The 215804-nt window shown below is 32.3% G+C and overlaps 9 protein-coding genes and 1 long non-coding RNA gene across 15 annotated transcripts; 4 read left to right on the top strand and 6 right to left on the bottom strand.

Moving 5' to 3' along the window:
- Nucleotides 1–287: 287 nt before the first annotated feature.
- On the bottom strand, nt 288–8925 carry LOC143055533 (neurocalcin-like). Of its 3 annotated transcripts, XM_076228707.1 has the most exons (4): nt 8862–8925; nt 8479–8519; nt 2014–2405; nt 288–737 (listed from the first exon to the last, which is right to left on the bottom strand). In XM_076228707.1, exons 3-4 carry the CDS (start codon nt 2380–2382, stop codon nt 558–560), a joined length of 549 nt encoding a protein of 182 aa, XP_076084822.1. In that variant the 5' UTR covers nt 2383–2405; nt 8479–8519; nt 8862–8925; the 3' UTR covers nt 288–557. The 3 variants fall into 3 exon arrangements, with proteins under 3 accessions (XP_076084822.1, XP_076084815.1, XP_076084807.1); XM_076228700.1 differs by lacking the exon at nt 8862–8925 and having other exon boundaries at nt 8479–8661; XM_076228692.1 differs by lacking the exons at nt 8479–8519; nt 8862–8925 and adding an exon at nt 5916–5952.
- LOC143055520 (cytochrome P450 10-like) lies at nt 4681–111896 on the top strand. Its single transcript, XM_076228684.1, has 13 exons — nt 4681–4688; nt 99856–99873; nt 100862–100985; nt 101791–101979; nt 102500–102696; nt 103236–103426; nt 103829–104049; nt 106153–106293; nt 108324–108490; nt 109385–109463; nt 109879–110038; nt 110902–110945; nt 111478–111896. Exons 3-13 carry the CDS (start codon nt 100863–100865, stop codon nt 111589–111591), a joined length of 1626 nt encoding a protein of 541 aa, XP_076084799.1. The 5' UTR covers nt 4681–4688; nt 99856–99873; nt 100862; the 3' UTR covers nt 111592–111896.
- Nucleotides 15926–18300, bottom strand: LOC143055511 (neurocalcin homolog). The gene is made up of 2 exons (XM_076228675.1): nt 17797–18300; nt 15926–16323 (listed from the first exon to the last, which is right to left on the bottom strand). Exons 1-2 carry the CDS (start codon nt 18196–18198, stop codon nt 16153–16155), a joined length of 573 nt encoding a protein of 190 aa, XP_076084790.1. The 5' UTR covers nt 18199–18300; the 3' UTR covers nt 15926–16152.
- LOC143055503 (neurocalcin homolog) lies at nt 25487–31989 on the bottom strand. 2 transcript variants are annotated; one of them, XM_076228662.1, is made up of 3 exons: nt 31862–31989; nt 29203–29618; nt 25487–26306 (listed from the first exon to the last, which is right to left on the bottom strand). In XM_076228662.1, the coding sequence occupies exons 1-3, from the start codon at nt 31869–31871 to the stop codon at nt 26136–26138; spliced, it is 597 nt and encodes a 198-aa protein (XP_076084777.1). In that variant the 5' UTR covers nt 31872–31989; the 3' UTR covers nt 25487–26135. The 2 variants fall into 2 exon arrangements, with proteins under 2 accessions (XP_076084777.1, XP_076084767.1); XM_076228652.1 differs by lacking the exon at nt 31862–31989 and adding an exon at nt 31419–31467.
- Nucleotides 38161–73674, bottom strand: LOC143055475 (putative ferric-chelate reductase 1). 3 transcript variants are annotated; one of them, XM_076228633.1, is made up of 14 exons: nt 73640–73674; nt 71013–71150; nt 61718–61780; nt 60021–60212; nt 58941–59036; nt 58064–58208; nt 48286–48396; nt 45649–45764; nt 44992–45078; nt 44638–44712; nt 44060–44159; nt 42334–42474; nt 41854–41921; nt 38161–40285 (listed from the first exon to the last, which is right to left on the bottom strand). In XM_076228633.1, exons 3-14 carry the CDS (start codon nt 61769–61771, stop codon nt 40178–40180), a joined length of 1293 nt encoding a protein of 430 aa, XP_076084748.1. In that variant the 5' UTR covers nt 61772–61780; nt 71013–71150; nt 73640–73674; the 3' UTR covers nt 38161–40177. The 3 variants fall into 3 exon arrangements, with proteins under 3 accessions (XP_076084748.1, XP_076084756.1, XP_076084740.1); XM_076228641.1 differs by lacking the exon at nt 73640–73674 and adding an exon at nt 73079–73404; XM_076228625.1 differs by lacking the exon at nt 73640–73674 and adding an exon at nt 73083–73404.
- On the bottom strand, nt 51060–58052 carry LOC143055496 (uncharacterized). Its single transcript, XR_012972054.1, has 3 exons — nt 57745–58052; nt 56970–57128; nt 51060–54423 (listed from the first exon to the last, which is right to left on the bottom strand). It is a non-coding gene; the product is annotated as an uncharacterized LOC143055496 (long non-coding RNA).
- Nucleotides 111897–121778: 9882 nt separating the features above from the next.
- LOC143055465 (RING finger and CHY zinc finger domain-containing protein 1-like) lies at nt 121779–132897 on the bottom strand. Its single transcript, XM_076228618.1, has 8 exons — nt 132744–132897; nt 131905–132024; nt 130951–131069; nt 130214–130292; nt 127844–127947; nt 126977–127006; nt 125472–125616; nt 121779–124650 (listed from the first exon to the last, which is right to left on the bottom strand). The coding sequence occupies exons 1-8, from the start codon at nt 132816–132818 to the stop codon at nt 124369–124371; spliced, it is 954 nt and encodes a 317-aa protein (XP_076084733.1). The 5' UTR covers nt 132819–132897; the 3' UTR covers nt 121779–124368.
- Nucleotides 132898–139473: 6576 nt separating this feature from the next.
- On the top strand, nt 139474–173107 carry LOC143055454 (acetyl-coenzyme A synthetase, cytoplasmic-like). The gene is made up of 16 exons (XM_076228607.1): nt 139474–139842; nt 147051–147148; nt 150060–150163; nt 150607–150679; nt 152455–152530; nt 152771–152900; nt 153597–153712; nt 155509–155701; nt 161474–161607; nt 162136–162268; nt 162711–162767; nt 163361–163444; nt 165431–165539; nt 165774–165973; nt 166561–166606; nt 167394–173107. The coding sequence occupies exons 1-16, from the start codon at nt 139526–139528 to the stop codon at nt 167591–167593; spliced, it is 2070 nt and encodes a 689-aa protein (XP_076084722.1). The 5' UTR covers nt 139474–139525; the 3' UTR covers nt 167594–173107.
- A 5387-nt stretch (nt 173108–178494) lies between these two features.
- Nucleotides 178495–180700, top strand: LOC143055438 (serine/threonine-protein kinase mos-like). Its single transcript, XM_076228585.1, has one exon. The coding sequence runs from the start codon at nt 178562–178564 to the stop codon at nt 179627–179629; it is 1068 nt and encodes a 355-aa protein (XP_076084700.1). The 5' UTR covers nt 178495–178561; the 3' UTR covers nt 179630–180700.
- Nucleotides 180357–189502, top strand: LOC143055448 (uncharacterized). The gene is made up of 5 exons (XM_076228596.1): nt 180357–180447; nt 186851–187069; nt 187391–187702; nt 188214–188414; nt 189192–189502. Exons 1-5 carry the CDS (start codon nt 180432–180434, stop codon nt 189254–189256), a joined length of 813 nt encoding a protein of 270 aa, XP_076084711.1. The 5' UTR covers nt 180357–180431; the 3' UTR covers nt 189257–189502.
- The last annotated feature ends 26302 nt before the right edge of the window (nt 189503–215804 follow it).

The following is a 215804-nucleotide window of genomic DNA, read 5'->3' as shown; positions in this document are numbered from 1 at the left end:
GTGTTTATATGTAGGAGGTACGTATATTTAGAAAATCCTCAGGGTTTTAAGTGTCTAATCTCCTCGTGTATATGAAATACGAAGGAGGTTAGTGAATCCTTTGAAGATACCAACCAAGATAACAAAAATAAAATGGATTGGCATAAACTCAAAACGAAGTGAGATAGTGTGCAGTGACATGGTAAGCTTCTTGCTAGGGATACATAGCATGATGGCACTTATTTACTTTTCCTTTAATCTCATATAAGATATAATGGAATATATGTCAGGCTAATCGTATTTGTCTATTTTGTAACATATGCAATGCGATTTTATTAGAAAAGGTATGGGTTACATATAAAGACGTTCTTTTACTAGTAATAGTAATTAACATCAGGTTACATACTATTTACTGTGAACAAGACTATCATACTAAATTCAAAATATTTGAAGAGTTTCTTTTTAGAATTGATCATAAACACACAGTAGACTAAAATGACGGAGAAATGCTGTATGTTTGAACCCGTTTTTAAATCAACTTCATTGTGTAGAACAGATTTTTTACGGATAACATTTTTTTAATCTCCAGGATCAGGTCGAATGAGATTAAGAAGTTCTGGTATTTTATGCACAGCTGATGTAAACTCTTCTTTTGAAATTACATCGTCATTATTTCTATCCATGGCGTCGAACAACTGATTTGCTACTGTTTGTGGATTTATTTCGTTCGCAGAGGACCCAAACAGGTCGTTGTAAGCCTGTAAATTAAAAATGAAAACATAATTAAATATCCACGAGAACCCGAGTTCAGTACAGTAACTGTGACAATATATTGTACCTACTTCGAGGTGGTGTCAGATACGGTTTAAGATGTAGATTCTCAGCAATCTTAAAATTATTTAAGGAGTCATAAAGGCTAAGACCATATAGACGAAGGAAATGTAAACTTTTGTTGTTAATGTCCGTGTCATTTTGGTCTTTTGTGGATAGTTGTCTCATTGGCAATCATACCACATCTTCTTTTTTATATTTTCAAAGTTTCCATCGGTCTATTTATTTTTTATATTGTCAATATCATAAATGAGGTATTTTATCCAAAACACACTATGGGTGATTAGGATATCAGAAGCGGCATTTACAATCATAAATCTGAAAGTCAATAAATGTTGAACAATTCTGGCAACTTGTCAAAATTTTCTTTAATACACGTTTTATGACATTTGAAATTTAACTTAAAAAAAACCACAAAATAAAATTTTCTAGGTAATCAATGACAACTGCAAGGAGAACTTACCGGTTGAGTAACAATTTAAAGTGAACCTTATTAGACGTGTTTTAAATTGCATTGTATGAGGTGTGAAATAACCTTGTAAAAGTATATCCGCCGACGACAACATGCAGTACGTAATATATCAGATATCCATTCGTATCCAGTGCTTGTTATACTTAATATTTTGGGCTAAATTATTTTTTTATTAGAATATTTTTTTGAAATAAAGTATTTGATACCATTTAGGTTCATATGGGAATATTTATCACATCAATGCAAAATTAGTACATGAAAAAAAAAGGTTTCGGAAAGGATACAGTATATAATCCTACTAAGTAATTATCTGGCATCTGATACCGGGGGTAGCCCAAATAAAAGAAATTATTCAATAAATTCACAATTCTGTTTGTTTAATTGATATATGAAGACAATATGTCTTTGTTACATGTAGGTAATAGTTTATGGTTCGATCTGGTTGTTGTAAAGTTACCCTTTCCACCACCCAAACATACGGCTATGGGTATGATACATGTTGAACATACAATGACAATTTATGAGCAAAGGCCTTGTCTAAAAAAGTTTTTTCTCCACATAAACATCGACGGATTTTTTTTATGAATGACTCTTCCCATCCAGCCATAGAAAGGCCGTCAGACGTCAGAGCAATTTTGGTACATACGAGATGCCTGTATTTTATCATATGTTAAAACGGTAAATATCAGAATAGTACGTTTTCGTCATGTCTATCATATAGCAATACCTACCCGTAGAAGATCTCTGACTTCAACTCGGTCTATAGATCCACTTTTATCCGAATCGAATAATGAAAATGCAATATTGATTTTATCTTCGACTTTATCACTGTCCATCATACATATTCCTATCACAAATTCAGTAAAATCCACAGTTCCACTGCCGTCCGTATCAAAGCAGTCAAACATCTTATCTGCAAACTTAGTGGCGTTCCCAGGAAAGCGTCCACTATAGACACGTCGAAATTCCTTTTTAGACAATTCACTTTTGCCTTTTGAGTTTTCTTTGAAAATTTGTTTTAGATCCTCATATTGTTGGTTTGTCAGATGAAATCTCTCTTGCAGTTCCTTCTTTGGAATAGTACTCGGTTTGCCTCCCATTCTTGCCTTTTCATTAGTATAATCTTTTTGTGAATAGAAAATAAAGAAAATTAAAATGAAACATGAAGGCAAAACAAGATATTTATCATCTAAAATAGGTTCTATTCAATTGAATTGCATTTTAATTATTTTTCTTTTCCTGTGCTCAATCGTTTTACCATTTGCAGCTTGAATCAGATGTAATGATTTATAAAATCAAACGCTACAATAAAGTCAAAACGTGCGAGTTAATACCGTTTTGTATTTCAATTTTAACAGTTCGAAAAGCAAATGCAATTCACCTGAATAGACAATGAATGAACAGTTACTTTCAATTCTACCTTTACGATCTCAATATAGATTGCATATTTAAAATTATATGCTAATTGTAGAGAAAAAAATCTTTATTGAGAATATCAAATAGTTACTACTTTTCAATTATTGATAAATATAAAGTACGGAGAGAAAGTAGTTAAATTGGTCCGTTTGGCATCAGAATTATTACCTGATAACGGACCTATTTTCTTTATAAATCTGACAGAAAATTGCACAAATGTTAGTTATATTCTTTTTAAACGAATATTTTTTTACACTCCTTATTATCGTTACATCTTTATCTTCTGTCCTGCATTTTTGTGCTATGTTGTTGTGTTTGGGTGCTGTCATATTGACAGCTTAACCAGACATTGATATTTTCCTTTTAATTCGAGTCATGTGATTAGGTATTTCTGAACGATCTCGTCCTGTACGAGTGATATTTAAATATTTTCGCCAAATAAATTATTCGAACGTCAGACACGTATACAGAAATTCTTTGTCTATTTCTTTTGATCGATGACTTATCTTTCTCTTTTAGTGTACAGTCTATATGTTTATGTCTCTTAAAAATTCCTACACAACACCCATCACAACACCAATTTAATGTGTTTTTAACTATTTTTAAACCAAGTATTTGCAATTGACAAACAAATTTGAAATCGGGAGGGGGGCCTTATTCTTTGAAACTTCCAACGAATAAACTACTGGCAATTTCAAATTCTTGAATGATCTCTTTGGTATCACAAATCAACAGTTAGCATTATTATAACATGCATGTGCGATCCTTATATTTCTTTAATCGTAAGACATTTTGTTTAAGCTGTGAATATTCAACACGATTACCAACTTCTTACATATAGCTATATTAAAAATAGATATAATTAATAATGCAGCCAGAACTGCCAAAAAAATGGCCGCTTGTTCGAATTTTTTAAATGTGTGAAATAAATTTGAATCATCGTTCTGTCTTACCGGCAGAATTACACTATTTAAATGACTTTTTATTTATCGCCAAAAATAGCTCTGTCTGAATAAGTCAACGCATCTGTACATGTATGTACATTCTTTTAATTGTTTTTTTTTGGCAGACAAATCAAAATGTTTTAAACGGTTTTTAAGTTGTAGTTTAAGGAAAAGTATGAACGCGCACGTGTTTGTGCACATATTTTCTTTCAGACTACACGTCATAGACCTTGAACATCCATATAACCATAAATTTGAAACCTTTAAAAAAAGACACACTTTGTATATATCATGTTTATAACAGTTGAGTCTTGTTTCAGAAACGATTCAACATGAAGAAACACGGATGTTTTGAAGATGAGTTCTTGAACCAACAACACGAAGAATTGAAAGAAACTGTTAATAATGTTGTGTCATATGTACTATTGTTTGTCTGTTTGTCCGTTTCTTTAATAGCCATGACGTTGTCAGTTTATTTTCGATTTATGAGTTTGACTGTCCCTCTGGTATCTTTCGTCCCTCTTTTTAATAACAGATATGGTATGGAAATATTTTAGCATTATAAAACACACCATCATGTTGACCAAAGGAAACAAATATATTTACCTATGCAGAAAAACTATTCCACACACCAGAACACTTACATTATTTCAGAATACACATAGATTTGATACACCAATTATAATCATATTTTTGAATGTCTATTATAACTAAACACTGACCTTTATTAAGGACGATGTTTTTTAAATTGTATACCCATATCGAATGTCTTAAGATTTAAATTATGTCATCTCTAATTTGAAAATCAAAAACCATACTGGGTCACCAACAAGCATGTAGTCTTATGAATGCACAATATCTAAACAACAAGTCAAATTAAAATTTTATATAAAAGCACAAATTCTTCCCCGTTTGAATAGATATTATGATAAATGAATATAATAAGTATTAAAAATTAACAATGCAACTGATGATTGAAAGACCTCATCTTTACTGAAAAAAAACCTTATCATTTCTCCTTAAGTTTTGCGAAGAAAAAAAAAACACGTTTAAAAAAAATGCGACAAATGTTAGTGAGTGGGTATTCTATTTAAGAGAGTATGTCAGAAACTACGAAATGTAAGTTACATTCCCATTATATATTGGTATCATTCAAATGCCTCCATGCGAGAGTCTCACAAAAGATTTGTAATTGGTTGCTTTGTATTTGTCATTAAAGACGTGAACAGTTTATAATTGTATTGTACTTTTCCTACTTTGTTGATGTTTCTGTGGATTATTCTAGATGTACTAACTTTTACGTGAAAAAAAAGAAGCACTCAAGAGTACTTAGAAGATAATCCTTTTTTGCTTTTCTTAATATTACTTACGATTAACATATTAAACAGTGTATAGTAAACAGACCAAAGGTTAAATATTTAGACGGTTTAGTAAAACAACTATTGACAATAAATAGACTGATTGTCAAATATTTATCTTGTTACGCTCACATCTCTGACATTTTTGTTTTGTATTTGTATTTTATGTTCATAAGGCGAATGTGAATATGAACATATTTAAAACATAAAAGGTCACAACATTGCAAACATGATATACGCAAGTATTTTCTTTTTCTTGGAAGAGTTTGATTTTTTAAAATCCAATATGACGTTTCTTCTAAACTTAACAGTTTGAAATTCCAGATGATTACATGACTGAAAGAGTCATATTTGAAATTCAATAAAGGGCAAAAGTGAAATATGTATTGTAAGCTTTAAATCCGTGAAGAAAGTATGACTAACAAAACATGTGTACTAATTACGGGGGTGTTTAACGACCTTGGATACAAAAAAGTTGATTTGCATGTTCGGTTTGCGAGACCCTCGTGGGAAGTCAAATTTTAAACAACTCGCAGGCACATACGTATGTCAATTTCCCTTGTATTTCGAAAACATTTTCTGTTCCATTTATTAGCTAAACATATAAACAAGTTTAAAGAAAAAACATATAGTACTGTAATTTATTAGAAAAGGACGTAAAATAGCAATTATTTGTTCCTATGGAAAAATTGCATGGAATCACTATTGCACTTGATACATTTGGGAGTGAATCAGAACGATAAGAAAATGTCTTCAATTTTTATATTCAATAGTCTTGTAATACAGACGAGTCTAAGGAACAGAAATAGAATCTGATGTTCAGCAGTTGCTCTGCAAAGAGTAGATTTAACATTGAGTGAAAAACAAGTCAAAATTGACTTACGTGGCAAGCTATACTATTTAGTGTTATAATACCTTTGATGCAGTGCACTTGCATAGATTAGATTAGAAATAAACTGACAACGCCATGACTAAAAAAAAAAGAAGATAAACAGACAAATAATATGTCACAAGACACAACATAGAAAACTAAAGACTAAGAAACACGAATCCCAACAAAAACTAGGGATGATATCAGGTGCTCCGGAAGCCGATCCTGTTTTACATGTGTCATCCGTCGTGCTGCTCATGTTATTACAAACCGGATAAATAGTCTAATTCGGTAAATCACATTCATGTTAAGGGAACTGAATTGTAGTAACAACATAAGGAACATATCCGATATCATATGTGAAACGGATATTCCTTAACAGTCAACCAACTCGTGATGGCGTCCGTAAAATTAACAAAGAAATGATATCAACGTCAACATTTTAATAGCTTCTTTGTGAGCCACAACACTTTATCATGATAGTAAATACAGGCCCGGGATATATACTCTGTATGCAGGAGATTCTGGAATGTTGTTATATAGAAATGGAAAGTTTGCAATAGGAAAGCTGATATCATCTCTTTTGTCGTAAAGTTTTGTTTTTAACCGACCTCAATTTCTAGATGTAAGTCAAGGTATGAGACAGAATGAACTGTATCTTTTGTATCCTTTGCAATATCATATATACACAATAATACTTGAATTCAAAATTATATGCATGTATACTTAGTAAGCATAAAGAGGGACGAAAGATACCAGAGGGACAGTCAAACTCATAAATCGAAAATAAACTTACAACACCTGGCTAAAAATGAAAGAAGACAAACAGACAAACAATAGAACACATGAAACATCATAGAAAACTAAAGAATAAGCAACACGAACCCAACCAAAAACTAGGGGTGGTCTCAGGTGCTCCGGAAGGGTAAGCAGATCCCGCTCCACATGTTGCACCCGTCGTGTTGTTTATGTTATAACAAATCCGGTAAATACTCTTATCTGGTAGGTCACATTCATTAAAGGGAAGGGGATTGTAGTTACGATGTAAGGAACATATCCGATATCTTTTGTGAAACCGTTATTCCATAACAGTCAACCAACTCGTGACGGCGTCCGTAAAATTTACGATGGGATGATTTCAACTTCACCATTTGGAACTCTTGGGTTAATAGCTTCCTTACGAGCAGCAACCCTCTTTCAAGAAAATCATGATAGAAAATGCAACACGGGAATATCGTATCAATTGGGAGAAATAAACTCCATATGCAGGTACTGCTGGAATGTTGCTACTTAAAAATTGAAAGTTTTGTTTTCAACCGACCCTTTTTGCCAATTCTTAGATGTAAGTCAAGATATGAGGCCGACTTAACTGTATCTGTTGTATCCTTTATCTTTAGTTCGATGGGATAGATGCGTTCAACAAAATCACCAAATTTTGAATTATTTAGTGAACGAACGTCATCTATATAGTGGAAAGTAGAGTTTAATGATATTGTTTACTTCTTATCTTTTTTCCTAAAAGGTTCCTGTATGAAGTCAGCCTCGTGATAATAAAGAAACAAGTCGGCAAGAGGAGGGGCACGATAAGTTCCCATTGGAATGCGACATTCTGTTGAAAAACAAGTCCTTCGAACGTAACAAATATGTTGTCAATCAAAAAATCTAAATGTCAGTTTCAGATATTTTTTTGTTTCAATCAGAGTGAATTAAAGTGTACACACAACATATTTGTAGGTCATTTCAAACAAACAAATAAATATGATTTGAGTAATTCTAAGAAAACTATTGTCAATAGTATTCTAAGTTATTTACGGTTTTTTAAAGGGTATAATCCACAAACTGCATTGTTTAGACCGACAAAAATTTGTAAAGATGAAACATGAAGCAAGTGATTTAAAAAAGGTGATATCTACGTGTTATATATATATTCTATCTATAATGAGGAAAATTTGTAAGCACTGTGCTTTCAGGTTTTAACATGATCAAAAATCAAAATTGAAAGATATATATCTTTAATTTGATCAAGTTTATGTGCAGAGTTTTTACCAGTTAATACGTTCGCGTTTTTTTCTTTTCTTTTATAGAGAAGATTTATAATTTTCCAGACCAAAGTAGGGAACACCACAACACAATAGGTGCACGCTATCGCTGAATGTTGTTAATTCATGTTGTGGCCTCAGTCTTTCTTATCGGTTGTTTCTTTTAGGATCTTCAGTCGCTATACATTTTGACGGATTAACTTCAAAATTGAATATAGATATCTCGAACTTTGTTTCATTCAGTCCCAAAGTTTCCTTTCTTTGACAACACATTCATTGCTGTATATTGTCCATGCGTTTCGATAATTGTATATCATATAAAATATGATCATATGAAATACATTCAATAATTAAACACATAATTTACATAAATTGTGTTTGCCGGACGCGCGTTTGGAATACAAAAGACTCATCATTGACCCAAGGATAAAAAAGTAAAAAAAAAAAACCAAATAAAGTACGAAGCTGAAGATCATTGGTGAAAATATGCTATTTTCTATATGCACTTTTATCTTGTGCTATTAACTACAGATTTAAAACTTATATATAATTGTCAGATTGCCCTTACCTTTTTGTTTCTAATCCGTCCTTAACTTTGACATGCTATACCTGAAAGAGGAAGTTTGCACAATAACGGTAAATCATTCAATGTTGGCAACGCATTACTATTCATTCATTGGACCTATTCATTCGGTACAATACCTTAAACAATACCAAGGAATGTTTTTAAATTTATAGGATCACAAAACTAATATGCAGAATTAAACGTACGTTGTTGTTTACATATATTTACTACGGTTAAATGATTTAATTTTAGCTGATTATTCCTCTTACAAATCTTTCAAATGTTTATACTATTAACATTGAACGCCAAATTAAAATCAAACACTTTTCATGGTCCAATGAGAAAAGCACTTGTTTTAGTCTAATCCAAACTAAGAATAATAATACCTATTTCTACCTGCTCATACACTTAACATAGCCATTACATAACTTGTATGGTGTTACGGGCCCTGTTTTCATTTAAAGGCGAACGAAAACAAACAATACTTTTTCAATTATAGGTTGAAAAGATTTAAAGAATTTTGGTCTTTTCTATTTCATAATATTTAAAAAGATCAAATAAACATTCCACTTTCTTAATACACCTTGTAATTTTAACCAATAAAATCTTACAGCGTATCATCTCGGATATTGCCAGTCGCAGACTTTTCAGACGAGTTTGCAGCGGAAGAGATGAAAATGAGACTATTCTGAATATTTTTCTTGCAAAAACAGGTCTCGATGCCTTCAACTTAATAAGTATACGTCATCATAATTCGGGTTACACAAATATACCTCCGTTCTTACATAGATTTGTCTGCTCCTTAATTTCTGCTACAAGTACCAAACGAATTACAACTATAATTTTGTGTTGCAGAATCTCAATATTAACTTCAAGTATAAACCTTCTGACTGCAAACTTGCAAGTTCTCGATTCATATTTAATATATCCGACTGAACATTGCCAATAACGCTATCTGCTAAATGTGTTATTCAAATGTCCTAAATATTGTGACTATTTCAAAATACTGATGGTTTCAATGGAGGGTTATTCAGGAAATGGGATAAACATGAAAAACAATTAAAAAGTTGAATGGATTCATAAAAACACTTGGTACATTGATCGGAAAAGAGCTAAAAGTTGGAAATCACCTGTCCTACCATGACAAATATGTTGTTGTTCCAGCTGAAACAGCTTATACTGCTGGGTCTGTTAAGTGCCCAAGAAAAATCTTCCTAATTTATTATCATCAATTCTATCAGCATTCAAAACCGTCTTCAAAGTTATTGTGTAATGACCCATTCTAGAGAATAAATATGAATACTTAAATTTCGATAGATCTGTTAGAATATATACAAAATAAGTATCCTTCCCCTTCAATAATATGTTTTGACACTTCTTCCATTTCCCATTTCATTATAAATTAAAAGACAAAATAAAAGAATATGTCCTACATTGTTTCATAAAAAGGAATGTGCATTGTAGATAAAAGTCTCTTGTCTTAGGAAAAGATAAATCGTACTTTGTAAAAAAAATCTGATTAAGACATAAAACTCTCTGAAACTGTCATTATCTAGACACTTTTATTTTAAAATAACATATGTGTTACGTTAAGAGTACGAGTTTTTCAAGAAACAATCGACATTCACTTGGATACCAACAGTGCTCTCTTCTTAATGACTTTTACCTTCAATCATATGATGCTGACTTCTTAAAGTATCTTCTTATGAAGAACGAAAGAAGCTAGCATTATCCTTCAAGCTTACTTCCTGCTATATAGATGATGTTCTCACACTAAATAACACAAATTGTTGGCGACTATGTTGAAAGCTTCTCTTCAATCTAAGTTAAACAGTATACAACATATACAGATAATTCCGCCTCTTATCTTGTCTTACTAGAAATTGACAATAAAGGGTCGTTACAATATTCGCGTCCCCTTTTTTCGAATGTGATCTACCGAATTAGACTTATCATCGGTTTTGTATTTATAACGGGCCTCTCGGGTGACATATGTGGTGCATGTCTGCAAAGGTTTCCGGCATCTCTAACATTACATGGGTTTGTCGGGGTCCGTGTTGCTAAGTATTTAGTTTTCTATGTTTTGTTCTGCTTACTTATGTTTGTCTTTGAGTCGTTTTTCGTTTTTGTCATGGCGTTGTCTGTTTGACTTTGGTATCTTCCACCTCTTGTTTGTTACACACTTGAGTTCATGTAACGATCAGCCAACAATCCCTGAAAAAAGATTCATCATGTGACCAAATTTAATATCAATGGGATGAAATAAAACTGAGTACTTAAAAAAACAAACCAAAAAAACACTAAAAAACACACACACCAAAAACAAAAATATAACAGAAATAATAACATTGATATCAATAGAATAATTAGACATTGGTTATTACGATACTGTATTTACTTCTTGTTTTACCTTCTGTACTCCACGTGTCGGGTTAAAATTCATTACTTTATAGTTATATACTTCTTTGGACTTAACTTTTACCATCTTTACCTGTTAGTCAGTAATGACGATTTACCCGTGCTTTAAATGCAGAGAACTCTGTATGGCACCACCCGACTGCTAGTCAAAGTATTGCGAGAGACGTTTAATCTTGTGGACTCACCCCTTTCTCATTTCTATCTTTAAATTTATTACAATGTTGATTAACGGGGGATTAAAACTGTTTAGAAAGTAGAAGGGAGGTAAAGAAAGAATTTTAAAAATTCTTTGTATTTGTCATTGAATAAATAACATTTTTTCTATTTGCTTTTTCTATACGCCTTTTTATGTTTCTTTGATACATATATATATGTTGTCGCTCTATACTTATGCATCCCATCATTGTGTTATGGTAAGTTTGTATATTATTGTCTTTAGTTTTTGCTAGTGTGCTTGGTGTCTATACCATTTTCTGCTTCCTTGTTACTTTTTGTTTGTTTTTAATGATTAAGATTATATTACAATGTTGACTGATGCACCCCTATTTTTGACATTTTTACCTATTATGTATGTTTGTTTTGTTAACGCATCGTTGTCAATATCATGGAATTTGGTGCCACTGTCATACAAGTAAGACGTTTAGATAGCTTTAAACCCAGGTTCAATCCACCATTTTCAACATAAGAAAATGTCTGTACAAAGTCAGGAATATGAAAGTTGTTATCCATTCGTTTGATGTGTTTGAGCTTTTGATTTTACCATTTGATTAGGGGCTTTCCGATTTTGAATTTTCCTCGGAGTTCTTTATTTTTGTGATTTTACTGTTTACTTTATTTCGACGAAATATGTCCTCTAGCGTGTATAATTGTATCTCTTCATTTACATTTGATTAGGGACTTTCCGATATGAATTTTCCTTTAAGTTCGGTATTTTTGTTATTTCACCTTTTACCAAAACAGCTAAAAAAGGGGGGACGAAAGATGCCGAAGGGACAGTCAAACTCATAAATCTAAAACAAACTGACAAAGCCATGGCTAAAAATGAAAAAGACAAACAGACAAACAATAGTACACATGACACAACATAGAAAACTAAAGAATAAACAACACGAACTCCACCGAAAACTAGGGGTGATCTCAGGTGCTCCGGAAGGTTAAGCAGATCCTGCTCCACATGTGACACCAGTCGTGTTGCTTATAAGATAACAAATCCGGTAATCTATTTTATTGTTAAAATCTTTAGTTTTTCAAAACATCGAAGATCTGCTAAAGGTGTATTGTATAATAATGACCATACCATTATTCTAGCTCATATCAACAAAGAAGTGCTAACTACTGAGCTGGTAATACCCTCCAACAGCATTGGCATCGACCCAGCGGTTGAAAATAATAAACTCAGCATAGATTTCTAGCTAAAATTGTGTTTGCCGGATGCGCGTTTAGTCCATAAGTTGAAGGGCACCAGTATGTGGTCAATTATTTAATTATTGTCTTTTTGTCTATGACTTTGGAGTAATCTGTCTTTTATTACCTTTTTCTATTTCTCTTTTTCTAGCTCCAAACTAAGTATTTCGCCATACAGGAGCTATGTTCATTCAGATTGTGTGGTAACTTTCCACCACACTTTTCTATATCTCCTTGTCTTTCTTGGTAATAAAATTATTTCTATGTTCAATATTCAAACTTTAAAGATTTTCATGAAATTTATGTTACAATTTGTTTCTTGATACAATGATAAGAAATTCCACAAGCGTACACTAACACGTTCCGGTTTGTATATGTGTCATTGAATTGTTCAAAGATTTGATGGCATAATTGATCACTAGTTCATAAGTGTGTCCTGTTACACTACAGGTACTGTCGAATTTTAGACGAAGAACAAGTTATTTGCTCTTTGTTTTGTTGAGATTGTGTACTGATTTTGTGTAATCAATTAATCTTTTTTCTCGTTACTGTAATGAACTGGTTCGAAAAATATATTTAATTACACAAAAAATGATTCATTTCAAATAAGTTAATACACTTATTTTATTTGGACGTATATACGTATCCGGAAAATCTGCATAAGTAATACTTTTCTTAAATATCGGACCTATTACACAAACAAACATACGTGTTAAGCATTTGCAAATGGAAATGAAGACATATTTAATCTTTGAGTGTTTTTGTTTTATAATTTATCCTGCAATTATCTAACTATTGTACAAATAAAGTCTCATGTTACCCCACTTCCACGTTGAGCAAGCGGTAATATGATTTTTTTCTATTTCCTAACCTTTTCATTTTGGAGTCTTCTTCGCGGTCCGCGTTTCAACGATGTCGATTTCTTTGAGAAATAAGAGACAATGATTTTAATAACTAAAGTTTCATGTGTTGCAATTAATTTCATGATACAAAAAATATATGTAAATTGTCGGAAAATATCAAATTAATTTGTACTCGCTACGAAACGGTAGAAAAGCTTGGTGGAACCTCGCTTTCGTCCTGTTTTTGAAGCTCATACAAATTTATTTTATATTTCCCGACAACATACATATATTGCATATTTATTCAGGTTTAACGGAAGATAACTCAACCTGGAAACATGATCAATCGCCCATGATAAATAAATGACAGTAAATTTGGTAATGTTATTGAGCTTTTGCAATTTTTTTTGAGGTATGCATGTTTTGTGTATAAGGAAAGATAACAGCTGATAAAGTTACTGCATGTATGTCTGGTCGTGTCTACTCCACAGTTCGCTATCAATCAAAGTAAAATATTAATCAAAGTTAATACTACGTTCGATGCCCATTTCTTAATTAGCCTTTATAATAAATTACAGAAGCGCCATTGGTGTATTTGCTTAGTTTCAATCCACACTGATTTGTAATACACTGTTCCTATGTGTCTTTTATAGTTAAGGTAACGACTTGAACACAGTTGTAAATTCGAATTCTTCGAATTAGGGTAAAATGATTCTGATGTGAATCCGCATCGCTGGACATAAAATCACAGCAGCATGCCAGCAGCGCCTGCATTTGGATACAATATTTCCCAGTTAATACAATAATCTAGGGGTTGTCATTACCATCCCCTTGACTGCTGTACCCATATTTTGACTATTATACCTATTATGTCTGTTTTGTTCACTCATTGTTGGTATTATAATGGAATTTGTTGCAACTGTCATACAAGTGAGAGGTTTAGCGCAATAAAACCAGGTTCAATCCGCAATGTTCTACATTTGAAAATGCCTGTACCAAGTCAGGAATAGGACATTTGTTGTCCATTGGTTTGATGTGTTTTATCGTTTGATTTTGCCATTTGATTAGGGACTTTCTATTTTGAATTTTTTTCGGAGTTGAGTATTTTTGTGATTTTACTTTTTTCCCTTACACAAACAAATGCCTGAACACATTTATTAATAAAAGCGTATGGGCACGTATCAGCCATAAACCAGCTTTTAACAGTTGTAGAGAAGAACATGGCATTAGATTGGCCACAACTTGAAGAAACCTGTTGATACAATCACTAGAAAAGCTGCTTTAGAATGGAACCATCAAGGACATTGGATACAGGAAATTCTTTTTCACAAGTGGAGAAGACCACGGGTGAAGAAGCTGGAGATAGTCGGATCTACCTGGACAGAAGCAAATAGAATAGGCAAAAAAAAAATAGCGACAAGTAAAGTGACCGTAGAAGCCCTATGTTTCACATAGGAAGGTTGACATTCCTATCATGGTTTCCGTAATAGTTGTGCTCTCTTTAAAACCCTATCCTTACAAAGAAGCTTTTATACAAAGAGATCAAAGGGGTGAAGTTGAAATAATTCCTTCTAAAATTATCGCCATCACCAGTTGTTTGGCCGTTATGGAATACTAGCATCCCATATGACGACGGCTATGTCTTAATTGTCGTAACCAAAACTCCGTCCTCATTTCCCAGAATGTGAACTACAGAATTATATCATCGGGTTTGTAATTGTATTTGTACATTGCACGTGTGGAGCAGTTTCTGCCAACCATTCCAGAACCATGAAATCATCCCCGAGTTTTGTGGGGTTCGTGTTGCTCAGTTTTTAGTTTTTGATGTTGTGTTTTGGTCTTTTTCGGTTCTTCGCCATGGCGTTGTCAATTTATTTTCGATCCATTAGGTTTCTTTTGTCTCTCTTATAAGATTATACATCTTGTTTAAAGGGTAGCAGCTGGTCATCATTAAAACTATCAATACTATTGGATATGTTCGGTTCCAAATATCCAAAGGTACATCGCTAAGAACAACGCGCATTGGCATAGTCTTGCGTTGAAATTAGAACATAGACAAGGGGCTCTAGCTACGAGATATATAAAAAATATAAAATATGATTTTTTTCGTTCATTCATTGATAAAAGTGAAATAATAATTCGTTTTTAGCAGCCAGTCTGTTCCAATTTTGTCAAAATAAGCTAATAAACATTCATGACGAACTATTCACTTGCAAGTGAATAATTCGACCTCATTGAATCCGTATTCCTGTGAACTTTAATTTAACCCCTTAGCTAGAGTGGATAACGCATAAATTGTCCGTGTTAAGTTATTTAAAGAAAAAAAACTGTCAACATTGAAAGTGAAACAAAGGTAAATTATTTGATTGACTTATCCGATCCACAAAAAAAAAAATAAAAAAAAAATCGTATACAGTTAAAACCGATGATTATATATATTTATAATCTATAAAGTTAAATCAAACAGACCCAGAAAAAAAATCAAATTGCACGATTTTGATATCTATTTATATCTATATTTATGTTTTATGTCGTTTATATGGTCATCGGAGGTCATCCGAGGTACATTCGATAGTTAATTAGATGGCGTCTAGACTTAGATACACACGAAACGAAGCTACATATAATTGACTCGATACCCTGTAAATTGTTTATTTTAGACTTTTTATAGTTTGTATGAATGTTTTACATTGTTATAAATCAAATATGAGAATTTGAGTCAATCGGTGAACATGAATTTGACAGCTAGTGCCCCTTTAACAATTACTATATATGCACACGAAAAAATATATCCGATCTTTTATTTTCAAGTCTATAAAACGTGTTAGTTTATTAGTGGCGCGTACAGAAGCAGTTCTTGCGTGCAAACACGTATACATATATTTTCAATATAACAATAAGCAGATGCGACACTTATCCACCAAACGCGAATAGACTTGGATGTAAGCAACTTTAACTTAATATTAATGTATGCGAGTTTACTTATGTGGCTGTACGATTGTCAAAGTCAGATTTACACTTGTGGATCTAGAATTGCTAATACTTTGGGATCATTTTTTGCTGTTGTTGTAAATTCATCGTATGTCACTTTCTGATCACTGTTTAGGTCCATTTTCTCGAATAGCTCATGCGCTACATCAACTGGTGATATTGAAATATGAGGTCCGAGTAGCTTATAATATGCCTGAAAATTGAAACGAAAATAAATTTAATCATTATATAATTAATTTGTGTTCAATCTTTAAATATATATGTTGTTTTATTTTTCAATGTATGACACAAGCATTAAATGTTAAAAATTACGTTTGACAAAAATACAGCAATTTCAGTTCATTCCATGAGTATTTTAATTGCAACTAAAAATTCTTAGCTAGACGTATTGACTGTGAACGGAATCTTTCATGTTCCCGATCCTCAAATAAGTTCGCTAGTGGCGGATTCTGGTCATTTATAGCCTTTTCTCTTATTTTGGAACTGGTATCAAATTATTAACCCCATGTTCGAATCCACATTAATGTTTTAATTCATTTTACATGTTTTACATATTTGAATTACATATAATTATTCACATTTCAATCTTTAACAAGATGTCATAATTAACACTTGTTAAATGTACCTGTTTCGATTGTTAGTCAATAAATTTGGTAATATCTAAAGTTAAAAAACTTACTTTATTCATTTATACTTTTATCTTTTTTGTGAAAAAAAGTTCGAAAAGTTTCTATATATCGATGGCTTGCTTATAAACTTTTTAATGTCATAGGTTCGAGAAGTTGTATTCCTGTTGCTTCATCTAAGTTTGTATATATTTTTTATGTGTGTTTGTTCATTTTTTCTGTCTTTTCTTGACCATGTAATTTGTTTAGTATGATTATCATTTGATATATAATCTCTTAATCGTTTACTTATACACTATTAGCCTGTCCTCACATTTTTTAGTGAAACGTTTTTAAAAGCCACTTAAGGTACTACATTATTAATCATTTGCCCATTTAACTTCACTCATTTTCATATTTCAAACACTGGTGGTATCGACATAATATTTCAGCAAACAATAAATTCTCCTCCCAAATATAAGCCAAAAACAATAAAAACAATAAAAACGTGCCAAGAATTATGTTTCACGGCTTATTTTTATATGTACAAAGTTCAATGTAATAAACAACATGTATTATTATATCATGATATACGTCTTATATAAAATTAAGTCATACACTTGGTTGTGTAACACACATGGTAAAACAGCGGGATAACAAACAGGACAACACACTCATTACGAACATGGACACACATGGGCAATACTTCTTACCAAAGACCATGAGTGATTGGAATCAACTTCCTTCTGAAGTCCCCCGGCTGACACAAAAGTGGGATTCATAGCTGCTCTGAAAGCAGTCTATGAAAAGAGGCTCTGAATAGAAGGCTGTTAGGACAGCAAATTATATAGTTTTAATGGTATATTTGATACGGGTTTAATTTGGCGATAGCGTAACCAAGACAAGCAGTGTTACCCGATACTGCGCAATGTTTCCGAGGTACCATATGTGATTCAAATCAGTTCATCATTTGGAAGAAGAAGAAGGATATCTGACCGTAATAATTTTCTGAACTACCTGAGTAAAGTACATATAGATATGCATATAATTATTATACTTACCGTGATCATATCAGTAACTTCTTGTTCACTTAGTGCATTACTGCCGTCTTTGTCAAACATATTAAACGCTATTGATATTTTCTGTTCTGTGTGTTTGCTGTCCATCATTGTTAAACCTGCTGCAAATTCCACAAAATCTACACTTCCGCTTTGATTAGTGTCAAAGGCATCGAAAACCCTATCTGCAAACTCAGCAGCGTCTTCATTCCTGTACAATATTTGATACACTTTCTGGAAGTTATCTCTTTCAATTGTTTTCTTATGTTCCGAGAAGTCATTGAAAAATGCTTTATATTGAGCGATTTGCTCATCTGTAAGTTTAAACTTCGACCTTAAATATTCCACTTGTTTATCAAAATCATCTGGCGTTGTACCACGTCCCTTGCATACTTTTCCACCCATCACGAGTCTGGTGAAACTTCGAACTTGTCACCGAGGATTAATATACACACATCACTGTAGGAGAGTGCTGTCAACAAACTACTATTAATGATCGACCGATATTTAATGAATAAAATCAATAATACCTTCAATTCATTAGTTTGTGACAAAGGTGATTTAAATTATTACAATCCAAACTTTGTGTATTGTATAAGTCTGGTAATTAAAAAAATAACCGTTTTATATTTTATGATAACAGTTCATATTTTAATGATAACAGTTCATATTTTATGGTTTTGAAACATTAACTATATGTTGTGAGGCTGTTGTTGTCATGGCGAAGTAAATATTTACCTTTAAGAATAAGTCCAGTTACAAGGCCATATAATTTATAATGGATTCTTCAGAGGCTATTTTTGAAGAAAAAGTCCAATGATAATTATTCTTATAGGCAAAAGAAGGTCTAATGTGTAAAAAGAAGGACATTATTAGCACACGTATGATCTACAAATTAGTTTTTATAAGGTTTATGTTCGTTACGCTTTAATTCGCATATATTATATTGACTATACTGTATAGGCATTTGAATGATTTGATCATATTTGATAGAAATCAAAATTTCGTTGTGACATATTGTTTTATGAATGACGTAGAACATCAATTAGAATTTATAACTTTTCGTGATTTTTCTTCTTCGAGTGATGCATTACTAAACGTGAGTCTTGTGTATACTGACTATTCCTATATACGTGTATAGTATAAATTAATGTTACTGCACGAGTGTAGTGAAAAGTAAAATCACAAAAAAAAAATTTACTCCGACGAAAATTCAATACGAAAAGTCCCTAATCAAATGGCAGATCAAAAGCTCAAACACATCATCAAATGAATAACAACTGTCATAATGGATTTTACACAGTTTTATAAATCAGACAAAAAAAACTAAGAGGTACGATGAGTATCAAATATTAAAACATGTTAGAAACTCGAGAATAAAACTACATCAGCAAAATAATAAAGAGGAACAACCCAGAAACGAAATTGAATTGGTCGTTCTTTCAAATAACTCTTTTTTTTCTCTATTTTCCAGTGACATACAAACTGTTTCTTAAATCGGACATGTACAACATTGATACAATCATTTTTATAAATGTAACTGTTTACTATCTAGTGAATTATATAAAATCCAAAGGATTTTCTCCTCCACGGCATAAAACCTTAGTCGAATTTGACTCAACTTTCTGGAATTTTTGGTTCTCAATGATCTTCAACTTCATACTTGATTTGAAAAATTTTACAACATTATAAGCCTAGGATATTCGGTGATTTATTTACTGCAGCAGAGTGATACATATATTTTTAGAAACAATAACCGTGTCATCATACATTTCAACCCATTTTGAGTTCATGTCTTTCCGATTGTTTACTTTCCAATTTTGTATCTCTTAGTGCTCGAACTTATAAGATTTAAGAATATCTACATTATGCCTGTTCCTTTAAGAGTTTAAAAAAACACAATTTTAAATTAGCACATTAATGGTGCGTTTCTTACATATGCAGAAAACGCTTAAAATTTCCTTATGTTTCTATGATTTCAAATAAATATACAATGGAAAGAGGGACGAAAGATACCAAAGAGACAGTCAAACTCATAAATCTAAAACAAACTGACAACGCCATGGCTAAAAAATGAAAAAGACAAACAGAAAAACAATAGTAAACATGACACAACATAGAAAACTAAAGAATAAACAACACGAACCCCACCAAAAACTAGGGGTGATCTCAGGGGCTCCGGAAGGGTAAGCAGATCCTCCTCCACATGTGGCACCCGTCGTGTTGCTTATGTGATTACAAATCCGGTAAATAGTATAATTCGGTAGGTCACATTCAGCAAAATGTTTCCTTGCAACGAGTTCATGCCAGTAAATAAAAGGGAATCGTTTAATCATATAAATTTCCTGTTTTCAGAGCTTTGAATTTTTCGAAAAACTAAGGATTTTCTTATTCCAGGCATATATTACCTTAGCCGTCTTTGGCACAACTTTTTTGGAATTTTGGATCATCAATGCTCTTCAACTTTGTACTTGTTTGGCTTTATAAATATTTCGATTTGAGCGTCACCGATGAGTCTTATGTAGACGAAACGCGCTTCTGGCGTACTAAATTATAATCCTGGTACTTTTGATAACTAATTAACGGGATAGAGAGATTGTTTAAAGAATATTTTATTTTTCAAAAGTGTACACATGACATTGATACAGTAGAACACGTGGAATCGAAGGCAATAAGAACGTATATAAATCTGTCTCCCTGATGGAGAGTTAAGAATGGACATTAGGACTAAAGCAGACAGTTAATGGACTATTCCAGGAAATAAAGAATTCTACAATTTAATTTCAACACATAATAGTAAAATATCAACAGGGCAAGAAATGAGAAATATTTTTATAGAAATTGATCATAGGATATTTTTTACTCAAATATATGGTTGTAGTATTTCTTAAACAAATCATAGGCCGAGTTCATTTGAAACTCTCGAGTTAACTTTACTTACTCGGGTTTCAACAAAACGATTTTACTTGAACCACTCGAGTTACCCTGGTTCCAAACCTCACCGAGCCAGGGTTAAACTCGGGGAACTCTTGAATGACGTCAGACCAATGAGAATATTTTATTTTTTATGCTTGGTCAGGGCCTTATACCATAGAGTTTCTTAAAGTTGTTCCTAATATCAACTCTTGTGCGTTCACGTGAAAATATATTAACGCTGAAGTCGATTGTAGAGTTTCAAGTGAACTCGGCCATATTGCTGAATGATTAACGAAAGAGGAAACAGTTCAAACGACAATTGTTGTTTACTACATAATTACTTTGTATGCTTCACTGACAAAAAAATAATGATTTCGAGGTAAATAGTGTTTCTGACTTGCTGACCGATCACAATAGTGAATAAAATTCCAACTCAAAGAGTCCAAGATCACTCAGAGTTACAGTGTTCTTTTAATCATACAGCCAGTAACTACAGAACGTCAATTTTGTAAATTATTATGTAGAATCTGGTTGATTTATCAGGGTTATAGTCAAGAAAAACTAAACGCAGAGAGTTAATCAAAGTAAAGCGCAGACAATTTGATGAACTCCTGCGACAAGAAGAACGGAATTATATTCAAATGCTCTCTTAAATGAATTGTTATCTAAAACAACACATGCATAGCTATCTTTATCGTATCCGAAGAGAAATTCTCTAATTATCTTACTTTGAATAATGCGTTTTCTAATAACGTATTCATTCGTATATTTGTTATCTATTCTTTTTAAAATATTGCGTTTAAATTTGGCAGAGCATCGTAAGCCTATTTGGCTGGCTGTTATATAATATTGTACGAATATGTATGCATTGTTTATATACAGGTTGCACCTTAATAAACCATTCATTCATTAATGCATTCATATGTATATCCAGTGTATTATTCAGTATGATTTAAATTAGATAGAACGATATTGTTTAGACCAAGACTATTCATTTTGGTCATTACGCTAGAGGTATAATTAGCATAACATGCCTTTTAAAATTCATGTTTCAAAAGAACCACACCGCTGCGACAATCCTAATGCATACTGTCTTTAAATCCTTTATGTTTTATCGATCAAACCTAACATAAAAAAAAAATAAATATCAACAAAAAACATCAAACTCCAAGGGCAATTAAACTAGAGGCTCTAAAGAGCCTGTGGCGCTCACCTTGGTCTATGTGAATAGTCAACAAAGGACACAGATGGATTCATGACAAAATTGTGTCTTGGTGATGGTGATGTGTTAATAGATCTTACTTTACTGAACATTCTTGCTGCTTACAATCATCTCTATCTATAATGATTGGCCCAGTAGTTTGAGTGGAAAATGTTAGTAAAGATTTACAAATTTTATGAAAATTGTTAAAAATAGACTATAAAGGGCAATAATCCTTAGGGGGTCAATTGACCATTTTGGCCATGTTGACTTATTTTTAGGTCTTATTTTGCTGTAAATTATTGCTGTTTACAGTTTATCTCTATCTATAATAATATTCAAGATAATAACAAACATCTTGGTTGGCCGGGTCACCGGACACACTTTTTAAACTACATACCCCAATGATGATTGTGGCCAAGTTTGGTTTAATTCGGCCTAGTAGTTTCAGAGGAGAAGATTTTGGTAAAAGATAACTATGATTTACGAAAAATGGTTAAAATTGACTATAAAGGGCAATAACTTCTAAAGGGGTCAACTGACCATTTTGGTTCTGTTGACCTCTTTGTAAATCGAACTTTGCTGAACATTTTTGCTGTTTACAGTTTATCTCTATCTATAATAATATTGAAGATAATAACCCAAAACAGCAAAATTTCCTTAAAATTACCAATTTAGGGAAAGCAACCTAACCACGGGTTGTCCGATTTATCTGAAAGTTTCAGGGCAGATAGATCTTGACCTGATAAACAATTTTATCCCTATGTCCGATTTGCTCTAAATGCTTTGTTTTTTTAGTTATATGCCAAAAACTGCATTTTAAACCTATGTTCTATTTTTAGCCATGACGGCCATATGGTTGACCGGGTCACCGGACACAATTTTTAAACTAAATACCCTAATAATGATTTTAGCCATATTTGATTAAATTTGGCCCAGTTGTTTCAGAGGAAAAGATTTTTGTAAAAGTTAACAACGACGGACGACGGACGACGACGGACACCGGACGCCAAATGAGGAGAAAGGTTCACTTGGCCCTTTGGGCCAGGTGAGATAAAAAAAGGGGAGTCAATCCTAACAAAATTAAGCATGCGACTATACCAACCAACGGAACGAACGGAAAACAACTGTGATATTCTTGACTTTGTATAGACATTTCCGAAGAAAATAGTGGATTAAACGTGTTTTTCTAGCTAGTTGAACCTCCCGCTTGTTACTAAAGCTGTTTCATGCACATGTAATATCCGTCGTGTTAACGTTTCTTTTGCCAATTAAGTATCTGGGCATAAGTAACTTTTGGAAATGTCATGAATGAGGAAAGAAAACTGATGGGACATGTCCGTTATCACCTGGCACACAACTATTCCTTAAAAAATAGGCGAATCATATCGACAGTTGTTTAATTTTTAAAGAATATTGTTTTTAACATTTTAACATAAAGTTAAGAACCTTAAGTATATACATTATTTTCTTTCTATGTAGCAATCCTCTGTAATTAAAAAAAAACATGACAGAAAACTAGATAGAGGAAAGAGGTGTACAGAAACATCAATATATCTGCTAGATTCTTTTCAATTTCTTGAGAATCCCCAGAATGAATAATGCCTCATAAAACTAGTGGAACTTGTCGGCGCTGATATCGACTTAAATACACTTCTTCCAAACGTTATCAATATTTACATGCAGTAGAATAAATTGAGTAATCTCCCGTTTACCGGGGGAAAATCCACATTCGAGTGAGATAAATGTAACGTGTGTTTGTCATAGACCCATTAAGATTATTACTTCGGATTTGTTACAACGAACTCACAGTTTAATCCCATTTGTATCAATATTTCCCGTTTTCTATCAAAATGATCGACATAAACTTCCAGAAAACTGATTTAAAATAACGATAGTTCGGTCTCTTGTCTAAAGCATTTCGAAAAGGAGTTTTGTAGATATCTTTGACAATGTTGAGATCAACCTCTTAAACATTAAATACGGAACTTCTACAGGTGCATTTGGGAAGGTATGCTTGAAGCCACAAATAATGAGACCCTGCAACAACTTATTTCCATTCTAAAGTTTAAGTTGCAATTGGCATAAAAAGTTTGGACAGACTGACCTCTAAAGCAAGGGGTACCTTAGATTTGATGAAAAAGAATGAAAGGATATTAACTTGATGTATTGAACCAAGACTTCTTACAAGAAGTTTAAGATCAGGAAGTTTCATCTTTTCTATTGCCTGAGGGTCTGAAAGGAATTATATCATAGCTGTACATTTGTTTTGCTGAAAATTGACAATTGTTTCCTAGAATTTCTGAGTATAATTTGAACACAGGAAATAGTTTCGAAAGTTTCACATAGTTTTGTGCGAATTCTTTTATACTCAACGTCTTTTGTTCAAATGGTAGCATGTAATTATTAAATACACTATTATGGAAAGGTGGTGTATAATGGCAATGAACATAAAGAGCAGAGTCGAAACTATACATTGATATCACAAAGCTGTATGAAAATTATATATATATTACATGTAGCATCAATTACATCTATACAGGGTCGCAGTTTTCAATTCACAAATATCGTTATACTTATGAGATGATGCATCTTAGGGTCGTTAGTATTCTTAGACGATGCGTATATGCAAAAGGATTCAAAGGTAAGATTTTTGACATTTTGAACAACGAAATTTGCTTTTCTGTTGATGATCAACCGGTGATCTCTCATCTATTTTTTAGCCTGTCTTTTGTTTGAAAGAAAAATCCTTAATTTAAATGAATCGCGAATGTGAAATCGGTTCTCAAATATAGTTTGTGGAAATCCATGTTATGCCAGAGTAAATCATAAAATTGAAGTTGAAGAATGTAAAATAGCATTATTTGAATATAAGTCTGTGAAGGTGTCACAAAATTATGCCAAACATTTTTTATGCAAATGAGAAAGGAAAGAAGGAAACTGAATGACGGTCAGACAGTCAGAAAAACAACCCCCATCACGTTTTACCGTCAGCTTCATAAAGTGAGGATTTAATAATACAGTATTGTTAAGGATAATGAAAAATCCCTAAAAATTCTTGTATAGCTGAATGGTACCCGATCACGAGCGAAAATATATTTAGTGTATTCACATATGATAGATGAACGAAAGGGAAATTTTATGCGACTGTCATACAAGTGAGAGGTTAAGCTAGCTATAAAACCAGGTTTTATCCACCATTTTACATAACACATAAGGAAACGCATGTATCAAGTCAGGAATATGCTATTCATTCGTTTGATGTGTACGGACTTTCCGTTTAGAATTTTCCTCGCCGTTCGGTGTTTTTGTGAATATACTTTTGACATCAATAGAACTTCCTTCACGATAAACTTTTTGAATGTAATATACCTTTTGCTTTTATAGATCTACAAGAAACTTACACCATTCTTTGATATAAATCAGCTTCTTGTATTATCTTTAAAGAATGTTTTGGTGTTCCGTTATGTAAGTGTAACGTTATGAACAACATATTTTATTAATTCAATTAAAAATTTTGTAAAGAAAATATAATGTAAATGAGACAGAAAACCAAGAACAAATGACTTTAAAAAATATGAAGAAAAATATTTTTAATGTATGTTTCCTGTTCCGTTTTGCAATTTCAAACAATTTAAAGAATACATTTTATTTAATCAATTGATAATGATTTAAAAGATATATAATGTCAATGAGACAGAAAACCAAGAACACATTCATAACAAACATTTGAAGAAAATAAATATGTACAGCCTACAATATAGTCATAATGTTTTACCCTTGGTTCTTTGATAGAAGCATTGATCTACAATTATAATAAAATAATATGGTTTATCATTGGTCAAGCGCTTTTTCAAATTGAACTGATATATGATGTATATTTTTAAAACATGATGGGACCCTTTATGTTTAAAACAGATCTGTAATTTGTACTTTTCATTTTTAGAATGTTCATTTGACTTTTGAAATGGTTTCCAATATAACGTCTGCTGTCACACTCTAAACATCCATAACTTATCAACAAGCTTTGCACTCTAGTCATCCATTATTATTGCATCTGTTGCTCAGAGACAAAACAAAACACGTGTCTTTACGTCAATTTTCGTATTAAGCCATTGAACAGGGTACAACAAAGATACAAATAATGCTATATAACAATGTGTGTACTTTCGAGACCGTACACCATGTAAATGCTGCGTTATATCAAATCCATATTTTGTTTTTTTCAAGCTTTCGGATTAAGAATTTCGAGCACAGTTGGATCTCTTTTTGCTACGCTAGCAAATTCCTCATATGTGACTGAATCATCTTTATCAAGGTCCATTTTTCTAAATAGGTCATTGGCTATCTCTACTGGTGATCTACTAACATCAGGTCCCAGAAGTCTATAATAAGCCTGCAAATAAAATGTCAAATTTAAAGAAACAGTTAACTAATTGAAAGCTGAATGTGTATTTAAACTCCCTTTTCAACTTGTCCAAAGCTGCTTCCGTGGCAGAATTTGTATACGCTTTTATTCACAACAAAGAAACTAAATAAAATAAAATGTTTAATTTTTTTTTCACGAGTTATCTTCAAAATGAGGGGCGAGACATTCAAACTCATCGAAAATAAACTGACAACGACATTTAAAAAAAGACAACAAAACACAGAAAAACAACAGTATACAAGAAACAACATAGAAAACTATAGACTAAAAAAAAAAACACGAACCCAACCAAAAACTGTTGGTAATATCAGGTGCTCGGGCACTTTTAATTTGAGCGATGTTTTATAATTGAGAATTTGTCTCTCGTTTAGACAAGATACTTGTATCTACATTTGCATTCTTTTTTTTTTATATATAAAACAAAGCAATACTAACTCTTTCAATTTGTATTTTAGTTTGGCATGGAAAATATTCGTGTAAAATGTAGAAAAGTCAAATGGTTTAAAACTATTACGATGAAAGAGTCTTAGAAAACATAAGAAGATTCGATAGAGACCAAATGAGATACAAGTTAGCAATTTAGTGCTTATTGTTGTTTCGTTGTTTTCCTTTCTTGTGGTCGATGTGTTACTCGGTTTTGGTTTGTGAACATGATTTGTTTCCTCTCGGTCGATTTGTGACTTTTGAACAACGGTATACTACTGTTGCCTTTATCTATTATATTATTCATATCATAATTGTATTTCATCAACCTTTTTTCGATATATGGTTTGAATACAACAGATTAATTGTTAAACGTTTATTCATTAGCCGATTTTATCCTACTTCAACCCAGCCTTTTGATTCGCATACTATGTTCTACTGCATGTGCGAACAATTAACAGTAATCAACCAACTTATTCTTAAACGATAATTATGAGGCAGACTTAACTGTATCTGTTGTATTCTATATTCTTTAGTGCAGAAATGCATAGATGCATTCAACATAGTTACCACATTTTGAAATATTTAGTAAGAGAACATCGGCTTTATAGCGGAAAGAACAGTTTGAGGATATTACTTCTTTCTTTACTTCCTAAGAAGTTCCTGTATGAAGTCATCCTCATTCGAAAAAAGACATAGGTCGGAAAGAAGAGCGGGCACAGTTAGTTCCCATGGGAATTCCAATGGTATGTTGAAAAACACGTCCTCAAAACGTAAAAAATATGTTGTCAGTCGAGAAATCAAGCATCTTGATAAGTCAGTTTCAGAGAAATTTTTGTTTGAATCAGATTGATTTTTTACGATGTAGAATTTATCCCTCCCTTAGACAAGATACTTGTACCTACGTTGGCCATTCTTTTTTTATGAAATAAAGCAATACCAACTCTTTCAATTTGTCTTTTAGATTGGAATGCGGAATATTTGTGTAAAGTCTAGAAAAATTAAAGGTTTTAAAACTATTGCAAGATGAAAGAGTCTTAGATTGTACGTACTCTAAAAGATCTTTCGATGGTTTAAGTATCCAAATTTGATTCACGCCATTTCTAGAATAGGCACTTTCACAATAGTTTTGAAGCAGGGGTTGGTTGATTTTTCTTCTTATTTCTCCGATGTAACTGTACACATGAAACATGGCGGATAATGTTATAGTCCTTCACATTTTGATTTTGATGAAATTTGAAATTACAAGGTCAACCTTTTTTTGTTTTAAAGTTAACAATTTATTCTATAAAAACATATATATTTACTGTCTTTTTATCAAAAAGCACTGGAAAAGATGGTATCGAAATGGTAGGAAATAAACTCATCATAGATACCAGGCTTAAAGTTCTATGTTTACGCCAGACGCGTGGTTCGTCTACAAAAGACTCATCAGTGACACTCAAATAAGAAAATGTATAAAAATAAAGTACGAAGTTGAAGAGCATTGAGGACCACAAATTCCTAAAAGTATTGCCAAATACATCTAAGGAAATCTATTCCTGAGGTAGAAAACTCTTATTTTTTCAAAAAGTCAAAGTTTTGTTAACGGTTAATTTACAATTATGAACATATCAATGATAACTCAAGCCAACACAGAAGTGCTGACTACTGGGCTGGTGATACCCTCGGGAAAAATAAATCTCCACCAGCAGTGGCATCGACCCACTGGTTCTTTTGATTACAACTACAGATATCTCTGACTTCCTTTCTGATTCGAAATACCATCAGAAAGCAATCTTTTTATCTTAACTATCACATGGAATGAATGGTTAACATATTCAAACATGGGATTTTGCTTCAGATTAAAACACAAGTTGATCTAAAATTTGAACATGTGGACAATATGGAAGTAGTTCAGCTTAAACTGGACTGCGTTAACCATGAGTAAAAATGAGATGTTGAATCATTTTTTAAAGCCGGAGTTGTAATATATCTCCCTCATGCAAACCTCTGATTACTTGCCCGGCTTTGGTTATACTTTTTTGTCCTTTTTAGTTTATAGCTCTTCATACTTTTGATAAGCTTTAGACTATTGTTTTGCATAAAGCAATATGTCGGCCTCTTTTATCACTGAAGAGGCATTTATTATCGAAATGTGCATCTGGTGCAGCAAAATTTGTACCTGTTATGTTATGGCAATAGTTATCAAAGGTACCAGGATTATAATTTAGTACGCCAGACGCGCGTTTCGTCTACATAAGACTCATCAGTGACGCTCATATCAAAATATTTGCAACATTTAATAGCTATGTAGGCAGGCATATTGGTTCGTTTTTTTTTAAATTTACGTGTTCCTTAATTTTTTTTTAAAGCTACATGTATTTCTCGTTACTCCCTTTTTAATTTGTATACGCTGTTTACTATCATTTAAAAAAGACTTTTACTGACATGAACCTACCTGTATCATGTTTATGACTTCCTGTTTTGACAGGGTATTGCTGCCATCTTCGTCATACATACTGAAGGCAATGGATATTTTCTGTTCAAGCTTCTCACTATCCATCATTGTTAGTCCTGCTGCAAACTCGATAAAATCTACAGTCCCACTCTTATCACTGTCAAACACGTCAAAAACACGATCGGCAAATTCAGTAGCATCGCCACTTTTATATATAAGTTGGTATACATCCCTGAATTCGCTTCTTGTAATCACCTTGTTGTTATCAGAATGATCTTTAAAAAGTGATCTATACTCTTTTAATTGTTCGTCTGTTATTTTGAACTGCATCTTGAGATACTCATTCTCACTGCTTAAGCTTGCTTTCTTTTTCAGAGTACGCTTAAGCTTTTGTCCACTGTGGTTGTTGCCCATTTCTGTAAAGTAATTCGATAATTTTATTTAAAATTTTTTCACAACATAGATAAAATATTTATCTAGCAAACAATACCTGGTTTGTATTGTATTGATTATGAACAAGAACAATTATCTGTCAATAAGTTAAATCTCGGGACTGCCATTTGAAGAAACTGTTCAACAGATCAATGACTATCATAAAATCTGGCTGTTATTACTTCCTTGTTATTTACACCTTCGTAAATGGAAACACGTGACAAGAAACAATGTCAACTATACGACTGACTCTGTACATGGAAACAAGTTGCAAGAAACAGTGACAACTCTATGACCCGCCCTATATATGTGAACACGTGACAAGAAACGATATCAACTCTTCGACTCACTCCTTGCATGGAATCACATATCAAGAAACATTGTCAACTCTAAGCTCCGCTCCTATCTACTTCAATACAAAACAATACGATGGTTTCTTATGGTCCCTGTACATACCAAAAATCGCAGATAAGTATACACTGCTTCTTCCAACTTGTTTTGACTCAAGGCAATTTAAAGCTTATGATATACAATTTATAGGTGAAGATTCAAGCCGAATTACAGCTTAAGATAGACAGCAACTTTGTCTAGACTAATGTTGATTTAGACCTTGATTTAGTTGGTTTATTGCGGAAGAATCAAGGCGGGTTAGAGTTAAATCTTAGCAGCTTATTGTTAAATACTCAAGACAATTTAGAGTTAAACAAAGTCAGCTTATTGTTGGACACTAAAGGCGATTTAGAGCTTAATACATTTACTTATAGAAATAAGAATGTGTGCTAGAGACCAAATGAGGTAAAAGTTAGCAACTTAGTATATTTTTCATATCATAATTGTATTTCGTCAAAATCATTTATTCTATATATGGTTTGAATACAACTAATCGGTTGCTAAACGTTTATTCATTAGTCGATTTTATCCTAGAATTAATCTAGCCTTTAGATTCGTATAGTATGTTCTATTACATGTGCGAACAAATAACAGTAATCACCCAATTCATTCTCAAAGCGATAATTACAGATATAAATATCACCACTCTCCTCGATGTTCTACGGAAGCATTATTTTACATAATCACAATCACGAAAGGCACAAACAATTACAAATTATACATCTGAATGAAAAAATACAGTCGCAGTAAACGTGTTCTATAGACAATCTTAATTCATTAACTACAAAAATATAAACACACAGAAATTCAAAGACGTAAAAAAATACAGACTGAAGAGACTTGAAAGTTTCTCAATCAAAGTGTCAAAAGATATTCAATGTTAAAGGAAACATTTATCGATTAACTGCTAAAAACAGCAATTTAAAGAAAAATACAACTATCTCACACTAATGGCATGATGAACATGCGTTTCTTAAACACCATCATACATGTGCATGTAACTTGCAGGTTTAATCCACCATTTTCTACATTTGAAAATGCCTGTACCAAGTCAGGAATATGACAATTGTTGTCCATTCGTTTTTGATGTGTTTTGTCATTTGATTTTGCCATTATAAGGGACTTTCCGATTTGATTTTCCTCTGATTTCAGTATTTTTGTGATTTTACTTTTTGCACTCTGTCTTCTTTTGTCATTTCAGTCCTCTTTTCGAATTTGCAATTTCCTATAATTGCTTTGTTAATCTTACGCCTAATTTATAAATTTTAACAAATACAGTAAGCAGTTTATAGAGAAAAAAGTACAAGAAAAGGAAGAACAAGTTATAAATTAACAACAAAACTTACAAAATCAAACAAAAGCAAACATGACAAAGTTTTTTTTTAAATCAATACCTAATTGCATTTTGGAATCACTGTTGCTAGCCATTGGTATGTCACTCTTAAAGGTAATTGAACAAATATACATTATTATACTTATATGTTAGGTTTAATATATTTCAATATTAAACATTGACGTTTGTTTTTATTTTATTTTTATCCACTATTTATAAGTTACATCAGAAAATTAAAAGTAAGTAAATATATGATCCATGTTATCATTTATGCCTTTTATAAAAGGCATGATTTCGACAGGTCATTTTTCCTAATATTAACTTTTAAAAAAACCTCAAAACGTACTTATAAAAAGACGAACATTGTAATATTACTGTCAAAATAAAAAAATGACAACAGGAAATTTGCCCAGGTTTGAAACATTTACTTTGATTATGAAGTTAAAATGACGTACTTTCTGTTATAAATGAAGATAAAAGTTGATAAAAAAATGGTGTGCCTACCTTTGTGCATATAATTTTACAGATATAATTTTAAGCTTCGGTACCTGGTTATGTCTACATGATAATAGTCAGGTCGATACGGCATGGAAATCAAGAACTTATACTCGATTTAAATTATTCATACTCCATACCGTGTTACAAACATCACAATAGAAACAAATTCTTACAAAATAGAGATCAATTGACCAGATTTTCTTCATACTGATCTTTATTTTCTATCTTTATTTTCTAGATACTCTATTTGCAGTCCTGGTTAGTATAATGAAAGTTACAGTTATTCCTTTCGACGCGTAATGAAATGTAAATTGTTTATGTTGTTTTCTATACAGATTCTCCCAAATGTCAGGTATATAGAATCTATTTGAATTGATACTCATAATTCAATCAATGGCTTATAGAAACGCTATTGAAATGTGTTTATGAATCAAATTTGGACATAGATTTATGCACAGATACGATTTTAGAAGATCTCTTTGTTATCGGTATTTAAACCACTTTTTGTTTTTCATTAATTCAGCAGAAACAATATGTTTTGTGCAGTAGATTTCTGTCTTAAATATGCATGAACAATAGTGTAAATTTTTGGACGATTTTATGCTAAAAAAATCAAAATCCTACAACACTCTACTCTACTATGGACACGCCACTCCGAAGTACAAACCAAAGAATATTCCCTGGTGCAATTCAAATAATAATAATTTTCATTAAAAAAGCTCGACTTTTTCAAAAGATGAAAAAAGGCAACAGTAGTATACCGCTGTTCAAAACTCATAAATCTATTGACAAAAAACAAAATCGGGGTAACAAACTAAAACTGAGGGAGACGCATTAAATATTAGAGAACAACGACACAACATTAAAATGTAACGCACAGCAACGGACTAAGCATTAGACAACATCCGATGAGAATAACCAATATAACATCAAAACCAAATACATGAATTTGGGATAGAAAAGCCATTATAGAGGTACCTCTTAATGATAATGTGCTTCATCGGGTGCTGTCTTCTTGACAAATTAACAATTCTCCAAAACTGAATAGAGTTAGGTCTGTGGACTAGATTTTGAGATTGAAACATTTGAAAAAAATAGTAGACCTTGGCAGGTAAAAGAACATGTAGGACAGATATAATTTTCTGAAAAAAATACAATAAACATATTGAATATCACTACAGTACGAGTACATTGTGCTAACAGCAGAAGTGTAACTTTTAAGTTTGCTTTACAATGCATAGCAAAAAAAAAAGAAAATTGGTTCCAAAATGTTAAAGAAACGTTAGAAGTAAAATAAAAACTTAAAACAACAAAGCACGAGAATGAAAAGTAGGTCATGTTGACTTATGTTTTCCTCAGGGCGTCACTTCCTTTTAATTGGACCTGTCTAAAAGCTTCACCCTCCTGAGAGTGGGTTTGGCTTTCAGGTATGAGATTCATACATCCTATAGTGTGCAATATTAATACTTGATAGAACTTTGAAATAATAATAAAAGAGTATGAACAGTCTGTCTTATAGACCAACTGTGGCTTGAATGCTGACCTACTTCCAAAACCGCCCGTAAGAGTTGAATGGTTCTTTTTGTAATTTCACTTGATGTACTAGCAAATGCTTTGCCAGAAGCTATGAATCATTGAAGCTCTTCATTCTTCACTAAATAAAGAAAATAAAGAGCTGTGCCACAAGCACAAGATACACCCGTCCCCCTTTCTTGCTCTCTATCAACAGGACTTTGACTGATAAACGGCAGAAACCAAGTGCCATCTAGGAAGTAACAGAGGGAATGCACAGTTAATACTGTTGAGACGTAGGAGGACCACAGCAAGGAAGAACACTTCAGTGTTGAGGACCTCTTACCTAATGAAGCTACTCAGATAAACATTGGGGAAGAACAATGGAATCAAAACCAGAAGAAAATATTGACAGTCCCTTTAACAGACAGCAGGAAATAAAAGATACAATGGCCACCAACAAATGATAGGAAGTTCTTTGGTGAAACGATTTGGAGTGAGTAACACAAAAACGAGAGAATGCACTCAGGGTCCCACAAAAAATTAGCCGACGTCAATAAGAAATAAAAACTCAGATCTGATATAAATGATGTCACAAAGCAGTATAGGAGTGCAAACGAGGAGGAAAGAGAAGGGTTGGATGACCTAAGAGTCAGAAAAGCAAAGTGAGAAAGAGGATAGAAGAGAGCAATGTATTTTACCAACCCATACAAGTTTACCAGCGCAACACTGGACGGACCAAATGCGGGATCAGTACAAAGCACAAAAGATGAGGTGGAAAAATATCTACCCGAGACACAGCGAAGAAAGGCAGTGGGAACATCTAAGAAACTGCGAAAGTATAGAAAATGTACCAGAACAGTGAATAGTATTGAATCATCATGGAAAAAAGTATTTGATGTAGTGAAGACAGCTAGGTCTGCATCATCACCAGGACCAAGATAACATACCGTATAAGCTACTGCCATATAGTAATTGTTCAGAGATTTTGAATCAGCTGTGTTTGGTGGAAAAGGAAGATACCATCATCTTAGCAGAAAGGGTGACATCATATATGACAGATAACATAAATGCAGACACTTCAGTACAGAAGGGCGAAGTACCAGGATTCATCCGGATTCATTGAACATACAAACATTATTTCACAACTGATTCAATAAGCTAAAGTTTACAAGAAAGAATTTCACAGCCATTTAACTATCTCTATAGATACCAATGCCCAGGATAGATGGGTGTTTAAAGCCTTTAGAGACAGTAATATTGACAAGGATGGCTTTGAAGTCAAATAAGTTTAGATTTTTAATAAGAAGAAAGAGTAAGAGCACGTGCTTATGAGAGTGGTTTGATGACTCTTTAATTGGCAAGAAAAATATCAGGAGAATCTAACAACAGGTTTCAGAGGGAATGAGGAACATCGACAACGTAGGAAAATGTCTTGATATACCAACATGGACTTCTGCCAAGGATACAATTGCCACTTATATTGTATGAAATTACATTGACGACAACAGTTGAGAAGCTTAAAAGAACCACCAACAGACAACTTTGGCACTGTACAGCAGGACTGCCAGGTTGCAGCTACCATTAACATCAATAGTAGAAAAAATGAAAACATCGTAGAAACAGTGGAAGTAGGCCTAGAAAGACAGGGCATTAGAACATCGAAAAGGTGCTACTGGAAAACGCTATCATCCCAGGGAAAAAAACTCTAGTTCAAAGAGAGATATAATTTAGAAAGAAGAAACAAAAAATCAATGACAGTAAAATCAGGGAGCCAATGTTCTTGGTTAAGATGGCAATTAAAACTTAAAAATTAAAACGATCCCTTGCATGGTCAGAAATATGGCGGTATCCTCAATTACAACTACAGTTCTTTCTAAGATCCGTGTATAATGTGTTACCACCACCTACAAATCTGCAAAGGTGGAAGCTTTCAGAAATACCAGATTGTCCCTTGTACGGAAACAGAAGAACTATACAACATGTACTTTCAGAATAGAAAATCGGTCTTACACAGGGGAGATATACATGGCGACACAATCAAGTACTTCGGGAAAATCTTCGAATGCACCCAATTCGAGCGATGTATTTTCGCAACTTTTGCGAGTGGAAAAATAACGCAAAGATAAATCGTCGCGAATATATTAAATTTGAATTTTTGCATATTTAACTACATCAAGTAAATTTGCGAAACGCGAAATTAAATCATTGCAAAATGGGGTAGAAAGGGTTAACCGTGAAATAAAGTATCCGCGAAAATAAGTTGGTTTACAGTAATATGTTCATGTTATATTCAAGTATGCGTAAATCAAAGCTGAAACATCACAGTTTCATTAAAGTCAACAAGGAATTTATTAGCGTTTGAAAATGAATCAGAAACAAGAATGTGTCCACAGTACACGGATGCCCCACTCACACTATCATTTTCTATGTTTAAAGGACTGTGAAATTGGAATAAATTCTCTAATTTGGCATTAAAATTAGAATGATCTTATCAAAGGGAACATGTATACTAAGTTTCAAGTTGATTGGACTTCTACTTTATCAAAAACTACCTTGACCAAAAACTTTAACCTGAAATTTGCACTATCATTTTCTATGTTCAGTGAACCGTAAAATTGGGGTCAAAACTCTAATTTGGCATTTAAATTAGAAAGATCATATCATAGGGCACATGTATACTAAGTTTCAAGTTGATTGGACTTAAACTTCATCAAAAACTACCTTGACCAAAAACTTTAACCTGAAGCCAAAAACTTTAACCTGAAATTTGCACTATCATTTTCTATGTTCAGTGAACCGTAAAATTGGGGTCAAAACTCTAATTTGGCATTTAAATTAGAAAGATCATATCATAGGGCACATGTATACTAAGTTTCAAGTTGATTGGACTTCAACTTCATCAAAAACTACCTTGACCAAAAACTTTAACCTGAAGCCAAAAACTTTAACCTGAAATTTGCACTATCATTTTCTATGTTCAGTGAACCGTAAAATTGGGGTCAAAACTCTAATTTGGCATTTAAATTAGAAAGATCATATCATAGGGCACATGTATACTAAGTTTCAAGTTGATTGGACTTCAACTTCATCAAAAACTACCTTGACCAAAAACTTTAACCTGAAGCCAAAAACTTTAACCTGAAATTTGCACTATCATTTTCTATCAGTGAACCGTAAAATTGGGGTAAAATCTCTAATTTGGCATTAAAATTAGAAAGATCATATCATAGGGAACATGTGTACCAAGTTTGAAGTCGATTGGACTTCAACTTCATCAAAAACTACCTCGACCAAAAACTTTAACCTGAAGCGGGACAGACGGACGAACGGACGAACGAACGGACGAACGAACGGACGAACGAACGGACGAACGGACGCACAGACCAGAAAACATAATGCCCCTCTACTATCGTAGGTGGGGCATAAAAATATCGAAAAGTCACACTTTCTCGCGATTTTACAAAATACTGCACCGTGTGAAATATCTACATGGCTAAAATGAAAGCATAAGGTTTATTCTATCTTCATGTGAATTTTACCCATCAGGTATTTCGGTCATTAAACTCTTTAAATAAGCGACTGTTTCTTGATTTGTCCCTCCATTATATTATGTGAAACTCTTACTACAAGTTTGATCTCGGACATAATATATTGAGTCCAAGGTTTCAGGTAAACCTGATATTATCATTGATCCAGTTATATAAGATCAATGTTATTTAACCCAGTAAGAAAGACATGTACACCTATCAATCATACTATACCCTAAATACAATAAGCCTATTTTTTTCACAGTATTTGATAAACAGACCCAATTACGAAACTTTTAACAATGACCAATGAAACACAAAAATAAGGTCAAATGAATCCTATCAGACAACATGAAGACTATGCCATCATTCCATACAGAAAACATTCTGGGAAACTGACATAACCATGAAAACTAAACATTGACTAATAAACAATTAAAATAAGGTCAGCATCAAATGAAACATTCCAATATAGTTGACATTTCAAATTGTGAACTTTCCATTTCAATGAAACAACATTCCAGCAGTGCCTGCATGTCTAGTTGATGCAATATTTCAGCATGCGTTTCCTATCATTAATTTCTTGATAAAGGGTTCACATCTTGAAGAAAGCCATTGAAGAAGGAGACCCTAGAGACAGTCTACGTTATTGCATTGAAAGTTTTACGGGAACCATCATAAGTAGTTTGACGGCTGTGCACTATCTGTGTTACAGGTGACAATGGATATATTCTAATTATCATAGCTAAAATTCCTTTCTTGTTTGCTTTTTTTTGTAAGCACCACAATGGGTGCCAAATGTGGGGCTTTATTTGTTTACCCTTCTTAGCATCGGAGATAACAGTTTTTGGTAAAGTTCATATGCTTAGTTTTTTCGATTCTTGTCATGATTTTGTCTGTTTTTCTTAGACTTGTAAATTCTGATTCTCCGTTTTTGGTATTTTAAGCCTCTTTTAAAATCAGAACCATATGGTAGATGCAAACCTTTAATTGTGCACATTTTTCTTGACCTGCATTGAAAACTGAGATGACTATCCAAATAAGTACCCACATGCTCTACATCCCTATACTTAGTCTATGACCATTTTTGCAATAACAAAGTTCACACTTCAATGAGCCTGTACTGATAACCTAGAATTAAATACCAATATACATCTAAAATCCTAATGTTTACTATTGTGTCTACCAGCTATCATAAAAGCTTAGTTCTTGAAAGGATCTTACAATGAATATTTTTTTAAACACACAGTCAATGAAAAAATGTTGTGTTTATCAGAAAGTTTATTTCCCAAAATACAATATATAAATAGATAAAATCTTAATATAAAACAACTGTATATTTCAATTTCAACTGAAAATATATCAACAGTTTAGAAAAAAGTCTGTATGTTTTTGCTAAAAATATTCAGATTTTAACAATAATAATCAACTTCCATACATTATATGCATCTTTGGTACCTAATTATATTGCTTCATCTACCAAAAGTGTCCACCAAAATTTATCCTAGCAATATTCACTTTAACACTTTTATTCTTAATTCCTTTATCATAATTTAAAAAATATGTACATAAAAAAGACTGCTGTTTGCATTTATCAAGAAAAACCTTCCACATAAATTGCTGCTGCAAAATAAATGCCATCATCTTATGTATACAACGTAAATACCTTCAAAAGAATTTTACAGTTTTCTGGTTCAAAAACACTTAGTGACTACAAACATCAGATTTCATTTATATATATGATAAAGTAAAAAAAGAGCAATATCTCTGGAAAATAAGTTAAACAAAAGGATTTCATTATATGTAAAACATCTTGTTACTTGCATAGAAGTAATCACCTTGGGGTCTTACAGACGTTCAAGGGTAACACTGAACATAATTATATTAAAAATACTGTAACGAAGGCATGTTTAAAATCAATCAACACTTTCTATATACCCCTTCATGAATATGCATGCGTATTCCATTAACAGAGGGAAATTAAAGGGATATTTTCTAAAAAATAATATAAAATATATTTGCATTAATATAAACAGTACATGAAAAAAGTAAATAACATATAAAACCCATAAATATATAAAACATTGGTGACCAGCACCTTTGCCATATACAGCCCTAGTTCTTCCTTGCTGAAAATAGTACATAGGTTATCTTTTACCTTAAACTGAAACCAGTCCAGCCTTTCATATAAGGTCATACAATTTAAAACAAGAAGTAATTTGTAAAATTTGTCAAATTTTGCTACAGGATGTATTTCCAAAGTTGTCTATTTTAAGAAAAACATTTGAAAAACATATTAAATATTATCAAAAATACAGCAAATTCTTAAAATGTAGCGAAAAAATGAATCACAAAAACGTGTGTTTATCAGTCAAATTAAAAACTAATACATTCTTGTAAAGTACTTGATTCTACAAAATGTAATAATTTACTCTTTTACTCCCATGCATCTGACCAGTCGGATATCTCTTAAAGAAATAACATCATATATCAAAGATCTTTTCAGCTTAACATTCTTACACTGTATAAAATCATATGGTGATAACTGCTACTACTGGAAATCACCCTGATTGGATATAAAGCCCTTACATGGTTGGCTTCATGCCCTAAGGGTGTTTGATGAGCATAGATGATAAATGGAATGGAGTCTATTGTATATAATATCATTCAGAAATTAAGACCTTAAAAGTGTACAATGTATTGGTTCTATGATCGGGTTGTCGTCTCTTTGACACATTCCCCATTTCCATTCTCAATTCTTATCTATTTGAAATGTCAACTATTGAATAATCAAATCATAAGTTTTGTACAAGATGAATCATATTATATATTTTGGATGATTTAACTCTAAAAAATGTTTTTTCTTAAACTTAAGTTTTACATTTTCAAAATGAAATAAAGTTTGACAAAAAATTATTCAGTTTATCAAAGGAACTAATCCAAGTAAATCTGAAATTCATTGATTTATACCAGTTCAAAATAATGTCAGAACACACACTCTTTACAATGGGGTAAAAAACCTCTAAAGAAAACAATTGTAAAAGTATAAATATTTACAAAAGTTTGTTTTAACTATTTTCTCAGTAGAAGTTTATTCAAAGACTATAAGAATATATATTAAAGTATGAGTATATATATACGTAGTTGATAACATTTCTAAAAAAAAAAAAGTTATATGTATAATTGCAATTTAATATGTATTGAGTTCAAACATAGGTAAAAAATCCTAAGGATAAATTTTTATCTATAATCTACATTTTCTTCTTCTGTTTAAATGGATCTAAATATACATAGAGAGATCCATAGAAACCAGTATAATCAGGGCTATGGTGAAAAGACAGATCACAGTAATGTGGATTCCAAGGATAGCCTTCTTCACATTGTACTCCTGAAAAAATTAAAACAAAATTTCTTAATAACAGTTAAATGGTACAACACTAAAAGTGTGGACACAGACTTGTGTTGTACACCATAATTATGAAGAACTGATAATAATAATCATGGTTCCAAATCAAGGGTCCGGAAACGGTCATATATGCCAGACATGACCGATTCGGAAACTCAAAAGTCCTAAATCATTTATTGGGATTTAGGTCAAATTTTATTTTTCAACAGAAATAATTTCGGTCATTTCGTTGAGATAGAGTTTCAAATCACCATTCTAAACATATTTTTGTTTTGTTATCGATTTTATGTAATTAAACTGCCACTCCAGTAAAGTGGGCCCTCCTAATAACTATATTAATGCCTCGGGGAGCTATTGGCTAATGACCGCTAATCTCTTTACCTGTGTTTTTAGTTCACACCTGGCTATTAATCACAAGCTCCGAACTAATATTATAAAGAAATTAAAATTCTATACCAACTGTCTTCATTATTTAATTACTTTTCAGCTAGGACAATTGTCAATAATGATTTAAAATTAAATTAAAACTTGATTTAATTTACGTAGAAAAAAGATTTTTTTCACTACTAACACACGTGCTTTGTTTACTATACGCATGCCTGAAATTCTCTTCCGCAGATTTGACACTAAATCGTAAATTTAAAATGATTTCTTGCTAAATAAAGCAAGTGCAACTATTTTCATGAATATTCTTACACTATTAAAGGTAAAATATTAAAAAAAACGATGTTTTCCTGTGAATTTGATAAACAAAACTAATCCCGGAAATAAGTCCGGAATTGTTCGTTTTAGTATTGTCACATTACATCCGGTTTGAATTTCGACTTCGGAATCGAAAGAAACGTAAGCGATGACTGAGAAAATTACGATTTTGAGTCATTAAAATCATTTTATTCTTAAACTGCTGCCTTCCCTTAATTGCTTTTGATCGATTTTAGGAAAATGGTAGGATAAATCATGAAGTAAACGCGATGCAACAGTGAAACAAGTTCGTTGATGCTACGAGTATGAGCATACTCGTGCAGTAATGAGATTTTGACAATCTGTTTTTGAAAAGGGGCACCAACTTTTATGTTATATGAAAATGACCGAAATTAGGTGAAAAAATTTCCGGATCCTTGTTCCAAATCTATAAAATGAAAAGTCATCCAAGTTAACAATTAAAGAAAGAGATGTATTCAGTCAATATGTTTTAGTGAATAATGTCTTAATTCCTTAATGATGCTCGGGACATCTCACTCTGCATAATTAATGCTTTCTAATACCCTTAAAGCATTAACTGAGAATGATGAATTCTACTCCCAGTGTATATTATGTATTGAGACAGATTAGTGTAAATTCAGAGTAACCTTAGCACATATTATGCATGTTATAATTCACCTTTCATTCATTGTCTTATACCCAGGTTAAACAATTTGAAAAAGAAAACATGTTTCTCACAGAGAATCAGAAATAGTGAAGTTCATATATAATTCAATGATTTCTAACCCTGGTGTTCCAGTTTCATAAATATCAAGTGGAATAACTGATAGAAAATGTAATAAACTTACAGAATCTTGCTTTGTATCTTGTTTAGAAAGACTGTCTCTTTCTCTCATCTCATATGCTTCAGAGGCACCTGAAAGGGTTACAATAGAAGTTTAATGTTTTATCAATTGGCTGTGAGATCGTAAATGCAGAAAATGTATATGACTACGATAAACAGTGTTGTCACTGATTCCATTCAATCAATGGCATCTATCAAGATTTTTACAAGGTGAAAAGATTAAAACTACATCAGTGTATGATTTTAAAAATCAAGATAAAACAAGATTTTACAGTTAAACCTCAACTTTTATTACAGTCATTCATAGCTTATAACTGATATATTCAGAGCTATTAACATTAAGTTAACACATGACATACATCAAAAAATATAGTAAACTGAAAACTTAATGATTTTCTGAGGTAATTTTTTTAGTTTATTCATATTCCAAAGCATTTACATTTTGAGTAAAGAAAATCTAAAAACACCTTATAGTTATACTTACTTTTTCGTCTTGACACACAGTCATAAATTTCCAGGAAAAATTCTATGAGAAATTGGTAAACAGCATAAGCTACCACAACATATACCACCCAAATTGGCATCTGCATTGCATCTAATAATACTCCAATTAAAATGTTCAGGACTGAAAAAAATAAGTAATAATTATAATTTTTATTTGATCCATTTCCATCCTGCATCTTTATTCTGTGTGCACAATTATAGCTTCAGAAACTAAAGACTCTAAAGAGCATGTGTTGCTCTCCTGGATTTATGTGTATTTTAACTATGGCCACTCTCCAATATTAAAGACTTTTTGTAATGAAGAAGATTGGAATAACAGCTCCAGTAAGGGCCAGTTTTGGCCCTTAATTTCAGGTTCATCTGATGACAGATTTTGAACACTTTTTAAACATACAAGTGTCTACTTCAGTTGATTCAATTAGTTAATGCAAAAGATTTGAACTTATTTAGTCATTGAAGATGCTCAAATCAAGCTTAAATATGAAAAATCTATCAAATATGCCTTAATATGTCACTTTTCAGATGTTTTTTTGTCAAAAATGAAAGTGGCAGCATCCTTGTTCACTCTCAACCTATATATGTTATTTATTATCATCAAATACAACTTACATTTAAATATTAAGAATGAACACAAATGGGGCCACTTCCATTAAGACAGTCTAAAATTTAACTCAAATGCTAAAATTGTGAAGATTTCAGTAATTTAGCATGACTGAATGATGCTAGTATCCCATATATATGCATTGTATTGTTAAAATCAGCCTATATTTATGTTACAGAATAAAATTGAGAATGGAAATGGGGAATGTGCCAAAGAGACAACAACCCCACCATAGAAAAAAAACAACAGCAGAAGGTCACCAACAGGTCTTCAATGTAGCGAGAAATTCCCGCACCCGGAGGCGTCCTTCAGCTGGCCCCTAAACAAATATATACTAGTTCAGTGATAATGAACGCAATACTAATTTCCAAATTGTACACAAGAAACTAAAATTAAAATAATACAAGACTAACAAAGGCCAGAGGCTCCTGACTTGGGACAGGCGCAAAAATGCGGCAGGGTTAAACATGTTTGTGAGATCTCAACCCTCCCCCTATACCTCTAGCCAATGTAGAAAAGTAAACGCGTAACAATACGCACATTAAAATTCAGTTCAAGAGATGTCCGAGTCTGATGTCAGAAGATGTAACCAAAGAAAATAAACAAAATGACAATAATACATAAATAACAACAGACTACTAGCAGTTAACTGACATGCCAGCTCCAGACTTCAATTAAACTGACTGAAAGATTATGATTTCATCATATGAACATCAGGCACAATCCTTCCCGTTAGGGGTATTCAACTTTCCAATAGATAACTAAAATTTTACATTTCAACAATTTTGTAAAACTGCTATATTTTGGGGCCAAAAAGGGGTTTTACTGGACCTTCTCCTTTGCAAATCTTCATGAATGATTTTGGAGCATAAATGTCATGGCAAAACAGGATGTCATTTAAATTGGGATTTTTTTTATCAAAACATCGTTTTAAAGGTAGATGGCATTGTACTTTTGATTATGTTATGTTATTATATCAAACATTTGTGGATTCCATCAATTCAGGATGGCAGCTCGAGGCCAAACATGTCAATTGTGTATTTGATGGGTAAATTTAGCCAATGAAAAAATGGTAACATATAAATTTTGTTAGCATATGTATTACCTCCCAGAAAATGTGAGACAATGCCCACTCCCCAATGAGCCCAATTAAATATATATCTGTTGTTATCTCCAGGGTGTGGTCGAAACACTGCCATCACAGGCTGAAAGACAGAAAAAGCAATATAAAGGTTATTATGTAGATATGTAAAAACGATAATCTGTTTAAGTAAATTTGCAAACTAATTTTTTTGCAATAATGTTAGGATTTTTCTCTATCATTAAATTGCATTCTTTTTTTCTAACTTTTTCATTGTTGTAAATATTGTACAGTCAATATTCCTCAAGACTATTTACTGATTCTGAGCTACTTGTATCATTTCTGTAATACTTAAAATGTTTTTAAACTATTATTTTTTGTATTTCATTTATGGTAAAATTTACATATAAAAAAGGATATTTTTATATACAATACAATACAAATATGTTTATTGTGACATTGTGTATAAAAAAATATGTACAATATTGAAATATTTCAATTAAATTACACCCTGCCCAATGGACCTATCAGTCCCTTCAAATAGATACTATAGTATTATATTAATGGTATATAAATGTAGCTCTAATCTAATGAAACGATACCTGAATCACTGCCAAACACATGACTATAATACCAATGAAAGGATGAGCTTTCTTGAAATCTGAATCAGACTCTATCTGAAAATAGATATTATTTATACATAAGTTGCTAAAGACACAGCTTCTACCTATATTTGAGATAAAAATATTTGTATATGAATTAAAAAAGAAAAAAAAAATAGATGTGCCAGCATTACCCCACTTGTAAAAGTAAAAATCATAATCATTCTTCATACAAAAACATTTGACTCATTACTGCCCTACATATTTAAGATTTATCATTCAACAATTTTTTCTACAGCATATGTAGCAACTTTATTCAAAGGTAGTTTTCTTAACAATAAATAAATGAAATACCTCCTGGAATGTTCCTCTATCCACAAAAATAATGGTAAATCCAGCAATACAGAATAATACAGCTAGAATCATTACACCCCTGTGTAACTGAAAATAATATAACATTAGGTAAATTGACTAGCAGAATATTATTAGTTACATGAGTGGTGAGAGTGTAGCTCAAATCCCCATATGGAATTTACTGACCCCATATACATGTACTTGTATTTCGTCACTAGCACACTGTGTAACAAATTTATCTTACCAACGATCTAAACATATAGTATTTAGACATGTAGCCAATCAAAGTGATCAAGTCTATAATAGTATACAGCTAGTTTTAAGAACCTACTCCCATTGGTCTATACAAAAAACAAATGCCAACAATAACAAATTGTTAGCTTTAAATGTGTTTTATGAATTTATTTCAATCATTCATCATCAATTGCATCAATTTGTTTTTTGAAACCTTCCAGATTTTCCCTCGACATCGTGTTTATATTAAGGAAGTAACACCACTACTAATCCTGTATTGAAATAAGCCCTACCAACTAACCTCATATAAAATATACACAGTTTCAACACAGTTGCTTTTAACCAGTCATATTCCTAGAAATATTTACTTTCTATAAGATGATGTGTTGACATGTTTATTCTTATGATATGTTTCTATCTTACCGTGAACCAAACTTTTTCCCCAAGAAACTTTTTCTCTAACCAGACTGGTTTATAATATCTTGCTACAACAACTCCAATACTGGCACATAATATCCAGGCACTAATCATCATAATCCCTGAAATTATAATATTTATTACACGTTTACCATTGCCAAAGCAACAGAGACATTTCTAATTTTATGCTAGGTTGATGTCAAGATTTATTACAGGTAAAAAGTTAAAAAATAAAGTGGGACAATCAGGAGATTATAATATTAGATAATCTTCAATTGTTTCTATATACTGATATAAAATTGACCACTCAAGTGTTTGGAATAATAATGCAATAACATAAGTTATACCAAACATGGTAACAATAAGTTACAATGAACAAAGTGTCTATATGAAGCATCTGAACCCTACTGTGGGTAATAATAGTTCCCAATAGTAAGGAGAGTAGTATCAATATGAAGCATCTGAACCCTAATGTGGGTAATAATAGTTCCCAATAGTAAGGAGAGTAGTATCAATATGAAGCATCTGAACCCTAATGTGGGTAATAATAGTTCCCAATAGTAAGGAGAGTAGTGTCTATATGAAGCATCTGAACCCTAATGTGGGTAATAATAGTTCCCAATAGTAAGAAGAGTAGTATCTATATGAAGCATCTGAACCCTAATGTGGGTAATAATAGTTCCCAATAGTAAGAAGAGTAGTATCAATATGAAGCATCTGAACCCTAATGTGGGTAATAATAGTTCCCAATAGTAAGAAGAGTAGTATCAATATGAAGCATCTGAACCCTAATGTGGGTAATAATAGTTCCCAATAGTAAGGAGAGTAGTGTCTATATGAAGCATCTGAACCCTAATGTGGGTAATAATAGTTCCCAATAGTAAGAAGAGTAGTATCTATATGAAGCATCTGAACCCTAATGTGGGTAATAATAGTTCCCAATAGTAAGGAGAGTAGTGTCTATATGAAGCATCTGAACCCTAATGTGGGTAATAATAGTTCCCAATAGTAAGGAGAGTAGTGTCTATATGAAGCATCTGAACCCTAATGTGGGTAATAATAGTTCCCAATAGTAAGAAGAGTAGTATCTATATGAAGCATCTGAACCCTAATGTGGGTAATAATAGTTCCCAATAGTAAGGAGAGTAGTGTCTATATGAAGCATCTGAACCCTAATGTGGGTAATAATAGTTCCCAATAGTAAGGAGAGTAGTATCAATATGAAGCATCTGAACCCTAATGTGGGTAATAATAGTTCCCAATAGTAAGGAGAGTAGTGTCAATATGAAGCATCTGAACCCTAATGTGGGTAATAATAGTTCCCAATAGTAAGGAGAGTAGTGTCTATATGAAGCATCTGAACCCTAATGTGGGTAATAATAGTTCCCAATAGTAAGAAGAGTAGTGTCTATATGAAGCATCTGAACCCTAATGTGGGTAATAATAGTTCCCAATAGTAAGGAGAGTAGTGTCTATATGAAGCATCTGAACCCTAATGTGGGTAATAATAGTTCCCAATAGTAAGAAGAGTAGTGTCTATATGAAGCATCTGAACCCTAATGTGGGTAATAATAGTTCCCAATAGTAAGGAAAGTAGTGTCTATATGAAGCATCTGAACCCTAATGTGGGTAATAATAGTTCCCAATAGTAAGGAGAGTGGTGTCTATATGAAGCATCTGAACCCTAATGTGGGTAATAATAGTTCCCAATAGTAAGGAGAGTAGTATCAATATGAAGCATCTGAACCCTAATGTGGGTAATAATAGTTCCCAATAGTAAGGAGAGTAGTGTCAATATGAAGCATCTGAACCCTAATGTGGGTAATAATAGTTCCCAATAGTAAGGAGAGTAGTGTCTATATGAAGCATCTGAACCCTAATGTGGGTAATAATAGTTCCCAATAGTAAGAAGAGTAGTGTCTATATGAAGCATCTGAACCCTAATGTGGGTAATAATAGTTCCCAATAGTAAGGAGAGTAGTGTCTATATGAAGCATCTGAACCCTAATGTGGGTAATAATAGTTCCCAATAGAAAGGAGAGTAGTGTCTATATGAAGCATCTGAACCCTAATGTGGGTAATAATAGTTCCCAATAGTAAGGAGAGTAGTGTCTATATGAAGCATCTGAACCCTAATGTGGGTAATAATAGTTCCCAATAGAAAGGAGAGTTATACAAATAAGGTAAATTCCAATACATCTTCTGCCTAAATAATTTATTATTCACAGTGTTATATCTAATATGGTACAGCATTCCATTTTTCTATAGATTTAAGTATATGTGCATGTGTTTATAATCTAGAATAGTGTTTTCACAATTATGACTGTCAATAGTCAATAACTCTGGAATAACAAAGCAAAACATTTTCCAAATCACAATAGTGTAGTAATGGGATCAAAGCAAACTTTAGATAGTGCTTGACTAATGTGGCTGTCTTTTTAAAGGTGGAAAAAGCTTAATTCCCCAACATTGAAATGTGAAAGTAAGAGCAAGGCATGATATTCTATTGGCACATATTTATGAATTGTTATTTAATGATTATTATGGATTGAGATTATTTATAGATAGAGTTTTTTTCTTTCAGATTTTTAATTATTCATTTTCTATTGCATGTGTTAACATTTCTGCTATAAGTTTTCTTACCATGAAGTTTCAACATAATATTCATTGGTGATCCACCTATGACATCATACTTCTGAAGGTCAACTTTCTCTGCAGATATCTTGGGTGTGATGTCATGCTTATTTTTAGAACCTGAAAAATTAAAAATGATAAATAGAAATTTACTTTTCTTGAATTTTTAATTTTATATACCCAATAATTCTTGCACTAGACCATATCAAGTTTGTTGCATTTTCGCCCCAAAAAAAATGGTTTTAATGAACACCATTCATGAGTTTAGGGTCATCATTACTTCCCACTCATTTTAAAATAGTGTGTAAAAAAATCTATGCCATATTGCACAAATTATTCATCAAATTAACTTCCCTATAATCAGCACTAATGCCTAGGGAATTGTAAAGTAGCTTTGGAACAAAAATTTTTCCAGTTTATCCTGCATAATAGCAATCAGGAAGACATTTGAAGAACTTTAATAGTGCTGGGATACACGCAATCCCCTCTATCTTGTAAACAACATCATAAAGGCACCCATAATTGACAAACTCTTCCAGTGAAGAACATAACTCAAAAGTGGTCTATAAAATCTTGGTGCATTTATGGTGTTTTATGTGTTCACCTTTTCTGTTAAAAGTTCCCACCTTAAATAAAACAAATATATATATATATATCTGGATCTTTTCATATGGATCTCTTTCAAAGAAGAGCTTCAGAGTAGTGCCATAAAGATTGGAAAAATTTTTGAGTTTAAAAATTTGTTCAATTGCCATAATATCAAACCAATTAAAATGCAGGAATACAGTGGTTAAAATTCTCATATTTATTTTTATAGCACTGAAGCCAAATACATATAATTATATTGTAATTTTAATGCTATGTAGGATTTGTCTCTCTCTTATAAGTCATGTTAGTAGGTATTTGAGTAAAGTTATAATTGAAAAAGTCAGGAACATAGGTTTAAGTATATAAACACTGACAACATCCCATTTTCTATCTTATAAATAATTATTTTAAAGTTATTTATGACAAGTATTATAGATGACTTAAACTAAGTACCCTCTTTAGCATTCAATGACAAAAATGATTTCAGTTCCAAACCGGCTGAAGGGAAACTGGAAATATAAATTCCAAAAAGTCAAAATTATTTAAGCCATAAACATCTTCAATCTACTAATCTGCCAAGTCTAAAAATGTTGAACAAAATGGTTGGAGTTAAAATGCCGCAAGGTATAAATACCCTCTTTTACGTCTTTTCAGATGGACAGTTTTAAGAGTCAAGAGGTTTCTAAACCTGTAATAGTGATTTTTATAAGTTTCAAGCATTTTACCCAATAGCCAGGGAATATTGAATGTAACAATGTATGAATAATGATTCCTAAAGAAATATGTTCCAGAGCAATTAACACAGAACATTATTTAAATTTCAAAATTGAGAATGGAAATGTGGAATGTTTTAAAAGAGACAATAACACAACTAAACAGCAGAAACAGCCCAGAACAACCAATGGGTCTTCAACACAGCCAAACTCCGGACAGTGATCGTTTCCGTTCCGGAACTATTTTCCTTTACTCCATCAATCACTGCCACCGGCTTTCGAAATTCGTTCCAAATTTTGGAACGATTATCTACGCAATAAATTTCCTCAGAACCATTAGTTACCGGCTTGAAAAACTTCAATTTTATAATTTCTTCCCAAAATTTAAACAACTTTTCCTAGATTTAAAAAATGAGCATTACATTTAAGTCCCACACAGGACCTTTATTATGTGTGCATTCTTATCTAAGTTATCTTCCCCAACCCTTTGGAAAGTAAACATGGAGGGAAACGTGAATCAGATATATTGAAATGTATGTTAGGCGCATAGTCCCTCCTAAGTCCAAAAGGAAAACAAGCCCAAATGCTGCAACATAAACTTGGACAGGTACAAATGATGATTTGAATTTGAATATGCGGTTATCAACGGAGGAAGTTTGGTCTACCAAATTATGCAAGCCTTTCCATGTTTCCTTTTCTCACTATGAACATAAAGGGACATATTTTATCCATTTAAAGTCGGATCCAGGGTGGCCCAGCCCCCCTTTTCCCTGGAAAATGTTGGTTTATTATATAGGGAATCACTGAAGCATGACTGGAACCAACAACCCCCCCTTTTTTTAGGTCAGTCAGTGCCCCTTTCCATAATATAAGACTGTAGGTTCATATCATTTCCGTTCAAGGTTTAACATTGTTAGTAAAAAATACCAGATAGAAGTATGGTTCTCTGGGAAAAGTTTTTGCACATAACATAAACATGATAAAAATGTGCCATTTTCATTCTTTTCACTTTTGTACTTTCACTATGACAAGACATTCTCAGTATGAAGTAAAGAGGTTGTCAGTTAGACTACAACCCTACATATATAAACTTTAAAGTTTGCATCATGGACATATAGTGAAACACATTTGTGACTAATTATATGTTCACTAACTTGATTAACACATAATGTATTGGCCATTTGATTTTTACACAATGAAACAGAAAGTCTTAGGCAGCAACCATTTTATTTTTTTTGGGGGGGGGAGGCTATGGATTTTATTCTGGACAAACCAACAAGTTGAAAACAATTTTTTTCTTTCAATTTTAGCATTACATATAGTGGCAGCAGAATTTTTTTTTTCTCAGGGTCAAAAACAAATTATTTTTTTCTCCAAAAACTGGAAACAAACTTTTTTTCCAAAAAAATCCATAGCCCCCCCCTCCCCCCCCACCAGAAAATCAAATGGTTGCTGACATGTATGATCATGATGATTAAAATATGGAGTTCAGGTATGATTGCTAATGTGACTATCCACCAAAGTTCAAATGATATTGATTTAAGCAACTATATGTTATAAGGTATAACCTGCATGTGCCACAGTCTTCAATGACTAAAACTTATTTAGTAATCTCAGTCATTTTGTCATGTAAAACCTTACAAAATGTGACATATTTTCACATGTGTTCCAGATTTTCTTACCTACAATAGCAATTATAATGTTTATTCAGTTTTATTTTATTTGTAGAACAACCACACATCCAAGAGTTAATGCAGACTGGAACTTTTTTATGACATCATCAATTCAAGTATGAATATGGTCAGTCTTTCATTTTATCAATCATGACAGAGGTGTAATAAAACAAGAAAATCCATGAAATCAGCATTTATTTACGTTGTATCTATAATAATTGTTTTCAAAAGTGAATTGTTAAAATAAGTTTGTTCCTTCCAAACTATAATGCCCTGTTGGCATGGTTTGGTGCCGCTAGATACTACCCAGAGGTGGAACCCTGAACAATAATGGACACAACATTCAAGCTTGATATACAGATCTCAATTGGGATTGTGATTATATATATATTTGACATAGCTTGATTTCTGGCACAGATTGAATGTGGACTAAGAACTTTAAATTTTAAAACTGGATATTTTCCTTATATGTACATGTAATATGGTATAATATCCAAAATATAAATACATGTTGAGATTCAGCATATCAAAGAATCAGAAGAATTGAACTTTTAATGAAAACTAATTAAGTTTAGTTTTGGACCCTTAGGACTTCAATGTGGACTAATTTAATAATGGGGCTCAAAATCTAAATTCATGGTTAGATTCAGCATAACAAAAAACCCTTAATATTTATTTTTTATAAAAATCAAACAAAAACTTTTTGGACCGGTTGGACCATCTTGTACAGATCCGTTCTCTTATACATTAGTTATTGTCTAAAAACTAAATGTCTCCCAATGGTGACATCACCATACCATTACACAGCCACAAATTTCTAGCAGTTGTATAAAAAAATTGATCAATGCAGTTTAAATTTGTTACTTCCGAGAGAGAAAACAAACCTGCCCCCCTTTCAATAGATGAATGGTACATGTAGGTGTAATGGTCCTAATAATTATGAATCCTATCCTTGTTCAAGCATTTTTATGATTTTACCTAGACACCTATGAAATAATTCTTTGAAATACTGAACCTTGCTGCATTAACTTTTATTGTATTTTTATTACTGCTCATCAAAACATTATCTTGACTCCTTCTCTCTTACATTATTGTACATATACTCTTTACTTTTACTGCACATTAACCAATTTCAATTATTTAATATACATGATTGGGGACTGGGTTTTAAGCTAACAGATACCTTGGTAGCTGTTACACCCAAATTATGTCCTGATACTCTTGGCATGAACAATAATTGTTATTGTTAGTTGTGTGCATTAAACCAGTGATGAATATATGTACTGTAAATCAATTGCTAATATTTCAAAATCTTTGAAAAGGAATCTGGTCCAGTTGCCTGTTTGTCACTGCTAAATCATTGCATCACTAGCAATTAAAATCTCATAATTTTTATTCAGTAAGGAAACACAAGAGTGCACACACTGAAATGTTTCGCCTTCTTTATTAATCATGGATATTATGTTGATAGTCCTAAATATAAAGCTTTATTTCAACTGTCACATAAACATAACATTAACCAAGAAAACTGAAAAGAAAAGACCAATGAACCATGAAAATGAGGTCAAGGTCAGATGAACTATGCCAGGCAGACATGTACAGCTAACAATTCTTCCTATAGTTGACCTATTGCTTATAGTTTAAAAAAAACAGACCAAAACACAAAACTTTAACACTGAGCAATGAACTGTGAAAGTGAGGTCAAGGTCAAATAAAACCTGCGCAACTGATATATAGATCATAAAATATTTCCATACACCAAATATAGTTGACCTATTGCATATAGTATTAGAAAAAAAAGACCAAAACTCAAAGACTTAACTTTGACCACTGAACCATGAAAATGAGGTCAAGGTCAGATGACACCTGCCAGTTTGACATGTACACCTTACAGTGCTTCCATACACCGAATATACTAGACCTATTGCTTATAGTATCTGAGATATGGACTTGACCACCAAAACTTAACCTTGTTCACTGATCCATGAAATGAGGTCAAAGTCAAGTGAAAACTGTCTGATGGGCATGAGGAACTTGCAAGCTACGCACATACCAACTATAGTTATCCTTTTACTTATGATAAGAGAGAATTTCACACTACAAAAAATCTTATTTTTTTTTCAAGTAGTTACTGAACCATGAAAATGAGGTCAAGGACATTGGACATGTGACTGACGAAAACTTTGTAATATGAAGCATCTATATACAATGTATGAAGCATCCAGGTCTTCCACCTTCTAAAATATAAAGCTTTTAAGAAGTAAGCTAACACAGCCCCCGCCAGATCACTATCCCTATGTAGAGCTTTCTGCAACAAAAGTCGCAGGCTCGATAAAAAACTGGAAGCTACATGGAGCTTGCATATCTCATATGGTAATATATGCCATAATTATTTTAACATCAAATTCATGACAAAAATGAATGTCATTGTAGTAAATGCAGTTGTAATACTGCATTTTTTTATGCATAAAATCTACTATTTAATCAAAAGTGTTTACAATGTATCCATTTTGAGATCGGGTTAACCCTGTTAAAGTGTTTGCACAATAATAATTCATTTGCGAGATGATTTTATTTCTGTTTTCTTTTTGTTGATAGCAGATCTTTATTTGTTGGGCTATAAATTTGAATATATTCACACTTTTTGATGAATGGCCAATTGAATGTTTTAAACTATTATGTTTTGGAAAATTGTATTCAACTTTAGTCTTGTGTTTTGTGTTGTTGGGATGCTGTCCAATGAACCTAACCCCAAATCTCCTTGTATTCATATGTTTATATATTTGGAAAAAAGTTAAATCAGATTTAACTGTATTATTTGGCTAAAACTGAGATAAAAATATTCTTTATATCTATTTTAATTATAAACAACAATACATGTATGTTCATGATTAATTTATGAAGACATACAATTTTTTGAAAACAACAATCAATAAAACGAAAATAAATATTTAAAAATGCACACAAACTTTCATGCGCAGCTAGTATGCACTTCAATTCACTCATTGAAACGTGAATAATCCTTGTTTGAGAGTGCATTAGTCTTGTCTAGAAGTTATTTTTAAGTGTGAGTCTATTCCATTTATGTATATACATGTAGAATCTCTGCAGGCTTTCAATGCTTCTCATGTAACTTGATACACTTCCAATGATTAGGTTGACATAATTGTGATCTGAAAATATATAAACATATTTTTTATAACTTTGTAACTTCTGGTAGGTAAGGGATGTATATGGTATGCCATTGTTTGTCCATCCATCCTTTAAAATCATTATGGCAACACTTTGTTCAATATCTCAAAGTAGTAGGGGCTAACTAAAAAAGGTTTTTATTTGGCCCAGATATTACTGCTAATTTAACAGTTATCCTAAATATTTCAAAATTTGTCCAAACTAGACTAAGGTACGCCATATTCAAAAAATAATGGTTTTTTTTTTTAAACTAAAGAGTTACATGTACATGTACCATGGCAATAAACTTAGACTAAATTTGTAAAATTTCTTAATTTTCCTTGTTTTTTGTCAAATAAAATTATATTTAAGACTGTATGTGCCCATCCAAGAAAAAATTTATATTTAGTGAGATTTTGTCTTATTTTGTTGTTTTGGAAATTGCATAAATTCTATATTTGTCCTCGTTTTCATGATGTAATTGTGACATTATCAGACAAAAAATATTATGTTTTTAATTTATGTTTCTTAAATTTATGCATTTCCAAACATAATGGGGCTTTTTGGAATAGTTTATATCTTTGGAACAATAATAGTCCTTTAATGCCCCTTCTCCTTTGCTTTGAACAATTTCTCATGAAATTTTAACACAAAATTTAGATTGAGTTCCCTTTTAATTTTTTTATTTTTTGGAGTCTCTTTCAAAAGTTGCAGGACCTATCAGATTTAGGGTATTTTTCACATCTCCTATTAAGCTTGAGTTTGCTTAGAGTAAATAATCTAGATCTGTACTAAGTGTCTTTCAGTTGTTTGGATGTAATAGTACCTGACCATGCCCCTTTTTTTTTTGGTTTTATTTAATTCTACTTGTTTCCATTTATTTAACAAGATTTAGACTTTTTCAACTGAATTTTATAGTTTGTTTTTATTTTGTACTCTTACACCACTGTCCCAAGATAAGGGGAGGGTTGGGCCCCAGCTAACATGTTTAACCCGATACATTATGTATGTCTGTGTCTGTCCCAATTCAGGAGCCTTTATTTCAGTGGTTGTTGTTTGATGTGTCACATATTTGTTTTTCGTTCATTATTTTGTACATACATGTATTATAACTTAGGCCAAATTTCTAGTTTTGTTTCACATTTGTCATTTCAGTGTATTTTATAGCTCTCAGAGTGGTATGGGCTTTACTCATTGTTTAAGACTGTACTATGACCTACTATAGGCTACAGTTGTTAACTTCTGTCATTTGGTTTTCTCATTGGCAATCATACAACATACTCTTTTTTTTATATTCACAGTTTATAGTATAAACCATGTAGTTGTATCTACAATTTGATCATATAATTTATATCACCATAGGAAATATTAGTAATTTAAAAAAAAACAACGTTTGTGAGTATTTGTTTTAATATATAATTTGGTCCTGTATTTACTCAAATATATCTAGTAATAAACAGCTGCGCCATGAGCACATGATACGCCCGACATCTTGTGTGGAAGTTTTATGCAATACTCATAAATAGTTTCTGAGAAAGTTTTAAGCAATAACCATATATTGTTTTTGAGACACGGCGGGACATGTGAAACCCCCAACCCTGTTTTTTTTTTTACAAAAAACTAAATATCACTAAAATAAAATTTTGAATCAAAACCAAAAAGTATACAGATCTTTAGATTAATATAACAAAGAAGTGTGTAAAGTTTTAAGCAATAATCATAAATCATTTTTGAGATACGGCGCGACATGTAAAAAAACCCTCCCCTGTTTAACAAAATACTCAATAACTCCAAAATAAAGTTTTGAATCATCAACAAAAAGTATACAGATCTTTAGATTAATATAACAAAGAAGTGTGTAAAGTTTTAAGCAATAATCATAAATTGTTTTTGAGATACGGCACAACATGTAAAAAAAAACCTCCCCCTTTTTTACAAAATACTCAATAACTCAAAAATGAAATTTTGAATCATCACCAAAAAGTATACAGATCTTTAAATTAATATAACAAAGACATGTGTAAAGTTTTAAGCAATAATCATAAATCGTTTATGAGATATGGTGCGACATGTAAAAAACCCCTCCCCCTTTTTTACAAAATACTCAAGAACTCAAAAATAAAATTTTGAATCATCACCAAAAAGTATACAGATATTAAGATTAACATAACTAAGAAGTGTTTAAAGTTTTAAGCCATAATCAAGAATCGTTTTTGAGATATGGTGCGGCATGTGAAAAAAACACACCCCTGTTTTAGTTACAAAGTGCCGTAACTCAAAAAGTTTTAATCTTATTTTCACCAAAAAGTATACAGATCATTTGACCATCATAAGAAACAACTATGTTAAGTTTCATGAAATTTGGATAAGTCGTTCTCAAGTTACCGTGCGACATGTTTACGCCAGACAAACGGACGGACAGACAGACGGACGGACACCGGACATTTGTATACCATAATACGTCCCGTCAAAATTTTGACGGGCGTATAAAAACTAAATTTTGTAAACAAACCAATTTATAACTTTCATATATAGAAGACATACTTACTGTGTATCAGTTGATTTATATTGAAGCTACATGTACACTGTATTTAAATTTTCTCAAATTTTCATTCTGTTAGATTTCAAGTTTTAACAATAACTGTTAACATCTCCAAGGAAACTTAGAAATCAATAACTGTGTTCAAAATTCTTCTGGTTGAGGGAGCTGAAAGTAATAATGAAACAATAAAATGAGTACAACTAAAAATAAATTGTTGAAATGCAAGGACCTGCATTATTTAACATATAAAAAGTTTGAAAAATAGGAATGGGGAAGTATTATTGACAACCGAGTCTTAATATAATATAATATAAAGCCCTATACTGATCGTTCGTTTAAATAATGTATTTGAAGTCATGTGTTAATTTGGCATTATTTGCACCCCTTCCCCAGGAAATCCAAAATTTATCCCTATAGAGTCCAAATTTGTCTTTTGTAAAATATCTTGAATTCCACATGGAGCAGCTTCTCGGGTAAAATTTAGCCACTCTCCCAACATTTTATTCTGTTCTTCAAACAAGTTTATTAGCTGATGATTGGGTGTCAGTTCATTAAAAGTATGTCCAATTTAATATCAAAAGCTATAGCGTTAAGTGTTCTTTCAACTTCACGACAATTTTTTTTTTTATGTTTCTTCATTGACGAAGATTTTTTTATATGACAATATGCAACAAAGTCGATCGAGTTTTCATGCCAGAATTGAATTCTTCGACCTAACGATACAGAAATTTGCAAATTTTTCATTTTGTAAAATTATTTGGATTGAGTGCATTTTACTTACGGTTAGTGTTTTTATTCATATATACTGGTAAAGTTGATAACATTTATCCTCATTCAGCAACGTTCAGCCATATTTGCTTCAGTAGCAACAAAAGGTCAATCCGGGTCAAACTGCTTGAAGAGCGCGTAACGAAAAAAGACGAAGGCAGTGATTAGTGTAGAGTAGTATGCGGACCCGTATTCGGATCGGAACTGGAACTGCCGGGGAGTTTGCAACACAGCAAGAAAATTGCTCCAAGACCTGTGCTTCAGCGGGCCCATAACCATAAATTGTTATGTGATTGAGTCCATGGAGTTAAAATGTAAATTTCAATTATTACCAGAATTCCATTTTCCTGTTCCAAAGAACATATACCAGTCTGTATCAAAATCAATTCCTGCTGCGTTACTCTTCTCAGCTTCAAATGAACACATCAAAATCCCTGACGAGTAACTGTTTGTTTTTACTGTAATCCAGGGATCTCTCTGGAAATATCAATTCAAATTCAAAAACAAAATTGTTCTATTTTTTTTTAAAGAATATCAAAATCTGCTAATAAAATCTTGACCAAACCAATTCTGGTTTAGTCTTAAATTTTACAAAAATAACAAGGTTTCATCCTCAATTTCTTTGAAACAAACATTATTTAAAATAATCTGAAGGTTTACTCTTATATTTCAATCAGAAAATTTACCATACTGAATAAATGTTCTGAACCTTTTTAAAAAGACTACCATCAGTTGAACAATCAGATAATTTTACTTAAATAAACTATTGCACTATTGCTTAGTCCATTGTTTGTGGACCTTTTTACAAAGACCTAACTACTATCAGATACTCTTACTTACATAAGCTATTGCACTATTACTGTGCCACTTGATTGTGGATCTTTTACAAAGACCTGCATGACTACAATCAGTTACATAATCAGATATTTCTAAGGGGACAATCAAAGGGTCTCATGCTTTACATTTCTCTACCTTAAATTCCCACTTCTCTACCTCCCATTTAATACCTATTCCATTCTACTTTACTCAAACTTCTCTTCCCTTTACTCTTAGACTAAAATCATTCAAAAATATTTTTTTCTCAAAATATACAGTTCCCATTTTTTTCTCACCCTCCTCCCAATATTCCAGCCCCTAGCTCCTGCTTCCTGCACCCTCATTCTCATTCTCATCTTCCCACACTTCTGTCCAACCCTAAAGTCTACTTACTTGAGATATTTGAAGATTGTATTTGCCTGGGTTTGTGGACCTTTCTACAAAGACCTGAGTACCAGCAGTTATGCAGTCAAACACAGAGTCTGATCCCTGAATAATAAAAAAACATGCATGTTAATAATTGGTACAGTATCATAAAATTGAGAAAGGAAATTGGGAATGTGTCAAAGCGACAACAACCCGACCCTGTATATTAAGAAAATTCCACTACATAGAATATCTATTTCAGTCATTGATCCATGAGAACTTTATTATGGACACAAGAACTATTTAGTTATTATCAAAATCTTTCGACTATTTGAACTACAGGTAAGTACCAGTATATGTTTGACTAATATAAATGTTGAAGGATATTTAAGGCTGTATCATGCATCTGAGCTTTTGACTTTTTTCCATATTAACAAAAACATCTTACTCAAACTCCAATATAGACTCTTACTGCTAACCTCACCATGAATGCCAATTACTGTAGATTCATTATTTTTCGTTGAATACCAATTTTCTTGAATTTTGTTTTACAAAATTTCCATAGGGTTGTTATCAGACATTGGCAAAACCATAAAATCAAATATCCACAAAAGTGTAAGTGTTGCTCAATCCACGAAAATTGGAACCCATGAAAATAAATGTGTCCTCAGTAGTAATTATTTGGAGTTGATGTCATTAACCTAGAAGGATTGTATTCTCTTGGATATAGACTAAAGACTGCTAACCGCACTGTCAATGTCAACTAGAAGTTGAACGGGATTCATGCCATTATCTTCGATGGATTGTACTCTCTTGAATATAGATTCAGACTGTTAATCTCATCATGAATGTCACAATTATGTTTCACCTTGCAACACACTTTAAGTGTTTGTTCAAAGTTAGGAGCCTTTCAATAGTTCAGTTGTTGTCCTTGGTTCATGTCTGTCATATTTGTTTTTCATACATTGTTTTGTTATAAATTGGCCATGAGTTGTGTCATGATTTATTTTTTATGTCAGAGCCTATTATAAATGTGCCATGTTTAATGAAGTTAAATGTTTACATTACATATTGATAGGGATTAGTTTACATGATATAAAGTTTTACCATCTTGTCATCACTGGATAGAGCCACAGAAATCCAGTCACCACCACTAGATAATGAGGTTAATGAAGCCTTCATACTGATCTCCATCTTTGTTCCCACCTCTCTCCAAGTAACTTCAAATGTACAATCCCCTGAACAATCACTATAGCATCCTACACTGGAGCCACACTCTGTATTTTGTTTAAATGCCACCTATGATAAAAGTGCTGTTTTAATTACTGCAGACAGTTATATAATAGTTATCAAAGGTACCAGGAGTTTAATTTAGTACGCCAGACGCGCGTTTCATCTTCATAAGACTCATCAGTGACGCTCATATCAAAATATTTATTAAGCCAAACAAGTACAAAGTTGAAGAGCATTGAGGATATAACATTAATCTCAAATATATATTTATCACATCTAAGGGGTAATGAGGGTATATTGGATAGTGAATGAATAGTTTTGTTCATATGAGGTCAAAGATAAATAAGACATAATCAGTGAGTTCAGATATCACTTTTATGCTTTAAGCTTAATCAAACCACAACAGCAAAAAATTAAGCAAATGTATATGGCAAGCCGTTTTACTATTTATTCGAATTTCAAGATATCTCCTATAATATATCAGATATCTTATATAATATATAAGATATCTCCTTTAATATATAAGATATCTTATATAATTTCATTTTTATAAGATATCTCATATATTATATAAGATATCTTTAATGTTATATGAGATATCTTTGATGTTATCTAAGATATCTCATAAAGTTTATATGATATCTTATATACTTTATAAGATATCTTATAAAGTATATGAGATATCTTATAAACAATCTTTATATAAGATATCTTATATAACTTATAAGATATCTAATATAGTTCATAAGATATCTCATATAGTTTATAAGATATCTCATATAGTTTATAAGATATCATATATAGTTTATGAGATATCTTATAAAGACAATTATATAAGATATCTGATAAACTATATAAGATATCTTATAAACTATATAAGAAATCTTATAAACTATATAAGATATCTTATAAACTATATAAGATATCTTATAAACTTTAGGAGATATCTTATAAACTTATGTAACTTATAAACTAAATATGATATCTCCTATAATATATAAGATATCTTATATAATTTCATTTTTATGAGATATCTTGTATATTATATGAGATATCTTATATATTATATAAGATATCTTATATCTAAAGTATATGAGATATCTTATAAACAATTTTTATATAAGATATCTCATATAATGTATAAGATATCTTATATAGTTTATGAGATATCTTATAAAGCCAATTATATAAGATATCTGATAAATTATATGAGATATCTTATAAACTATATAAGATATCTTATATACTATATAAGATATCTTATATACTATATAAGATATCTTATATACTCTTATATACTATATAAGATATCTTATATACTATATAAGATATCTTATAAAGTTTATGAGATATCTTGAAGTAAGAATAAATAGCAAAACGGCTTGCCATAAATGCAAATTATTAGATCCCAAAAAGGAAATAAAAATATTAAAATTTATCATTTGCTTGAAGTGTTGAAATAATTTTTATTAATGAATTCTTAATATTTAATAATAACACGTAATCATAATACACCCTTCCCCCTGTTCTGTGTTCAGATTGTATTTAACTGTAAATAAATAAAGACTCACTGATGATTTACTCAGTATGCAAACTGCCAGTATATAATATACAAATCTTCCCATTGTTTATACCTGAAATTATAAAGGAAATATACAATAGAGTAAGATCACTTTGTGTCATGATTATGAAATCAGATTCTATAATTCATTTTCAAATGAAATATAAAGCTCACAGCAATATGACATCAAGAGGTATGGTTATAAATGCTTCTTTAGATGTACTAGGTAATAATCATATTAGAATATGAAGCCTTTAACAGGGATATGCAGGGCATTTTACACAGGGTTAAATGTACACATTTTGTGGATGTTGCAAGCAGAAAAATTTATAACGTGTATCTAGAACAATTCAAATTGTTGGAAAAGTAACAACCTATGACATTTAACTGAAAGTTATTTTTCACAGTGAAAAATACTAATACCTACACATCAAAAAAAATTAAATAGGATAATACAGCAATCAAATTTCAAATATTTTGCAGACATCAAGAAGACAGCATACATTGTACAGTCTTCGTACAATCAATAGGTGTCTACACAATATGCATGTGACAGCTATATCATTATACATGCATGGTCACAGAGGTAAGGTCATACATGTATAAGTATGGTCACAATGGTATGATTATAAAGGCATGGTCACAGTGGTGAGATTATAAACACATGGTCACAGTGGTATATACATGAATGGTCACAATCGAAAGGTGATAAATGAATGGACACAATGGCATGGTCATACATTAATGGTCACAGTGGTGTGGTCATAAATGCCTGGTCACAATGGTATTGCAATACATACATGGTCACAGTGGTATGGTCACTCATGCACATGTATGGTCAAAGTGATATGGTCATTCATATACATGTATGGCCACAGTGTTATGGTCATACATGTATATACATGTATATGTATGACCACAGTGGTATGGTTATACATGTACATGTATGTTCATAACTGTATCATAGTACATGCATAGTCACAGTGGAATATTCTTGCATGTACACATGCATTGTCACAGAGATGTAATCACACATGGATGGAATAGTCAAACACTGATGGTCCTGCATGCAGGGTCACAGTGAAATGACTTAACATGCATGCTTATAGGTGTTTGAAACATTTAAAGTGTGTTAACAAACATCCATCTTGGAAGAAAAATAAATTGTAATCAAATAAACCTGACAATTTACCTGTGTATGATATGACAAAGGTTTTTTCAAACGTGATGATTTTCTAAAAAATGCTTAGTATTTCACAGTGGTATCATACTTTAACTTTGTTTAAACCACTTTAACTTTGAGTTAAGCCTTCCAATTGATATTTTATAGTGTGTTTTTCTATGTTGTGATGTTATACTATTGTTTCAGAAAAAGGGAGAAGGTTTGGTACCATTAAAACGTTTAATCCCGCTGCAAATGTTTGCACCAGTCCTAAGTCAGAAATCTGATGTACAGTAGTTGTTCATACATGTTTCTCGTTTCTCGTTTTTATATAGATTAGACCATTGGTTTTCCTGTTTGAATAATTTTACACTAGTAGTTTTTGGGGCCCTTTATAGCTTGCTGTTCGGTGTGAGCCAAGGCTCCGTGTTGAAGGCCGTACCTTGACCTATAATGGTTTACTTTTATAAATTGTTACTTGGATGGAGAGTTGTCTCATTGGCACTCATACATCATCTTCCTATATCTATCTACTCTTTAATGTCATGCTGTTGTTAATGTATTAGCCTTTTTATAAAAAATTTTCCCAAGAGATTCTCCATCCTCTTGACCAAGCCTTGATTTCAATAATTGTTTGAGAACTGTACTATTATGATCAAGATATTTCAATTATTGACTGATCTAAAGGTTTACAGTGACAGAAACTTCTATGGCCATAAATATGTTTATAAAATAGGTTTTCTGACTTACTGACATGCTGCATACCACAATAACACAACAGAGGTAGCAGAAAAGGGTACTAGTAGCAACAGTGGGAAAGCTTTTGAGAAAATCAATGTGTCTACAAATCAGATCAAACATGATATAGGGCAAAAAATAGTAACAACTGAAATAGTTGACTGTTGGTGTATAGTACTGATTACTGTTACAGTTTATTGTAACCTGATTCTACCATTCCATTTATTTAATTAAAGTTCAGACTAATTAATATACCTTTCATAATGTCTGCAATAACCTAAGTACAGCAGTAGTTGTTATAAATTAAGATAATTTTCATTTGCTGCCCACAAATGTAACAGCTTAATCCAGTTAATTATTATTGTTATTATTACTGAAAACAATGTTAGCTTAGTTTGTGACTGACAGTGTGATCTTAATTTATTCTGATAATTGTGACAGACAAGACTACATTAACTGTCTGAAAAAATGTCATTTGGCTTCAAAAATAACAATTACATATACATGTACTACAAATATACCAATCCTATCTTATTAATTAAACAAAATTGCATTTCTGCAAACAGTTAATGTTGTTTGATTACAGAGGATGAAAATTATTAAATTTATTCACATGTGAAATATTCTGTTCTTATTTTACTGGAAAATCATTGCATTTCGTTGCTACCAATGAATCAAATTTATTAAATTCAACTTTTTTTGAGTTATGTACTTAATTGTCTCAGTTGAATTTAGCTGTCACCTGACCTACATAGTTGCTTAAATAGGAAATTGAGTCAAACTGAAGCTTCTCAATAGTACAGATATCGGTCAAAGTTGTTGAAAACAAAAGTTTAAACTAGGGCACATTTTTTTGTCCCTAACACTGATTATGTACATTTTTCAAAAGACCTATTTTAGTGATGATCTAATGACCCTCAAGTGTTAACACTTGAATTAAGTAAACATTAATCAATCAATCTCAAGCTTTATAATGGATGTTTGTCTTTTAAAGGAATCCATCAGATAACATAGTAAAATTTGAAAATGAAAAAAAATTGTAATAGATATTTGTCTTTTAAATAATTCCATAGAAAAATTTCCAAAATTGTAATCAATATTGTTCTGTTGAGAAAATTCATCTATAGATAATCAATAGTCAGGCATGATGAATAATTAATATAATTTGTAATTCAATACATTAAAAGTTGAAAATTCCTTATGCTAATCTAAAATGAATGCAGTCAGTTAAGATGTATTCTTAATGGGCATATATATATATTGGTGGCCTTTCACTGGTTTCTTCTCTTTGTTTGAGTTGTTGTCTCTTTGACCCATTCCCTGTTTCCATTCTCCCAATTTTATAAATACTACAAAGTTATCTACCATCAATCATAACATCATACTGATAAGGAATGTACATTGTATGAAGAGAGTCTACATCTACATTGTATGAAGAGAGTCTACATCTACATTGTATGAAGAGAGTCTACATCTACATTGTATGATCAGAGTCTACATCTACATTGTATGAAGAGAGTTTACATCAAACAGACACCCACAGACCAAATAATGCCCTTACATATATAGGCAGGGTATAAAACAATTATGACCAACAGAAACCATCATCAACTACTATAAGCTTCTGGCTTTTTACAAGCACATAAAAGTATAGTAGAATTAAACCTGTTTTTAAATGCTTAATGTTTTGTCAAAACCCTGTAATGAAGATGTTATAACAGAACATTAGATTGAACTGTACACATTAGTGGAAAAGGACTTGTCATGTTACTTTTATTGACAAATAGATAGAATACTTAGATCATTTCTTAGGTTTATTAGTTAGAAAAAATGATTTGTGATATATGGAACTAATCATTATTAAAGTAAATTTTTTTTTAAAGTTTAAGTTAGATTAAATGCTTTCAATTAGATTACAATAAATGAATACTGTGTATTTGCGGTACCTGTAAATAACAAGAGGCTCTCAAGAGCCTGAATCGCTCACCTGGTAAACAATGCCTTATTGAACATATTGAACCATGCCAGGCAAACATGTACAGCTAACAATTCTTCAATATTACAAATATATATGACTTACTGTTTATAAATAAAGAAAATGAGACCAAAACACAAACACTTAAAACTTAGCAATGGACTGTGAAAATGAGGTCAAGTTCAAATAAAACCTGCGCAAATTGCAAATTGAAAATTTCAGGACAGGTAGACCTTGACCTAATAAATATTTTAACTTCTAGTCTTATTTGCTCTAAATGCTGGAGTTTTTTAGATATAAGCCAAAAACTGCATTTTACCCTGTGTTCTATTTTTAGCCATGACGGCCATGTTTTTAGACAAAATAGAAAATAAAACACAAACTTTATTTTATACACCCTACTGATCATTCAGTTGAAGTTTGGTTGAATTTGGTTGAGTAGTTTTAGAGGAGAAGATTTTTTAAAGTTAGCAAATATGATGAACAAATTGTGAAAAAATTGTCATTAAAGGACAATAACCCCTTAAGGGGTCAATTGACAATTTTGGTCATATTTAACTTATTTGTAGATCTTACTTTGCTGATCATTTTTGCTGTTTACAGTTTATCTTTATCTATAATGATATTCAAGATAATGACCAAAAACTGCAAAATTTCCTTAAAATTACCAATTAAGTGGCAGCAACCCAACAATTGTTTGTTTGATTCGTCTGAAAATTTCAGGGCTAATAGATCTTGACCTAATGAACATTTTTACCCCATGTCAGATTTGCTCTAAATGCTTTCGTTTTTGAGATATAAGCCAAAAACTGCATTTGACCCCTATGTTCTATTTAAAGTAAGGGCGGCCATGTTTTTTGACGGATCAAAAATCGAAGCACACACTTTGTGCAGGATAATCTAAGGAACTATCATGCTAAGTTTCATCCAAATCCATTCAGTAGTTTCAGAGGAGAAGATTTTTTAAAGTTAGCAAATATGATGAACAAATTGTGAAAAATTGTCATTAAAGGACATTTACCCCTTAAGGGGTCAATTGACAATTTTGGTCATATTAACCTATTTGTAGATCTTACTTTGCTGATCATTTTTGCTGTTTACAGTTTATCTTCATCTATAATAATATTCAAGATAATGACCAAAAACTGCAAAATTTCCTTAAAATTACCAATTAAGTGGCAGCAACCCAACAATGGTTTGTTTGATTCATCTGAAAATTTCTGGGCTGATAGATCTTGACCTAATGAACATTTTAACCCCATGTCAGATTTGCTCTAAATGCTTCCGTTTTTGAGATATAAGCCAAAAACTGCATTTGACCCCTATGTTCTATTTTAAGTAACGGCGGCCATGTTTTTTGACGGATCAAAAATCGAAGCACATAATTTGTGCAGGATAATCTAAGGAACAATCATTTTAAGTTTCATTCAAATCCATTCAGTAGTTTCAGAGGAGAAGATGTTTGAAAAATTGTTAACGACGACGACGACGACGACAGACGCCAAGTGATGAGAAAAGCTCACATGGCCTTTTAGGCCAGGTGAGCGAAAAATTGTCATTAAAGGACATTTACCCCTTAAGGGGTCAATTGACAATTTTGGTCATATTAACCTATTTGTAGATCTTACTTTGCTGATCATTTTTGCTGTTTACAGTTTATCTTTATCTATAATGATATTCAAGATAATGACCAAAAACTGCAAAATTTCCTTAAAATTACCAATTAAGTGGCAGCAACCCAACAATGGTTTGTTTGATTCATCTGAAAATTTCAGGGCTGATAGATCTTGACCTAATGAACATTTTTACCCCTGTCAGATTTGCTCTAAATGCTTTCGTTTTTGAGATATAAGCCAAAAACTGCATTTGACCCCTATGTTCTATTTAAAGTAAGGGCGGCCATGTTTTTTGACGGATCAAAAATCGAAGCACACACTTTGTGCAGGATAATCTAAGGAACTATCATGCTAAGTTTCATCCAAATCCATTCAGTAGTTTCAGAGGAGAAGATTTTTTAAAGTTAGCAAATATGATGAACAAATTGTGAAAAATTGTCATTAAAGGACATTTACCCCTTAAGGGGTCAATTGACAATTTTGGTCATATTAACCTATTTGTAGATCTTACTTTGCTGATCATTTTTGCTGTTTACAGTTTATCATCATCTATAATAATATTCAAGATAATGACCAAAAACTGCAAAATTTCCTTAAAATTACCAATTAAGTGGCAGCAACCCAACAATGGTTTGTTTGATTCATCTGAAAATTTCTGGGCTTATAGATCTTGACCTTATGAACATTTTTACCCCATGTCAGATTTGCTCTAAATGCTTCCATTTTTGAGATATAAGCCATAAACTGCATTTGACCCCTATGTTCTATTTTAAGTAACGGCTGCCATGTTTTTTGACGGATCAAAAATCGAAGCACACACTTTGTGCAGGATAATCTAAGGAACAATCATTTTAAGTTTCATTCAAATCCATTCAGTAGTTTCAGAGGAGAAGATGTTTGAAAAATTGTTAACGATGACGACGACGACGACGACGGACGCCAAGTGATGAGAAAAGCTCACATGGCCTTTTAGGCCAGGTGAGCTAAAAATACAATCCATGTAAAATAATTGATCTTTTCAATAATCTTTTTTGTTTTGTTTTTTATATTGGTATGAAGGGTCAAGTCCTTTTGACCTTTCAACTGTTTATTATAGTTATACTGTTTTGTCAATGTCCTAGGCTAGGTAAGGACAGGTTTTGAATGCTATTTTTGAATGTTAAAATTGGTATATTTGTTAATTTTGTGTTATCATTCTTATGATTATTTTCAGTACAAAATCACATCATGGCTGATTGGAATAAATCTTTTCTGAAATTAAACAGTATTTTTTTTTAAATTGTTATTTGGATGGAGAGTTGTCTCATTGGTACTCACACCACATCTTCCTATATCTATGATAGAAAAAGTACTGTTAATTCAAGTGAATTTCCCTCAATGTCTCATTTCTTGTAACTAACATTCAAATATTTGACCTGTTAAAGTATGTAGTTTTAAGTACTTAACTCAGGGGATTTAGAGATGACAGTAAATTACCCAGCTGGAAGCTTATATAATAACTACAATTTAACAGTTACACATGTGAATTACCCTTATTGTAGCTAATAAACAACTATTTTACAGGTATGCAATAGGGTTTTGATCTATTAAGCCATAGGGATTCAGAAATTACTATTAAATTCACCACACGGTGCCAAACTAAAAAGTTACACCAAATTCTTTGTATGATATCTAAAAAAAAAATAAAATAAGGTTGACTTCAAATCAATAAATTGAAATAAAAAAATTGCGCGGAACCCAATGTCTTGCCTACTTTTGCTGATAATCGCAGGCTCAACAACTAGAGGCTCTTAAGAACCTGTGTTGCTCACCTTAGTATATGTGTATATTAAACAAAGGACACAGATGGATTCATGACAAAATTATGTTCTGGTGATGGTGATGTGTTTGTAGATCTTACTTTACTGAACATTCTTGCTACTTAAAATTTTCTCTTTCTATAATGAATTTGACCCTTGAGTTACAGAGGAAAATATTTTGTAAAAATTAACAAAAAATTAACAAAATTAATGAAAAATGTTAAAAACTTACTATAACGGGCAATAACTCCTTAAGGGGTCAATTTACCATTTTAGTCATGTTGACTTATTTGTAGATCTTACTTTGCTGAACATTATTGCTGTTTACAGTTTATCTCCATCTATAATAGTATTCAAGATAATAACCAAAAACCGCAAAATTTCCTTTAAAATTCTCAATTCAGGGGCAGCAACCCAACAACTAGTTGTCCAATTCATCTGAAAATTTCAGGGCAGATAGATATTGACTTGATAAACAATTTAACCCCCATGTAAGATTTGCTCTAAATGCTTTGGTTTCAGAGTTATAAGCCAAAATCTACATTTTACCTCTATGTTCTATTTTTAGTAATGGTGGCCACTCGGTTGGTTGCCCGGGTCACTGGACACATTTTTTAAACAAGATACCCTAATTATGATTGTGGCTAAGTTTGGTTAAATTTGGCCCTGTAGTTTCAGAGGAGAAGATTTTTGTAAATGATTACAAAAATTAACCAAACATTGGTAAAAAATGACTATAAAGGGTAATAACTCCTTAAGGGGTCAACTGATCATTTTGGTCATGTTGACTTATTTGTAGACCTTACTTTACTGAACATTAATGCTGTTCACAATTTATCTCTATCTATAATAATATTCAAGATAATAACCAACAACGGCAAAATTACCAATTCAGCGGCAGAAACCCAACAATCGGTTGTTCGATTCAACTGAAAATTTCAGGGCAGATAGATCTTCACTTGATAAACAATTTTACACTCAGATTTGCCCTAAATGGTTTGGTTTCAGTTATAAGCCAAAATATACATTTTACCCCTATGTTCTACTTTTAGCCATGGCGGCCATCTTGGGTTGGTTTGGCGAGTCACCGGACACATTTTAAAACTAGATACCCTAATGATGATTATGGCCAAGTATGGCTAAATTTGGCCCAGTAGTTTCAAAGGAGAAGATTTTTTCAAAAGTTAACGACGACAGACGACAACAGACGATGGATGACGTCGGACGCCAGCTGATGAGAAAAGCTCTCTTAAGTGAGCTAAAAATGAGGAAAAAAATAATCAAATATTCCTCTCTATACTATCTTTTGATTGTTAGAAACTTTTGTCCAAGTTTGCTTTTTTTTTTAAAAGTTGAAGGCTCAACACAAATCAGTTGAAAAGTTTAGCTTGAGTCATCAAGAAAAAACTACTAACAAAATTACTTTTCCAAGACACAAAGTTTGGATTGAAGAGTGATTGAAGTGTTTGTAAACTATAATGTGTCTAAACTGAAGATAACACAAGTGTTTAACAAAAATATATTTCTTGTAAAATTAACAATGCATTAGGTATACTGTAAATATTTAGACATTTCTTTGTTTCCTAACATTTGATGGTAAATCAGTTGAAAATCTTCAATTTCTGTGTCATATTGGTCTATTGTGGAGAGTTGTCTCATTGGCAATCAAACCGCATCTTCCTTTTTTTAATATTCATTCATTGTAAGGAAATAAAGGATTTTTTGTTATATCTTGTACGAAATATTTGCCAATGAACAAAACAACAATTATTCCATTTTGCGACCTCAGTTTTAAATTATTCTTGAAGAAAATAAGTATAATACAATGTCCTGTTTACTTTCTTTCTATTTTCAATGTTGTTCCAGATTACATATACATGTATAACAAAATTTATTATACATCAATTGTTCTCCTGAGGCTGATTTGGTTTGATTTTGTGTATTATACATTTTATTTCTAATTAATTCTACAATATGGAATCTCAAAATAATTCATGTTGATAGTTGATACATACTTGTACTAGACACCTGTAGAAATATTTGCAGCTTCCTTTTCAAGAACAAATAATCCAAGACAGTTTATAAATCCATCAATATGTACTCAATCCAATATTTTACCAGTCTTTTTATAAGGTTGTCACGCCCAAAGGAATCTAAAAATAAGTGTGTGAGTATTTAAATCAATGTTTATAGAATGAAGTATTAAAGTCAATCAACCGTGACAGGTAAACATGAATTAAAAATCAAGTTACTGAAGCTTGAATGTTCTAAATGTTAACACTGAATGAACTGCCTACTTTTGTTGTCATGATAAATACATCACGATTCTTTTATAGGTATCAACATTCAATTTTTAAATAATTATTTGTTTAAAATTTCCATTTTTATTATTATTGTTAAAGATTATAATTGGTGACATATGCAAGACTTTGTATACAAATGGTATAGTGAGCTCACTTTACAAATCCTTTTGTTTGGATATTTGCTTATAAATTTCCAAGTTAATGCTACTTTCTTTAATGTGTCTGTATAAAATCATACAACACATAGATAGGGATTCAATTGAATAAATAAATAACTTGAATTTAAACTTGCTTCATTTTAAATTATATTTTGTATACTAATACAGGTGTGGTATCACCTATTTTTTCTACACTTAGTCATCTGAGTGAAATAAGTAGATGTAAATTTATATACATTGTACAGGGGTGATCTAATTAGAAGATGAGGGGGGATTTAATAATAAACGTTTTTAATTGGATAATTTTAAAATAAGATATGCCTTGGTATTTGTTTTCCACTTGACAAGTTGGAAAATATGAACCTAGAAAGTAATATTGCGACATTTGAACACTCAAGGATGTTTGCTCTTCTATTTGTTGAATTTTTGTAAGGGAGCTACCATTTGATTTTTATGGGGGGGCTAGGATGAAATTTGAAAAAAATAGGCAGGACAGGAGTTTTGAGTAAAATAAAAGGCAGGATGAGACACTTTGCCAAAAAAAAAAAGGCAGGATGACAATTTAGGTAAAAAAAGTCAGGATAAACTAATAAAAAAAAGGCAGGACCGAATAGAGTGAACAATAAAAAGGCAGGACAGAGATTACAACTAAAAAAAAATGCAGGACAAAATTTTTCATCCTAGCCCCCCCCCATAAAAATCAAATGGTAGCTCCCTAAGATTTTCGGAATTCTCTGCCTCTGGTTTTATCCATGTTATGACATTAAAAAAATTTGCCAACTAACCCCTACTTTTCTTTCCATATTTTTATTACATATAGTTTAAAAAGCCCTATTTCAAAATTGTATAAAATCCTTGTTATTTTTGTAGTTTTTTAAACAAAAAAGATGACAATGTTTAAGGTATGAAAAATTTAGAGAGATTTATTTCCCGCCAAATTTTCAATGGCTAATATCTGGAAAACAAGCACATGGACTCTCCATTTTTTTCTGCTTTTTTCATTTCTTTATTTATATACTTTTTATTTATAACAGTCTTTTAAAAGGCTTGTTATTTTTGAACAGAGTAGCAAACCTCCTTAACAAATAATCCTTTGTTCTGCAGTACTTAATATACAACTTCAAAAGCCATCCAGAAGCAGTTAAAAATTAAATTATGCTATTATGCTATCATTCCAATCATTGACTTTTTGTGGACTAGCTGCGAAACTGTAGCTCTTATGTTCATAATATTAAGACAAAAAGAACAGGCACTTGGGTATATGATACAGATATTTTAGAAAAAATTTGTTGTTGATTAAAATATTCAATTTTCTATATTTGTAATACATATCTATCACTTCTGTGAAACATTACATATTTTAATCAACAAAAAAAATTAAAAAAATATCTTTATCATATACCCAAACCACAGGCACTTGTTTCTATTCATTGGAAGCCCCACTATCAACGTATATTTACGAGTGCCCAAGCGCCTGTGACAAAAAGGACCTATAGTCGCTGTCAGCTGAAATTCGTAGCGGTTATCGGTAAAAATAATCTAAACTATCAATCGCGTTCACTCGAGATATAGTTTTTCACATTCTATTCATAAATCGCATAAAGAAAAACCACTACTGACCTACCTTTTAAGTGATCGCACTGTAATAATCCTGACCTTCACTTTTTCCAGAATATTTTTCATTGTAATTCCGCCATCTTCGTTTCTATGAGGATCATTTGTTTACATATGACATTCGTCACTGTACGCAGTTTCCTGAAATGTTCCTTTCATTGATGTGATAAGGTTTCCCGCGCTTTATGCAAATTTTATGAAATTGAACTCCACGGAAACACTTCCGGTAAAAACAATGGCTGATTCCACCATTCAAAATCGTCTATGAAAAAGTGAAGGTCAGGATTATTACAGTGCGATCACTTAAAAGGAAGGTCAGTAGTGGTTTTTCTTTTTGCGATTTATGAATGGAATGTGAAAAACTATATCTCGAGTGAACGCGATTGATAGTTTAGATTATTTTTACTGATAACCGCTACGAATTTCAGCTGACGGCGACTATAAGAACTAGTACGGTCCCACAGTTATGTGTGTACAAGCTGGGCTGCACACAAATACATGTCCAGGAAGACAGTACTCAGTTTGATGTTGATAATGATTTGTTTATTTTTATTGTCTGTGAAATACCTGTACAACATTGACTCGATTGTTCTTAATGATTTTAGGGAGAAACAAGTATGGGGAGAGAAACGATAATGATAATAGAGATGCATTAGAAATAAGAAATAAGACTATAGATGTGGGTATTTATACATCTGTAGTCACACATATAAAGTGGGAAATGGGTGTATCTTGACTGTTTTTTGTTGGCCTGCAACCACAAACACACTCACACTAGACAATAAGAAGAGTCTGCACACACGGGCTCTTATTGATCCAATTTACTCTTGGACTAATTTTGACAACAAAAGCGCGATGTATGACCCATGTATGGAAACCAGAGTTGGGAGCCTAGAAACTGCTAAATACAGATATACAGACTCTGAGAGCTGTGTATATATGTCGCTGAAACTGCTTAATGTAATACTAAAATATATAAAATTCAATCTGCTTTGACAAAATGATAAAACAGTTAATAGAGGGTGGTAAAGGGGGGTACGGAACACGGAAACACGTGAAATAAAAATTGCAAAAACGTAGCACGAAAAATAAAAATCGGGAAAAACGAAGCACGAGAAATAAAATCGTAAATATTAAGAAAAAAAGTACCAGAAGTTATTACACAGCCGTTCTTGGAGATCATGTAGACATTGTTAATGGACATAAAGACCTTGTGGTCACCTTTTAGCGTATGCTACTTGCATCTGATTTGAAAAAATATTATTATGATGGACTTTATTACATGTATAGCATACATATACAATAGAAAGTAAAATGGTAAAAATATACATCAATTTCTATTATATTACACAAGTTTCAAAAGGTACTATAACTCACTGACTTTGAGTTACTTCCAATTCACTTTTTAATCAAATGCGGAACAATGCAAGAACGAGAAATTAAGAGCACCGACACGAAACACGGAAAATAAATAAGGGGACGAAGCACGCACATCGAAACAAACACGAGAAAACGAGAAATAAAACACCAAATCACGAAAACACGTAAAATGAAAAGTCCGAAAACGTTGCACGAAAATAACCCTTTACCACCCTCTTAATATATAGCAAACCAAAAATTACTTGAATAGACTTGACAAATAGTTCTCTAAATGAGCGCCAATACAAAATTAGCGCATAGCTTAAAATAAACAGATAGATTATACCTACTTATTTAAAAATTCAAAGAGATACAAGACTGCTAGGTAAGATTAAAGTAAATGACTTTCATTGCATAACACATTGAAGAGTCATTGAAAAGGAAAATTACATAAGCGATTAATTTTTCGAAATAGAAAAAAATCTAAATAATGTGCTAATTTATTTTATCACAATATCTAGCAATCAAAATGCAGTACAATAAAAAATTTAAAAAATGATATATGGATGATGATCATGAATAAATCATTTATAACTTTGTTATATTAATTTAAAGCGTCAAAATGCATATGTAGGCCTATATACATAATGAAATTTTTATAAAAAATATATTCCATAAATCTTGGTATTTACAGTCTATGGTAAAACTATCCTACAATGTGATAAAAATAGTGCAATGTAAAACTACATCATGCGACTGTCATACAAGTGAGAGGTTTAGCTAGCTATAAAACCAGGATTATTCCACGTTGTTATCCATTTGTATGATGTGTTTGAGCTTTTGATTTTTCCAGTTGACTAGGGACTTTCCATTTTGAATTATGCTCGGAGGTTAGTATTTTTGTGATTTTACTTCTTATAAAACAGACAATTAATATCAAAAGGTGTTTGATACGAATCTTAAATTAAAACATGATTTAACATTTGCAATTATTAGGAAACCAATTCTTTGCCTTTGGAAGTTACATATGACAGAACACACTTCTGACTGAGTTTCTGATAAATCTGCAAATAATCTATGTGAAGTCCTGACTGTGTTAATCTTCCAACGATCTGACACTGCCTCGCCTTCAGCAAAAAATAAGTTTTCCTGATTAATTTCTCTTAGATAAGTATATTCTTATAGGGGACCGGTCAAAATTTATCGTCACATAGGACCGGTGCAAAGTGCAGTAGGACAGATACTTTTTTCCGGAATCGCTTTTGTTGGGACATCACTTTTTTCACAGATAATATCCATAGGACACAAGTTTTTTTTCAAACGATTACTTTGAAATAATTTTTAATACATTTATAACAAAACTTAAAATAACAAGTATAATATACAATATGTAAAGATAAAAATTATTATATAAAAATTCAGATAGGCATCTTTAATTTTTTTTATAACTTTTTCAAATCAACTTGGATTTTCATCAAACTATGCAGCTATCTTAGATATATATCAAGCTTACTGAATCCCATTTCATTTAGTTTTTTGTTGTATTGCTGTAAAATTTAAGAATTAAAGTAATCTTGGTAAAAAAAGCTAGGATTTGCAATTCGGACAAAATAGAGATAGTACACTTTAATTTTTTTAATAACTTTTTCAAATCAACTTGGATTTTCATCAAACTATGCAGCTATCTTAGATATATATTAAGCTTACTAAATCCCAGGTCATTTTGTTTTTTGTTGTTTTGCTGTAAAATTTAAGAATTAAAGTAATCTTGGTTTAAAAAAGCTAGGATTTGCAATTCGGACAAAATAGAGATAGTACACTTTAATTCTTTTTATAACTTTTTCAAATCAACTTTGATTTTCATCAAACTATGCAGCTATCTTAGATATATATCAAGCTTACTAAATCCCATTTCATTTAGTTTTTTGTTGTATTGTTATAAAATTTAAGAATTAAAGTAATCTTGGTAAAAAAAGCTAGGATTTGCAAGGATTTGCAATTCGGACAAAATAGAGATAGTACACTTTAATTTTTTTAATAACTTTTTCAAATCAACTTGGATTTTCATCAAACTATGCAGCTATCTTAGATATATATTAAGCTTACTAAATCCCAGGTCATTTTGTTTTTTGTTATATTGCTGTCAAATTCAAGAATTAAATTAATCTAGGTCAAAAAAGCTAGAATTTGCAGTTCGAACAAAATAGAGATAGTACACTTTAATTTTTTTTATAACTTTTTAAATTCAACTCAAACTATGCAGCTATCTTAGATATATATCAAGCTTACTGAATCCAATGTCATTTAGTTTTTTGTTGTTTTGCTGTAAAATTTAATTTCACTTATATGGTGAAGTGCAACAAACATACATCATGTACATCATGTACATTATATCATCCAACAAAGTAGCAAAAATTCGGGGGTCACATCAGGTACATTTTCTGTAAGTGGGAAAATGTTAAAACAATTATTACCATTCCTAATAAAAAACACATTCCAAGGCAACCTATGGGTCTTCAGGTTAAAATATATATAGAGTTCAACCAAATGCTATTCAGTTTCATGTTTCTCCTGGAGCTTGTTTTTATAATTAATATTTAAAGGTATTGATAAAATTCTATATAAGATACATGCAGCTTCATTAATTTTTCAGTTCAACAAACACCTATTTGTGGTTTGATTGCATTATGCAATGTCTTTGTTTTTTTCAATGCTATATTCATAGTATAATTTATGATAATGCCATGCCTGTAATTGTTTGTGAATCAACAAAATAAAACATGAAACTGTTGCTTTTGATCATATTATAAAGACAACATATGTTAAATGCCTCTATTAAGTATACTTTTATTTACAATACATTGGAAAAGTAGGATAGGACACCAACTTTTTTATTACTAAGTTGGCATAGGACATCATTTTTTTTTCAGTCAGAAAGCGATAGGGTTGTAACTTTTATTAAATGTTTTTATTTTTTGCACCGGTCCTATGTGACGATAAATTTTGACCGGTCCCTAGGGAAGAAGCATACTATGAAGAAATATACAAGAGCAACTTTTGAACCGATTCTCACTTGGTTTGATGTACTTGTTTTGTTTTATCTTTTCATATACTTTCTCTATCATCAGTCTCCTTCTGCTCGAGTTTTACTTCAGACCTTAGTGAAAAAATGCAAGTATATATGTCCAAGCATATGGTGTCACCAACCCTTGATAGTTATATTCAGGAGAATCATTTGAGTAACAACTCTCTTTTTATTTTTAATATGCCACTTGTCTTGAAGTCTCGTTCTAGTAGCAAAGAATTTAAGGCTATCACAAAGTGTTCAGTAAAATCTGGTAATGTGGAGTAGTGATAGAGCAACTGAGATTTTAATTTGTACTTCAAGTTTGTTCTTTCAATCCTGTTGATTGTGCGATTCCATAGATTAATACCATCTTTTAGCCCATCAACCCATTCCGGTCTGATGTTGTGCCAATTTCTGTTGAAGTATGATTTTACTAAGATACGTAAATGATGTGTTTTTTCTAAAAGGAATATATATACGTTATTCAATTTGAAACACATTTATCTTTAGTGGATTGGGAAACAAGTTTTGCAACTTATATTAATCACGTGCTAGTGCTGCCTTGTAGCGGCATTAGCCTGCTCTTTTTCGAAATCTACAAGGGTGTCTTTTACGTGCAAGAGACGTGGCTCTCTCTTAATAACACGGGTCAGCCATTTATCGTCCCCTTCCGACGGACTATCATCGTTTCCTCAAGACCATACTCGCAAATGATGTCAAGAGAGAGGCAAAAATTCAATCCCTGAAATTTTTATCTCGGAACGGAAATCGAACCTGGAACCTTTGTGTTAGTAGTTCGATGCACTAACAACTACACCACGGCTGTGTTTGTTTGGATCACTCATTCTGTTGTTGTCGATATAATGAGATTTTATGCGGCTGTCATACAAGTGAGATGTTTAGCTAGCTACAAAACCATTTTATACACAAGAAAATGCCACAACAATGACAGTTGATTTTCAGTCAATTGATACGTTTGATTTTTTGATATTATCGTTTGATAAGGGACGTTCTGTCTTTTTTACTTTGATATATAAATTAGAAAGAATCAATGTAAAAATGTACACAGGTTTAATATGAATCACTCTTATAAAGACTGAAAGAATGAAGTCAAAGGGATAAACAGAAAAATAATGAGACTAGTGAATGAAGCAATACAAAAGGGACACAAGGACTTAGAAAAGGAAGCATTAACCTATAAACAGCATACAAGAACTATCAAGCATATATTCTTCCAAGGCTACTGATTTATGGGCTGGGAAAATAACCTCTGAATTGAGACTGACGAAACGTGCGTCTGGCGCAATAAATTACAAGCCTGTAGCCCTTTTCACAAAAAAAAAAAAAAAAAAAAAAACTTAAGTGTAAAATTTATTTTACGATAAAAATATTTAGTTGAATTGTTAAGGAATATTTTAGATTAACGATCAATTTTACACTTAAGATTTTTTGTGAAAAGAGCTACTGGTACCTTTGATAACTATTTGACACAGGAAGGAGAATGTAATAGATAATAATTGATAAACTATGAACATCAAATCTTGATCTATATAAAGGGTTATATTTGAGGACAACGAGAAAAATGTATTTTAAAAAATGTCTTTGAGCGATATATTTAGATCGGCCCATTCTAGATCTGTCTTTTATACATTAGTATATGACTTTAGTTATAATTTTACAATAAACAAATAAAAAAAAAGAAGTAAAACATGTGCTCAAAATTTATATTTGCTGTATTTACTTCAGTGATTTTAACTTTATTACTCTAAAGTTATTAATGATATTAAAGGAAAATTTCAAAATGCATTTAAATGCTATTGATGAAGTAAACTCGTGACATTATTTTGTAAAGAAATCCAAAGTAAAATAACAAAAGACGCACTCCATTTTTTAATGTAAAAAGTTAAAAGTAGTTCAGAATCATTATTTCGACAATACCAAAGTATTTACATGTCTTTGCGTGGTTGGATGTTACACATTTCTATATGTCACTATGTGGTATGTATGTACTTTTCTATATGTCACTATATAGAATGTATGTACCCGTGAGTAATCTAGATTTGTTTTGTTCCTTTTTTATAACTTCGTATGTAACCGAGGATAAGCAGTTCATTAATAGAAAGTCTTGTGTATTTCGAGTTTTGCTCTGTTTAGATTCTAAGAGAGGTTTTCTTTCTTTCATTTCGGCTTCTAGCTTTTCCTCAGCTCGTGAATCGGCATTACATTATAACATTGCAGTATGTCTCTTATTCTTGGAAAGAAAGTTCCTTTATTATTTGAGTTCACAATCAGCTGCGTTTCCATTTAAGTTCTTAGTTAAGTGATTTTACTTCTTTAGATGGAATAAAAGTAAGCCAAGCTGTCTTTTTATGAAGGTCTGTTTCTATTGGTATGGCGCCAATAGGCATATACATGTATATATGACACTTTACTTTTTCGGTCTATTGCACATGCTATTCTCAATATAATTGGTATTTTCTATGGCATTTTCTATTTTCGTCCAGAATATGTTTGCGCAAATTACATTTTTGAAAAGATACCATTAACGCCCGCGAACTCTCTATTTTTCTGATGGTGTTAATTGCGCTAATAAATGGAATTAAATTACACTACATTTACCTGTACATTTTTTTTTTAAAATGTATCAACTTTAGAAGAAACTTACCATTCAGCAAAATCAAGAAGTTTATTCAGACCTTGAATTTTAACTTGATAGATTGTTGGTGGCTTTACGCCACTGGCAAACAGTTCATGCATTTCCAGTACGGGAACACATTAACTAGAATTATTGAGTATGTCCTGTTATAGAGGCTGTCCAGGATGAAGGCCTTGGGAATTTGGACTACCACTAATAAATGAGGGTATATTAGATTTGGACCGACATTTTTCCTTTTAACCGGTCACATACGCACCCCTCGAAGAGTTGTTGCAAGGGTTAATATCATGCACTTCTCTACATGAGCGTTGGATTTAGCGTCCCCAATATGATCATACGTGACTGCGTACTTAAACATCCCACACAACCAAACAGAAACCCGACTTTTGAGTTTTATTGCCGGTCGGAAGAAGACCAAAAGTGAGTGACCATATTTGTATTTGTAACGAATGCACAAATCAATAAAAGCCATTTTTACCAAACGTCGCAATTACGTCTTGTAGATTCTTCTACAGAATTTAATGGCCTTTACCAGGAATATGGCAGTTGTTATCAAATAGTCCGTTTCAATATATGTTGGTGTTTGGTTTTTTTAGCAGTTCATTGTTTCTGTTGTTCCTTTTTTTCCCCTTTTATAGTTGGTGTGTTTCCCTCAGTTTTGGTTTGTGACGCGGATTATTTTTAGTTCATTTATATGTTTTGGAGTTTAACTTATAACGTTCATTTTTACTTAACTCTTACACATTTTGGTTTAGGGGCAAGCTGAAGCCTGCCTCCGCATGTAGGATTTTCTTACTGTGTTGAAGACCCATTGGTAGCCTTCGACTGTTTATGCTACAATTATACCCTTTGAGTAGTGATTCACAAATAATGGAGGAACATATACAAGAAACTAAACTGAACAGTTAATCAGATGTAAACTATGATTGGCAAAAACAAGAAGTGGTTCCAATAGATATTGGCCCAATATCAATATACGGGTAAATGATTCAGTCAGTGTAGAGTGTCTGTTGTAAAATGACTGATTGAATGAATGTTAGAACCGATGATCATGAGGTATCCAACAACCCAGTTATGTCTGTTAGAGCATGGACGTATTGTATTGACAATACAATACTTCCATGGTTGAGTTACTCATCAAGTTTTGTTAATATTAACTATAATCAACTGCCATACAAAGAAGTAAAAAAAAAATACCGAACTCAAAGATAATTCAAAATGGGAAGTCCTTTATCATATTAATTGCAAAATAAAAAGATCAAACACAACAAACGAATGGAAAACAACTGTCACATTCCGCACTTGGTACATTCTTCATGTAGAAAATGGTGGATTAAACATGGTTTTATAGCTCGTTTTTTCTAGTTAGGAACATAACAGTTAACTTGTTTTCCACTCAGTTAGTTAGTTTATATAGTATAAAAGAGAGGCGAAGGAAACTTGAGAAACAAGCAAAGTACTAGTATAAGTCGAAAATAAATAGCAATGCCATGACAAAAAAAAAAGGAGAAAAATACCAAAAGACAAACAACTGAACACGTTTTGATTTTAATGTTTTGATTTGGTCAGGATTTATGGACTTTTATATTTACCTTAGAGTTTGGTATTTTTTGTTAATACATTTTTGTATCGATTTAATTAATGCTGATTGAAAAGTCATTTGCAGGTCCGCATATATTCTTTGTTTTGTAGTTGGCGTTGTTGATTATATTTCTGGCTCAATAAAAATTCCTAGATTGATAAAGTCCTTGTCTTACTTAACATTCAATTGCAATATGGCCATGGTGTTCTAATCTGTAATATATTTTTTCTTCTTATTCGTATCCAATAGTTTACATGCTTTAGTATCATCAGGTGTTCGATGTATCGGATCTGTCTTTTTATGTAGTGTTATTGACTGGTGTCTCTTCGTTTATCTAGAAGTTCAGTTTGTGACATCAATAGCGTATCAACTTCACAAATAATACACGATTGTCTTGGAGTAGATTATGGGTACTGGCGTTGTTAATCATCTTAATAACGTGTTATAAGTTATCAAAGGTACCAGGATTATATTTTTGATACGTCAGACGTGCTTTTCGTCTACATAAGACTCATCAGTGACGCTCAGATCAAAATAGTTATAAAGCCAAATAAGTACAAAGTTGAAGAGCATTGAGGACCAAAAATTCCAAAAAATTGTTCCAAATACGGCTAAGGTGATCTGGGATAAGAAAATCCTTAACTTTTCGAATAAATTCAAAGTTTTTTAACAGGAAATTTATGAAAATGACCATATAATTGATATTCATGCCAACACAGAAGTGCTGACTACTGGGCTGGTGATACCCCAGGGACGAAACGTCCACCAGCAGTGGCATCGACCCAGTGGTGTAAATAGTTATCAAAGGTACCAGGATTATATTTTTAATACGCCAGACGCGCTTTCGTCTACATAAGACTCATTAGTGACGCTCAGATCAACATAGTTATAAAGCCAAGCAAGTACAAAGTTGAAGAGCATTGAGAACCAAAAATTCCAAAAAAGTTGTGCCAAATACGGCTAAGGTAATCTATTCCTGGGATAAGAAAGACCTTAGTTTTTTGAATAAATTCAAAGTTTTTTAACAGGAAATTTATAAAAATGACCATATAATTGATATTCATGCCAACACAGAAGTGCTGACTAATGGGCTGGCATTTTACATATTGTGTCTGTTTGTTTTGTTCTTTTGTTTGTCTTTTGTTTGTCTTTATGAACATTGCTTTACTGTTTAGTCTGTTTTTGTTGATGTCAATTTGTACTTGTACATTCCGTCATTGTATTATTGTTCTATGACAATTCTCGTATTCTTGGCTTTCATTTTTTGATACCGTGCTTTATTCCCCGGGGGTATCACCAGCCCAGTATCCGGCACTTCTGTGTTGACATGATATTATCATTGATATGGTCATATTTATAAATTAACTCTCTACAAAACTTTTGAATGTATGAAAAAACTAAGGCTTTTCTACCTCAAGAATATATTACCTTAGCTGTATTTGACAAAACATTTAGGAATTTTGGTCCTCAATGCTCTTCAACTTCGTACTTTATTTGGCCTTTTAAACTTTTTTTTATATTAGAGCGTCACTGATGAGTTTTTAGTAGACGAAACGCGCGTCTGGCGGAAACATAAAACTTAATTCTGGTATCTATGATGAGTTTATTTGCTTATATGCCTTTTAGTGTTTCTTTGATAAATATGACGTGGCTCTGTACTTATTCATCCCGTTATTGTATTATTGTAGAACATTTTGTATTCTTGTGTAACATTTTTGCTAATGTGCTTTGTTTATATGCCTTTTTATGTTTCTTTGCTACATATATGACGTGGCTCTGACCTTATACATCCCGTCATTGTGTTATTGTGAAATGGTAAATTTGTGTATTCTTGTCTTTATGTTTGCGGATGTTCTTGGCCTGTGTGCCATTTTGCTCTTCTTTGTCACATATTTGTTTGTTTTTATAGTGATTATGATTGTGAGACAGTGTTGGTACCCCTATTTTTGACTTTTTACATATTGTGTCTGTTTGTTTTGTTCACACATCGCTGTCAATATAATGGAAATTAAATGCAACTGTCATACAAGTGAGAGGTTAAGCTACTTTAAAATCAGGAAAATGCCTGTACCAAGTCATGAATATGACAGTTGTTTTCCATTTGCTTGATGTGTTTGAGCTTTTGATTTTGCCCTTTGATTATAGGGACTTTCCTTTTTGAATTTTCCACGGAGTTCTGTATTTTTTTCAGATTTTACTTTTTATCAACGGTCTTGCTGTTGTTGCTACCCATGCTTACTAGGACATTCGTTCGTTTAGCCGATAATTGGTTTCTTCTTAATGTTAAATTTGTTTTATTTGATATATTCTTTCTGTTGGTGTTCCAATTCTCGCCTAATCAATGATAAATGGTTGTTTAGACAATATCATAATAATCATGACACAATAAAATACAGAAACATACTGTGACTGCTTTTGAAGTAATTTTAAAAGGCCCTGTTTTGAAATAAATATAGGAATGATTGGCTCAACTTCTCTGATGCCCGATAAGAACGGATATGCGATTATATGAAAGTTGATAGTTGAGGCCCCTCATGGGGGGGTCCTAGTAATCACATAATCACCATTTTTTTGCCAATATAATCACATAATCATTAAATATTTGCTTATCTTTAGTAATCAAATAATCATAAACTAAAAATACAGTCCTAGGTAATCAAATAATCATGAAATATTTGGCTTAATAATCAAATAATCATTAAAAAAACGGCCAAGTAATCACATAATCAAAAACCCCATGAGGGCCCTCATAGTTGTTCTTCAAACTCGAATGTTTTGTCTTTCTCCTCTTACTCTACATAGATTTTCTTTGACATTAGTCGCAGGTTAGTTATGCACACGTACGAAAAAAGAAATGAAATCATGCCTTGCACTATCTTCATTCATCTTCGTATAGAGAAAAGATGGATACGTTACCAATGCATAAATAGATTATAAAAATCAATTTGAATTACATAAAAAATAAATGAGTCTTTTGTAGCCGAAACGCGCGTCTGGCGTAAACATAATTTAATCCTGCTATCTTTGATGAGTTTATTCATACTTTTTTTTAACCCCACCACCAACTTAACACCCCTTTTTTTGTTGGGTTCGTGTTGCTTGTTCTTTAGTTTTCTATTTCATATTAATAAACTAAATATATCTTTAGAACATTACAATTATAATTATACAAAATATGCATAGTTAAAGGAAATTTATTTCTAGGGTATAAACATACTTTGGGATTAGTCAGAGCAAATGATTAAACAAATCTAATTAATTAAATCACAGTCTGCAAATAAACAAATAAACACACCACGAGTCATTTTCACAGCATCACTGGAATCGGCAACCTTGACAGAATTCACATGGATAAATTTCAATTGTTCTTGATTAGAATGGATGGGCAATTAATCAGGGATCAGACATCTCGGCGTGATATGGTCAGTGATGTCTAGTCTTAAAACTGGTCTTAACTGCAACAAAATGCAACATAAAGATGAAAAGGAAAGGCTAAATATATTAACTGTACAAAAAGGTAACCTGTAAAAAACTCAATTATAATTCCCTTTTCAAAAATACTCAATTCTTAAAGTATTTTTTTATTGATTTTTTTTAATGTTTGTAAATTGTCAAATGGTAAGGGTAATAAAGATAGTTCTTCAATAAATGAAAACTTGTTTATTACATGTATGTTATAGATGTTGTGTCTTCTGTACTGTTATTTGTGTTTTTTTTTTTTTCATTTTAGCCATGGCGTTGTCAGTTTATTTTCAATCTATGAGTTTAACTTCCCTCTGGTATCTTTCGTCCCTCTATTATAGATGTTCGCATAATATACAATAAGATTTTGCATTTTGAAATTTATTTCTAGGGAATAGACATACTTTGGGATTAGTCAGAGCAAATGATTAAAAAAATCTAATTAATTAAATTACAGTATGCAAAGAACAAATAAACACACCACGAGTCATTTTCACAGCATCACTGGAATCGGCAACCTTGACAGAACTCACATGGATAAATTTCAATTGTTCTTGATTAGAATGGATGGACAATTAATCAGGGATCAGACATCTCGGCGTGATATGGTCAGAGATGTCTAGTCTTAAAACTGGTCTAAACTGCAACGAAATGCAACATAAAGGTGAAAAGGGAAAAGCTAAATATATTTACTGTACAAAAAGGTAACCTGTAAAAAACTTAATTATAATTCCCTTTTCAAAAATACTCATTTCTTAAAGTATTTTTTTTTATTGATTTTTTTAATGTTTGTAAATTGTCAAATGGTAAGTGTAATAAAGATAGTTCTTCAATAAATGGAAACTTGTTCATTACATGTATGTTATAGATGTTGTGTCTTCTGTACTGTTATTTGTCTGTTTGTCTTTTTATTTTAGCCATAGCGTTGTCAGTTTATGTATGTATATTTTCAATCTATGAGTTTGACTTCCCTCTGGTATCTTTTGTCCCTCTTTTATAGATGTTCACAAAATATACAAAAAGATTTTTGTATATTTCTGGGGAGAAAATATAATATTATACATGACAATTTCAATAAACCGTAATTCATTTTTCTCATTTATAATTTATTATCAAGTTTTGATGGTATCATGGTTATTACTGCCTAATTAGCAAACCCAAAGAAGAATGGAACCTTCAACAGAACAGAAATGTTTCACAACTAAACAAAATGAATTTAAATAATATACTAAAACCTAGAAAATATTTACAAGATAAAATACATTTTTCTTTCGCCTATATATTGTTTTAGAAGTGATTTTAAGAATATACCATATAAATTATATATCTACCGAAACTGAAAAAGATATTTAATGTAATGGTTTAGTAAAATATTGATATTGTTATTACGCTATATTGAATATTTGCTTTTAACAATCTGTAAATTTTGCTATAATAACGTTAGTGTGAGGACATTTTTTTTATACTGCCTTTGATCTGCTATATTAGAAAAAAGTCATCAAATATAACACCAGTCACGAAATTTGTACGCCATAAGTGGTCAAAGTGGGTGTAAAAAGTGCAAGAAAATAACTTCATTTCACTGTTGCTATATTAGTGAATGGTATGAGAAATATATTCAACCAAACCATTTCCGAAATTTATTTTCTTCTAAAAAAATTTTTGTAGCAAATTTGGAATATGAGGTAACTGTAAAGGATTTATACACTTCTCCGTATAAATACTAATTCGATTTCCATGGACACAACACGAGTTTGACACCAAAACAACTTTGCATCTGTTTAGGCTTGTATAGATCGCTGTGTTTCTACGTCTGTATTGAGAGACACTGTAGACTTTCTTGGGAAAATTGATTCTCTAGATTATGTTTCCCTGATGAAGCTACTAAGGTTAACCTTATCGAAATGACTTGTCAAAAACTGAAGTTATAATTTTCCTCGTTCCTGATTTAATATAAGATCTATGCCGTTTATCTGACTTAAACAAGTAGTTTACAGATGCTGATACTTAATTGGATGATTTCTTTTATGTTTTATATGATCATTTGCTGAGATATAACTTTTTTTAAACCCAGCATGTACTATTAAAAGACAAAAAGGAAATTTCCATAACAATAGCCTTCATTCTTTATATTCTTTGATGGTTGATTTTTTTCTGTTTGTCTATTTTTTCGATGTTTGTTTTATATGTCACTTTGTGGTATATAGTTATTTGTCTGTTCTTTTGACTATTGATATATATTTCCCTTTGTGTATATAGTTATTTGTCTGTTCTTTTGACTATTGATATATATTTCCCTTTGTGTATATAGTTATTTGGCTGTTCTTTTGACTTTTGTTGTATATGTTCCTTTGTGTATATTGTTATTTGTCTGTTCTTTTGACTTTTGTTTTATATGTCCCTTTGTGATACATAGCTATTTGTCTGTTTTTTCCCCCGATTTTTGTTGTATATGTCCCTCTGTGGTATATAGTTATATGTCTGTTCGTTCAACTTTTGTTGTATATGTTTCTTTGTTATATATAGTTGTTTGTCTGTTCTTCTGACTTTTGTTGTATATGTCCCTCAGTTTTGTAGAATATTTACCTGACGATATTTGGATATTGATATTTAGTCAAATCAAATTTGTGGTATATAGTTAGTTATTTGTCTGTTAGTTAAACTCTTGTTGTATATGTTTCCTGTGTGGTATGTATCTATTTGTCTGTTGTGTCGACTTTTGTTGTATATGGTTATCTGCCTGTTCTATCTACTTGGTTGTAAATGTCCCTTTGAGATATATAGTTATTTGTCTGTTGTTTTTCGGCTTTTGTTGTATATGTCCGTTCGTGGCATATATATAGTGATTGGTCCGATTTTTTCGGCTCTTGTTGTACATGTCCTTTTGAACTATATATTTATTTGCTTGTTTTCTTTCGAATTATGTTGTATACTAAGAATGTCACTTTGAAGTACACGTATATAGTTATTTGTCTGGTTTTTTTTCTTCTTTTTGTTTGATATGCCTCTTTGTGCTATATACTAGTAATTTGTTGTATATAGTTATTTTTCTCATGATTTTAATTAGTTGGTATTGACTTGTCTTTCGATTATAAATTTTGTGGTTCTGCTCTTTCCGAAATTGTAACTGACGTTGTTTTTGTCGATTATTTGTACGTTGGCTACTTGTTATTGCCATTTCTTTTGAAAGAATGGACCTATTCTTTGTTGACTGTATGTTGTTAATTTTACCTGTCATCTTGTCCATGCATGTTTTACCAATACCTTTGCATTTTTTTTTTTCGTGTTTTGTTATTGTGGGTTCTCTAAGCTATATTTATGTTTGTTGTTTTGATTGCAATTATATTTTCATTTTTTTTTACAATATGATGCATTACTAAACATGATAAAAGAGGGACGAAAGATACCAGAGGGACAGTCAAGATATCTGATTTAAAAAAAAATCAAGGTTAGAATTCTAGATGGATTTCTTGAACATCCCCTTAAGGTTGCACACTAAGTTATTATGTGTTTGTCTGTTTAAATATTCACAGATCAATGTATGCTACCACCTGTTCATGTAACCATAGATGCAGCAGTGTTGTTGTTGATGATTGAACTATTAATTGTTTTACCCGAATACAGATACATCCATTCCTTCGTTTTATGATTGGCCTTTTCAGTTTCCTCTTTCGATTGCAGAATTGTTTATCCATATACTGTTGTAATACCAAATATAAAAAAAGAAGATGTGGTATGATTGCGAATGAGACAACTATCCACAAAAGATAAAAAAAAACAGACATTAACAACTATAGGTTACCGTACGGCCTTCAACAATGAACAAAGCCCATACCGCATAGTCAGCTATAATAGGCCCCGATAAGACAATGTAAAACAATTCAAACGAGAAAACTAACGGCCTTATTTAAGTAAAAAAATGAACGAAAAACAAATATGTAACATATAAACAAACGACAACCACTGAATTACAGGCTCCTGACTTGGGACAGGCACATACATAAATAATGTGGCGGAGTTAAACATGTTAGCGGGATCCCAACCCTCCCCCTAACCTGGGACAGTGGTATAACAGTACAACATAAGAACGAACTATAAAAATCAGTTGAAAAAGGCTTAACTCATCAGATGGACAAAAATACAAATTGACGTGGCCGGGTACTTATACATCCCGACACATAAAGACACAATGAACAGATCTGAGAGTACTCACAGTTATCTGACAGCTAGTTCAAAGCCACTAACAACTAATAAAAAATCATGCATCTAAGACTAAACTATCAATCCGTACACATCCAACATCCAATGGATTTAGTGTAAAGACGTCATAAACAGCCAGAGAAAAACATGACCTTGTGCAATGCCAAGTTAAAGGTATCGACAGATTGTAGATTCATGAATATGTATATGTATTTGACATACTAGTAATATTTAGTTAGCTTTTAATTTACTGATAACAAAATCAATATTTATACCAATAAAAACAATATTCAATGATCTTATTACAGTGTTGAATAGGTAACCTTTTAGAATAAGTTTATTTAAAGGAGCGACAAGTTTACATGGATCATTTCTAAATTTCCGGGCACGGTTAACAACATTTCCGTAAAAATGAAAACGGATTACGCAATGTCTGCCTTAATTGGTGACTTATTATTTCTTTATTTCCTACGCAATATGAAAGGATGAAGATTTGTTTACCTCATGGAATAAGTAATTTTTCGAGAACAGCGCCAAGAGATACGATATTGTTTTTAAGTGAACAAATAAGGCACTTGCTTCTCAAAATTATTTTCAAGGTATATAGGTAAAAATCAGAGACAAGTTCCTATGTGAACAATCTCTTAAAATATTTCCATATTCCAAAGGAAAACAATGACATTACTTTTTCCTCACACTTCTCCAATATTGGTGATGCTGTTATTGAATACTAATATAATTTGTCTTCTTGGCTTCCCCTTTATTATCAGTAAATGTACAGAAATACAAAATAACGTCTTCTTTAATTTAAACCAAAATGATGGTTTAAAAAATTAAAAATTGGAATAATTGGGTCTGAAAAACGCCAATATGTTGCTGAAACCTTATAGTATACATGTATTTTAATAATACTATAAATGTAGCATGTATATTAGACCGTTGGTTTTCCCGTTTGAATGGTTTTATACTAGTATTTTTTTTGGTGGTGGTGGGGGGAGGGGGGGGGGCTTAATAGCTTAATGCTGTTCGGTGTGAGCCAAGGTTCCGTGTTGCAGATCGTACATTGACCTATACTGGTTTACTTTTATAAATTGTGACTTGGATGGAGAGTTGTCTCATTGGCACTCAAACCACATCTTCCTAAATCTACTATCAATGTTTTAGAAAGTTTAAGAGTGTATATCATTGCCTTACTTTCTTTTTACCTTCCGTTACACTGTCTATGTATAGAGGTCACATACGGTTTCAAAGATAGAAAACCGCATAAAACAAGTTGTCAACTGTCTGTGTTTAAACAAGTTTGTGGATATATCAAACAGGAAAAAAACTTTACAGGTAAAGGGAACATCAATTGATTACTCGGTTCTTCAGTGATATTCCGACTGCTAACTAAATAAATAAGTTAGTTTTCAATCTTTCCATGTTATCTCCACCAGTGGAAGGAAATGGTATAGATTACACAAAGGAATGAAATAGTATGTGGTGAAAAAAATTGCTATTAAAGTAGTGAAGATGACAGTGTCATAAACCAATATTGTAATGTAACAAACAGAAGGATAGGGTTAAAACAGTTGGCAGCGAAATCAAATGCATAATTACTCTTGTCTCCAAAATTTAAACAATAGCCTAACTCTAGTGGCATCTGATTGATAGAAAATAGAACTTCAGAAACAATAAAAATGTCACCCTCACATGAAGACTGACTGAAAATTTGTTCATACGACCTACGGTCATAATATGAGATAATTCATATACATCTGTAGGAAATTAATAATTTCACGATTTAAACAACAACAAATAAATAGTGAATCTTTCATAATTCTTGTACATAATATATAGTATACTATTGTCTTTTTTGTCTTATTTAATCTGGTTGTATCAAATGTTAAATACTTTCCTCTGCTTTACACTCACGTTATTGCTTTTATATTTACATTGAGCTGTCCCCGTTTAAGGGAATGGCTTAATACAATACAGTATGCGATGAAACGAAGTCGTAGTAAAATAAAATTATCAAATATCATAAGTTTGAGAAAGTTCAAAAGTTCATATATGTCGCACTGGTCCGTGGTCGTATAGATTCGACGATAAGGTGTACGAATTGTTGTCAGTTGTGTTGTTTGTCAATTATGTATATGTTTTCACAGTTTGACTGCTGGATCATAATTATTGTCATAGTGACCTATTATACCCGTTTTAAGTTGTTCACCAGATTTTGTCAATAAACTCTCACACGCAAGTTAGTAGGAGGTTTATATATATTTAAAGATAGGTTTAACCAACCATTTTTTTTTTTTTTTGAAAAAATGTCTGTACCAATACAGGAATAAGACAGTTGTTTTTTTACTTGTTCGGTTTATGGACTTTTCCTTTTGGATCTACCTTGGAAAGCGATGTCTTTGTTAAACTTTTTTATTTTTTTTTAATCTGTAGTTACTTGTCATAATTGTTTAGCTAACATCATGCTATACAGTTCATATAATTATAGAAGTTCGCATTTCAATTCTATATGCACAGTTTATATTATTTAATTTGCATTAATTTATATATAGTTTAGTTTCAATGTGATTCTTCCTCTAGCTAGTTCAGTTAGTAATATTGTAATGATTTAACAATATAATTTCGCCATTAAGTTGTTCACGAATCTAGCCGTAAGTACATGTATCTCGATAAACTCATAATTTTGATCGTTGGTTTAGTTTCGTCCTTGATCAAGGGTGCTAAGGGAAACGTCTCTTTGGGATAAACCTAATCCGTCCTATACATCGGCTGTTGTCAAGGACACAACAACACCGATTTTATCAGGTGTCTCCAGGATCATCTTAAATGATGTTGTGAAAATGACACATGTGTAGTCTTCTGAATCCTCGTTGTACTATAAAAATTCAGACAAGTTGGAATATATTCGGCCCTGTACTGTTCAACTTTCAGATATTTTAGATTTCAATGACAACCATCAATATTGCTCTATTTCCAAATGTAACCGTAAAAAATGTAAAACCTGTAATATACTAATAACTGATACCCACTTTCAAAGTAATTTAACCACCAAAATTTACAATACACATAGTCATGAGGATTTGAATTGCACCGCTTCCAATATTGTGTACGGTATTTAATGTACTCTTTGTGGATTGATTTACGTCGGGGAAACACGACAAAGACTCAATTTTAGAATGAATGATCATCGATCTAATGTAAATGATCCTAATAACAACAAATTTCTCTATAACCATTTCAATCAGCCTGACCATTCTACTGTTTCAATGAAAGTCAGGATTATAAAGAAAATATATCATCCTACTAATGACTCCATATTGAGTACACCATATCGTTTACAAAGAGAAGACTTTTGAATTAGAGAGTTAGGAACAGCCATTCCCTATGGATGCAATGACAAAATTGATGGTGTAGGTATTTTGTCTAGTCCCAGGTGTAGTACCGTCAATACATTACAATCGTTTAATACTTCTGCTCGACGAAATAGAAGTCATGGTCACAGAAAATATATACCACCTTCTGTACACACCGTGACAATTGATAGTCTGTTAACGTCTGTTCAAAAACCTTTATGCCCGCGTCACACTGTCCCGATTTTTATATACGATGGACACCCGAATGCGAAAATTGTAAGTTCGTACGAAGTTGGTCCCGATCTCGTTAAAATACCAAAAAGTGACCGAAGCAAGTACGATGAATAACGAAGTCTATACGATGGTGCCGAAATTATATACGATAGCAAAAGATGGACATACGAAGTTGAACCGAAGACGGGTATTTAAGCTTCATATCTCAGCCGAAGCCTACACGATGGATTACGAAGGCTACACGATGGATTACGATGATGGCGCGATGGTCATACGATGTCTAAAAGACGTCGTGTACAGCTTACGATGCATTTAAATTATATGCCGAAGGCATCACGCGTTTTAAATTATTTGATCAATATTGAATATATATCATATTGTACATTTAATTTCTGGTTTAATCATAAGACGGAAGACCGTGGGCTTGAAGGGTAAAACTTGACTCTGAGTCTCTGCATATAATGACAAAGACAATATTAAAGGTATTTCCAGTTACTGAATGTTTTGGTTGATTTCTAAAAAAATAGTTTATGTATCAAATATGCATATTCAATTTACCATTTTCTGCATGTGTCATATACAAATATAGTGTCCATATTTGTCCCCAATATGTTACATACGAGGGGATGCCACGCTGGCATTGCCTTGTTTGAACTGTAAAATGTGTGCACTAGTGTGAATAATCACCCATAAGTATGCCCATGTTTACTGATCTATCTTAAAGGTAAGGTAATGGGTTCGTTGATCCCTTTTATTCAAAAAGAGCTCTTTCCAGGAGAATATCATAATAATATAGACAAAAGGAAGGATGTGGGGATAGCAACAAATGCGGCAAAATATGACATATAGAAAACAAAATGGTTATGGAGTAAACATTCGTGTGACAACAACTCAGACGATACATAAAAAATCAGAATAATGAAGAAAAAGTTGGTTTCCCTATATACGTGTACCTGCAGTGTTGATGTACGAGGCGCGTTCACAGGCACTTGTCTCAGAAAAAAAAAATTCCTATATACCTTAATATAACACGTGTTATATTAAGGTATATAGGGAAAAAAAATTCTGAGACAAGTGCCTGTGGGCGCGTTTATGATTTTCATTATGTTACTTGATATGAAAAATTGACAAAAAATAATATTTTACTTGTAAAAGTAAATCCTGAGCCTGTAATAGCTGCTCTTCTTGTTCCATTTGAATTAATAGAAACAACGCTGTCGCCTTTCTTGTTCTCATAGAATCATATAATATGAGCTCCATGTTTTGTGAACGTCTTTCTTAACTGTCGTATTAGACTGACCAGTGAATATCGCGCATGGCACTTTAAATGTATTTTAGCGCGAAAATTAACTTACATTTAGCTGGATTTATTGCCGTCGTAGTTCCATCTTGTCGCCTTCGTACTTTTATTCGATGGCAACACGACGGGATTACGAGGTCTTCACGAAGTCGTGTTGCCATCGTAAGACCTTCGGGTAGCTTCGTGATTCATTCGTGTAGACATCGTAATGTCAAAACTGCCCGATGGAAACGATGGAAACACGAATGCAATACGATGTTCAAAGATGCATTCCCGGTGACATTACGATGGTGAGGATGGTGATACGAACTTAATACGAACCCTCAACATCGGATGCACCTTCGGGGATTTTTTAACATGTTAAAAAATTTAGAACCCTTCCCGAAGTTGTCCCCGAAGGCTAGAAAAAGTGGCCGATGGTTCTACAATGGTTAAAGATGGCACTACGAATAGCCCGATCTGAATACGATCAGTCCCGATTTTGAAAATTTCCATAATCGTGTTGCCATCGGCGTAAAAATCGGGACAGTGTGACGCGGGCATTAGGAAATCATCATATCAGAACTAAATTATACTCCATTCCATTGTCAAAACTTTCTTTACTATTTCAAGAAGCCCAAAACACTTCCGTTACTGATTCTCGTTCTGTTTTGTATAGACTAGTTGCAATAATCATGGACATTGCTAACCATAGACTATTCAAACCTGTATCGACTACATCCAATAATGAGGAACAACGTTATTTTTTTAAGGTAGAATTCGCCAATAAAGGTTTAGATGCTGTAAATATTAGCAATATTTTCCACCAAAAATCTGTACAAAAAACCATACCTGATTACTTCAAAAATAACGCTACACCTGTTATTTCTTATACTTACACCAAGTCTATTGCATCCAAGATGTTCAACCACAAGAGAGTTTTAGAGGCCTTTAACCTCAAAGATACGAAATCCAAGCCTCCGGATTGCTCATGTGCATCGTCACAATACAATTATAGTCCAGCTGGTCATGTAATTACTGGTGACCTTGGCATCGTTACCAATAAACAACTTAGAGAGTTGTTAGCCAAGGGACCAAAATATAGACCCCCCCCCAGCCCATCAACTGGAAAAAGAATTTCAAGTTACTGATGAATGCAGTTGAGGACTATGCAAGAAAATGGGTAAAGCGCGAAACAGACGAACCAGAACTGGACACTTTGTCTGAATGGATCAAAGCTATTCGATCATGCATTCAGAGGCGCATACAAAACTACGATGTAATATGAGTACAAGAGTTACTAACCCTTTCAAGAATCCGGTTGTTGTGGATGCTTTATCCTCTTTGCATGACAAATATGTCGTTGTTCCAGAAGATAAAGCCTTCAATAATATTGTCTTCAAATGTAAAAACCATTATTTTTAATGTCTCACAACAGAGCTTGGAATAAATAAAACTACTGGTAACCCTACATATTCTTTAACATCATTTACCAAGGACGAAATTTTACAAAATCATAAATCTGTCCTTCTTTCTTTTGGTATCAACTTCAAAGTAAACGAAGAAAATTTACCTTCCTTTTACTGGATACCTAAATTACACAAAACTCCATATAAAGAACGATACATAGCTGGTTCTTCAAAATGTTCGACTAAACATCTTTCTAAAGTACTGACTACTATTCTTTCTACAGTTAAAGAAGAGCTTCAAAAATATTGTGATGAGATATATTCTACCAGTGGTGTTAACCAGATGTGGATTCTCAAAAATTCGAAAGATCTACTGCTTAATCTTCGATCACAATCTTTGCAATTTTGCAGCAACATAAAAACTTTTGATTTTTGTACGCTATACACTACTATTCCCCATGCTCAGTTGAAAGATCGACTTCACCATCTCATAAAACAGAGCTTTTTCTATAAAAATGGGAACCGTAGATACAAATTTCTGGTTTTGGGTTACACTAATTCATATTTTGTCAAGAATCACACTGAATCTTCCAGAAAATATACTGAAGATGATATTATCAAAATGCTGGACTTTTTGATCGACAATATATTTGTTAAGTTTGGAGGATTTATATTTCAACAGACAGTCGGTATTCCAATGGGTACTAATTGTGCACCCCTACTGGCCGATTTGTTTTTGTACTCGTATGAAGCAGAATTCATTCAGAACCTTCTAAAAGACAAAAAGAAAAAGCACCTTGCGAAATTCTTTAATTTTACTTTCCGATATATTGATGATGTTCTATCATTGAATAACCCATATTTCAGCCAATACTTACAACTCATATATCCCAGCGAACTTGAAATTAAGGATACTACCGATACTAGAAGGACTGCTTCATACCTTGATCTTTTCCTCAATATTGACGCAGATGGACGACTTCACACGAAAATCTATGATAAACGGGACGATTTCAACTTCCCAATTATCAATTTCCCATTTCTCAGCAGTAACATACCCTCTGCCCCTTTGTATGGTGTTTACATATCACAGTTGATACGTTATACTCGTGCATGTTCTTACTATACGGACTTCATATACAGAAGTGTGCTCCTTACACAGAAACTGCTTCAACAAAGTTATGAGGAGGACAGATTAAAATTGACACTCCGTAAATTTTATGGACACCATCACGAATTAGTTGATCCATATGATGAGTCTTTGACCAAACTAGCTAAGGACATTTTTACCACATGGTAGATTGTGGTTTGTCATTACATCGCCTAATCTTTTAATTACCAAACGTTATTTATTCCCGATTGTGACTGTTTTGCTGAGTGTGAATTCGCATTACTATAAGACGTGTTGCGGTACTTATCTATCCCAAATTCATGTATTTAGTTTGATGTTATATTTGTAATTTTCATCGGATTTTGTCTAATTGGTTGATGTCTTTTCTATAAAATTCATGTGTTATTGTAAAGAAAATTAATCACCGCCTTCATTTATTAGTTTTGATTTTGTTCAACGTAATCTGTAAGATTTTTATGTTTGAAGTTAAATTCAAAACAAACCGGACACATATATAATATAGTTAATTGCTATTAATTAGTATTGCAATGTGCATTGTGTTTAAATGTAATATAAGTATTTAGTTCTATTATAATCTTAAATCAATTTTAATTAAAATGAATTTTAAACCTGATGCCTTTTGTTATCTATTATTCATGTGTTTCTTTGCCTAATACGTTCTCCTATTTATTTGTATTGTAGTCCTGTATTATTATGTTGTCATTTTAATGTTATATTTAACAATGCCATCAAAGTGCGAGGTTTGGCATGCCACAAAACCAGGTTCAACCCACCATTTTTTTCTTTAAAAATGTCCTGTACCAAGTCAGGAAAATGGTCATTGTTATGTCATTGTTCGTTTCTGTGTGTGAAACATTTTTACGTTGTGTTTCCGTTGTGTCGTTTGTTTTCTCCTATATTTGAGTGTGAATTCACATTACTGTAAGACATGTCACGGTACTTGTCTATCCCAAATTCATGTATTTGGTTTTGGTGTTATATTGGTTATTTTCATCGGATTTTGTCTAATGCTTAGTCCGTTGCTGTGTGTGTTACATTTTAATGTTGTGTCGTTGTTCTCTTAATATTTAATGCGTTTCCCTCAGTTTTAGTTTGTTACCCCGATTTTGTTTTTTGTCCATAGATTTATGAGTTTTGAATAGCGGTATACTACTGTTGCCTTTATCTAACCATTGGAGTTAACAACATTTGGTATTCATTATTTGTGGTTATAAAACCCGAACATACACTTTTTTGATAACCAAAATTCATTTCTTATATATTTACAGTAAAAAAAAATGGCTATTCCATGAAAATAGCAAATAACCCAACTAATAAACCTATCCCAGAATGGGAAAATCTGTATGTTTTTAAATTACCTATAAACTTTACAATTTAAGTATCCATATGTATTTCCTTAATTGTCTTTAGATAACTTGATAGTGCATCAATCTTTTAGTGGATCTAATGAACCAAAACGGCGTCCTTTATGATGACTTGTCTGGTTGTGTTACCTTGTTTACTTTCATATGGCTTTATAACATGAACTTTTAAATACGTTGTTTTAAGTTGTTGTACCAAGTCAGGAATATGACAGTTGTTGACCATTCGTTGAATGTGATTTGTCATTTGATTTTGCCATTTGATAAGCGACTTTACAATAGAATTTTCCTTGGAGTTCAGTATTTTTGTGATTTTACTATTTTTTTTTATAGATAGCGAGGAAATCAACCCAGAAGTCCTTGGTAACATCACTTTTATGAGTACTAAACATATATTTTTGTAATGGTCTCAAATCGAATGTGTTAATGAAACTAATAAGCTTATTCTTAAATGTTTATATATATGACTGGGATTTATACTGATGCCTCACCGAGGCCTGTTTATATATATATATATATATGACTGGAACTTATACTGATGCTTCACCGAGGCCTGTTTGCATATATGACTGGGACTTATACTGATGCTTCACAGAGGCCTGTTTATATATATATGACTGGAACTTATACTGACGCTTCACCGAGGCCTGTTTATATATATCACTGGACCTTATACTGACGCTTCACCGAGGCCTGTTTATATATATGACTGGACCTTATCATGACGCTTCACCGAGGCCTGTTTATATATATGACTGGAACTTATACTGATGCTTCATCGAGGCCTGTTTATATATATGACTGGAACTTATACTGATGCCTTACCGAGGCCTGTTTATATATATGACTTGAACTTATACTGATGCTTCATCGAGGCTTGTTTATATATATGACTGGGACTTATACTGATGCTTCACCGAGGCCTGTTTATATATATGACTGAGACTTATACTGATGCCTCACCGAGGCCTATTTATATATATATGACTTGAACTTATACTGATGCCTCACCGAGGCCTGTTTATTTATATGACTGGAACTTATACTGATGCCTGTTCATATATGATTGGAACTTATACTGATGCCTCACCGAGGCCTGTTTATACATATGATTGGAACTTATACTGATGCTTCACCGAGGCCTGTTTATATATATGACTGATACTTATACTGATGCACTTTAATCTACCTACATGGATTCATTAAAGTAAATTGGTCTTGAAGATCTGATCCTTTCGTCGTCCTCGCAATACAAGTTATGTGATGATTGAAAGAACACAGTCATGGCTGCATAAAAAATATTTCTTTTTCTTGTATTTGTTTATCCTTTGAATAACTGGTGATATTGTTTTTCTACGAATAGAAATAAAAATATTATGTTTATAATCTGTTATGTTATAATCAGTTGTTCATTGACGTCAATAACCCAACTGTGATCTAGACACTTAGGTTTGATATTCATTCTGAAGGCGTAAGCAATGGTAAATCTGATTTGCACAGGAGGCGATGGAACTTTGTGCTCAGGTGTTCTCATTCAGATAGGAGCTGTTGGTATTGGCCAATCAAAATGGACATAAATTTCTCTGGCTTTGTATATAAAAGAACATTAAAAAGATGCATCTGTGCTCGATAAAAAGTAACATCAAAAAGTGCTGGATACCCGCTGTACAATAAGAAGGAAACACAAGAAGAAACAGAAACAGCAATGTAAGTAAATTTATAATGATATCTTTTATTATTTGCTTCTTCTATTTTCTCAACGGAATTTTCTTCCAAACTTTTTATAAGCATTTCTGTAATTAATATGATGTTTTTCCCCCACCCTCTTTATGTTTTTGTCGGAGAAGATGTTTATTTTATAAATCACTTATTTGAAATGGTCTTTGTAATAATATTTATATTTAGGAGCTTTTGAGATAATTTATTATCATTATTATTATTATACTAAGTTTCGTTGTCGATTAAATTGTGTTTTATGCAACTGTCATGACTGTCATACAAGAGAGAGGTTTAGCTAGCTATGAAGCCAACATAAAATGCCTGTTCCAAGTCAGGAATATGACAGTTGTTGTCTATTCATTTGATGTGTTTGAGCTTTTGGTTTTGCCATTTGATTAGGGACTTTCCGTTTTAAATATTTCTTTGAATTCAGTATATTTGTGATCTCACTTTTTTGTATAAAGGAGAATATCCAATTCCTCCTTTTTTGTTAGAAAATTTATTACTTTATAAAAGTAGTGCTACAAATATGACTCACACAGATTAATACTCCTTAATCAATTGGAAAAATTGAAATCATTTTTTTTTCGCATATCATTGTCAGTTCATTTACACTTATTTTTTCTGTCAAAAAGAATACAATGATCAGTATTTTAAACCAATTAATAACAGATTGTGTCTACCAAAATCCAGAATTCAAAGACTTGAGTAAACTTAATCTCAAATTATTCAGAAAGCAATGTTTTATCTATCTAAAACAGATCTAACATTGTTGGGCTGGTGTTTAGACGAATTATATGTATACATTAACTATTCTTTTTTAATTCAAACTACACCCATTTTATGATTTTTATAGTTCGTACAATGACCATCATTATAGCATCAATATAAGATACAAAAAATAAAACAAAACCATATGTACATTTGCCTAAATTTGAGCATGATCATAATTCTTTTAAAAATTCATATTCAATAGAATGAGAAACGGAAGTAACCTTATTCAAGCTATAACAAAGAACTCACAGCGGGTAGTCTCAACAACAGCAGCCAGCAAACAAAGCACAAAGGTACTAACGATCGATGAAGTAACAACACAAACTGTACGTTGTATATACAGAGTATTAAATTAACTTCTTTTTAAACATCAGAATCATGCACGGTATAATAAAGTTATATAAGCATGTTGTAAATAATAGGTTTTGCTCAACAACATAATTCAAAATTATGCGATATCACGCATACAAAAAGTGTTTCCAGGCATGTTTGAATACGGTATAGTATTATTTTTATTTAAACTGTATTAAAATTCGATAAGATATTTTTGTTCGGCATATATTTGATTATTTTATTTAGCGTTGAAATCCTGACACTCAGATGTAGATGCTCGATCATTGATTCACTGATGTCCAATAGAAAACACTTCATGTATTTATCGCGAGGATAATTCAAACCATCATTATATCTGCAAAATGTGTCGAACGAATTGAGGTGCGAAAAAATTGAAATACCATGTACAACAGATTTGTTGAGTGGGAAAACATCACACATATATGTTGCAAGAGATATTTAAATCGCGAACTATAATTTTAAGTCAACACTCCGACTTGATGTAGACAACACTTTGAACATCCACCCACATCTATAATTAGATACAAAAATAAACTACATCTGCATGAGTTAAAAAAAGCTCGGAATTTTAATTCAAATAGAACCAGTGTTAATTTTTATTTAGAAACTTCATATCACATCAGCAGTAATAGAGATTAATATTGAATCTTAGTATAAGACAATATAAGTTGGACTAACTTGTTACTAGTCCTTCTTATGATTTCTTTTGCAAAATAAAATATGTTTAAACTAAACACGAACAATTATGCATAATGACCAATCCATTGTTCTTTCCAGTGTCCATTCAGAAAATCTCTGGACAAAATTGAAAGCGTTTTGAGACCAAGAGAACAAATCAAATCTTTAATTCCGAATAGTGAAATACAATCGTTTCAAAATGTGCCAGGACCAAAAGGGCTACCAATCGTAGGAACATTATTTGACTACTTCAAAAAAGATGGACCTAGGTTCAATAAAATGTTCGAGGTAAGATATTCTTTATATCAGACAGTATTTACCTTCTGTTTTCCTCGAGTCTCAACAGTTCCAACAGATTATTCATTCAGCATCTTATTACACTTTCCTGAAAGTTTTCTGTAACGTTAATACACAAAAGAGCTTTGAACGCAACACTTTTGTTATATATAATTTTATTTTTTCAATAATAAATGTCCAGTTATTACCAATATTTCGAATTTGGAATAAAAGTCAAATAAAAAACTATACAATTTTTTGTGTTTAAAACACTGCGACTCAAATTCAGATTCATTCAATATGTTGTATATAAATAAAAACAAAAAACTTTCCTGGCAATCACCCTTCAATTCTCCTCTCCCAAATAAATATAAACCAAGCGAACACAAACCGCAACAGAAAAAAAAAAATAAACATGACACGTGTGTTTAGTATAACCTTCATTTGTTTTTGTATCATAGACAGAAAATATGTTTATCGAATGTTGATTTGAAAATTACTTATTATATTTTTGGTATGTATTTATCTTTAGGCATACAGACAACGAGCTATAGAATACGGGCCAATTTATAAAGAGAAAATTGGTCCAATATCATCAGTAATTATAAGTGATCCTTTGGAGTATAACAAGGTCATTCGTGCAGAACGCAAGTATCCAAACAGAAGAGAAATGGAACCAATGGCACACTATAGAAGGAAAAGAAACATGGGTTTAGGACTAGTAAATGCGTAGGTATACATCTAGGCATAACAAATGACAGATACTACTCGTTACGGTGATCAATTTAACATATTGAAATGTCTAGATGCGTTAAATTTTAATTAAAAGCTAATTTTACATTTTAGCAGCTTACTTATTGTTTTGTTGAATATCATTTGATTGTTTCCTTTTTAAGGTCATAATCTGATCTTTCAATTTCAGTCTTTTTTGTACATTAATACCTATTATATATGTTTGTTTTGTTAACACATCGTTGTTAATATAATGGAATTGTATTCCACTGTCATACAAGTGAGAGGGTTAGCTAACTATTAAACCAGGTTAATATTCCATTTTCTACATAAGATAATGTCCGTAGCAAGTTAGGAATATGACAGTTGTTATCCATTCGTTTGATGTGTTTGAGCTTTTCATTTTGCCATTTGATTAGGATCTTTCCGGAGATCAATATTTTTCTGATTTGACTTTTGAATAGAAATAAAATGTCAGTATAGAATGAAAAACGAGAAAAAAAACACAAATTCATATCCTAGTTTTGTTTTTGTAGGCAAGGGGAAGAATGGCATAAACATAGAACAGTAGTCAGTAAGAAAATGTTGAAAATGAAAGAGGTGTTGGGTTACTGTGGTGAAATGGATACAGTAGCAGACGACTTCATGAAACATCTCGTGTCAAGACGAGATAACCACTACGAGATCCAAGGACTTGAAACAGACATCTTCAAATGGGCCATGGAATGTATGAATCAAGTTTCCTGACATATCAATTTCTGTTTGATGCTGTTTATCTTCTAGTTATATCAACGCTTTATTGATAACATTTTTCTACATTTTGTATTTTTTAAATCTTAATGTACAGTCTAGTTGTACTGTTTCGGAATTTGCATTGTGTATAGGTATATTGATTTCTTAAGTAAGTAAGCCATTTCCCATTTTCATTTTTGGTAAAATTATTTGTTATTTCAACCTATTTTAACGTATTAAATGTGTTCATGCTCATAGTAATACGATATTTCATTACATACAATACTGCTTATTGAATATAGAAGCAAGAATATTAAGTGAAAATACGTTAAGAAGTTTAAGGACATGTACTAAAATTATTCTCTGTTTATATAATTGCAGCCTATTTCCTTTTCAGCTATAGGTACTTTTTTATTTGAAGAACGAATTGGGTGTCTTGGAGAAAAAACTAATCCACAAGCTCAGGACTTCATTGTTAATCTACAAGGCTTCTTTAAGTTGATGCAACCATTGATGTATAATGTTCCATTGTACAAAATATACCCAACTAAAACCTGGAGACAATACGAAGAGTATACAGACAATATTCTAAGAATAGGACGCTCATTTGTTGACAAGGTATGCCCTTACTTTACATACTAAAATACAGTTTTCGATCACAAATAATTGTATAGTTTCAGCGTTGTTATTTATAGTGTGTATCGGTATGTTTCCCGTTTGGTTAATTCAAGAGATAGGAGCCAGTAAATATGAATAAATTTGGATAAAGTTGTAAGTATTAAAGTCGTCAATGAGCGAAAAAGAATTATTGATTGCTGTGAATTGTCTAGTGCCAACTAAAGCATATATATTTATGAACAAAACTGTGAAAAGTGCAAACCCTGTTTCGTACTAGTTTAATGCCGACACGCTATGACGGATTTTAAACGTACTAGTTTACACTGAAACCATGTTTTTTGAGGGGTTTAAAAACATAGATAAAATGAGTAGTGCGGGGAGTGTCAGTTGGTGATGCCCGGTTTTTCGAACTGGGAGTTTGATTTTGTACAACTACTGGTTTGCAATTATTAAATGTCAAAGAAAAAAATATGTTTTTTTTTGCTTGTATGTTTGTTTGGAAAGGTTGAAAAATATTATGAGATTTTGGATGCAAGTGTAACGGTTTATTTATTCCTCTGTGATATTTTATCCTTAGGATAAACTGTCACGGTAATTTTTTTCCAGGCATGGTATTTCACAGGTAGAATTTTTCCAGAGGAGTGAAAATCTATCTGTGTTATGCAGATAGTATGTACCGGTATATATTTGCCATATCGTATTGCATAGAACCTTGTGAAATATAGTCCCATTAATTAGTATGTAAGTTACTCGCAATCAATATATACCTGACTTTAATTATAAAATGTTTCACAAAGGTAGAACAAATTTGCATAATTTATCAAAGGGAGGTAATTATGAGCAATTTGTATTTTAAAGATATAAATATAATATATTCCAGAATCTATTTCACAGTGACATTTTTCCTTGAATGTTATTTTTTATATATTCATTTATATAACAAGATGACTTACAACATGATTTTTTAATAATACAGATAACATTTCACAGGTAAATACTAGTCAGCTGTTAAAATTGCTTTTGTTTCAATATATTGTTATGCTATAATTTATCTGATTTCCATATAATCAACAACAACATTTTTACTATTAACAGTAGTAATGCAACTATATTTCTACCTTCACGTTTTAATTTATATTTGTACTGAGATCTGAAAACAACTCACATTTACATGTATTTCACTTACCTTATTTAAGAATTGAATGCTTATTTTTGTAAATTCATTGGGGCTTCATTCTAAAAATGTGCGCACGGTCAACGCTTTTACAACCCTATGAAGTTACAAAAAGAAGCATTCAATACTTATAATTACATTGTTTAGCTATGATCAAGAAAACACGAATTTTATATTGTTTTTATTTAATTCACCTGTGCACTTTATTGTGGGACCACGTGCTATCATGAATGAAAAGTTTTATTGAGTGATGCAATTGCTTACGGAATAACACGTGGTGTGCAGTTAGCCAATCAGAATAAAGTATTATAATGAAACATACATCTAATGTAATTATTTAATCATGATATTATTTCACAATTACGATCTTTGAAATTATTTCTGGTTTTCTTTCTTATGTTTAATGATAATTTTCTTTTTAAAAAAATGATATTTACTTGAATTTTTTCAGGAAATTTTTTCAATGATAATTTGTGAAATAATTCCCATTATAATACATTTTTGTTTACAAAATAGGTTTAATTCAAATACACTACTATTATTTCATAGTATTTGTAAAGGATAATTTTTTACTAATAACTATTCAATAAGTTAACTACCCAGATAGAATTTCACGGCAAAGGAAAAAATGTCCCAGGGAAATATTTACCTCCGGATTAAAAAATAACAACAACTACTGTGACTTTTTTTCCTCCACATTAAATTTCACCCGGATATAATTTTGCTTTACACAAGCATGAAATATCCTTTAAATATAAAGTCTTATATGGATAAATTGTATGATTGGTGTTCAAATTTACAATATGATAATATTGAAAATCTATATAAACAAGTCAACATCCTGATCTTTTGTATGATTGGTGTTCAAATTTACAATATGATAATATTGAAAATCTATATAAACAAGTCAACATCCTGATTTTTTTCAGAAAGTTGCACAGCTTCAGACTGCAGGAACACAAAATGATGATCGTGTATCATTTCTGACATATCTGCTATCCCAGCAATCTCTCACACCAGATGAGGCCTTATCAACTGCAGTCGATCTTCTAGTCGGGGCAACAGAAACGGTATTGAAATTTATTCTTCTGTCTGTAGCATTCCTTTTCAGTGACTTAGTATTTAAATTTTTATAATGAACATTGTGTTTGTACTATGCCTGTATCAGATGGCATGCACATGATCTTATAACAGAGAGGCAAACAGATACCAAAAGGACATTCAAACTCATTTGTCGATGATAAACTGACAACGACATAGCAAAAAAGACCAAAAAGACAAACAACAGTACTCAAAATGCAGCATAAAAACTAAAGACTGAGCAACACGAACCCCTACAAAAACCGAGGTTGATCGCAGGTGCTTCGGAAGGGTTAGCAGACCCTGCTGTTCGAGTTGCACATGTAGTGTGTTTCATGTAAGTATAAACCCTGTGCTAATGCAATAGATACTATCATAGAATAGAGGAAGGGATTGTTGTTAATACGACAATTGGAACATATCCATCGTACTTTTAACACTACCATCATATTTGTACTGTAATGCCATATCATAATTGTTTATTGTATTTTAAATTGTATATAATCATTAACATTATTATTGATGCATTGTTTATTTTTAATGTAATTATTATTGTATTAAGAGAGCCTTATTGAAAATTGGTGTAATTGGTGTAATCCAAATGAGTTACTCTCTCTAAATAAAGAGATTATTAGGTCTTTCCACTTTTCTGTGGAAAGACCTATTGTTTTTCTTCTGATTTTTTTTTCTTCCGCCAAATTTTGTTCTTGCGATAAACATTTGTTTCTCAATATGTCCCTTAGATATTTGGTATATGATATCGAACAGTTTATGCGCTTTTGAAATTTACACTGCGTAACCAAATACTTTTCTTTGTAGGAGTTATCTCCCCAAACACTGTTTTCCTTGTGTCCACGACTCCTTCGCAACTGTAAAAGATCACGACAAATTTATTTTACAAAATTGCTCGTTATATCCTTCCCATGATTTGTCCTATTTTTGACCGAAGCGATATGAACGCTCCATATGAGAGTTATTTCCCCTTATGCATTTGATATAAGTGATATGCATTTCTATCTTGTAAACCATAAGTGATAGAGGCCTAGGATCTTTTGATTTGAGGTCCTTGGTCCCAAAAAATGAAAATTAGGTCAAGGTCAAAGGTCAAGGTCATATTCTAATTTTTGAATTTGGCTAATTTTCACTCATTTTTATTAACCTTATAAGATATCGACAAATTATTTTGACTAAATTGTTACTTGCGACATGTCGTAATTTAATAATTTTAGTTGAAAGGGTGCGTAGACAATGAATGTGAGTTTTCTCGCCCTTATCATATCTAAAATTATGTGTAAAGAGATATAACTTACTAACCATACATATTAGAGACCTAGGGTCTTTTGACTTGAGATCCTCAGTTTGTGACCTTGAAATTGAGGTCAAGGTCATAGGTTAATTTGACGTTCTAGATTTTAACCTTTGCTTTAAATTCATATCTATATATCATAAAGCCATATGAACTGACATTTTAGACTGATTTTTAATATTTTAATATCAAAATAGATATTAACTGGTGGAAAGACCTTCAATTGTTCTCTGAACAATTGGTTTTTAATTAATATTATTATTATTATCGTCATCTGTGAAAATTATCTTCTAGAAAGGTCAACAAAATCGTAATGGTTTCTTTAAAATTTACTAAGAGACTCACCACTTAGAAGTCTTTGTTTAATAGCTTCCTTGTAAGCAGCAACCATTTTTATAGAAATTATGATATGAAATACAGGCCCTGTGGTATCGTATCAACTGGGGGACTGGGGGATATATACTCCGTATGCAAGTTGTGCTGAAATATTGCCAAATAGAAATTAGAACTGAAGCTGAACTCACCCTTTTCGTACAGTTTTGATTTCAAGCAAACATCATTGTTAATTTCTAGATGTCAGTTAAGTTACGAGACTGATAATCTGAAATAATGTAAATCGAATTAAGAAAATAAAGGTATAAATCAGTGAGGATACTTCCCTTATATTACAATATCATTAATCATATATCACATATGTATTCACATATCTTGCAGACAACAACTGGTTCTTTATGGGTTTTATATAACTTAGCAAAGAACCCAGAGGTGCAAGAAAAACTTTACAGAGAAACACAAAATATACTTCACGACAACGAGCCGATAACGCCTGAAAAACTTAGCCAGTTGTCTTACGTAAAGGCTGTAGTAAAAGAGACATTCAGGTTAGTTAAGACCATCACCAAACACAAATACTAATACAAACGTGATGGCAATCGAAATCATGAACATACATTATAAATAATAGTAAGGAATTAAAGATCACAATATTGATCTTTCAATGATTATGTACGATATAACGTGGATTGAATTCTGAAAAAGTGTTATATATGCATGCTCGTCGCTGTTCTTCAACGATTTTCTGTTAAAATTTCGGCTAGATGGTATATGCCTTTTCAGAGTGAATTAAGTTTACCTTGTTTCGCCTATCTTTCAGCGGTTCAAGATTGATCTGGTTAAGGATTGAAGTCATACCTTTTGGTTCGGAACAGTAATTGCATAAGTATTGCTGATATTTTCTTGATACTTTTGATAAGGATCCTATGCTGTGCTCGTATTCTTTGATAAGCCGAATTAGTCTTTTGTACGCCTATAACTATGCAAATGGAAAGATGACAATAATATTTGTTGCATATATCCCATCATTAGTTGTATTGTATTGATTTGAACTCGGTGGTCTTTTTTGTGCGCATTTAACATGTTGGAAACGCACCTCATAAGTTTCAGACCATGTACCTAAAATGTTTGTATTTGTTCTACTCCAAACAGTGGTGTTGTTTATTCTCTATAGCACACAAAGTCGTTTTTTTAAATTCCTGACGTCCGATACCACTTTCGTTAATATGGACGAGGAACATGTTCTTTTAAATGAGTTGGCATTGGGCATCAGTGAACAGACATTTATTCTAGCAATGCGCATATGGTGCAATATAATAGGTACAGCAGTTGTTATTTGAGTCCTGAAAGTACAAATGAAACTTCAGATTTTCTCCAGTTTTCGGTCTCGATAACTAAATTAACAGTTTTTACTTTAATCATACTTTGAACTTTCAATTCAGATTATATCCCATTACATTTGCCACTAGCCGACATATAGAGGACAAACTAGAAGTTGGTGGATATATGCTTCCAGCTGGGGTAAGTAGTTTCAAATTATATTTTTAAGATAATTATATATGGATTATACCTGATATAAAGCTTTCATTTATCAATGTATTTATGTATATATTCATTGTACACCCATTTAGTTTACTTCAGAAATAGTTGTTTCTGAAGATTTTTTTTTATGAATTATGTTGTAGAATACACCTAAAGTATGCATAGAGCACACGAGATACCTTTTGTCGTTACATTTTTAACAGACGATCACTGTCTCCACTTAGAAACTACAAAAAAAGAGATAAAAATTAGAAGCTGGAGACTTTTGTTGCATTTATGTTAATATGAAATGTTGTTCTTTTTCGATTTTATTACGTTGTCTTTAACGCATTCGGTGTATGTTCTTATTCAAGTACCAACACATGTTAGCATAAGTATAACTCTTTCATTGTAGACACATGTCCAAGCAAACTTATACGGAATGTTCCATGACCCTGTACTCTACCCAGACCCCGAGAGTTTCAAGCCAGAGAGGTGGTTACAGGGAGAAATGGATAGAACACTAAAGTCCCTATCAAATCTGGTTTGGGGTCATGGCGCTAGAATGTGTATAGGTAAGCATAATTATGTGAAACCAATACATTCATATCTTATATCATTTTATGGCGATATTCATAGCCGCAGAAATGACTCATGTCTCTTCAATCTCCATTATTTACCGTTGCATCTAGAGAAGATGAAAACGACATATTCCTGCATACCAATAGGTGCAAGATATCTGGCAACAACAATGCTTGGGTAGAGACAGAAGACATACTTCAATCTGTACAGATAATTGATTTATTGCCTTACAATCTAGGTGCAATAAACGTTTAATACTTAACACAATTAATTTCATTTGGTAAGCTCTGAGACATGATTTTAGGGAAGTTTTTTCTTAAATTTCGAACGCGTTATGAATCCTTCATTAACAAATAGAGAAATTGGACCATAACAGTACACAATAAATGCATTGATCAGTTACACAAGTGTTTGCATAAACAATAAAATATTTTACAGAACACTATTTTTCCCCGTGTAAAATAGTCTAAAATTATGTTTTTTGTGAAGGTCAAATCTATATAAATCTATATATTTCTATATAAAATGGAAGTACAGATTAAATAAAATGTAAGACAATTACATTGAAATCAACTGATTGTTTGAAGGGTTGTAGTATATAGAGTTTAGACAAGAGGGCTAACGCATATCTGCTATTTAATCAAAAGGGCTTAATCATATGTTCTTTTTACACAGAAGGATTTAAGCGAACTGTTGTTTGACTACGAGGATGGAAGCATATCTACTATCAACAATATAGCGTTGAAGCATATCTAGTTATTCTGCTTAAGATATGCATAAAAAGAAAAGATATCAATTTCGGGAGATTAATTATTATCTTTACAATGTATATAATGTGTATTTACTAACATTTTAGGTAGGAGATTTGCGGAACAAGAAATTCATATAATGTTAACGAAGGTAATTAATGTTTATATAACGTAGAATGTTATATATGATAGTTTGCAACTGTTGTAAGAGGGAGGGTGGGGTGTCTACCTTAGCTGTATTTAATTCAACCTTTCAAATGCATGTACAACAAAGTCAACATACACAATATTTAGACAAAACGATACATAGAAAACTAAAGACTCAGCAAAACGAATCCTTCAAAAAACTACGGATGATATCAGGTGCTCCAGAATTGTTAGCGGATCCTACTCAACTTGTGGCATCTGTCATGTTGCGCATGGCAAGTACACATTTAAAATAATAATTCATGAAATGCAATTTATAGAGGTACAAAAGGTGTGCTCATATATAGCCGTTCTCAAATTTAACAGCTGTTGGACGCCAAATATACAGATGTATTCTTTATCGAAATACAGTTACTCTTAATTTGTTTTTTAAAGATTCCATAAAGACCACTCAAATTTGTCCGAATGCGTTCAATTTACATATAATAGTAAGTTTGAATAACATGTATTTGATATTTCTCACTGTTTGTTTCCAGATTGTTCAGAATTTTAAACTTGAATATGACAACGAGGATATCGAACCAGTTCTGAACACAGTTATGACACCCGACAGACCACTCAGGCTGAAATTTATACCTCGATCTGCCTAATACACATACTCTACAATCAATCTGTGATATTCAATTCAGCTCACATTGTGATATTCTTACTTCATTCAGTATCAACACAAAATCCATTAAACAATTTACAGCATGCTCAATTTTCAAACTGTCTTGCAATATCAAAAGGTTAATAAATATCATTTTGAATGTAATTCATCTTTATCTGTTGACTGAGCTATTAATGGTATCTTGATGATGAATGATTCTTCCCCGACAGAAGCATCATAGTCCTACTAATATGCATACACATCTGAAATATCTTGAAATTTGAAAATAAAACACTTCGGATCACACAGAGTTGTTTTGTTCTACGTACTTCTAATCTTTATCCCATTAGCCTACATTTTATAAGTTTTTCTGTCCTCTTTGCATTGTTCTGGTGACAATTTCTGAATGAACATATCGTATTATAAATTATCGTAATATCCTTTTGCTTAAAGGCTTTCGTTGTAATAAAAAAAAACCATTTTTTTTATTATTTGTAACATTTTCGTATCATAGTCCTTTTACATAAAGATTTCACATATAAGATCATATCAAGCATGTCTTCAAATTGTATAGGAAAACAGAATGTTGAAATAAGAACTGTAAAAATGAAAATAAATTGAGTTTCAATTACCCGGAGCAAAATTGTCATTAAATAAACAAGGTCATAAAGTTCATACCGTATGTAAGTACTAAATTTAATACATTCTTGGATTCCAATTTTTGTTTGTTTGAACGCTCCTGGTGCAGATAATTTCAGAGAAGCGTTTCGGAAGCACCATTGATATATTGTTTTTTTTCATCAGTTGATAAACTTTTAAAGTAGGGATTGGAAAATGCAAAATATATTTAAAAACTGATCATATATATCAGGCTTATAATTCGGTAAGCCATATGGACATTTCGTCTATCAGTGCTCAAATCAAGTTAGTCGAAAAGAAAAACAAAACAAAACTTGAAAAACTAAATATGCTATAAAGTTGTGCCAAATTTGTCTCAGTTCATCTGCCTACGTGTTTTGGAACAATACATTTACATGTGAAAATGACAGTTTCAATGATATTGCATAGCAACACAAGAGTGATGACTACTGGGCTTGTGATACCAACGGGAAAAACTGTTCACCACCAATTTCATCAACCATGCGATTGTAAAAACTAATTTAAAGATACAAAGCTTATAATGTGTTATACCGAACTAGTGTTTCGTATACAAAAGACTCATCAGATACGTTTTGATCATTACATGTTGATGTCTTATCAAATACGAAGTTAAAGATCATTACAACTTTAAGATGGAGACAAGAATGCAGACTATTAAAACAATTTCACAAAACTGCATAGCAGGCTGTAAAACTATTGAGGCAACTATACTACATCTCATTAAATAACGTTTATAAATCGTCAAACCGCATCGTTTGAGTGTGTAACCACAATACATAAGCTGCTTGAATAATAAATTATGAATTCACAATTCACTTGGAAACTCCATATCTTTAATTAGCAATCAAAGCCGGTCTTCCAAGTTATTGAAACTATCTATTTATTTTGAAGGTAGTGTGAATACATAAAATCTAAGACTTTTTTTTTATCTTGTTATAGTATGAAAAAAACATTTGATTTGTTTACGCTTTACACAAGTATTCCCTATTCCAAACTAAAAGACAAATTGAAAGAGCTTGTCCTGCTTTGTTTGAAAAAAACATCCAAAAATTCAAGTATCTTGTCTTAGGGAGGGATAAATCCTACTAAAGAAATCACTCTGATTCGAACAAAAATTTCTCAGAAACTGACAATATGCTTGATTTCTTGATTGACAACATATTTATAACGTTTGGTGGAAGTGCTTTTCAACAAACAATCGGCATTCACATGCGAACCAATTGTACCATTCATATGAGGCTGACTTTATGTTTCGGTTGTTCCGTTTTTTTCCCTCTTATAGTTGATCACGATTTCCTTGATAGAGGGTTGTTGCTCACAAAAAAGCTATTAAATCAAAAGTTCCAGGTGGTGAAGTTGAAATCATCCCTGCTATCAGTTTATTGTTTTGCAATACAAACATTGTTTCTTGAACAGTTGGATGTGAAACCTTACTTGCTATATGTTAATCTGCAAATAGAATCACACTTGCACATATTAAGTCTTACGTGACTTAATTGAATTTAACTACAAAGATGTTTTATGTAAATACAGATCACAGTGAAGCATATGTCACAGTATGAGAGATAAAAGACGATTAAAGAAGTAAACAGTGCATTTCAATAGAATTATATTTCTGGAGACAATCACTTTCATGTATTTGTATTTCTATGTGTAGTGAGTCATTAAGTAACGATACTTTTACAAAATGTACTTTTCCATTCTCAATTTTATTTTGTAAAAGTATCGTTAGATTCAAATACAGTTCTGATCATTGAATACATTTTTTTTTATTAATGTATATGTTAACATTGTTTGATGAGTCATCGTGTTTAGTCTTTAATTAGCAAAATCATTAATAGTTATAATAGTTTAGACGTCTGGTTTTTTAAGTGCCGAACATGACTTATTCACAAATATGACTGTTTTACTATGTGTGGATTTTTCATTGCATATAAGACATGTCTCGGTATTTATACATCCAACATTAATGTATTTAGATATTGTTTTGTCTGTTGCTTGGTCCGTTTCTGTGTGTGTTACATTGTAGTGTTGTGTCGTTGTTCTCCTCTTATATTTAATGCGTTTCCCTCAGTTTTAGTTTGTTACCCCGATTTTGTTTTTTGTCCATGGATTTATGAGTTTGAACATCGGTATACTACTGTTGCCTTTATTTATGTCTTATCGATTGCAGTTTTAATTCTATTTTTATGGCCCCGCAACATAGTTGTCGGGGCTATATAGTTTTACCCTTGTCCGTCATTCCGTCATTCCGTCATTCCGCAACAAACCGTTATACGGGCTTTTTTTCTAGCGCCTTCATATATCGGGCTGATTTTTTGGCATGTGAGTTAATCATGATGAGTAACAGATCAAGTTTGATTTTCGTTCCGCTCCGCTAATTTTTGTCGAAATTACGGGCTGTGGACTTCGATAAATTGTTGAAAATCGCAGTAATACGGACTTTTTTTTCAAACGCCTTCAGATATTAAACTGATTTTTGGTATGCGAGTTTTAATGGCATACGATTTTGAGCAGATTTTTTATATGCAAGACTACCATCATGTTTGTGTCCATTTAAGAGACGGGACCATTCGAGTCGTTTTGACACATCCAGTTTTATTTTCTATTCTTATGTAAGATGTAGAAGTAAAGATAATTTATCACCTAGTTTAATTATATGATTTCAGTTTAAAGCAACCATATGCACCGACATAGTGAGATGATACAATTAATTACACATTTACCAACACAATTCTATTTTGATATTCTTGTAAAAGAGAAACGTAAGATACCAGAGGGACAGTCAATCTCATAAATCGAAAATAAACTGACAATGCCATGGCTAAAAAAGAAAAAGACAAGCAATAGTACACATGACACAACATAGAAACTAAAGAATAAGCAACACGAATCCTACCAAAAACTAGGGGTGATCTCACACAAGTGGCACCCGTCGTGTTGCTCATGTTATAACAAATCCGGTAAATATTCTAATTCAGTAGGTCACATTCATGAAAGGGAAGGGGATTGTAGTTACGACGTAAGGAACATATCCGATATCATCTGTGAAACGATTATTCCAAAACGGTCAACCAACTCGTGATGGCGTCCGTAAAATTAACAAAGGGATGATTTCAACTTCACCATTTGGAACTCTTGATTTAATAGCTTTCTTGTGAGCAGCAACCCTCTATCAAGAAAATTATAATACAAGCACGGGAATATCGTATCAATTGAGAGATATATACCCCGTATGCAGGTACTTATGGAACGTTGCTACTTAGAAATGGAAAGTTCACTGAAATCCTCTCTTTTGCCGTAGAGTTTTGTCTTTAATCGACCCTAAAATGTTTAGAAATTTACCTGTGACGTCTCTCTTTGTGGCGTTGATACGTCATGTGAAGCTCAGTTCGTAATTCTATGATGATGTTTTTGTGTACTTTCGTAAATTCATTCAAGGTGTTCGTATTTATTCTGTGGTTTACGTGTCGAAATGTACTATTATATTATTTATTTAAGCATTTCTCTGTAATGGGTGTTTTTACATTAATTTGTACTGTATTCCTGTCATGTATGTTGTCATTTTAGGGGTATTTTTAACATTGTCATTAAGTCCGTGATTTGGCTAGTCATAAAACCAGGTTCAACCCATCAGTTTTTTCTTGAAATTCCCTGTACCAAGTCAGGAATATGGAAGTTGTTATCAAATAGTTCGTTTCGACGTTTGTTGCATTGGCGTTTGTTTTTGTTGCACTTCAGTGTTTCTGTTGTTTTTTCTCCTATAGATGTGTTCCCCTCGGTTTTAGTTTGTAACCAGGATTAGTTTTCTCTCATTAGATTAATGACTTTTGAACAGCGGTATTCCACTGTTGCCTTTTTTAAAGCATATTGTCTCAATGCATCAGACACAGAACAAAATCCAGGGCCTAGAACCCCAAAATACCCATGTCAGATATGCAATAAAGCCGTTACTTGGAAGCAACGAGGAGTAGCTTGTGATGACTGTGAAAAGTGGTTTCACGCCGAATGTATGCATATGTCCACCCCTGTATACATGTCTCTAAACAACCTATCATGGCACTGCACTAACTGCGGAATGCCAAACTTCACATCCAGTTTATTTGACTCCACTATAATATCTACACGCAACAGCTTTTCAACTTTTGATAGCAGTGACATCAGCGATGTACTTACACACAGTCCAGGGCCACCAACATCCTGCTCTTCACCATCTAAACCAACGAAGCAATACAAACCACATAGCTCACAAATGAAAATTATAGTTATCAACTTTCAAAGTATAAAGAACAAAAAAGCAGAGGTGATGAACCTAATTGAGCAATCAGACCCCAGTATCATCATGGGCACGGAAACATGGCTGCTGCCGTCAATATGCAGTGCAGAAATATTTCCGCCAAACTATGAGGTCATCCGCAAAGACAGGAAAGATGGATATGGAGGAGTTCTTTTGGCAATAAAGAAGGAATACATCTCCGACTCCATTGAAACCACAACAACATCTGAGGCAGTATTTGCTAAACTAAACCTGGGCAAAAATTTGTCACTCATTATCGGATCTGTATATAGACCACCATCAAGCGACACCAACTACATGGACCAACTTTGCGAAACTATTGAACATGTACACCAAAGCAACAAAAATTCAGTTTTATGGATAGGGGGTGATTTAAATCTTCCCGACATTAACTGGAACTCAACATCTATTCAAGGAAATAAAGTAAACTCTGGTATCAACAAAAGACTCCTAGACATGATCCACAACTGTCATATGGAGCAAACAGTCACTTTTCCCACCCGTCTGGACAACACACTGGACTTGTTTCTTACTAACCGGCCAAGCCTAATCAACAGATGCTCTCCTTTACCCGGTATATCAGATCATGATGCAGTCTTTATTGAATCATCAGCAGCTGCAAAACGAGGGAAACCGGTAAAACGGAAAATACACCTATGGAAAAGAGCTGATAAAGAAAAACTGAAAAAAGAATGTCTAGAATTCCAACAACAATTCCTAGACAAATACACTATTCAGTCATCTATAGCAGAGATGTGGCTAGACATCAGCACCGCACTAACTAACATCCTAGATTCATCAGTACCATCAAAGATGACCACCAGCCGCTTTAGTCAACCCTGGATCACAAAAGAGATAAAAGCACTATCACGGCGTAAGAAAAGATGCTTTAATAGGGTCAAATCATCAAACAGATCAAGGGATAAGAAAAAGTATCAACATCTAAAATCTGCAACAAAAACAGCATGCAAAAAGGCCTACAATGATTATCTAACCAACATAATCTCACCAGATTGCACTTCAAATCCAAAACGCTTCTGGAGTTTTATTAACAGTAAAAACAAGGACAGCAGTGGAGTGGCACCTCTTAAAGCAACAGATGGCCTTACATATTCAGAACCAACGGCAAAAGCGAACATCCTGAACAACCAATTTTCATCGGTATTTAATTCCAACGAACCAGAAGACAACATCAAACCAATGGGTAAACAGAAGTTCCCGAATATGTTTAACATTAACATCACAGAACCAGGAGTATTTAAACTACTACAAGGCCTTAAAATCCACAAAGCTACTGGGCCAGATGGATTGTCAGCTAGACTGTTGAAGTTCGTAGGCTCTGAAATAGCACCAGTCTTCACAGTCTTTTTCCAGGCATCCATTAACCAAGGAGCGATCCCAAAGGAATGGAAGAAGGCAGACGTAGTTCCTATATTTAAGAAAGGTGCTAAGAACCGCCCTGAAAACTACAGACCTGTCTCGCTCACATCCATCACCTGTAAAATGCTGGAGCATATAATCACGAGCAGCATAATGAAACACCTAGAGAAACACACCATACTAACAGACGCACAGCATGGCTTCCGTAAACACAGATCCTGTGAATCTCAACTTATAATCACTATCCAGGATCTAGCCAAAACAGTCGATAACACCGGACAAACAGATGTCATCCTCCTGGACTTCTCCAAGGCTTTCGACAAGGTTCCTCATAAGCGACTTATGCATAAGCTACATCACTACGGAATACGGGGTAGTCTCCATAGCTAGATTGAAGACTTTCTCAACGAAAGAACACAACATGTCGTTCTCGAAAACGGTAAATCCAATACTGCACCTGTCCAATCAGGAGTTCCTCAGGGCAGTGTCCTTGGACCCATCCTTTTTCTACTTTACATTAACGACCTACCAGATTACACAGTCAACAAATCATCAGTTAGACTCTTTGCCGATGACTGCGTATTGTACAGGGAAATAAAAAACACCAAAGATGCAGAACTACTTCAACAAGATCTGGAAACCCTACAAGAATGGGAGAATGATTGGCTCATGGAATTTCATCCCAAAAAGTGCCAAGTCATTCACATTACCAACAAGAGGAAACCAATCAGACAGCCATATATCATCCATGGTCACGTCTTAGAGGAAGTAGAATGTGCAAAATATCTGGGGGCCAACATCCACCACAAACTAAACTGGACTACTCACATAGACCAAGTAGTAAGAAAAGCCAACAACACCAGGGCTTTTCTACAGAGAAATATATCACAATGCCCACGAAAGACCAAGGAACTCTGCTACAAGACCCTTGTGAGACCACAGATGGAGTATGCAAGCATCATTTGGGATCCACACACAGCAAACAACATCCACAACCTGGAAATGGTACAACGTAGGGCAGCAAGATTTGTTACTGGTGACTACCACCGAACCACTAGTGTAACAAACCTATTACACCAGCTGCAATGGCCAACCCTACAAGAGCGTAGAGCAACGAATAAAGTTATAATGATGTACCGCATAGTTAACCACTTGGTTGCAATACCAACATCCTGCTTAATCCCAACAGCAGCAACATTAAGAGGACACAACCAACGATTCCTTGTTCCATTCGCAAGAACGCAGCTTTACCAGTACTCGTTCTTCCCAGATGCCATCAGATTATGGAACAGTCTACCACCAACTACTGTAGCCTGCAACTCAATTGACACATTCAAGTGTGAGTTGCAGAAGACCAAGATGTATTAAGGACTGTGCGAAATTTTTAACTGTACATACTATTTTTTAACTGCACTGTAAATATTGGTTTGTCTGCACCACGCATCAGTTCGATAATACACCAGATGGTGGTATGAACTGTATATGGAAGAAGAAGAAGAAGAAGAAATGAAAATCACGACTGTGCGTCTTCTATTAAGCAATTACGGAGATAAACAATGTGTCTGTTTAAAGTGGAGAAGAAAAATCCGTTAGAAGTATTTGTCCACAAATGTCGTGTGTTTTAAACAAAATAATTATATGATTGCTTCAGAACCGCTTAAAATGGATCAATGGAAATCAAATGGAAGGGTTGCAGTATCTGGTATCAAGCGTCCAACTAACCACCTATGGAACTGCAACGCCACCTCTCGTGAAAAGTCGTGAATGATTCCTATTTTACAGGTATAGTTCGCTAGAAGGGTAGTTAGTTCATATTCTGGTAGAGACACTCCTCGTGATGACGTTATGAACAACATTCACCAATTCTACATGGAATCCATTGAACACATTTTCACTGGCTGAAGTGTTCTTTCATATAAGTGGATCAAGGTTAGATGATGTAAGTTGTATTTTAAAGTTGTATATGTAAAATTACAGTATTGTGCAGCGCGCGTCTGGCGTATTAAAATATAATCCTGGTACCTTTGAGAACTGTTTACACCACTGGATCGATGCCACTACTGGTGGACGTTTAGTCCCCGAGGGTATCACCAGCCCAGTAGTCAGCACTTCGGTGATGACATGAATATCAATTATATTGTCATTTTTATAAATTTCCTGTTTACAAAACTTTGAATTTTTCGAAAAACTCGGGATTTTCGTATCCCAGGAGAAGATTACCTTAGCCGTATTTGGCACAACTTTATGGAATTTTGGGTCCTCAATGTTTTCAACTTCGTACTTGTTTGGCTTTACAACTTTTTGATCTGTGCGTCACTGATGAGTCTTTTTTAGACGAAACGCGCGTCTGGCGTATTAAATTATAATCCTGGTACCTTTGATAACTATTCACATCATGAAATATTAGCCGATTTAAGATGTTAAGAAGGAAATGTTAATGAAAATAACTTTAACAGTGCATTTAATACATAAATAAGTCTTTGGAAGCAGTGAATTTAAAATGTTTTTCTAAATAAAACTTAAGATCAGAACCAAGGGAATGCGCGTCTGATGTACCAAATTAGAAGTTTGGTATCCTGACAAATTTTAAAAGACACTGGCTACAATTACATCGAAATGTAACAATAATAAAAAAAATTTAATTATTGTTACATTTCAACGTTATTGTAGCCGGTGCCATTTTAAAACCCTGGGGTCGAAGCCACTGCTTGAGAAAGTCTTGTCCCCAAGGGTATTTATTACCAGTTAAGTATAGTAAGCACTTTTGTGTTGACATGTAATATATTTGATATATTTATTTTCTGTGAAGATACTATTTATGAAATGTTGATTTTTACAAACACTTATGTTCCCTATAAAAGGCATAGCTTGCCTTATCATAATATGGTAAACTTTTCTGACATTTTAGTCTTTGGTGCTCAGTCTTCAATTTAATTTGGTCTTTCAATTGTATTGATTTGAGCGCAACCAATAAATCTTAAATAAGGCATAGACTAATGACCTTAACCAAATTTGTCACAACTTGTTGGAATTTCCGGGTTTGAATGCTCTCCAACACTATTCCGTTTTACTTTCAAAAAAGAAAAATTCCAAAAATACCAAACTCTAAGGAAAATTCTAAACAGAAAGTCGCTTATCAAATGGCAAAATCAAAAGCTAAAACACATCAAACGAATGGAAAACTGATGCCGTATTCCTGTCTTGTTAGAGGTTTCCTTAAGTAGAAAATGGTGAAATCCTGGTTTTAAAATAAATCTATCATTCCTATATATCATGTGAGCTATACATTGGTGTATTCAATAATTATGCCATGTATTTGTGTATTGTGGTGTATAATGAAGGGTCCGTTTAATTATGTAAGACTGAGGTTGATTAGTAATTTGGTCAATATGATTGGCATTTAAGGATGTGGGATATCATTATTAAGGCACCACCTAATCTGTAGTTTGGTGATCATGGCAGTTGTCAATCATACTGGTATTGTATCATTATTCTTACCTACTTAAATTAACTGGTTCAACAATATATCCATTTTTTTTTCACAATTCAATTGTGCATATATACTGTACAGACATGAGAAATATGGAGAATATTTTCAGTGTATTCAATTTGTAGATTAAGTAGCTAACCTGTGAATCATCTTGCTTTGGAGGTTGGTGCCTTAATAAAAGACTTGGAACAACAGTTCATATCTTCCAAAAACTCATGTACAGGAAAATGTTCAACTACTTTCATATTCATTGTTAATTTCCTGAATTTTCAGCTTGAAAAAGAATTTAAACAATTTGTTTAACAAGTTTTATTGATTAAGGATGATACATTTTCCATATTAAAACAACAGGAATATATCACGTTCCTTTTTTTCAGAAGTACACAGTATATTAAATGCAGCCTGAATGTTAATATAAATATAAATATTCTATGTTTGCTTAAAGTATAACAAGGGTGGTACACAATGGGAACACAATAACAAATGAAGTCAGCTCATGCAGCAACATCACTTTAAGAAGGTAAATACAAATATTGTAAATTCAATTCATTATCGTGCAATCTCTTAAAAAGTATTCTCTTGGGTGACAGAATATCATGTTATTTCTCTAATATCTCACCTTGCTAGAATGTTAAGTTGATCAACTTTTTTAATATCGTCATATTTTTCTAAAAGTCAAATTTTCTTTAGAAATGCAAGCAAAAGCTAACCTTACTCTTCAAGCATATATATATATAAGTCAAAGCCAAATAGTGTAAAACATTTAGGTTAAAAGATAAATACATGTAAGAAAACTTTTCATTCAGAATAATGTCTCTTAATCCATGAATTAAAATCAAATCTCTGTAAATCACACTTTTATAAATTTTGCTCCATGTGGCAAGCAATTCACAGTATCAATAGACAGTTGGCAGTGTAAAAAACAGTTAAATGCCTGAAAGAGTATCTCTAATGCCATGTACAATAAATAATTAACAATTGTTTTTCTATCATTCATATCTATTAAAGAACATTTGTTAAAAACTTTTTAAATTAAATATCATTTTATAAATGAATGTTCACTTTTAGAACCTTTGAGGTAGGTTCAAAACAAATTTATAAATATTTATAACATATGATTTAACTAATACTTACTACTTCATTGTTACATTTCAAATAAATCAGAATCAATTGTGTAAAATCAACATTTCATACCGTATATTCTATAGAAGCAAATGACACATTTTAAAAGATACATTAAGACTCTTTTATCATCTCCTTGAAATTCGTAAACACAAATAAAATGTTCTTTAAGGATTATGTACCCTTGTGTTAATTCAATGCTAAACATATAGAAATTTTATAGAAAATCCACAGCATTTATCCTTGTACCCTAATATTTGGCAATTTCATGACTGATAGATATAAGATTATTGCATGCAGTGCTAGCATTGATTTCCTTAAACATTAAAACGAATTTATTAATGTATCTATTGGTTAAAACAAATTAAAATATGGACCAAATCAAGTACACCTTTTAGGGACTCAGCACGAGGTATTTTGGAAATTACAGGCTGCTTAGAACTTTTTGTAAAAAATAAACACCAGCACATCTTAAAAGCAAGTGAGTAATATATGTTTCAAATTTTATAAAAAAAAATCTCTGTATTAAAGGCTGTGGATTTTCTATAAAAAATCTTGATTTATTTGTCACAAAGTACTCTTTTTCTATTAAATGCAATGAAACGGTAAATAATAATGCTTTGCATCAAGTTTCCCCTTGGTATATGTACAAAATGGCCTATCCCTATTGTTCATTACATTTGTAGTTTTGATACAATTGAAGTTTGAAAAAATTCGTACAAAAATGGCTACAAATGGGGTCATAAACCTTAATGTAACTATGAATGTATCATTAAACATTCAACAAAAAACTGTCCCAAGTCAGGAGCCTCTGGCCTTTGTTAGTCTTGTATTATTTTAATTTTAGTTTCTTGTGTACAATTTGGAAATTAGTATGGCGTTCATTATCACTAGACTAGTATATATTTGTTTAGGGGCCAGGTGAAGGACGCCTCCGGGTGCGGGAAATTCTCGCTACATTGAAGACCTGTTGGTGACCCTCTGCTGTTGTTTTTTATTTGGTCGGGTTGTTGTCTCTTTGACACATTCCCCATTTCCATTCTCAATTTTATTTACAATCAAAAAAATGAAAACATAACAGATATGATTTTGGCATGTCTTTAAAACCATATTGCTTATCAAAATAAATAATTTTGATAACTGCATTTTGGCAGATAGCTTAAAATTCAATAACACACACACAAACAAGTTACTATAAATGCTGAACACAGATAAAATATTACTTATATATCAGATTAAATGCCCATTTTGAAGGAAAATTCAAAAGTTATCAAAGGTCACTTAAGTTTCAAAATGCAGATTGCACTCTTCCAAATGTACTTGAATACCATTGATATACCCCTGATGTAAAGACTACATAATTTTAACATAAAATATACTAGTGTGAAACTTGATAAGAATAAATAAATGCAAAATGTAGATTATTTATACCCAAATGCTGCAAATGTGCAAATATTGTATTTCCAATAAAAAATTTAAAATGATTGTACCCAAAGACAAGTGTAAGCGATATACAAATATTTGTCTTGCGTTTTTTTCCTCATGAAAAAGGACACTAAACAATACAATACTTTAACACATAGAATAAGTAAGGGGAATAACAACAAAAATCTGCTTTATTGGTTCTTTAGACAGAAAATATGAATGTTGAAGCTGGTTTTTTCTTTATACTTTGAGGACTGAAAAATAACTATATAACATATCACATTACAAATCATTGTCTGCATTCCATCACTGGGTAGTAAATCTAATCACATGACACCACTTTATAACTTACAGTAACAGAAATGAAAATTTATAACAGAAAAATTTAATTGTTTATATGTCAGTTAGGTTGACCTTTGGTCATTTGTAGTATTTGACTCTTTTCTTTCATCTGAAGTTTGACCACTTTGTTCTGTTGTATCTTCTGATTCTAACATCTCTAGCCATGGCTGGTTAGCTGCGACAGGTTCTGGTGCATTGTTAGATGCCTGGTTCGATTCACTGGTATTGCTAGCACCAGATACTACATTTAGGTTATTAGATTCTGGTCCTGCTGTTCTACATGTGTTGTACGAGCCACACTCAGAACATTTTGATCCCAATACATGGAAAACTACATTACTTTCCTGTTAATTAAAATAAAGGCTAACTTGATTTATAGCTTGTCATGGTGTTAACTATATATCAAATATCAAGTCAATATCTTCAAGCATGACAAAAGAAAGTGAGGAAAACTGATCATTTGAGTAAATTTTCTAATTTCAAAGACCATAACTCTGCACAAAATCATTAGAAAGGATCAAAATTCAAATTGATCTGTATTTCGCCAAAAAGTAAAAAAGTATTTTTGTAATTTCAGAAGTTATTCTGATGTTTTTATTTATGAGAAAAATGCAATAGTTCTAAGTTGGCAATGATAAAAACTGGCATTCGTAATTTCAGTTGTGATTTTCCTTTATATTGCGTCACATTAATAAGATTTCATGTATGACAGTGGTAAAATTTTCTCAATATAAGAATATCCACTCATCAATTTCTGAAGTCAAAAAATGTAATATGAGCTGCGTCGGATAGAAATCGACCTTATGCAAACGAAAATCAATACCTCTGTTAACCCATTTTGGGTTAAAATAATTTCTACGGAAAGTCTGTAATTGTTCCAAAAGTAGGTTTTTATAAGAAGACAACCCTTTTAAACGGACCAAAATGCAGCTTTTATATCTTAGATATTCCAAAATCGATCAAAGTCTTATATATGTATATGTGTACATCCACTTGCATAAGGTCGATTTCTATCCGATGCAGCTCATATGTTATTTTAGTGTATGTATTTTGCTCATTGTTTAAGGCCTTACAGTGATCTTTAGTTGCTTACATCAATGTCATTTTGTTTCGAGCTGATAGTTCGACATCCTTTTATAATGATGCATATTTATATTTGACAAACCTTATGACAATCTCTACATAGAATCTGTATATGATAATCCTTATACTCATCAGGCATTTGACAGTTAGCAACTTCTTCATCTAAATTTTCCCATATTTCTTTCATATTCAACATTGATTCACCACATATTGGACAGGCGTAATTACTAAAATTAACATAAAATGATAACAATGAATAATTAGTCAACAGATATACTGAACCGGTTTATTCATACAGCTACAGCTGTTTTTTATAACAAATAATATGTAGCAGGCATTACCTGAGAATGAGGATGAAGTCTGTATGAATTATTTTGTTTAATTCAGACATATTTTAACTTCAAAATCTGTTAAAAAAGAACCTGAAATACCGTGACGTTTCCGATTTTGATTCTGTGTTTTAGAGATTTTAGTTGTGATGTTATTTAAGTTATGATATCATATTCCATGTAAACAACAAAACGCAATCATCAGGTAAAGATTATTCATATCAAAGACAAAGAATTGTTAAAAATGAAATTGGTATTGTCATGAGTGTGTTCCTTGAGTTCCTATATTTTACTAGACTACTCAAAGTCTCATGACAAGGAGACTGGAAGAAGGAAGTAGATTTCTGCGGAAAAACAAAAAAAGTCTAAAAAAAAGTTAATGATTTGAGTTCATTAGTAAAATGAAATGTTCCCAATTTTTTTTGTTATTATTGATTTTTCTACTGTATATTCAATCTAATATTCAATCAAATTGAGTTCAATCCCCTGTTTTTCTTAACCCTTTCACTGATTGCTGCCCAGACAGAAGCTACTCTGAGACAATGGCTTCCCTGGCTACTTTTACTCAAGTGGGAGACCTTCATAATAAATGTCAATAAAAACTTGTCTGTAGTTATTTGTGTATTTATTTCATTCACTAACACCATGTTCACAGTTTTGTTCATGTTTTGATAATTTTTTCTTCATAAAATATTCAAATTTTCAAATTTTCTGCATTATCTAGGTGAAATTCTCAAAATTCTGCTTTAAGACCCCAAATCGTAATTTTTTAACCCAAAACGGCAAAATTTTTAAAAATTTTATGAGGCTGTACAAATTCCTCACACTGAACGATGTCCATTCCAAGTGTTTTGTATATAAAACGACATTTTATGTCAAAAAAGTATACTAGTTTGGCTTCAATTCTTCCCAAAAAAATGTTCCCTCATTTCAAATTCTCGTAAATTCCGTAAATTTCGTCTGATTTTGACACGGTTTTCACCAAACGGAAGCGCCATGTTTACACTTTCATCCGGGTATTCATCAAAGAAAGATAACTCATGTTTGCACTGATTTGAGAGGGAAATATAAAAGAGGTATTCCGATCCCGGTAAAACGGGACTCATCGTCAGCTGTCTGAAGCGTGAATCCCGGTAAACCGGGACTCATCGGCGAAAGGGTTAATGCATTCAATATCATCTTTGATAGAACAGGCAGTCAAGACAACATTTTAAGATGTATGACATATTCAGATACATTTTATCATGATTATACTTACCCTGTTTTTATCATCTCTCTGAAGCACGTTCTACAAAATACACAATTTTACATTTATAAGGTGATACTTTGCATTTATAAATCATAAAACATTTACAATAGTGGCTCATATCAAGACTGTTGTTATTATATATGATATATTATTACTTAAGAATTTATGCAGAATTATATAAGTGATACAGCTTGTTGTTGAAATAAGAATACTTATATCTATAAAATTCATATTTTTAATTGAAACATGAATTCATAATTTCTGGGAAATTCAAAATATTGACAGAAAATTGCGTGACTATTTACATTCTAAAACTCCACATCCACATCAAATATATTGTAAGAGACTGGAGTAGACTTCAATATAATTATAACATTTGGGTTGATCTCTGTTAAGGTCGCAGCAATAACCAATTTTAGAACCTGTATATATTTGTCTCTGGATGATCAGCCATTATGGACCAATTGTGGAGAAATATCTGCCCAGTCACAGGACAACTGCCCAAAATGTATAATCCTAATCTCATGAATTTTGAGTGCACCAGCACTAAGATGATCAGTGACCAGTACAATATAATCTGTGAATAAGTTAACATTGAGGCTATTTATATAACATGACCAAGATGTCCACATTGAGTTTTATATATATGGGAATAAGATGTTCCCATCAAGGGTAGTTTTTCCTGTGGTTGAAATGTCCATATAAGGTCACTTATATTACCTATAAGATTATATGATTTCAACATTGTGATAGGTAATATCATCTGTGTAATAGATGTCCACATTGTGATAAGTAATATTACCTGTATATGAGATGTCCACATTGTGATGTTACATTACCTGTGAATGAGATGTCCACATTGTGATGTTATATTACCTGTGAATGAGATGACCACATTGAGGTATATGAGCCTCTATTCTTGAAGTATGAAGATCTTCTAAACATACTGCACAATTAGAACGTGAAGACTTTACTATACACTAAACAAAAAAAGTAAACAGTATTTATTATAGTGGGTACATTACTAAAATGAAACAATCAAAATTGTAATCTTTTCTTCTTTTCTATACATTAAGTTGGATTTTGTGAATTAATTCATTATGGGCATTGCAGTAGATCATTAGATCATACTTATATTACAATCTTATGACTTTTAGTTATAAAGTAAATTTACTAATTGTTACAGATGCCTACCTGTTAAAAAGCATGAATTCAAAACCATTGATTTTTATTTACAATGATCAGCCAAACAATAAAAGGTAAATATAAACATACTGTTGAAAATTACTTTTCACAAAACATGTATTCACAACCATATATGTGTGATAATCCTATCCATTAGTGATAAAACTTACAATGAAAACTTTTATAATACTTCAACAGCTTGAAATAATTGCAAGCAGGAGAATTGCTGACTGACATTCAAAGATCACAAAGATCACATATCTTACAATCTTTTATTACAGCCTAGATTACAGTGTAATCATTACACATGTTATTGATCTTCTAAAAAAATACTTAAATTGAAATATTTCAGTGAATAATATCTAATGAAAATAACTTTTTTAAAGATGAATGAAATCAAAATTCTGAAATTTGTATTAAATCAAGTTTCCAATTTAGTATATGGTCCATTATTTGAAGCCATTTTCAGTGGTCTTTTTGGCAGTGAAAAACATGTACATGTCATTTCGGCAAGAACAAGGTGTGTTATATTTTCTGCTATGTAGACTAATAATTTTAGGTGAATTACCGTTAACTAAATAAAGCTTTAAATGTGGTACAAAATATTAATTTCTAACATGTATAAGTTGTGCGGTTATGAAAGTTGTAAGTAACACAAGTATATATCACAAAACATTGTAATAAAAGAGGGACGAAAGATACCAAAGGGACAGTCAAACTCATAAATCTAAAACAAACTGACAACGCCATGGCTAAAAATGAAAAAGACAAACAGAAAAACAATAGTACACATGACACAACATAGAAAACTAAAGAATAAACAACACGAACCCCACCAAAAACTAGGGGTGATCTCAGGTGCTCCGGAAGGGTAAGCAGATCCTGCTCCACATGTGGCACCCGTCGTGTTGCTTATGTGATTACAAATTCGGTAAATAGTCTAATTCGGTAGGTCACATTCATGAAAGGGAAAGGGATTGTAGTTACGACGTAAGGAACATATCCGATATCATTTGTGAAACGGTTATTCCATAACGGTCAACCAACTCGTGATGGCGTCTGTAAAATTTACGAAGGGATGATTTCAACTTCACCATTTGGAACTCTTGGTTTAAAAGCTTCCTTGTGAGCAGTAACCCTCTGTCAAGAAAATCATGATAGGAAATGCAAGCACGGGAATATCGTATCAATTGGGAGATATATACCCCGTATGCAGGTGCTGCTAATAAAATGATCAAATGATAATACCTGTACATGAGATACACACATATTTAGCTATCACATGTGAAAAGCACCTTACCATTGCTTTATGACTATTGCATTATGTATATTATTAACTTACCTCTTATGAAATAATTCTAAGATTAAATTTTATGTTATAATTACTATACAAGGTGTTTTATATATCTATGTTTGTCAAATTTATCAAAACATGCCAAAAATTAATGCATAAAAACAATGCAGATTTACTCAAAATAAAATAATCTGTCCAAAAGGAAATAACTGAAAATATTTTTTTTATAAATATCCTTCAAAAAAGAAATGTAGGCTTGAAAGCACTTATAATGCAATTTTCCATAAAATTAATATTTCTAAGGGTTATGACTCTTTAAACAAGTTGATCAGCACTGATTTTCAAACCTGGCAGAGAAATTACTGAATTTAACTTTTGATATAAAATTTGATAAAAAAAAACTGACAAGAAGTGTACATGCAAGCGCTCTAACAAGAACAGACACACAAGGTATCTCTATATCTCCCTCAACACATCACATGGAGGACAATTGAAATAGGTATTTTTATTTATTGTGTTTACAGTTTTGAAAGCACTGCAAAATACAAAATAAGAGGGGATAACTCAATAAAATTCAATATCCATTCTACTGTAACTATGCTTGTAGATAATAGACCTATCGTATATGACTAAAGACATGCACATAGTAGTAAGATAAACAATCAAGTTTCTTTATATCTCAATTATCATAAAACTCCAAAATTTTAACAAATCACTTAATTATAATTGGCTTTTCCTGTTGCATGGCAGCCAGCCATATATATTACCTTGTGCTGATCTTTCAAATCTAATGCCAGGCACATATCACATGTTTCACAGTGAAAAAAATTCTCCCTGCCACCAACCCTATATAATAAAACAATTACTCATTAATTATGTATAAAAAGAGAACATCAATTTTAATGAAAATGTATGTAGTTCTTTTATCAAATTTGGCATAGGCCCATGGTGTAATTAATATTTATTAGCTAAATTTCAACCATTGCGATTAAAACAATACATTTACATTGTCTATCAAAAAACAATTGCCCTTTCATTCACAATTCACAAAGAACACTAAAAATACATATCAATGACATAGCAACTAAAATAAACGCATTAAAAAAGGTGAAAACACCAACTGGTCAAAATGTACACACTTTTATTCTATCAATTTCATTTTGTTTACTTCACTAATGATTTAACAGAAAGCTTTCTGAAAAAACAAACCATATTGCTTGTTGTATTTTTTTTTTTATAAAAGCCAGGGTTCCTAATTCTCTTGTAAGTAAAACTTAATACTGTAGTGTACTAGTCCCATTGGCAAGTAAAAAATGTGACATGGAAAATACCTATCTCTAGCCTCACAATAATCACCCTTTTAATAACACAATTGGCAAGTTGTCAAATATATTTATGTCTTATCCTGAAAGGGCTCTTCCTAGAAAATGAAGTAGCCTTTCAATTAAACTATGTGAACACAACAACAGCACAGAACATAAAGTAAATCAAAAGTAAATCTTACCTACAAAGACCACAACCTTGACAGTGAAACTGTTTCTTGTCTTCATCATCAAAGAGAGAACAAAATGAACAGAAGTATTTACCAAACACTATATCACATTTAGTACATTTCTCATGTTTCTACAAAATAAATGTACATACAAATTATACAGATCAAGATGTAATACAACAAAAATTACAAAAGAATTAGGTTTGCAATTCATTATCATTCAATACATGGATTGGGCCTAAAACTTATAAAATATCATACTTTTGAAGCTTTTTTAACTTTTCAAAACAAACTGTAAAAAGGAAAAAAAGTTTTAACTGATAGACAATGTATATAAAATTAAGGATCATGTAAAATATATGTTTTTAGACAAAAGTCCAATGTTTGGGCCAAATTTAATGTTTTCTCGTCTGATTGTCAGAAACCATCAGACACATATAGATGTGTCATCACAGCAAGTAAAATAGGATTTAGAATGGAAACAGAGAATCTGTCAGAGACAACAACCCAACCAATGATCAGAAAACAGCCCAAGGCCATCAATAGGGCTACAAGTCATCAACACAACACTGATCAAGAACATCCTGCAACTGAACACTTGATATAAAATGTTTTTTTTTAATATAAAGTTATGATATGGTAGATCAATTGGTAGAAACTAATATATATATCATGTCTATATGTGATTAATGTGAATTTCTTCATTTCCTTATATGGAATGCTGATATGCGGAATCTTATTCATTCTTACGTAATTAAAGTTTACAATTTTGAGTTATATGTACATGTAGTTTGGTTATTCAAGTCATTGAAGCATGAAATGTGGGTCATAATGACCTTTTATGGAGGAAAGGATGTTATCTGCTTGAAAATGCATCAAATTGTATGTCAATCATTTAGCATTTTTAATGGAACGTAGCTATTTAGACCATATCAGATAATCCCATATTTTTTTCTTCTTTAATACCTCTTGTACTTCTTCACATTTTGCACAAACCACTTTCTTTACTGAGTGTCGGTCTAACACATGGTTCTCTTTCTCATCATGACAAATACGACAGAAATAATCTCGGTTACAGCAAGGTGCCTATAAAACATATTTAACATTTTTAATCAAGAAATTTACACCCAATATACATGTCCACAACAAAATACAAAATGATGACATCTAGATGTCTATTTTGGTACTTTACAGTAGTTAGGTTTAATTGATGCTTACACAAGATTTATTCAGCACAAAAAGAAACGCTGTGAGAATCTCATATAATTTAAAACAATGATCAAATGATTTTTTTAAACAATACAGTCTAACCAAAAACATGATTCAGATTTATTCAACAACACCAAAAAAACATTGTCCAAATCACACTTTATTTTGAAACAATGAAAAAAAATATTTATAGCAATACGCTTACCAAATCTTGATTACAAAATGAATTGACACAAAAACAATAAAAAGAGTGTGAACGTACTAAGGGTGTGAATATGAAAGGGCGCAAACATGTTTTTGGCCAAACAGACATGGATTCTGTCTTGATAGCAAATAAGAGAAGGGTGTCACGCCTTTGGTTGCTAGCCATATTCTTCTGCCCTGACATCCTGTTCAAAAATGCCCATGTTAAGTTTACTAATGAAAACAAAATTACTATTGCCAGTGGAGCTGTACAATGTATGCTTAATATTCATTAACGTTAATTACAAAAGTTCTATTGAGCAGCACGCATGCCTTGGGGTAACAACATAATTTGGGGTGAACTTTTTCAGCTAATACAAGTTGATTTCTGTTCGACTTGCAGTCTGACTTACAAGAAGTTTGCACTTTCTCTTGTAGTGCTGACAACCAAGATCATCATTAGGCTTTTGAGGCTCTTCAGTGGACATTGTCTTTTTTAACAAATCAATAATTTCTACATATGAGAAGCACACTTTTTTGTTGTCTTTTAGTAATACCGGAACCTTAAAAATTGGAGTCCGATTTTAATTTTAAAGTAGATCGACTGCAATCTGAATCTTTTATGCGCTTTAATAATTAAGTTAATTCGGCCCACAGTTTCGACCCGCCACCAAATCCATATGGCTCCATGCATTGAAAGATTTAGTATTATGCACCCTATGTTGCAATCATGAAAATACATGTTAGAGGAGAACTATTTGATTAAGCATTTAAGAAGAAGATGGTTATTTTCCGTTACAAGGAGCATAGTACAATATAGTATACATGTATATTAGATTGATTTAAGAACATTCAAATACGAATCAAAAGATGAGTTTTTGTTGGTTTTGTAGGGTTCTTATTTTAGCTCAATTTAAAACAGTTACATACTTCACTGACTTTGCATAGAGATTTTTGTTAATCCGATACAGGTTAACGGATGAATTGATAGTCATAAACTAAGGTTGATTTCTATTCGAAGTAGACCTTCTTTGATGTATCCTTTATTTCCAGTTCGATGGGATATATGCGTTTAACCAAAGACAAAATATATGTCTTTGGTTCTAAATAGTCACTAAACTTTGAATTAATTAATACGAGGGCAGCATCTTTATAGCAAACGTGAAGTTTAAGGATATGACTAGTATCTTTACATTCACCCGATTAAGAAGCTTCCGTTGGTTCTCACCAGAATACAGATTTAAAAAAAAATGAACATGTCTTCCATGGTAATCCAGAATTCAAGCATCGTGGTAACGGCAGTTTTGGAGATTTTTTGTTTGAAAGTGTTTGCTTATACTGAAGTCATTAAGTTCCATCAGAATTTCTAAAGTTCGTTGTGTGCTCTTTTATAATTATACATTAAATTCGTTGATCCGGAACGGTTCTTTTATTGCTTCCTTTTGTTCGAAGAAGTAAGATCTATTCTTCTGTTTGGTATGAACAATTTATAAAAAAAATATAATGCCCGTTTACATATGCATCTGGACCTGTCTGACAATAGCCTCCTTCAACAAGTCGAAGTTATTTTGACTTACAATGTTTTCTAACACGTTTCATTTGCAAGACAAGACATTATACACATATATGTGCGGTGATAAAAGAATTTAAAAAATGCTAAAAAAACTTAAAGAGCCTCAACGGCTGTAGTCGCTGAGTCGGTCAAAAGGGCATATAACTAAGGCACCAATTTTGTTTGTCTGGGGGATGTCCGGTGTCGTAAAGCGTTGTAGTCTGTAATAATCTTTTTAGAACAAAAGACACCAATCTGATAGGTTGTGATGTACATTGTTGATACATTAGATGTTTTAAAATGTTTAATAGAATATCTTTTCTTTTCACTTTTTTAAAAGTTATATGGAACTTTCATCGATAAAAAATTAACATAACTTTTGATTAACAAATTAATATAAAACAATGATACGTTTTTAAGGTTTTACAGGTGTTATAAATCATCCAGACAGCTGATTGACAGGATATGTAAATAAAAAATTGAAGTCCTTTGATTATAACTCTTCTGTTCAATTGTTATATACACTTTACATTGTCATATATACCAGTAGATTTTACATACATGCAATTGAAAAACTTTAAAAAAAAAAAATAAAAAAATTAAATACATGTATTTAAAAGTTAAATATATATGTATAACTTTATGTTTTATCATAGCATGGTTTTAATTAGGTTATATACATTGTGTGTTCATGTTGTTGTGTTCATGTTTTTTTTTTAATTTGAATGTACTTTAATCATTCTAATCATTCTAATCAAATAAAACTATCTTATCTTATCTTATCTTATCTTATAAATCTATTTTATTATTGTGTCACATATTGATTGACATACATATCATACAACAATATTAAAACATACATAAAGCAGTCAATACCCAGCCATATCATTTGGCTTATGAGACACATTGCACAAAATATATTTACATGTTCTTAAAAATCCAACGATACCTTGAAATACTGTATTTTTAAAACTAATAACTATGATTTTAGAGTATTTTCAACATGATGAATAAAAAAATGTTTCTTAAAAAATATTTACTTTACATACATCCAAAACTTCACACATACATACATCTAAAACTTCACGCATATATGTGAAAATATTTACATTAAGATATTGCGGGGGGGGGGGGAGGGGATCAACTGATATGCATAATTTAAATTAAAATAATTGTCCACGGTTAAAAATTTAAGTTAAAAATTTATGTCGCATGAAAGTAGTTAAAAATTATGTAAATAATTTACGTCGCATAAAAAACTTATGAATACTTTTACATAAAAATGTCTGAATCTCGGAGCAATTCATGATTTGTATAAATTTTAAATCGTCATTCAAATTTTCAAAACTATTAATATGTTGTGAACATTCTGAGTAAAGGTCAAATCTTAAGTCATTATATAGACAACAGTTCAATAAAAAATGTTTCTCAGTTTCAACACTTTTGTCAGAGCAATAAACACATAAACGGTCTTCAACAGGTATTGGCGGCTTGGTGTATCTTCCAGTCTCGATGGCTAACGGGAGCGAGCCTGCACGAAACGGGGCCATTACACGTCGGTACGACCGTGGAATAATTTTTGACACATACGGTTCCACGGAACAGTTGCTTTTGTATTGCCTATATGTTCCAAGTTTATTTCCATTGTCTTTTCCGCGATCGTTAAATAGTTCTCTCTGCCATTCATCTTATCTTTAGACTCGCTCCCTACATGAAGGTATATACATATGTGCCGCTGGAATGGGTCCCATTTTTAATATATAAAATATATCAATGGGGTGCAATTTTACCGACGAGGAAAATATCAATTAGGTATTAATGGACCGATTGTAATATATCAATGGATCATAATTTTTCAATATTTCATATAAATTAAAGTATATTATATAATTGAAAAGTGTTTTTTTTTTTTATATAGAAGAAAATTGTATATGCATATATGCTAAAGTGAACATTGATTGGTTAAATATTTCTCAGTCATGTCCTGTGTTTGAATTTGTTTGTTAGCTTTTTGGTCATGAATGTTTGTCTCCAATATTTAATTAACTGTGCATTTGTATTCAGATATCGCAGATCAAATTTATTCGTTCATTGTTTAATCATACGTTTTTTGATTGAGTTAAGTCTGCCAATTGATATTTTATCGTATGTTTTTCTTTGTTGTGATGTTATGCTATTGTTTCAGAAAAAGGGAGAAGGTTTGGATCCATTAAAACGTTTAATCCCGCTGCAAATGTTTGCACCTGTCCTAAGTCAGGAATCTGATGTACAGTAGTTGTCGTTTGTTTATGTAATATATACGTGTTTCTCGTTTCTCGTTTTGTTTATATAGATTAGACCGTTGGTTTTCCCGTTTGAATGGTTTTACACTAGTAATTTTGGGGCCCTTTATAGCTTGTTGTTCGGTGTGAGCCAAGGCTCCGTGTTGAAGGCCGTACTTTAACCTATAATGGTTTACTTTTTAAATTGTTATTTGTATGGAGAGTTGTCTCATTGGCACTCACACCACATCTTCCTATATCTATATATGTGCCCTTTATAACTTGCTGTTCGGTGTAAGCGAAGGCTCTGCGTTGAAGAACGTAATTTGACCTTTAATGGTTTACTTTTACAAATTGTGACTTGGTTTGAGAGTTGTCTCATTAGCATTCATACCATATCCTCTTATATCTATATAGGTACTATTTGAGCTGATAAATCAACGAAGTTTTTTCCATAAAAAAGGGGGGTCCCTGGCCCCACTTAATCCCGCCTCTGGTATACAATACTTAATAATCTAATCCTCATTTGTATGGTGAAGCGGTTTATTGCAGGACTGTAAATTTTTTCAGCACTTATCTACATATCATTGTTAACGGGAAGCCATAAATGTTTTAAATAATAAATGGAAATTCATATACTGACAAATTACTAAATCCGTTTCTCATAATGTCAGTGAATATTAGTTTTTCAAAAGTCAATAAAACCACATTTTACCTCATAAAGAAAACCAAACGTAAAGCTTACAACAAAGCTAAAAAAAACTGGTAAACAAGAACATAAAGATAAATATAAAAAGTTAAAAGCTACTGCTCAAAGAGAAATAAGAAGAGCCCAGAGTACGTACATGCAAGAAATAATTAGCCCCCAGTTAGAAGAAAAACCTAAATCTTTCTGGCAATTTATAAAAAGCAAAAAAACAGAAACATCTGGAGTGTCACCATTAAGAGGAAAGGATGGTTTATTATATAGTGAGCCGAATACACAAGCTAACATCCTAAATGAACAATTTAAAAAGGCTTTTACTACCGAAGATACACCCTTTATGCCAAATAAAGGTACTAGTCCCCACCCCACTATGCCAGACATATTTATTAGTAATAATGGCTTATTAAAGTTACTTAAACACTTTTAAAATCCACACAAAGCCAATGTCCCTGATAATCTGCCAGCATATTTTTTACATAATTTTGCAGAAGAATTGTCTCCATTTTTGACATTCTTTTTCCAAAAATCTATTGATACTGGTAAAATCCCAAATGATTGGAAGCAGGCTAATGTTGTACCAATATTTAAAAAAGGTGACAAGCATAACGCTATTAATTATAGACCAGTTTCATTAACTGCAATATGTTGCAAAATTCTAGAACACATTTTAACAAGCAACATAAGGAAACATCTTACAATTAATAATATATTAAATGATAGTCAACATGGGTTTAGAAGTAAAAGGTCTTGTGAAACCCAACTTATCATCAGCATACAAGATCTTGCAAAATCATTGGGATATGGTAACCAAATAGATGTCATACTTTTAGATTTTTCCAAAGCTTTTGATAAAGTCCCCCATGAACGATTAGCCCAGAAATTAGAATTTTATGGTATTAGAAATCAAAATTTAAATTGGATAAATGACTTTTTAGCTGACAGGCAACAGCAAGTACTATTAAATGGTGTTTTAAATCTTCAAAATTAGCTGTTGACTCTGGTGTGCCTCAGGGAACAGTTTTAGGCCCAACATTATTTTTACTCTTTATTAATGACCTACCCGAACATGTAACTTGCAATGCAAGACTTTTTGCAGATGACTGTTTATTGTATAGAAATGTAAATAATAGTTCTGATGCACAATTACTTCAAAAAGATTTATCTAGTTTAGTAAAATGGGAAGAGGACTGGCAAATGAATTTTAATCATGAGAAGTGTTATGTAATTCATATTTCTAAAAAAGGTAAACCTTCCTCTTTTGATTATATATTGCACAATCATGTTTTAGAAGCAGTAAAAGACAGTTAATATTTAGGCGTAACTATAAGCCATGATCTTGATTGGGGAAGACATATAAACAATATTACTTGTAAGGCAAATAAAACCTTAGGTTTTCTTCGTAGGAACCTGAAAAACTGCACACGTAAGGTTAAAAACCTTACGTACACATCACTTGTCCGTCCAGTCGTCGAATACTCTTCCCCTGTCTGGGATCCGTACAAAAAACAACACATCACTCAGGTTGAACAGGTACAGCGTAAGGCAGCCAGGTTTGTAAAGACAGATCACCTGGTGCAGTTTCAAACTTAATTAAATCTTTGGAATGGGAAAATTTAGAAATAAGAAGGAAAAAAGCTAGATAATTAACTATGCTGTATAAAATAAATTTGGGGTTAGTTGAAGTTCCTAAGGACAATTTAACAATATCTGATAGACGTACTAGGGGGAAACATAAATTTAGGCAAATATCTACAAATAAAGATTTCTATAAATTTTCATCGATCTATCCTCGCACTATTTCGGACTGGAACTCACTACCTGAAGCAATAGGTATGTCCGACACCCTGGAATCCTTCAAAAATGGCATATCCACTCTAACACTTGGAGGATCCTTACGATCTGTCTCTAATAATGATCTTTTTGTTCCAAGACCAAATACATTTTTTTATAAAAAATCTTTTCATTATTCTGCAACCAAAGTATGGAATAATTTACCACTCGAAATAAAAAAATGTCCTAATGTGGAATTATTCAAGAAACATAGTTATAATCATTTTCTTGAAAATTATATGCAAGTCAAATAATTTGTTTCCCTCTAACCAAACTATATCAAATATTGTCATTTATTACCCTTTGTATATTTCAATGATTGAATTGTGTATATACTAGTAATATATATTGTAATTTAATGTATGAATGTATGAATGTTAACTGTATGCATGTATTTTTTTTGAGGGCCTCAATGAAAATTAGACTATGAGTTACCCTCTTTAAATAAAGAATTTATTATTATAATATTATTATTATTATTATTATTATTATTATTATTATTATTATTATTATTATTATTATTATTATTATTATTATTATTATAAACTACAAAGCCACTGTACATAATGTATATATGTTATTGTTAACGATTTTTCTTTGTCATATTATTTTTAAATTAAGTCCATATGTACATAGCACACAAGTTCCGGGAAGTTTTACACTCCTACCTAGGAGTCTACTCTCGTATTCGGAAGAAGAAGAAGAACCAGTTATTACAGGCCGACTATAAATAGGGGCGAGCTGATGTACCGTGTTTCTGAAATGACACATTTCAAGCGTTTACACGACGTCGATTACCAAAGCCGCCGACACAACTTTCACTTTTGAGGCAAAACTTTAAAAGAAATGGATAATTCTGATAAAACACCTCGTCTCTTCCCTCCTCCTGATCGACTACGCAACGAATCTCATGTTAAATCCATGGATGACTACAAGGAAATGTATAAGCGATCAGTGGAAGATCCCGAGGGGTTCTGGGGAGATATTGCCAAGCAATTTTATTGGGTATCTCCTCCCACAGGAAAATTTGTAGATTATAATTTTGACTGTAGAAAAGGTCGAATATCTATCAAATGGATGGAGGGTGCCAAAACAAACATTTGCTACAATGCTATAGACCGGCATATCAAAAATGGACAAGGAGACAAGATTGCTTTCTTCTGGTTAGTAGTATCGTCTCAGAATTATAGTTATCCCGTACCATTGTAAAATCATACCAACGTCAACTCGTACCACTAAAAAAAAACTCGTACCACTACTAACTCGTACCAACTTATTTAAATGCATTTGATTGGTGTTTAACATGTCAGGAATAACCACCAATTGGTGGATTATACCTCAATTGACGTATAATCCCACCAATTGACATATAGTGGTAAATACCAATTGACGTATAATGCAGGTTTTTTGTAATAAAATGCTAGTGTGAGATAGGAGCATGATTTTGCAACTTGCAACCTATTTTATGACCCTTATTGAGTCCTCCGAAAGTTTCAGTTTTGTCAAAGCCTACTGCATCTCTTGAGAATGCATGTGTACAACAATTCTTTTGTTGAAACATTTGTACTATCATGACTATTGACCATGATTGACTTTTGATAATGAAAGTCAAGTATTAACAAAGAGCTCCATTCACCTGTGGAGTTGTACTCATGGTCACATGATTGCACACAGTATTGATGTCCATTGACAGGTGATTGGTGGTTAATTTGCCAACCAAGAATTGACAAGTCAACAATAGAAGAAACTGCAAATACAATTATTGATTGAATGCAATATGTTATGTGACTATACTAAACTAGAAATGTTTGACAAGTTTTCATACAATAATATGGTTTTAAGAAAACAATGCTCCATTTTGGTGGAATAATTTGCCTTGAAAAACAAAGAATTATACACCAATTGGTCTATATCATTATATGTCAATTGGTGGATTATACGTCAATTGAGGTATAATCCACCAATTGGTGGTTATTCCTGACCTGTTTAATGATGAATATATACTGTTATTTCACTCAATACCTCTTAAGTCCATTTTTAAGTCTGTTAAATGTATATAATTTGAAAGTACAATGACCAATTTGTAGCTAATGTTCCTTGTGTATTGGATAGACAATACCGTGGCAGATTTGCTTTGTTGTCTCCCTTGATATAACCAATTTAAATTGCTCAGTTTCGATAATCTATATACAAAGTTTTCTCAATGGCAACTACATGTATATATTATGTAAAGTTAAATACAATAATGGGAACAGTTCTATTGAGGCTTGTTTAGGGGGGTAGGGGGTATCAATATCCCATATCCCATTAAGCAGTGTTAAGTTTTTGTCCCAATATCCCATATCCCTATAATGTTTACCCCTAATATCCCAATAATTTTTTTTTACAAATATACCGTATCCCTAAAACTATTTTGAAGTATCCTAAAAAATCATTAATTCATTCCCAAACCCATTTTTTTTTTGTATAAAACATTCGTAAATACATGTTGTATGCGTTGCAGTAATGATGTCAAGGATGTGGGCTTTTTCACAGAGAAAAGTTAATAATTCATTCTAGAATTAACCAGAAACCTTTAAATTTTAATCTTACATGTCTCTGGAATAACCAATATATAATTTAAAAGTGTTTGTAACGTCAGTGGATAAATAAAAAGTTACTGTAGAGATAAACGTGAGCCACCAAATGTGAGCTTAACACAGGCACTTAGCTAAGAGAATCACCCAATGTGAACTCAAAGATAGCACATCGTTTTAATAGAAAAGCAAATTAAATGCTTCCCTGAGCGCAGCCTGATACGACCACAGAGGTCGAACCCTGAACAGTTGGGTTAAATTTGGACACAACATTCAAGATTTATAATATACGATGGATAATCACGTGAAATTACAGAATTTTTTCGTCTAGCAAATAGTTATAACCCCTTATTGAAGTCCACCTATGAAATCTCCCTTGATATAACCAATTTAAATTGCTCAGTTTCGATAATCTATAAAGTTTTCTCAATGGCAACTACATGTATATATGATGTAAAGTTAAATACAATAATGGGAACAGTTCTATTGAGGCTTGTTTAGGGGGGTAGGGGGTATCAATATCCCATATCCCATTAAGCAGTGTTAAGTTTTTGTCCCAATATCCCATATCCCTATAATGTTTACCCCTAATATCCCAATAATTTTTTTTTTACAAATATACCGTATCCCTAAAACTATTTTGAAGTATCCTAAAAAATCATTAATTCATTCCCAAACCCATTTTTTTTTTGTATAAAACATTCGTAAATACATGTTGTATTCGTTGCAGTAATGATGTCAAGGATGTGGGCTTTTTCACAGAGAAAAGTTAATAATTCATTCTAGAATTAACCAGAAACCTTTAAATTTTAATCTTACATGTCTCTGGAATAACCAATATATAATTTAAAAGTGTTTGTAACGTCAGTGGATAAATAAAAAGTTACTGTAGAGATAAACGTGAGCCACCAAATGTGAGCTTAACACAGGCACTTAGCTAAGAGAATCACCCAATGTGAACTCAAAGATAGCACATCGTTTTAATAGAAAAGCAAATTAAATGCTTCCCTGAGCGCAGCCTGATACGACCACAGAGGTCGAACCCTGAACAGTTGGGTTAAATTTGGACACAACATTCAAGATTTATAATATACGATGGATAATCACGTGAAATTACAGAATTTTTTCGTCTAGCAAATAGTTATAACCCCTTATTGAAGTCCACCTATGAAATCTCCCTTGATATAACCAATTTAAATTGCTCAGTTTCGATAATCTATAAAGTTTTCTCAATGGCAACTACATGTATATATTATGTAAAGTTAAATACAATAATGGGAACAGTTCTAATGAGACTTGTTTAGGGGGGTAGGGGGTATCAATATCCCATATCCCATTAAGCAGTGTTAAGTTTTTGTCCCAATATCCCATATCCCTATAATGTTTACCCCTAATATCCCAATAATTTTTTTTTTACAAATATACCGTATCCCTAAAACTATTTTGAAGTATCCTAAAAAATCATTAATTCATTCCCAAACCCATTTTTTTTTTGTATAAAACATTCGTAAATACATGTTGTATTCGTTGCAGTAATGATGTCAAGGATGTGGGCTTTTTCACAGAGAAAAGTTAATAATTCATTCTAGAATTAACCAGAAACCTTTAAATTTTAATCTTACATGTCTCTGGAATAACCAATATATAATTTAAAAGTGTTTGTAACGTCAGTGGATAAATAAAAAGTTACTGTAGAGATAAACGTGAGCCACCAAATGTGAGCTTAACACAGGCACTTAGCTAAGAGAATCACCCAATGTGAACTCAAAGATAGCACAACGTTTTAATAGAAAAGCAAATTAAATGCTTCCCTGAGCGCAGCCTGATACGACCACAGAGGTCGAACCCTGAACAGTTGGGTTAAATTTGGACACAACATTCAAGATTTATAATATACGATGGATAATCACGTGAAATTACAGAATTTTTTCGTCTAGCAAATAATTATAACCCCTTATTGAAGTCCACCTATGAAATCTCAAACGACTAAATGTTCTTAGATGGTTGATGTAATTAAAGGTCAAAGATGTACAAAGCATGGTATTCTTGACCTTGACATACATTTTAAAGAAACAAATTCTTATCTCTATATGCATAGAAATAGCTGTCATTCACAGCATGTATACCGAGGGTTTATTAAAGGTGAAGCAATACAGCAAATTAGAAACACAAGTGACCATAACAAATTAATAAACAATCTAACTAATTTCAAAGTGGCATTTATTACAGTTTGACGAAGATTGTGTACAAATATTCAATGCTGCACCAATAATTGCGTATAGCAAACATAAAAGTGTTTGAGATGTGCATAGTGGATCAAAGTTAAAGACTTTAACATAAAATTGACAGTTGGACCCCTGATGATGGCAGATCTGTCATAATAAGTAGATAAGTTAAAATATAAATATATCAATATATACATGAATAATTTTCATATTTGATTTTATTAAAACATTTGTAAAATAATGCATCTAAAATGACCATAATAAATTATTTTTGGCAATTTTATCAGCATGATCAAGTGAAATGTAAATATTTCTTTTCATTTCCACATTTTTGTTTTTCATTTGCAAAATTCAATATCCCTAAATAGGCATCAATATCCCATATCCCATTTATTATTAGGACAAATATCCCATATCCCTAAAATTAAAATGGCAAATATCCCGTATCCCAATATACCCTATACAAGCCTCTCGATTCAGAATATAATATTTTTTTCTTATAATCTTAATTTACTTCTGTGAGTTTTAAAGTAATAAATGATGAAAATAACTTACCTATATTTCCATTTAAGTTTACACCTTTAAGAAAAAACACCTTAAAACATTAGTCTTTGTGAATATATTTTTAATGGTACGACTTCCCAGTGGTACCACTTTACGTTGGTACGAGTAACTTTTTTGGTACAAGTTAACATGGTACGAGTTTCCGGTGGTAAGAGTTAACTTGCTTCCTCGTCTCGTTTTGTGTTTTCGACCGTCTTACGTTTTTGACCTAATTCTACTTTCACTGCCCGAGTGACGTCATATTCGGCTGCTATACTTAGTAACAATAGCAAATTATACCACGTGTGTTGAAGATTTTCCAAATAAAGTTATCATAATTAAGTATTTACGTTTTTTTATTCGATATCACAGTTTTGTACCTTTTCACTAATACTCGTTTTACCTTCCAAAAGAAACTATCAAAAATAAACAAATTTTCTAAAAATATGGCAAAGTGCTTGCATGGGAAGTTTACAGCAAGGTCATTAAGTCACATGACTGTCATGGGGTTAGTTGTAATACTTAAAGTTATTTTAAACACGGAAATTTGCATGATCCTTACAGCTTTTTACTGAAAAAATGAAATATTAATTTATTTTTTTAACAGTCTGTCAGTGGAAATTACAGACAATACTCACCAATCTCGCTTCACAATTCCTTAACTAAAATATCAATCAAAAACATGAAGTATACAAGATCCTAGACATACAAGGCTTCCAAAGTACATCAAGTAAAATGTGTACAACTAATCAAAAAAATATATCAAAATAATATTTTATGTCTTATAGTTGTAAATGTAACCACTTAATTCATTACAATGTATGTCATAAGTTTAATTGCCTCTAACACTTTCATATAAACTTCGGCATCAAATTATAACCAATTTCGGATTTGTACGACATTTCATTTCCATGTTTGGGCCTGTTTCTTAGATAGGTTGAAAACACAAGACACTTGTTTTTGTCAACAAAGTCAAAGGTGCCATCGACCTAATGAACTCAATTAAAAAAAAATTAAAGATCGAAATATATTTCAGATACAATTATTTTATGCACAAGTATACTACTACTAGTGACTCTCAATATAGAAGCCATGTCTATGTTCAAACAGATAAAAGAGTAATTCGGAAAAATATTTTAATAGGTCGAAAATACAATACACGAGGATACTCTGTAGTAGTCCACAATTTTTTTTTATTTCATGAAGCTTTTCTTAATAAAATATACAAATTTGTCTTAATTGGTATGTTTGACAATGACATCATCTGTCAACAAACTAAAGGACAAGTTTGTACAGGTGTATTTTGTGGGAATATACATGTAGTATTGCATAATAGTCTCATGTAGATCTATGTTGTAAAGAAAATATCACCAGTATATTGATTATATGTATCCTATAAAATTAAACATATGCATACCTGCCAACTGTCACTATTTGCGGGGGATTTCCCGCATGAAGGCTTCCAAATTGAAATTTTGAAAGAGCAATTTTGTCCACAATTTTAACAAAACAATTAATTTTACAATGAATTTAGGCTTATAAAAGTATGAAGAAGCCAAAAAAACAACATTAAAATGTATTTGCAGGACCCCTTGAAGGTTTTTTAGGACTATGACAGCCATCTTGCAAGCAAAACCCCCATGGGCATTTTGAAAATTTGGCAGGTATGCATATGACATGAACAGGCAGTCAAGGGTAATACTACAATGTACACAAGTGTATCTTATTTACTGGTAGAGATAAGATATTTTAATGATATATTTTGATATGAAGTCTGTGCCAAATGCCATCGTTCAAACGTACCGAACAGATGAAATAGACACAGGTCTGCCAAATCCTATGTCCAGTGATCTCTCAGTTTTGTGGCTTGTATTTTGATATGTGTGCACAATGCCCACATGTTAAGGTTGATAAAATGTTCTTGCTAGCCCTTGAAAAGTAACATGACTGTCTGTCAAAGTATATTTAGTCCACCGTGACCTAACAGAAGTTCCACTAGAAACTTTGTTATAAACAATGTCATAATATCTGTTCTTGTTGGAACAAATGTTTCATGCCATTTATTTTGTTTGGAACTTATATAATGAAGAAACTTGTATTCCATGACATGTCTTAGGAAACCAGTGTGTCTCAAACACTATCAACCCAACAAAATGCCAAGACAGAAAAAATTGATTCAGTCAGACCGAAATGTATAGATTTTTTAGTTGAAAATATAGGAGAAAATATGAGATTTCCTTTTCGGTCAGACAAAACCTAAAACAGTTTGGCACAGACTGGAAGCAATCATGAAAAAAAGGGCAAATGCAATTTTTATTAAGGAATGATTGTAATATTTTTTCTGTCTATGAAGAAATAACATAAAAAATGTGGTGCACACTGAATAATGTGCGTTGCGAGATATTTAACAATGTGCACCACATTTTTTATGTTATTTCGAATAGACCGACAAAATATTACAGTTATTTCTTATAATTTAATTCTAAATTCCATTTTTAAATCGGCGTAAATCATGAAAAACCGTTGATGACGACAATGGTCACATGATAAAATTGTGTCTATGATATATGATAAACAAAGAGACCAAAAGAGTTTGACATAGACTTATTGTTTTATCATGTTTATCCCTTAGACATTCAAATTTTGTACTTAAACATGTACATGTACAAAGATCATATTTTTTTTCTTTTTTTAGTTTCACTTGGCTACTTTGCTACCAATTGAAAAATATATACACAATGTTCATGTATATGCAAACAAGGGGGATAATAGGAAACTGTAAAACAAATCTGATATAACTTTCAAATTGGTTTACCTATACCTGTGTATAAAACACTTTTAAATTGTACAAGTATTAACCACAATGATGAAATTGCTTTTTGTTGAAGGCTGTGAATTGGTTGTTTATATTCTTGTTCTTTCATCTTGATGAATAAAGGTACAAATCAATGGGCAGTGTTGTAGCATGTTACACCTGACTCAACCTTTTGAGCCACATCTATTATTTACATATACATGTATTTGCAGGGAAGGAAATGACCCAGCTGACCATGATTCAGGAAATATAACCTACTCACAGTTAAAAGATAAAATCTGCAAGTTTGCCAATATTTTAAAGCAATCTGGTAAGTAAATATTTGTTACATGTAGTCTTGTATGTTTTGTTTTTTTAAATTTTAGTTTATTTATATGTTTCAGAGTTTAGTGTGATGTCCATGTACACATTTTTGTTCAGGGATGAGCTGAAGCCCACCTCCATGTGCTGGGGTTTCTTGCTGTGTTGACGACACATTTGAATCCTTTGGCTGTTATCTGCTTTTTGATCAGGTTGTTGTCTCTTTGACACATTCCCCATTTTCATTCTGAACTTTATTGAAGAGAAAATTTCTCATATTAAAAATATTCAGAAAATAATAACAGCTACCAAAAAAAGTACAATGAATGGTCATTCAGGCAGAATTATAAAAATAAATTAAACATGGTAATTATTGAATGTTATCCAAATCTTTAGGATAAGTCAGTTTGAAGTAAGTCCTGACTGTTGTGTTATTGTTGATAATTAGTAAAAGTCATGGATCATGCATACAAACAATCAAAAGCCATATTTTATCTGACATTTTGTGCTGGAATATTAGAAACACATTTACAATGTAACTTTAAATATTTTTATACGACCGCAAAAATAGTAGTCGTCGGCGTCCGAAGACTTTTGGTTTTCACACTATAACTTTAGTATACTAGTAAGTGAATAGAAATCTATGAAATTTAAACACAAGGTTTAAGACCATAAAAGGAAGGTTGGGATTGATTTTGGAAGTTTTGGTCCCAACAGTTTGGGAATTAGGGGCCAAAAAGGGCCCAAATAAGCATTTTCTTGGTTTTCGCACTTTAACTTTAGTTTAACTAAATAGAAATCTATGAAATTTTGACACAAGGTTTATGACCACTTAAGGAAGGTTAGGATTGATTTTGGGATTTTTGTCCCAACAGTTTAGGAATTAGGGGCCAAAAAAGTGCCCAAATAAGCATTATTCTTGGTTTTCGTACAATAACTTTATTAAAAGTAAATAGAAATCAATGAAATTTAAACACAAGGTTTATGAACACAAAAGGAAGGTTGGGATTGATTTTGGGAGTTTAGGTCCCAACAGTTTAGAAATAAGGGGCCAAAAAGGGACCCAAATAAGCATTTTTCTTGGTTTTCGCACCATAATTTAAGTATAAGTAAATAGAAATCTATGAAATTAATACACAAGGTTTGTGACCATAAAAGGAAGGTTGTGATTGATTTTGGGAGTTTTGGTCCCAACAGTTTAGGAATAAGGGGCCCAAATAGTGGTAAACTTTGTTTGAATTCATCAAAAATTGAATAATTGGGGTTCTTTGATATGCCGAATCTAACTGTGTATGTAGATTCTTAATTTTTGGTCCCATTTTCAAATTGGTCTCCATTAAGGTCCAAAGGGTCCAAAATTAAACTAAGTTTGATTTTAACAAAACTTGAAATCTTGGGTTTTTTTGATATGCTGAATCTGAACATGTACTTAGATTTTTTATTATGGGCCCAGTTTTCAAGTTGGTCCAAATCGTGGTCCAAAATTAAACTTTGTTTGATTTCAACAAAAATTGAATCCTTGGGGTTCTTTGATATGCTGAATCTAAACATGTACTTATAAGTTTTATTATGGGCCCAGTTTTCAAGTTGGTCCAAAGGGTCCAAAATTAAACTAAGTTTGATTTTAACAAAAATTGATTTCTTGGGTTTTTTTGATATGCTGAATCTGAACATGTACTAAGATTTTTTATTATGGGCCAAGTTTTCAAGTTGGTTCAAATCGTGGTCCAAAATTAAACTTTGTTTGATAAATTGATATCAACAAAAATTGAATCATTGGGGTTCTTTGATATGCTGAATCTAAACCTGTATTTATATTTTTGATTATAGGCCCAGTTTTCAAGTTGGTCCAAATTGCGGTCCAAAATTAAACTTTGTTTGATTTAAACAAAAATTGTATATATGGGTTCTTTGATATATGCTTAATCTAACCATGTATTTAGATTTTTGATGTTTGGGCCCGGTTATCAAATTGGTCCACATTAAGGTCTGCAGGGTCCAAAATTGAACTTTATTTGATTTCATCAAAAATTGAATTCTTGGGGTTCTTTGATATGCTGAATCTAACCATGTATTTAGATTTTGGATATTGGACCATAATAGGTAATGTGCAATTTAAAATTTAAAGTTTTTAAGTTTAAGTTCTTAGACCACATTCATTATGTGTCAGAAACCTGTGTTGTGTCAACTATTTAATTACAATACCCAATGTTGAGGGTTCGAACTCTGCGGTCGTATAAAGCTGTGCCCTGCGGAGCATCTGATTATAATTAGAAGCAGTTTATCTTGAATAAAAATATAAATAAAAGGTACTGTCAAAGTTTTCTTTTCAAATGAACTTACAAACTCACATACAAAATGTTTGTTTCATAGTAGAATTTCTTATCCTAATATAAAAAAGAAGATGTGGTATGATTGCCAATTAGACAACTGTCCACAGGAGACCAAAATAACACAGACATTAACAACTATAGATCACCGTACGGCCTTCATCAATGAGCAAAGCCCATACCACATAGTCAGCTATAAGAGGCCGCAATATGACAATGTAAAACAATTCAAATGAGAAAACAAACTGCCTTATTTAAATAAAAAAATGAACGAAAAACAAATATGTTACACAAAAACAAACGACAGCCTCTGAATTACAGGCTCCTGACTTGGGACAGGTACATACATAAATAATGTGGCGGGGTTAAACATGTTAGCCGGATCCCAACCCTCCCCCTAACCTTGGACAGTGGTATAACAGTACAACATAAGAATGAACTATAAAAATCAGTTGAAAAAGACTTAACTCATCAGATGGACAAAAATACAAGTGGACGTGGCCGGGTACTTGTACATCCCAACAACAAAAAGACACTAGAAACAGATCTGATAGTACTCGCAGTTATCTGACAGACCATTCTTTTTTGCAGGCTTAAAGAAAGGAGACCGTGTAGCCATTTATATGCCAATGATACTAGAACTGACAGTAGCAATGTTAGCATGTGCTAGACTTGGTATAATACATTCCATAGTGGTGAGGACAATTTTTAAAATCTGAAGTATAAATATTGGGGACTTATCAAATTTTATATTAAATTGGAAACTTGTTAACATTTAAAAAAAATACAAGAATTACTGCGGATTCCTTATTAAGCATTGGATACCAATTTTCATGTATTTTGTGGGTTCAGGTGAACCACAAATTCAAATGTTAAACAAATAACATATTTCTAATAGACTGTGTACAAAGATTGGCAAAACCATGAAATTAAATATCCACGAAAATATATGACTGATGCATTTGTTCTTAAAATATTTCATTGAAAATTTGACAGTGGGAGGCTATAGGTATTTAGTTAATTAATAACCCTTTCATCCCTGACAATGCCTTGTGTCATCACCTGGCTCATGCCCAACAATGCCATGAGGCATAGATTTTTCTGTATTTTAAAGTTAAAGAATTGTCGTATTTTTCAGTTTGCTGGATTTTCTGCCGAATCCCTTGCTGACAGAATCTTAGATGGTCAGTGCAGTGCCATTGTAACAGCTGGTTAGTATATAAAATGTAATCATTTGTAAATTGTATTCTTTATGTAGTACTGTATCCTGCAGTTTTATAGATGACTTTATTTATTCAGTCAAAAAATGATGAAGAAAAATGAAAATAGTCCCTTGACTAATATAGAATTGCTCTTCTGACTTGATGATTTCCTGAATAAAACATTGGACTTCTCAGTATAGAAAATATGTTTAATCATTTGTGTTGAATTAAAACCACTCAGTTTCTTCATACAATCTGAAATTTTGTCTCCTGTTATAACAAATGATATTTTATTTGAAGTCTGTCATACAGAGTCAAAAGATAATAGTAACTATATTTAGATGTACAAAATGTCTTGTATACATTACGTCACAGAAATGGTATCATAGACAAAAAAAAATAGACACTAATTTATTGTGTTGATTTTCCAATCACATAAATTACAAAAGTAATGCTTTCTATTTTTAATGTAACAAAGACAAAAAAAATGTTTTTGCCATGATTTTGCAAGAAAATGTAAGCTAAACATTTTTTGTTTGATTAAAATAATAAAGAAATAAGAAGATGTGGTATGAGCAAGGGTCCGGAAACGGTCATATATGCTAGTCATGACTGATTTGCCAACTCAAAAGTCCTAAATGAATTGTTGGGATTTCGGTCTTTTTTCTTTTTTTTTTATTACAGAAATAATTTCGGTCATTTCGTTAAGATCGTTTTTCTTAATCTCGATTTTGAACTTATTTTTTGTTTTGTTATCCCTTCCTGTAATAAAACTGCCACTCCAGTATAGTGTTATAATCCTGAGGGCCCTCCTAAAAACTTTTGTTATGCCTCAGGGGAATATTGGCTAATGATCGCTAATTTCATTACCTGTGTTTTTAATTCACACCTGACAAGCTCAGAACTAAATTGTAAATAAATTAAAATTCCATAACAACTGTCTTCATTATTTAATTACTTTTCAGCTAATACAATGTCTATTCTGATTTAAAATTGAATTTAAACTTGATTTAATTTACGTAGAAATCTCGGTAGAAATAAAGTATTTTTTCACAACACATGCTTTTTACTATGTAATACGCATGCTCGAAATTCTCTTCCGCAGATTAGACACTAAATCGTAAATTTAAAATGATTTCATGCTAAATAAAGCAAGTGCAACTATTTTCATTAATATCATTACACTATTAAAGACAAAATATTAAAAAGCCGATGATTTCCTGTGATATTGATAAACAAAACTAATCCCGGAAATGATTCCGGAATTGTTCGTTTTAGTATTGTCGCATTACATCCGGTTGGAATTTCGACTTCAGAATCGAAAGAAACTAAGCGATGACTGAGAAAATTATCGTTTTTAGTTATTAAAATAATTTCAATTTTAAACTGTTGCTTTCCCTTAATTGCTCTTCATCGATTTTTAGGAAAATAGAAGGATAAATCATGAAGTAAATGCGATGCAACAGAGAAACAAGTTCGTTGATGCTACGAGTATGAGCATACTCATGCAGTAATGAGATTTTGACAATCTTTTTTTGAAAAGGGGCACCAACTTTTAAGTTATATGCAAACAAGGATTTGTATAGTAAGGTCTTACTATACAAATCCTTGATGCAAATGACCGAAATTAGGTGAAAAAATTTCCGGATCCTTGGGTATGAGTGCCAATCAGAAAACTCTCCAGCCAAGTCAAAGTAATGCATATAATATTGTAACTGTTTACCTGTTTACTGTAAGTGGTTGATCATATGATATTTGTAATCTATAGACGTCTTGTATTACAGATGGTGTGTGGAGAGGGAGTAAACTACTTAATTTGAAATCCATAGTAGATGTTGCATTAGAAATTTGTTCAAAAAGGTAAAATTCATTAAAAAATTATTGTTCATCTTAGAGTTTTTTTTTGTATTTAATCATATGAGAATTGATAGAATTCATAATATTTTAAATTCAACATTTACACAGTGTTATTGAAAATGTGAACAATGTAAACTTTCAGTTTAATGTGCATATTTTTCAGAAGTATATAGAAGTAATATAAAACCCATTGCAGCACAGAAAAAACTAACATTTATTTATTTTTAAGTAAATGTTTTACAGGGACCACAAGTTATCACATTGTTTTATTGTGAAGCATTTGTTACCAAAGGGGCACAGTGTACAACAGAACGGAGATCACATAGATTATCCTGAGGAAAAACCTGCTCAAAGACCAACTCGTAGTTTAAAGGTAATTTGATAATGGTTTAGAACTTTACCATGCACAAAATATATTACATGAAATACCAAAAATATTAAACAGACATAGATGCCAACCATTACGATTTTTCTGTAATTTTTCTGATGCTTCCAGTTTCACAGGAGTTACCGATCTATTGTTTGGTAACTAACTGACTTCATGTAATATCATTAACCAATTAAAAAAATACTGCACATGTTTGGCAGAATTGGTCAAAAAGATTGAATTTATTGTTTATTTGTCTTTTGAAATAATGACAAATTGAGATAATGTTATTATTAGCCAAGACTTTGTTATTTCATTTCTTAGAGAGAGTTCATTTCTTAGACTGAATAGAAAGCAAAGGTTGAATGAATTTGTGATTGCTTTTATGCACCAGTAATGAGAAGCCAAGGCAAATTAGATTTTTGGACAAAGAAAAGTTTTCCTGTGGTAACAGACATTTTTTTTGATAGATAAAATTCAAAGCCCTGATTGGCATTATGATGAATAGAAAATTAAAAGCAATTTCTTTTTTATTAAAAAAATGGCACCAGCATGATATATTGACACTCAAATGTTTTGAAAATTGTTTAAAAGAAATAAGTTAAGTGTGCTGTTTATAGTTTCTTTTAACTTGTCAAACATTTTTAAGAACTACAAATTTATGTGGTGTTGCTGTATACAAAATTTGAAATTTCTCAATAGATAAATTGGACAGATGGTCGAGATGTTTGGTGGCATGATGTGATGGGAACAGCGTCCACTGAGTGTGAACCTGAGTGGATGGATGCAGAAGATCCACTATTCATGTTGTACACCAGGTGAGTTGTCATGGGAATAGTATCTGACCTTGAGCCTGAGTAGATGGAGCCAAAAACATCTTGCACAACAGTTTAAAAAGAAAGAATGCATGTTTTAATCTCCAATGTAGTAAAGTGTACAATACATGGGAAAAGTTCCTCCATCCACACTTGTTTCCTTTTAAATGTTGACTGGAATTCATTGAACTTTTAGAAAGCTCTTTATAATCTTATTTTATTGTGCACCTGCTATTTCATATTTTGCATTCCTATAGCAACATATGCAATTTAGCATATCTATGAAGAAAAAAGGGCCAGTCTATTGTATTTTTACAGTAAGGGCTATTCCAGAAAAAAATGTATAGGGGGGTTGGAAGGCAGTTTTTGTCAGTACCCGCCACCCAGACAATTGTAATTGAGAATAATAGTGCATTATAGTGTGAAAAGTTACTCTGATACCCATCACCCATGTATTATTAATATAATGTGCCTTCCAAGTTTTAAATTTGAACACAATATTTCCATAGAGTATGGTAAAGTATACTCTTTATTTTGGGTGCAAAATAACTTTTTTTTATTAACTATGCCGTGTATTTTTTAGGGAAACTATTCATAGTATGATTAAAACTTGTACACAAGTTAAATAAGTGATTTAAAGTGTACAAACGCAATCATCAACTTGAAATGCACTCTAAATGTGTGGTCATTTCTTACCAAACTAATTAAAAACAGACAAAAAAACAATAAAATCGTGATTTTTTTTTTTTGCGAAGTTGAAATAGATGTAACAGAACATTGTTTCTGAAGTGCCTGGTTATGGAAATGCCGAAAACACTTTTGTTGAAATAAAGGAACCAGTAAAAGTTTAGAAAAAAATGGCAGACTAAAGTATGATATCAGCCTATATTTGCTCAAAATGATGGGATTTACAGCAATGATATGTTACATCGAGACTTAATTTCTAAAAGGAAACAGGCGGATTATTTGTTTACTCTCACTTCGTTAATGGAAGAGTTAACTACTAAAATTTCGATACTTTAAACTGGTACTCCAGTGGTTCAGTGGAAAGCTGTACTAACCCACAGCAGGAAGATTGCATGTTCGAACCTCAAAGCCGGAGGTGAAAAAATAATTTCCTATATTAAATGTAACTTAACTTAACTTAACTTTACTTTCAAATTAAAAACAATGTTTGTATGTTTTTAAAGAATGTGTGTCCTAATTGCACCTCCCCCCCCCACACACACAAAAAAACCCATCATGGGCTCAAAACACCAAATATATTATTGGTAATTCATTGAATCTTTACTTTTAAAGTCAAAATTCTATTTGCTGCTTGAATAAACATAATTTAGCCTGAAATTTGTGTCAAGGATTAGATTTGGACGAAAAACGACTGAAATCCGTTATTTTGCATGTTGCAGGCATCAACATTTGGAAGGCATATAGAATGTATTTCCTCCAACTATACCATAATGGCAATTTTTCTGTTTCTATCAGACTTGGGCCATTGCTTTGACACCAAAACTATTATCCCATAAAAAAGTCTCCACACGACCTTTTTCGCAAGAATTTTGTATTTTTTCACTTTTGGACAGATAACACGTGACTTAAAAGGACAAATTTTCTGATATATTATTTTTGTTTTGAAATATTTAATCAATTATCTTTCAAATGGACCCAAAGCTACCTTTGTGTGAGTTTCAGTGCGAATGCTATATGCGATTGAATTTACATAGTGTCTTTCCATAAGTTTATGGCCAATTTGGCAGAATGTGAAAGGGTTAATACATTCATTTGTTTACCTCTATTTTCAGTGGATCCACTGGTAAACCAAAGGGAGTGCTCCACACTGTAGGAGGATACATGTTATACTCTGCCACAACATTTAAGTATGCCTTTGACTATCAACCAGACGATATTTACTGGTGTACAGCTGATGTTGGATGGATTACTGGTCATACTTATGTTGCATATGGTCCACTCAATAATGGTGCTACCAGTATTATAGTAAGAACTTCATTACTGGTCATACTTATGTTACTTATGGTCCACTCAATAATGGTGCTACCAGTATTATAGTAAGAACTTCATTACTGGTCATACTTATGTTCCTTATGGTCCTCTCAATAATGGTGCTACCAGTATTATAGTAAGAACTTCATTACTGGTCATACTTATGTTCCTTATGGTCCTCTCAATAATGGTGCTACCAGTATTATAGTAAGAACTTCATTACTGGTCATACTTCTGTAACTTATGGTCCACTCAATAATGGTGCTACCAGTATTATAGTAAGAACTTCATTACTGGTCATACTTATGTAGCTTATGGTCCTCTCAATAATGGTGCTACCAGTATTATAGTAAGAACTTCATTACTGGTCATACTTATGTAGCTTATGGTCCTCTCAATAATGGTGCTACCAGTATTATAGTAAGAACTTCATTACTGGTCATACTTATGTTGCTTATGGTCCTCTCAATAATGGTGCTACCAGTATTATAGTAAGAACTTCATTACTGGTCATACTTATGTAACTTATGGTCCACTCAATAATGGTGCTACCAGTATTATAGTAAGAACTTCATTACTGGTCATACTTATGTTGCTTATGGTCCACTCAATAATGGTGCTACCAGTATTATAGTAAGAACTTCATTACTGGTCATACTTCTGTAGCTTATGGTCCACTCAATAATGGTGCTACCAGTATTATAGTAAGAACTTCATTACTGGTCATACTTCTGTAGCTTATGGTCCTCTCAATAATGGTGCTACCAGTATTATAGTAAGAACTTCATTACTGGTCATACTTATGTTCCTTATGGTCCTCTCAATAATGGTGCTACCAGTATTAAAGACCAAACAGCCTATTCATTTCTATCAGTGATTTTTCCTTAAAATTTTGTGTGAAGGTGTGACATGATTTGAGGAACAAAATATAATGAAAAAAATTGGGGGTCACCGACTTAGTTTTGTCACTATAGCAACCTCAGTTTCGTGTTTTCCCGAATATTAACATAATATTTGCTTGTTATCTAAACTCTCAAAAAATGCTTTATATCAAACCTACAAACATAATTCTTGTTTCACGTTAAACAGTAGATTTGTATCTTTCAAATAAAGGTTCAAGAGTTTAAGGCTCATATTGATTTGATCTTTAGAAATATGATTTATTTTATTCCCGCCAAAAATTAAACGTAAAACTGAAAAACGTTTCCAGTATTAAAAAATATCTACCAGTGATTTCTTCATAAAAATTTAAAGAAGGAAAGTGCCATATGTACTCTTCAAAATAAAGCAAAAAAAAGTATATGTCACCGACTTTTCAAAAAAGTTATAAATAATTTCATAAAAGAGTTGTCTTTCTTCAGAACATTGCATCTGACGTCATAGTACAAACTTTCCTTGCTGGCGCACTATTTGAAAAAAAGAAATCACAAATTGGACGTTTGAAATCCACATTTAAATTTCCAAGAATAACAACTATATTCACCTACTTTATTATCCGGTAATACAAGAGATTAAGCATGTATCAGTTTCAGATCGTTATGATGTTGTTGCCGCACAATATAAACCTTCAGAAACACCATCCGCCGGAATGGAAAATTGTTTGAAATAACCTTTGACGCTGCTTTTGTATTGAAAGTCTGTTTTTGTCCTCTGTCCCACATAAGCAAAATTATTGAAAATAAAAATAGAAATGAAAGATGGCACTGGTTAACTTACAGAGTGTTTGAATATACCAGACTAGATGTGCTTGTTTCTTTTTCGCGTCAATTTCAGAAGTTTGCCGTAACGAACTCATTCGGTACTGTTGAAAGACGGACATACAAAAGGGTTGAAAACTACAAAGTAAGATTTCTCCAACAGGATAAAATATAATAAATCTAAATTGCTCATTTTGGAAATTAAAACAAAGAAAAGGTTGTTGCCATCATTGAAAATCGAAATTTGTTTTTAATCTTTCCAGTCACAGTTGTAGCTAAATGAAAGGGAGCGATTTTATGTAAGATACTATTCTTGGAGCAATTGTTTTTGTCATAAGTTAAATTTACAACAATTTAGTTTTAAACACCGAAAATTTTGATTTTAATTCACATTCGCTGAGTATTAGTTTTTTAATATGTTTTGCCTTACAGCTAATTTCCTAATACATGTAGGATAACACTTTGGTTGGCTTCCTTGTTTTGTTTGTATAAATAATTACTCAAGCTCTGTAATTAAGATTGACATCTTTATATATAGGTATGTAAACCTGTATATATATATGCTATTTAATTGAATTGGACTTTACCAAAATATAATTATACAAAATAAGCAAGCAGGCAAACCAAAGTGTTGATCTACATACAGTAGGAAATAATCTGTAAGCTTCAGTGAGATTATACAATATGTTTTTCATTTCTCCTTAAGACAATTTGAAATGAAACAAATGACAAAGAAAAATGACCCTTTGTCATCATTTTATTTTTATTATAGGATTTTGTCAAATAAGCAGTATAAATAAATTTTAACTTCATTGATCGGACGTTATTTTACGAGAATCATCCAGACATCAGTTACATGCACATGTTGCCAGTATGTCAAAACTTTTAGGAATAATTGATTATCGGCCTAACCTTGTGAATACTCATTTTTAGCTCACCTGGCCTAAAAGGCCATGTGAGCTTTTCTCATCACTTGGCGTCCGTCGTCGTCGTCGTCGTCGTCGTCGTCGTCGTCGTCGTTAACAATTTTTCAAACATCTTCTCCTCTGAAACTACTGAATGGATTTGAATGAAACTTAACATGATTGTTCCTTAGTATATCCTGCACAAAATGTGCGCTTCGATTTTTGATCCGTCAAAAAACATGGCCGCCGTTACTTAAAATAGAACATAGGGGTCAAATGCAGTTTTTGGCTTATATCTCAAAAACGAAAGCATTTAGAGCAAATCTGACATGGGGTAAAAATGTTCATTAGGTCAAGATCTATCAGCCCTGAAATTTTCAGATGAATCAAACAAACCATTGTTGGGTTGCTGCCACTTAATTGGTAATTTTAAGGAAATTTTGCAGTTTTTGGTCATTATCTTGAATATTATTATAGATAAAGATAAACTGTAAACAGCAAAAAAGATCAGCAAAGTAAGATCTACAAATAAGTTAATATGACCAAAATTGTCAATTGACCCCTTAAGGGGTTATTGTCCTTTAATGACAATTTTTCACAATTTGTTCATCATATTTGCTAACTTTAAAAAATCTTCTCCTCTGAAACTACTGAATGGATTTGGTTAAAACTTAGCATGGTTGTTCCTTGAATTAACCTGCACAAAGTGTGTGCTTTGATTTTTGATCCGTCAAAAAACATGGCCGCCGTTACTTAAAATAGAACATAGGGGGTCAAATGCAGTTTTTGGCTTATATCTCAAAAACGAAAGCATTAAGAGCAAATCTGACATGGAGTAAAAATGTTCATTAGGTCAATATCTATCAGCCCTGAAATTTTCAGATGAATCAAACATCCAATTGTTGGGTTGCTGCCACTTAATTGGTAATTTTAAGGAAATTTTGCAGTTTTTGGTCATTATCTTGAATATTATTATAGATAAAGATAAACTGTAAACAGCAAATATGATCAGCAAAGTAAGATCTACAAATAAGTCAATTTGACCAAAATTGTCTATTGACCTCTTTAGGAGTTATTGCCCTTTAAAGACTTTTTTCACAATTTGTTCATCATGTTGACTTACTTTAAAAAATCTTCTCTTATGAAACTGCTGTATCAATTTCAGCCAAACTTAGGCTAAATGAGTTTCAGAGTTTCAGAGTATCTAGTATAAATTTTATATTTCATTTCCTTGTATGTCAAGAAACATAGCTCCTATGGCTAAAATAGAACATAGGAGAAAATGATTTTTTTTTGCTTTTGAAGAAAATAGGACGATTCAAAGAACATTTAAATAAATTGAAAAGCCAAAATAATCATTGATGAGAGATTAAACCAAAAAAATTCAGGTGAGCGATTCAGGCTCTTGAGAGCCTCTTGTTTTTATTTTTTTTTAAATTGACACTAAAATTAGAAGGATAATTGCATAAGGAACATGTTTACTAAGTTTTAAGTTGATAGTACTTCAATTTCGTCAAAAACTACCTTGACCAAAAACTGTAACCAAAAACTTTAACCTGAAGCGGGACAGACGGACGAACGAACGGACGCACAGACCTGAAAACATAATGCCCGTAAATCGGACATAAGAAAAAACTTTCATCTAACCTGTACACAATCGGCGCAATCGAAAGACAAAATCTACGCAAGTGAAGAAAAATAAAAATGAAATGCAGATCGACGCAAATATAAGACAAAATCAACGCATGTGAAAGAATAAAAAAAAAAGGAAATGCAGAACGGTGCAAATGCAAAAAGTCGAGATCAAAATTTATATTTTATTATTTTTATTAGGACGAAGGTTAAATATAGTGTAGTTTTATGTGTCCATTTGTGTTAAATTTCCACAGGATATTAAAGTAGCGTGACGCATAATAGTTCCTCTTTTCTGGAAGACGTAGCGTACACCATGTTGGAATCCGAGAAAAAAACGCGAAATAGGACGTTGTAATTTGACGTTTTTTCATTGCTAGAAACAACGTCATAGAACTTTTATGTCACTACCAAGTTGCGTTAGCTGATGCGCATAAACAGTAGGCTGTTTGATCTTTAAAGTAAGATCATGGTTACGAAAAGTCTAACAAAAAAACTTAAGTATTTCACAGAAAATTGAACATTGAGAAATTCAAACTGCACTAACAAAGGTGAAGTTTTCCTTTTCCATTAATAGAATCAGTTATGTTGCCTGTAATATTCTGTTAACATGCTATGTTCAGTAAAACAGATGAAAATGAAAAGAAATTTGGATTTTGAACAAATAAATGGTGATGTTCTCTGTGTTTTTGCTGATGTCATTTGGTTCAGAAAACTTTAGAAAAAAACACCTGATAAGAATGAAAAGTTGTGTTTTACGATCATTAAATCAGTTAATGCTACAGGTTGCACCTTGTAAATACAGCTGTTTCTCAAAACACGCCTCATTTGGGGAGATCTTGAATATTCATAGAAAATTAATTTTGTTTACATATTGGTTCCCAGTTATGCTCTCTGTGTTCCATCTCACAGAGACATAACTTGGGAATGTTACCAGTAAATAAACATGTACATATTGTTTACATTGAAATCTGTGGTAACCTTTCATTCTAGGTAGGGGTAGTTAAGAAAATTTGTTAGTTTAAACTCTGAGAAGTTCAGGGCATATAAACGTTGAAAATATACTGCACAGTCCTATATTTTGACCTTTGAAAAAAATTGTGGTGCATATGAACTTTCAATTCTAGGATAAGATTTTTTTCAAAACTTCATAGTAAAAGTGGTACAGTTTTAGCCGTAAAAGGAGTTCCTATGGGAAATTGCATTGCCAATATTTACAGAAATGCAACCTACACGGATTTTTATTCCATGAATGTCAAATGTTTAAGGGCACAATTTTTCTATTCCTACGTTCTGTTGTTAGATCTGAGGCAATCATAAAAATGATGATGTTTACATTTACATAAGATATAACATGTATAAACAGGACATGTATATAAACTTTAAGTTATTAACCAGTGGTTTGTAAGTTATCCAAAATTACCTTTCTTGTTAAGTTTTATATATAAGGCCAAACAAAACAAATGATATTGTAATCTTGTCACCTTATTAGCCAGCATGTTAATGTCTTATATATTCTTTTTTTTAATTAGTTTGAAGGGACTCCATTCTTCCCTGATGCTGGAAGATTCTGGGCCATCATAGAGAAATATAAAGTGACTAAGTTCTACACAGCACCAACAGCCATCAGAGCTCTAATGAGATATGGGGATGAATATGTCACTAAGTAATTATATATATAAGTTTGTATGTTTCTTGAGGTAACCTATTGATATAAAAATCAAACAGAATTACATTGTCTTTGTTCAAAATTCTTAGAAAACAATGATTTGATTGAAATCACTTTTTAGACATCATATCTTAAATTTAATGCTTTTTTAATGCTAAGGTTTTTTCTATACCTTAATTTTCACATAAATCAGAAATAACAAGTGAACCGTACTCCAAATTATATGCAAAGTGAGTTCAGAAAGGAGTTATTTGTGAAGCTTACATGTGTATTTTGCTAATATCTGACAAATCGAAATTGATAAAAGTTATCATTTTTCATTATAAGAATATTTTTTTTTATTAGTTTTTTAGAGTGTTTTTTAGAGTGTTGAAAATATAAATAAAGATGTTATCACCATACCAATTGATATCAGTAAAAATATAAAAAAGTTGATACATTTGGTAATCTATATATAGGATATAAGGCTAGGGTAGAATCTATATGTTAATTTCAACTCTCTATCTGAAAATCTTTAAATTTTAGATATGACAGATCATCTTTGAAAGTGTTAGCTACAGTAGGTGAACCAATTAACCCAGAAGCCTGGCTGTGGTATCACAATGTTGTAGGGAATAAACAGTGTGCTGTTGTGGACACATTCTGGCAGACTGAGACAGTAAGTCAATACACAAAAATATACACATTTAAACAATATATATTATAAAAAACCATCAAGACTTAGTTGTTCATCACTTGGGTTTCTTTTAACAAAGTGAAAGATAAAATTGTTATGAATTTAAATCAGTGAAACATGTAAACATCAAAAGTAATATGTATTGACCAAAAAAAAATAATCTCCGTCATTTTGTGCAATTCTAAAGCAGATTCAACCTTTTAGCCAAGTATGAGCATAGATCATTCTATGATATTCATTAATTTTAAGAACCTCAAGCATCTTAGTGCTCAGATGTGTCAAATTCCAAGAATCTCCAGCATCTCAAACATCTAACTGCTCAAAGATGTCAGAAAAAGTTTTTTTGACTAATATTAAAAGGAATGTCTTGATTTACTCTAGAGCATGGACTCCTGTTGGTAAACTATTTTATTTTTACTTTCAGGGAGGTCACACGATTACACCATTACCAGGAGCCACACCAACAAAACCAGGATCAGCTGTAAGTCACAATATTTAAAAACCTTTAAAAAAATTGTTTCAATTTACTAAATGATACTCTTGTATTTTTATGCCCCACCTACGATAGAAGAGGGGCATAATGTTTTCTGGTCTATGGGTCTGTTCGTCAGTTTGTCCATTCATTCATTGTTATGTTTTATGGTCTGTGGTTCTGTTCGTCTGTCTGTTGGTACCGCTTCAGGTTATAGTTTTTGGTCAAGGTAGTTTTTGATGAAGTTGAAGTCCTTAGTACACATGTTCCCTATGATAGGATCTTTCTAATTTTAATGTCAAATGAGTTTTTACCCAAATTTCACGGTCTATTGAACATAGAAAATGATAGTGCAAGTGGGGCATCCATGTACTATGGGCACATTCTTTTTTTGAAAAGGATCTAAAAATATTAATATTGGATGTTAAGTCGTTATTGCAATATGCAACTCAACTATTTTTCAAGAGTTATATTTGTATTGTCTGTTGAAGAAGATTTTTGTAAACATACTTCAAAGATTAAAAGAGCGGTTGAATATTCATTATCAGACTGCAAGATTACATACATAGAATAAAATGTAACTGTTTAGTATATATTTGCAGACATTCCCATTCTTTGGAATTGTACCTGTTATAATGTCTGACGAAGGAGTAGAAATCACAGAACCGAATGTAGAAGGTTACCTGGTGAGTAGACATGGTAGATAACACAGTAGTATTAGGATTGTAATTTCAAACTGCTGTATTGTTAATTGATAAATAGATATTATGTTTTACTTGTGCGATATTACACACCTGAATCAGAGACACATGCCAGCTGTATGTCCTTTGTTTCCATTGTTAATTTTTAAGATATCCTCTGAAACTATTTGTCAAGTTTTTATCCAGATCATGAAATAATGGATAGAATATTTTCAACTTGTATGTATTTAACTTTATTGTTATATTCAGCTGCATGTGGCTAGAATTTTATACTATGAAACATTTTCTTAATAATATAAGTTTTACTGGTATATAGAAGCTAGCTGAGCTATATATGTTCCATGGACCCTCTTTGCAACTTGATATAATTTTAATTTTATAATCATTCTACAGACTCAGTCACAATGTTTTAATACATCACCAGTCATCTCTAATGATAGTAAATTGAGTGTTAGGTAACATGTTATTTATTCAAAATACAGTTTATAATCTTCAAATATCATATGAAAGTAGAATTACTGTTGAAATATTTCACTTTGCTACTCAGAAAAAAATCGCTAAAAAAAGCAATAAAATTGAGAAAGGAAATGGGGAATGTGTCAAAGCGACAACAACCCGACCATAGAGCAGACAACAGCTGAAGGCCACCAATGGGTCTTCAATGTAGCGAGAATTCCCGCACCTGTAGGTGTCCTTCAGCTGGCCCCTAAAATATGTATACTAGTACAGTGATAATGGACGTCATACTTAACTCCGAATAAACACAAGAAACTAAAATTAAAAATAATACAAGATTAACAAAGGCCAGAGGCTCTTGACTTGGGACAGGCGCAAAATTGCGGCGAGATTAAACATGTTTATGAGATCTCAACCCTCCCCCTATACCTCTAGCCAATGTAGAAAAGTAAAGGCATAACAATACGCACATTAAAATTCAGTTCAAGAGAATTCCGAGTTCGATGTCAAAAGATGTAACAAAAGAAAATAAATAAAATGACAATAATACATAAATGACAACAGACTACTAGCAGTTAACAGACATGCCAGCTCCAGACCTTAATTAAACTGATTGAAAGATTATGTCTTCATCATATGAATATCAGGCACAATCCCTCCCGTTAGGGGTTAAGTATCATACTATCATAAGATATATGGGAAGAACATAACCCGTGTCATGCCAATAACTGTTTTTTTTTTTAAATAATTGTGTTTAGTTCCGATGCAAAGACCCTATAAGTGAATCAATATTAAAGCCAAAATATGCAATCTTTAATGACCTGACAACAGTATCGTAACTATATCCCTTCTTAATAAGTCTGTTTAAAGGTTTTGTAAGCTTTTGAGGTGAATACTGACATTTTTGTGCTTTGTAAAGAAAATTACCATAAAAGATTGGATGTGAAATACCTGAACGTTAGGATGTCTGCATGTTGAGTTATATTTACGAATTATTTCCTTATACTGGTGATAAAATTTAGTAAATGTTTTGACCAGTTTGTGATATCGAAAACCCTGGTGTAATAATTTTTCAGTAATACATAAATTTCTCTCGCTAAAATCTAATACGTTGTTACATACACAAGCGAATCGTACAAGTTGAGATATATAAACACCATAAGATGGTGACAAGGGAACGTCACCATCTAAAAATGGATAATTAACATAGGAAATGAAAAATCATCTCTTTTATCATAAATTTTTGTATTAAGCTTCCCGTTAATGATATATATAGATATCAAGATCGAGGAAAGGGCAGTGGTCATTGTTAGTATTAGCTTTATTTAAAGTAAGTTCAACAGGATAAATTTCTTTAGTATACATACTGAAGTTGTCATTATTGAGAGCCAAAAACATGCATATCATAGTACTTTTTTCATTATAAAACTTAAAATAGTTCAGCACTGTAAAATAAGATGCTTTGAATTTTTTATATATATTGTTACAATATATTAAAGTCAAAATACATTTTAGGTATTTAAACAGCCATGGCCAGGCCTGATGAGAACGGTGTATGGTGACCATGAGAGATATGAAACAACCTATTTTAAGAAATTCCCTGGTTATTACTGTACAGGGGATGGTAGGTGGAGTATTTCTTTGAACTCTGTTTTCCTTTTAAAACCTGCTAAGAGGCAAGTTGTTGCACTTTAAAAAACATTCAGATAAAAACCAGTGGATGAAAATTTTATAATCTTATTTAAAATTTCAAACTGATTTAAAATTTTGAACATTAAGTATGAATAAAAATAGATCTGGGCTAAACATCATGAGAATCAATACAAGTTGACTATAAACTTTTTTATATTATTTGTAGGAGCCAAACGAGACAAGGATGGTTATATCTGGGTAACAGGAAGGATAGATGATATGGTGAATGTGTCAGGCCATTTACTTAGTACTGCAGAAATAGAATCTGCTCTCGTAGAACATCCAACTGTCGCTGAGGCTGCTGTCGTCTCTCATCCTCATAAAATCAAAGGAGAATGTACATACTGTTTTGTCACTTTGAAAGAGGTATATATCACTTACTGTGAAATGGATTTTTTTTATATAAATGAGGCAATTAGTTTTCTTGTTTGAATTGTTTTACATTGTCATTTCAGGGCCTTTTATAGCTGGCTATGCAGTATGGGCTTTGCTCGTTGTTGAAAGCTGTACGATGACCTATAATTGTTAATTTCTGTGTCATTTTGGTCTCTTTTGGAGAGTTGTCTCATTGGCAATCATACCATATCTTCTTTTTTAAGTAATCATTTAAAAGGTCAGATGAAATTGTAGAAATACATAACTTTGATACTCTTTCAGTCGTATTTTACAATCTCCAAAAATCAATCTTACACTGTGGATTCATTTATTTTTAATGTTAACTCATTTTAGTGGATTGAGAGAAGAAGTAAAAATAGATACTTCATTTCATTGTTGTCAAATCCCTCATATAAGCATATGGGAAATTTGTATTTGAAAAAAAAATCAAATTTTGGGTGTACCTTTACCAAAAAATAATGTTCCCATATGAATTAACGTTAGTTGAAGTAAATAATTGTAGGCAGCTTGACTTATACTCTAATCATAAAGTGACAACAAAATCCTATATATTTCAGGGTAAAGAGTTTTCCGATGCTTTGGTAAAAGAACTCATGGACAGAGGTAAGATAATAAATAATGAACATATAATTATAGATTATCGTTGATCATCTCAACGAGATTGATTTTCTCGCTTGAGCCGGGACGGCGAAAGCGAGAAAGTCAATCAAGTTGAGATGACCAATGATAATCTATTTATCGCTATTTTACCTATGACGAAGTTATCAATTTCATGATCTTTCATGTCAATTTCCTTAGCAACGCCACATGACTGCTTAGTTTCTAGCGATGATTTTCATCTCAAGCGAGTAGCATGATATGAAAAATGATCACAAAAAAAGATCAAAGGAAAAATGCACAAAATAGCGATAATACAGAAACTTTCCAGTTGTCATTTCAATAGTTAATTACATTTTCTGTAATAAAAAATGAATAATCTTAAATGGAATACACTACTGTTGTTTCAAAAATTAATGTGACGATTTTAATTATTCCAATTAAATGAACATGACAATAATTAAAACTGACATATTTTAAAGTTTCAGTGACTAAATTAATTAGTGATTTACAATGTTTAGTTTTTTGCTCAAGTTTAATTACACCTGAGTTTATCAACCAATTTTAAGCCCTGCTTTATAGATTATTGTCCAGTGACTGAATTCATAACCAATGTTGCTGTCCATCAGATTGTCTTGTTCTGAATTTAATGTTGACAAGCTAGACAAATCTCTGTGTCAACAGTTTATCTATGTACCACATTTTGACAACAGCCTTACCAAATATTGATTATGAATTGCATCCTATTTCTTTCAGCACTTTTAAAATTATCCGTTTCTATTAAATCTTTCAGTGAGAAAGAAGATTGGTCCATTTGCTCAACCAGATTTTGTACAGAATGCTCCTGGACTGCCAAAAACTAGATCAGGGAAAATCATGCGCCGTGTACTCAGGAAAATAGCTGTGGGAGACAAAAATGTGGGAGATATCACAACCATGGCTGATGAAACTGTCATAGATAAACTATTCCAACTCCGTCCTCCTGAAGCATAAAACTATTCATTTATGTTAAGAAAATTTAAAATAAACAAAAACAATTACAGACATGACACATCTATGTAAATTGATTTTTTATAATGTATTAGGACTCATGTATTTTGTGCAATTTATAGTGCTGGTATTTTTACAATAAAACATTTATATACTGAAGGAATTCTAATATTTTCAAACACTGTCAACCAGAATTGACCTTAAGACCATATGAAATTAAGTTTCTTTTTCTTAGACATGATACAGTTATGTTGGTCCATTATTGTCTGATGGCCCATTCTAATTGAATGATGGTTTAAAATTACATCAAATAAGTGCATAAGAATTTCAGTTATTGTATGTTCAGAAGTATCAAATAAAGTTAGGTTCCAAACAGAAATGTTGTGACTTGTCTGTATCAATTTTTCTGAAATAAATTCTTTGCCATTTATAAAAAAAAAAAATCATCAGAAATGTATTTTAAAACTAAAACATTAAAAATTTCTTCATCATTATTAGAAAGAGGGTATATATTTTTGTTTAACATCTTTTGATATTTTTTAATTAAGTTCTTATGATCCTGAACCAAATATATTTTATATGGCCTCTGTATTTTAATTGTTATTCTTTTTGTTTACACTTTATTTGAGTGCAATGTTATCATCAATAGTATCATTTTTGGTATTTAAATCATTGGATCTATTTATATACTGAATAATTTTAATGTTTCAAATTTATCATTAAAAAATTATTATTGTTCATGTTTTAACCATTTCAAAAATACCAGTGAGAATCTTTAAAAGAAATTGCTCAATACATTTATTAAACTGACAAGGTTTTCACATTAAAAATGTACTATTCCTTAATCTCCAACAGATCTAGAGTGGCAATTGGTCAACAAAAGTGACCAGTCTTTATCTTATCAGAAACTCTATATGAGTCAAAAGTTCCAAAATTAAAATTTTACTAACACTTGAAAAATGTATTAAATACTTCAGAAAAAAGCTAGATATAGGTTATGTAATGTCCATGATATGTTTGTCAGAGTTATTGTTTTATGAGATTTTTTTATGCTTGCCTTAATTTCTGACCAAAAATTACATGAAAATGTAACTTCTTTTTCAAATATATTAAACATTTCAACCTTTAGTGTTGAACATTTTTGTCAGAAATCTTCCTTAGGGGCTACAAGTGCTTTTTATTAATTCCAAAATATTCAAGACATTTTCGTTATTTCAGAAAGGGTTTTTGCTGTAGGTACACATAAATGTGGAGTATGTAGTATAATGATTTTAATGTTGTCTCATGAAATTGATAAACTGTATCTAAATGTGTCATGTGATTTTATCTAGGGCTATTAAAGAAATTGTCAAGTACTGAAACCAAAATTACTTAAGGTCAAGGGTTAGTACATCAAAAAGAAAAGTCACCTTATGTTCAAATTTTATTATTTATTGTGTATTTATTTTTTCTATACTATACGTGAACATTCAAAATATAATAGAAATAGAAAATAGATTTTTTAAGGTAAAAGGTTTACCGAATTAAAAGATTGTATTACTATTTGTTGGGAACTATTATGGGTTGAACTTGCTTGCTTTCAAAATTTATTGAGAATATTTAATAGCAAAATAACGTGGCATTGTTTAATTTGAATCTCACACTGTACTACTGCTCAAGTTTGGAAGACAGCAATCTAAACAGAATATAATAACTGTCATTCGAGTTAGTGCCTAGTATTTAGAACCTATATCTATATTAGAACTTAATATTTATTATTTTTGTTTATTTAAAGTTTTTGCACAATCTTGACTATATTTACTCACTAAATTATCATCTACAGTTTTGTTACAAATATATAGCACAACATATTTAACCATTAGTTTTATATAGTTTTATGTTGAAAACTTATTAAATCTTATCTTACAATTCAAGAAAGATTGAAATTTCAAATTATGAATTATGAATTACAAATTATGATCATAAATTGTGACTTTCTTTGAATCTCTTTGAAAGAGTTACTGCATTTAAATTTGCTTTTGTATACACAAGTCACCATACTTTATTAAAATCAGTGAATAAAACAACATTTTACTCTAAAAGAAACTATTTTTTTCAGTAGATAATACGATTAATGACTTGAAAGAAATAAAAAAAGAAAGAAATGTGGATAGGGTATCCTGTTTTTCATTTGCACCAAGAAAAAAAAATGGCCAGGTTGCAATTAAATCCACTTTTATTATCTCCACCTGAATTGAATACATTGATGCATAATTTATCTCCCCTTGCATTGAAAAAAAAAAAGATTTATATTTCCCCTTGAACTGAACACAATTTATGTACAATTTACCTTCCCAAAACCGGATTATTTAAACCAATAATGTGTGTTTAATTACTATGTACTTTTATTTATTTTTGTCATTATAACTCATTCAGTACAATGTAATTTTATTGGTAGTTTTGTTGACAACAGCATCATTGTTTTCCTAGCAAATCATAAGGATTTATACAACATACAACAAAAACTAATGCTGAGTTCACACGTAATTTGAATTCGATTCGCATTAACCAATTCAAATTAGTTTAATTCACATTCCAAACGTTTAACGTCCCTAATTCAATTCGAATTAAATGTCCGTGTGAACGAAGCATAAAACAAACATCTACATCATTTTGTTACTGGTGCAGAGTTGTGACATTGGCAATAATATCCCATCTATTCTCATTTAATAAAGAAATCAATTTTCCTTTTGTATTTTTATAAGTAACAATAAATTTTCTCTCTTGATACTATAATTTAGATTTTAGCACCCATGCTAAATCCCAAAAAGTAAAAAATCTGATCTTTAATTATCTCGAGTAGAGATATATCCAGTTCACTAGTAAGTTATATTGTAAACAAATGAATGTCCAAGAACTTCACACAATACACTATCAGCTTTATATTGATAAACTGGCAACTTGGAAAACATTATACTGAACTGGAAAAAAATCAAACAAAACTAATCTATTTGAGGATGCAGTTCAGATTAGGTGTGTCAGTCCATGTTAAGAGAACAAATTCCTTTAGTTTTATGATACATTTTTTGTTAAATTTTACAAAAAATTATTCTGTTGTAGTATTTTCTACTTCTTTTCAATTTTTGTTACTTTTGTTAGTTTTTGTGATTTTCTTATGTTATAAATGTTTGTTTTTCAAAGGACTTTTTTTGGTTAGTGCAATTTATTTTTTCTATACATTTTTTGAGGTAGCCTAAAACTTTTAAGGCTTGGACATTGTTATTTGACACAAAGCTCCTTGTACACAATGTATATTTTACTTATCTAAATATAAAACAATCATTGTGGCAACAGTTCTGATTCACTTTTTTATACCTTTAACATTTAATGATTATAAATAATGGAAATCTTGAAGAAAATCCTGCAAAAAAATTGCCATGTGTTTACTTGAATTTTTCTTAGTTGAACTTTGTTCATAAAATAGTGTACAAATAATGAAATTTGAAATTGGGTATTTATATTGAATTGAGATTGGGAAGTGGGTTAAGGTTTTAAAAGCACTTTTATTTTGGTTGTGTTCATTAAAGATTATCATCGTACCTAGCATTAGAGGATAGGGTATTTCTTGTAAACCTGGTTCAGTGTTGAACAATATATGTTTGTGTTTACTATATAATCACTTTGTATCTACATCTTTCATATGTAATAATTTCACGATGGTTTAATTTAAACATACCCGGTATATAGTATATACACAGGGAGTGACATTTTGCATATTTTACTAATTGTATCTCCATGCTTTTGTACTCTTAAAGGTGAACTCAGACATTAGTATATTGATAGGGTAAAGTAACTTGTTGAAATAGATGTGATCTGATATATTAAATTTTATTTATCAAAATGTTAGTACATTTTATCAAGTCAAATCTAAATTATATAATGAATATGCATTTCTGAATTCTTTGCATAAAGGCCTACTGACCAAATGTATCTCTAAAATAAAATAAGATATCTTTACATTGATACAGTCTATCTGGTTTGAAGTAAATCATTAAGAAATCTTGAAATCTATCTACTGTTACTGTGAACAGCACATATATTGCACAGGAATAAAAGCTTAAAATGATAATTTGCTTCAATTAGAACTTTAGATTTTTATTTATTTTGAATTTTAGAGTTAGGGTGCATTACTTTGGTATATTAAATGATATTTAAATGCTTTTCAGTCACATATCAGTTTAACTTTTTGCTCTATCAAGTGTAGTTGATACAGTTTCAGGGGAGATAACATTTCAAAGCCTAGTGTCCTACTACTATTATTAGAGTTTACTGTCAAAGTTTTTTTGCTTGTGGTTATATTGTAATAATCAAATCACAGAAAAGAGAATCTAAAAAGTTCAAGTTAATTTACAGTGTACAAAGGAAATGTTTTGTCATTTATAATGAAATTGGGAGTATATTGTTTTTTGGCAGATTTATTTTCTTTTTTGAAATTTTGTCAAAATTTACATTTTTGGCATGTTATACCAAAATTTAATCAAATTTTAAAACAAACCAGTTTTGCCTACATGTACTTTTATTTTCCTCTGCTAAAACAAATTTAATCAGAGTTTTCCGTTAAATTGTATTGCCAAAAAGTATCAGTTTTTGAAGAAAAAAAAATAACTTGTAAAAAAAGTTATATAAAATAACAAATATTGTTTTTAGTCACATTTTAAAATCAAGGTATGTAGCATAGGTTTTATTTCATCTCAAACTGTATTGACTCCCCAATATATATATGCAATCAATTAGGTGGCATTTAGAGAGTTCTATATGATAAAATATTGTAAGTTAAATAACATTAAACACTTTGTAAAGAATGTGACATTATTTTATTGATTTATCTATATTGAATTTGTTTTATATTCATACATCTTGAAAAGAAACCATTAGATGATGATAACAAAATGTTTATTAGCAATTCTCCTGTCTTGAGTTCATCAAATTTTCACAGACATCTTTTTCACTTTGGAATTGTAGATTCAATTGTAAATCTACTACATGTACCACATATCAAATTGGGTGAATCATATATTTGTATACAAATGGCATATTGCAAAAATAAGTAGCTTTAAAAAAATGCTTGTAGAAATTAAAAAATAATCAATGAATATTCCCCATAAAGACTTGATTGGCATTGATATTTAACACCTTACACTTACACGTTTTATTTTAAATAGTGCAATAAATATAGTGATCTTTACTAATAAATACAAAAAAGTATTAATAGTAGCAACTAGCAATTAATTTTTGGTTGGTAGAAATTAATACCAGCTGTTAATTGTTTTTAGTTTAATACAGTACAACTATCAATTCATAAGATAGATATAGTTTTTGACTGTTTCAAAGTTAACAATAGGTCAGAATAAGGGATGAATTAAAATCTGTCAAAAGTATATGTGTTGTCCCTAAATAAAAATGTTCATATTAATGTCTTCACCTAGTTTAGAACTAATATTGAATTATGTAGTTATGCAAATAAATTATGACAATGAATTGTGTTGCTTTAATCTTGAAAGAAGACAACTAGGCTTTTTATGTCCCAGTTGTATTTTCAATGTTAAATATTCCTCCACATGATATAAGTGTCACCAGGTGTATCTCCAGTATTTGTCCAGTTTTTCAATAGACATTGGTATCATATGATTCAAGCAAAACTTAGAAATAGCCTGTGGAAGACTTGTGATCATCAGTCTGTGATTGCCATGTGATCATCAGCTTGTGGGAGCCTTGTGATCATCAGTTTGTGAGTGTGTGTGATCATTTGCTTGTGGATGCCTTGTGATCATCCGCTTGTGATTTATAGCTTGTGGATGCCTTGTGATCTATAGCTTGTTGGTGCCTTGTACTCATCAGCTTGTTGGTGTCTAGTGATCATTAGCCTATGGTGCCTTGTAATCATCAGCTTGTGGATGCCTTGTGATCATTAGTTTGTGATTACCTTACGATAATTGGCTTGTGAATGCATTGTGATCATCAGCTTGTGATCTATAGCTTGTTGGTGCCTTGTGATCATCACCTTGTGGTGTCTTTTGATCATCAGCTTATGTGGTGCCATGTGATCATCACTTTGTGTGTGCCATGCGATCATTAGTTTGTGATTACCTTGCGATAATTGGCTTGTGAATGCATTGTGATCATCAGCTTGTGATCTATAGCTTGTTGGTGCCTTGTGATCATCACCTTGTGGTGTCTTTTGATCATCAGCTTATGTGGTGCCATGTGATCATCACTTTGTGTGTGCCATGCGATCATTAGTTTGTGATTACCTTGCGATAATTGGCTTGTGAATGCATTGTGATCATCAGCTTGTGATCTATAGCTTGTTGGTGCCTTGTGATCATCACCTTGTGGTGTCTTTTGATCATCAGCTTATGTGGTGCCATGTGATCATCACTTTGTGTGTGCCATGCGATCATTAGTTTGTGATTACCTTGCGATAATTGGCTTGTGAATGCATTGTGATCATCAGCTTGTGATCTATAGCTTGTTGGTGCCTTTTGATCATTAGCTTGTAGTGTCTTTTGATCATCAGATTGTAGTGTGTCATGCGATCATCAATTTATGTGTGACATGCGATCATTAGCTTGTGGGTGACTTGTGATCATCAGCTAGGGGTGACTTGTGATCATCAGCTAGGGGTGCCTTGTGATCATTAGCTTGTGTGTACCTTGTGATCATCAGCTCGTAGGGTGCCATGCGATCATTAGCTTGTGGATGCCTTGTGATTTTTAGCTTGTGGATACTTTGTGGTCATTAGCTTGTGGATACTTTGTGGTCATTAGCTTGCGGATGCCTTGTGGTCATTAACTTGCTGATGCCTTGTGATCATTGACTTGTGAGTGTCTAGTGATCTTTAGCCGGTGGATGCCATGTGATCATTAGCTTGTGGATACCTTGTGGTTATTAGCTTGTGGATGCCTTGTGGTCATCAGCTTGTGGGTGCTTGGGATAATCAGATTGTAGGGTGCCATGTGATTATCACTTTATGTGTGACATGAGATCATCAGCTAGGGTGCCTTGTGATCATTATATTGTGTGTACCTTGTGATCATCAGCTTGTAGGGTGCCATCACTACAAACCATTAAAAGTCTGAAATGGCCTATATCTGTACTCGACTGTACTGATTTTTACTCGACCAGTCTGAATTAGTCTGAGATTTACTTGATAATACTCGACTGTAGTCTGAACTATACTCAACAGTCTGAATGTGTACTTGACCAGTACTTAACCGTTTTATACGAGTCTGAACTGTACTCGACCTAGTCTGAACCGTACTCGACCTAGTCTGAACCATACTCGACCTAGTCTGAACCATACTCGACCTAGTCTGAACAATACTCGACCAAGTCTTAACCAAACTAGACCTATTCTTTGTATCTATTAACTGAATTTTATCAATGTAGGAATTTTTTTAATAAAAATAAAATTTAAACAACAACTTGAAATTAAAAATGTATTCAATACAGTATTGAAATTAAAATTTCACAATAATCAATCATAATATAACTTCAACTCAATATTAATCAACACTTACATAATAATATATATCAACTTTTAAAATATAAATAAAACAAGCTGATAAATAATCTAAAAAAAGAAATTGTGACTAAATTATGTTTTCAATATTATTCAAATTTTATGAATATTTCGGAAGTATTTTATGGTAATTGGACTATTTTCACCATAAACTTAAGCCAAGGATTTGTATTTACTATACAAATCCTTGATAACCTTTTTAAAAAAGGAAATGTATTCCAAAGTAACAGTAAACATTTTTTTTAATTAATTTAAGTATTTTTTTGTCAAATTAACATGGCATACATAAAGCACTTTAATATGTTCTAATTAACTCAGTACATGTGTGTTTTACAGGTAAAAAGAAAGCCCTATTTTCTTAAATTCGTGTATTACTTATCTAGTACATGCATGTATATTCGAAAGGCCTTGTTATTTAATTTAAACAGGATGTTGCAATTTTGAATCAATGTTATTTAGAATTTAATACCTCTGACCAGGTGTGATCTTATTTATGAGTTTGCCCCAAGCAGAGGTTATACTTTATATTTCACCACTAATCAGAAAAATAATTTTATTCATTTATTTAATTTTATCCCTTTTTGATATAAGTTATATATAATATATTTTTTTTATCCTAAATATAATCAGGGATATATTTCTTTTATAAGGTTAAAATCTTTTATAAATTTTGTTGGCTGTTGTTATATATGTCAGTTAAAAAGAAATTTATTTAAACAGTTAAAAAAGTAGAGGGTTTTTAGTCTAGTATGGTTCAGACTGGTCGAGTATTGTTCAGACCTTTGGTTAAGTATGGTTTAGACTAGAAAAATAGGTCGAGTACATGTCAAGAATGGGTTAAGACTGTTTCAGACTGGTCGAGTAATAGTTCAGACTATTTTTAACGGCAAAGATAAGGGTCAAGTACGATTCAGTACAGTCAAGTATGGTTCAGACTGGGGTCGAGTAATGTCAAGTAAAAGTCAGACCAATTCAGACTGGTCGAGTAAAAATCAGTACAGTCGAGTACAGATATAGGCCATTTCAGACTTTAATGGTTTGTAGTGCATGTGATCATCAGTTTGTGTGTGCCATGCGATCATTCGCTTGTTGATGCCTTGTGATCATTAGCTTGTGTGTACATTGTGATCATCAGCTTGTAGGGTGCCATGCGATCATTAGCTTGTGGATGCCATATGATCATTAACTTGTGGATACCTTGTGGATGCCTTGTGATCATTGGCTTGTGAGTATCTAGTGATCTTTAGCTTGCGGGTGCCTTGTGATCATCAGCTTATGGGTGCCTTGTGGTCATTAGCTTGCGGGTGCCTTGTGGTCATTAGCTTGTAGATGCCTTGTTGTCATTAGCTTGTGGATGCCTTGTGGTCATCAGCTTGTGGGTGCCTTGTGGTCATTAGCTTGTGGATTGGCTTGTGAGTGTCTAGTGATCATCAACTTGTAATCTATAGCTTGTGGGTGCCTTGTGATCATCAGCTTGTGTGTGCCTTGTGATCACTGGCTTGTGAGTGTCTAGTGATCTTTAGCTTGTGGTCATTCGCTTGCGGTAGCCTTGTGATCATCAGCTTGTGAGTGCCTTGATGTCATTAGCTTACGGGTGATTGTGTGATCATCAGATTGTGTGTGTATTTAAGAGTAGACTAGTCCGACAAATAACCAATCTGTCTGACGTGTCTGTATAAAGACTATACTACGTCGAAAGGAGGTTAACACATCTTAACTAATAATGACTTTCCCTACACACTCAATGCAATCGGCTGTAATGGCTTGATTATGTTTCTGTTGATTATAAGAGAGAGCCGTATGCATATTCCATTATATCAATGTTCAATTTATTTGACTCTTGTGGAGAGAGTTTATTTTTAAATTCACAGCAAGGTTGGTTACTACTCTTGCTGCGTGGATGCAGTAGACTCTGTCCCTATGCACGTAGTATATGCCAACTTATTTTTACAGTTAGGGGTTTTTTGCTTGTAAATAAACTCATCGTAGATACCAGGACTACATTTTGTATATACGCCAGACGCGCGTTTCGTCTACAAAAGACTCATCAGTGACGCTCGAATCCCAAAAAGTGAAAAGCCAAATTAAGTAAAAAGTTGAAGAGCATTGAGGACCAAAATTCCAAAAAATACAGCTAAGGTAATCTATGCCTGAGGTAGAAAAGCCTTAATATTTCAAAAATTCCAAATTTTGTAAACAGTTAATTCATAAACATGACCATATCAATAATAATTCATGTCAGCACAACAAAGTGCTGAATACTGGGCTGGTGATACCCTCGGGAAAATAAAACTCCACCAGCAGTGGCATCGACCAGTGGTTTTAAATAAACTCATCATAGATACCACGACTAAATTTTGGTTGTATATACGCCAGACGCGCGTTTCGTCTACAAAAGACTCATCAGTGTCGCTCGAATCGCAAAAAGTGAAAAGCCAAATTAAGTAAAAAGTTGAAGAGCATTGAGGACCAAAATTCCGGACAGTTTTGCCAAATACAACTAAGGTAATCTACGCCTGAGGTAGAAAAGCCTTAATATTTCAAAAAATCCGTTACTTTATAAACATAACCATATCAATGATAATTCATGTCAGCACAACAAAGTGTAAGTGAGCTGTCTACACATTCTATCATGTTAATGTTAAATTTCTTTTACTGTATTCTGTGTCAGTTGGTCTCTTGTGGAGAGTTGTCTCATAAGCAATTATACCACATCGGCATCTTTTGTTTAAAGTCAATTCCGCGTGCTTAGCAGATGCAGTAAAATACCAATTTTAAGATCTTGTGACCCGTTAGGGCTTCGAACCCAGGACATCCCTCACTCGAGACGAACACGCTACAACTAACCCACCGAGTCGGTTTGACCATGGAACTTCCGTGGTTTGACTGTTTCATATTAGTTACTACAGGAAATACTATTAGCCCTGTTTTGTCCTAATTCTTACGTATATGGATGTATTGTTTTGTTCTTGCATTGATTGAAAGATCTAAACAACAATTAAGTTATGATATTGTTTAAACGTATTACATAGAATCAACAACATTTTTATATTTTCAAATTGTTCCCGAAAAGTTTTCAAACACTCAAGTTTCAGTTTCATAATTTTTGTTGCCAATTCTCACAATTTAAAGTATTTAGACCATTTGTAAAAAAATTTCCAAAAGAAATATTTACAAGAAAAGCTTTTGTATTTTACGTGATCAAATAATAAGAAAAGATATTCACGGAAACTTTTTTTTTTTAATTTCCTTCTATCGTTTCAAACTGTATTGTCAGTATAATAGTCACAGCTATGAATCACTAAACAGTTGATTATGAACTTTGACCTCATATGTGAACAGTTTTCAACCTGAATAGTATAGTGTTAGAGTTTATATAATGATTGTCATTGTAAGGTGGATCTACCAAAATGCAGATAAAAAGTAAACAGAATTTGTGTAGTGTTGTTAAAGACAAAAAATATTCTTCAAGTTCACTGAAAGGACTAAACCAATGCCAACATATTTTACGGAAATACAAACTTTTCCGTAAGAAGTTGGGACAGTTTGCTAAGAGGATTGTAATGCCTGTTTTGGCACATAAAGAAAAGAAGAGAGATGAATTCAAACGTCCCCATGCTATCGTTAGCAGCAGACACAGAAATACATCCCTTAAGAAGGAAGAAGTTGTTCTCGGACGCTTACTTGGTACAGGAGGATTTGGTTCAGTTTACAGAGGTAAATTCAAAGATTCAACTGTGGCCGTCAAAGTAATGCACAGAGTAACGAAAAATCCGGCAGCACAACTGGAAAGCTTCAAGGCTGAACTAAACACAATAGGATTCGACCATGAAAACATTGTCAAAACAATCACAGCTACATCTTTGGATGCTTTTGATCAAGGTGCCTGGATTGTTATGGAGTATGCTGGACATCGGACATTACAAAGCCTCATAGATGACGATTCCGTTTCCCTGGGACCATGTCGCAGGGTCAAATTTTCTCAGCAGATTGCAGAAGCTCTAAAGTATGCACATGACATGAAAATTGTTCATCTGGATTTAAAACCAGCAAACATTCTCATAACCCCAGATGGCCGATGTAAAGTTGCAGACTTTGGTTGCTCCCAGAAAGTGGAGATTGACACGGGGATTGTCAGTCCAACACAAAGGTCCATATTGACTGGTACTTTTGCTTACAGAGCTCCAGAACTATTGAAAGGTGAAGCACCATCTAAAAGGGCAGATATTTATGCATTAGCTGTCATTATGTGGCAATTGTTGAGTCGACAGACCCCCTTTAGTAACGAAAACCAACACGTAGTTATTTTTGGCGTGGTAGCATATGGACAGAGACCTAAGCATCCAGAAATTGATGTTGATCCGTTTGAGGAATCCTATAGAGACTTGTATTCACAGTGTTGGCTACCATGTGCTCTAGACCGACCAACGGCTGGAGAAATTGCGGAATTGTTGAACATATGGAGAGGTTACATGTAAAGTGTTGTGAAAAAAGAATAATTGATTTGTGTGAAATAGAAACAAGCTCTAGAGTTATCATTTTAATTTCAATTTGTGTAAATTATCAAGGAATGTTTATATGCATTTATTTTTTTTTGTCTAAGAGGTGTCTTTATATACAGATCTTAATGAATATTCTGTTGCTTTTTTTGCCGGTCAGCCTGATTTTATGGCTTTGATAGACATTGTACAGTGTATAGATTATTTTTTACATTTGTTTTTCTATTTCTGTACAGACTATTTTTTACAATTGTTATCCTGTTTTATGTACAGATTATTATTTACATTTGTTCTCGTTATTTTACATTTGTTATTTTTATTTTGAGAACAGTTGTTTTTACATTTGTTTTCCTTTTAAACAACTATACTCATCAACAAAGTTTGGCATTGAATCCAAGACCCGAGAGGTCATCTTCGCTAGCCAAGGGTTACGATCCAATCTCGCTCTCTTCAGTTCTCTTGGCTAGCGAAGATGCCGAGAGGTAAAACTCAATGTGAGTCAATCTTTATAATAATTTTAATTATATATGAAACCGAAACTACGTATAGTATATTGAACGCGTATTTTAGTTAGTTAGATAGTTATTTTAGTCAACAACACATGACATGACATTTATTTTGAGATGTTTAAAAACCCATTTGCAACCACCGTGACCTTGCACCGAACACATTTCTCTCAAGTATTTTACATGCCATGATTTGTAATTTCCCGCGATTTTATTCGGTACTTCTCTAGAGTATTTATAAATTTGGTCAAGGATTTGGTATTGCAACTATTTACATGGAGAGAAACACGGGTATATAATATAAATATGTATGCAACACATTTAATGCATTTGTACATGATAAAGAGAATATATATATTGTATAACACGAATTTTAGATAGATAGGGTTTGACTTGTATATTTGATTGTTTAATTGCAAGTGCTAATTAACATTTATTATTTCCCTTCATATTAGCTGGATAAACAAAAATACCTATTGAACCATGAATTGTCAACATTGTCGACTGTATAGTATAAAGTATAAAATTAAAGTTCCTCAGATATTTTATTATTTGTATTTTATTAATATTCTTCTTGTGTCAATGTCTGTCATGATGAATGAACCTCTAAACCAATATACTTTGCATTGCTAATTGTCTTTCACAATTGTTGCTATAAACATGTTAAAGTCCACTGTTCCCCACACTTAAAACATTTCATTCTGTACCAAAAAGGCAGTTGCTATTTGTCAAGCCAATACAATGTGCATGTCACTATTTGTGTGTGCATGTAATATTATCTTCAACAGCACCAGGGGGTAGCAAATGTTTGTAATCTTTATTGTTAGGGCCCTGCAATCTTGTTACTGGTAATTGGAATTGTTGTTTTCTTCATATTACTGTATAATAGTATACACCTATTGACTGGGTGTGAGGGTAATAGCAAGTTTGTTGTCCCTGAGATACCAACTATTGCTTGAGGCAAAGCAAAGAGCAATAGTTGGTATGCAAAGAGACAACAACAACTTGCAATTACCCACACAACCAGTCATTAGGTGTTTTATTATACTGAACAACACAGTCATGAAGTGTTTTTATATAACAAATTAACTAATTTTCTAAAAGTGTACATGTATCATCTGAAAGAAAAGAAAAAAATGTCACATAATTTGACATTCACAATAGATAAACTATATATGTTATTGTTTTCTTTATAGTTCTTCTTGTATTTTTAAATATTTCATTTATTGCAATCAAGACTAGAAATACTTGTGTTAAATTTTCCATGCATATTAAATTTAAGCTAAAGTACACCAAATGCAAATTCACTTTTAGAATACAACGACTGAACCCATATTATGAATAAGGTACTATATTTTAGATCTTTAAAAAATGCGCACAAAGATTTTCTCCCTTTTATGATTGCTTCTTGTAAGTGAAATTACATTGTTTACAATATTAGAGTTTGACCTTGCCAAGCAAAATAGTCCATGACATCATTATTGTCCAATGAAAAATAAGCATGAAAAAGTATGGGAAAGATGATTATGAAACTATTATTTTCAGGGTAATAGTCTTTGAAACTATTGACTGGCAAATAGTCTGTGGAATGAAATAGCACAACTATTTCGTCATTGTTCATTATTTTTTATATAGAAAAAAACATACTATAGGTATAATAATCATTATTATATATTCCATATTTATTATTTCATTTATGGCTTTACATTGTAAGAAGATAGAAGAAATTACTTCTAAAACAAACTCGGGTCATGTTTGACTTGTGTATTTGATTTTTTTATATTTCATTCCCCACTATTTATAATCCTATATCCACATTTTTTAACCTCATCCCTACGCCCCCTCTTTCTTCCTAATCTCGCTTCGAGGGCTTCTTGCAAGATTCACTTTCGGAATATAATTAAATTTTATTAAGTAAAACATGCTATTGTAAAGGTTTTTTTCAAGTCCTCTTGCTCTAAAAATCATTTCCACCATTAAACAGCTGTAGCAAGTAAAATAATTTTGTAAAACTATAGTTCTCCAAACAATTATCTTTAATTTCAGATTTTCCTTGAGATTTCGATTATTTTTGAGTCCCTTTTATAAGATTATATCATTCTTTGAAGTTCAAACTATCGTATTCCATTGTCAAATTCAAAAAAACTATCAAATTTATCACAAATATTGATATTGCCATTTTGAGCTATGATTACACGCAGCCCCCTGGTGTTACTGAAGATGATATTACACACAAATCCGAACGCTTATAATATGATATGCACATTACAATGGCTGGACAAATAGTCCTGGCACTATTTTTGTCCGGCTAGCCGGACAAATAACCACTCCGTACAAAAAAAGTTGATAATTAAAAATACTATTTTTATCTCCCCTAATTATAATCTGAAGGGTCAAGTGAACTTTTCTCGTCTATTGTCAGTCCTCCATTAACTTTACAAAAATCTTCTCTTAGACTACTGGGTCAATTTAATTGGAACCAAACTTTATAATCACAATAATAATTGTTATCGCTATTTTACACAAAATTATTCTAAAAACCAGAATAGATAGAGAGAAACTCTGAAAAGCATAAAATGATCCACAAGACAGGTCTACATATTTAAGTCAAATGTTGCTGAAACTGTTGTTAATTTTATTTAGATATAAGAAGATGTGGTATGAGTGCCAATGAGACAACGCTCCATCCAAGTCACAATTTATAAAAGTAAACCATTAATTTATAGATCAAAGTACAGAGCCTTGGCTCACACTGAACAGCAAACTATAAAGGGCTAAAAATATTACTAGTGTAAAACCATTTAAATTGAAAAACCAATGATATAAAAAAAAAAAACAAGAAACGAGAAACACTTATGAACCACATCAACAAACAACAACTATTGAACATCAGATTCCTGACTTAGGACAGGTTCAAACAATTGCAGTGGGTTTAAACGTTTTAATAGGTACCAACCTTCCCCCTTACCTGAAACAGAAGTGTAACATCACAACATAGAAAGACACTCTATAAAATATCAATTTATCATGTTTATAGAGAACCACTAGGGGTAGGTCAGTGATATTTGGCCTGCCCCTCAGTCATGGTCTTTTCACTTTGAAACTTTTGCTTAATTTACATGTATTAGTTTGTGATTAAGTTGGTTTATCATGTTTATGGGGAATCATTAGTGATATATATGTCGATGGTATTTGGTATGCTGTTGAATTAGCCTTGGCACATTTCATTCCATGGAGATTAATATTTGGCCCATCTGCAGTCATGGTCTATGGACTTAGGTCTATGGACTTAGGTTTTTGTTGAGCCTGCTACTTCCGTTTCAGAAAGTTGGACATAGGGGAAGTGATTCAGCAGTGGCAGCACCAAGACACTTGTTAAAGGCTTAATATTTCAGAAGGTAGAAAACCTGGATCCTTCAAACTTTATATGTACTGTGGGTTCATTAATATTCATTGGATACTAAAATGTAAAGTTTACGCAATCCATGAAAACTTGTATCCACGAAAATAAAGGAATCCACAGTAGGTGCCTTATGCTATGAAGTTTCTGTCTGTCATATTTCCATTGTCCTTGACCTCATCATCATGGTTCAGTGATGACTTGAAAAAAAGTGATTTTAAGCACCAGTACTCTGAACTCCTCTCTTATTATGAGTAATTGGATAACTTTATTTAGTATGTACCTTGCAAGGTCCTCCTGCCTCCTGCCCATCAGACAGTTGACACTTGACCGTGACCTCATTTCAAGGATTACATGTCCATCTGGCAGGTTTCATTTTCAATACTTATCTTTCTTCGGATTTCAAATGTTTGGCTTTGAGCATTCCTGATGAAGGTAAATCCAAATAAGTGCTTCGGACGCAAGAAATTATTAAACGTGTTGTTTTCATTTTTTTACATCACTGGGTCGATACCTCTGCTGGTGGACTATCAGTCCCTGAGGGTATCATCAGCTCAGTAGTCAGTGCTTCGGTACCGACATAATTTAACAAACTTAACTTAAATTGTCCGTTAATGAATTTTGAAATTATAATGACACTAAGTTTCAACTCCCTCAGGCAAAGTTGGCTTTAGATGAATTTGGGTATTTATTTTAGGTATTTTTGACATATAGCTCTTGAACGATTTTTGTTACTTATCTATCTTCGGATTTCAAATATTTGGCTTTGAGCGTTCCTGTTTCAAGGTAAATCCAGAAAAGCGCTTTGGACGCAAGAAATTATTAAACGTGTTGCTTTCAATTTTTTTCATCTGATCTTGATCTCATTTTTCATGGTTCAGTGGTAAAAGTTAATATTTTGTGTTTGGTCTGTTTTTCTAATACTATATGCATTAGATCAACTATATTTGGTGTATGAAAATATATTTGCATGTTTTATTTGACATTTACCAAATTTTTATGGTTCATTGCTAAATGTTTGGTTTTTGTTTTTTATCTGTTTTTCTAATACTATGAGCAAATGGTCAACTATATTTGGTGTATGGAATGATTGTAAGGTGTATATGTCTGTCTAGCAATTATCATCTGACCATGACCTTATTTTCATGGTTCATTGGTCAATCTTAAGTTTTCCTGGTTCAGTTTGTTTCTTGGATAAGATATGCAATAGGTCAACTTTATTGAAAGCATGTCATGATTGTAAGGTGTACATGTCTGTAAGCCAGGGTTCATCTGACCTTTACCTCATTTTCATGGCTAGTTGAACAATGTTTAGTTTTCCTGGTTAACAATGGTTAAGTTTGTTTCTTAATGTAGATGTTCAATATGTCATCTATTTTTAAAGCATATCTGGTGGATTGAATAAATTTAAGGTGAGCATTTTTTCCCAGTTTGGTTTATCATGTTTATCTGACCTTCACCTCATTTTCTTGGTTACCCTGCAATGACAATTTTTTTATCATTTTTTGTGTTTTGAAAATTGATCAGCAATATGAGATCAACAGAAAAGAGAATTTATTCATGAAATCTATTCTAGTCCACAATGTTGGAGAATGTCCATTGTTGAATGTGCACATTCACATAGGTGAGCAACACAGGCTCTTTAGAATATGCACATTCACATAGGTGAGCAACACAGGCTCTTTAGAGCTTCTACTAGTAGTTTATGTGTGCAAAACAAAAACTATAGGAGGTACAAACAAACAAAAATCTGCAGGACATGATTGAGGCCCCTCATGGGGGGGTCCTAGTAATCACATAATCACCATTTTTTTGCCAATATAATCACATAATCATTAAATATTTGCTTATCTTTAGTAATCAAATAATCATAAACTAAAAATACAGTCCTAGGTAATCAAATAATCATGAAATATTTGGCTTAATAATCAAATAATCATTAAAAAAACGGCCAAGTAATCACATAATCAAAAACCCCATGAGGGCCCTCATGATTTACCAATAAATAACCAAAACAGACATTATCATTCAACTTTTTAATAGTTTAATGAGTTTATGCCCTGGGATGAATATGATGAAAAACTATTTTTATCATTATTTTGTTGGCGAGGTTATTTTGTAAAAGAGGGACGAAAGATACCAAAGGGACAGTCAAACTCATAAATCTAAAACAAACTGACAACGCCATGGCTAAAAATGAAGAAGACAAACAAACAACAGCACACACGACACAACATAGAAATCTAGAGAATAAACAACACGAACCCCACCAAAAAACTAGGGGTGATCTCTGGTGCTCCGGAAGGGTAAGCAGAGTCTGCTCCACATGTGGCACCCGTCGAGTTGCTTATGTGATAACAAATCCGGTAAATAGTCTAATTCGGTAGGTCACATTCATGAAAGGGAAGGGGATTGTAGTTACGACGTAAGGAACATATCCGATATCATTTGTGAAACGGTTATTCCATAACGGTCAACCAACTCGTGATGGTGTCCGTAAAATTTACGAAGGGATGATTTCAACTTCACCATTTGGAACTCTTGGTTTAATAGCTTCCTTGTGAGCAGCAACCCTCTATCAAGAAAATCATGATAGGAAATGCAAGCACGGGAATATCGTATCAATTGGGAGATATATACCCTGTATGCAGGTGCTGCTGGAATGTTGCTACTTAGAAATGGAAAGTTAACAATTGGAAAGCTGAAATCATCTCTTTTGTCGTAAAGTTTTGTTTTCAACCGACCCTCATTGTCAATTTCTAGATGTAAGTCAAGATATGAGGCCGACTTAACTGTATCTGTAGTATCCTTTATCTCTAGTTCGATTGGATAGATGCGTTCCACATAGTCACCAAATTTTGAATTATTTAGTGAAAGAACATCATCTATATAGCGAAAAGTAGAGTTAAAGGATATTGCAAACTTCTTATCTTTCTTCCTAAGAAGTTCCTGCATGAAGTCAGCCTCATAATAATAAAAAATCAAGTCGGCAAGTAGAGGGGCACAGTTTGTTCCCATTGGAATGCTGACAGTTTGTTGAAAAACATGTCCTCCGAACGAAACAAATATGTTGTCAATCAAGAAATCAAGCATCTTGATAATATCAGTTTCACAAAGGATCAGTGGGACAAAATCTACAATTAGTAATGACTTTAATCATCAGTTCACTCCTTATAGGAGTTAATGCCCATGAATGACGCAGATTATACTACTAGATCAGAAGATATTTTTACACATTTAAAAACAAAAACTAATTCGTGTAGTTTTTTTATTATTTTTAATATTATATTCTAGTCTTCAAACAAAATGTATGGAATATTATGTATGGGAAGCATGGATCTTCAGATCATTCTGACAGTGAAGATGAAGGGGAGACAAGTCCACCCATGAAGTCTGAAAAAACAGTACATGAAGTAAAAACCTACAGTGTGCTTCCTCCTCCTACAGACTATACCCCAGCTGAACCACTGGAAGACACTAATGCAGAGGATGGACCATCAGATTCCTCATCAAGTTAGTAATAATATGTAAAATATCTAAATTGTCCATCTGTGATATTTTAATTCATTTTTTGACATGAATGAGTGAGAAAAATAAATTGAATATTCTAAATTTTTTCTCAGAAAAATGCAGAATTATATAAAATGACTATTTGCAAAGAATATTTTTTATATAACATTCATATTTAAAACTTATTTTTCTTCATATTAGCAATCCTGAAATGAGAATGAAATGGAATATAAAGATATTTCTATATGATATTCCTTAGATATAATTTGTTGTTTTCATGATTTTGTATTATAAGATTTACTTAGAATATGGAACATTTAACAGGCTCTGACAGTGACAAACCTGTAAGAAAAAGGAAAAGGAAAAACAGAAGACACACAGATGAATTTAAAGAGGAAAAAAGCCATCCAAATGACACTAGTGACAAAAAATTGACAAAGAATCAAAAGAGGAAATTAAAAAAGAAAAGAAGGAAAGAGAAGCAAAAAAATGAAGATAAAAGTGTAACATTTTCTTTCCTTCCCTCAGAAGATAATCAGATTTCTGCTGAAACAACAAGTTATAAAGAAATTGAAGATAAAATTGTAGACTTATCAAACTTCTTTGATGCCGTATGGGACGTGTATAAACTTCAAGGTAAAAACCCTACATGACAACTTGGTTATATTTACAGGATGAGGACATAGAGGGGGTAGAACCCCTTTTGTTAGAAAAAAAATATCCTTTTGTCGCATAAAATCATTAAAAAAAGTTTAGTTATATGTTTCAGGAATTAAGCTCCATTTAAAATATTCAGGATTTAACTCTGATAGCTACAAGGAAGAACACCATTAAAAGCTCTGTTACTCTGATGAATTGATTTATTTTTCAGGTTTTTGTTTCGTGGATATATTGTCCAAATACTAGTTATCATCTCTTACTCAGGTGTTCATTACATTAACAAATTAAAGAATAAATAAGAAGGGGGCAATGAAATGGTATTGCCACAGATTTAATAAACCTCTTTCAAATAACCTTCATATCAAGGATTTGCAGAACTGTGTAAACCTATGTTTAAATGAAAGTTTAATTTACATGCTGGTAGTATTTTATTTGTAAAAGATTTTGAAATGAATTTTGTTTAATATTGCTATCCCTTTGTTTTCAGAGAGGCAAAAATCAGTTGAGCAGCAAGAAGTTTTTGATGAATTAAATAAATCACTGAGCGTGTTAGATGTTCACAATAAGGAGATGGAATGTCAATTAAATATCATTCACAATATCAAAAGATTAATTTTACTTGGTGATGTGAAGTCTGCAGGAGATTTAATGTCTAGCATGAAATCTGATGGCTGTTATATGTCTGAAGGTAAGATCAGAAGGAAAATCATTTATTCATTTGCCCACAAAAAAGGAAAGTCAAGAAAAACTGTTGTAACTATAACATAAAATTTCATTCTTTTTCTATTGAAATCAATTGTATTTTGCTCAAAATTTGTTTGTTTTATATAGAATCTAGAATATACCATATTTCCTTAGGAGTCAATTTTGTTTATTTTTTTTAATTTAATATGAAAAAGAAGATGTGGGATGATTGCCAATGAGACAACTCTCCACAAGAGACCAAAATGACACAGAAATTAACATCTATGAACTTACACCGTAAAAAAATTGATCATGAATTTTAAAATAAAGCAGTGATTTGGTCCAGCTGAATAAGGTTAAAAATCAGAAGCTGTCAAAAGATTTCAAGACCACCTTTACCTAAAAGTGTCCATATTTTGAGTTAGAGCCGATAAATTTTTCTATAATTTTGATATGATTTGTCCCAAAAATTGTACAACACACTGTAAAAATATTATTGAGAAAGATCAGGTGGGATTTAATTTTCATTCATTGTCTAAAAGAAATGCACTACGAAATAACTGTGGTCTTGGACCATAAGAGAAAAACGACAGAGCAACAGGAGTGCAACAAAAACGAACTTTGTGCATCATACATAGAAACGAATTTTAAGATAACAACTGCCATATTCCTGACTTGGTACAGGAAATTTTAAGAAAAAAGTGTGGGTTGAACCTGGTTTTGTGACTATTTAAGGATTAAGCAAATTTGGTACACATATATATCCTCTATATTTTTACAGGTGTGTTTAATTTGATCATCAGTCTTTTTGAGTACTGGATGAAGGATATTAGTGGTAAAGGATGAGATGAACAAAGAAATAACAGAATCAATGATTAAAGAGAAGTTCAAAGTATGTGGCTACAGAGTCTTAGATGTCAGAGTCTGCAGTTAACATATGGACGGGAGAACTAGAATAATAGCATGGATTTAGACATGTTATATTATGCAAAGAGAATTTGAAGATATGGTCATATAATTTATTATAAAAACTAATGAAATGACATTGACAAGTTTACAAAACTTTACATTAATTAAATATATGAAAACTAATATATGCTTTTATTGCCATGCAATATGCACAGGTTTAATTAAAATGTATTATACTGAAGACAGTGCACACGAAACAATTTTCTGGAAAAGGCTTCATCAGGTACTCAATGTCAAAAGCTGGTTAACCATATACCCGTAGGATAAATTTTACTGAGGGTTTCATTTGTGGTTGATTGACATATGATACAATATACGCTGAATTTGTTTTTTAAAAGGACTATTTCAAATTTCTGAAACAAGTAAGCCATATAAATAATCTATTTATAGAAAACAAGACAAACAGACTATCTAAAACTAGATAGAGGTAACAATATAACTATTAGATTCAGTTAAGTTTGGATTTATATGAAAATGTAGTCAAAACAGGTTGTATATATTTGACTGAGGTCTTCTTCATTGCGCAAAAAAAAAGTGACAGGGTCAAAAATGTTTTATTAGATCTCAACCCTTCCCCTATACCTCAAGCCAATGCAGAACAAACAAACATACTTATGTTCTTTCTTATGTTGTACTGTTATACCACTGTCCCAGGTTAGGGGGAGGGTTGGGATCCCGCTAACATGTTTAACCCCGCCACATTATTTATGTATGTGCTTGTCCCAAGTCAGGAGCCTGTAATTCACTGGTTATCGTTTGTTTATGTGTTACATATTTGTTTTTCGTTCATTTTTTTACATAAACAAGGCCGTTAGTTTTCTCGTTTGAATTGTTTTACATTGTCTTATCGGGGCCTTTTATGGCTCACTATGCGGTATGGGCTTTGCTCATTGTTGAAGGCCATACAGTGACCTTTAGTTGTTAATGTCTGTGTCATTTTGGTCTTTTGTGAATAGTTGTCTCATTGTCAATCATACCACATCTTCTTTTTTATATACAGTAATACACAACAGTAAAACTCGGGTAACAAAAGAAACTAAGCAAAGAGACAACGATACATAAATTAAAAAAGGACTACTAGCAGTTCCTGACATGCCAGCTCCAGAGCTCAATTAAACAATTTTGATTAGTTCTTCATCAGCTGAAAATCGAGCACAATCTCCTGTTAGGGGTTTTGAGTATCAACATCATAGAATATATGACAAGAACATAATCCATATCATACCAACATATGTAAATACAATTCTTAAGCACAGAATAAGAACATTGACTATCAAAGACAAAACATATTAAGACATAAACACAAAGATGAAGTCGTTTTAACAATGAAACTGATATGAAATAGCATTGTGAATGCATAAACATTTGATGATAAGGTTGTGTTGACTATGGTATTTTTTCCATCATGAAAATGATGGAGATAACCAAATTATGAGAGTAAATTAAAAATTCAGAAATTGTAAAATCGAAAGGTTCACAAAAAATGATAACTTGCATATTTAATTTGTTAGCAGCATTTTCTGATATTGCAATACTCAATCTTTCATTTGTGTCCAATACTGGAGTAATAAATGCATGCTAATTTCTGAATATTTGCATATAAATGTATTCATTTGTTAGGCTATGTCTCTTAAGTTCTTGCTGTAAAACAAAATCCTAGCAGAAGAAAATACATAATAAAGGAATACACACACATAAAACCACGAAACTAAAGAGTTGGATGCTACATGTATAATATATTTTTGATGACTTGGCCTTCATGTTATTTCTAGATATCTCATTAGGTCATAAAAGTATAGACCCACCTATTTTACCCAGTCAGAACGAACATATAAGAAAGTTATACACATTTTAAACAAAATGATTGTACCACTACCACAATTCCACCAGTTTTTGTGTGTTACTTTGATTTGTCTCTTCGATACACGAGATTACACGAGTTGAACATCGGTATACAACTGTCTCCTTAATATTAAATGTGATATAAGTACTATATTATCTATGCAATACATCAATAGCTTTTCTGACTCTACCAAAGAATATATTTTTTTTGACATGCAATTTTAATTTCATCAGGTAAAAGATTGGACACTTATAAAACAGAGGCAGAATCATACCAAAGGAAATTTAAACTAGTTGGTTTATAACGACTTGGCAATGTTATAAAAATAGGTAAAACGACAAACCGGGTTGATATCCGGTGCTATAGAAGAGTTCGAAGATTATGCTCCACATGTGACACCCGTCGTGGTACTACTATTAAAAACGTTGATATGTTATAACAGGTAGTTTGACATTAGACAATAACAATTGATTACACTGTCTCATAGTGCATAGCAATTTTTGTGTAAGGAGAACCCCTCTGTTAACTAACGAAGTCAATATAATGTAACCATTCGTGGGAATAAATGACTGAGCAGAGGGAATGTTACTTTGTGTGTTTCTTTGATACATATGACGTGTAATTATATACCCCGTCATTTTGTTATTGTGCTATTGTAAATTTTGTATTTTTGTCTTTCAGTTTTACTAATGTTCTTTGTCTATATGCCTTTTTGTGCTTCTTTGTTACTGATTTGTTTGTTTTTATGGTGATTACGATTTCAACACTATGTTGGCTACTGTCCCCTATTTTTGACATTTTTACCTATTATGTTTATGTCTGTTTTTTGTTCACACATCGTTGTCAATATAATAGAATTTGATGCGACTGTCATAAAATTGAGAGGTTTAGCTAGCTAGCTCAAGACAAGTGATATTGTTTTCTAAGGACTGACTATAATTTATAATTTCTAAAACAAAGATCCGATATAATTGATATATGTATCCAAAACAAGACAACTTAATAGAGTTAGTTTAGTTTGGATATATATGTAGAACTCTAAAGTGCGATGGTACTCTAAAGTGCGATGGTCACGCTAAAGTGCGATGGTCTACGCGAAAGTACGATGGTGTCTCACGCTAAAGTGCGATGGTTGTTAGTTCGCTAAAGTACGATGGCATATCACGCTAAAGTGCGATGGACCAATAGGGTAAGGCTCGATGGCTTTATAAAAAACGTTAAGAACACTTGGTAGATATAGGAAGATGTGGTGTGAGTGCCAATGAGATAAATATCCATCCAAATAACAATTTATAAAAGTAAACCGTTATATGTAAAAATACTTAATGTAGAAATAGTCCTTATAAATTGTATAATCTAGTACTATAAAGTTTACCATATGTAAAAGGCATTATAATTTAACCGTAGTCTTAAGTGAAATATTCTAAAAGATCGACCACGTAATAATTGCTAAAAGTAATTTGGGTGTCACAGAATACTATATTTCTTTTTAATGTTGTTTTTTTGGACAATTCGGGCGTATTAAATATTGTGATATAGGTGTAGCTAGTCTATCTCTAATGGGATCACATACCTTTACAATCGTCCATTTTACATAACAGATACAAAATTCGATTATTGTTGGAATATGTAACATTTATTTGTTTAATTTAAATGAGAGAGAAAAGCGATATTTGCCGAGCTTAATTTTCTCCTTTTTTGTAGCGACTATACATCCATGATAAATTTTCCTGCTATGTACAAACTAACGTTTCAGCCGACAATTAACAATTTACGCAATAAAGATGTACCTCTATTTTGCCGACGTTACTTTTCAATGAAATTGAGAACATTTTAACGGGGACCAAACAATAAACTGCAACATAAACAATGATTCAAATGCATCCGCTCGCTTCCAATAAAAGCAGGATACAGGATATCTATGCGAATACTACTTGTATTAGGGCCTTTAGTAAAACAGTCTACAGCAGGATACAAGTTCTTCTTCCAGGACCCGACACAAATACACATTTGCTTCAGTCGACAAAGCACGATTAGGTGTTTTAAATTAATTAAGTCATTGACATTTGGATGAAAAGTTCTTATTAATCACATATTTGTTATTTGTCCTCCGGCGTGTTCATTTTTAGTTTGTATAAACGACTTTTAACGTCATAATCCATTTACGATTCTTACGTCTATACTTTCGCAGACCATCGTACTTTAGCGTATAGAGGAATCGCACTTTAGCGTAGACCATCGCACTTTAGCGTGCCCATCGTACTTTAGCGTCCCCATCGCACTTTAGAGTCCTACATATATAAAGCAAAAATGTTGCGTATATTTCTCTGAGGTCTTCTTAATTGCAAAATTTAATATCTAATAATATCAGATTATTACATGGCATTTTTCATATCGCATGTATTATCAGCCCTAGGTTCAATATCAGCCCAAGAGCGCATGGCTCGAGGACTGATATTGACCGAGGGCTGATAATACATGCGATATGAAAAATGACATGTTATGATCTTTTTATCATATGCTTCAACAATGGAGAAAAATAACAGATTCATATATTGATCCTTTTACGTGGTTCTCAAATAGAAGTCCAAAGAGTGAAAAGTTCACGGACGTCGGACCCCAAATTTAGTACATTTGATATGATTTTTTTTTTATATTATGCCTTAACAGAGAAGAAAAGCATTTTAATATGGACGAATCGACAAAAAAAATAATTCAACAATATACTTAATGAATACTGTTTAGAAAAGTCAACTTTTTCAAAGTAACTTTCTAAATTATGTTTGAAACTTTTAAAAATGCATTTATTTAATAATTTGTTTGTTTGTTGTGTTTATTTTATTTTTTATTATTATTTTACACAATATACTTTTCAGTATCCAAATAATTGTTTTGTACACTTCTTTGTAATGTTTTTCACTGAAAACGTTGCATTGAGGTGTATTTTCCGGAATATGCCGAGTATCACCGGAATGCCATGCGATAACGTTAATTGTTATCACATGCCTATGTGATAACAATCGAAGCATGTGATAAACTTTTCATATCAGCCCACTAAGCACCAATTCGAAAAATATGGAATTTACGTAAATTTAATGCTATTATTATACAGTAAAATTTATATGTTATTTAGTCTTAAGTATATGATAATATAGTTATAGTTTCCCTACAATGAACACAATATGCTTTGTACCCTTGCTATCATTGAGCTATTGGCATTAATATAAGATTGAGGATGGAAACGGAATGTGAATCAGGTCATTTACTTTCGGTAGTGTCTTAGATATATCGAAGACGTACGCACTCATTGAAGTGTGGGTTATTGAGTGAGAGGACATCATCAATTATCTGAACGTGATTTAAGGATTTTTCAATATCCCATTTCTTTTGGTCGTTAGAAGGTCCAGCATTCTTACATGTGAGTGCAAATGGAAGGTAATGCTTGCATTATGAGAATGGTGAAAATGAAAAATTACTCTAAGTTCTATTCATAGAGTAATGTTCCACAGTTAAGAAACTTTCAATTTGATTACAGAATCTAGTAATTACTGTCCGTACGCATGTTACAATCTGGGTGTCTTCCCGATTGTCTTAATTTTTGAAATTACAGGTAAAAAAGTAATGAAATTTTGTGGGACAATCGGTAATATGGTTGTGGGACAATTGGGAAGTTTTAAATGTGGGACAATTGGGGATTGTTTTGATAGTGATAGTAATTTGTGTTTATAGTGTGAAGAAATTAATAGCAGGTTACTAATCAATAAAGTATAAAAAAACACGAAAACAAATACTATTTACATATTTTACAATTTAACAAATACAATTGAAGCATCATCGAACCCTAGAATACAATATGAAGCAGATACAGAAGTCATAAACATTTAGTCTTAGATGCATGATTTTTTATTTTTTTATTGGCTTGAACTAGCTGTCAGTAACTACAGGTACTCTCGTATCTATTCTTAGTGTCTTTATTGTGGGGATGCATTAATACCCGTCCAGGTATACTCTGTGTTTTTGTAAGATGTTTTTCTGTTTGTACACATCTGATAAGATATGCCTTTTTTCAACTGTCCCAGGTTATTGGGAGGTGGTCACCTTTTTGGTGGAAGAAGACTTCAAGTCTTCTGAAGGCCTATGGCGCCGACTTTAAAATCATTGAACCTCCGTATGCCGCATTCGTTTCTGTGTATTACAATTTCATAACAACTTATGATTCCTGACACAGATTTTTACACATGATTAAGCATTTGATTCATTTAATTTGTAAATTAGGATTGAAAAACAATCACTATCGTAAATATGTACCCTTTTATTTATGTAAATTATTAGATTTCATCTCATCTACATGAACGTTATTTGTTAGACTGGTTCCCGATCGCAATATTCAGTATGTTACACATGAGAGAGTATGCTAATAGGTAATACCTGGCTGCCGTTTCATAAAGCAATCGCTAATAACGACTAACGTAGATTTTAACGTGTAACCAACGACTACATAACGATTACGTTTACGTGCGTTTCATAAAGCATACGTTGACGAATCGTTAGATTTTTCGATCGCTATACAATCGCTATTTATTTTTAGAACGGGAATCCCAGGATTTCGCACTCTCTATCGTTGGAGAAAATTTGCTTGTAAACGACGGAGAGTAAGAGTCTTAATCCAAAGAAAGTCATATTCATAATTGTTCCTCCAAAAAGGCAGACTTACTAAAATTGTTTCTAATTTAAGTAAAAGAATAATATTCATGCAAGTCCTTAGACTAGATAAGTAGAAAATTGTCACATCTCCGTTGAATGGTCTATTTTTAACAAACACACATTTTGGTAATGGAAATAAATTCCCTAGCCAACAGATCTCAGCATTTAATTTTAGTACAACTTCTATCTTCAGTTATGTTAGATAAATGAACAAATGTAACCTCCGTGGAATGTAATCTCCGGTTGACGTTTTGGTAAAGAGTGCTTTCTATCACGTCCGCAATTTTATCGAGTATGGCATGCCGAATAAACATATTAATCATTACGAACGGCAAATATATATGAATTACAGAAAAATTACATACATAAATTGTAATTCAGGGGACATAAGAAGAAATATCTCGGATAATAAACAGAAGTTAAGATGGCATAAGGTATATTGCATCATATTTGATTTGTGAAATGAGGTACTAGTACTGAGAAGCTGAACGTTCAGTTTTATAACAGAGACAGTGCTAGTGTTGGTTAGACGACATAAAAAATATGATATCTAATAGAATAAAAATTCGATCACTAGAACTAGATTGTATTCGCGAGTACCCAAATATTCTGCGCTAAGCGTAAATGGTGAAAATAATGGTGAAAATAATTCTAAATTGGCGCTTCAGGCTCATGAAATTGATCACTTGGCTTTTTTATCTATTTTTTCTCACTATTTATACTGTAACAGAGCTTTTTGAGGTCAATAGCTATCTTGGTCTGACCTCTGTCATGAATTGTTTAATCAGTGCTATAAAATGTTATCATTGCTGAATAATTAAAATACATGTATTCTTCAGAAGAATCCGTTATTTTCTATTCTTTTTTTGATTGCCAATTTTTTTGGGGTACTTTTTTTAGGGGGGGGGGGTAATTATTTTCTATTCTATAAACCATATGATATATATCTTGGGTTATTTTAAATAAATATCTGATATTCAAACAGAAAAGAATGGATAATATTACTAGTATAAGATTATCAACAAGGAGGTGTTATTTAGTAAGTCGATTTTAGTGGTCTCTTTTAAAATTAAAAAGTCGGTGATATCAACATGCTACAGCCAACCAGCAAAGAGGGTTGCCTACTATGAATAAAAAATCTATGGAAAATATTTTTATATTTGGTATAATGCTGTTTTTGGGGTTTGGTTTTTTTTTTTTTTGTCGTCTCTCTCTCTTTCTCTCTTGTCCTGGTTTTGTTTATATGTATTTTTATTGGACTTTTAAACATTCATTTTCAACGACAAGGCATGCGGCATCAAAATTATTGTTTGAAAGTTATTCTCTCTGTCATTAATCTGCATAAAATATTACCACTGAACGTTCAGAAAACAACAAGCAATCAATCATAAAGCTAGGTTCACACTGCCAATCAGATCAACTCGATCAAGCCCGATCAAGACAAATTACGTGATCGGGAGACTGGTCTGACTCAACCGACAAGCATGCTCGGGATAGTCTACCTTGTTATTAATCGATCTGACTTCCTACCCGAGAGTTTTTGACATGTCAAAAACATTCGAGTAAGGATCGAGAAGCAATTCACTCGAGAAGAGATCGAAAATTCGTCGAGTAACGGTCGAATCGATCGGGAAAGGATCGTGTAGAGATCGAGTGTGATCAGAATACAAAAAATTTACCGGTCAGTACTCGATCATTTCGACCTTTGCATAACTAATGTCCGATCATTTCCAGATTAACTCGACCAATGCCCGATCGCTTCCAAATCACTGCGACTTTTATATTTATTTTATCCCAGACCAATTCGACCAATACCCGATCCCTTCGCGACCACATTCAACCACTCTTCGATCTCTACTCGGCCGTACACGAGGATCTGATTTACTCTCGTAACTCTGCTTCCGCCAAAATATATTTGCAAATTTTTTTTACAAAAATTCCTCCATTTACAGTACGTGTCTTAACTTTTGCAAGTTGAGGTAACAGCGTGGTATAGTAGTGGAAGAGTAGTTGGGTCTTGGTGAGAACGTGATGGTCGTAGTGAGGTCGTAATAACGTCGCTGTGAGATCGTAGCGCAGTCTCTCCAAATAGAATCAAGCTTCGCTACGCTCTCGCTACGATGGAACATGTTCAAAGTTGGCCGCGCTCATCACGATCTTGAAGACCTCACCACGACCGTGATACGACCTTACTGCGATCTACACGATCGTACTACGATCATCGAAATTTGCATTTTTTTCACAGATCGTAGTTCGATCGTGGCCTAGTGGGACTGCGGTATCAAATTGCAGTATATTTATATTATCAAATAAGAGATTCGTCTAATCCGTTGGTCTTACTTAAGCCCCAGTCCCACTAGACAACGATCGCACCACGCTCACCGCGATCTAAAATAAATTCAGATCGTGGTGAGGTCGCGGTATGAGCGGCATGAAAATGTAAATTTTCGTTGCTTTCACGATGCTACTACGTCCTCATTACGCTTCTACAACGATCCCGCTACGATTATACCACGTTCTCACCGCGTTTATTCTGCGACCTAACTACGCTTTTCAAGATCTTTCTACGCTCATCACGTTCTCACTACGATCATAACACGAGTTATCCGATTGCAACACGATCTTACCACGTTTCTACTGCGATTATAGCACGTTCTTATTACCACGATTATACTACGTTCATTGCGCGATCTTACTACATTCTCAGCAATAACGTCAACATCGTGTTCAATATCAATACAGTTCAATTCCTTCTATTTCTGATTAGACGTAGATTTCTCGGAAACAATACAGTCATGCCACCGAATTCTACTAGAACACGTGAGCGAGTGGTAGGGGTTGATGTAGAGGCAGAGAGAGCTCTGATAGTAACGAATCCTGATCAGGCAGAGATGTAGGACCGACTAATTCAACCTAAATTACAACCTATTGCTGGTCCAGAAAGCTCAAATGACGACATTTTAGTGAACGATAGCAGAGATGACACAGATGTGTCAATAGATATAGAAAGATGTGGTATGAGTGCCAATGAGACAACCAAGTAACAATTTATAAATGTAAACCATTATAGGCCAATGTACGGTCTTCAACACGGAGCCTTGGCTCATATCGAACAGCAAGCTATAAAGGCCCCAAAAATTACCATTCAAACGGTAAAACCAACGATCTAATCTGTAAAAAAAACGAGAAGCATGGTTGAGCTGTTAGAGAAAATGGACAAGAAGTCCTAATTACATACAGACAAATAAAGGCCAGAGAGATTTAATATCTTTTATGTGAAAATGACAATGAGAATGATGGTCGTAGTATGAACGTAGTCAGGTCGTAAGAAGAGCATGATGAAGACGGCAAGGGCGTGCTATAATCGTACTATGGTCGTGAACAGCGTGGTATAGTCGTAGTTGAAGCGTAGTTGGGTCTTGGTGAGAACGTGATGGTCGTAGTGAGGTCGTAATAACGTCGCTGCGAGATCGTAGCGTAGTATCTCCGAATAGAATCACGCTCTCGCTACGATAGTACACCGACCTTTACGAAGTTACTACGATCTTAGTGCGCTCTCACTACGCTTTTACTACGACCTGATTTCGCCACGACCGCACCACGATTGTTTTGAACATGTTCAAAGTTGGCCACGCTCATCACGATCATGAAGACCTCACCACGACCGTGATACGACCTTACCGCGATCTACACGATCGTACTACGATCATCAAAATTTGCATTTTTTTCACAGATCGTAGTGCGATCGTGGCCTAGTGGGACTGCGGTATTAGTTATTTTAGCATTACCCATGCTTGTTAACTATGTACACATGTATTCTGTTATTGCTTTATTCATGGTTTCAAGAGATTAAAGAGTCAATACACAAAACAAAATATTCACGTTTTATTAATATTTTCTTTTCTGGACATTGGTTCACGAATAATGCGTTTTGCATGCAGTCAGTTTATTATATTTTAGACAAAGAGAGTGTTAAAAAAATTATAAAATAAATATATAATTGTTCTTAAACACAAGTACATGTACAAATTAAAAGCATAATATGACAGCAAAATATCTATCAAATTGAATATAATAAAAAAAAAAAAAGAAGGAAAATAACTTTATTACTGTCCGTAAATCAAAATATTTATTTTTGTTAAGTATTCTTCTTGTCGCTTCTTGACGCTTCTTGTTACAATAAGAAAAATACAGTATGATTTCCAATGAGACAACTATCCACTCTAGACCAAATGACGTAAATTTTAGGTCACCGTACGGCCTTCAACACATAAGCAAACAATAAATATGATATACAGGAAAAAACAACAACCAGTGCACCACAGACTTAGACTGTATATGTCGTTCCCACAAGATAGTTATCTCGTTCTTTCATACATGTAGCCGCATATTCTCGAGATTCGGAGATATCAAATAATTAATCGTTACAGTTATTTTGGGAAACAAAAAATTGTCAAAAGCAGACGATTTTTTTTAAACGTCATTAAGAAAATGGACATGCACCGGATATTACAGTTCATGTCATTTTGCAAGATTTTTTTCACCGTTATTCGTCATAAAGGTACCCCCATTACGATCCTCTTTTACATGGCTTTCACATGAATTATGTTTTCACCATTTTTAAGTTCCATTTACACAATGAAGCGAAAGAAATTTTATTAATTAGAAAGATGTACAAATGTATGCTATATCATTCCCGATATGGTGACATCCCGTTAGTCCAACAACCATTATTCCTACAGCCCATTACACCGACAGTCCACTATTCCGACAGCCCATAACTCCGACAGCCTAATATTCCGACAGCCCGTAATTCCGACAGCTCATTATTCCGACAATGCATCTGTCTTCAGTGTATGTGTAAATTTTCTCTAAAAAGACCAACTCCGTTCTCTAATATTTAGGAGATAACTGTATTGTATTTTAAGCTCCGATGGCATCAATTGGGGATATGATGGTCGCAAATTAAGTTTACTGGCGACGCGTTAGTGGAGACAGTAAACGGGTATTTGCGACCATCAAGTTCTTTTGACTTGTGTAGAACAGGTCTTGATACTGTTATTTGATTTCAAAACCGTTAGTTGTTTTTTCTATTTTGTTTTGGCTCCGATTCTGACTGAGACCTATGGTGATATAATGGTGATATAATGATAATTATATTATACTTGTATTTTAGTGTCTCAATGTTGACCCAATCATTATATACCGCCCGTCTAAAAAAGTGTTGAAATATTGGGCTGTCGGACTAATGGGTTGTCGGACTAATGAGCTGTCGGACTAATGGGATGTCGGAATAATGGCGTGAATCATTTATGCTTTACTTGGCTGTTGATGGTGACCTTACATTTCAGGAAAATAGATATAAGAAGATGTGGTATAAGTGCAATGAGACAACTCTCTTGTAAATATGTATACTATACATTTTTGAGTCTTTACAATCTTATGTCAGAATTACACAACGATTCAAATCATTCAATTTTTAAAAAATGATGAATTCTTAAATTCTCTCATTTCAATCCAGACCAGTCTTGTACATGTACATTGTATTTCCGCCCTTTTTGTCGAGCCTGTGAAATTTATTAATAAAGCGGGACATACCGATAATAGATTACGTCGTCGGCGTCGGGGTCAACATTTAGGTAGTCTTTTCGGTTAAAGTTTGTTTGAGACACCAGTAACTTTGTCAGCTCTTCATATAATTTCATGAAATTGGACAGAAGGTTGTTTATCATGTTTATGACCAAAAGACAGTATCCAGATTGTTTGAAAATAATTTTTTTTCATTTTCCGTTTTTTACTGGTAAATAGACTTTTTTTTTTAAATTAAATTAGATACAGTCTAGGGTTAAAGTTTTGCTGAAGTTTTTGAATTACTTTTTAAAATGTCTGAAGCAAATGTTTGAAAATATAATTATTTTTTTCGTTTATACATGATAGTATATTTCTGATGAATGGACTATTACAGTTTACATTTACAGAAAGTCTTGGATTACATTTTTTGACATGACAAATTTGTGAACCTTCATTGATTGTTATGAAAATTAGACAGAAGCTCATCTTGAAGACCAAGAAATAACATCTAAGACTTTTTTTTAATTCTGTAGTTTACTGGTAAATGGATTATTTTTTCAGTTAACATTACACTTTTACGCTGACAGCAGCATAACATCGCGAGAGAAAGGGTTACATGTATTACTTTTCGGTTATCGTCATTATAAAATGTTTTTTCTTTGTTTATATCTATATCCATTTTGCTACTTTTGCAGATAAAATATGTTTAAACTAAATGGCTTTCTTTTAATTGTTTATATCGTTCTTTTCTCATTGTTTAAAACTTTAAGGCACCAGTATTTAGGTTATGTTCGGCAATTGTTCCTTTTTTGACTATCGTACCATACTCATTTTCATAGTAATAATAACATTTGCAAAAGCTATTTTCTATTAAAAAGACTAACTATTGAAACAATTTTAATGGGATTTAGGACCGTTCTGTGTTGTTGCATACCCGAATTTTGATTGTTCAAGTTCCAATTTTATGTTTATTTTTCATCTATTGATTTCGTGGTTTTGACAATTTATGCATACAAAGCCTATAGAAAAAAAATAATTCGTTGATTTAAATATTGGTTCACCTGTACCCATGAACGCCATGAAAATTGGTATCCAACGAACCGAACCTTAATGTTGAATCCCGCACAGTATCAAAATATCTGACAAGTTTTTTTTTTATAAATATACACTTCCCATATCTTCATGAAAGATTGCTGCTTTTTTTTAATTAACAGCTACTGATCGATTTAGATAGTTTCAAAGGCTCTCGAAATAAAAAAAAAAAAGAAAAATATAATATTTCAACCGGAGTTATTATAATTGAACAAACAAGCACTCCCTGCCAAAAACGCGGACGTGACAGAAGACACCTTTTAGTAGCGTCAACAGTAAACATTGGAATAAAATTTATTGTCTAGATGTTTTTGTTCATATATCACAAACAAATGGTTTGGTCCAGATATTTCTGATTGTTCTGTTGAAATAACTTGTTATACATATGAATTGTAAGTACATAGCATGCAAATTATCTTTTGCTTTACTCGAAAGTCAGTGTGAAAGGAGGTCAAAGTTGGAGAAATTTACCACAGTCGTCCTTTCAAGGCGTGGTAAAAGCGTATCTGCAAACTTAAATATGCCCTGTCTACCAAGACGTTAGCGAGATGTGATATAAGTGTCATTTAAATTGTCACTGATTTCAATCTTTCCCTGAAAACCCTTTGTCGTCTAAAAATTCGGCGTCGGTTGTACCCCAAAGTGTGCAAAGTGACGGCCATCTTTTATTTAACGATCGCTTTGCGACAGGTTTAACCACACGTAAATAGCGTTCGCGATTCACACGCAATGTACGACCATCGCAAAGTACGATTGTTTTATGAAACGAAATTTTAGCGTTACGTTTGGTTAACGTTCAAACGTACGCTAACGATCGTTTTATGAAACGGCAGCCTGGAACGTAGTACCGGGAACCGGGATAGTTATTTGTTTACTTGTAACCGGATGTTTTTACTGTAGATATTTGTAGTACGCATGCGTGAATTTGGTATTGGGGCAACTCGCCCTGTTTACTTGTTCGCCCTTTGTCTGTTCGTCCTGAGTTCTTTCGCCCGTATAGTACGTTCGCCCTGTGTTCATTCTCTTTACTGTTATCAAGGACATTTTATAATACGTCCTTGCATTTATTAACAAATATTAATATTAATGGTATCGTTAAAAAACTCTAAAACACGTGCACAATTTAGTGAAAATCATCTGTTCCTTATTTTGTTCCCAAGACAATCGTGTTCAGCCAATCAAATTCTGTCTTTCTCATGATAAATTATTAAGCCAATCAAAAACGTTTTTTCTGAAGATTATTCTAACATGCTAGATTTTGAACTTGTGTTGTTTTCATCTAGTTGTAAAATCGTGAACATGGCATGTGAATTTACACAGCTTAATTCAGGATAAAAACATGGCTGATTGACAAAATTCAATGATGCAGTACCACCATAAAGATAATAAATAGTATTTTTTTTCACTAATTTATTGACATGATACTTATTGTAACATATTTTATTTTTGTATTCAATTAAATCATTTAAAGGACAATTTACTATTGGTTTTTTTTCTCACGAAGACCAACAAACAGGTTGAGGGGTCAAATTAATAAAGAAGATATAAGTTTACTAGAAACATCACAAAATTCTTTTTACATGTTTTGACCATTTAAAACTTTACAGATGCATAGTTCTTAGGGAAAAGTTTCATCAAATAATATAAATATAAAGATGCTAATTTTTCACAGTGGGTTGTAATGTTCTTCCAATGAGGGTTACCCCTCATTTGGAGTGTTGTTCCCAACCTGTTAAAGGTCCATCTTTGTGCATAATTCAAAATTGGAAATTTCAACAAGCATCTAATATTCTTACACAAGAAAATAAACCCTGGTCTGCTAGCTACATGTTCATCTTTTCTACCGATTTAATAACTAGAATCATGCAAACAGACTTAAGAAAAAGGCATGTAAGTTCATAATACAAATATAACAATTTTTCTAGACAATCCAAATCGTGCAAAATACTTCGCTAAACATTGTAACCTTTAAAATTGTTGTCACGCACTAAAAATCCCCATTGGAACTTTCAAAAAGTTGGCGGGTATGTAACAAGTCTTACTATTTTTATGCCCCATTAATGGGCATTATGTTTTCTGGTCTGTCCGTCCGTCCTGCTTCAGGTTAAAGTTTATGGTCGAGGTAGTTTTTGATGAAGTTGAAATCCAATCAACTTGAAACTCAGTACACCTGATTTTCACAGTCCACTGAACATAGAAAATGATTGTACGGATTGGAAATCCATGTACTTATGACACATTCTTGTTTGAAGAAAAAAATACGTTATAACGATAATGGAACAAAGCAGGCTGGGTTAGTGGGGCTGCTTTTATGGTAATTCAAGTAACCGTTTATTCTCCTTCTTCCACCTCAGAGCTATCAGCTCTTTGATTATAAATTTCCTGTTTACAAAACTTAATTTTTCGAAAAACTAAGGATTTTCTTATCCCAGGCATAGATTACCTTAGCCGTATTTGGCACAACTTTTTGGATTTTTGGATCCTAAATGCTCTTCAACTTTGTATTTGTTTGGTTTATAACTATTTGATATGAGCGTCACTGATGAGTCTTGTGTAGACGAAACGCACGTCTGGCGTACTAAATTATAATCCTGGTACCTTTTATAACTATTTACACCACTGGGTCGATGCCTCTGTTGGTGGACGTTTCGTCCCCGAGGGTATCACCAGCCCAGTAGTCAGCACTTCGGTATTGACATGAATATCAATTATGTGGTCATTTTTATAAATTTCCTGTTTACAAAACTTTTAATTTTTCGAAAAACTAAGGATTTTCTTATCCCAGGCATAGATTACCTTAGCCGTATTTGGCACAACTTTTTGGAATTTTGGATCTTCAATGCTCTTCAATTTTGTATTTGTTTGGTTTATACTATTTGATATGAGCGTCACTGATGAGTCTTATGTAGACAAAACGCGCGTCTGGCGTACTAAATTATAATCCTGGTACCTTTGATAACTATAATCAAATAAGTTTAACCCCGCCACATTCTGCATGTGTCTGTCCCAAGTCAGGATCCTATAATTAAGTGGTTATTCTTTGTTGCTTTGCAACATATTGGTTTTTAGTTTATTAGTTCGTACAAGACCCATTAGTGGTCTTCGGCTCTTATTTGTTTGCTGTCTCTTTGACACATTCCCCATTTCCATTTTCAAGTTTAAATCGCTATTTTTTTTTCGTTTCAATATGTTTTACATCTTTCATATCAGGGCCTTACATAGCTGAATATACGGTATGGCCTTTGCTCATTGTTGAGGGGCACATGGTGGCACATAGTTGTTAATTTATGTGTCATTTGTTCTCTTGTGGAGAGTTGTCTCGACCAATCATACCAACGTATTTCATAATATGCAAATCATAAAAGAATTATTGACATTTGTTGTAAAAATAAGGTATAAAAAAGAAGATGTGGTATGATTGCAAATGAGACAACTATCAACAAAAGACCAAAATGACACAGACATTAACAACTATAGGTCACCGTACGGCCTTCAACAATGAGCAAAGCCCATACCGCATAGTCAGCTATAATAGGCCCCGATAAGACAATGTAAAACAATTCAAACGAGAACATAGTTGATATATTTCGTATATCAGAAATATTGTATTTTTTTTTAATAAAAAAAAATATGTGAGGAATGAAAGAATATGCCATGCATAAATAATCGGTAATTTAGCTGAACGAAAAGTTCAAATATAGTAATTGATTAAAATAGAAAATTACGTAAAACCATGACACTGTTTCGATTGGTTTGAAATAGAAATATACTCATATGACATATTTACACCTTATATTATACAGTAGTACAAAATGATACATCGATTAAAGTAAAATAATTATATGGGGATATATTTGTGTGTTTAACCGTGAGTTCTGACGTAAATCTCTTAAAGTACTATCGATTACAAAAGTCTGAATACAAAAGTACATCATGACCTCCTAGCTTAGTTTGGACAATTAGTGCATTTGAATGGGGACATATGCTTGGTACTCATATATTCCTCCATAACCCCTGTTTTAAAATGACTGAATCCGCCCCTGGTGTCTGTGCGTCCGGTGTCTGTCCGTGTGTCCGTACGTGCGTCCACCCGGTCTTGTTAGCGATCTCACAGGTACAATTCATGCCAGATTTTTATAAAACTTATACTATAGATTAATAGCAGCAATGTCTGGGACAAGTACTTTAATTGTGGACATTTGACTTTTTTTAAAAGAGTTATGCTCTTTGGAAATATAAAATATGTGCAGCAGTGGACAGGGGACATTGGCACACTGTTCATTTATCTATGTTTACTTTTCACTGCGAAAGTAGTGAATTACAGCTTAAAACTTGAATGTAAGTAGGTTAAATAGATTTATAAGACGTCAGTATTCGGTTTAAAGCGTATAAATTAACAATTAGGAGCAGTTGACAAATTGCTGATAATAAGAACTGTGTTTCAAAAAATGAAAACCACCAGAACGAGAATAATAGGAGAAAATAAGACAGAAATTGAACACTTAGATAATGATGATTCTTGTATAGCGATTATATGACTACTCTAAAGCAATGCTATCTTGGGTTGACAGTGATGTAGAAAATCAGTTCATTCGAGGCATATTAGAAGATCATGGAAATTAGATAGATACATCGTAAAACATCTCTATTATGCAGTTTAGGAAATATCCAATATACCACAACCCAAAGGCTTTCAGATCTACTCTATAGTTTTTAATGAGATTATGATATATATTTTGAATTATGATAATCATTTATTTCTTAATATATGTTTTAAATTTCTTTAAATGCTAATTCATTCCTTGAAATGTCCCCAGCATTCTCCTCGTGAATCTTTACACTAAGAACTAAATATGTCTTATTAAGAAATATCTTACTCCCAAGTGATTTTATAGAGTGTCTTATGTTCTAAAATATATCTTAAATTAAGAAATTCAAAACACGTGTTATTGAGTAATCTCTTGATAATTAGAAAATAAATTTCTCTACAATTTATATGAATAAACAATGTTTCACAAAAGATGTTTCGTGCCTTTAATAATACCACAACTTAAGATTTGTGATCTTTGACAGAAACAACATAACTTTATTATTTAATTCAATATCAAATGTTTAAATATTAATCTGTTTTATTTCAGTATCAAATATGCCCTTTGATAATTGAATGTCTCTGTTACTTTTTGATAATTATTTAATCTCGCTAACATTTGAAATTTACATTTTAGTAAGGGACGACATCAAAAGTTCAATGAAGGATAAAAAACTTAATTCACATAGTTTTTTCGCTCACCCCCACCCCCCTCTTAACTTAATTTGGGAAAAATCGATTGACCCATATAGGTATATGTTAAAATCAATGTCGGATAACCAAATCTTGCAGCAGTTCAACCCCCCACCCCCAAACTATTTGAATTATGTTTTTTTTTTTTTTTATCTTACATTGATCTTTTGATGTCGTCCCTAAAATGTGATCAATTAACTCACAGATATCCGTATTACTATTTTATACACCAAACGTAACAAAAAAATCAATCAGAGACGATAGAATAAAAACGATTAAAAATAAAATAAATAATGTGCTAAGTTGTAGAGCATTTAGGACCCAAAACTACGAAAGGTTTCGCCAAATACAGATGAGATAGTCTTTCCTGGGGGAGGCAATCCTTAGTATTTCGAAAACATTCAAAGTTAGTGAACAGTTGATTTATAGTAAGACCAAATAAAGGCCATGTTCATGTCAACACAGAATTATTGAGAACTGAGCTGGTGATACTCAAATGATTTTATTGTATAAGACTGTGTGTCCTTGTCTAACCGTATTTATCACTGAAACATTTCAGTAAAATCTTTTCATCTTGTCTTTATTTGTAACTACGATACCTTTATATTTAGTTATACCACTTATGGTAATGCATCGGGTCGATACTTACATTCTACATAATGCATTGTACGAGGGTTTTTTCCGCATTAGTCGTAGATAAGTACTGATTTCATTTGTAATTTTGTTACTTGTATTTTGTTTAAGGTACTGGTTTCACAATCAAGCTTTTTTGATTAATTTTTAAACTTTTCTTCTGTTGTTTTTACTTACCCAAATTTTGGATTATGAGCGCGCACACAGATGTTATAAACCCGAAATCGATTTTCTAGTTTGAGGCCGTACGGTACCTGTATTTGTTTATTAACATTCTCGAGATAGACATTATAGATAATTTCAGAAAGTAAACTTAGAAAGTTTAAAAAAATGGAATTATCCAAGACAACAGGAGTTTACCGCTGTTCAACAACCATAAATCGATTTGACTGAAACAAATTCGGGTCAGAAACCAAAACCGAGGAAAAAACATCAACTATAAGAAGAAAATAACGGAACAGCAATAACACAGAACTGTTACAAAAACGAACGTTAACATACATAGGAACGGACTATTTGATAACAACTGCAATATTCCTGACTTAGTCAAGACATTTTAAGAAAACATGGTTGGTTGTACATCGTTTTATGGCTAGCCTAACCTGCTGCGTATACGGCAATGTTAAAAATACCGCTAAACTGACAACATCACATGACAGGAATAAATTACAAATAAACACAAGAACACTCCAGACAGAGAAATACACAAATAGGTAATATAATAATACATTATAATGTGTAAACCACAGAAAAACAACGGACAAAGTTCTATTAATTTAACAATATTTACATTAGAATAAATATTCCTAAAGTTATATATTGTTATTCCTCGAGAGGAAACAACAGCTTATTGCCAGACGATAGAAGAAAAAGAAAAAGAAATGTCAAAGTGCAATCAAATATGAATGTACAGTTAGATCGGAATAAAATACAGTGAAAAGATAATTTTAACAATCAAAAATACTACTTAGAACATAAAGATTGATCAACACGACCCTTTCCCAAAATTTTTCCATAACAATGAACAAGTTTTGATTCTAGCAGGACTTAGCTGTCAAATATATAAGAATGAAAGAATGAAAAAGAAAACGAATTCTTGTTTGACGGTAAGAAATACTCGAGACATTATCAATAAATAAGAGCTGAATTTTGAAATAGGAAATGCATTGAAAAATAGAATAGATAATCGAATGCTATTGCAAGAACAACATCATACTGTGGAGTACCATTCAACTTATACGTCTTAAAAGAATTATTGTGGGCAGTTGCATTCTAAACATAAAAATAGAAGATGAGACGAAAAGCTCCCATCTTTATACCGGAGAGCTTGATTTCACTAAGAACCCTTATTAAGAACGATATATAGCCAGGCTGCCAAAATGTCTGACTATTCATCTTTCTTAAGTTCTTACAACCATTATTCATCAGCAATGGTGGCCTTCAGAAATATAATGAAGTGGTATGTTCAACCAACGATGTCAGTCTGCTGTGGCCAAACAATTCAAAAGATCTACTGCCAAATTTTTAATCACAATGTTTTAGTCTGATTCACCATGCTCAATTAAAAAATCGAGTACATCGTTTCATTATACAGAGTTTATTTTGGAGAGTTGTCTCATTGGCAATCATACCGCATCTTATTTTACAAACATTTGAATCGTAGTACATATGTCATGTTGGTGGTCGTGAAAATTTTACTTTTTGAAGAACCAACTTAATTTCAAAACAAATATACCAAGAAGGACATCATCGAATTCATGGATATTTTGATAGAAAACAAATTTGTTGACTTTGGTGGATAAAATTGCCTCATCATTACATCATTGTCATGAAAATTCTTTGGACGAGTAAAAATAATTGTATAAAGTTCGAGATTGTATGTTAGTTACGAAAAGCGTCACTGTTTTTCTTATATCCTGTGGTGGTTGTCATTGATGAAATATGTTTGTTGTTGTTCTGTAGTTTACATGTTGTGTCGAATATCATATTATTTGTTTGTGCAATTCTCTCCGATGAATTTTCTTGCGTGTGTTTGTGCTGTATTTCTGTCAAGAAGTGTTGCCATTTCAATGATTTTTTTTAACATTGTCATAGAGTGGGGTTTGGTTAGTCTTAAACCAGATTCAACCCATCATTAGTTCTTAAAAAGTCCTGTACCAAGTCAGGAATAAGACAGACGTTATCAAATAGTTAGTTTCTATGTATGTTAACGTTTTTTGGGTTCACTTCAGTGTCCCTGTTGTTCGTTTATTTTCTTCTTACAGTTGACGGGTTTCCCTAGGATTTAGTTTGTAACCCGAATTAGTTTTTTTCTCAAACGTTTTATGACCGTTGAACACTGGTATACTAGTTATGCCGTTATAAATTAGACAGTCGGTTTTCCAAAGGGTATCTATTTGCACCACAACTGACCGATTGGGTCATATGAAGCAAAATTCACACAAAGCATTCTTCAATACAAATGAAAGCATGCTTAGTTCTTTAGTTTCACTTTCAGCTATATTGATAATTTCCATTTACTAAAAAAAAAACATTTTATAGGGTGCTTGCACCTCAAATATCCAAAAGCAGACTACCGAAACTAGAAGATCTGCATCATATCTTTATCTTTGTTTTTTTTTTTAAATTGACACTTCAAAATAGAAATTTTATGAATATATGAAGATTTCTACTTTCGAAAATCAACTTCTCATTTCTCAGCAGTGAGACAACATGTCCCATTGCGTTTTCATCTGCCAATTGATATGTTACTCTCACGTATGTTTAGACTATATGATGATCATTAGCCGCAGTTTGCTCATTATACGAAACTTGCACCACCAGTGGAGCTATGAGGAAGAACGACTGGCATCGACACGACGTATACGAATGAATTGACCGAAACGATATGTATGTGTTCCAACTCCCTATCGTTAAATACCAATAAAGTCTTCCGTAAATTTATCGATTGTGTCTTATTCCTAATTGGTATGTTATGTCTGCGTGTGAATTCGCATGTCTGGTGATGCATGCATAGCAGGAAATGCATATACTATTAAAGCATCCGGATCGTTCTTTTCGAAGTTCATGATATTCCATCATATTTGTTGACTACCTTAATTTTCCTTTTACTCGATTAATTAGATTAAAACATCATTCTACTATTGCCTTAATTTAGCAGTACACGTTTGAAGAATGGAAGGTTTACAAGGGGTAACTGATTTGTTAAATTTTCATAGACCCTAGTTCGAACCGTTCATCTGTTTCAATATAAAGGAAGAGACCATTCTATGAAGTAGACCTTGTATTTTTGAAAGTATCTTTACTGTTCAGTAAACCATAATTGGGAAATGTAAGTTTATTATTGGTTAAAAAAATTAAAATAACAAAAATACCGAACTCAAAAGAAAATTCAAAATGGTAAGTCCGTATTCAAATGGCCAAATCAAAAGATCAAAATCATCAAGCGAATACTGTCATATTCCGGAATTGGTACAGGTATTTTCTTTTGTAGAAATTGTGGAATAGATCATATCATTAGATATAGATTCTAAAAACATCAAACCTGCTAATTTTGGCTTTAATTTCAAAGTAATAATTCTCTTTGTGAAGGAAACGCTCTGTTGTCTGTGATACTATAACCTATTTAAGGGTAACTGTGACATACAAGGACACTGTTTAAAGAGGGTTGTGGAGTCCAAACGTTCATATGGCGGGTCTTCTCGTCTACTACAGTTAGAATGACTAGACATTGGTATGTTCCCTTACTATTTACACAACATAAAATTGAGAATGGAAATAGGGAATGTGTCAAAGAGACAGCAACCCGACCATAGAGCACACGGCAGCCGAATGCTACCAATGGGTCTTTAATGCGGCGGGGTTAAACATGTTTTTTTTAGATCTCAACCCTCCCCCTATACCTCTAGCGAATGTAGAAAAACAAACGCACGCACAACAAAACGCATAGTAAAACTCAGTTTAAGAGAGGTCCGAGTCCGATATCAGAATAGGTAATAAAAGAAACTAAAAACATGACAATAATACATAAATTAACAAACGACTACTAGCAGTCACTGACATGCAAGCTCTAGACCTTAATTAAACCAGAAACATATAATTGTATTATGATTAAACTGATTGAAAGATTATGTCTTCATCATATGAATATCAAGCACACTTCCTCTCGTTAGGGGTTTAGTGTCATACCTTCATAAAATATATGAGAAAACATAACCCGTGTCATGCCAACAACTGGTTTTAAAATAAATATTTTTTAATTCCGATGCAAAGACCATATAAGTGAATCAATATTAAAGCCAAAATATGCAATCTTTAATGACCTGACGACAGTATCGTAACTATATCCCTTCTTAATAAGTTTGTTTAAAGGTTTTGTTAGCTTTTGAGGTGAATATCGATATTTTTGTGCTTTGTAAAGAATATTACCATAAAAGATTGGATGTAAAATACCTGAACGTATAAGATGTCTACATTTTGAGTTATATTTAAGAATATGCATGTTTAATTGGACGTTAGGTAAATAAAAGGTGTGATGCTCACTTTCATTGTTATTCAATCGTTCTGATTTTAGTGTGTGGTCATATAGACTAAATATGTGACCAAATTAATATGTCTACGTCATCCGGTAAAAGTACAATAACAAAAATAGCGAACTCCGAGGAAAATTCAAAACGGAAAGTCCCTAAACAAATAGCAAAATCAAAAGTTTAAATACATCTAATTGACAACAACTGTCTTATTCCGGACTTGGTACTGACCTTTTCTTAAGTAAAAAAATGGTGGACTAAACCTGGTTCTATAGCTAGCTTAACCTCTCACTTGTATGACAGTTGCATAAATTCCATTATATAAGTGGGAAGTTCACTTTGTTTGTTATTCAGTCGTTCTGACGTCAGTGTGTGGTCAAATAGATTATAACTGTGACGAAATTAATATAAAAAACAAATGTTAATCAAACACCTATGTTTTTTTGCACTTCGTTTGATTCGTTTTTTAATTTTAGAAAAGATATGATTACAATATAAAATGACGTCCATTTCTCGGTCTCAACATTTCCTTGGTGTTATTTTTTCCGTTCGCATTTCAGTTTTACCATTTACATTTGACCATGCAAAAGTTCATAAAACTGACATTATATATCATGCTGGTATTTCTAAACTAATAATGTGCATGTAATGCTTGACATCTTAGCTTGTAATCTACACTGACAACATATGTTATGTTGGTATATTCAAACTGACAACATGTATGCAGGACTCTGAATCGCGATGATACTCCAAACCGCGATTATGACGCTGATTTGCGATGGTTTGACGCTCAAGTGCGTTTTTTAAAACGCCGAAGTGCCATGGTGGCATTGTGACTATCTTGTTGATAGTTACACTGATGTGCGATGGTGGTTACGTAAAGTGCGATGGATCATATTTTTAATGATTTGCATGTTAATAGAACATTCAGATGAATAAGTATATTCGTCTGTTAAAAGTAGTTTTTTTTTTTAATGTTAACATTTATGGTATACCATTTTAAATCAAAACAGTCATGATAAATAGTTATTGCAATTCCTGTCCTCGCTTTAACGTGTTGTGTAGTGTAGTCCAGTATAGTGCACACTGTACTTTGTAAAAAAAAGTAGCTAAGACAAAATAAAAATACAATCTTTAAGAAATTGGCACAACATACAACATTTACAAAAACTGAGATCTTGTGCAAGTTATCTGTTATGAACAAATGGAAGGTTGACAATTGGAAACTGAAATTGTTGAGTTTTCATAGATTGTATTTCGAAGTCGTACATCTACGTCAATACTACAAAAGAGACCCAGATAAGAAAAAAAAACGATGTATTGTCTGTAGCATTTTAAGATATAAAACAAACAACAGACACATCTTCCTCTGTCTCATTTTGAAACTTATACCTGGAATTTGACATAAACGTTATCTTAGTACCAAAATGTATGACAAACGAGACGATTTTGGGATTCAAAAGCTTGCAGCTGCTATTCAGACTTTGTAAAACGTCACCATTATCTGAGCAGAAAGTTGATGAACCAGGTTATATCAAATGCAGTCTCGTCCTTTTTCTAAAAAAAACTTCACCGGAAGATACCAACACCTTGTTGAAAAATATTCTGTTACAACTTCACAAATAATACGGGATGGTCTTGAAGTATAGATACTAGGTACTGACGTTTTTTTTTATAAACGTAATAACGTGTGATAGTATTTTATTATTTGTCTAAATGGTAATTTTTGTACTCATGTATTTTGTTTTTGCGAATTTGTTTTATCTATATGCCTGACTGTTCTTCTTTTTTGACATATTAGTTAGTTTTCATGGTGATTACTGTGCTTATCCAGTAAGCTTTGGGGTATCACAATAGCAATGGCTCAAACAGTTTACCAAATTGCAGTTAGATTTCTTCTCCAACTAACTGATCAACTGGTAAAATATTTTAGCAGATTGCTCAAGTGAAATGTTGTTAGTATGAAGTGAGTGCTGTGAAATCAAAAGTAACACTTACCATCCAGATCCAGTTAGTTGATATCTTTGTCATTCTTTTCAAACACAATAATGACTTAATATAGTATGAGTCACTGAATAAGAAGGTATAATATTGACATGGAAACTTCTATCATAAATAGATTTTATAAATAAATAGTTCAAAACATTGTTTTGTAAGTCTATAATTTATAGCTCCGTTTTCCAACAACAAGTTAGTGCATAATTGTAATTTGGATTTATTTTTCTAAAGCAATTACTTATCTGCTACCATTAAAGGGAAATAATTTACATTACTGAAAATCAGCAAAATTTTGTCACAATTTTTGTCTGACAAATATCAACTTTCCTCATTTAATTTGTTTGTAACATTATTTCTATGATTATTAAACTTTTATCCTCTGTTTTGAATTTAAGAACAATGAAATTTATTTTTAAGATGATTAAAATTTTGAAAAAAAACTGTTAAAAACCTATTATTGAACACATTCAAAGTTCTATAAATCATGCAAATTCCCCTGTAAATTAAGAAAGTATCACCAGTCCAGTAGTCAGTAATTTTATTTTGACATGAATTTTTATTGATATGGTAAAATTATAGATTAACAGCTGTTTTGCAAAACTTTGCATTGTTCAAAGTACTAAGGATTCTCTACCATGGAGCACAAGATAACTTATAAGCAGTATTTGGCAAAACCTTTGTAATTGGTGTCCTAAATGCCCTTCAACTTTCTCCTAATTTGGCAATTCAATATTTTTTATTCAAGACGTATTGATGATTTTTTTGTAGGCAAAA

This window comes from Mytilus galloprovincialis, chromosome 1 (genome assembly GCF_965363235.1).
Source record: "Mytilus galloprovincialis chromosome 1, xbMytGall1.hap1.1, whole genome shotgun sequence".
NCBI lineage: Eukaryota > Metazoa > Mollusca > Bivalvia > Mytilida > Mytilidae > Mytilus > Mytilus galloprovincialis.
This window is presented reverse-complemented; position numbering and strand designations above follow the sequence as displayed.

What these genes read in the sequence shown, in the direction of transcription:
- LOC143055533 (XM_076228692.1), bottom strand. Translation starts at nt 5,937, where the DNA reads ATGCAAGTGCACTGCATCAAAG. An exon ending in GCAAGTGCACTGCATCAAAG is followed by an intron (nt 2,406 to 5,915) that starts GTATTATAACAC and finishes ATTCACAAAAAG; the next exon opens with ATTATACTAATGAAAAGGCA. An exon ending in AAGTCAGAGATCTTCTACGG is followed by an intron (nt 738 to 2,013) that starts GTAGGTATTGCT and finishes TTTAATTTACAG; the next exon opens with GCTTACAACGACCTGTTTGG.
- LOC143055511 (XM_076228675.1), bottom strand. Translation starts at nt 18,198, where the DNA reads ATGGGTGGAAAAGTATGCAAGGGACGTGGTACAACGCCAGATGATTTT. An exon ending in AAGTTACTGATATGATCACG is followed by an intron (nt 16,324 to 17,796) that starts GTAAGTATAATA and finishes TTCAATTTTCAG; the next exon opens with GCATATTATAAGCTACTCGG.
- LOC143055503 (XM_076228652.1), bottom strand. Translation starts at nt 31,452, where the DNA reads ATGGCTAGCAACAGTGATTCCAAAATGCAATTAG. An exon ending in TGATTCCAAAATGCAATTAG is followed by an intron (nt 29,619 to 31,418) that starts GTATTGATTTAA and finishes ATTACTTTACAG; the next exon opens with AAATGGGCAACAACCACAGT. An exon ending in AAGTCATAAACATGATACAG is followed by an intron (nt 26,307 to 29,202) that starts GTAGGTTCATGT and finishes TTTTATTTGCAG; the next exon opens with GCTTATTATAGACTTCTGGG.
- LOC143055475 (XM_076228633.1), bottom strand. Translation starts at nt 61,771, where the DNA reads ATGGGAAGATTTGTATATTATATACTGGCAGTTTGCATACTGAGTAAA. An exon ending in GCATACTGAGTAAATCATCA is followed by an intron (nt 60,213 to 61,717) that starts GTGAGTCTTTAT and finishes CTTTTATCATAG; the next exon opens with GTGGCATTTAAACAAAATAC. An exon ending in AACAGGAAAATGGAATTCTG is followed by an intron (nt 48,397 to 58,063) that starts GTAATAATTGAA and finishes TTAATTTTTCAG; the next exon opens with GTTCTAAAAATAAGCATGAC.
- LOC143055520 (XM_076228684.1), top strand. Translation starts at nt 100,863, where the DNA reads ATGAGAAACGGAAGTAACCTTATTCAAGCTATAACAAAGAACTCACAG. An exon ending in GACGCTCATTTGTTGACAAG is followed by an intron (nt 104,050 to 106,152) that starts GTATGCCCTTAC and finishes GATTTTTTTCAG; the next exon opens with AAAGTTGCACAGCTTCAGAC. An exon ending in TAGTCGGGGCAACAGAAACG is followed by an intron (nt 106,294 to 108,323) that starts GTATTGAAATTT and finishes CATATCTTGCAG; the next exon opens with ACAACAACTGGTTCTTTATG.
- LOC143055465 (XM_076228618.1), bottom strand. Translation starts at nt 132,818, where the DNA reads ATGTCCACTGAAGAGCCTCAAAAGCCTAATGATGATCTTGGTTGTCAG. An exon ending in CAAGGTTGTGGTCTTTGTAG is followed by an intron (nt 130,293 to 130,950) that starts GTAAGATTTACT and finishes TTTATTATATAG; the next exon opens with GGTTGGTGGCAGGGAGAATT. An exon ending in TATGTAGAGATTGTCATAAG is followed by an intron (nt 124,651 to 125,471) that starts GTTTGTCAAATA and finishes TTTAATTAACAG; the next exon opens with GAAAGTAATGTAGTTTTCCA.
- LOC143055454 (XM_076228607.1), top strand. Translation starts at nt 139,526, where the DNA reads ATGGATAATTCTGATAAAACACCTCGTCTCTTCCCTCCTCCTGATCGA. An exon ending in CAGTGCCATTGTAACAGCTG is followed by an intron (nt 150,680 to 152,454) that starts GTTAGTATATAA and finishes CTTGTATTACAG; the next exon opens with ATGGTGTGTGGAGAGGGAGT. An exon ending in CTATTCATGTTGTACACCAG is followed by an intron (nt 153,713 to 155,508) that starts GTGAGTTGTCAT and finishes CTCTATTTTCAG; the next exon opens with TGGATCCACTGGTAAACCAA.
- LOC143055438 (XM_076228585.1), top strand. Translation starts at nt 178,562, where the DNA reads ATGCAGATAAAAAGTAAACAGAATTTGTGTAGTGTTGTTAAAGACAAA.
- LOC143055448 (XM_076228596.1), top strand. An exon ending in GGACGTGTATAAACTTCAAG is followed by an intron (nt 187,703 to 188,213) that starts GTAAAAACCCTA and finishes CTTTGTTTTCAG; the next exon opens with AGAGGCAAAAATCAGTTGAG. An exon ending in TGGCTGTTATATGTCTGAAG is followed by an intron (nt 188,415 to 189,191) that starts GTAAGATCAGAA and finishes ATATTTTTACAG; the next exon opens with GTGTGTTTAATTTGATCATC.